The sequence below is a fragment of the Pleurodeles waltl genome, chromosome 6 (genome assembly GCF_031143425.1).
Source record: "Pleurodeles waltl isolate 20211129_DDA chromosome 6, aPleWal1.hap1.20221129, whole genome shotgun sequence".
Lineage (NCBI taxonomy): Eukaryota > Metazoa > Chordata > Amphibia > Caudata > Salamandridae > Pleurodeles > Pleurodeles waltl.
Window position 1 is genome coordinate 1,588,126,200 of NC_090445.1, and position 288,358 is coordinate 1,588,414,557.

The 288,358-nt window shown below is 44.3% G+C and overlaps 1 protein-coding gene across 5 annotated transcripts; it reads left to right on the plus strand.

Annotated features, from left to right (window-relative positions):
- Positions 1-12,191: 12,191 nt before the first annotated feature.
- Positions 12,192-195,829, plus strand: NSMF (NMDA receptor synaptonuclear signaling and neuronal migration factor). Of its 5 annotated transcripts, XM_069241392.1 has the most exons (16): positions 33,364-33,833; positions 67,474-67,535; positions 101,078-101,638; positions 113,816-113,891; positions 129,666-129,671; positions 130,238-130,306; positions 133,044-133,096; positions 133,926-134,015; positions 134,895-135,019; positions 140,729-140,812; positions 145,096-145,129; positions 145,656-145,726; positions 147,714-147,793; positions 152,557-152,659; positions 182,126-182,201; positions 185,455-195,829. In XM_069241392.1, the coding sequence occupies exons 1-16, from the start codon at positions 33,730-33,732 to the stop codon at positions 185,550-185,552; spliced, it is 1,692 nt and encodes a 563-aa protein (XP_069097493.1). In that variant the 5' UTR covers positions 33,364-33,729; the 3' UTR covers positions 185,553-195,829. The 5 variants fall into 5 exon arrangements, with proteins under 5 accessions (XP_069097490.1, XP_069097493.1, XP_069097489.1 ...); XM_069241389.1 differs by lacking the exons at positions 129,666-129,671; positions 130,238-130,306 and adding an exon at positions 12,192-12,289 and having other exon boundaries at positions 33,709-33,833; XM_069241388.1 differs by lacking the exons at positions 129,666-129,671; positions 130,238-130,306.
- The last annotated feature ends 92,529 nt before the right edge of the window (positions 195,830-288,358 follow it).

The following is a 288,358-nucleotide window of genomic DNA, read 5'->3' on the forward strand; positions in this document are numbered from 1 at the left end:
CACCGCCCCCCCCCCCAACAAAAAAATCTTACTGGGTAAGCTACGCCCGTGCGCTCACACACTTTGGAATGTTAATGATGTTAAATGATATGCTCATGAAAATCAACTTGTGAAGTATCATCATCAAAATAGTTTACCCGGTTACAATAACTATAACTGTCTACAATAAATAATTAAAATACGTGTTATAAAAATCATAAAAACAGCATACAACAGTGGGTATAAATACCTTGCTGAGGTTTGTTCAAGAAGACCGTATTACATAGACAGGAAACAGTTTGGCAGCACACCATTAGAAATCCCCCCTTTTACAACGAAATTGAGGCGGCTGCCCATGCCATCTAGCAGACCCCATCACAGTGTGCAGCTAAGCTTAGCTGACTTCTGATTATAGTCTGCTACACCAGGGGCGGCTTTAGCGCTAGTGGCGCCCTGTGCGACAGTCTTTTTTGGCGCCCCCACCCCATGACCACCTCCTTGGATTCCCTCACTACCACGTGGCAAATGTGCCCATTATCTCTCTATAGCCCTCCTTTCAAATACATTAATTTCTTTTAAAGCGCTTGTCAAGGCAAGCTTTACTAATCCACTCAGCTAGCCACACAAAATATAGTTCTGTTCTTTGCAGCAGGCACATCAACCCTCTGCACTAGTTTATGGCGAGTCAAAGCTGCTGCTAGACAAAACTCCCATTACTCTCACTAACAGGAACATTAATTACAAGAGGTATCTTGGCATTTTAATTGTTTTCTGAAGGGTGGAGGCACAAGGAACTTTTCAGCAGATGCTTTTAAATCACAAGTTTCGGAAGTCCTTTCTATACACAGCGCCTCCCTGAGGTAAGAGCCCTCTCCATCCAGGGCAGTACACGGTGCGGCCACACTGCTCGCACCACCCTAAAGCCGGCCCTGGCTACACAACAGAAAATACAAGTAGATTAAAACGTCTGAAGATATAGCAGCACTATGCTACATTGTCCAATGTTGGCAGAAATCAAAATAGGTTTCAGGAAACGTATTCTAAGTGCACTGTAACAATCGGAAAAAAAAACCATAAAAGTGCATGGAGGACAGAGGCTATCTAGAATCACAATTACAATATGGTAAGACGACCTCACGGTGATCTGCCAAACCAGGCTTGGCAACTAGAAGATGCACTATATTGAGCCTAAACCCTGTTAGTAAAACCGTGTGTTGTGAGTTTCTGACCCATATTAAATGGTTCAACTGTTGGAGTGGTCATAATTGGAAAAGAAAACAAGTATTTGCAATGCAATAGGTCTCACATTTTCTTGAGCTGGAGCTATCAGCATAGTAAATTCATAACTGGACTTTTCTTGCCACATACATTGGTCACGCCTGCCTCATAATTTCGTCTTTTCCTGACATATAATTCCAGTTCCCAGCATTTGATTTAAGCACTTCCATTTACCTTCTTTCCTCTATCTTAAAACATATAGAATTATCAATAAAAATAACTTTTGACATGAGAGTCTATATCAAAAATATGATTTGGGACGGATTGGAGGGTGAAAGGAAAGAGGGAGTCCGAAGTGAAGATGGAGAAGACAAGTGGCCTATTAACAGTGTCATTGGCCCTGGGGTAAAAAAAGAAAATGGTTGACTGCAATTTCAGTAGGAAAAAACAGCAGTAATTAGAGTTGAGTGAGGTCAATAGGTCTTTGGGTCCAGGTGCCACTTCACCTGTTGCTCCATTGATAACTAGGCCTCAGGAGAGAAAGCGGATGGGGCAGAAAAAGAAAAGCAAAAGGAATTCAAAAGACAAAAGGAAGAAAGAGAAGGGTTCGCAAAGAAAAAAAAGAAAGAAGGGAATGAAAGAATAAGAAAATGAAAACTCAACTAAGAGAAGAAGCAGAGCAAAAGTGTGAGATAAAACAGAAAAGGGAAGGAAGTTAACGAACAAAAGATAAAGAGGAAAAAATAATGAAAGAAGTGTGAAAAGAAAGAGAAAATGAACATTAGAGAAAAAAAGAGAGATGGTGAGAGAAACAAGCAGCGAAAGAACCAGGGCATGTATGTACTAACATATTTCCCACACTCTTACTCGTCTCCACACTGGCACTTTCTTCGGCATGTACTCCGAGATTTGAGACTTATCATGGTCTCACATTACTGCCACTTTTCTTCCTTGTGACTACCATGAAAGAGTTACTCATAACCATATTTCTGAAGCATATTCTATCTTCTTTCTACATACATTTGGTACTTTCCGGACCGCACCTTTGCTTTGAGCCTTGAAGAAGTCACTTGTTGTGACGAAATACGTGTTGGCTTGCTTATGCAAAGATGTTCATCCAACTGAGTACGGTGGCTGTGGTTAAGGAACGTTGATCACTCGATGAACCTATGCTGATGCCTTCTAATAAAGGATCATTTCGCAACTGTTTTCAACTGCAAGACTGATTCACATATGGACTTTCTGAGTGTGGCGGTGACTGTTATGAACTTATATTTCCCACAGACACAGAATGTGAAAACCACTTTGACACTTAGGGTCCCGACAAGTAACTTGTGGCTTCCACATACAAACAGGAAAAAGAGGGAATTATAGTAAAATGTGAATTGAGAGCTAAAGATAAGAAAAACACCAAAGGACGGAAAGAAGAAAGATCTAAAAAACAAAAGTGAAAGGTCGCATACCGAGTAAAAGGAAAGAGAAAATAAAAAAGACAAAGAAAGAATGAAGGGAAGAGAACAAATAGTGAAGAATGAACGCCTGATTAAGAAAAAAGAGAGGAACGCACCAAGGAAAGAAATAACTGAGTTTTTGCAAGTTTGAAAGAGGAGGTAGCAAGAGGAAGAGGGAAATAAAAGAAAGGGAGAGGAGTTAAAAATAAACATTTGAAAGAAAGAGCGAAACTGTAAACGTGTGGATTTTAAGAGCTGGAAAGAGAAAAGTGAGGAAGAAAGAAAACATTGAGAATAAACAGAGTAAAGGAAGGAACGGAGTGAGATAGGTGAAACAGACCCTCTCAAATAAAAATGACAGCTAAGAATAGGCTTAATTGGCTCCACCATGTCTTCAGACAGAAGTCAGAGTGTGGAACAGCAAGGGGCACTGCAGAACAGCAGGAGGTGCATCAGCAGAGTTGTATGTGAACCCCAATTTAGCAATATTGGGGCGCTTCAGATCAGGATTGGGAGTATAGACAGAGCTGTGTCCCAGCCCAGTGCTAGAATAACAGAAAGACAGCGGGTGAGGAATGAGAAACGCAGCGCTGTGTAATTCCTGGTATTAAAACAATGGGGCGCGTCAGGTTAGGGTTGCGGTGCATGACAGAGTTGTATGTGGGCTGCAGTACTGCAATAGTAACAGGCACACATGGTCAGAAGTGAGGTAGGTTAACGAAGCTATGTGTGGAACCTAGTATTGGCGTGCCAGTGTTGCAGAGTGTTAGCCTGGAGGTGCCCTGGTGAACCTGGAAGTGGGGTCCAGTATGGGAGTGGCATTGCCTCTGAAGAACAGAAGCAAGTAGTCCTGAAGGGGGTGTGTGTGAGCCTTAGTACTGAGAAGAAATGTGCACTGAATTTTAGAATTGATAGATTCTGACTGAGCTGAGCCGGTTTCCATCAACAGTGTCTTTGGATGTTAGACTTGAGGTGCACTGGCTGAGCTGTGTTTTGCTCTTTTGGGTACAGTATTGACTTGAGAGTGGGACTGAATAGTAGAATTGAGCTGCTGTAATGGAACTGTATGTGAGTTGGGTCCCAGTGTAGGAAAGAAGGTATCCCCGCCAGTGTAGAACTGAGGTGCACTGATGGAGCTGCACCCGAGGTCATAATACCGGAGTAGAAGAGTGTACTGACTGTAAGACCTGAGGTGCTCTGGCAGGCAGTGTGTGTGGGGTTCTGCCACGGGCATGGCTGAGGGGAGTGGAGTGTGGGAACTGAGGTGCACTGATGGAGCTGCGCCTGAAGGCCCAGTACTGGAACCGCAGTGTGTACTGACTCTAAGAACTGAGGTGCTCTGGCAGACAGCGTGTGTGGGGTTCTGGCATGACTGAGAGGCTTGAAGTGTGTGAATTGAGGTGCACCGATGGAGCTGTGCCCGAGGTCCCAGTACTGGAAAAGCAGTGTGTACTGACTGTAAGAACTGAGGTGCTCTAGCAGATAGTGTGGAGTTCCAAAACAGGCACTGCTGAGGGGCTTGGAGTGTGTGAATTGAGGTGCACTGTCAGAGCTGCGCCCGAGGTCCCAGCACTGGAACAGCAGTGTGTGCTGACTGTGAAAACTAAGGTGCTGTGGCAGACAATGTCTATGGGGTTCTGGCATGGCTGAGGGGCTTGGAGTGTGTGAACTGCAGTGCACTGATGGAGCTGCACCGGAGGTCCCAGTATTGGAGCAGCAAAGTGCACTGACTGCAAGAACTGAGGTGCTCTGGCAGATAGCGTGTGTGGGGTTCCTGGCATGGGCACGGCTGAGGGGCTTGGAGTGTGTGAACTGTGGTGCACTGATGGAGCTGCACCCGAGGCCCAGTACTGGAGCAGCAGAGTGTACTGACAGCAAGAACTGGCACAGCTCAGGGCTTGGAGCAGTGCTTAACTTGTGCTTGTTGTTTGCGGTGCTGAGCACCAGCACTTATTTTTGAGGGCCGGCACTTAGTCTTCTGCCTCAAGCATTTGCTGCGAGCAAAAGACAGGTTTGGGAAAAACAAAGGAAGAGAAAAATGAAAAAGCGTCACAATGAGAGAAAGCAGAAAGCTGGAGGTGTGAGCTGAAGGGGCAGGGAGTGGTTTAAATGGGTTGAAGAGGTCTGAGATGGCTTCAGGATTTGCACATTTAATTGCAGCAGCCGCGTGTTAAGACGAGGGCTTTGGGCACCGGCACCTTTATATTTACAAATTAAGCACTGGCTTGGAGTGTATGAACAGCAGTGAACTGAGGGAGCTGCTCCTGAGGTCCCAGTTCTGGAGCAGTAGAGTGTACTGACTGCGAGATCTGAGGTGCTCCGGCAGACAGTGTGTGTGGAGTTCCTGGCACCTGCACGACTGAGGGCTTGGAGCGTGTGAACTGTGGTGTGCTGATGGAGCTGCACCGAGGTCCAGGTACTGGAGCAGCAGAGTGTATTGACTGTGAGAGTTGAGGTGCTCTTGCACACAGCATGTGTGGGGCTCCTGGCACTGGCCCGGCTGAGGGCTTGAATTGTGTGATCTGCGTTGGGCTGATGGATCTGTGCCCTCGGTCCTAGTACTGCAGCAGCAGAGTGTACTGACTGCGAGAACTGAGGTGCTCCAGCAGACAGCGTGTGTGGGGTTTCTAGCACTGGCATGGCTGAGGGGCTTGGAGTGTGTGAACTGAGGTTCACTGATGGAGCTGCACCCGAGGCCCCAGTACTGGAGCAGCAGACTGTACTGGCTGCGAGAACTGAGGTGCTCTTGCAGACAGGGAGTGATTGTTCACTGAGGGAGCTGCACCAAGGTCCCAGTACTGGAGCAGCAGACTGTACTGACTGCGAGAACTGAGGTGCTCTTGCAGACAGGGTGTGTGGGGTTACCGGCACTGGGACAGCTGAGGGGCTTGGAGTGTGTGAACTGCGGTGCACTGATTGAGCTGCGCCCAACGTCACAGTACTGGGGCAGCAGAGTGTACTGACTGCGATACCTGAGGTACTGTTGCAGACAGCGTGTGTGGGGTTCCTGGCACTGGCAAGGCTGAGGGCTTGGAGTGTGTGAACTGTGGTGAACTGATAGACCTGTGCCCGATGTCCCAGTTCTGGAGCAGCAGAGTGTGCTGACTGCCAGAACTGAGGTGCTCTGGCATTTAGCGTGTGGGGTTCCTGGCACTGGCACGACAGAGGGCTTGGAGTGTGCAAACTGTGGTGCATTGATGGAGCAGCGCTCGAGGCCCCAGTCATGGAGCAGCAGAGTGTACTGACTGCAAGATCTGAGGTGCTCCAGCAGACAACGTATGTGGGGTTCCTGGCACTGGCACGGCTGAGGACTTGGAGTGTGTGAACTGCGGTTTGCTGATGGAGCTGCACCCGAGGTCCCAGTACTGGAGCAGCAGAGTGTACTGACTGTGAGAACTGAGGTGCTCTGGCAGACAGTCTGTGTGGGGTTCCTAGCACTGGCACGGCTGAGGGCTTGGAGTGTGTGAACTGCGGTGAGCTGATGGAGCTGCACCCAAGGTCCCAGTACTGGAGCAGCAGAGTATACTAACTGCGAGAACTGAGGTGCTCTTGCAGACAGGGTGTGTGGGGTTACCGGCACTGGGACAGTTGAGGGGCTTGGAGTGTGTGAACTGCGGTGCACTGATGGAGCTGCGCCCAACGTCACAGTACTGGGGCAGCAGAGTGTACTGACTGCGATACCTGAGGTACTGTTGCAGACAGCGTGTGTGGGGTTCCTGGCACTTGGAAGGCTGAGGGCTTGGAGTGTGTGAACTGTGGTGAACTGATAGACCTGTGCCCGAGGTCCCAGTTCTGGAGCAGCAGAGTGTGCTGACTGCCAGAACTGAGGTGCTCTGGCATTTAGCGTGTGGGGTTCCTGGCACTGGCACGACAGAGGGCTTGGAGTGTGCAAACTGTGGTGCATTGATGGAGCAGCGCTCGAGGCCCCAGTCATGGAGCAGCAGAGTGTACTGACTGCAAGAGCTGAGGTGCTCCAGCAGACAACGTATGTGGGGTTCCTGGCACTGGCACGGCTGAGGACTTGGAGTGTGTGAACTGCGGTGCGCTGATGGAGCTGCACCCGAGGTCCCAGTACTGGAGCAGCAGAGTGTACTGACAGCGAGAACTGAGGTGCTCTGGCAGACAGTCTGTGTGGGGTATCTAACACTGGCACGGCTGAGGGCTTGGAGTGTGTGAACTGCGGTGAGCTGATGGAGCTGCACCCAAGGTCCCAGTACTGGAGCAGCAGAGTGTACTGTCTGGGAGAACTGAGGTGTTCCTGCAGACAGTGTGTGTGGGGGTTCTACACTGGCACGGCTGAGGGGCTTGGAGTGTGTAAATTGAGGCTCAATGATGGAACTGCGCCTGAGGTCCCAGTGCTGGAGCAGCAGAGTGTACTGACTGCGAGAACTGAGGTGCTCTTGCAGACAGCATGTGTGGGGTTCCTGGCACGGGCACAGCTGAGGGGCTTGGAGTGTGTGAACTGCAGTGCACTGATGGAGCTGTGCCCGAGGTCCCAGTACTGGAGCAGCAAAGTGTATTGACTGCGAGAACTGAGATGCTCTTGCAGACAGTATGTGTTGGGTTCCTGGCACTGGCATGGCTGAGGGCTTGGAGTGTGTGAACTGAGGTGCACTGAGGGAGCTGCACCCGAGGGCACGGCCCTGGAGTCGCAGGGTGTACTGACTGCGAGAACTGAGGTGCTCTGGCAGACAGCATGTATGGGGTTCCTGGCACTGGCACGGCAGAGGGGTGGAGTGTGTGAACTGTGGTGCACTGATAGAGCTGCACCCGAGGTCACATTATTGGAGCAGCAAAGTGTACTGACTGCAAGAACTGAGGTACCCTGGCAGACTGCATGTGTGGGGTTCCTAGCACTGGAACAGCTGAGGGCTTGGAGTGTGCGAACTGAGGTGGACTGATGGAGCAGCGAGTCCGATCCCAGTATGGAGCAGAAGTGGGCACTGGCTCTAAGGATTACGGAGCCCTGATAGTGCTGGATGCCTAGGCTATAGGCAATGACAAGCGATCCTCCACCCTTGCTCTCAGCACAAAGGCAGGCACACTTGGTAAAGGAAATCCAAGCCAAGGAAGGGTGGGAGCCAGGCAGCTGAAAGAGGTGTAGAGAGCCCACAAAGACCAAGTATGACCAAGATAACAGCCTGATTTATAGCCTTGTTTACAGCTATGCTGGGAGGAAGAATGCTCCACAAATTAAAAGGGTAGATTCCCTGGATAAGAGCAGGAATCAAAGTAAAAAAAAGTCCCCTACAGACCAGGTAAACAGGACAAAGCGTAATTATACAGTAGTTGGTCCCTGCTCCCACGCAGCAGGAGGACGAACAAAGAGGCATGTCTGACCACTAGTAAGCAAGGATTCTTTAATGACACTTAAACTAACACATGAAATAGGTGGAAGTCCACAGAAAAAGTATACTTAAAAGTATACAAGAGGTCGTACATTTATGCTTGACCTAATGAGCCATGGCAGCATTTTTTAATGGTGTTCCATATAATCTCTTCTCACATGGCACATGCGAAGGAAGCGTGCTTTTACAAAGGCCGTGCAAGATTTATTCATATAGGCAGGGTAACTATAATTATCCAGCAGGCCCAGGCTGAAACATTGACTTTTATTGTAAATTAAACATGGCAGAACCATTCTTGTACCAGAGGATTTCGAGTCAAAGAAGAGATATTCTAAATCCCTCGTTATGCGTGGCCCAGAGCAGCATCCCAAAGGAGGATACTGCTCCTGACCATTCTGACTAGCAGGGTATTTCCAGGCCTGGGATTACTGGGCCTTAAAATACTTGACCTGGTCCTTCCAGCTCCCAAAACACAGGACAAGGAAAGAAATAACTTGTAATCCTTGGAATTAGATGTGGGCAGATCATTTAGAATCGGAGATTCAGCTCCTGCCCCAGAATATCTGTCCCTCCTCAAGGGAAGATGTAATGATTGCCTTAGAGCTCTGTTTCCCCTGAGATGGTATATTTGTGTGCCAGGGCGTTCGAGGTATCAAAATGTAGTCCCCTATCAGGGCTGACTCTAGGGCAGTGCCCCTTGTGCCACCACACTCAGGTGGGGCCACTGTATTTGCAAGTATATTTTGGTTTTCAAAATCATCTGCTGCTGCGTTTCTTGCCTCCAGCAATTTTCAGGCAACAATAAATATTTCAAGATAACTACAGTGACTAATGTTCTTCCTGGAGAGTGATCCGAGTTTTGACTAGTGGAAGTTTTGACTCATCATGAGGTAGCACTAGCTCAGAGGGTTAATGTGCCTTCTGCAAAGAACGCCTAACATGCAGATCACAAACTCCATGTAATGTAAGCAGGTTAGTGGGTTACTGCTTTTGTCTGAGAGATCCTTTTGTTGCCTACAAATTATAAATTAAAATCCTAATATACATCAGTAACAATTAACTGTCATCAAAGACCTGCATACAAACTGCAAGGTATAGATTATAGCGTTATGATTTTTCCCCAGTCTTTCATTAATCTAATGTTGCAAAACAGGTTGATTTGAGTAGAAATCAATTCTTATTGTTAAAGAGAACTACCAATCATGGTATTACCTTTTAAATATTGAATTTGTGCTTCTCCAGACCAAGCACCCTTAAACTATACTGCCTACCAGTATGGATGACATGTGACTCATACACCTTGTAGTCCTCTGTGTTATGTAACATTTCCTATACACTGATTTCCACATGTATGACGATTGTCTCAGTGGAATGTGTGTGTGATGTAAAGTGCTCTGACATCCTATCCTGGTATGAGTGGCACTATAATAATAATTAAATGCTTCTGAGAGAGAGTGGTTATGGAGACTTGAGGGGCACTGTTAAAGGGTGGTAGTGACGGAATCCGTGGTGGAGGTGGTCACTGGGGGGCGTCAGCAAACCTTGTCGCATTGGGTGCCACCAACGCTAAAGCAGGTTCTGTCCCTTATAGGTGGTGCAGGTGGTCTTAAAGGTGCTTCATACCTCTAAGACTATGCAGTTCAGGATTGAAGACAACAAGTTTCTTTATTTTGGATATGAGTCAGGCAGCAGAGTCCATAACTGCTTTCACTGGTGCAAGTCGGGTCTTGGTGGTGCTTTGCCACATTCACTTCATAGAATAAAAAAATAGTTTGAACCATGGGCCTAATCTACAAAACACTACTGTGGGCAGAAAGCCTATCAATCGCAAAAACACAAAAATAGGTGTTTTGATATGTCTGAAATTCCTTTTATGAATTGGACAAGTTTTACCAGACCACAAAAGAAATTTTGCGACTCATTACAAATTGCAAATAGGAGGGGATGTGAAAGAGGTGATCCCCTCCCTCTGGGAGCCATTATAGTAAGTGGTAATGCATTGCATCTGAAATTGTTGTACTAAATAATAATCAATTACTGACATTTGACTTAGGGGGTGGCTGGTTAGCAAAGGGGGAACTTTAATATGTGACAGGTTGTGGCATGTTACTCTTTGGGAAACATCACTTGTGGCTTTGGTGGGGTGTTTGGGGGGGTGCTGATAATGGTCAAAAGAGGACACTGCATGCTCCCCTAATATCATTCCTGACAGAAAATCTTAAAACAAAAGAAGCACCTGTCCCTTTAAGGGATCTAGGGCCAGATGTAGGAAACTCCCAAATTGCGACTTGCAATTTGCGAGTCCCTGCGACTCGCAAATTGCAAGTCGCAATTTGGGATGCAGAAAGGTGTCTCAGACACCTTCTGCGAGTCGCTATGGGGTCGCAAAGACCCACCTCATTAATATTAATGAGGTGGGTCGCAATTTGCGACCCCATAGCGACTCAGGGCACTCACGCTATGTGAACAGCAGACCTCCATGTCCGTGACTGCTTTTAAATAAAGCAGTTTTTTTTTTCAAAGTGCAACCCGGAAAACGAGCTGCACTTTGAAAAATAAACCGAAACCTTTTGTTTCGATATTTTTCAGGGCAGGTAGTGGTCCATTGGACCACTGCCTGCTCTGAAAAATTATTATTAGGTCCAGTCACAAAGGGGAAGGGGTCCCATGGGGACCCCTTCCCGTTTGCGAGTGGGTTACCATCCACTTCAAGTGGATGGTAACTGCGAGTCCATTTGCGACCGCTTTTGCGGTCGCAAATGGAATTGCATACCATTGCGACTCACAAATAGGAAGGGAACACCCCTTCTTATTTGTGACTCGGAAATGCGGTTCCGACTCGCAAAATGCATTTCTACATACCAGATGGGGTTTAGCGACTCGCAAACTGCGTTTTTCGCCGTTTGCGAGTCGCTAAACCTTTCCTACATCTGGCCCTTAGCTTCCTCCAATGCAGCCTTCCATTCCTGCATTTGAATACATTCACAGGGTGTCGCAAAATGTCTCCACCATAACTAATATTCTATACACAGGAGGTTTGACGGCCTAGTGCAAATTCAAATTTTGCAATGTGACTAAGGGCCAGATGTATCATGCAACCGACTTGCGATTCTCAAATAGCGATTTTTAAGAAATCGCTATTTCAGAAATGCAAAAAGGTATGTATGATTTTTGCGATTCGGTAATAGCGATTTCTTAAAAATCGCAAATGCTATTACCGAATCCCAAAAAGAGAATCTGTCCCCATTCGCACCTATGGGCCTGTTGGCCCATATCTGCGAATTTTTTGCATTTCCAAAATTGCGATTTCTTAACCAGAAATCGCAATTTTGGAAATGCAAAACCCCAGGGTGCTGGGGGCCTAAGGCCCCCACTGCTGAACCCCCCCAAAAAAAATTGGGACATGTAAGGTGCACACATGCCAAAAGGGCATGTGTGCTTTACATGTACATTTTAAAAATGCATTTTAAATGCATTTTTAAATTTTGCACATGATTACCACCAGGTTCAACCTGATGGTAAATAGCGATTCCTAAATGCTCAAATCGCATTTAGGAATGGCTTCATAGATGTGCTAAGAAATCGCAAATAAGGAATCCTTATTTGCGATTTCTTATTTAGAGAGTCGCAATTTGCGACTCTCTATTCAGGGTCGCAATTTTAAGGAATCGCTATTTTTGCGATTCCTTAAAATTGTGTTCAGAATGTCTTTCATACATTCTGAACTGGCTTTTTGCATTCGCAAACGGGCATTCGCACTGTTTGCAAATGCACCTTGATACATCTGGCCCTTAGACTAGTAAACCAATCACATCGCAAAATGCTGGGCAGGCCGCAACAAAGCAAATGCGTAATTTGTATCCACTATTTGGTACTTGCCTAATCATATGTCATGCCTTAAGTTTTTCACATCAGTTCCAGAGAGTAGCTATGGTCTTGATGTGGATGCACAGGTTTAGCTTGGTCTAGAATCGTAACCAATGTTTCGCTAAGGTGATGGGTTGGTTAAGATACTCAGTTTCTTCGGATACTCAGCCCAGAGTCTCAAGGCTGCTTGGGTTTTCCACTCCTCTTGTAACTGATTTCATCCTCAAACTGGTGATAGGGGGCACTGTATTTGACCTTGGAATTTTTACTTTTGCTCCTTGGTTTTTCAGGAGGAAGGTGCTTATTAGTGGATACTCGGAAGTGAAAGGGGAGCCGGAGTGCTCTGGTAGATACTTAATCAAAAAGGGGCATCTAGATGTTCTGATGTACGTACACCTATCCGAAATGACTACCGTCCTGGATGAGGTAAATTCCACAATTCCTTGTAAAGCCTTTGATAAATGTGACTGAACTAATATGACTAGTGTTCTAAATGTGGATTATATGTACTGCTCTGACGTTCTAGCCGCCAAGCTAGTTCCCCAGTGGTCAAACCATGACTGTTAACTCTTTGACGAAAGGCATTGAAAACTCAAAGATGCTCCCAAAGGAGCCTGCTTCTGCTTCTTTATCATAAATTGACGAATTAACTGAAATTATAAAGAAAATGATGAGAGGGGTTAATGCTTTAGAATTGGGTTAGTAACATATCCACCCTGAAGCAAAAGACCTGGGCATAGAAACGTTGATGGGTAAATACACCTGTTCCATTCAAGCAGCCAAATATAACTCTCCCAATAGCTGTGAGAACACTAGTAAAATTAATTTGGATAAATTCTCATTCTAGCACTAGTTGAGTAGCTGTAGGAGGCTGGCCTGGCTTATAGTGGGTATCTGATGGTACTTACACCTTGTGCCAGGTCCAGTTATCCCTTATTAGTAGATTAGTAGTGTTCTAGCAGCTTAGGCTGATAGAGGTAGCTATAGCATAGGAGCTTAGGCTGAACTAGGAGACATGCAAAGCTCCTACTATACCACTTATATAGCACTATATCATAAGAAACACAATACTCAGAGTTACTAAAAATAAAGTTACTTTATTTTAGTGACAATGTGCCAAAAATATCTCAGAGGATATACTCCCTTAGGAGGTAAGTAAAATACACAAAATATACACACAAACCAAAATCAGGTAAGTAAACAGTTAGAAAATAGTGCAAACACTGTAGAATACAATAGGATGCAATAGGCCTAGGGGCAACACAAACCATATACTCTGAAAGTGGAATGTGAACCGCGAATGGACTCCTAGGCAAGTGTAATGTGTAGAGAGTCGCTGGGAGTATAAGAAAACATTAAGGGTGTCCAAAATACCCTACCCCAAAACCCTGAAAACTAGTAATAAAGTGATACTACTTCCCCAGAAACACACTAAACTTGTGATAGAGGATTCTGCAAAGACCACAACAGACTGCAAAGCACTGAAGATGGATTCCTGGACCTGAGGACCTGCAAAGGAAGGGGACCAAGTCCAAGAGTTGTGAAAGTGTCCAGGGGGGCAGGAGCCCACTAAACCCCGGAATAAGGTGCAAAATGGCTGCCTCCGGATGGAAGAAGCTGAAGATTCTGCAACAACAAAAGGTGCTAGGAATTTCTCCATTGTGCAGAAGATGTCACACGGAGTGCTGGAGGATGCAGTATTGTTTCCTTGGAGAAAGACCACAAAAAAGCCTTGCTAGCTGCAAAGGTCACAGTTGAAGAAAAAGGGTGCTGCCCGGGCCCAGGAAGGACCAGGATGTCACCACTTGGGAGAGGAGACAGAGGGGACCCTCAGCAACACAGAGAGCCCACACACAAGAAGGCAGCACCCACAGAAGTCCTTTAACATGGGTTCAAGAAGACTGAGCACAGCGGTTGTCTCAACACTACCAAAGAGGGTCCCATGAAGCCAGAGGTCAACTCAGGGAGTTGAGCACTGCAGGACATAGTGCTGGGGACCTGGGCTCGGCTGTGCACGAAGGATTCCTTGCAAAAGTGCACAGAAGCCCTAGCAGCTGCAGTTCACTTGGTGCACAGGGTTACTGTCTGGAGAGGGGAGGCAAGGACTTACCTCCTCCAAATTTGGACAGTTGGACCAATGGACAATCTGTGTCACTTGGGTCTACCACCTGAGTTCCAGGGGCCACACTCGTCAGGATGAGAGGGGTCCCAGAGTACCGGTGACAATGAAGTTTGGTGCCTTCTAGAGCAGGGGGAAGATTCTGTCAACCCACAGGAGATTTCTTCTTGGCTTCCAGTGCAGGGTGAAGGCAGACAGCCCTCAGAGTATGCACCACCAAGAAACAGTTGAGAAAGCACGCAGGATTAGGCGCTACAATGTCCCTGGTAGTCTTCTTGCTACTTTGTTGCAGTTTTGCAGGTGTCCTGGAGCGGTCAGTGGTCAATCCTTGGCAAAAGTCAAAGAGGGAGATGCAGAGGAACTCTTGTTAATTCTTGCAAGTCGTTATCTGAGGAAAAGCCCACAGGAGAGACCCTAAATAGCCCTCAGAGGAGGACTGGCCACCTAGTGAGGTAAGCACCTTTCAGGAGGGGTCTCTGACGTCACCTGCTGGCACTGGCCACTCAGAGGCCTCCATTATGCCCTCACACCTCTGGATTTAAGATGGCAGTGGTCTGGGACACACTGGAGGAGCTCTGGGTACCACCCCTGGGGTGGTGATGGACAGGGGAGTGGTCACCCCCCTTTCCTTTGTCCAGTTTTGCACCAGAGCAGGGACTGGGGGTTCCCTGAACCGGTGTATACTGGCTTATGCAGGGAGGGCACCATCTGTGCCCTTCAAAGCATTTCCTGAGGCTGGGGGAGGCTACTTCTCCTCAGCCCTTAACACCTATTTCCAAAGGGATAGGGTGTAACACACTCTCTCAGAGGAAATTCTTTGTTCTGCCTTCCTGGGACTAGGCTGCCCAAACCCCAGGAGGGCAGAACCCTGTCTGTGGTTTGGCAGCAGCAGTAGCTGCAGAGAAAACCCCAGAGAGCTGGTTTGGCAGTACCCGGGGTCTATAGTAGAGCCCCGGGGATGCATGGGATTGGCACCCCAATACCAGATTTGGCATGGGGGTCAATTCCATGATCTTAGACATGTTACGTGGCCATATTTGGAGTTACCATTGTGAAGCTACATATAGGTATGGACCTATATGTAGTGCACGCGTGTAATGGTGTCCCCGCAATCACAAAGTCCGGGGAAATTGCCCTGAACTATGTGGCTGCACCTTGGCTAGTGCCAGGGTGCCCTCACACTTAGTAAATTTACACCTAACCTTCACTAAGTGAAGGTAAGACATATAGGTGACTTATAAGTTACTTAACAGCAGTGTAAAATGGCTGTGAAATAACGTGTGCGTTATTTCACTCAGGCTGCAGTGGCAGTACTGTGTAAGATTTGTCTGAGCTCCCTATGGGTGGCAAAAGAAATGCTGCAGCCCATAGGGATCTCCTAGAACCCCAATACCCTGGGTACCTAGGTACCACATACTAGAGAATTATAAGGGTGTTCCAGTGTGCCAATTAGAATTGGTGAAAATGGTCACTAGTCTCTAGTGACAATTTTAAAGGCAGACAGAGCATAAGCACTGAAGTTCTGGTTGGCAGAGCCTCAGTGACACAGTTAGTCACTACACAGGTACACACATTCAGGCCACAAACTTTTAGCACTGGAGTCCTGGCTAGCAGGATCCCCGTGAGACAGGCAAAAACAAACTTACATACATGTGAAAAACTGGGGGTAACATGCCAGGCAAGATGGTACTTTCCTGCAGTAGCTGAAACTGTGCCCCAAGAGACCATCTCTCCTACACAATAGGTAATTGAAAAAACACTGCCGACAGAGGCACCCCTCATAGATAAATGGGCAGATGGAAAGGGGATGGAATGTGCCAGCCCTCTAGCAATATACTTATTGATAGTGAAGGGATACATGCAGGGTCGGCTTTAGGACTGGTGGTGCCCTGTGCAACAGTTTATTGTGGGGCCCCCAAACCCATGACCTCCTCCTCAGTTTCACTCATTACCACCAGCAAATGTGCCCCTCATCTCTCCATCGTTCCCCTTTTACATACATTCATGTGTTTTAAAGCACTTGTAAAGACTGGCTTCACTAATCCACTCAGCTAGCCATATAAAATATAGGGGCATATTTAAGAGACCCTAGCGCCATTCTAACACCACATTAGCGTCATTTTTTTATGCTATTGTGGCATTATAAGGCCAAAAGCGATGTGCCATATTTACAAAGTGGTGCAATGCATGCATTGCGTCACTTTGTATCCCTTTGAGCTACATTATGTCAGTGCCAGGCATAATGTATGCAAAGGTGGCATTCCCCCATGGGGGGTGGGGGGGCAAAAAAATGGCACAAAGAAATCTGACAGATTTCTTTGCGTCATTTTGTTCTGCCACTTTTAGCGTTAAAAGGAGGTGTCTGTTGGTTATAATGGGCCTCTGGGTGCTTTGCAGGATTAGCATCACATTTTTTTATGCTAAGCGTGCAAAGCGCCGGACTAGCGTAAAAGATTCTGACACTAGTCCCCTAACTACCGCCATGTTGAGCCGTTTTTTAAATACAGCGCACACATGGTTGCATTAGGGGAGCACTAAGGGGTGCAAGAAAAGTGGTGCAGCACTGTGTGCAGTGCCACTTTTTTCAAATATGCCCCATAGTGGGCATATTTAAGAGCCCTTAGTGCCATTCTAACGCCACATTAGTGTAATTTTTTTAAAGATAATGTGGCGATAGGAGGCCAAAAACGCTGCAGCATATTTACAAAGTGCCGCGATGCATGCATTGCGCCACTTTGTAACCCTTTAGGCTATATTATGCCTGCTTCAGTAATAATGTATGCAAAGGGGGTACCCCCACGTTACGGAAGCCCAAAAAATGGTGCAAATAAATCTGACAGATTTCTTTGCCTCATTTTTTTCCAGCACTTTTAACGCCTGATCAGAGCAGGCATTTAAAAGAAGCTTCCATTGGTTACAATGGGCCTCTGGATGCTTTGCAGGATTAGTGTCAACATTTTTTATGCTAATCCTGCAAAGTGCCGTACTAGCATATAAAATTCTGAAGCTAGTCCTCTAACTACCTCTGTGGTGCACCATATTTTAAATATGACGCACACATGGTGGTGTTAGGGGGGGGCTAAAGGGTGCAAGAAAAGTGGCGGAGCACTGTGTGCAGCACCACTTTTTTCAAATATGCCCCATAGGGAAGTGCTTAATTTGTAAATAAAAAGGTGCCAGTGCCCAAAGCCCCCCTCTTAAAGAAACGGCTGCTGCAATTAAATGTGTGAACACGTGATAGATAGGCAGCGTAATCCTGAAGCCATCTCGGGCCTCTTCAATCCACTTGCAGGCACTCCCTGCCCCTTCAGCTCACTCTTGCGAATTTCTGCTTTTTCCCCGTTTTGACACTTTTTCGTTTTTCTTCTCCTCTGTCTTTCCTATATGTGTCTTTTTCTCACAGTAATTACTTGAAGATGAAAAATAAGCACAGGCCCTCAAAAATAAGTGCCGGTGCTCCGCACCGGAAACAGCAAGCACAAATTAAGCACTGCCATAAGGGCATATTTAAGAGCCCTTAGTGCCATTCTAACGCCACATTAGTGTAATTTTTTTAAGCTAATGTGGCGATAGGAGGCCAAAAACGCTGCAGCATGTTTACAAAGTGGCGCACTGCATGCATTGTGCCACTTTTAACCCTTTACGCTATATTATGCCTACCCCAGGCATAATGTATGCAAAGGGGGCATCCCCCGTTAGGGTGGGGGGCAAAAACAATGCTGCAAAAAAGGCTGTCACATTTTTTTGCGTCATTTTTTTCTGGCACTTTTAACGCCTGCTTAGAGCAGGCATTAAAAGGAGGCTACCATTGATTACAATGGGCCTCTCTGTGCTTTGCAAGATTAGTATCAAAATTTTTGCCGCAAATCCTGCAAAGCGCCTGACTAGCGTAAAAAATTCTGATGCTAGTTCCCTAACTACCACCATGATGTGCCATATTTTAAATACGACGCACACATGGTGGCGTTAGGGGGCACCACTTTTCTTAAATATGCCCCATAGTTATGTTTTTTGCAACAGGCATATTAACCCTCTATGCTATTTTATGTTGAGTCAAAGCTGCTCCGATCTCTCTCTTCAGCAGGAACATTAATCACAAGAGGCATCTTGACATTTTAATTGTTTCTTGAAGGCTAAACGCACAAGGAACTTTTCAGCAGGCGCTTTTAAATCGCAAGTTTCGTAAGCAATTGCTAAACACAGCGCCCCCATGAGGGCAGCGCCCAGTGCGGTCGCACCGCTCGCACCGCCCAAAAGCCGGCACTGGATACATGGAAGGCAGTCAGTGGGCTATGGAGATGTCATTGAGAAGTCTCTTAGATGAGAGGGCATTCCCTGAAGGAAAAACAGAAATCAGTCAGTTGGGGTTGCTAAATTACATCAAGGGAAGCTGGAAGATTAGAATTCATTAATTGACAAGGCCATTCATTGGATTTATAGTGTAAGACTCTGTTATTCAGTAATTAGATCAGATTTGACTAATGATAAACATGGCTCATCCAATGATGAACCCCACGATTATATCCAACTTAATTTAGCTGATCTAGAATTGAGAAGTGATCTCTTAACACTTGATGTGAGAACAATTTCTCCTAATGGTTCAAGTATTCAGTTAAAATCTGGCCCTGCCTTTAAATTAGCAGGAAATGCTCCAACGAATATAAAATGTCAGCCTTGCCTTGTCCCCAATATGAATCTCCAGGGACCTTTATGAAGTGGATTGACTGAGTACTTCTGTATTGTTGCCTATAGTTTCCCCGAGATAGTTCACTGAAACTATTGGAAAAAGGAGGTTTTGGCACCCCACTTTTGTAGGATCTTATAATGGAATATGGTTGGTTTTCCAGCAAAATGAAGTGACCATGGGAGGCTTACATTTATTAAGAATTATGATATCTATTTATTTCAGGAGACGTGGTCAACAATATCGATTTTTATAGAAAGTTACACCAACTACAGTAGTGAAGCTTGCTCTTTTAATAAAGCTTGTCTCTTTGGAGAATCGACTATGTGGCTTAAGGCGCATCTAAACTGTACATAGATGCCATTTCGACAACCAGAATCAACCTACTGCATATAAATGCCAAGTATTCAATGGACACTACAATTATAGTATTTTATTATTTATAACAGTGATAATTGAAAGGCAATAGACTCTCTAGTTCTCTTGAGACTCCAAACACATCTGGAAAAGAGGAATTGTGCTACTCTGCTTACATTTAAAACATTAACCAGTTTTCAGATTATCCAAAAGAAATAGAATGAATCTTGGGGCTTCCCTTAATTGATGAAGGTAGTGTTTAAGTGATCCAATGTTTTGGCATGTTAGCTGGCCTCTGTTACTGTATCTTAAGGCCTTTGTGCTTGCAATGGATGTACCACTTCTGATGCAATACCTTAGCCTACCTACTGGAAGGGATAGTGGTCATGCCATACTTTATGATTCACATGTGTGATTGGCAACACGTTGGTGAAATGTTCTTGGAAGACCAGGGAGTGATCATGAACCTCACTACCTAATTTGAAAGGGAGAATATTTCACTAACATCAACGTAGCTTTCAACTTTCACAGAAAGGGCTGACTATTCCATTGGTATATAACTACAGTAGAGTTAAATGTGATGTAGTAATGAACAAAACTCTAGCTGTCATTTATAATGTACTGTTCCTTACTGGAATTAGTCTTATTAAAGAGCTCTAGTAACCCTTCTCTTCTGGAGCTACATGCTACCATGTTTTATACACTTTCTCGCTATTTCTCCAAGTACACGAAAATGAGAACGTTTCCAAATGAAACAAGATCCCCGACATGACAGGGACTGCAAGGAGGGAAGCCATAGCTTGGTGCTTACTCTTAGGAAAACAACAAGACGATCATAAATGAACCACGTAAATATCACAAATCAGACCAGAAATCCAGAACGGTCCAATGGTGATGTGGCAATGGTTCAATCTACTCACTGGTGTTAAGGATAAAGACACCAGCGTTTCTGACCTATCATAGCTTATAGAACTTTATCTCATGTTAATACACCTGAAATGAATATGATGCCTGTGAAATGGTTTCAACATTTGACTTTTATTGTAGACTTGAGGAACTGACGATCTAGATTATGGCGACCCTGACACAACAGCCAAGGTTTTTTTTTTTAAGATACCTGTGTTCCATTTTTCTTGAGAGAATGCAGAGGATGCTATAATGTGCCAGAAACTGAGTAAAGCACATAGCCTGAACAAAATTTGTGTTGAATTATTCAAATCTCGCCAACCAATGAGAACAACTGCTTCGCAAACTTGATGCAGGATTTGTAAATCTGCATTGGATGACAGGACAAAATGTTTGTCTGCCTTTATGTTTCTTAACTAGATTTACAAACCATCCATCGATTTGTGAAACCATGTGAGTAGAAAGTCCAGATATCTTTACAATATCTTTTCAATATAACCTCCTTATGCCTAACCAGATCACCTATTCAACTGCTAATTTCTTGAACACTACTGAACGAATTTACACCAAACCAACAAAAGGCATTTCCTTGAGTAAAGTTCAACCTCCAAGCCAAATTTAGTGTAATTCTATTCTGCTGTTTTTCCTATATGGAGGAGCAAAGACTCCTACTAGAATTAAAAATGTCACTGGCATTGTTGGCAACTCTCTTTTATTTGACCGAAGCCTGATGCCTCTGCACAAACTCTGCCATGAACAATCCAAATTGGATGTACCTTTTTATAATGTTTGGTGCAAATTTGTCAAATCGTGCCCAAGAACCCACTCAGAGGGGCATGGGAAGCTCAGGAGCTGCTGGTCCCAACTGCAGGTGTTGAGGCCTTTCACTCCTGATGTGCCGGGACCCAACTTAATATGTGCCCTAAGCAACTGGGCCAAGTTGAAGCACTTAACTCTCAGTAGTATTGTGGGTTAAGCAGTCCAAGGCTTCTCAGGGGGAGATAGATGCAGCGGAGTGAACACAGGCTCACAACTCAAAAGACATTCAGAGATAGTAGCAGTAAATGACTATACAGTCAAATACTTGCTTTTATGATAAAGGAGCTTTTACCTATGAAAAACAAAGTGAAATACAGCATCCACAAGCAAAACACACAGGCCCTCATCCTGACCTTGGCGGGCGGCGGAGGCCGCCCGCCAAAGTCCCGCCGTCAGGTTACCGTTCCGCGGTCGAAAGACCGCGGCGGTAATTCTGACATTCCCGCTGGGCTGGCGGGCGGCCGCCTTCAGGCCGCCCGCCAGCCCAGCGGGAAAGAGGCTTCCACGATGAAGCCGGCTCGGAATCGAACCGGCGGAGTGGAAGCTGTGCGACGGGTGCAGTTGCACCCGTCGCGTATTTTCACTGTCTGCGCAGCAGACAGTGAAATACATTTAGGGGCCCTCTTACGGGGGCCCCTGCAGTGCCCATGCCAGTGGCCCCGCGACCCCCCCTACCGCCATCCGGTTCCCGGCGGGCGGACCGCCGGGAACTGGATGGCGGTAGGGGGGGTCGGAATCCCCTCGGCGGCGCAGCAAGCTGCGCCGCCTTGGAGGATTCCAAGGGGCAGCGGAAAACCGGCGGGAGACCGCCGGTTTTCCTGCACTGACCGCGGCCAAAGCGCCGCGGTCAGAATGCCCTGCGGGGCACCGCCGGTCTGTCGGCGGTGCTCCCGCCGACCCTGGCCCCGGCGGTCTAAGACCGCCGGGGTTAGAATCACCCCCACAGTCCCTGAGGTCAAGATTTCAGTGTTTGAAAGGCAGGTCTCTGTGTCCCACTTTCCTCTCACTAGCAGTAGGGGGTATTACCCATTCACTATAGACGACACTCAGGTTCGGGCCCCCCTAGTAGCCTGAGTCTCAGATGTCCCACTACGACTGTTTAAAAAGCTACAAGTGTTTCAACGCCTGAAGAGCTATATGGCAGAACAAGTTCCCCATTTGCCTTTTGGTCCTACGAAAAAAAATATTTTTATTGTTTTTTTCTTGCTTTTGGCACTCAGCAATTAACACACAATAAGCACATAAGGGTGCAAGTGTTTAGACAACAAAACTCTCCGCCTACCCCTCTCGTCCCTTCTTGTTTACGTCGTAGATTGTGGACACCTCGGTTGTGACCTCAAACACAGTCCACTGTCGAAGCCTCCCTCACCCACCCCCACCGGAGGAGGGAAGTACTATGTGGGGCTCCATGTCTTTGTGAATCACTTATATTGTTTATTAATCCTTGATAGGCTTGCCATTTCCCCCCATACCTTATATTTTTTTTTCGGGGAAGCTGTGGCTGTCGAATATCACTCTATGCCTCTATAAATCTACTCATCATTCCCACCACATACCCCTTGTAGGAGTGTGTTCCCCGCCCCACAATCTGGCTACATCCCTTTTCACTACTACAAAGCCCAACATACAGAATAACAGTTGTTTCCTAGGGATGGCTGCATCAATAGGGATGCCAATTTTAACCAGTTGAGGTGTCTTGGTATAGCTACTTCTATTATGACTTCCATTTCACTGATGATTTCCCCCAGTACCCTTTCACCCTGGGGCAGCTCAAAAGTTTATGCAGAAAAGGTGCCATCTTCTCTGCCGCACCTGAGACATGTAGGGTTCTCTGCTCTTTCCATTTTGAACAGCCAGGACCTATTATAGTATGACCTGTGGAGGATATTAAAGTGAATCAATCTCAATCTGGCTTTCATAGCTACTTCCCTAGGGTGCATCAGGGCTGCGCCTCAGTCAATATTCTCCTGGGTCCTCATGTAGGCCTCCCACCTATCTTGGAGATTCCTGAGGTTGTCAGCGGTGCTGTTAATTATGGTGCAATACACCTTGGATAACGCCTTGTGGGTGATCATGCTCCTGAGGACCCAGTTTTCCATTGGGCTGTGTTCTGTGAGATCAATCTCTAGGGCCCCCTCCCTCGTAAGGGCTTGCATCAGTTGCAAATATTTAAACCTTTGAGTAGTGGCTAATGCATATTTGTGCTGTGATATCTCAGATGTCTTAAACTCCTCTCCATCTAGTATGTCACCTAGTGTTTCCATCACAAACTGTTCCCAGTGGTGAAAGCTGGTGAGCTTTCCAACTTCAGTCATTTGGGATCCCTTCCATAAGGGTGTGGCCAGAGTAAGCCTACCTCACCAGCCCATAGCACTGGTAGTGTCATCCCATGCTCTCAGGGTCAGTTGGGTCGGCTCAGGCAGGTGTTTCTTGTCTTTTTTCCCATATAAGTTGTGAATGTGGGTAGTCACCAGCATTTCATCCCTTTCCATCGGTATGCCGGTTTGTTGTTTTGGATATGTCCCCATTCTTTCATGACCTGTACTTGGATGGCCCAATGGTATGCTGTCATCTCAGGGAGTGCAAGGTTCCCGTTATAGACAGATCTGTTCTTGGGGTAAACCTATCCCAGAGCAGCATTTGGAGCATTTTATCAATTTTGTCAAAGTACCTATCAGGTATTTGAAATGGGGTATTCTGCAACATGTAGAGCAGCTTGGGTGGGGTGATTATTTTAAACAGGGCAGCTGTGCCCATAATCATCAAGGGGAGTTTGCGCCATCTCTCTGCGTCTTTACAGAAGTCTCCTAGGACTCGGTCGAGGTTCAGTTCCAAGAACTTTTCCCTGCCTGTCATAATCTTGATTCTTAAGTATTTGAAGCCCACTCTTGTCACATGAAAGTCATCCTCCAAACCGTTCGGGTCTTCCTAGTCTTCCATCTGGTAGATAACGGATTTTTTTTTATTTATACGACAGCATGAGTATGTTTCGAAGTTACGGAACACCAACAGTGCTGCTGAAATCAACAGCTCCGGGTCTGCAAGGGACACCAGAGCATTGGTCGCATATAACAGTATTTTTTCTGGGTCTTTTGTTATATCCGAAAGCCCAACAAGTCAGCTCTGCAGCACACGTAGCATGCCAGTGACTCCATGCACAATGCAAACAGGAGCGCTGACAACTGGCACCCTTGCCTCGTACCCCTCCCCAAGGCAAACATCTCCAAAATCTCTCTGTTTACCCTCACCACCTCCGAAAGTGACTTGTAGAGAAGGGCCACTCTTGCACAGAACCTGGGTCTGAAACTGAACTGCCTCAGGTTCCAGAGGAGGTATCACTAGTCTATGGAATCAAATGTTTTTTCGGCATCTAGCGACATTATTGCCATAGGTTCTCAGTTGGCCTTATGTCAATCTAGTCATAGTTGCCTGTCTAAAAATAAAGCCTGTTTGGTCGGCATGGACTACAGAGGATGTCACCCTGGCCATTTATTTGCCAGGATCTTGGCTAAATATTACTCTCTGTGTATGACAGTGAGACTGGCCTGTATGAGGAACATAGGTTACTTGGTTTGCCCTTTTTGCGGATAACTACAGTGAGTACATGGTTAAGGTCTGGTGGCAGGTCCCCCCTATCTCTGGCTGTGCAAAACAGATTCAGAAGGTGTGGATTAAGGAGGAAGACCAGCCTTTCATACAGCTCCACTGGTCAACTATTGGCATCTGACAACTTCCCTGACTGTATACTTGTCAACACCTCCCCTGTCTCATCTGTCAACAAGTCTGCATCTAGGGCATTTCTGTCTGTGACATTCAAGACAGGGACCACTGCCTCTCCCACGCACACCTCTATTTCTTGCTTTGTGCATTTGCTTCAGGCCACGTAGAGTGTTAGGTAGTACAGGGCAAAAGTCAGGTTATCTCTCTGTTGGAGCAGGCCACTTCCTTTGTCTCCATCAGCACATCAGCCACCTAACATGCTTCTTCTTCCTCTCTCTTACTCAGCAACACAAGGAGACTGCCTACTTTGCGCCCTGTGTCACACAATTTCTTCTGTACCCCAAGGTATTGTAGGCAGGCTGTTTGTAGCATATGGTTGTGATATTGTTCTCAGGTGCCCAGAGGCGTATGTATGTTGGTGGGTTCCCTGTGTTCAGTCAGTTTCTCTCCAGCTGGAGGAGGCCTTTTTTCAGCTGTTGTCGCCATTCTTACCTATGTTTCTTTTTAATGGGTTTTATGTTTTGGGATTTGTTCCTGATTACAGTCTTGTATGCCTCCCAGAGTCTGCCTGGGGAAGACACTGACCCTTCGTTCTCCTCAAAATATATCTGGGATTCAACCCTTAGGATCTCTGCAATATTTGCCTCTTGTAGGGACCAGCTGTCTGAATTCCAGGTATATATCCTGACTTGTTTTCGGGCTCCCATCTTAATAAGCAGAGGCAAGTGGTCTGATATCCCTTGGGCCACGAACTTTGTGTCTTTTACCCATGCAACCTTAGTCACTGGGACAAACACATAGTCCAATCACAACAGGGTCCCGTGGGCCCCCAACAGGAATGAGTATTGTCTTTCCCGTGGGTGGAGTGACCTCCAGACATCAATGAGACCCATTGCATGGGAAAAAACTCTAAATCCACAGTTGCTCTCAGGCGCATCGTATGGCCGAATATCTGTCCATGTCCCAGCCAATGACTTTGTTAAAATCTCCACCCAAAACATGGAGATTGCCAACTGAGTCTAACAGGATGGAACTCAGTTTGTCCAGTACTCCCTTCTGGATTCTCAGAGGTGCATACATACCTTAATGATAAGGATATTCCCCTATTCCACCTTCCCACCACATAGCAATCCCAGTGGTCCTCCTATCTTCTCTCCACCTGAAAAGCGGGGGCATCATAGTACTTCAGTTATTCCCCACCTAATATGTTTCCTGCAGGAGCACTAGGACGGGGGAATGTTTACGAATGCATTGTCTCACAACCCCTCTTTTTAACTTACATCCCAGTCCGTCGACGTTCCACAAGCGGACTCCTTAATGCTATGTGTGTTCATATGTGTTCTGTTGTACAATATTTCTTTGAACTGTACCTTGTGTGCCCCAGTGTCCCATTATTTCCCTTGTCGTAGTGCACCTTTTGCTGTGCCTAACAGGTTATAACTTGAACTGGCAACCCCAACTGTACACCTCCATCTCAATTTTTCCTGACATGGGTTCTGAACCACCCACTTCCCCAACTTAAGAAAGGTATTTTGCTCTCCCTGCCTCCCCTTATTTATTCAACAGCTTCACTCACTCAACTGAAATCAATCTGTCCTTCCTTCCCCTCAATAATAACTCCACACAAATGCACCATATTGACCGCACTGTGGTAAGTGCCTGACCGCACTGTGGTAAGTGCCAACTAGTTGTTTGTACCGGGGGTCTTCTTATGAGCCTTTGTCAGTTGTTGTTTGGTGGACTTGTCACCACAATATCTGATGTGTGATCCTCTACTGCATTCCCTTGGGAAGCCAGGGTTTCATCATGGCCCTTCAGTCTCAATCTCCTGTGAAGGTCTCTACAAGCTCAGTGCTGTACCAACTCCCTGGACCTCCCTCTATCTGCAAAGGGGGTGCCCCTGGCAGAGTGGTCCACCCCTCTGGGTCGTTGTGGGTGCATCTCCTCAATTCACTCCCATGCACGGTCAAGTGGTCAAATAGAAGTATCTTGCCTTGAAAAAGCACTCTCAACTTGGCTGGGTAGAGCAGTATATATTTTATATCCATAGCACTTAGCTTCTGCTTCACCTGTTTGTATGTTTTTCTCTGTCGCTGCACCATAGCCAAGGAAGATGAGGTTCGCCTGGATTCCTGTTTGACCTCCCCCAGTCTTCAAACAATTTGTAGCACTAGGTGCCTATCACGATAGTTCAGGAAGCAGACAATCATCTGTCTCAGGGTCACTCTTAGGGGGTGGGATGGGTCATCACCAGTGCATGATGTGTCAGCTCTATAAGAAAGCATGGCAAAAGTTTGTCTGGAGGCAAGAAGCTGAGCAGCCAGGATTTGAGGAACTGCTCTGGACAGGGCCCCTCCACACCTTACGAGAACCCCAGGAACCTGAGGTTATTGTGCCATGAGCATCCCTCAGCATCCTCCTAGATGCAGGCTGCTAATTCCCCAGAGAGGCCCCACAGCTTCTGGATGATCTTGTTAATTTCTTTTGTGGTACCCTCAAAGATCGCTATTTGGGTTTCTGCCTAAGTTACTCAGCCCGTGGTTTTCAAGACCTGACAGAGTAATCCATGTCTGCACCGACCTCTCCAATTGTGGCCTCCTGGGCTTGGTGGAAGGATTTGATTGATCGTGGTATAGCATCTGTGCCCAGTTGAGGCCCACTGCCTGTCTCTTCATTTTGCTCTGCCTTAGGCGCGCTGGCTGCTTCTCTCTGCAGTAACTGTGGTAGGGCTTTGGTGAATTAAACACACTTCTGCTGCTTTGGAAGGGCTTTATCCTTGTCGATGTTTGTGTATTGCATGGAGCCAAGATTGGGGCGTGGCATTGATGGACAGCCTGCCAGTCCCCTATCCGTAATCTCCTGGGCAGGCGGCATGAGCAGACAAAGTATTGATGGACTCTACCTGATTCTGATTAGCGATCTCTTTCTCTGCTTGTGGACCAGGCTCCTAGAGTAGCCCCACTAGTCACCCCTCAGCGACTCCCTCGCGCCCATCCAGAGCTCTCCCTCTGGAGCGCCGGTCCCCTGAGGCTCCCTGTTATGCCCCTGCAGCCATTGTATTGGTGCAGACTCTGTCTGTTTACACCCAGAGGGCCTCCCACCCCAATCAATAGGGAGGGAGGCCCTACTCTCCTTGCTTGCTCTGCCCCTTTAATCTTACGGCATACAAGGACTGAGTGAAGCTCCTCACCATGTGCCCTCGTGTGTAGGGCCCCGCTGTTGCTGGTCCTGGTTCTGTCAGGTCAACAAAGTCTGCTCCCTTCTTAGGGCCATGCTGTAGCACTAGAACTGGGTGGGATAGAAGGAGAGGAACATCCACCTCCAGACTGGCACCCTCCTGCACTCGGGATGGGGATAAGCTCACTCTGTCATCTGTCGGTGGCCTCCGCACCTCTTAGCTCCTCTCCACTTTGCTGTTTCACCACACTCGCATCCCCAAGCCATCTTGGAAGATAGTGCTCCCAGGTCCGATTCCCCTTCCTTGGAGGGAGCCGCATCTTCCGTGCTCAGCAGCACCTTTCATCACTCCGTGGGATCCATAGCGGCCAGGTAACCGAGGGGGAGTCCTTCTTGTAGGCAATGCACCCTAATTAAGGTAGGATTGTTGTTGAGGGCACAGGAGCTCTACAGGATGGTGGCTGCCATCTTCCACTGCCATACCACGCCTCCATACAATCAGTCTTACACACTCCTGTGGGGTTTTGTGATCGTAGTCAATGAGAGTGTTTCACTAGCACATGTCATGGAGGGCTGAAGCACCTGCTGCTGGTAAGTAGCACTTGTGGCTCTGCAGGAGCAGCGGCTCGATGACCACGGATGGTAAGTTCCTCTGATCCTTTCCACAGGTGGGGAAAGGGGGTCACCTGCTCCGGTTCTGATCCTCAGTTTGGGGCTTGGGCCCACACAGGTCATAGGCAGCCTCTCCTCTCGATGACGACTTGAACCAAGCAACGGTCCTTATGCTTTCTGGTAGCCTCTTCTGGCATATAGGGCTACTGACCTCACTCCATTCTCGGATGATGGCCCGATCGGCACTGCAGTAATTTACTCTTCACAGTGGCCCCCTCTGGCATACAAGGTTGCCACCCTACCACTGCACACAGTTGATGGCCTGATCGGAATGGCAGTCTGACAATCTTCACAGCACCTCCAACCTCCCGCCCACCCCCACAGGCACATGCAGGTTCTGCTTTCACTCCATACATGGACAATTGCCTGATAAGCACAGAAGTCTGGCAATCTTCACAGCAGGCCCCACAGGCATACAGGGTTGCCTATTTCATTCTGCATACAGGAAGCGGTCTGATCGGTGCAGCCATGGCTAACTTCATGGTGGCCTCCTCTGGCATTCAGGGTCGGCGACTTGAGTGTGCACACAGACGACAGACGAATTGGTATAGCAGCCATCTCCTCACACCTCGCTACTGGAATCCACTCGCCAGGAACACCAACTGGACCTTGCTCCCTCCAGTCCTTTCCTCGTCCTCACAGAGCACACTTATCTTGGCAAACAAGCAGGCACTGCTACTCCAGTGGCACATGTCTTGGACTTCCCTGGGTGATGTCCCTCACCGAGCTAGGAAACTGTCGGGCCTTAGCCACCAGTCCTGGTCACAGATAGACGTCTTGCAGAGATGTTCATCCTTGCATAGCCCGACTGGCTGCTTGACACTTGACAATCTTTGGGGCTTCAAGCTCCCATTCTTATGGTCTATTTTCAGACACCAATTGTGATTTAGGGTCGAAGTCTTTGATGTTTGTGTTGTGAGTCTGCCTTCTTTCCAAACAGTGACTACTGCCTTCCCTTCCTCCAGAAAGCAGTGTGTCATGGCAGGAGCAACTCCAAATATGATACCCCCACAACAGAGGCCATGGGGGTTGACTAGAGGTTTACACCTGGACGTCAGCCACAGTGATGTGTGCATTGAAAGTTACCAGCTCTACTCTTTATGATTCTTTTATCAGTTCCATCTCCTTCCTGCGATGTGCCCAGGCCCTTTTCCAGTGACCCCTCCCCGAATCAAAGAGCACCCCTTGAAGCGAACTAAAGAGCCTTGCTCTACTTCCTCGAGTGAATGTGTGTCTGACCCAGCTCAGAGAAATGCAGCAATCCACAAATCTGTATGGGGGGATTTCTCTGCCTCCCCATTCGCCTCCAGTCACTCCTTGGTCTCCCAAAATGGAACCCATAGTCCTCCATCATTTTCAGGCACACATACACACAGCACATGCAGGGAACCACATGCATGCTGCACAGCAATACATGTTAACTTGATGTAGGCTAAGAGTGAGTTAAGCACGCAGCAATGATGCTTTACATGAGTGGGCCTGCATACTTCACTCCAGTGACACAGGTATAAAGGCCTGTTTATTTCTACTGATCACTACACGGTATGCTGCTACCTCTGCGCTTGTGCTACTTAACTCCTGGTAAAGGCAGTAGCATTTCACCAACATGGGCCCTTTCAAGTCCAACAAGACCACAATCCATGAGACAGGTCTATGTAATGGTGCACACACATGATCTGTGTTTGCCTATAACAACAAAAATCAGCACAAGGGATCCAGACATTATTGCAGCTGGGGCAATCAGGGTAGGGGAGCATGTCTGTCACCATGCAAGGGACTTTTCCTTCCCAACACCCTTCTATTTAAAGTGTGCCCCTCGATGAATTTGCATGAAAGTCAACGTAGCCTTGGTTGTCCGATCTGTCTGAAGCCTGAGATTCCTTCAATGGGCTTAGTTTGCTAAGAGCCTCTCCAGTGTAATGCTGTTCATTAATCAGCACCAATGTATTAGCAAATGAACATTTTCTTGAACCCTCCACTTAGCTGTGCAGCTTGATGGATTTGCATGAAACTCAATATAACAAGAGTAAGCTAAATATAATAAGGGTCAGACAGATTTTGGGCAGATCTATGATAAGGCATCAAAGTTATTAGCAATTCAGCGATATCCCCCATCCCTTTAAAGTTCCTTCCCCTTGATTGATCTGCATTATACTTGACATGGCAACAGAAAACTAATTATTCTAATAGTTTGCCACACTTTATATGAGTTCATAACATGATATAACAGTTATTAGTAAATTAACACTTTTTTGAACTCCAATTTAATCTCTGTCAGTATTAATTATTCAGCATGAATTTTGAAATACCAAGAGTAAGCTCAAAGTCTGCTAAGTTTTGTGCAAATTCGGCAAATGGCACTAACTTTATAAACAAATCATTACACACAAAACTGCATATATTATAAAGGCGGTAATAGCACCTGCGCAGTTATGATTAGGTTAGAGTTTCTATTGAAACAGCATTTGTTGTTTTCTTAATGACTCTGGTGCCGCTTGATGAATCTACACAAATATTTCCAATAAAAAAGTTCCTTCATTTTGAATTCAGTGTCATACGTTTTGTGTAGTTCTATGAAGCGGGCCAAAATAAAGGTGGGGGGAGGTTCAAAATGTGATACCTTCCATTTTAACTCTTATGGGACTTTTTGCTTCTTGATACAGACAAAACAGATGAGTGGAATTACATGAAACTTTGTGTGAAAATAGAATTATCCTCAAGAAAGTGTCCTAGTTAGGAGAATGAGCACATTCTGCGGGTTCTCTAGAACTTTAATCCACCATGGTGGTCCATGAACATGGGTTCACAGACCTCCTGCGAGCCTAAAATTAAAAAAAATATTCAGACCTAATCAGACAAGGGATTTTCTCTCCTGATAGCTTTTCAGGTCTGGGAATCCAATGCTGAGTTTGTGGACCTGAAGATTTCTGTTTGGCTGCACGCAACAGAGAAAATCTTCTACAGCCACCACTGCAGGATTTGGGGTCTCAGTCCATGTGACCTGAAAAATAAAATGAAAAGAGTTAAAAAGTGGCAGGGGATCACCTGACCCCCTGACTCAGGTGGAGGGAGCATCCCAGAGAGAAAAAAATGTTAATGTATGTTTTGGGCAGGTTTCACACACCTGGCAGCAGGGTTTGTGGCTCCTTCTGCAGATCCCAAGGTCTGTGAAATCTAGCTACAGGGCAAGAGGCCCTAGTCCCTAGTTAGACCTCCTGCAGCCTGAAATAGATCCGCAAATCTTGCTTCTAATCCAATAAGGGACTAGGGCCCCGCTATGGTTATATCAAACCCTTACATAGGGACCATAAACCTAATTTATTTATTATTACTGTTAAAAAAAAAAACTAGATGGGCTGAAGTGGCAAATCGATGCTGCATGCCCCTGGCCCTAAATCAGGGTCAGTCAACAACTACTGCTATGCATGGTCGAACGCTGAGGGTGGCACAGGGCCTATCCCCGGCTGGCTTTGCGCAGCAGGGGTTTACAGCCAGCTAAAAATGAGGTCATGTGGCCAACCCAGTTCACAGCAGCACTTGATCAAACCCTCATGCACATGGCCTAAGGCTGTGCACCATGGGGGCTGGCTGTAAATAGTATATTAAGAACAAAAAATTGTTAGAAGTGGTAAATGATCGAAGCCCCACGGAAATTCAGTGAAAAAACACAAAAGTTAAAGTCAAGTTATGGTAATCTCTAATTAGAAGATCTTAATGAATGTGTAAATAAACCTTAGAAATTTGCTGGAAGAAAAACAGTTAAGGACTAGTTATAATTACAGATGCATCGTCGAAAAAATATTGAGATTCACCACCGATGTTTAAGTAAACTACCCATACCTGGAGCCCTGCCATGCCCTGCTTGGTCATTACCTCCTGAGCTCTATTCAAAATGGAACTGAAACCACTACTTCAGACAACGCCTCCAACTAGGATGATGACAAGAGACATTTGTAACCCTTCTCACGAGGCACAGTACTTGATAACATTAGTAACAAAAGTGTGACCCCCTAGTGACTCATTGATTAAATTGGCCCCAAATGTGTCAAACCAAGGGAGATTTTGTCCACTATTTAAACAGATCTTAAATATGGCGAACCTTATCGGGCCCTCACTTTCCACCAAATTCACCATGTCTTTGATCGACGTCCTTTACCTGTAAAGAATTGTTTACATGTAATCGATTTATATCCGCATATAGTGTTTATCCTTAATTGTTTAATTTTACAACCGTTGCGTTAACCATTGCTTAACCATCTGTCCTAAACCCAATATCTGTTGTTAATCCCTAATCGTTTTTTTAGTTAAAGCTCTCTGTACATTTATCTAAATAAATACAGATAAACATCACTCGTTTGTTAAGTGACATCATTGAGACATCCCTAATGACATCTCGATTGACATCAGTGGTTTTAAATCAGAAAAACATTGGCTTTGTGGGCCCACACTTTTAATTTTGCCCCCCTATGTATTGTTCAATCTGCACAATGTGGAGGGATGGATGTATACATTATTGATTGTGCTCTTCTGTGATGTTTGATGCAAATAGGCTGTGGCGTGTAGTGTGAATCCTAAACAACAGAGGTGCGAATAACACCTCTGTAATGTAGGTGTGTGAGGATAGATAGATAGATAGATAGATAGATAGATAGATAGATATTCTGCCTCCATCTCTTTCTCTTCATTTTCTGTGCCCTCTCTTCCTCTCCGTTTCTCCACTCTTTTTTTGTCATTCTCTTTTCTTCTCATTGCCCCATCTTTCCCGCTCACTGCCTCTCTCGCTGTCACTGCCTCCCTGTATTACAGTCCATCTTTTTAGCTCTCGCTGTATCATTATCTCTCTCCATATTCTCCTTTTTTCCTACTCGTCCTTCTTTCTCTTATCCCTCGCGCACTCTCAGCTCCCCTTACCTCGCACCTTCCCTGGTGGTGTGCCCCCTTCTCGCCCCCGTCCCCTCCTCCACCTGCCTCCCGTGATGTCAGCGGAGGAGGGGGCAGAGCGCCGCCTATGCCCAAACATAGCTCGGCTTCCTGACTCTCCTCCGCCTCTGCCTTGGTTTTTTCTGATCTGCTCGCAGCTCCCCTCCCCTGCTGCAGCAGTCAATGGGCGGCAGGGCAGTGAGGGGACGCAGTGAGGGCATGCAGCCGCACACGGAGGGGGCGCAGCGGCGCTCGCCGGCTGGACCTCGCCGCTCCTGATGCTGTCACGGAGCCAGGGGGCGGGTGGCACCCAGAGCCGCCTTGCAGTGCCCTGCCAGAGCTGGGCACCGTGAGCACCCCGGCACCACTAGCATTACACCAAAAAACACACCCTGCGGGGCTGGGAGGCGTTCTATTTTTGTAGGCTTTTTTAATTTAATTTTTGTAAGTAATATTCTCCCCTTACTGTAGAACCGGCCTTTTGTGGGATGAATGTTGTCCCGAAGCGTTTTCATCCGAACGAGAATGGGCACAGCTGTATCCAAAAGGAAGACGCTGAGGAACGAGGCCATGTCTTCCGTCGCAGCCAAAGTTAGGTGAGTGCCTGAGCCGTGCGTCTGTGGGGAGGTCTGTGAGGGGCTGGAAGTAGTCAACGGGGGGGGCTACTGCGGGGGGTTGTGGGGCTCGACGACACTGCGGCGCTCGTGCTCTCCTCTAAGAGTCTGGTAGAGTCCGCCAGGGGTCTGTGGGGCCAGTGGGTAGTTTAGGGGTAACGTTGGAGGGATGTGAGCACATTTTGCGGGCATACCTGGGACAGGGTCTCTTCAGTTAGGGTAAGAGGAGGGGGTGCACGTGTCACGCGGAAGGAAGTGCAGGTGTCTGATGATGATGGGTCAGGCTGTGAGATATCTGGGCGGAGGGGGGTTGCGTTAGTGTTTGGGGGTCAGTGACCTCGATGCACCAAAACGGCGGGCATAGTACACAATATGACCCTCGGTGACTTAACAGAGTTAACCATCTGTCTTTCACTGACCCTCAGCAGCGTATTTCCAGTTTATGGTTTGGGGAACAGCCTTCAGTCTTCATGAGCCATTGGTCAGGGATAACATGGACAGTAAGCGCCTGGAGTACTGAAAGGAATTCCAGGGGTGGCCGCTGCTATTGTAAACCAATAATGGCCATCCTTCATCATGGGTAGCTCAGTCCCCATCCCTCATCTGCCGGGTCACATTTGTCACTAGGCCAGTAGCATGTTCCACCAACCTGGTCACATGCCTCCCCACAACATCCATGAGCTCTTCTAGTCTCGCCTACTGACGAGGCCTGGTTGTCGTCCAACTGGTTTTCCTAGTGGCATTTTTCCTGGGTTTTGCAGAGGCCGCTGCTTCTAGGCGTTTCACAAGGACATGGGACACGTTTATGGCAGTGCAGGCTGGCAGGTTTATTCTTTGGCCCTCCTGGGAGTTATATGAGTAAAAAGGTAGCATTTGTTTAAAACACTACATTCATAGCCTCCTTGGCGTCCAGGTGCGCAGAACACACTTGGGGGAGGGACGGAGCTCGCATTGGTGCAGCAGGTTCAGTGGTGCCGGGTCCCAGAGCCTTGAGCGGCCCATTGAACCCTGGCAGTGCTGTATTCCCCCCCCCCCCCCCGACCACCCCCAGCAGCAGTCGAAAAGGCCAATTTACGTGTGTGCACCAGGAACCATGGCATCCTTGCTACCCACTGCACCTGGTGGAGTTAGATTTACTAATGCAAGGTGCTCTGCAATGTGTACATGTGTTATAGGTATTGTGCAGCAGTATCCTCTCCCAACATTCCCTCCACGTTTGCGTGTGATAAAGAGAGCTACAGAAAACGTCAATAGTGCCTGTTTGACTCCCAAGAAAACCTGAGATATATTTATTTCTCATAGCTATCCAGCTCTGTGTCTTTGAAAATGATGAGGACGAAAGTGGTTACAATGAATTACTTGTTTCCACTTGCCATGACTGTGTGTGTATCACATAAGATGGGGGTGCTTCTCTTGCAGGTGTTACCCTCGGCAGAGAGCAGGCCTTGGGTCTGTCACACGGTAAGGGGCCAGAGGGGTGTTGGCAGTGCTGCTCTTCAGTGAGCAGGGCCCGTAAGGCAGAGGCCTTATGGAGTCTAACGGCGATGCGGAGTTCAGTAGAGGAAGGGCGAGAGGGGCGAAGATGCCGATTTATACCTAGCTGACGTAGCGGTGGGCAGTGAGTAAGAGGGTACAGCTGCCGGGCATCAGTGGCCTGGCAAAGGCTCCCACGGCCCGTGGGGAGCGAGCTCAAGGGGCCCCCTCAGCACAGCACCTGGCCTGAGTGATGAGACCTAAGGGTTGGGGGGGGGGGGTGCTCCTAGAGGCTATTTGCGTGTGTGTGGGGGTCTGGGGGAGGGCTCCAGTTTTGTTACGCCATTGCCTGGCACAGACATAAATAGGTTATTCTCCTGCCCCACGGATCACACACAGTTGAAATATCAGGACTGCTGCGCTAAATGAAACCCAATAATGCACGTGAGGCTCCAAGCGTGGGTGGCATTGTGTGTTGGGCGGGTCAGTAATGAAAGTGTGCTGGGTGAAAACTTCAGATACCCCAAATCTAGTGTATTCCTGTTGGGGGAAGGGGCTTGTTTGGGGGCAGTGCGCGGCCTCATTGGTGATGATGGTTCAAGGATGCAGCTACTTTCAGCCGGTGCCCGGCAACGTATTTATAAAAGATGTGGCGAGTCTGATGCGAAAACGGATGTTGTGCATGCCTGCCTGCTATTGTCATGGGAGAGTGTGATATCCACATAAACGCCCGGCGTTGTTTTCTTACTACTAGCGCATTTTAATGGTGTCAGAACATGCAATGAATTTTCACACAACTCGCCTGTAATAGGTTATTTCAGGCTAGTAGTGACGCGTTCGGTGGTTGTTTCTGCTATTTCCCAGCGCCGAGAAGCGTTTTGCTCTCGTGCAAGCGCTATAAAGGACCGACCTTTTGGTTATGTTGATGCATGCTAACCCCATATTGCTAGTGGGAAGCCATGGGCCACATATGTGGTCACAGCTGTGAGCTAAGTTCCTCTGCAGTTCAGAGGAGTGACCACATCAGGCAGCACTCCCACATGGACGCAGTCTTTTGTGGCTGCGTGGCCGTCCTTGGACGTGGCCTGGTGACTTTTAAGCGCTGCTAAGTGACCGGAATGCGGCATAAAATCGTGTTATAAAGCTCTTTTGAGATGGTATAAATATTTGAACACGCCTGAGTAATTGACCAGTACACACAATGAGCGATCATTTAACGAAGACTGCCCGTAGGTAACGTGGGAGGGGAGCGTGGCGGCCCCACGGACCCCTGTACTGTGCTTCTTCCACGCCGTACAGATCTATTCAGTTGCCGTCTCTGCTGATTATTTTTAGTTCACTTTCCCTTCCACTTCTCCGCCCCTTTCCCCTGTAGTCGTTGTTTAAATAGAGCTGACATCAGGTGGGAAGAACTGTCTCTGCTGTCAGAAAGCTGCAGACTCACACGCACAAAGCTCCTTGTTGTGCAAGGCTAGGCGCCCAGTCATTTGTGTCACTAGTACACAAGGCTCATTGTAGGTTCGTGTTCAGGGTTTCACCCTTGCTGGTGTCACTGATGCACTAGGCTCATCGCAGGTCCACGCATAAGAGCTCACGCTGGTTTGTGCCACTATTACACTAGGCTCAACAGAGGTCTGTGGTCACGGGTTCACTCTGGTTTGTGCCACTGATTCACTAGGCTCGACGAAGGTTTGCGCCAAGATCTCACACTGGTTTGTGCCACTAATACACTAGGCTCAAAGGAGGTCTGTGGTCAGGGGCTCACGCTGGCTAATGCCACTGATTCACCAGGCTCAACTGAGGTCTGTAATCTGGGGCCCACGCAAGTTTGTGCCACTAATGCACTAGGGCTCAACGGCGGTCTGTGGTCAGGGGCTCACCCTGGTTTGTGTCACTAATACACTGGGCTCTACGGAGGTCTGTAATCAGGGGCTCACGTGTCACTGATTCACTAGGCTCTACGGAGGTCTGAAATCAGGGGCTCACGTGTCACTGATTCACTAGGCTCTACGGAGGTCTGTAATCAGGGGCTCACGTGTCACTGATTCACTAGGCTCTACGGAGGTCTGAAATCAGGGGCTCACGTGTCACTGATTCACTAGGCTCTACGGAGGTCTGTAATCAGGGGCTCACGTGTCACTGATTCACTAGGCTCAACGAAGGTACTTGCTCCGGGGCTCTCACTGGCTTGTGCCACTAATATACTAAAATCGACGCAGGCGTGAGCCCTGGAGCTTACAATGGCGTGTGCCACTATGAACCATGCTGCCCTGTGTTGAGGGGCAACTGACAGTTTGTGCCTCCAGTGCACTAAACTCAGCGCAGGTTTGTGAACAAGGACTTGCAGTGGCTTGTGCCACTAATGCACTATTGCATTGCACTGTAACGTTTACTATTGCTATACGGTGCTATGATCTATGCATGTCTGTGCTCAGGGGCTCCGATGGGCTTTGCCATCAGTGCTCTAAAGTCAATGCAGGTCTGTGCTCAGGGGATCGCACTGATTTGTGTCACTAGTGCACCATGGTCTATACTCCGAGAAGCATAACAATATGTTCATCGAATATACCAAAGTCAAATACGTTCTCGTCCTAGAACCAAAAGATTTTGTGTTCATTACTGCGCTAAGTTCAATACAGGCATGTGCTCAGACATAAACAATGGTGTGTGCCTTGAATACACTAAACTCACAACGTGAATATGTATCCAGGACTCACAATGGTTTGTGCCATTAATGCACTATGATCAGTACATCTGTGGGCATAGAGACAACCACGTGTACTCAGAGACACACACCAGTTTATGTCACTATCACACACTATAGACCAGAGCACTAAGCTCAATGCATGTAGCTGCTCAGAGATTCACACTGGTTTGTGCTCAGAATGCTCTAACCGGGAGCCAGGCCTGCATCCAGACACCTTTGTACTAAACAACCTCAAAGGACATCTCGGCTCAGCGAAACTGAATGACTTGTCTAATTTAAATATGCCACTAAGTTCATCGCAGGTCTGTGCTCGGAAACACACAATAGTTTGTGTGACTCCTGCATCCCGCTTCCTTCAGGTCCTTCCTTCCTCAATGACGCCGCATGGTCTGTGTCACTGAGGTCGGTGCAAGTCTGTGCCTAGACACACACCAGGGCTTCTGCTGATTTTGCACCAAGCTCGCTGTAAGGCAGTTCCGGTGCGTGTGTCACAATGAAGTAAGTTCAGAGCCTGTCGGAGCTCGGAGACAGAGATGGGCTCCTGCTAATGATGTACTGTGCGCGATGCAGACATGTATTCACAGACACACAACAGCTTGTGGTGTAAGTGCATTACTGCTTCTGTCACTAGTGCCGAGGGTTCAAGGACGTGTGCAAGGGCACATAACGGTTTGTGGAACTCTAAGCTCAATAAGGGTCTGTGCTAGCGCATAGAATGGTTTATGTGGTGTTTACAATATTTTCTCACGTTATGTTACTCATGTTTATATAAAGCGCATTTTATCACTAGTTTGGCCTCGCAGGGCTAAGCCGCTGATTTACTAACATAAATGCAATTTTGTGCTCAGATGTTATTTTATGAGCATTTGTAGAGAGCACAGTCATCCGCGAGGGTATCCTGGTGCTGTGGAAACTGTGGCTCGTGCCATATATGCATTAGGCTTATTACAGGTTCGCCCACATATGCACCCAGTGGTACGTGCCAGGCATGCACTAGGCTTAATACAGAAATGTGCAGATATGCACTCAGTGGTTCGTGTCACACATGGGCTATGCTTAATACAGGTTTGTGCACATATGCACCCAGTGGTACGTGCCAGGCATGCACTAGGCTTAATACAGAAATGTGCAGATATGCACTCAGTGGTTCGTGTCACACATGGGCTATGCTTAATACAGGTTTGTGCACATATGCACCCAGAGGTACGTGCCAGGTATGCACTAGGCTTAATACAGGTATGTGCAGAAATGCACTCAGTGTTTCGTGTCACACATGGGCTATGCTTAATACAGGTTTGTGCACATATGCACCCATTGGTACGTGCCAGGTATGCACTAGGCTTAATACAGGTATGTGCAGATATGCACTCAGTGGTTCGTGTCACACATGGGCTATGCTTAATACAGGTTTGTGCACATATGCACCCAGTGGTACGTGCCAGGTATGCACTAGGCTTAATACAGGTATGTGCAGATATGCACTCAGTGGTTCGTGTCACACATGTGCTATGCTTAATACAGGGTTGTGCACATAGGCACACAGTGGTACGTGTCACGTATGCACAATGTTTAGTACAGGTTTGTGCAGTATTGCACTTAGTGGTTTGTGCCACGTATGCACTTGTCTTGATACAAGCTTGTGTAGATATGAAATAAGTGCTTCATGTCACTTATGCACTATGCTTGATATAGGTTTGTGCAGATATGCACACAGTGGTACGTGCCAGATATGCACTAGGCTTAGTACAGGTTTGTGCAGTATTGCACTTAGTGGTTTGTGTCACGTATGTACTATGCTTAATACAGGTTTGTGCACATATGCACACAGTGGTTGGTGCCACAAGGTGACTGAGCTCAGTGCACTTTTACAATCAGAGAAGTCCACCTAGATCAGCACTGATCAGTGCTCTGGGCACGCCCTTGTTGGCGACCTGTTATATATTTTTGTGATGTGACAAACACCCCTTTCGCCAATTGGTTAGAATGTGTAAATGTGTTTGCACCGCAGTGACAGAGGCGGGTTCAGCGAGTACCTGTGTCTGTATATGCCCCCCATTGTTGGATATTACTTCTAGCTAGATTGTTAATCCATTCGTCGATTGTCTTCTATGAGGTTATAGTTGCAAAACGTGACGTTATCAGAGATGCATTTCAATCCTGTTTGTCTCCTGCTATGTAAGCTCCTCGGTCCGTGAAACGCTCACTAATGCTTTACCACGAAGGAATGCTATATAAAACGGATACATAAATGCACGAGCAGGGAGTGCATAGTGTAAATCCTCTTGTACAAATTCATATTGCTCTACACGTGTAGGTGTTTTTTTACACTCTGTCACTTGTCTCATTTGCTTTCGTTTTATTAATCTCTGCAGGCCTAGTTCAGCCTTTCGTCTCTGTTTATTCGTTCGTATATAAATTCATAGACAACCCTCAGTTAAAATAGCATTTCATTCAGCAGCAATTCTTTGGTTCAGTTTGAAGAGTGGCATTTTGCTGCGTCTCACCACTCCCCATCTGTTAAAATAATTGGCATGAAGTGCGAAAATAAGCGCTTTTCACAGTATCACACAATGTATTCAAATAGAGAAGCCAGGATTAAAAGTTAGATTTTCTGGTTTAGTTGTAACCGCTTAACCACTGCTCAAATTCTTCCTTAAATAACTGAAAATAAACTCCGTAGTCTTCAAAGGCCATTTCTGTGGTGCTGGAACTGCAATCTGAGTGTCTTGCACGGTGACTGTAATGGGTGAGTGGGGGGAACATTCTCTAGTGCCATGCTTATGCACACATTATACATAAGTGATCGCCATAGAATTCGTGCGGGGGGCTGAACAACCTACATTTCAGAAGAGAGCCCTGTCCTTTTAAAAGCCCCAGCGTTTGGCACTGCGCTAATACCCCACGGGCGCTGTAAACCCCGACTACACACAAACAGCATGCATGCGAGGGGTCCGAGGCACTCACTATACTGGTAAAGAGTAGATTACGTAGCGCAGTCACGCACTGCTTGCGCATGATGTCATCAGTAGAGGTGAGGGCGCTCAGTCAAGGTTGTGTTGAGCCCGAGCTGCTGAAAGGCAGGACGTGTTTAATCAGAATGCATTTTCACTATACTTTGTTCAATTCATTTCATGCCAAGCATCAGTCAAATAGGTGGGACGTGGCGCCTGTTCCTCAATAGAATAATTCACCTCTTTCTTCAAAAGGCAAATCAACCGGCAACACTGTTATCTTAATGAATTTGGTGTGATTTCATTCCATTTGTAAGCATGTAGTTCTTAAGATACAAAGAAAGTAATCTAAACTTAAAGAGATGCTTTCTTTAACCACGAAGTCCGCTGGTCTCACTGGCCTGCTTTTTGAAATCCCACCATTAGCGACGCACCTTTTCAAAACTGTGTTTTACGGTTTGTTCACTGCTCCGCAATGTATTCCTGGCAAAGTGCAGCGTGGTCTAGAGAGAAATAACACATATGAAATTTGCTAAGTTGTGTTTAGTTCGTTGCTGATCAGAGACTGCTGGGGAATGGCATTTTTAATGTCATTGTGTTTGTAGAATAAGATTGATAACGAGGTCAAAGGACCTCTGGGTCGAGAGCATCCAACCAAGTCCAGGAAGACCAGATCCAAGCCAGATTTGTAAGATATCCGTACAGGGTACATTTGTACATAATGAGTCTGTGGGGAACTCGTTTACAGTCGGTGATTATCTGGAAAACCTGCTATGAACCTTTCCTCTTCTGCTTACTTTGAGCAAACCTACTTTAAGCCATCTATCTTATTCCCACCTGCTTGAGCCTCAAGACCAATATATCTACCAGCTGACTGCACAATGAGTATTGCTTTCCATTTGTTGGATCCCACACGAGTAACATTTCTTTTAAAGTGTTCAATCGAAAATAGAAGAAATTGAGTCACGTCACCCAAAAGTGTGTGCCAACTTTGAAGGCCACCATCCCTGTAAAACGTTTCTCAGTCACTGTAGTTGTTACTGATGTCATCCACTTCATTCAAAGGTTATCAGTCAGTGACTGTATGCAATCAATGTTTTTGAAACTTGAACATGAATTATGTCTGATACACGGTGGTCTTGACATTTATTTACTCGTTACATTGATTGCAGACAGTCCCTTTGAGTGATAAATGTTGAGTGAAGTAAATGACACCAGTGAGAAACATTGTGATTGAAAAGTGTTAACCCAGGTTCCCATTGGTTTAAGGATGGCTACTTTTTCACAGTACAACCTGTGAAAAAGGCATGTCAGGGATTCCTGTGCTGGTGGGGGCTCCAACTGTTACTGGCCACAGACCTGCCAGCGATTCTGCCCCTTTCCAAACACACTCAGTGGTTTGTAAGCAAAATACCGAAGAGTGTCATCTGCAATAAAGAAAACATCCTCTGTGGTAATCTGCAACCGATTGAAGCCTTTGTAGCTCCCCGAAGAGTCGAGCGAGATTAGTTTGATGTACATAAATAAAAATGAACAGTGGTGAACAGTAGAACTTCCTCCAGTATCAGTGACTCCAGTGTCACACCCTTGTGCAAATCATTAACATGTATTTATTACGTATTGCAATAGACTGAAACGTCATAGTTCTCCTAATGGAAATCATCCACGTGAATTATCAGCTGTGGAAAGACTTGACAAGTCGAAGAGACCATATGGGGAGTGAGTGCATTGAAATGACAGTCAGTCAGTCAGGGAGTAAAAAAAAAAGTCCCACGAGCCAACAGCATAAAAACAGAGCATTGCTCATGCACTCAATACTGCCGGAATATGCAACTAACTGGGTATGAGGCCGCCCAACAGCAGATGCCTCCACTGGCTACATAATACACATATCTATGTGGTTGGCAGTGGTCAGAGGTATCTGAAGGGAAGATGGATAATCTACCTTAGGTCAACCCTCTGGGCTCCCCCTGCAGACCCACCATCCAGTAAATCCATATATTCAATTCACAAGCGCACGCTCTTTACCCCATTGACAGGTATCTCCTCAGACCCACTCAGGCACCAGAATGTGATGGAAATCTTGTGAAATCTTCATTGTATGATGTACAAAATAAATAGCAGTTAGCTTGTATAATAGAAAAACATATTGCAGCGTTGGTGATATGTACAAACCATTCAGCCTTTGGCCTTCAGGATTAGCATTTCACCAAACCCACCTACGTGAGCTATATGAGGGAATTACACAGGCACCGTTTATATAGTGCACACATTAAGTGCAGGTTTTATATTCCTTCAAGTACCCCTATTTTCTTGCTATCAGTTTTTTGTTAACAAATATAAATGCACATATATGTACATTCTCACTCTCTCTCTTCTCTCTCCAGCCCCCGTCCCCCCACTCCCCTTCACCCACTGAAGGATATTAAGGTAGCAAAGCCTCAAATGGCCTGAAACGTGCTCTTTCAGTGTGCCTTGGTGGCATCCATGCTTCTAGTGGCCTTATGCCGAGACAGCAAAATATGTGTGGGGGTCCTCATGGGAGGATAAGGAAACGGTGTGTATCATTTGATGTTTTGGAACCTCAAGGCCCTTCACCAAGTGCTTTTTCAGTAAACTGCAAGTTGTTTTCATGATTTACCTTCTGTCTGTAGCTAGAGAGACAGCTAATGGCTGACAAGAGAGTATGTGAAGGACATAATATTGTATTATTAGCCTTAGTATTGCGCATTACTGCATTTTGTACTCCTCGGCAGTGGGGTGCAATACACTGTTCACATGCTGAACAGCAGAAACTGCTTAATTTTGTCATTTATGTAAAAATACCAAATTAATTCAAATGGTTTCTAAAATCGGTGTTTTCATCGGAACATTTTACATTAGCCTGCAACAAAAGCCCTTTGGAAAGATGAATGGAAAAGCACACATCCTCTTGGGAACATCCCCCTTTTAAACACCTCTTCCCCCCTCCTGTAAGCGATCTTCACGAAACTTGGGAACATTAAATTAGACAGCTCAGAGAGCCACTGAAAAGATTTTAGGACAGCTTATTGCTGATTTTACCAGAGTGGTCCAAGTTTTAAGTGGTCAAACTTTGCTTTTTCCTGTAGTACTTTGTGATGTAATCAGAGCACTCTTTGGTCAATAATATATCTGTCTGTTGAGTAGTTAAAGCTGCATGCACTCTATCTGCCAAGCATAATAAAAATAGCGCTTGGCCATTTGCCTGTGTAAAGTTGCCAGCAATTGTTCTCTCTCCCTGGAGAAGGAGCCCGCTAGGATTGCAAAAGCTTACAATGACATTATTTTAGTAGCCTGTTTGAAGTGTCAACTTGTTTTTCATCGGACAAATGCAGTTTTGATGCACATATTTAGCTGCATGGCTTCATGTCCATATACCACACTGCATTTTGTATTCATATCTTTGGTCTACAGTGGTGCAGTGACAGTATTGAGCCATGCTTAATGACTGATCAGTACACTCTCTGTGACATTGCCGTTAGAAACTGGCTCTCACTGTTAAAGGTAGGGGTACTTTGTGAGCTCCTCTCTGTCCATGTCGCCTGTCCTTTCAGCCGGTCTAGCTGTGTTTGCCAAATATATTGATTAATACAAGTTAGGGTAGCTGGTTGCTTCTAATCCCAATCCATCAATGTCATTTTTTAAGGGTACAGTGATAGCCATCTATTGATTATTGAGAACATGATTGACTGTGTCTCTCGCTGTTTGTTAGCCCATCTCCCTCTCTCTCCGTCACTCATTGATTAGCAGTACATAGGACACTGGTACCTGCTGCCCATTGTTAGCACGAGCGACCACAGGCATCTTGTTTGAGAACTACAAATGATGACCAGGGAAGCCTTTAATACTATATAGAGCTTCTATGTCCCTCTTATGCCACCCTACCATGTACATAGTTGCACATCCTTGTGATCTGTACATTTCCTTCAGATACTGTTCATTTTAAGGCACGTGACCGAATAAGAGATGCCCACTGATGGGAAAGAACAATCAGTGACATTTCCTAAGCTAATTTCACCAGGAAGCCGACAAGTCCAACATTAATCATCCCTGTTGCACTCTCTGGGTTTTTCCCACCCCCCAAGTGCCTTCTTTATTACAGTTATGCCAGCTACCATTATGTGTCCCTCACTGCATTGCTCGCTCAACACTATGGGCCTCATTCCGACCCTGGCGGTCATGGACCGCCAAGGCCGGGGACGGAGGAAGCACCGCCAACAGGCTGGCAGTGCTTCTGGGTCAATTCTGACCGTGGCGGTAAAGCCGCGGTCAGAAAAGGGAAACCGGACCCCCTTCCCGCCAGCCTGTTCCTGGTGGTGTAGGCTGGCGGGAACGGGTGTCGTGGGGCCCCTGGGGGCCACTGCAGGGGCCCCCTAACAGGGCCCCATTAAGATTTTCAGTGTCTGCAAAGCAGACACTGAAAATCGCGACGGGTGCCACTGCACCCGTCGCACACCAGCAACTCTGCCGGCTCCATTCGGAGCCGGCTTAATCGTTGCTGGGGCTTTCCCGCTGGGCGGGCGGCCTTTTGGCGGTCGCCCGCCCGCCCAGCGGGAAAGTCTGAATGACCGCCGCGGTCATTTGACCGCGGTACGGTCTTTTGGCGGTATCCGCCCGGCGGGCGGCGCCCGCCGCACGCCGGGGTAGGAATGATCCCCTATGTCCTTTCTGGAGCTATTCTACAATAATTACAATAATTGCTACTCAAAATATTTCATGCGTATCCAGGGTTGGACGTGTTTGTTAGGATTTCCCAACAGTGGTGCTTCTTTGAGGTTAGTATGGTTGAAATTTGGATCTTTTTTGTAAAAAATATCGGCAGTGCTGAGGATCTTACAGATTACCAGCAAGAAAGGTATCAGCCAATGTGTTCAGCCCTTAAGAAGGTCATGCTGCGATGATAGCTACATAATTGACTCTCAAAATGTGTTTGTCTGTTCTGAAATATAACCCCTATATGTTTATGCATTCTCTTATTCTTCACAAAGAAATTTAATTTATGAGGTGCATATGGGGGCACTGCAAACTCTCGAGAGTCGTTAAAATTAATAAATGAGTGAGAAAGAGGATGGCAGAGCTAGCTAGGTAGTGACATAGCATCCAGGTCACTGTTTTTGTAACTTCTGGGGCAAAGAACAAATGATTAAACTTATATCTCCAGACGTCCTCCTTATTCTTTATATAGTGCTTCATTCTACACTTCTACTATTCTTAAGAACTGTAAATAACAAGTGTTGGTATCATCCAATTTAACTGTGGTTAATTTGCTATCTCAGAAGGCTGGAAGACTGAAACTGCTTTACTGGAATTTAAATGTGTGACCTATGGACCACTGGAGATTTCTGCAGAGAGTGGTTAATTCACTGAGACATTTTGCTGGCACTCATTCCTGGCAGCAGCAGGTTTCATTACCTCAGAATTCCTGGCACTTACTCTTCCTGTCAGCAGCTCTTGGGAGCAGCAGCTAGGGTAGATAAAGTGTTGTATCCTAGGCTACAGGCAATCACTGTCATCCTTTCAGCTGTATGGAGAAATGAGCTGTCAATGCACAAGAAAGCCGACAAGGTAGCTCAGTGGACTAATGCATCTATTGTAGAGATTCTGTGTATAACCTAAAGAACACAGGTTCACATCTTTTTGAGGTCAGATAAAATACAAACTCCTGAGTTAGGTAATTACTTCTGTTATCAGCATGCGAATATAAGGAGAATAGCTGTATAAGTATAGTAATTACTATTACATGAGTCTTGAAATGAAAGGGCAGCGGGGTGTGAGGCCCCCATGCCATTCAATGGTTGACCTCGCTGCAAAGATTGCATAGAAGAGAGCCATGCTCAGTCCCCTCTCCCTCCTGCTGCTTGCTTCTTTGATTCTGCTGGTGACTGCCTGACGTCCTACATTCTGTGTGCATGGCCTGCCAGGTCTGAAGTTTGTTTGAGCCCTATGAATCTCCTACATTTCATAATAATCTCTGTTTTTTCAGTACTTTGTACCACTCTTCTCCAGAAGTTGCTATTACTCAATTAAGTGGTGTGCAACGCATCGACCTCAGATAGATGAAATCCAGAGTTGTCATTCATAGCTATTACCTACATATTGCAGCCGATGTCAGTGGGGATGATTTAACTCTCTCACCTGCCATGCTCACTCCTTTCAGGCTGCTCTCCTCCCCGACTACACCTCATACCTTCTTTCAGTGCTCTCCATCTCCTCTGTTCTCGCTCTTCCCAGTCCTGCAGTATCCCCCAGAGCTCAGTTCTGGGGTCCATCCTTAGTTCTTTTTACAAGACATCGCTCTGGTACATACATGTTGTTCGTTCAGCTGTTCTCACGCCCAAAGCAGTCAGGTTGGACCATATTTTGGCTTGGCATCATGCCATATAAAAGTAAAGTGCTGACTGTGTGTTAATAATGTCAGTTTCATGCCAAAGATATCCTTTCCTTTCCTGTATGTCTTCAGCTTCGCCTCATCTTAGGGTTCCCACCTAATTCGTTCCTTCCAATGTACCTGAGCTACAAATCTTTCTTCCCTTACCTGTTCACATGGCTCCCTGCCCACAATCTGACTTTGTCAATGATTAATTCTTTCTAAAATCCCTTCCTTCCTGACCCCCTTGTCCACTGGCATCAACCTTCAGACACTGGCTAACAAGCCTTGGCTGTTTGGAAGTTGTCTGTCAAGAGGCTGGCCGTCATAAATTCATCATCAATTCACAAAAGAGACATGTTGCTATGTTACGTTACTGTGTTTTGTAAAGTGACAAGACTGAATGTACGGACCAATGGGTAAAGTCCTCCTAAGCTGCAATAAACAAGTGGGTCTTCAACAATCTCCTGACAGTCAAGTGATCCTTGATAAGCTGATGATGACTACGAAGAGCATTCTGTACCCTAGATGTCAAACGGTTAAATGCTCTTCTGCTCCATTTCTTTCTGATGAGTCTCAGGGTTACAAGCAGAAGCTGGCAAAAGACTGCACTTCAGTACAGATGCCTAAGTAGTTTCTTTATAAACCTGGGGTATTTTGCACAGATGGCTTTATGGTAAATACACAATTATTTAAGAGACACATTTCTCAATCGCTAGTCAGTGAAGTTGGGGCAGCAGAAATGAGTGAAACTGACAGAGAACCGGGAATTCTCAGCATCACTTTGCCTGCCAACATTTTGGATAACCTAGAGTCTTTTGGATGTACGTTTTAACCTTTTAGTACAGCTAAATGTAAGTAACTTAACTTTGCAGTTAAGTTATGTTAACTCTTTTAGAAATGCAATCAAATTTATGATTGTCAAGCATACTATTCCGGTCAGCCAGGCCTTAATAAAGTGTAAAAGTATCCACAATGTGATTATCAGAAATAGGGGTGAGGAGAGCTTTGAGGAATATTTGGAGTCCCTTTCCCTTTGACACCTACTCCCAGCAAGCCCCCCCCCCCCCCCCACCCCAGTTTGAAGACCTCTGATATAACAGGGCAAAGTTGGCAATTACTCATTGTCCTAAATCAGCTTTAACGTAGTGGTCACAACTATTACTACAGGCTCAGTGCCACACAATGCACAGCACCCTGCCTGATTACCATATCAGAATCCATTGTCACAGGTGAATGTAATATTTCTTGTTCACAAATTTTTCTGCTATCTTCCCCGGAAATAGTAACAAGGAAATTCATTGTAGATTATATTCATCATCAGTTCAGAAAATGCATAAGAATTATCATTTTTTTACCCAAATATTCCAACAGGATGAAGGTTCTCTCCAATCTTTCAGAAAAAGTTTGCTTCTTTACAGCTGTCTGCCGCTTTGTAAATGCCTTCAAGCTCTGGCAACGCAATATAAATGATTAATTCTTTTATTCAGAAGTTGCAGTCAAGTTTGGTAACTTACATGTCTCCGAAGTGTTATTCACAGCCTTTCAAAGGCTCTCTCCTAGCTTTCTTCTTTGTTGTTGCGCTATCTGTAACTTCAACAAGCATTTGCAATGGGTCTCACATTTGTTTGAGTTAAAGCTATTAGTGTTGTAAATTCCTAACTGGACTTTTCTTGCTACATACATTGAAAATGAAAAGTAAAACAGTTGATATAATCGAGCAAATTAAAAACACCAAGGCCACCATGAGCGCAAAGGAGAGACACAAAAGGAAAAAGAAATTTGCTTGCAGTCAAATGTATCGGCAATCGTGCAATTATCTATGTAACAGGGGCAGTCTGTAAGGTGGTAACAAAACCACCCCAAGGAGGGACAATCATAAAGCATTTACCAATGAAAACAAAGGATTTTTGAAAGGCAAGCCCACGAACAAGTGAAAGTGATGGGCATGCGGTGGGTGTGGTTAAAAGCCCACAATATTCACAACAGGTCAAAGCGCTTGCGCGCTCGACCTGACAATGATCTGACTCCTTAGTAGTTATGCTTCCTACCAGCTCAGTATTTCCCATTCAGACTTCTGATATTATGTTTTAAAGGTGGAGCAGATCTCTGAGGTCTTGTTCCTCTGTATGGTAATCTTATTCTTAAGCAAACTTCAACTACTACATCATGTGATGGAGTACTCTGTTCCATGTATTACATAGGGGCAAAAAGCTGCCTACTCTTATTTCTACCTCATGCCTCTTTGTTTCACCAGCCTACATGTCATGTCTTTTAACTTCTGTCTTGCAGGCTCTTTTTCATCCTTGCTTTTCTCCCTTTGTCACTGGTTTCTTATGCCTCTTTTCCTCCATCTTCCTCCCCCTTCTCCCTTTCTCTCTGTCCCTCTGGGCCAAAATCTCATGATGAAAAATAGATGTTGGTCCCTAAAAATGAGTGCAGGTGCTTATCACCAATGTAACAAAATAAACATTAGCATTCTAATGTCAGTTATGTTATTAATATGTTATGTTTAATTCCTGTGTATTTTTATATTAATCTGTGATGCGTTTCTCCAGATATGTGAAACACCCATTCTCTGTTATGTGTCTATGAGCTTTCCCAGCTAGCAGTGCTCTAAGGCCTTCCGAATTTGGAATTCTGCGGTGTGATGGATAGAACGTGGGTACAGATTCTGTCCATGATTGGTGGGTAACAGTAACTGTGCATGTTATCCTCTTGATTGTTGTCCACCTAAAACATGTAAATAATTCTGTGCTACCATTCAGTGACTTGTTTTGGTTGCACCCCCTAAGCACTCATTGATACCTATACTGTTCTGATTTGCATTTTAATGCCATTGTTAAAGAAACCGTAATTTGCACCCATTGATTTGTTCCAATTTGTGGACAGTCAATTTAATTCTACACCTTGCTTGATTCCTGAGCCCGCAATTAATTATGGCTTAGATGCGATAAAGGCACTGTCAAGAGGCTTTTGTTATTAGAATGATTTAGTCCCTTGGACACTGTCAATGACACCAACATCCTCACGGATGCCCAGTCACATGTTGCCAGTCCTTTCCTAAATGGGTCAACCAGTGTAGAGAAAAAACACACAGTTGTCATCACCCACAACTGCATCGCTAGTATTCACCAACAATAGGCATTCTATAATATTCCTTTGTACGAGGATGTGGACTTAGGATGTGAAATCTATTGTGACATCATTCACAGGATAACCCCTTTAAAACATGCAACTGACGATTGCACCCTTCTCCTTCCAATCTCAGCGTCTGACCTGCGTCCTTACCGACCAGGTGCCAGTGTTGCGTTTATCCTACTTCAATATTTAAACTTAGCCACAAGTGAAAGTCGTGCACACTCAAAGCTGAGATTTGGCCCTCCTAAGACTTCGGGAGCTACACAGCATCTCTGTGTCCAACTGTGCTAAGTCCCTACGGGAAACCGATCATTGGATAATGGATAGCTACATCAGATAGAGCCCCATTGAAGCAAAGCCCTAAAAGACAAGACAGCATGATTCGGTGGGACACTTTTACTGGCTGTAAACGTAAAAGAAAATGAAAAAAACACCAAACATATCCTTTATCCCACACACTGCAGAATTGTTGGTTTTGATTGAAAACCTTGTGGCACATCTTTGAATACCTAGATGTTTCGCTGTTGGTGGCATTGGTCCTCATTATAGTGATGTCTAGCCTTGATTATACCAGTGCATCTTTGTATTCTCTGCTCCCGCCTATGCTTACGCTTCAGAGAGTCCCATCTGCATCTTCCGCCTTTGCTGTCCATTGCTATCAACTGCCCAAAGGGTCGGGTTGAGACGCATTGTGTAGTTCACTGGGTAATTTACAACTGTTCCCGAAGGTCTTTGGGTTCTAAATCCAAGAAGTCTCTTCCTGCTCATTGACCCTGCTTTGCAGGGAACCTTCTTCTACAAGTGTCTATGATCAGGCATCCACAGCAAGGACAACAGTCTCTTCCTTCCCAAACTACCCTACACTTCCAGAGAAAAAAACAAGTGAATTTCTACTAGCTATACCAGCTCAAACCAAGTAACTCCATTTGACAAAAATAACGAGTTGTAAGAGGGGTTGTGCTTGTAAAAGTTGATTAGGTGTCCGCCAATGAGTTGAAATGCAAATTCTTGGAAATTGTCACTGAATACCCACCAGAAAATTCACAAAGTCGGATGCTTCTAGTGCATATGATAGTTCTTGACACCTAAAAGAGCGAGTACAGGGATGTGTGGACTTAATGTCGCTCACCCTCATTTTCACTAGAGGATCATTGAAACACACACATATAAGTGTAGAATATGCTTTGCCGTCTTGAGGTAGGGAAAACCTACTTATCCTTGTAACCAACGATCCACACCACCGTTCACATATGTTGTGATGCTCTGTACTCCGGGGCTTCTCAACAATGTATCATGATTTAAAAGGCCTAAAGTTTATCAAAACCCGTAGTGATGTGTGAAATCACCAGCAGGCCTCTGTAGCTTGGTGGAATCAATCACGTCCCCTTATGTACTGGGCCCTTTCACAGATGGCTTCTCCAAGTGCTGGAAGTAACTGGGCAAAGTGAGCCCTTTAGTTAGACAGTGGAATTACACAATGCACAAATGTGGGTTGTGCTTCTAAGAGGTTCAGTTCTACTGCTCTTTTAAATAAGGGTTTGAGTCAAATGTAGTCTTGCTTTTAATATGAAGAAGAGGCCACACCTACGTGTTGTTCTTCTTTTTCTTTGAGTGACACACATTGCAAGAGAATTGAAGTACCTGCAATGTGTCTCATATTAATTAATCGAGCAGAGCCTGTGTGCCTTTCAGGAGTATTCCCTGTAGGCCAAGGATGGAGACAGGCCAGTAGGGCGGGGACAAAGGCAGAGCTGTGCACCCTCACATATGACTGACTCTTCCCCATCCCTGGTGACCTCTGAGAACTGCCACAAGTCACGTGTTGGACCCGATGTCCCAAATCTGTGTGTGGAACAGGATATTAGAGTACTTTAATTCAGAGAAGGAAGAACAAGTAAAGGTGCGTTTTAAAGACGAGAGTCGGTACAGCATTTTACTTAGAGCAGAATGTCCACTTTCAGTCACCAAAATGATTTCACAAATATTCGATTCATTACATTTAGATGTAGCACCGACAGCAATTTCTCTGTGTGTCTAGATCTGTCATGTGATTTTAAAGTGTTTAATATATTTAGAAAGATGGCGCAGAATGTAGGATCCTTGAGACTCGTAGTTACCATATCAAAGCCAATGATGCTTCAGTTATGAAACAGTACAAATGTATTTTAAGATGTTCATTGTAAATGTCTCTACATAAACTGGTAGTTTGTTTTACAGTTAAACGAGGTAGGCAATAGGACCAGCTCTTAACTATTACAAATAAATACATTTTTAATGTGATATAACTTTTTTAAAAAAAATCACAATATACTTACATCTGAACAAGAATGTATCAGTGCAAGTATACACGTTGCATAATTATGTGCTGGCCTAATTGTCTACTGGCCATTAAGGACATTTTTAAATGAATACATAATTACTCATTTGTGTAAAAAATGTGTTCTTTTTGTTTATAGATTGTATGTTTATGATGAAAGCACGTTGAGTATTTTTCAAGATTAGTACATATTAATTAGTCTGGGGACTGGGCTTAGGTACTCTGTATTCAAAGATATATATTTAGATAATTGTTTACATATTTTACCATGCTAACGTTATTGTTAAATTGAGGTGACACTGTGGCTGAAGAGGAAAATTAAAATACACAGGTGACCTTTATTCCTGTCATTAATTCCATATTTGAGACACAACGGTAGAAAATCAGTTATGTCTGTATATGTTTATTTATTTAAAACAGCTGTCTGCAGCCTGCCCCGAGGGTGCCCAAGTACTTACATCATAAATTATGGTAGAAACACTAATATTCATACCCAAAAAGCCAAAGGAAGAATACAAGTATAGTTTTAAAATAAACTGTGTTGAAACTAAAAGACTCCCACGGATGAACGTGAAGTGAGCCATACCAGTGTTGCATAGCCGCAGGACACCTAGGCCCATATTAATACTTGTTTAGCGCTGCATTTGTGCCGCTTTTTTACGCAAAAAGCAGCGCAAATGTACAAAATACAATGGCCCATATTTATGCTTTTTAGTGCCACATTTGCGTCATTTTCTGACGCATAAGCGGCGCAAACTGTCAAAATATTATTGTTTTTTGTAAGTTTGCGACACTTTTGCGTCAAAAACGACGCAAATGCTGCGCTAAAAAAGTATAAATATTGGCCAATATTTTGTACGCTTGCGCCGCTTTTGCGTCAAAAAGAGGCGCAAATGGGGCGCAAAAAAAGTATAAATATGGGCCATGGTTTGGTAGTTCAAAGAAAAGGAGAAATGCATACGGTGGGATTCAAGAGTTGCCAAAAAGCTCGACAATCTTAATCGCGCAGACATCCCTCCACCCTAGCCTCCCTCCGCCGCGTTGCCGTGTGATGGGCCGTGTAAGATGTAGATGGAGAGTAAGCACGGATTTTGTGGAAGGCCGATCTTTTCATTTTCTGGAAGTGGCATTATCGCGACATGAGTGCTCTTATTGTCACTGGCGGCAGAGCCATTGAAAATGTTTTTGTCAGACTAGGAATAGGCTGCGTGCAGAAAGAACCCTGGCAGCATTTCACCTCGTAAAAACTAAATCCAGGCTTCAGCATCTGGTCAGTGCGAGGGAAGCAGGTTACGGTGACGTGGTAATGAGCTGGGTACCAGTAGAGGACAGTAATACCCTAAAGGTACTTTCTGAACAGAACTATAAAGTGGACAAAGATACGGAAGTCAGTGATCACCTGCAGACAGCTATAGCCATGAAAAGACCTCCTGTCGGAAATGCTGATGAGAGTCGAGGTGTGCTGGGATCTAGATGTGTTAAGTGGGTCCTAACTTCACGGACAAGCATTGCGCTACATGTAAACTGATGAATAATCATTCTGAGCAGACCATGGACAGGTACTCTGCATGGCTGCGGATGGATAAGCATTCTGTAGCACGGTAGCTGATGAACATGTATTCTGCGCGAAGCAACTAATGTGATACACTTACTGGGCACATTAACTGATTGACAGGCATGTTGTGCAAACAAACTGATGGATATTTATTCTGCTCATATTAACTGATGGACATCCATTCGATGCAAACCTACTGATGGATAAACATTCTTTGCACACTATCTGAAAGACAGGTTCTGTGCATGGATAAACATTTTATTTAGTTAACAGCCAGGCATCCTATGCAGGTAAACTGACTGAGGAATAGTCTGGGACATGTTACCTGATGGCTGGATACATTTGTGGCACATCAACTGGTGGATTTTGGAGTGTGGACCTGAAAGATAAGCATTCTGTAGAATCACAATTGGTTTGACATACCAGCATGGTGGAGGTGTCCTGGCTTTGGTGGCAGAAGGGTCTAGGCACCTGTTAGCACTTCACCAGCCCTTCTCACCTGCAGAGCCAAGGATAATACGTCACACCGCACCTATTGAGAGAATGCACCACACACATATACAGTCACATTGTCAACTCAGTTTGGTACATTGATGCTGATATGTTCCACGGATTTGTTTTCCTTTAGTTTCTCCACCACTAAAGTCGTGCATTGTGGCCTACTGTTGTCGGCGTTTTCTCTGCTCCTACTTTTGTGGAGAAGACTTGCAGGCAACGGAAACCACACCTTTCATCAGGAGGACTTAAGGCCGGCGGTGGCAGCCATCAGGTCCCTTAGTTCCCGTAGACTCGCTGGCGGTGTGCCATCAAGCTCAGAGCCTGCTCAGTCATAAGTCTAAGTACTTGCGCCCGACCCTTTGTCACACTGACAGAATGTCCGTCTGCTCACGCGGAATCCAGGATGCTGCTGTTCAAGGGTAGACCGTTCTTTGTTACCTCAGGGTCTATTACGGTAGGGAAACGCCCCGCGAAGAACACGTGCATTCCCACCTCTACCCCTCAATAACTTCCGCCTCCACATTCTCTTACTCTGCACATTGCACAGGAGCCCGGGATGTGATACACCCCGTCCTTAGAGGGCAGCACACGAACAGGGGCAGAGGAGGGCAGGATATACTGTCCCTCCTTACAGGACGTGGCATACCACCGTCTCCTTGCAGGACAACACACGAGCAGGGACAACAACGGAGAAGATGTAACACTGTCTGAACAGGAAAACAGACACGGACTCGGGGAGACAGGACATGACATTCTGTGTTACAGGCCAACACTCAAAGAGGAACACAGAAGGATATTCTTTCATAAATGGAATTATAGCTCTCATTGTCCAATCATGTCAGATATTCACCCCGAACAAAGGGCACATCTATGCTTTTTGAAGGTGAAAATTAGGTAACTCCAATTCCTCGACTTTTCAGGACAGATTTACTAATTTTCAACGAAGTTCACCAGCCAAATCTGCTGTGCAGGCATAAAGTTTGTTCTGGAAGCATAACCTTCTACTACAGGTTCCTAAAACAAAGAAACACAGAAAGATCCGCAAAAGAAGTGTGCTGTGCAGATCAGCACACATGCAATGCATGGGTCTTTTTAAGAAATGTTAGCGCTTGCTTTAAGGTGGCCTTAGTTTTCTATGCAGGTCCCAGTCTGGCTGTCTTAGATCAGGCTTTGAGTCACAACATGTGGGTGTTTACACTGTAACGTCCCAATGACGCTCCCTTGGTGCCAAGCAGAGCAAAGCAGCACAAAGTGCTTGATGCAATGTACAAGGGACGCCTTTCCAGTGCAAAGCACCATTTGCACTGGAAGGTAAATACCAGTGTGTTGCTTTGTGCTGCTTTACGTGACTTTGCTTCACTTTCCTATGGTGCAAAGCGCAGTAAGTTTAGGCATTTATCTTTTGTGTTTCAAAGCCGCAGACCTTTCCCTCCTTCTCCCTTAAGGTAACATCCCACTTTGTTTTCCTCGTAGCACTAGTGTGTGCAGTGACGTTTTTGCCCCCTAGTAATTCTGTGCTACTTTTTCTATGAATTACATCTTTACCCTCCTAACTTCAAATATATTTTCTACGACTCCTCTTGCCGAGATTGCTTGTGCTTTGAAAAAGCCAGTCCTTTTTAAAATTCTCATATTTCCTTTGAATACTCATGTGAGTTTTGTGCTATGCCACCATCACATCGATAACAATATGGTGAAGGCCCTACATAAGATGACCATTCCCTAGACTTCCATGACCCGGCGTGGCTCAAGTCTCCCCACCTTCCAACCCCACCCTGGTTAGAGTCGTGAGTTTTGAAGCTCTGCTTAAGGTCTGGTGTTTTACGTCAGAGTGAGGGATAATGTTTGAGACCACAGAGCTTTCCAGAGAGATGCATTTCATTTAATTGATAGGTTGTGTGAGGGGAGGGCCTAAATAACCTCCCACTGATGTATCTGTTGATCCTGCTTTGTAAATATGCTGCCCCCTCCTTCATTATTAAGTGTGAATCTTTGTGAGTATACCAATCCCTTCCCTGCTTTTAAAAGTAAGAGGATGGGGTGAATTATTGGCATTAATCTATACAGAAAATTAACTGCAACAGGCCTTAAGATAGGGGGTTAACATTCTTCAGTAATCTCAGCTAGACCTTTTTTTTTTTTTACTTTTCTATGGTATTAAGTTCTTTTAAAGTGCCGGCAAGAGTTTAAGATCTCTCCAAATTTCTAAGCTGTTTCTACATTACTTGGGTCTGCGTCAAGATTTGTCAGCCTATAAACTGGATGGTGAGTATTCAAAATGTTTGTAATGAGGCAGTTAAGAGTAAAGTAATTGTTACATTCAACTGCAGGTGTCATCCGCTTTGATGGGCTTACATGGTTCACTCTAAAAACACGTAAATATGAATATAAACAATACATTGAAGATAGAATGGAAACATTCTAAACATATTCACAACCATTTACTATAGATCCTTGCTGGAATTCTGTCAGTCAGAATCGGCACTGAAAGATCGATCTTAAATTAGTTCAAGAGATTCCTGACATCCAGAATTCAATTTGTAGTGCTCAGATCCTTCAAATCACCAACATACACTTTAAATTGTGGTGTACCACAAGGATTCTCACTGTCTCTACACATCTTTAACTTGTACTTGGAGTCACTGATTGAAATAATAAAAGGAAAAAATAGCAATACGCTAATAAGTGGATGACATACCTCAGGGTATCCAGTCCTTTAAATATTATCAGTCTGAAAAACTACTTGCAAAAATTAATTTAATGGATGACAACCTTTTATTTTTTAACTGAATACTTTCAGGACAGCATTTGTCATTCATCATTTCAAAGACACTTTCCCACTTGTTTAAAAAGGCTTAAAGCTGTGTCCTCAGTAGGATTTTCACCTATAGTTGCCTCGGGTAAAAAAACCATTTGGGTTCATGAAAAACAAGTACTTACATTTCATTGAGCACTTCAGTAAGCTACATACCACCCGAACATCACCAATACAATGAAAAACGTAATGCCAGGAATAATTGGTGGTATAGAGGTCCAGTGTACAGTTAAAAGACTGAAATGCAGACGTGTGCAGAGTGGCTTCAATGTGATTAGGTGTTTAAAGCTAGTGGAACTTGATCCTTGATTGGTGTGTGTCGTGTAAAGATGTAGTCTCTCTTACAAGGGGACAGTGCCATTAATGGCTTCATATGTGTCAGTAGCTTGTAATCAGTTCTCATTTTGGTGGAGAACCAGCTAAACTTGATGGTTTTATATTAAGTTGGAAATACGCCTTGAGAGATTGTATATATTTGTAGTGGTGAAGTTAAGGCCTTGTCAAGTGGGACACAAGCCCACTAAAAACCATAACAACAATCTGGCCTGCTTGGATCTAGAGTTGATGAGTATTTTAACAGCTTTGAGTGGAGATTGAAAATGGGTATGTTACTGAATGAATTACTAAGCAGAATATTGTGGTTAATAGTGTTGCATGCAGCTATCAAGTCTGTAAGGATCGGGGCTAGTGCTTGCTGTGTACCTATGGATGTAACAGCTCCTCCTAGACAGATACCAGAGTTGATTTTGTGTCCTTGAAAAGGTCCGGCCCAATTCAGCACGGTTCTCTGTGTACGTGCAGTTGTCGGACTGGAAGATGCTCTGTTCATTTGGCAACAAATTATGAATTGCAGATGGGCCTGTAATTCACGAGGTCTGCTAGCTTTCACTTGGCGTTTTTAAGTGATGTTTTGGTAAGGGTGAGGAAGCAAAGAGTTCTCACGTGCACCATAGGGGCATTGATGATCACCTGAATGTAGGAAGCAAGACCACTAAGTTTAGGCAGATGAGGAAGTCAGACCCTATTTACTCCAAATTAACTTTTCAGGAAATTGCATGATGTACAGTATGGGCAAATAAGTGAATTAATTTTGAATTTTAGGGCACCTATCCTGCTTATTGGTTAGTAGCCAATCTTGATGGAGGGCTTAATCTATTCATATCACTGGTAAAAAGATTTATGGTGTGACATTTGAATCTGCTGCTGTTGACTAAATGGTGGGATAATGTCATTATACAACCCAAACACCTTAATAGTGATAGTATTGGCATTTTTCAGATGACTGCAGCCTCAAACAGTTCTCAGGACTCATATTTATACTTTTTAGCATGAAACCTGAGCACTCTTGAAGCAACAGTAACGAGATTAAATAAAACACATTTTTGGTTGTCTTTGTGTAACACTACTCTTCACAAAAGACCCAGAGTGCCATTGGATTAAAAATAAACCTTTGCTGTTTCCTGCTCTGCATTGCTTGCTGATGTGATTCATTAGTCTTATGAGTTAACAGGCATGTGGAGGTCTTTGTCTCCTAAGAAGGTGTTGCTGAAGAGTCTGTTGGTAGAGGATGTAGGGCATGATCAACTCTACTTGCATCCGGCACTTGTTCTTCAATCCATACTTAGTATAGGAGAGAAACTCCCATGGACATTGAAAAAATGTAACTATGGTTAGCAGCTGCTTCTCTCTGAGCACCACCAACTCTTCCATTGCTTCCCTGGTCTGCGATGTCATGAAGTCATAGATGGATGTTACTATACGTGCCAGGATCCATTTTTGTGTATAGTGTCTAAAAGTATTTTTATAACAGCAACTTCCTTTCTTGCTGCAAAAATGTATCAGGGTTCCATAGTGCTCTTTTCACTTACCTCACTCACATCTCTTGAGAGTAGCCTGGTTCCTTAAATCTTCCCTTAGTGGGAGAGCTTTCTCGCTCTTGACCCCTCAACTGTGGAATGCTCTCCCACTCAGTTTTCAAACCATCATTTTTCTCATTGCGTTCTGGAAAATACTGAAGCAACTGTTTTTTTTTTTCTTTAAAAGATTCCCTCAGTATTCTCAGTGGTGGCTGTCACTCAAAGGGGTTGGCAGGACGGAAGGGAAGAGGGGAAGAAAAAAAAAAGCGTACTTTTGGGGGAAGACGCGTTCGTCTCCCCTCCGTCTTTGTCCTCTTCCTGGGCACACACAGGCTCCCAGCGAATCACGACGCTGCTCAGACTGGGAGTGGGAGCCTGTGCATGTTCTCCACTCGGCTGTGCAATACAGCCAGGTAGAGGACATGCAAAGTACGCATGTCTGCTTGGCCGACCCAACACGGCCGGCCAAACAGACATGCGACCTTTGTGATGCAACACCCCTCATCCAGCCCTCCTCCGGACCCCTCCCTCCAGCCCAGCCCCGCCCCTTCTCCCAGGAAAAATAAAATGATAATAATTTAGTGTTATTATCATTTTATTTTTTTCTTTCCCCACAATCCAGTGGGGTGACCCTTCTCCGCCTTAGCAGAGGAGACGCCCCTGCTTGTTCTAGCCTTAGAAAGTGTGAGCTTCAGATTTTCCAACAATCACACCTGCATATAACGATAAAAAACATTATACAACAAGCAGGGCGCATTAGAGGGGCCTAAGGGGCAGTGGGAAGGGAGAGGAGTGCGGATTGATAGGAACACTACGTGAAAGAAAACAATAATTTGTAAAATAATCACATTTTGGAGGGCTTTCAAAACAGAGTAAAGGTGTTTGTGTGATTGTTTTTGTGTGCATGTAAGAATTTCAAAAGAAATCCAACAGACACCTCACTTTACCATACTGGAACCACTTGTACCGAACTATGTGTAAGAAAATACATTTTTTTAGGTGGGGGTGGATCAAACTCCCCCCCTGAAGCCACGCACCCGAGCAGGGCTGAACCGTCATGCCAAAAGCTGGATGGCTTTGTCTGTCCACCCCAGTTATCTGACACATTCTCTTCCACTGCAGTCACCGTTTGCTCGTCAGATTATGCTGTTAAAACTCTCCACTCTGCTCCAGGCTGTCAGCGCGCTCTTCGGCCGCGCTGCCAGCCCTGCCAGCTGAGCCCGGGCTCCAGAGAGATTGCACGCATTGCTCAGTGACTGCAGCCCAGATAGCTCAGCCGCTGGAATGGGGAAGGTCCCCAGGCGCCCAGACACCGCGGTGTAACGCAGGCCTGAAAAATGCACAGATCCTCAACCGGCCCGCTAATCCCCTCCGCCGCGCGCCCAGCGTGTTGCGTGCGTGACCTCGTGCGCAGTGAGGGGATCGCGGTTCTGTCTCAGAAACGGAGAGGCTCCTTTTGGAAGTCTCAGGGGGAGATAAAGCAACTGCGTTTTGTTCCGATGCATTGAGGCCACACGAAATAAAAAGCTAAGACCACCAGACTGTCCTCCGCTGCCAACACCGACCCACTGTTAGCACCAAAGGAGACGAGTCGCGAGAAGTATTTCCATTCTCACCGTGTTCCACCACACACAGAGGGTCTACACCCCAGTGTGACTGTTGCCACCGACCTAACCCCTTCTTAAGGAACAGAAGATAAAATAATTTATTCAACAACAACGTACATGAACAGTAAGAGAACTGAAGTGAATAATTCTAATCTACGTTCCGAAAAACATGGACCTAGACGGCAATCTTTCTTGTTTTTGTGTGTGTTTTTTTAAATTTAGTACAGACTCACCATCAAGGAGTGGGGTCCATTGCAGAGAACATTGTTATTAAAGCATCTCCGTCATAAGGAGCTGGACGTGAAGCACACTGGTGTGTAGTTCAGACTGGATCACAAAATCAGGGATGTGCTGCAAATGTCATTCACACACTCCTTCCCTTATTACAGTGCATATATGTAACGTTGAGTTGCAGGGAGGGCAAGTGAGTCGTGGGATCGCACGTTTTTGAACAAGTATATAAGTCATATTTTAGCCATACCCCTGGGAACCCATGTCAGCAAGTTACCCAGTAGACGGATCAATCATTGGCTTTACAGAGTAGAAGTTTAAACTCTTTTCGTTTCAGTTTGCAAGTAGTTTCACACCAGTGCATGACTTTGCTTGCTGTCCTACCATATTTATCACGTACTTCTGCCCTAATGCATTGTTTTACTTTTAGCTCTTCCTCCAAAATGTATTTTTTCCCTTCTTAGTACCTTCTTATACTTGCATTCCTTCCTCCGTATATTGTTTTACTTCTCGTCTCTTAATGATGCATTTCTTATTCCAGTGTTTGCTTGGTCCACTATTGTACTTGTAGACCTTCCTCGGTGCATTATTTTACCTGTAGTCCTTCTTCTGTGCATTATTTTACTTGCGGTCCTCCCTCGGTACATTGTGTTACTGGTAGTCCTTCCTCAGTACATTGTTTTACCCATAGTCCTCCAAGATGCATTGATTTGCGTGACTTCCACAGTGCAGTGTTGTACCTATAGTACTCCTGTTTCCATTTTTATACTTGCAGTCCTTATTCTCTGTATGTTTTTCCAGTTGTCACTCTATAGTGCATTGTTTCAATTGTGATTTATTTTGGTCACTGTTCTACTAGTAGTCCATCCTCAGTCTTAATGTTACGGGGATTAAAGTATAGATTAGGTTACTGTCTGTTTTCCCTCATTTAACAAAGGGCTTAAATGAGGCAGTGAGCCCTCTTTCCAAATCTAGAATTGTCCTCTGGCAATGTTGAAGCTAGTTGGCACGTAGGTGAGGAAAGGGAAGACTGTTCAGATGTAGAATCTTTTTTAGACTGCCTCGGTATGCAACGCCCTGGCTTTGAGCAGTGGCGGCTCCTCCATTTGGGCGGAGGAGCGTCGCCCCCTACCAGCAGCAGAAGCTGCAAACCTTTCACAAGGAAAGGGCGGGACCATGGAGTGACGAGCAGCGAGGGGATTGCAGTGTGCACTCCCCTCACTGCGCATGTATGTTTGGCCGGCCGTCTCAGGCCAGCCAAAACACATGTGCAGAAGGTTGTCTCCAGTAAGGCAACTGTGTTGACGGGCTGGAGAGAGCCTACACAGGCTCCCAGTCTGCCCGAGAGCGCCCAGCCAGGATTGGCACAGGGCAGGCTGGGAGCCTGTGCCCGCCTGCAGGATGGAAGAGGAGCGGAGCAGCGAGAAGCTGCGCGGAGGTAAGTTTTTATTATTATTTTTTTAAATTAAAATTTCTCTACCCGCCCTCCCCGCGCGCGCAACCCCGCCCTGCCCCCTGTAATCCCGGCGAGCTGCTGCTGGTTTTGAGCTTGTGGTAGCTATGCTGAAGATCAGATCTAGGATCAGATCTGGGCTTGGTCTTTAGTTGGTACCGGGTGATGAATTTTCACCAGTCTGGCCTCCTTCAAAAGTGTAAGGAATCTCAATGAAGCAGTATGATGGTTGCAGGCTAGAATCTGCCACTCTAAAGTAAATTAAAAATAGAAAACAAAAAAGAGAAGGAAGTCTTTTTCCAGCCACACACCCAGGATCTGGAACAGCATACCCACCATCATCAGAACTGCTGTTCCTGGATACAGTCAGTGTTTCCTTTGAGGATGGGCAGCCAATATCTCCCCTGGAATACAATCAAAAGGGGCAGAGCGAAACAGACTCTGTGGCTGATGTGCGAGGTAGGTGTGAAAAAAGCTTCCCCTAAAGCGTTTATCTCATTAGGCTAATGTTGTGGAAAATCTCTTGTTTCAAGCTTCAAAAACTGGAGTATGGAACTCAAATCTGATTATTTTATCAGGGCATATTACATTTGGGATATAATTTTAATGCTGATTACATTTATCAGTCCTGAGATTCAAGTTAATTGTGAACTAAGGATTTAATCTTAAACAGATATGGGTCTGTAGAAAGAACTTCCAGATACCAGGACAGCACTAGTGGCCTAGGAAAAGGAAAAATCTGAGGGATGAGATATTCTGTTCCCCAGAACCGATAGTTGACCTCTCAGTAGCTAAATACTGCTGACTCAGGGCATCTGTTATTCATATTTTAACCCGCCTCAGTGGCACACTAGGCCCGCAGTAGGGGAAGAGGCGCTTTGGGGACAAAAGCATACCATCTGTACGGAGCAGTTGAACTGGTGTCTGTTTAGAAGACCAAGGTCACAGAACTTGAAAAATCCAGAGTCCTAAATAAAAAAAAAAGTTGACAACAATGTAAATTAGACAAAATTCCTCTAATTGACTTGTAAGTGTGTTCCCCAAATGCTAGCTGGGAGAGTTGCAGGATAAGTGTGATACACTGAAAGAGTATGTTGGTGAGCGGTGTGGGGTGTCATTCCTAAAAGTACATGATGTGGCCTCCTCAATGAATTTGTTTTGTAATCTTATGGGCTGGCACATAGAGTGCTGCAGAGCACTTGTTGGTTCTAGTCCAGGGGTTCACTGCAGTATGCTGACAGCATATTTTCAGTCCCAAAGTGTACCTGCAAACTGCTTTCCAACTAGTTCTTTCCTGTCCCTGTTCTGTGTTCTCTGCAAGGATTCTGTGTGAAATATGTGCATTCGGTGTGGGAAATCAGGCCCCATTACTTGTAGTCTTGTCCAAGTGCGTTGCCAAATTTGAAGTTAATGCAGCCTCAAAGAATTGATTAATTTTTAGTTCTGAATTTCTCATTCTGGGTAAAACGTATTATTTTGTATTCCAAACATTTTGATACTTTCAGTGATTTTAAACCTGATTAGAAGCATTTCACGGTCACAGCCATTTTTAGGGTCGAGCCTGCGTATCACTTGTGAGACGCTGTAGTAGTTAGAAAAGGGCTTGGAGCCCCGCCCATGTCACTTCAGTGTCTTGCATTGGTTCGTGGGCTTGCCTTTTAAAATCTGCTTGTTAACAGTAGTGGAAGGCATGCATACGTCATGTCTTTTCCGGTGGTTAGCCCTACTCGAGCACAGCGACCAAGTACTGAAAACATATGAGGCTCGCTGTTTTCCATCCTGTTTGTGGACTACTTTTTCTCTTTTTTCGCAGCGCGATCTCGCTTGTTTAGCAGCGCGATCACGCTAGTTTTTTTCCATTTAATGAGGCAAGAAAAGTCCAGTTGGGAGTTTACAACTGCTAATAGCTCTAACTTGGGGAAATGCGAGACCGTTGCATTGCAAATGCTTGTTTTTTCTGACACACAATTAGGTAAAGAGTATCCTTCATAATCAACCAGCACAGCTGAAGATAAACAAGATTCACCAAAACACTTGCAGTATATTCTCTCCAATGTCACATGTAGGGGAAAGTATACTAGACGTCTTTGTGGTTGTAGAGCCTACAATTTCCAAAAACACAGGCTTTGCGACTGCAGACATTAAGTGTAAATGTACAAAAAGTACTTTAGCAGTTGGACATTACTCTCTAGCTCTCAAAGTACACTTCGCAACTCACTGTGAATTAGAGGACATGAAAGCAGCATCTTCCTCCTCCTGTAATGTACAGTAGCAAAGAGATCCAAGCACACTAATAGAAGTGAGAAAGGGTTTATTAACCCCCAAAAAAATTTTTTATCTTTGGTTCAGCCCAGGAAGGAGTCTCTGTGCGAACCATATTGGAGCGAGGTCAGTAAGAAAGGGCACTGTACAAATGTATAGCATTTCACTAACAGGCTTCCAAAGACGGTCACATGACCAGTGGCGGCCCGTCCTTTAGGGCGGAGGGGCCACGCCCCCCACCTTTAGCCCTTCATGAAGAGTGTCTATCAGGCTGAACAAAGGTCAGCCTGACAGACACTCCTCATTTCAGCTCAGACAGCCAGGAGCAGACATGCGCGATTTGCACAGGCTCCTGGCTGCCTGAGCTGAACTTTGCTGGGCTGAGGAGGTCACAGCTCCTATAGGCGTGACCTCCTCGGCTCAGCAGAGGTGCCTCGAGGCCCTCTTCCCCTGGGAGACGAGGAAAGCGTCTCCCATTGACACTCGCCCTGGGCGCTCCAGGTTTAAGCTCTGAAGCGCCCAGGACGAGTGTCAATCAGTGACACTTCGTCACAGAGTAGGGTGGAGTCAGCAGTCTCACTGACCCCATCCCACTCTGTGACTAGTCTGGGACTGCTGTCTTCAATGAAGGAAGGCAGCAGTCCCAACCCTCCTGGGACCTGGAGGCTGAAGGTAAGTGTGTGTGTGTGTGTGTATGTGTGTGATGTTTGAAATTGAATGTTTGGTGCGCGTGTGCATGTTTGAGTGTTATGAGTGTCGTTAATCGATGTGCGTGCGTGCGTGTGTGAAAGAATGAGTGTATCTTTTAAAATGAATGTTTGGTGCATGCGTGCATGTTTGAATGTTATGAGTGTTAATGGATGTGCGTGCGTGTGAAAGAATGAGTGTGTGTGATGTTTTAAAATGAATGTTTGGTTCGTGCGTGCATGTTTGAATGGTATGAGTGTTGTTAATGGATGTGCGTGTCTGTGTGTGAAAGAATGAGTGTGTGTGTGTGTGTGCTTCCCGCCCACCCCCCTCCCTCCTAAAGCTGCCGGCCGCCACTGCACATGACTTTGTAAAACCAAGGAAGCACAGAAGTGCATTGGTCTGAAATCATGAGAAAGGAAGAAGGCGACCTTAAAATGTAGGCAAGCTAATCAACACCTTCTCGCCTTGGGAACCAGGATGTGAAGGAGATGCTCAGAAAGTCATGGACCGACTCTTCCTTTAGGCATGGTTAGTATAAGCAAGAAAACATGGTTTCACCAGTCAGACACATAAAAGCAGTAAATCGACGTTCACCGTTCATGGCTGAGAGCAATTGTGGTCGCAAAACATTGACAGATTACCGACCTGTGAAAGCAGGATATCTCACAACCTGTGGATAACAATTGGGGGTACAGACACTGCCTGCTCCCCCTCAATGCTGTTCGAAAAATACATATTTTATTTTTTGATTCGTTTAGTGACAGGCTGAACAAAAACAGTAGGCATTCTGCGAACAGAAGTGCAGGTATGGAGGTCTGCTGCCCCACCCAGGCCTCCATCTTAGTATTTGCAGCTTTTCAAAATGAGTTTAAAAAAGGAATTCTGCCTTGTGCGTATTTACGTGGCAGGATTTTTTTGTGGTTTTCTCGGGGACTGATTTCTATATTAGTTTCAGTGCACATCTGTCCAAAAATCTGTGACAGTTTTTCGAACTGATGTTTGTACATGTGGCTTTATTGTCTTCTAAAGTATGTGTGTTGAATTGAATTGAATACCTGGTTTGGAGTCATGTATCGAAGTGCCATCTCATCCACTAAGGTATTATGTGACTATATGCAAATCATGCACTGAACTCGAAGAGCTGGACTTGCTTACAAGAAATACAGCACTGGCACTGAGGCAATATTAACCATATTAGCTACTACTGAAGCAAGCATATTTTGTGTAGTGTTGCATGATTTTAAATCACTCTAACCTAAAAAAAAAGTGAATCTGTAAAGCACACATTCACGGTGAGGCACAATTTAGTCCCCCCAAAAAGATGTCCATTGTTACTCAACTTAATGGTAATGAATTTATTGATCCCAGAAGAATAGCAGGCTGAGAGGACTCAATGAGATTTGGAGCCCGTGACTATGAGGTCAAATATGGATTACTGGAATGGGATGAACTTGTCCATTGACCCAGATAACCCGAATTTATGACATGGTCATTTTGAGTGTGGTTAAAGAGGCACAAGTGTGGATAAGGAGTGAGTGGGTGATTTAAGAGTGTGAATGTGGACGAGAGTGTGCAAGTGTAAGAAGGTATGGAGAGCAAAGAGGGAGTAGGTCACTAACTTTCTCTTCTCTTTCTTTCCTGGCCTGCGTCATGGTGGTACCTCGATGCGGCCCTGCAGAGCAGCACGTGCATTTGGCGAGTACCTATCACAGACCAGTCCTGATGGCAGGAATGGCGCAGGTAAGGGCTGTCGCGCCCTGCGGACAGGCACATTTGAAAAGGACATACAGTACTGGGGGAGTGGGGCTAAAGGGGTTAGGAGTCACTGTGTGGGGGAATAACAATGAGGGTACTCCCCCAGAGGGAAGTTAAAAGGCCTATATCTGTTATTTGTGGCAAGGGGTGTGGTGAGAGCAGCCTGGCTTTTATCAGTGACTTCCATTCTTTATTGATGTTGAATACTTTGCCTAGATTCCCAACACTTATCCTGCTAGCAGTTCTAACTTTTACATAGTTTCTAATTGACTTCAAGGCAACCAACGGAATATTACTCCAGGTTACCCAACATATTGCAATATCCCCTTGCCCACATACACATGCCAAATACTCAGAGAGGCAAGCAGAAGAATTGTATGCAGCTCATTTGGAGAGCATCAAACATGTGGGCTCATAAGCCACAAAACACAAGTATTTCTTGTTCATGTTCATTTTGTGCAAGTGTCCCCAGCGTGCGTGTGTGCCAATGACCGTGTTGCGCACGTATTTCAGTTTTTTGCTGTGTGCTTCTTCTGTTAGTCTACCTAGCATTTGTGCTTTCTGATGCACATATGCAAAAGCCCCTAGTGCGTACGCTTATTAATGTCCAAGTTTCCCGACGCTGGTGCGTACCCTGGTGGGCTTATTGTCAAAGAAGAATGTTTGTAAATATTTCCCACAAAGGGTGTGGTGCAATTGTTCATGGAATTTGTGCGCCAGTGTGCAGGTTGACGTATAGAGATGTATGTGTGTATGTACGTATGTAAGTATGTATGTGTGGGTTTGATCTAGTGTCTGTGTGTCATGGTGTCCCTGTGGTTTGCGTTTCCCAGGCACAAAATATCCAGGTGTTCTAGATATCCCTGGTGTTTGTATGTGCAGATATATGTGCAGATGTATGTGATGTGGTGTAAGTTCTACTGTGCCTTTATGTGGATGTTGTGCAATTAGTTTTGATGATAGTGGATGCTGTGCAAGTATCTATTGTGCTTTGCAAGACCAGTTGCAAGTGGTTTGTGAATGTTCTTGGGTGTGTGCAGGCACATTTACCTGTACTGCAAGAGTCCATGGTGTTATGTTTGTTGTCTACTTGTCCTTGGCTTTCGTGTTTTTGTTATTGCCAGTCCCATAAGTTTCCCATTTACTATTCATTTCACCTCAACGCTTTGCTATTGTTTCGGGGGAATCTGCTCCTTCGATCACTGTGAGTCTACTGTATTAAATCCGACCTTTACCATCAATCCTTACACGTAGATATGTGTCAATGTCTTTCTTACTGAAGAGAGATACCTGAGCATACAGCAGCAATGGGCCGAGCCATTGCATGCTTTGTGCTTGCTCTTTAATTTAAAATCTTAATTAGAGCCATGACACATCTACACCCTCAGCAGAGGCGTTGGAAGGTGCCATGAACTCTATTGTAGTGGTTCTTAACATGGGGCTCGTAGACCACTGGGAGTCTAGGATGCCCACTCGGGGGGCCTTTGACTCTTAAAATATTAAATAATATCAGTAGATAAAAAATTCATAAATGCATCAAAAAACAAAATTTAAAATGTTAAAATGCCCTGTAAATGTGAAAGAATTTGAAACTGAAGCCTAAAAACTAAACTTGTATCCTTATCTTCATTCGTAGGAGCAGCTAAAGTAGAGCAAATAGAAAACAGTATTTTCGAATATTGACCTGAACTAAAGCACTGGTATGTGCGGGCAAATGAGAGCATGCATTAGGAGCAAAATGACAAGGTGTTGTGCTAGAGTCCAGCGTATTGCGTCTTCTTAAAAAATAAAATAACATTAAGGAACGCGCAAACCTTCCTGTTAAAATTAAAATTACAATGTAGATTTTTTTTTAATGAATTAATCAAAAACGTTTTAAGGTTCAAATCATAGAAATTGGTTAGGGTGGAGTTCCCAGCTTCTAGTAGTGATTCGGTGGGTGTCAAGAGAAGTCAAGATGTTATCAACTGCTGCCATAGTGCACCCTGGTTGGGTAGCACAGACGGACCTAATTGGAGTGCACCAGGCCTATCAAACACCTGGATACTGGGCCAACTGCCACTACTGCTCTATTGGTAGCTATACGCTTGCCCTTCAGATCTGGAATCTGGTGCTATGCATCACTGCTTGATAGAGAGCTTTTCCATGATCTCCATACCTTAGAACAAGTCTCAGCAGTAGTTGGACCACTCACAAACTGTTTAGAACTGTGTTCTTAAGTCTATCAAAACCTCATAAATTGATAGCAACATGTTCCCTGCTTCGATTGCAACCCAAATTTGGTGACTTTCATCAATGCGGCATGCCAGGTCAATACGCCACGGTGGGATGCAACTGAAAAGAAAATGGTTGGGTAACTCAATGACTCATTGCTTATTCTGCATGCTACAGTTTAGGCCATCTCACTTCTGAGATTCACCAGGGATCTTTCTGACCCATGGAGCGCTTCTCTTTTAGGATTAGTCATGAAGCACTTGTGTTGAATAAGCTCCATTTACGTAGAATAACGACACACAGGAAGCTATGTGATCTGCCCATGCTCACCGCTCTGTGTCAGTAGGGGAGGCCGATTTGTAGCTCCAAACCCAATGTCATTTCCACCAACATTTCTCCTTTGGCACGAGTCCCCAGTGACCTAACTGAATGTGTGAGCTGTTTTTGAGTAAATGAGAAGGAAGAGTAATACTGAGATGACTGCTTCAAGCCTTGTAGTTGGTGATCTTATTGCATGATTCATACACCACCGCAGTGTTCTAGGTTCTCTAATGACCTTCTGTCGGCCTGAGTGTGTGGGGCTTCTAGATGGAGCTTGTCCACAAAACTTGTAGTAGCCCACTCATTACCTGCTGACATTAGAGCATAGAGGGTGATAAAAATGGCCAGGTTCGCATTCCCAGCTAATCTACCTTCACCAGATTGATGAAGAGGATCAATATTAGAAAAGCGAAGTCTAGGCCAAGGTGTGGCACAAAAAGTCCCTTGTGCATTCTCCCATGTGAATCAGTGCAGCATGCTGGTTACCCCCAGAGAGCGGTCAGGAATTTTTACCCCATTCACTGTCTCCTTGTCTCTTCATAACGCCCTTGTCTCTTTCACACCAACTCTCTGCCTCTGAGTGTGCCATCTTCCGCCCCGTTTTTTCACTTCTATCCTTCACTCTCAAACCTGCACAACTTACCTCCAGTCTACGAATATCATCAAATGTGTGTGGACCAATGAACGCTCCCTTTGTACCCCAGCCAAGCTCATTCTACCTCTGACTGTTCCAAAAGAGGCACTACTTTAAGTTGATGTTTTTACTAGGTGGTTTAGCTGTACTGTTATACTACACAGAAGCTTCTTGGTAAAGAAGTTCAATCTTTGACTCTGTACAGCCCTCTGCTGCATTTTGGCTTGGTTTGCACTACAGAAATACCACTTACGTACATTACCTTCTTTGGAAAATGTGGTGATATTATTTGCAACTCAAAAGAGATGTTGTAAGTTGATTCTACATGTCTCTCAGCACACCAGTCTTGGAAACTTAATGCCCACTATATATTTATACTTTGGTTGCAGCAGCGTTATCATAAGTACGGATTACGCCTAATGACAAACAGTATATGTGACACCACTCTACTCCACAATGTAATCAACACCAAGTTTTGGTTGGGGGGTGAAATGAAACCTGGAACTAGAAAGTATTCCGATTTGCTACCAACTGAGCGCCTCTGAAAAGTAGGTGGGGCTGGGGCAATGTCAATAACACTTCACTCATGGCCTTAGTCTGTGGGCAGGAGCTGCTCAGTTGATTCTTAGCGGTAGCAGTCAGGAGCTGTGCTGCTTGCCATAATTTAGCGCTGGCAGTCTTCAATGTAGCTGCGTTTCTATTTTTGCACTTATTCCACTGCTGTAGGTATTTGTTCCTCCCCATGCCTGGATGCAAGGTTAGCATGCATGGAAGAATGCCCAGCTTATAAGGACAAACACACCGCAGTCAGCAGGCTATCCCCTTCCATTAGCTCCTCTTCGCAGAGAAGTGAAATGAAAAGAGCGAACGGCCACTCAAGGCTCCAAGCTTTTAACGTTTTTATCAGGGAGAGTATATTTTTGGCCCTAGCTAACCACAGGGAACAACTTTGAGAGAGTGTGAAAGACATATGAGAAGTAGTTGAGAGATTATTCCATGCTTGGCTGTAGAGCACCAGAAATGTATTGTAGCAGATGCATTTTTAAGTCTGGTGTTAACCATAATCTTTGATTTTACTAGAATTAAATATACACTACACTTTTAGGGGCTTTCAGCCAGCCCTCTTTATCCATTAGTCTGTTGTTGTGCCATTCACATTTTTCTTCTGCCCACAGGAGAATAGCTTCATTAGTGGATTAGCCAACGCCCACTTAAGCCATTGACTAAGTCTACTTTCAGTGACAGCATTCTTCTCCTCTACGAGGTACACATCCACACACAAAGTAGTTCCCTTCAGGACCAGAAACCACTTTCTAAATGTGTGCTTTTTGAGACCAAAGAGATAGTTTTACTTTTGGCTAATATTTTTTTTTTCCTTTTTACATTGGCGATGGCCCTGAAGCTCCCTCAAAAGTAATGTTTTACAAAAACCATGTCAAAACAAAACAAACAATGAGAAAGTCCATATGCTGTTTTTGCATGTCATTTGCAGAAACATTTGAACAAGCTCACAAAAATGTAATTCTTCTGTCCCTTTAAAGGCAGATAATGTGATATGTTGCTGTCTCCTCCACCCCAAAAAAGGGGAATCTATATGATCAGAGTTTTAAATGGATCCCATCAGAGCAATCAATGCAGGTTGGCAGTAGGTCATCTAGGGATGTGCAAACCTGTGAACTTGTGATTTTTTCTCTCCCAAACATCCTGGAGTTCTTGTCCTCTGTTGTTTGACCTCTCTGACTCTCAAACGAAAGGTGCTCACTGGGAAAAATGGATCATGCGTTTTGAATGCTATTTGCGCACTACTTGCAAAAATCACACAGATGAACAGGCAAGGGAACTGTTCCTAAACCAAACCTCATTGGGGATGAGGTTGAGGACCTGTTCATGACGATCCCACCTGAGTCAATTACCACATACAAAGGCTTAATAAAGTGCCTCACAGACAGTTTCAATGCCCAGCTACATGTTCAACACGGCATGCCAACTAGCAGATGAATCCCTCAGTGATTTCGCGACCTGGCTCCGCAAACTAGTCACCTACTGCAAATTTGACAAATTTGACATATGAGGCAGCAACAAGGCTGCGTTTCATCGAAGGTTGTCATTCAACTGGGTTCCGTAGGAAAATACTAAAGGAAACGTACACGCTGGACAAAGTGCTGACCATGGCGCAGTCAGAAGCCAGGGCCAAATTGCATGCCATCCAAATAGAAACCGGGAGAGTGCGGATGATGGAACAGGCTCATCGCATGTCGGGGAGCAGCAGCAGACATGACAAGTCATCGATGCCACTTAAGGAGAAACACAGACTGAAGCATGTCAGCGCCTGTTCAGCCATGGGACAAAAATGTCAGAAAGGGAACTGTGACATTTACTTTGCAAGCATCTGCATCAATGGACATATCAAGGCAGAGAGAGGACGGCCTGCCCGACCACAAGTGATCTCAAGTCGACACGCACGACATGTGTAAGCACGCAATCAAAGCTCTTTCACTGACTCAGATGCCATTAGTGCACGTGAAGCCAATGAACGTCTGAACCTCATGTCAAATGCCCCAGCACAAGAACGCATGCCCGAAAATGTCAAGCTAGTTGAGTAACGACAAATAAAGAAGACTGTGACAGTAGAGCTTCAGGTCGGAAATCACACAACACGATTTGTACTTGTCATCGGAGATACATGCAACATCATGTGCATGTCAGAGTACGAGAAAATGAAACACAAGCCTCCACTGTAGACTTGTTTATGTGGGGGCAAAACAACCCACAGTGAACATGAGGTCATTCATGGAGACACTCACGTACACTGACATGTCTGTGCAAGAAGAGGTTCACGTCCTATGGGGAGACGTTTCAGTGCCATATTGGCTCAGCAACGTCACGGCACCAGTGATGGGCCTCCAGACCATGACATACCACACAGTGGAACGTCACAACATCTTGAGAAAACACCCTCCTATCCTGAAAGGGCCTGGAAAGCTGAAAGACACACAAGTCACCCTGCACATCAATGAAGCAGTCAAACCGGTGGCTCAAAATCAACGCAGAGATTCTGTACACCTCCAACCGCAGCTAGAAGAAGAACTAAAGAGTTTGCTAGCACAGGACATTATCGAGCCAGCGGAAGAACCCACTCCATGGGTGTCCCCCATCATGGCTGTGCCGAAGAAAACCAAGCAGAAAATACTAATCTTTATTGACATGCGCTTACGAAACACAGCTATCGAAAGAGAACGGCACCCAGGCCCTCACATAAATGACATGATCAGCTGCCTCTCTGGGGCCTGTTTGTTCTCCAAGTTAGACTTAATCAAGGGCTACCATCAACTGGAACTAGACACTCAATCCCGCTACATCACCACATTTTCCACCCACCTAGGGCTATTTCATTGCAAATGATTAAGCTTTGGGGTGACATCAGCAGCGGAAATATTTCAGGAGACGGTGAGATGAGTGATTAGGCCTGTAAAAAACTGTCTAAACTACAGCAATGATATCCTGGTATTTGTCGCACAAATGAAGACCATGACTCAGCACTGTGGGAGGTATGCAAGCAGATAGAAACAGCTGGCCTGACACTGAACGAGGACAAATGAGAGCTGGGAAAAAGAGAACTCATTTTTTTCAGCACATCCTCTCCCAGAAAGGGATAAGGCCAGACCCAAGCAAGGTAGAAACACTCTGCAAAACACGACCTACACTGGATGTAGCAGAAGTGAGGTTGTTTCTTGGTCTGGTGAGTTACTGTGCTCAATACATCAACGTCTTTGCCTTTGTGAGCACTCCACTTCGCGAACTGACCCAACAAAGATAGCCATTCCTCTGGACCTTGGAATGCGATAAGGCATTCGAAAACATCCAACATGCTGTCACAGCTGTAGATCACCTCGCCTATTTTGACAGGTGCCTGAGCACAGAGCTCACTGAAGACGCCAGCCCAGTAGGGTTAGGAACCATTCTCGACCAACGTAAGAGTCTTACCAAGGCACATCATTGCATATGCAAGCAGGGGTTTGTCGGATGTAGAAAGAGCATACTCTCAGCCTGAGAAAAAAAACCTGGTGGTAAAATGGGTATGTGGACATTACCACATGTTCATCTACTGGAAACCGTTCACCATCATGACAGACCACTAAGTGCTGGTCATGATATAGGGCAATACCAACGCAAAAAATTCCACCACGCCTAGAAAGGTGGGGAATATGCCTAATGGACTACCACTTCAAATAGTGTGCAAACCAGGGAAAGAACAAAACCCTGTCGACTGCATGGCATGACATCACCTGCCTGGGGCAACTGAGACATCATCCATAGCCGAGGAATACCTCAATTTTGTGCTGAGACAGAATACACCTGCCCCAAACACGATGGAGGAACTGGTGCAGGAGACAACAAATGACGTCACGTTACAAGTGGTCAAAATACTAATGCAGCAACAGAGGTCTAGATGTGTGACAAACAACAGTTCTGTAGGCAAAGGGGTCAGGAAAGAGGAAATACTACATTCAAACAGGTGCAGGGGGAGCTGTCGGAAACAAAACAAGGGATACTGCTCCGCAGCACCAGAACACCGACAACACTTCAACAGCAGACAGTCAGCCTTGCACTTGAGTCTCACCAAGGTATGGTGGCAACAAAAAAAATGCTGAGAGAGAAAGTATGGTTCCCGGGACTTGACTGCCTGGAAGAGGACATGATTATGAACTGCCATCTCTGTCAGATAACAGGAAGACAACCCAAGCCAGAGCAACTGTAAACAATCATAATTATTTTTTTCTTTGGGAAAGGTGGCAACCGTACTGCCTATGCATCCATTCTCCAGGGCTGTCAGACAGACAGAGATTTCAGTCCTGTGCAGTGGATACTGCAAGAGTGAGGTCGATTGTCTATGACATTGTACAAGTGCACCTCTTGAAAAGAAAAATGGAGAAAAGGGGTGATAGGAAGAGAATGATGGTGTGAGAAGGAATACATGGAAAGACGAGATAAAGAAGGATAGAGGAAAGGAATTTGTGGGTGATACAGGGATGAGAACTAAGGAGTATTGAGCTGAGGGGAGAGAGAATGGAGGAGAAGAAATGGACATAAAGACAAGGAAAGAGGACTGGCAGCCAAAGGAGAAAATGAAGGATGGGAATTATAGGAATGATTGAGCAAAGGATAAAAAGGGAGAATCAGTGGTAGCTGAAGAATGAATTAGATGAAAAATAGTGATGAGGGGAAAGATAGAGACAAAAAGGAAAAGAAAGATTCTCAGGTGGTGGAACAAGGAGTGATGAGAAGGGAAGAAAGGGATAAGAATTTAAGGACGAAGGGGGTGAGGTAGGAAGCAATCCTTTACATGGACAGGTACTTTTTGGTGCTAAGTGTCTGTACTTCTTTAATTTAAAAGGAGGAGTACCTGCACTTCTCAGCACTACTGCAATACATTTAATGGGAGAGTACCGACACTTCTCAGGAGCAAACAGGTACTCTAAAGAGCGAGTACCTTCACTTCTACATTTTCATTTAAAACACTGGTGGGAAGACTGACATGGAAAAAGGGAGCAAGTACAAGGAGATATGGACTAGGAAAGAGGGAGGGCTACAAATATGAAACAAAAAATAGTAATGTGGGAGAGGGAAGCTGAAGTAAAACAAGCATCACGGATCAGAGTTTACCTGTGGGTGCAGGAACACTAGACTGAGGGTGGCAAGGAAGGCAAAGGAAGCAAGGTATAAATAAGTAGAATGAATGAAAGGAGGCGTGAAAGAAGAGGAACAGCGGAAGGACGATATGTGGGAACATGACACAGTGTTACGTCAGAGATGCCGTCTCGAACTGGGGCACAGGTCTGAGTCTCTGCATCAGCCCAATATACTGTGATTCTGGGCAAATTACTTAATCTCCCTGTGCCTAACAATGAATTTGACCTTGTGCAATGTAACTTGTGCTTACGTAAAGCAGCTCCAATACCTTTGGGTTCAGTTTGCGCGATATAAAACTGTAAAAAAATTAAAAACTACAGCTCGATGGTAGCGGAGAAAGTGATAGTGAGCTCTGTCGGTGCCCTCCTGACAGTGAGTGATGTGATGAGTCTGTCCCGCCCTCTTGCCTGAGAGGCTCTGGTGGGCTGTGTAAAAAGCACAAGCTGACTCACTGTCTGCAGCTTCCTCTCAAGGGCACAGTACTTCATACGGGGAAGGGGAGAGAGTAAACAGAAGGGCCGGGTACATCTGCCGTCTCTTTAATCACATGCCTGAAGTGTGAAAGATGCCATTGTTGTTGATAACATTCTCGGGCAGGCATGCGCGTACACAGGATAGGCTTTATCGCTGGTGGCGCCTGGTGCGACAATATTTTTTGGCACCCCCCCACGACTTCCTCCTTGAATTCCCTCTCTGCCACCCGGCAAAAGTGCCACTCATCTTTCCACAGCCTCTCTCTCGCATACATTTCAGTTGTTTTAAAGCACTGGTAATGGCTGGTTTTACTAATCCACTCAGCTTGCCACATAAAATACAGACCTGTTCTTTGCAGCAGACATATTAACCTTCCGTGCTACATTATGATGGATCAAGTAAACAAAACTCCATTCTCTCCCTCTAGCAGGAACATTAATCACAAGGGTTATTTTGACATTTTTATTGCTGCCTGAAAGCTAGACGCACAAGGCACTCTGTAGCAGGTGTTTTTAAATTCTAAATTATTGCTAAACGCAGTGCTCACTCCTCCCAGGAGGGGAGTGCACCCCTACTCCAGCACCCTTAAGACAGCCCTGCGCGTTCACACACACACACACACACACACAAGTCCATGCTGCTTGCCACACTCACACTGTGATCACAGTGCAAAATGATAATCCAGTGGTGTAACAAAGGCCCCTGCTGTGCCCGGTGGGGGTGGGAGGGTGGGAATGGAGGGGGCTAGGCGAGCGAGCTTTGCAGGGGATTCTCACCACACTACACTGGCCTGAGACATCCCAAGTAAGTCCGGAGAGGGGACCCCTCCCTGATACTATGTAGCCACCCCACCCCCCCTCAAGTTTCGTTACCCCAGTGTGATAATCCGTAAAACAAACTACTTAATTCACACATAGGTTCCGCTGATTAAAACTCTACCCACATAAAGGGCCAGATGTAGCAAAGGGTTTTACCCATTCTGTGTCTATGGGAAAATGTGTTCGTACATATGGCCCAAAGTGTCGCTTTTTATAGCTCTTCATGCCACGCTCTGGTTGTTCCAAGCACTGTAATTAACGTGTTACTATTACCCAAATTAATGGGTCCCAGGTCACCAACGTAGGAAGGATTGACTGTTGGTTGCCTTGCTAGTGGTCAAACACACGAGCTGCAAATAGCAGCAGATGTCAAGAGTGAGCATTTCACGTACTCAGCCATCTTCTCGGGAAAGTGTGAGTGCCCTTAAAGAGCCCTGCTCTCTCTGAGAAAGCTATTCACTCAAGACAAAGCCCACAGCACCTGCAGGGGAAGCGCAAGGAGGGCCACGGTCTGCCAGAAGGTTATGCGAACAGACATCTGTATGACATATCAGTCACCCAGTATTTGAGGCTGGAAGATTGCAGTTACAGAGTGAGAACCACCACTTCTTGTTAATGATAAGAATAAGGGCAGACACCAGGCTGGCTCATCCTACATATGTGCACATGCGTGCTGTGGTTAATGACACCCGAATTATTAACAAGGCCTTGCACAGCCTTTGAGAAGGCGCTGCACGGTGACTGTGCTGACCCTCTTCCACTGCATGTGTTCATTGCATGTGGTATCCCAAGCCTCCTCCATGGCCTCATTCGTTCTAATCATTGCAGTAGGCAGTCAGTCATCCCTGTGCCTAGTAGTTGGAATAGTTAGACCTGGGGTAGAGGTGTGCAGTTCATGGGACAAAGGCTACATAGTGACAGTGGCACAGGTCAAATACTAGTGAAGAATAGATTCATGTTGGCAAAGCCCTAAAACGAGGCACCATGAAAACTTCTAAGGAGACGGTAGGGTGGTCCTCGCCCAATAAGTATGGTCACTTGTTCAGGAAAGCATTTGGTTCACCTATAAGGCCAGCAGGAAACTCATTCTAATATGGTCAATGTATACATTGACACTCAATGCCATTTTTGAGTTACATTAGCATTCCTTTATAATATAAAATAGAACACCTTGCTCTAAACCAGATCTTAAATGGAGCTCATCTGACTGGGGAACCCTACAACAGGCTACGGAGCTAAGGCCACGGTTCGTAGTCTTTCCAATATGACGATGGTCATCCAGATGATGCATCGCGATGGTCCAGGAATTCGAAATTTGGGGTGTCAGGATGGAATATCCTCCTCCCATCTTTGGTTTCTCCCTAATACCTGGGGCCACAAATGGGATGTTGCTTTCACAATCAAGAGAACACTGTGTTTAAACTGAGTGATCAAAAGATTTGCGATTTACACTGCACTTCACTGAAAGGCTAGTGAGCCTCATAGGACTCCATGGATAGGTGAATATCCTGCATAACATCAGGAGAGGGAGTTGTACACTCATTAAGCGGTATAAATATGGTGCTTTGCACAAATGGATTGTGGTCCCAATTAATGAAGTGCACATCACATGGAGTGAAGGTGCGTAACAGACATTTAAACTCACTAAAAGCATATTAATTGTAGCACATTAGTGCACAGGGAGAAAACTGCCTGTACAGGTTTGCATGTCACTATAGGAGATTTCGTAGGTGTTAATGGAAGTACGAGGAATGAGTGAGTCGTCTCCCTGAGCACGTGGTCAGAGGCTTAAAAACAGGACAACTCAGTAAAAAAAAACATGGCTGTAAAGAACAGGCAAAGTTTACATTTTGACAGAGTTGATCTTTTCAGGCATTTCCCTTACAGTGTGATCTTGATATTGAGCAAGCAGCTGAAGTCCAATATCAGTTTACATTGGCTATCCAGGTCACATTTTAGGACCTGAGTGTGTGGTGGTCAAGGTACTTCATCACAAACGTGGTGCAGTCCCCTGTTTAGTAAACAGTTGGGTGTAACCTCAGTTTTCCGATGCCTGTGCCACCGCTGGCTCCACCATCAGAAAACCTACTCTGATGGCCCGATGGAGTAGGGGTGGTCAGAATAAGGGTATCAGACTGCCCGCTCTATTTAAAGTGGGCTGTCGCATGCCCTTTATTTTCTGTCCATCACTTCCAGGTAAAACCTGACAGTCACGAACAGAAAACAATTAAAAATAACCCCACATCCTGGGAGAAAACTCTCGGGCGTGGGAGCCTTTAGTTTTGTGTTTTTCAGAAATAAACTGCTTCTGGAGCTTTTTTCAGAAAAACACAAAAAGTTTAGTGCATGGCCATTAGAAACACGGTGGAAGTGAACAAAACTTTTTATGCCTTCACAGGAACTGCTGTGGCTGCGGTTCCTTTGAAGGCACAGAGATCATCGTAGGATAGTGGTGAACTCTAGATATGGGGGTAAGCGTCCGGCGAGGATGATGGAGGTAGCTTTCATTGGCAACCCGGCCATTCCTTAAATTAGTACCTTAGTTTGTTGTAAAATGTGAATCTCAAGACATCTATAGACAATCCAACCTTGATACTGTATTGTTATCTGTTAATAAAGATGCTAAAGACACACACATATAGGAGTTTGTTTGATTGATAGAAACATTTAGACCCAAATGTAAAGTGTGGCCAAATCATAGTTTATCGTTTTGATAGATTTTAGATTGTAAATCTACTCAGTTCAGGTTTAAAGAGTGTCTACTTTTTTGCAACATTGGGGTTGGTGGTATGCTCCAGTTCACAAGTTGGTAACAATAAAATGTAAATTCCAGTTAAGATGTGAATTTGACCTGCCCTGTCAGTACCACTTTGACCTTATAAGGATTTGGGACTTACCTTGGAAAATGTGAACTCAGTGTGCTAAATGGAGCTCAGTGTATTCTTTGTCTAAAGAAAATAAAACTAAAGTAATTGCTGTCATGTTGTAAATGGTAATATATGGAGGTGTTAGGGTACAGCCTGTCTACATCCTTCCTATTCATTTGCTTCTATGTAAAGAACTGTAGTTCCATACATTAAAAAAATATATTATATGTTATATTGTTTTTATATAACATACATCCACCAAATACTCCCCCCCCCCCCCCCCCCAGTGCTTTTCCTTGCACGTATATATGTCTGCGGTTGTGCAGTTGCCCATGGGAAGTCACCAGGTGGACTGTCTGTGGACAGAACGTGCCTGAGCTAGAGAGAGTGGTGGTGTGTTGTATGTTGGGTTTTTTCTGTGATAGCGTTTTGAAGGGAAACACGGGGCAGCCTTGCGAGCTTCTTGCTAAACCCATGCTACATTTAGGTGTTTCAGGGTAGTCTTTGCTCCGTGCATAACAATAGACAGCGGTTGTTTGAACCTCCATCTGACACTTATCAGCTGTCAGTCATTTTTACTTGAAACTTGGTAGGCTCTGTGCTGTGGGGACACAGTTGTACTTTCTTGTTTTTTAGTTGACTGCTTATGTGAGTTAATATTTAGGCTGTGTGTGGCTGATTGCTTTGCTAAGAGTGTTAAGCTTGATTCTTATGCCACGCTGCTGGGTTTTCTGATCTGTGTAATCCTAGGGCAAGGGTTTTGATACGCTTTCAGTCAAGAAGGTAACTCTTTCTTTTGGTTATTGTTACGTGCCAGCAGTAGCTCATTTTTTGCTGTTTGTTTCATATACCAGAGAGATGTGCTGTACCAGACAGCTATGCCACCAGGCCTCATGTGGCAGACAGTTGTGCCGTTGTACTCTGGGCACTAAACAATTGTGCTGTTGTGCCACAGCTGCCAGACAGTCACGCCATCATGCCTGTAATTGTTTTGCCCTTTCATTCCCTGGAAGAGGTTAGTTTGTAATCTCCTGTGTACAAAGCAGGTGCTTGAATATTGTCAACTCTCCAATTTACAAGGCGTGGGAGAAATAAACATGACAGAGGAACACAGTGTACTGAGGTACACATCATGAGGTGCGGGCACAAATGGAGGTACACAGTGCGAGGCCCAGGCACAAGTAGAGGCAGGCTTTGGGATGCTGGCGCACCTACAAGTAGCCAAACAGGGCAGGAAAGAAACATAGGGGATTCATTTATGTCAGTGGTTGCAGGTGACGAACACCAGTCCTCATTTTGGACCGCCGACCTATGTTTATATCATCATACTTTGATCCAAAGCAAGAGAGAAAGTCAGAAAAGAGAGAAAGGAGGAGGGACATACAGGCAGGAAGACGGCAACAAAGAGGGAAACCAGGATCCTACAAGAATGAGATAAAGAGACATTAAGTGTAGGATGAGGGAACAATAGGTCATGAAGCTAAAAAACAACCAGCCTCGGCGACCCTCGTATTGGAAACTGGACAATGGATTCTAGGAATAACTTCAGGTCCCTCTACTTATTTTTCTTACAAAGTTAGTACCACCCTCTTTAGCTACCCTGTGCAAGGGACGCCCACAATATGTTGGACACCATTATTATTTTATGGGTCAGCAAAGAAGTATAAGGGAAAACTGGAAAAAGACAGAGCGGCCCAGGTAAACATCTTTAAATGCTAACCACAGGACTGTCAAAAGGGGATAGCAGCCGGGCTATATGCCCTAGGCCCCACTCTTTTCAGGGTCTAGTGCTGCACTGCTACATCTATTTATAAACCAGAAAAACAGACGTAATGTGCCTTTGTGATATATTCTTGTCTAGGCAGGTAACCTTAGCAACGACCAGGTGTCACCATAGTACCAGAGACCAGTCCCATATCACATTTGTGAAGTAGGCCCCACGAAAGCCTCTGACAAGGCTGTTTTACTATAACGGATACATTGTGCATAAACTAAAGTCTCCTTCCGGTGCTGTAGGTGGGGTGAAAATGAGTGGTGGGGTGGGGCTGAGTTCTTAAAGCGGTGTGGCCTAAGAAGCCGATCTTAAAAAAATCCATTTATTGCATCATATATGTTGCTAAAGGCGCAGTGTAATACTTGGGAAATCGAATCTTCTGCTTCATTAATTCATTAATTCACGAATCGAGTCTTGTTGGTCAAAGAAAAGCCTGCAGCACGATATCTACTTGACAGTTTACACAGCACCATTGTCCATAAAGTAAAGTAAGTGCTGATAACTTGATTAATCATTTGGACTGGGATAGTATTCAAGGCCGTGGGACTCCAGCGATAAACAGCAGTACCCACTGTGTCGCGAAGGGGACTTCCAGTGATGTTACAGCTCAGGCTTGTGACACAAAAACAGCAACAGTTTTGTTTTTTCTTCAGTGGTCAAAGGACAGCGTTAGAAGGCCCAGGAGGGTTCTCACTCAGTGGGCATTAGATTTGCCGTGGCCAAACACCAGAGCCCTAAGCCACTTAGGGCCAGATGTAGCAAAGGGTTTTTCCCATTCTGTGTCAATGGGAAAATGTGTTCGTACATATGGCCCTTAGTGCACTAAAAGTGTGACAAGCTCAGACAACTCTAGTCTCTGAAATAATGTGGAGGCAGCCTAATTCTTTTTAAGGGTGCAGTGCTGCCTTATCAGTGCCTCCTCTTGTGGAACACTGTGTCTTTTGTGGTTTTCTTGGACGCACCCGTCTTGTTTCAGGCACCTCAGCTATATAGTGTAGAGGAGATATGATAGCACATGCAGTAGTACGGTGTAACCACCACTGCCATTTTATCTAGTCATGGGGTGGCTTGTGGTATGCCTGTGGCCTAAGTTAAGACTGTGAGGTGTGCATGTTTTATACAATATTAATGTGTAGAAAATCGTGAGGCAGGAAATCGTTGATGACATTTAAAAGCTCCACAGGCAGTGCACATCTGCCCGCTTCAGGACAGACACAGTGTAATTGAGGGCAGGGTGCAAATTACGTCGCGTAGCCCTGGTGACTGCTACCACCAGCGCTCTTCACTGCTGTGAAGGATTCTAAATGCTCCTTTCACCTGCTTGCAGGAAGTGATTAGACACTGAAAGCCACCATGGAAAATGGTGTAATAGCAACCCTTACTGCACCACGGCAGCCAGCCCAATCTTCTACACAAAGGTTTAGGGCTGGGAGCCCTCCCCCAATTTATTTTCCAATGTAGTGTATGGATCAGTTTCATGGCATAGAACAGTTTTCCAAATATATTGAAATATATGTTTCTAGTTCTTTAGGTACTAATAAAAGGAATCAAATGAAATACTACCGAAAATTGTGTTTCTCTCTCCTCTCCATGTTGTGTGGGTTGAGGATGCCTCAGCCTGTCCAGCCTCTATAATATGCTCTCAAATGCATTGAATGGGACAAAACACCCATCCTGTTCGGGGATTTGCATGATTTTGAAGAAATCTTTATCTCTGGTTTTGGGTGAGTCTGAAGGCATGAATTGACCAAAAGCAAACGTGGTTGTCTGTGAATCACAGAATTGACAAACGTGGGGATTCACTAACAAATATTGGTGCTGCACGATGGTCAAGGCTCAAACTTGTGCTTGAGTTTCTAGTAATGGTCATATGAGACGATTTTCACCATGAATACAAGCAGGTGCCTAACTAAGCCAATGAGAACTAGGAAAGGCTGCCAAAATTGCAAAAACATAAACAGTTTTCGCGAGAGGAAGCTTTTCATAGTCTTTTTGTCTCGAGTGCCAAGACATAGCTCACCTCCATTTCAGAGAGAATAGGCACCTCCTGTGTGTTAGCTAGAGCAGACAAACATGACCGAAGAAGGTGCCAGTCGTGCTCAGTCACGGAAACATGTTCAGCAAAGTGAAAATTTAGCACACCTAAATTAAACTTTAGAATGCAAAATGATCGAAGAACTCGATCCTTTATAATAGTGTAAGTGTGCGAGGGTCTGCTCGTTTGCAGCTTCTGCGGCCTTTGCAGTGAGTTGTGACCCGAACAGACCCAATCTCTGCAGCCTATTTGGAAAAGACGGGAAATACATTTTTCGAGGCATGTGAACTTTGATTAATGCGATTCTTACACAAACCCAAGCTGAAATGTGTTTACCGCAATAGACTCAAGTTCGAATGCTGGGTTGTATACAATATGTCTGCATCCGTAAAGAATACACACATCTATACTGTCACTCCATCAGCCTCCTCTCCCACCTCCTGCCTCGGGCCTTCTGTTGTTTATATCTTTGCACTCGGGGAAGCCTTGGGCCGGCTTGTCTAGCTGCCGAGCTATTATCGCCGTCGCCAGTAGCACTGAGCAGATGCCTGCTGGTCAGCAAGAACGTCTATAATTGCTTTCAGTCAATTTTCCATATGTCAGCAGAGCACAAGTGGCCTATTTACATTCAGGCCATGCCAGTGGAAATAAATGTGCCCAATAAAACATGTTATTTGGAACAAGTGTACCAATAAACTCACCTTCACGCATTCATTACCGCTGTGCTAAGGTCAAATTTCATGTTCACACAATGGTACAGAATGACCGACTTGAGAAATCACTATTGACAGATTGAATGCTCCTATTCTTTCTCAGAGAAAAACAAGGCGGCCCATTCCAAAAAGTTCCATTAAATGAGAATACATCTCACTGCTTGTACTAACTCCTTTACTCGTGTTAAACATCTTTGTTTATAACATATAAACAGAATGGCATAGGCCATTTATGCAGATCTACCGAGAGTACAATCCTAGTAATCGCCATTGGTATGGGAAGGTAGGGGTATCATGACCTGCCAGTGGCTTGGCCCCTGCCCAGGCTCAATAACGGTAGCAAATCATTATTGCAAACATTTTTCCTGTAATATATTTTTGAACCTAGCAGCACGACGAGGCACTTAGATCGGGCTCCATTGAGGGGTCCTTACCATCATCACAGGGATACGTGATTTACTGGCTCCTGAGTTATCCAAGGACAGGGAACAAGGAAGGAGCGGAGACGGGTGGAGGAAGCCCCCACTACCTTTAGAAAAGGGGCTCATTTCCCCTTAGCCTGATACTGACTGCAGCATATGCCTCCTGAGACTGCAGCAAAGCAGAGAGGACTGATGTTTCAGGAATGCTGTCTTTTTTGGTGTGGTCCATTGTCTATAGCGGTCAATGTTTGTTGTACATGCAGAATCTAGAACTCTGCAGTTCTCGGGGTGCTGCCTTTTCCTGAAGATTCTATTTCTGCGGTGCTATGTTTTTACAAGGTCACGGGGTACTAGAATGCAGATGGTTTTGATATTGTGGGTCCACAGATCCTGGAGTGATTTCCAGGATACAGCACTTGCTAAAGCTCAGCTGTTCTCGTAGTGTTGTGGTTCTGTAGATCCTGGAGGGATGTGTGTTTTTTTCCAGACAGATTTGCTAGGACATAGCCGTCTGAATAGTCTTTCGGTTCTGTAGATTCTGGAGTGATGTGTTTTATGGGATGCTCCATCCAGTTGAGGAGGTATTTGTGTTTATTAAGTGCTGCAGCACTGAAGATGTTGCAGTGCGTGTAGGGCTGCAGTTGGCTAGGTGCAGTTGTCATTCCTCTACAGCTGACAGGACGCTACACTTTGAACAACAGTGCATTTGACAGTTGGTGAGGTGCTACAGCTGGCATTGGGAAGTTGCATCAGCAGTCCCTCCCGTGCATGTGGTGGGGTGTTGCAATTAGCAGGGATGTGTCATTGAATGTTTTCTTTAGTTAATGAGGTGCTGATGTGTCAGGGTTGGTGCGGTTAGTGCGTTGCTGCATTTTGCGAGTTGTTGCAGTTGGCAGGGCTGCATGTTTGAAGGCTTGCTGATATTGGTGGGTTACTGCAGTTAGTGAGCTGCTGGAGTTGGTGATTTGCTGCAGTTGGCAGCGTTACTGCAGTTTGTGAGTTACTGCAGTTGATGAGTCGAGCAGATGGCAGAGCTGTTTGAAGGTTTGCCATAGTTGGTGGGTTGCTTAGGTTAGTGAGGTGCTGCAGCTGGTGGTTATCTACAGTTGGCAGGGCTTTGTCTTTGAAGGTTTACTGAAGTTGGTAGGTTGCTGCAGTTAGAGATGTGCTGCATTTGGTGGATTGATGCAATTGGTAAGGCTTTGTGTTTTAAGGATTACCACAGTTGGCATGTTGCTGAAGGCAGGGCGCAGCAGTTTGAGTGTTGCTCCAATTAAGGGGGCTCTTTAGTTGGCATGGCTCCACAGATGATAGGGCACTGCCCTTGGAGGATTGTTGCAATGATGGCGTTCCTGCAGCACACAAGCCACAGCATGCGGCATGGTGACTTAGGTGGAGCGGTGCCAGAGTTGGCAGGTTACAATTTGGCATGATGCCCTTGCTGGTGGGGACTGCAGGTGATGGTGTGCTCTAGCTAATTCCAGCTTGTCTCCAATAGACACCCTTTATCATTTGCTTCCACAGGCTGCTTATTTAATAGCTGTTGTGGTCTTTTACAGCCATTGCTAAGTCGCAGTCAGCTTGGGCAGGTTCCAAGATGTAGGCAAGGAGGCAATTGGAGGGTGATGTCTTTATCCACTACTGAATTGCTTTGGAGCGCCAGGATTTACGGGATGAGAACGTGGACACGTGGGGGTGTAAAATGGTGGTGCGTCGCAAAGGAAGAGGGACTCAAAGGCATAGCTAACATTGGTGCTGCAGGTGCAACATGACTAGGGCCCAGAAGTTTTCGGCACCCACTACACCCTAGTTATGGCTATGGCTGTCTTTTATTACCAACCGGAAGCCTGCAATGGGGGTCCAATTCTTTGCTTGCATTATAGTCAGTGTACCCTTGCTAGGGCACTACTCGTATCAGCAGTGCCATTAAGCTGCCTCCCTCTGAGTAGAAGAAAAACCTTTGCCTTCTCCCCCCACCCACCTGATTTAATTGCCAGGAGGAAGGCTGGGAATTGGCTGAAGGGTTTCTGTACACCTTCAGACCTACATAGGGTATGGATCACCTGCACCGTGCAGCTGTGTTGTCTGAGAAGATGTCAAGAAAAGCGTCAAGTGGAAAAGCCTCTGCCCATTTGTATGTATATGGTATTTGTATAGCTCCAGGTCAGACTGAAGATGCACCTCCACTCCACAAGAGGCAGCACCCAGCTAGAGAACATAGGGAGCAGGGCAAACATATCCCCATACAAAACAGCTGCAGGACATTGAGCGCCCCCCCATGTGCAGAACAGCTACATATAGTACTGGCAGCAGTGGGACAAGATTCCCGCAACTAAAACAATGAAGCAGCACAGGCAGCAACAATACATGATTGCCTCAGATACACAGTAGGTACAGCACATCAATGCTTAATTTCAGCTGGTGGTTGCAGGTGGGGCCCACTGGCACTCTTTGTTGGGGACAACACTTATATTTCCTTATCAGACTTTGAACCAGAGCAAATGAGAGAAAAACAGAAAAGGAGGAAGAGCAAGATGAAAAAAACTGACAAAGGGAGAAAATAGAAATGAAACATGACCTTTACGAGAGAAGTAAAGGGGCAGGGAGTGTATGGTGGTGGAAGAGAGAGTCATGAAGTGGATACAAGACTATGCAGCATTGGTATTACGGCAATCCTGACATTCGTCAGCACTGTCTGCAGACTTCTGCGAAACACACATTGAGAACTGATAGAACTCTCGGCCCTTGTTCTTCTCTTCTTGCGAGGAACCTTTTTAGGATGCATGAGGGGTAAAAGAGAATTTGAATCAATCTTACATTTTAAATTGTAGTGCAACCCATTTGGTCACACATTAGATACAAGAAGAAGATAAATAAAATTCAAAAGTTTATTACAAGGTAAGGGCCAAAATTCATATAAATGAATCTCAAAAAGATGCTATAGATGTATAAAATCAGCAAGGGTGAAGCAAAGCGCCTAATGAGATTAAGGCGATCAAGCAAAATGCATAGAAGAATTTCAGTCAAGGCAATACAAAAGATGAGAAACAAAATCTGATGATCTGTATTTAAAGGTTCGATCCTATCGTCTAATCATTGGATAAACCTAAGTTAATCTAAATACCCTGAACTAAACTAAGAGGAACCCTAGCTGATTCTCGGGAAGTAGGAAAGTGTCAGTATAACAGAGACTTCAGAAGGAGTTCTGATAGAGACCTGTTGCATAGCATAAAGCCACACAAGGGAATAAGGGCATAGAGGTCTGTATCCCTCCAAGTCTCTAGTGAATCTGCCTTCAACTGACCATGTGGATACCTATTAAACACACAGAACCTTTGAGAGCATCACATCATCAACACCAGTATTTTTCCATCTTCCTTACAGTTGAAATTGGCAACTACCCTCAGGTCTCTCATCCCACAGATTGAACATCAGGATGACCTAGTATATCTCCTGGTACACAAACAGGAGTCTTTTCTTTTTAGTTTGTTAGCACTTCCTCATCCTTGTTCAAGTATCCTCCCTGAACCTCACCAACTCTAATACACAATATGCCTTTCACTAACTGTAGAATCATACGAACGCTCCTGCAAGGAAAGAACATTGCAACACAAGCAAAACTCCACGTTGAAGGTTAAACACAAAATCAAATGCTTGAGTCCTTTAGTTATGCTATTTTAATAAAACAATCAGTGCACATTCGAAATACACGATTATAGTTGCATCTCGTAATTATGAATGAGAGTAAAGATTCATAAATGAAACAAGAATATATGCAGTTTCATTACACAAATATAAAATGTGAATGATTACCTCAATTCGGCATGTTAAAGTCAGACATTATAACAAAAACGTATATGAGTTTCTAGTCCTCTAAAGTGAATGCACCTTCAATAATGCAGTGTGGGTGCTCCACCTTTCATATGTACATTATGACACACAATATATATATGTTGTCGATTACATTATGAGGTTACTTCTGTAATGCCCGAGGGTAAAGCCAAGATAATGCGTGTCCAAAACAGATATGTCTAAAACATCAGAGCAAGCTGTCAAAATCTACCGAACAAGTACAACCTGGGCCAATGTGCCGCTTTGCAATTTACTCTGTGGGTTGCAGGCTACAGTACTGCTTTCATAGGAGAATTGGCTGCCATGACTCAACCAAGCCTTTACAGCCACATTTTAGCCATGGCCTTCTGTAAGGCATAATTCATTTGAACATTTTTTATAGGGCAGATTTTGGTTTTCAACCCGGACCACCGAGCAACACAGGCCACCCAGAGCAAGCTTCTTTCACTGTACCTCATCAGGAGTACAAGCGTCACTCACAAAGAATTAATCGCAGTCTGCACCAGGCCAGGATTTCCTCATGCATAGTATGGAAGAACATAGTTTAATCTTATACAAAGAAAAACCCAAAGCTGCACTCACTTCATTGTAGAATCAAAGAATTAAGAATTGGGTATAGTAGTTTTATTACTTGTTCATCTCATCAGAACACAAAGCAGATATTTCTCCACCTCTTATGCAAAAAACATAATTCCTATGTTCGAATTTTTAATGTTAGTAAATACAAATCTGCGTTTCTTTTAATTTTCAACACAGCAAGACATACTTTTCATGCACCCAAATGATATCATCATATAATCTAAAACTGCCTGTACATCAGGGCCACCCTTGTCAAGTATACTCTCATTAGGCACTTTGTCTACCTCTACTGTATTGTTGTGTGAAATTTGCCTAATTTTCCTTTCTGGAATTACTTTAGGTTTTATAGGAATTGCTTGAAATGTAAATTTGAAATTTAGCACTATATTTAGCACTATATTTTAGAGCAAAATGCATTATCACGTCCATTTTGAACACACGGATGCATTTTGCACTAAAAATCTAGCTTAGAAAACAGAAGTACCATGAACAACAGTCAGTCACACACTGTTCATTCATGTTGTTCCCTTGCTCCTGCTAGAGGATTTTTACCTACACAAACTTGAATTACATGACCTCCAAAAAGCATAATTTCAGGCGTTTTGTATGTCAAGCGTAACAAGAAATGCGAGAAATTATTCAAGATAACGCCAGTGCAAAAAAAGCTTTTATCATTACAGTGTATGCAATTCTGATGGGATAGTGGAAGTGATTTAATTTGGGAGCCTCCTGCTGCGTTGCTCCTCTCCTCCTTATGGTTGGTGTCCCAGCATTCAATGGGACACCAGCACAGCCTCCCCAGCAATCCTGGCTCTGCTTTCATGCTAAACTTAGCATGAAAGCAGCAGCAGAATTGGTCTGAGCGGCTGGCAGACACTGCCCTGGGGTCTGTGCAGTTTCTCCAGCCCGTCTGTATTGAGACGGCCAGCCAAACACACATGCACACATAGGTGCACTCTCTCTTTCTCCCCTCTCCCACCTCAATCAATCAATCAGTTTTTGTAAAGCACGGCTACTCACCTGTGAGGGTCTCAAGGCGCTGGGGGAGAGGCCTCACCCGAAGAGCCACATCTTGAGGTTCTTCCTGAAAATGGTCCATCCCGCCCCTCCCTGCACTGCTGGCTGAGCCAGCAGATGAAAGATAAAATGTTAGCAAACTATTGTTTTATTTTTCATCTCCTGGCTCTTGGCCAGGGAGGCAACGCTACTCCGCCATTGCGGAGGAGCCGCCCTTGCAATCTATCACATTAGATAACATACGCTATGTCTTCGGAACTGCACACACTGTAGTGATAAGTGTGCTGGACCGGCTAACCTCTCTTCCCCTTTTCATACAGCCAAAAAGTTTGCCTGAGCCTATTCTCCTGCACTGGTTGTGCTATTGCATGTATGTAAAATTTCTTCCTTTCATACAGCCAAAAAGTTTGCCTGAGCCTATGCTCCTGCACTGGTTGTGCTATTGCACAATTTCTTCCCTGAAAAGTAATATTGAATCACTTAAGATCTGTCTTCACAGTCATCTCATGTCTAGGTGTCCGTATGTGAAAGCATAGGCTAAAAAAAAACTAGAAAAGTTAAGCCCAAATTTAGTGAGGGGTGCACGTACACTTGCGCAAGGTTGCGCAAATGTGTGCTGCCTGATGGGCCTTCTTAATGGTAAGTAAATAGATGCAATGCTTTGCATCGCTGTGGGCTGCTGTTCATGCGTTTATGGATAACCCCCTTGGTGTTCCAAAATGCCACCGTAAAAATAACGCCAACTAAAAAAACATCCTTCTTTAAGTTCTTATGTCTCGTCAAACTACCCTCACAAGGGATCAGGTTAATGTACTATTCTCCAGTTGTAGTATTTGAAAAGAGATGCTTTACAGGGGGTGCAGGGCGTAAGTTTCATAGGGAGATGTCTCTGTATAGTAGATTGTTTTGCAGTAGACATTGCTGAGTGCTTTTCCAATCTTTATTGTTTTTATATCTATATGTTCGATGGCATCTGTCGCTGTAGATACGCATGTTCTGCAATAGCTCGCCATCTGGTGTTGGGCCGGAGTGTTACAAGTTGTTTTTCTTCGAAGAAGTCTTTCGAGTCACGGGACCGAGTGACTCCTCCTTTTGTCTCCATTGCGCATGGGCGTCGACTCTATCCTCGATTGTTTTTTTTCCGCCATCGGGTTCGGACGTGTTCCTGTCGCTCCGAGTTTCGGAACGGAAAATTAGCTAATTTCGGAAGATTTTCGTCGGTATTGTTGCGTTCGGGATCGGCGTACTTAGATTCAACACCGCATCGAAGATCGAAGAGCTCCGGTGCCCTTCGGGGTAGTTTTTCGATCCTCCGTCGGGGCCTGGTCGGCCCGACCGCGTGCTGAAGAACGCCGATGGAACGGACCCCGTTCCGTTTCTGCCCCAAATGCCACAATAAATACCCCTACACAGACCAACACTTGGTCTGCAACCTGTGCCTGTCACCTGAGCACAGCGAAGACACCTGCGAGGCCTGTCGTGCGTTCCGGTCCCGAAAAACACTCCGAGACCGTCGAGCCAGAAGACTTCAGATGGCGTCCGCACCGACAGCCCAACGGGAGTTCGAGGAACAGGAAGAGGAAGGTACCTTCTCGATCCAAGACTCCGACTCCGAAGGATTCGACGATACACAAACCGTGAGTATGACGTCGAAAACCACACAGAGACACATTTACAAGGCCCAGGGGACGCCACTGCCATCCGGCCATGGCTCCACCCATAAATTCGGTGACCGACCGTCGGCACCGAAAAAGGCCCAAACAGTGCCGAGATCGTCCGACTCCGGTCGAGACACCGGCACGCAGCCTTCTCGGGACCGAGAAAGTGCTGGAGACAAGCCTCGACACCGAGATGCCGGTGTGGACACGGCTCGACGCCGAGACAGCGGCACCGAAACAGATCGACGCCGAGAGGTTTCGGCCCCGAAAAGGAAAAAAGTCACCTCGGACCCGAAAAAACACACAGACAAAGTTTCGATGCCGAAACAAACTGCAAGCGACCCAGCTTCAGGCTCTTATACAGAAGAGCACTCGCTAACCTCCCAAATGCAGAAGCATAGGTTTGAGGAAGAGCTACAAGCAACTGATGTGGACCATACGCAAAAGCGTATCTTCATTCAGCAGGGGACAGGAAAAATAAGCACCCTTCCCCCCATTAGGAGAAAGAGAAGGTTGGAGTTCCAGACGGAACAAACACCACAACCAAAAGTGGTGAAAAGAGTTACACCACCACCCTCTCCTCCGCCTGTGATTAACGTTTCACCAGCACAAACTCCATCACACTCCCCAGCTCACACCACCATGAGCCAGGGTGACCAAGATCAGGACGCATGGGACCTATACGACGCCCCAGTGTCAGATAATAGTCCGGAGGCATACCCTACAAAGCCATCTCCACCAGAAGACAGCACCGCGTACTCTCAAGTGGTGGCTAGAGCAGCACAATTTCACCACGTAAGCCTCCACTCAGAACAGGTCGAGGATGATTTCTTATTCAACACACTCTCCTCCACCCACAGCTCATACCAAAGCCTGCCTATGCTCCCTGGTATGCTCCGGCACGCAAAAGACATCTTTAAGGAGCCGGTTAAAAGTAGGGCAATCACACCAAGGGTAGAAAAAAAGTATAAGCCGCCTCCTACGGACCCGGTTTTCATCACTACACAGCTGCCACCAGACTCTGTCGTTGTAGGAGCAGCTAGGAAAAGGGCCAACTCTCACACATCTGGAGATGCACCACCCCCAGATAAAGAAAGCCGCAAGTTCGATGCAGCTGGTAAAAGAGTCGCAGCACAAGCTGCAAACCAGTGGCGCATCGCGAACTCCCAGGCACTACTTGCGCGCTATGACAGAGCCCACTGGGACGAGATGCAACATCTCATTGAACATCTGCCCAAGGACTTACAAAATAGGGCAAAACAAGTGGTTGAGGAGGGACAGGCCATCTCCAACAACCAGATACGCTCCTCCATGGACGCTGCAGATACAGCTGCACGGACAATTAATACATCTGTAACTATCAGAAGGCATGCATGGCTCCGAACGTCTGGATTTAAACCAGAGATTCAACAAGCAGTTCTCAATATGCCTTTTAATGAAAAAGAACTGTTCGGTCCAGAAGTGGACACAGCGATTGAGAAACTCAAAAAAGATACGGACACTGCCAAAGCCATGGGCGCACTCTACTCCCCGCAGAGCAGAGGGAATTACAGCACATTCCGTAAAACGCCCTTTCGAGGGGGGTTTCGGGGTCAAAGCACACAAGCCAGCACCTCACAAGCCACACCGTCCAGTTACCAGGGACAGTATAGAGGAGGTTTTCGGGGACAATATAGAGGAGGGCAATTCCCTAGAAATAGAGGAAGATTTCAAAGCCCAAAAACCCCTACTACTAAACAGTGACTCACATGTCACTCACCCCCTCCACACAACACCAGTGGGGGGAAGAATAGGTCATTATTACAAAGCATGGGAGAAAATCACTACAGACACTTGGGTTCTAGCAATTATCCAACATGGTTATTGCATAGAATTTCTACAATACCCTCCAAACATACCACCAAAAGCACAAAATTTAACAACACACCATTCCAATCTCCTGGAGATAGAAGTGCAGGCACTATTGCAAAAGAATGCAATCGAATTAGTGCCAAACACACAAATAAACACAGGGGTTTACTCACTGTACTTTCTGATACCAAAGAAGGACAAAACGCTGAGACCAATCCTAGACCTCAGAGTAGTGAACACTTTCATCAAATCAGACCACTTCCACATGGTCACACTACAAGAAATATTGCCATTGCTAAAACTACACGACTACATGGCAACTTTAGACCTCAAGGATGCTTATTTCCATATACCAATACACCCATCGCACAGGAAATACCTACGGTTTGTATTCAAAGGTATACATTACCAATTCAAGGTACTGCCTTTCGGATTAACAACCGCACCAAGAGTCTTTACCAAATGTCTAGCGGTAGTCGCTGCACACATAAGAAGGCAGCAAATACATGTGTTCCCATATTTGGACGACTGGCTAATCAAGGCCCATTCGTTCATACAGTGCTCAAATCACACAAATCAGATCATACAAACCCTCTTCAAACTCGGGTTCACCGTCAACTTTACAAAATCCAACATTCTGCCGCGCAAGGTACAACAATACCTAGGAGCCATAATAGACACATCGAAGGGAGTAGCCACTCCAAGTCCACAAAGAATTCTAAATTTCAACACCATCATACAACGCATGTATCCAACACAAAAGATACAGGCAAAGATGGTATTACAACTCCTAGGCATGATGTCTTCATGCATAGCCATTGTCCCAAACGCAAGACTGCACATGAGGCCCTTACAACAATGCCTAGCATCACAGTGGTCTCAAGCACAGGGTCACCTTCTAGATCTGGTGTTAATAGACCGCCAAACTTACCTCTCGCTTCTGTGGTGGAACAACATAAATTTAAACAAGGGGCGGCCTTTCCAAGACCCAGTGCCACAATACGTAATAACAACAGATGCTTCCATGACAGGGTGGGGAGCACACCTCGATCAACACAGCATACAAGGACAATGGAACGTACATCAAACAAAACTGCATATCAATCACCTAGAACTTCTAGCAGTTTTTCAAGCACTAAAAGCCTTCCAACCAATAATAGTTCACAAATACATTCTCGTCAAAACAGACAACATGACGACAATGTATTATCTAAACAAGCAGGGGGGGACGCACTCCACGCAGTTAAGCCTGCTAGCACAAAAAATTTGGCATTGGGCAATTCACAACCAAATTCGCCTAATAGCACAGTTTATACCAGGGATCCAAAATCAACTCGCAGACAATCTCTCACGAGATCATCAACAGGTCCACGAATGGGAAATTCACCCCCAAATTCTGAACACTTATTTCAAACTCTGGGGAACACCTCAGATAGACTTGTTTGCGACAAGGGAGAACGCAAAATGCCAAAACTTCGCATCCAGATACCCACACAAACAATCCCAAGGCAATGCCCTATGGATGAACTGGTCAGGGATATTTGCTTACGCTTTTCCTCCTCTCCCTCTCCTTCCTTACCTGGTAAACAAACTCAGTCAAAGCAAACTCAAACTCATATTGATAGCACCAACTTGGGCAAGGCAACCCTGGTACACAACGCTGCTAGACCTATCAGTGGTACCCTGCATCAAATTGCCCAACAGGCCAGATCTGTTGACACAGCACAACCAAAAGATCAGACACCCAGATCCAGCATCGCTGAATCTAGCAATCTGGCTCCTGAAATCCTAGAATTCGGGCACTTACAACTTACCCAAGAATGTATGGAAGTCATAAAACAAGCCAGAAGGCCATCCACCAGGCACTGTTATGCAAGTAAATGGAAGAGGTTTGTTTGCTACTGCCATATTAATCAAATACAACCATTACACACAACTCCAGAACATGTAGTGGGTTACTTGCTTCACTTACAAAAATCTAACCTAGCTTTCTCTTCCATTAAAATACACCTTGCAGCAATATCTGCATACCTGCAGACTACCTATTCAACTTCCCTATATAAGATACCAGTCATTAAAGCATTCATGGAGGGCCTTAGGAGAATTATACCACCAAGAACACTACCTGTTCCTTCATGGAACCTAAATGTTGTCCTAACTAGACTTATGGGTCCACCTTTTGAACCCATGCACTCCTGCGAAATACAATTCCTAACCTGGAAGGTGGCATTTCTCATCGCCATTACTTCCCTAAGAAGAGTAAGCGAGATTCAGGCGTTTACAATACAGGAACCTTTTATACAACTACACAAAAATAAAGTCGTCCTAAGGACCAATCCTAAATTTTTGCCAAAGGTTATTTCACCGTTCCATCTAAATCAAACAGTGGAACTTCCAGTGTTCTTTCCACAGCCAGATACCGTAGCTGAAAGGGCACTACATACATTAGATGTCAAAAGAGCATTGATGTATTACATTGACAGAACAAAAAACATCAGAAAGACTAAACAACTCTTTATTGCATTTCAAAAACCTCATGCAGGAAACCCAATTTCAAAACAAGGTATAGCCAGATGGATAGTTAAATGCATCCAAATCTGCTACCTTAAAGCTAAACGACAGCTGCCCATTACACCAAGGGCACACTCAACCAGAAAGAAAGATGCTACCATGGCCTTTCTAGGAAACATCCCAATGCATGAAATATGTAAGGCAGCCACATGGTCTACGCCTCACACATTCACCAAGCACTACTGTGTAGACGTGTTATCCGCACAACAAGCCACAGTAGGGCAAGCTGTATTAAGAACATTATTTCAGACTACTTCCACTCCTACAGGCTGATCCACCGCTTTTGGGGAAATAACTGCTTACTAGTCTATGCAGAACATGCGTATCTACAGCGACAGATGCCATCGAACTGAAAATGTCACTTACCCAGTGTACATCTGTTCGTGGCATCAGTCGCAGTAGATTCGCATGTGCCCACCCGCCTCCCCGGGAGCCTGTAGCAGTTTGGAAGTTACCTTCAATTAATTATATATGTATCATCTCAACCTTAAATAGGTGCATACTTAGTCACTCCATTGCATGGGCACTATTACTACAATTCAACTCCTACCTCACCCTCTGCGGGGAAAAACAATCGAGGATAGAGTCGACGCCCATGCGCAATGGAGACAAAAGGAGGAGTCACTCGGTCCCGTGACTCGAAAGACTTCTTCGAAGAAAAACAACTTGTAACACTCCGGCCCAACACCAGATGGCGAGCTATTGCAGAACATGCGAATCTACTGCGACTGATGCCACGAACAGATGTACACTGGGTAAGTGACATTTTCATTTCACGTGTGTTACTTGATTTGTGCGATGGGCTGCTTGGAGATGGGGGCACAGTTTGGCAGCTGTATTTTATTAAAACTTGCCTCACTAATCGTGACTAGGGGATCACACTCTAGGAATTGTCGAAAAAGTTACAGTGACACCATTTGCGATTATTATTAGAGCGTGTTAGTGACGCCTTTTTTCAGATTAGTCATGAAGTGAGATACTTGTGTCTCTTTCCTAGGTCATGAATGGAATAAGTCTTAGGGCCATTTTTTCATCCTGCCTGCATTCTATGCTCCCTGAAACCCCGGCTCTCACCAACTTGTCGAGTGACAATTGGGTGAGCCTCAGAGTCTGTTTTCCCTCCCATCTGATATGCTCCTTGTAATCCCCAGAGGAGTCTCGTCTCTCACAGTGTTTTCAGGTCACAAATGGAATAAATCTCAAGGTCTATCTATCATTGCACAATCTGTCATCCTTCAAATCCCAGCTCTCACCGTGTTCTCAGGGCACAAAAGGAATGAGTCCGAGGGAGAATATTCCATTCCACACGCTGTTGTCACCCAAACCCTCAGCATTCATCGAGCACAAAGGTCACATATTGAATGAGTCTCAGGGCCTATCTATCATCCCACACTCTGTCGTTCCTCTAACCCCAGCTCTCAACAAGTTCTTAGTTCCCATATGGAATGAGTCTCAGGGACTATCAACCCACACCACACTCTGTCATCCCTCTAATCCCATCTCTTGAAAAGTTCTCAGGTCACATGGAATGAGTGTCAGGATCTACCTTCCATCCCATGCTCTGTCCTCTGTCAAACCTATAGATCCTCCTGAGTTTTGGGTTATAAATGGAATCAGTGTCAGGGCCTATTGTCCATCCCGTGCATCCCCTCCCTCTTTCCACAGATTCTCGTCAAGTTCCTAGGTCACATATGGACTAAGTCTCAGGGTCTGTTTATAATCCCATATCATGACCCTCTCTCTAACCCCCAGCTCTCATTGAGCTCTTAGGTTTCATGTGGAATGAGTCTCATGGCCTATCATTTATCACCACTCTCTATCCTCACTCCAACACTCCAACCCTCCAATCCCCTGCTCTCATTGAATTCTCAGGTCAAATATGGACTCAATCTCAGGGTTTATCTTCTGTCCCACACTTCTTCCAGCCTCTCTCTCAAGTTCTCAGGTAACATATGAAATATGTCTCAAAGTTTATTTTCCACCCCACACTCTATACTCCCTTGTACCTCTCCCCAGCTTTCACTGAGTTCTTAGGTCAGGCATGGAATGAGTCTCAAGGTCCGTCTAACATGCCACCAACAGTGCGCCTGCTAATCCCCAGCTCTCACTAAATTCCCAGTCACATATGAAATTAGTAGAAGAGATGTTCTTCTTTCCAAAATGTCAAAGTATTGAGCCGCATGGAAATGCCTTTAACTTAGGGGCTGGTCGACCAGAAAAGATGTGCACAATCTCTTAAGGGTGAAAAAACCTCCACGAGGTACTGAGGCACCTCATGAGGATCCCGGACATGTATTACCCATTCTTGTGCTTCATTTGCTTTGTGCACTGTATTGTTACTTGAGGTGTAGGCTCAAAAATGCAGATTAGCATTTTATGTGTCACTTTATCTTACAGTATCACCAGTGTGGGTCAGACCCTGAATTAAGGCATACTGCCATGATCCTACACTTGTACATTGGAGGTACCCATTCCTAGTGCCGAAATGGCGAATGCTAAATGTAGTAGCAATGTCAACATCATATTTCCAATAGTAACCCTTTTCTGTGGGCCTCTTTGTGGTACACTTGTTTTGTAGCAGGGAGTTAGTTCAGGATCAAGCCATGGCAGATATTGTCTATGTAAGGTGCCATTTTGTGTTTGTAAGTGCTCACCTTGAATTGCGCTCCCCTTCAGCCCATCTCTAAGTTGACTTTGTTTTTTAGAAACTCTGATGTCCTGTGATTACCAGAATGTCACTGAATTCAGAGATGGGCCATTTTCCTTCTGACTCCTATATATAGTTCCTCCTTAATGCTGATGCTAACAAGAACTTATGCAAGATGAAAAGAAGGGGACACATAAAAAATAGGAGACTCCAAATTCAATTGATCCATTTATTTCATAATTTAGTTCATACACGTGAGAAGGAGTGAGTATGGGGGAACTGTGTTTCCATGATTCCCTTGTATGATATGGCACATTATAAACTTGAAAGCATGTCTTGCCGGAGGAAGTGGAGCGTGGCCTTATTTCGAGGGAAGCCAACTACTGATAGCGTTAGTTCGGTGTGGTCTTCCTGTAATTGACTGGTCTCCTTAGTCCTTCCTTTTGCAGCCAGGTCCACCGGAGGCAAAACCTACTCAGTCCCAGGTGTGAGAAGTGACTAAGGGCTGATTTGTATGGGGACATATTGAACATTACACATGCTTTCGTAACAACCTGCAATTAAATGGTTCAACAGAGTAGACTCTTTCAGACCTCTTTGCCAGATTCCGGGTGCTCTGTAGGAGATAGAGATCCTCTGATTCCCATTTGGAGCTACTCTGCTGTTCGTAATTTAATCATTTCAAATCCTTGTTTGGTTTCTCTCTGCTTATTTATTCTTGCTTTATGTCCTTTCCTTATGCCCCACACACCATAATCCTCCTCCCACAGGTTCCATTCTCTTGAGGTGTGGATGTCACCTACTGCATTTCCACATATACGCTTCAGCCATCATACCTCTCTTTCCTTTGTCTGGTTGGAATTTACCCTTCTCCATTTCCTAGACCACACCAAGTTTCATAGGTTTTGACCAAGCACATACGTCCAGGCAGGTAGATTCAGTGCAGAGTTTCATGATAATTATATAAGATAAGATCTACCATGGATCTGGCCCCCATGGATCAAAATTGAACTCCCCTGAGCTCAGGCACTGTCACATTTAAATTCTGCTCAGAAGCCTAGAAATGTCACCAATGGATGCTGTGGTAAAGTTTATTGGGGACTGATGGATTTGTAATTTATGTTGGCTACAAATTAAAATGTTATCTATCTCTGTCACCAATATCAATCACTGTGCACTAGTGTGGGCAAGGTAACACACCTGTTTCTTTCTGGGTTGTGCTTCTTAAATGTAATAGTTGGGAAGAGTACTAAACCATACATTAATAAAGTTTTGTAATCCCAAAACTAGCACACACATGAAAAAAGGGTTTCCAGTCCCAAAGCACACCATAGGGTCTTCCATCCAAGGGAGCAGAGATAAAAACCGAGCATGTCACCTCTGTTTCAGATCACCTGTTAGCTGACTCCTACATTGGCCAAGAGGACTCCCCTGAAATGCAGCAAGCCGCCCAGCACAAGCGCAGGCTCTCACTCATCTCGGACGGCAAGTTTGAGAGGAGTTTCTCAGAGGAACACAGTGAGAGTATGCTCCCAAGTGATGGGTCTCAGGCTCGAGTCTACACCATTTCTGGCGAGAGACCTCTGCTGTCGGATCACGAGAATGAGAGCATGGAGCTAGTGGTGATTAAGGGGGGCAGAGAGGAGAACCAGCAGGACTCTCACCAACACCACCATCCCCACCATCCCCACCATCATCATCATCACCACAACCACCAGCACCACCAGCACCAGCTGGCTCAGCCCTTGCAGAGTTCTGGGAGCTCACACAACATCACAAGGCCACCTAAGAGCTGGGCTGGCAGTCGCCAGAACTCTAAAGACTGCCCAACATGTACCAGATCAGCAATGCCCACCCAGCGGTCCTTTGACCTGGAGCAGCACCAATCCAGCGAGTCAGGGTGGCGTCGAAAAAAGCTGGAGCGTATGTACAGCATCGACCGAGTGTCCGGTAAGTGTGCAGGCACTCTGGGGTGTTTGAAGGGTGGATGCTGTGTCCAGACAGGCAGGAATGATAGGATTAGTCTTAGTCATGGAATAAGCAAGAGAGCACAGAAGGACAGATATATCCCCTATCAATCCATAACAGCACCCTTTGCTGCACTACACTTTCAACAGATTAGCAGACAGTTGTCGATTGGTAAATTGTTGTGTTCATTTTATAGTTAAATATGAGCTATGAAAGTTACTGTATGTACAGTTACAACTCCTAAGGTTTGACTGAAGAACAGAAAAGTGTAGAGTAGTTCCGTCAGCCAAAGACACTTTGCTAGAAAAAGCCACAACATTCCCAACCAACTTAGTCTCTATATCTCATGTCGTGGGATAGCAGCAATAACAATTAACAGTAGTCCCTGCATGTTACCTGCCATGTGCCTACACAATCCTGTGGCTGTCTACAGTGGACACAGACAGAGGGCCGTGGCAATCACCACACCTTTGACACTGCAACCAGTGTATATGTTTGAACAGAGTGCAAGCTACTACACTACCATATTGTTCACTATAACTTACTTCATAACGTCCAATGAGCACAGCTGCACAAACCATTGCCGTAGCTTTGGCCACAATCACTCTTTTTAAAATAAATTCAAATGTGGGCAACTCATGCAAGTTCCCATCAATTATTACATTTGGGTGTTAATGAACATTCACATACGTCTCTAGGTTCAAACGATGGTTATCTTTATAAGGAAACACGTGAAGTGTAAGAATTCATAATCAAGATTCAAAATCTCCACCATGCTCTGAATGTAGTTTAATTTAGCTTGAAATCTAACTTGGAACTCACTATATGAAGGAAACTGATGCAATGCGAAGTTTAGCTTATCTACTAATAAAGTGTGACTTGCATTAATTGAACAAAGAAATAATTTATCTTATGTTGGTGCAAAAACTAATCAAGAATTCAAATGTAATGCTGCGGCTATATTAAACTTAATTTGTGAATTTACGTTTTGGACCAATATCAACCACTTTGTTGAACTGAAGGACTGCAGAGGTGAAAAGGAATTAAAAAAGCAATAAATCACACAAGCAAGATCTCATCCACTAATTGAACACAACATCTAGTCAAGACCACTCCATCACTCATAAGTGCTCTTGAGACATGACGTGTTCAACTTCTGTTCCTCCTACAGCTTCCATGACAAGGGTACAGATTAGTGCCAGATTATGTTGTCCCTCTATCTCCAAGATTCCACTCTCTACAAACTTAAAATATTCACAATTGTATTTTTACACTCCCAGAGCTTGGGTGCCTCTCTTCACATTCTTGAAAAGAGCATCCTAACACTAATCCATGTTTTATCACACTTTCCTTTTATAATTTTCCGTCCTTCATTCCGTTTGCATGTAAACACATTGATCCACCAGAGAGCTTTGGTCTCCAACAGACCTTGTCCATTACCGTGTGCAAGTGCATATCTATTTGAAACATATATACATGGCAATTTTTGCTGCCACAGAACAGCATTGATCATCACAATCATGGAGCAAACTATGTTATATTGGGCAAAGTAGGAGAGAAGGCTGTTTATGTAATTCATTCCTGTGAGTTTATAAGGCAGGGCCTATCGGGCATAGATTTAAGGCCTAGACTTGAGCCGGCTTTTCTGGCTTTTTAGATTCACCAAGTTCTGTGTATGTCTTTCTTTTCCACTGCCTCTGTCTCTACGTTGCTGTGTCCGTGCTATCCTGAAATATTAGCCCAGCTTATGCTGCACTTAGCATCCATGTATCTCTCTGCTAGCTAGCCCAGTGGATAATTTTGGGATACTCCTGCTTTTCAACCTGCAACTCTAGACATGCCCAGACTCTCAGTTTTACTTTTCCATTTATAAGTTCGATCATGGAAGTCCCAACACGTTGGCTGAAAAAAACAGGATTGACCCCAAGTCATTATCATATCATTTGCTTTCCAAGTGCTTATTAACAATACCTGAATTATGGCATGAGCCAGCTCATAGTTGTATGTGCAGACATTCATCTTCATGGCTGCAAGACCCTATGACTGTGGGATCACAGAAGAATATGGACCCTGCCCCCACCTCAGCTGTGCCCCTGGAGCCCTTCCCATACTATCCATGGATTGTTTGAGAATACGGGTCAAATGGGCTGGCTAGTGAGAGACAAATGATCTCTGAGCAGAGCTGGTGAGTTTATTGGCCAGAAGAGTGTTCTTAGAGGCGGGTTTTTCCATGTTTAGCGGTGTTACACAAGATTACTCACTCGTCCATTGGTGCTTGGAGGTGAAGAAGGCACTAGCAGTGTCGTAAATTGAAACGATGCGGGTCTCCCTGCAGAATGTGATGAGGGGCCCTTTAGTTTCCTATCTCTCACAGATATTCATTGGCAATGGGCTGTTTTGGGCCCCTAAAAGGCTGGGACTCCCTGAAGGTTTGCCCCCACTAAAAGGCCTGATTTAATTTGCAGCACAAAGTATAAGCAGGTGTGGGAGGGATTGCAGAGCTTTCCTTTGGTGGCTAAAATGTTGGGGCTCAGCTTGGAAAGGCGTTGCATTAAATACTTTTGGAAATGCACTGTGTGACAACTACAGCAGCCAATCCGACATGAAATCATGTGGTCAGAGAGACAAGGAGGTGGGACAAGAGCGAATGCTGAGCTTGTATCTTGTGTTGTTTGTCTAAGGGATATGCTGCTCTCTGAGGGGCATATTTAATAGGAATTGGCATAGGGCAGCACTGCAAGCCTTTCTGCTGTGTTTTCCTATGCCAATTCAAAAGGGGAGAAATGCACCATATGTACAAGATACAGTGCATTTTTATTTCCTTCCCCCCTGCACTGGTGCACAAATTGCTGCCTAGCAACACTGCAGACACCCCTGCATCATAGTGCAAAGATGTCTGCATTGTTGGCAGGATTGGTTTTGTGTAGGAAGGGACACCTTCCTGCACAAAAAACATTACAGAGAGGCATTTCCTCTTTCTATGTGTGCTGCTTTGTTGTGCCTGCCCTGGGGAGGCATACAGTTTTGATGTATTCCCAGATATCCAGATTCCTGTAAATCTGTGAATGTGTCAAAACCTATGGGTGTTGCATGTGAAAACCCAATGCAACGCCCATGGGACGTCTTTCTGACGTAGTGTAAGGCAACGCAGCAACTTGCGCTACGTTACCTTACACCATATCTACAAAGCCATGAAAAGCCATACATAACCTTGTAGACATGGGTCTACACTCTGCGCCGCTGGTGTGTCACAAAAAGTGACACACCGGCGGCTCTTGGAAATTGTAAATATGCCCCTTAGTTTCCGTTGTAGGTCGGTTGCAAAGGGAAGAGGCGGTAGTGGTGAAGCAGGGGTGCAAAGGTCCGTAAAGTAAGCAGAGAAAGTGTCACCTAGCCCCTGAATAGGTAGTAAAGGACAGTCATATCTGCAGTGCAGCGGGCCTCTTAAACCTCTGTGGCCCGGTTCCAAATTACATGCCGCACTATATCCGTGCTCATGACAGACGTGCTGCCTTTTAGATTAACGTGGTTATTTGGGTAGGAACGTAACACTGACCTAGGAAAGGCACCATCTCAGCCCTGGCTGACGTTCAATGACCAGCTTGTCACACAATCTCCCGATTTCACTGCAGATAAATCCACCATGGGGCAGATTGATTTTGATGTTGTCAACAGCAGCTATAACAAATTTTGAACTCTAGGTCTAGACTATATGAAGTTTCCTGTGCTTCACAAATGGAACTTCTGCAAGGGTTTTGCTGATGTAGATTGAAGTCTTTAAAAAATAGGTAATTGCTTCAGCAGAGCTTTAGTTGCATAATTAATCACATTTTCAATAAAGACTTGATTATTACCTAGAAGACGATAAATGAGACAAGTGGGCTTGCTTTGGAGAAAAGAATGATAATTTGTAGACATTCAATGGAGAAGATGTACGAGACTGGTGTTTGTTTACTTATGATTAAATACATCTGAGAAACATGCTTCAGTTAGGAACAGTCACTCTGGTTCATGGTTCGCTGGCATGGCAGTCATTTGGGGTGCTTTAGAAAGAACTGAGCTGCATGTATGCAGTATTGTTTCGACTGCTGGAATTAAGCTGGTGGTTCAGTGTAGAAGTTATGGTGGCATGCACCACTCATTCTACAGAGTTGTGAAGCGCCTCTTGTCTCATCGAGGATTCTTATAGTAGTATTCAGTTCTAAGTTTGGAGGATTTAAAATTTTAGCTCCTATCATTGTTCCATCAGAGTCATGGTGACTTTTAGGTTGTAGGCCAGCCGTAAGACCAGTTTAAGTGGGTTTCAAAGAGGGAAGTGACTTAATAATGCCTTCTACCTTAGAGGCTCATGGTTTAATGCAATCTGTGTGTGGTTGCACTATATTGCATTAGATTTCAGAAGTTATGGATGAAATCTGTTACGTGTGCTGGTGTGTACGTAATGATGAATGTGAGGGAAACAGTGAAGGGTTGCTCCCAAGTTACTTATGTGAAGCGTTCAAGTTTTGCCTGTTGTGTCCTTTATGGTTGTTGGGTTCTAGAGTGTTCCCATCTTTCTCGTAATCCACCTTTGAAGCAATGTGTGTTTGGGAGACAGGTTTCATGGAGGTAGTATAGCATGTGGAATATCCACGTTGGTGATGAAAGTAGGTGCAGCATTCAGGAAGTTACCATGGAGAGTAGTCACAGCAGTAACATGAGAGCAAGATTGTGATAAATTCAAGTGAAAAGATTACTTGAAGAGCACAGTATTTGACGTGTAGGAGTGTGTATAAGACTCATCGAGTTAGGAAAGTAATCTCTGGCAGTCTCTTCCATTTTAGTGGGTGCTCATACAAGAAGATCAGTACTAGATTAGTAAAGCGATTGATAGTGTTGTCAGGATTCGAGGAAGGTAAGTAAGGGGTTCATGAAAGACTAAAGGTACGCTCAGTATACTCCACTGCAGCATTCAGAAAGCAGCATGTGAGAAGGAATTCAGAACATGCATGATAGAGATCAGTTACTGGATTAACAGTAACATGCCTTCCATAGGAGAAGTGCTAGTTGTCTGTCAGAATTTTGATGTAAGGTCTTCTTGTTTCCAGGGGTGTAGCTTGGTCAGTATGATTGGTGGGGGGCATGAGCCTCAGATTTCCCAACAATCACGCTGTGGACTGGCAGGAGTACTAAAAATGCAGGAGTTTTCAGACTAACCAACATTTTCAAGGCCTTCAAAACATAGATTGAAAGGTTTGTGTGTTTTTGTCAGTGTGGGCATGTAACAATCCCTTGGTAAATCCGACAGACACTCCCCATTACCCAACTGAAAGCACTTGTACCCAACTATTTATTACAGACTACATTTTTAAAGGGTGTAACACCCCAACTACCACCCTAGAGTTATGCCCCGCTTGTGTCTGGCCCAACATGTGTGAAAAGTGCAGAATGTTAGCATTACTTCTAATCAATCTAATTCCCAGGCCCCAACTAAAGGTTATTACTTGGCCTTGTTTCTTCCAATTGAAAACTGTGAGGAGTATGTTGACGTTATTTTCCTACCAAGTGTAAGAAACCAATGGGTATGCCTTCCTCTTGAGTTTTTTAAGCTTAGCCAAAACGGATATTGCATCTCTTCAATAGTTCAAACATACCACGCCATGTTTTCTGCTTTAAATTTGTACAAGAAAAGTGCATTTCTCCTGCTCTTAACTCATTACACCAGTGGCCAGTGAAGCAGATTGCTCACTCTAAGGTTCTATGAATCACACACAGAGATCTTAAGAGAGATTGTTACTTACCATCCAAGCAATGAATTTATATGAATAAGTCAATTATGTCAATGTCTGAGAGAGCTCAGTCTCTCGCGAAGGGGATATTGCTTCTTTTCTTACCTAGCAGAAAAGCTCTGAAACAGTCTCTCCCCAGATATTAAGAGGCCAAAGGATCACGTAAGAGTTACACTTACCTTAGAAACATTATGGTTTCCCCAGTAAATTCATTTTAATTTGTTGTCACTCACTTTTACTCATTTGCTCCAAGGTTGCCCATACAAAAGACACATTTACTAATTCAAATGAGACACCTTTCACTACTTCCAACTTATGTTTAAACCACAACCCTCACAAACGTGTTCAATTCAAACTCTTCACACACACACACATTCAAGGCACTCTTCAACTCAAGCCCAACCTACCTGAACAATCGCACCTCCTTTCCTCAACTCTCTGCTAGTGTTTCTCGATGTGCACTTTTTAGAACATCCTATGATGTTACTGTTACCAGGAGTTCAGTCCCTAACTCTGTAGCCCACATGGCATCCTCTCTTCAACATCCCATCCTGTGATGATGCTGACTCCTTACCTTTCAAACCATATCAGAGGAATGTCAGATTATTATTTATATAGAACTGCCACCTAGAATTCTAATTATCCACAGCTCCAGGCCATCCAGTGACTTGTGCTCCACCCAAGAGACAAAAGAGCAGGAACACTTTCTGTAGTAGGGGGTAACTGAACGAAGACTGCAGTCCATGAGGAGCATTTCTTGTAAGCAAGAAGTGTTGTAAGCATTTATACGAAGATATCAGGGAAGGGATGAATTCGTGCCTCTTTAATCTCTTTTTTGTCAGGAACCCACAGGCAGCAAGTGCAGAATGCAGCTAAGTGTACCTTGGTTTAATTTTCGACCCGCCAGTGTTGATGTAGTCTGAGTTTTACTATCTGTTCCTGTTTCAGACTGGAGGAAGACAATACTGGACTTCAGTGCTCTAGATTAGGTGCTGCCAAGGGTACAGAGAAATGAGCTTGGTGTCCACCCTCCTAATTTATTAAGACATTCATACTGAGTAAACCTCGGCCTTCAGAACAACAGGAATACCACAAACATGAGATGCTTTCCAGAGAACGGTTTGGTGTGTGTGATTGGGTTGAATCCAGATCACACAGGACAGAATGTGTGAGACAAGGCAGATATGTTTGAAGTCTGGTCAACAAAAAACAGCATCCGGCACAATCTTCTGATATGAGCTTATTGCATGGTTCATCTTTAATAAATAGAGCAGGGTTTCTATAAGCTCTGTAAATAAATGTTGCAGCTCAGACACAGGGCTCTGAGAGGTGCGGGCCTGGATTAATTAGAGCACCTCTTTTTGGTGGGCCTAGAATGTGATAGGAATATCTAGGAACCGTAATTGAGACAGTACTGGAAAACAGAGTACTTTTTATATCATTTATGTCACAAATGTCTACCGTGTGAGACAGGGGAAGATAAAATGATTTGTCGAGGATCCCACGGATCCCACCCCTGTTTTTGTCAAATTCAATTTCCCTGGGATGGAAGGTAAGCAGAAGGGACACCCACAATTAAACCTAACTTCTTTATGGGTGTCCCCATGTTAAATAGTTGTATTTCTTTGGTCCTAACAGTACATTTTAGGTTTAGCATAGCCCATTTTGATAGTTATGTCCCATTCGAGTACCTTGAAACAGAGCCCTGCTGGCATTAATTATTGTGGAGTGTACGATTTTAGTGGCACTTGATTGCACTGACATAACTATTGTAAAGAAAAACAAGCATTCGCAATGCAACGGCTCTCACATTATGTCGACGTAGAGCTATTAGTGTTGTAAACTCCTAACCAGACTTTTCTTGCCACATTAAATGAAAAAACAAAAAACGATCGCGCTGCGAAATAAAGAGAAAAAGTAGTCCAGAAACCATATGGAAAACAAGGAACCTCGTATGTTTCCAGTAGTTTACCGCTGCTCTCAATGAGGGCTAAACACCGGAAAAGGCATGACGTCAGCATGCCTTTCACGAATGAATACAAGCGGATTTTAAAAGGCAAGCCCACCAACCAATGAAAGTGAGTGACGTAGCATGGGTGTGGTTAAAACCCCCCTAAGGAGAGATTAGAAGAGGGACAGAGCGCTTTGCGCTCGCCCTGAAAAATGAATAAAGCAATAAATCCATACTAACTACAATAATCAAAACGTTACAGGCAATGACCAATAAGAATTCACACGTCAAAAAGAAAATTGTTCGCAGCTCGAGCTCAATTCTAACTACGATTACAATGGCAATGACAAATCTTAAGCTGGCTGGTGAACAACTTTAATGCATATTCTCAGTTAGTAACAACTTCACATAATGAGCACCAACGGCTGAAAGCTGAAATGTGAGCATCTGTGCTAATCACAATAGAGCTCATGCTCACAAGCTGATGATGGGGTGAATAAACAACAGAAACGTGACTTCACGTGTGCAAATGGGAGTGTGCAAGCCCATATGTGCACCACCTCTTATCGTTCATGAGACAATCTCTAAGGTTAAATCTCTCTGCAGAAATGTGTCCTAACCTGGAGAAACGCACAGCGTGGCAAAGTCACAACTACAGAGAGCAGGACCCTCTGTAAGTAGCGTATACCACGTTGGCAGGTATGGCCATACTGCAGCGTTTACTGTGTTTTCCACTGATGCAAGAAAATTGACTTGCTCCAAAAAAATTGACTTGCTTCACTTCTCATCTCGTTAATGACTTCTGTAATAAATCACAGTCCAGCCACCTGCGACATCCTCAGCTGACCTTCAAAGCTTAATCACCATCTTCTTCCAAACATCCTCTGTCCCCAGTGCTGACTGCCAACACTCATATTACATGTATTAGAACCTCATTGCTGTTTGGACCTGCAGAAAAATGGTGTCCTGTAGCTTCCATTTACTATTTCAAATAAATGATAGGTGCGAGGGATTGGAGGGTGAGATATGGCCGCCAAGTAGATGCAGTAATTACTTCAATATGAATATGGAAGCTACAAATTAATGGAGATTTCTGTTCACTACAGTAAAATATGACAGCCATCACTGAACTGGTGTGTTTGTAAAAAATGCAATATAGACATGAAAGTCATGAGCAAAAACAGGTGTTTTCATCTTCCGTAGTCACTGAAAGGGTGTATATCAATTTTACTGCCCTTAAAATGAGCTTGTACTACTTGGCCCTTTGTCTTTTACTGTTTCTGAAAAGAAGTACTGCTACCATGACGAAATGGTTGGGTGGCTACAAGTGACAGCATTAAACAGCTGCCAGGATGAGTAAGGCTTTTTCATTTTCTGTTGAACGTGGAGAGGATGTAGCACAGCGGTCAGAGCAACCTCCTCTAAAGCTGGCGGTCTGGGTTTGAGACTTGTGGTTGGTGCAACGTCCTGTGAGTTGGGGCAAAACCCTTATTCTCCCTGTGCCCACAGACAGCGCCTTGAGATGCTCACGGGTGATAAGCCGTGCTATACAAATCTACATTTCATTTCACTATAGAATCAGGCAGCTTCCGTCTGCTGGGTTGAACATGAAGGTGCAGGTTTTTTTTTATTTAAAAGCAAAGAATAGCAGCCCTGGCAAGTTTCCCAGAAAAACAAGGTTTTTTCTTGGAATTCTGGGACTTGTCTTATTTCTTCCATTATAAAATGAGACCATAAGTCCAAAATTAAAAGAAAAAACCTGGACTGGAGTAGTACTTCACGCATGGACCTGGGAAACTTGGCAACTATAGAACAGGCTGACAGCCCAATTTCTAGGTGAGAAGGTACAGGTCAAATAGATATACACAGGCTTTTAATAAAAAAAGGTAACATAACTAGTTCAGTCAAAAAAACTTCACCTAAAATAATATTGGTAAAAATGTATGTGCAAGGAAATGTAATCAGGACACAACACATGCACTGTTAAGTAAAATAGGTTTTTGGGTAAGTATCATGCTAACCAAGTGTGATCAAAATTGGGAAATACAAAAGGGGAGACTCTGGTTCTCCCCTGTACAGCTAACATATATGGCCTCTACCCCGAAATTAACAACAGAAAATATGGTTCTGATGTTAATGCACAAACTATGAGAAAAACGTGAACTTGAAATTAATCAGTCCAAGATTAATTTCCTGAGATTCATTCTTAAGTAAATAACGGCCCGATTCAAATGCAAGGAATCAAAAATGTTTGCATCTATTTGCCGCCATGTTGCATGATTGGTTTTATGCTTTATTAAAGGCCTCATAAAAATATTACACACCAGCACAGAGAACCCTTTCGTGGCATACATGCCAACAGACTTGAGTCAAGCGTGAGACTCCCAGTTTTTCCAGTCAAAAAAGGCTTTATTTTAGCTGCCTCCCGCCTCAAATTTCCTTTGCTTCAATGTTAGTCAATGGTGAAAATGAATCTCGACAATTTTTTTCAATATCTTCATCTTGTCAAACCAAGGCTTCTGTGCATCATAAGTACTGCCAACGAAATATGGTCAAAGGCGAAGCTTTCATTGGTGCAGCAGGGGCAATGGGGCCCAGAGGGCTGAGTGGCGCGTTGAAACCTGATTGTTGCTGTATTATATATTAAAAACAGCAGTCAGTGGATCCATTTCCTTCCATTACACACTGTCTATGCTACTGAATATGGTCTTGGGTTTGTCACCACTCTGCTTTTCTAATCAAGGATGTTCAAACCCTTCGTAGGAAGGTTTGACGAAGCCCCTCCTCCACCATATAGCTACCCCAGCTTTATCTTTGGTTCTCATTGGTGTCTGGATTCTTGTCAACCCATCTATCATCTGTCCATCATACGTTCTGCTTGATCACCCGTCCGCGCATCTAACAGATGGCCTTCCTACTCCCATTCTTTCTCGCCTTCACACTCTTTCTTTCTCTCCAAACTCACCCACACAAACACTCTGCTCTTCCCTCCCTATATGTGTAGAAAGCCTTCTATCAACCATTGTGAACACTTCATTCAGAAGAAATATAGCATAACAAAACGCTCAAACTGTAGGTGCAACTGCAGAGCAATTTCGAGCAACCAGTCATAAATAAGACGTTCAAAGCGTAACTATTAGGCTAAACTCCTTCTACGTCTGTTTCTCTCTTTAGGTCTCGCTTCCACTCTCTTTATTTCTATTTCTCTTCCTGTCTTTTTTTGCGCTCTCTCTCTCTCAAGTAGCTTTCTTTCTGTCTTACACAGCGCGCAGATCCACACACCCACTGATGTATTCATTTGCATATATAGTTCTACACATACACAAGCACCTGCCAATGTATGCCTACATATATATATTCTTCTAGCTCAGTGACCGCACTAGTTTGGAACAGACGATCTATGCAATGCAAAGTTATGAAAAGATGGTCATTGTGTCAGTGAGGCAAGTCACAGTGGGTTTCTAAAATGCGAGGAGGTCTGGCGGTGCCAGTTGTGACTCTTGTTGGGAATACTTGTTTTTAGCCATCCGATTTTTGGTAAATAGCGTCGATACCAGCAGAGATAGTCACACATTACATGGTATGGTACCAGAATATCATGTACTAAACTCTGCCTGACTTGAATATCCTGCCATACATATCGTTTACAAAAATACCTCCATTCGAAAATAAGAGAAAATCTACACCCAACAAAATATATTTAGGACATAATGTTTATGTCCGACAATATTTTTGTTAAAGATATTCTGACGTACACATTTGACACGTCCTCTTGCTTTACAAGATGCAGTCTAAGTGCTGTACTTAAGTGACATTATTGCAGTGAAGTTGAGAGGGGTGGGGGTGATGGGTTCTAGTGTAAGGCCAAGGAAGCAATTTCATGCTTGCTTGTCTCACACATATGCAAATACTCATGCACACATGCAGCACACGCACACTCACGCACGTACACAGATACACACACACACACTCCACACACGATTAAAATATATATATATATATATACACACACACACACACTGGTGTGCATACTGTGGTTTACTTTTCTATTTATCTAAAGCACACTGCTGCATTTGAAGACAATACTGTTTAGGCTGGAGGCACAAAAAGCAATGTCATCGATATCCCTTGAAACTAAAAGGGGGGGAGAGTGGCTTGTAGTTTAATTCCAGAAACAAGATATCACTGGCATTAAAAGGCGGCCGTCCATATTCATCTCCAGCTGCCTGTCTCAGAATAGCTAGGTGGGAGAAGTAGAAAGCTGTATTTTTCCAGCACACAATAGCAAAGCTGTTTGACTTTTCGATCCATCCCAAAATAGGGCCAAGCAGGCAACTGTGTGGAGCAGAAACCTTAAGGGACAGGGCAAGCATTCAAGGCATGTGTATGAGTTTGTCCTTAGCGTTTCTGAACTTCACTGCCTGTGTTTTTCTCTTTCAGATGATGTGCCCATACGAACCTGGTTTCCCAAGGAAAACATGTTTAGCTTTCAGACCGCTACCACAACTATGCAAGCGTGAGTATTACGGACCCATCAGGTATTTCTGAATAATTCATTTTGCCTCTGATTTGTGGCACAAATATGATTTGGATCCCTTTTTAGGTCGAGCGCGCAAGCGCTTTGACCTGTTCGTTAGTATTGTGGGCTTTTAACCACGCCCATCACACGCCCATCACTTTCACTCATTTGTGGGCTTGCCTTTCAGAATTCATTTGATGTCCTTGATAAATGCTTTATGTGTGTCCCCCCAGCCTCTTTGAGGCTGTTTTCGTCACACCTTGCAGACTCACCCTGTTACATGGATTATTGCAAGATTGCTGATATACTTCAGCGTGTGAGAAACCCTTTTTTTTTTTTTACTTTTGTTTTGCCGCTTCTCTCTGCAAGGCGGTCATGGCGCGCAGTGCGAACAGGCACACCAGCATGAACTCGTATAAATCCTACCTGTTTATTCAGAATATTTTGTACAGATACAATGTACTTTTAACTTTCCTTCCACCCTCATGAAAATGAGATAAGCCTCTTATACTGTTGTGCCCCTTGTAAACCATCCTTGGAGGGCCTTGAGCGTGTTATAGAGGTTCACAAAATAAACAAAAATAAAGTGCCTGTGACCTGGCTGCCTGGTGTTTATTCCATCCTAGCTTGGCGAACTGAGTTTATTGTCCCTTCAGCACACCAGAACACAATATAACACAACATTGCATAGTATAACTTAACACAACATAGCATAACACAACATAGCATAACATAACGCAACATAACACAACATAGCATAATATAACACAACATAGCATAGCATAAAATAACACAACATAACATAACACAACATAGCACAGCATAACATAACACAACATAGCATAGCATAAAATAACACAGTTTAACATACCATAGCATAACACAAAATAACATAGCATAACATAACACAACATAGCATAGCTTAACACTACATACAACACAATATAGCATAGCATAACATAACACAACATAGCATAGCATACACAACACAAGATAGCATAGCATAACAACACAATATAAAATAACACAACATAGCATTACATAACACAAGCTAGCATTCCATAACACAACATAGCATAACATAACACAACATAACAAAAAATAGCATAGCATAAAATAACACAACATAACATAGCATAACATAGCATAACATATAATAACACACCATAACATAGCATCACACAACAAAACATAACATATAACATAACCTAACATAACACAACACAACATAGCAAAACAACACAACATAGCATAGCATAACACAACATACAGCACAACATAACACAATATACCACAACATAGTGTAGCATAACTTAGCATAATGTAGCACAACATAGCATAGCATACCATAACACAACATAGCATAGCATAACATAACAGTATAGCATTACCTCGTGTAGCATAACATAACACAACATAGCATAACGTAGCACAACATAACACAAAATAGTATAGCAGAACATAACACAACATAACATAGCATAACATAAAATTGCATAACATAACACAACATAACACAACATATCATAGGATAACACAACATAATATAACAACACAACATAGCATAACACAACATAACATAACACAACATAGCATAACATAACACAATATACCACAACGTAGCGTAGCATAACATATCACAACATAACACAACATAGCATAACATAACAACATAGCACAGTATAACATAACAACATTACATAGCATAACATAGCGTAGCATAACATAACACAACATAACACTACATAGCATAGCATAACATAACACAACATAGCATAGCATAACATAGCACAATATAACAAAACAAAGCATAGCACAATATAACATAACATAGCATAGCTTAACATAACACACCATAACACAACATAACCTAGCATAGCACAACATATCATAGCATAACATAACACTATACAGCATAACACAACATAACATAACACAACGTAGCATAACGTAACACAGCATAACACAGCATAACATAACACAACATAATTTACATAATTCCACGCCACACCAAATACATCCACCCCATTCCAAACCAAAACATATGGGTAAAAATAATTTTAATTTACAAAGCCAACAGCTCTAACTCAAGCAAATGCGAGACTGATTGTATTGCAAATGCTTGTTACAAATATCCTGATTTGCCGTGCCCCTGTGAGACATGAGGCAGGTTGAAACAACAGTTTTGTGCCTGGCAGAAAGGAATTGCCATAGACAGGCATAGAGCTTCTTCAAGAAGATTTAGGTCAAACGGCAGCTGGCATTCAGGGTAATTTCTGGTTTTACATTTTGCTAGGAAATAGGTCATTCTGGCTCTGACAAAGGTAGGTAACCTTTCAATGAGAGAAGCTCTGCTTCAAGAAAAGGGAATGCGGGAGCAAAAATAAGAAACTCAAATAGCTTTGCTGAATAATTGGACACTGAAAATAACCATAAACGTCAAGTGAGACTTGAGGCTCACACACCTCTCTGGTTCTCCCCATTGGTCTAACTCTTGCAGGACAATGAATGGTATAGATCTGTTTTTCCAGCTAGATTCGCAAAGCGTATGCTGTTAATCGTCTCTTTGTTGGAAAATGTGAAAAATAGAGTTACAGGTCATAGGCTAATATTTTGTTATTGTAATTTCATTCGATTCGATGATTTTAGCTTAAATACCGATTACAGCAAGACACATTCAAAATAGAATCAGAGAATAATCACATCTAAAAAGAAACAAATAAAATACAGTTTACATGTCAAAACATTACAGAATAAATGCGGTGCAGCCCGTCCTTTAGGGCGGAGCGGCCACGCCCCCCGCACCTTTTGCCCCTCATGAAGAGTGTCTGTCAGGCTGAACAAAGGTCAGCCTGACAGACAATCTTCATATTCAGGTCAGGCAGCCAGGAGCAGACATGCGCGATTTGCGCAGACTCCTGGCTGCCTGAGCTGAACTTTGCAGGGCTGAGGAGGTCACAGCTCCTATGGGGGTGACCTCCTCGGCTCAGAAAAGGTGCCTCAAGGCCCTCCCCTGGGTGACGAGGAAAGCGTCACCCATTGACTTCGACCTGGGCGCTTCAGGTTTAAGCCCTGAAGCGCCTGTGAGTGTCAATCAGTGACACTTGGTCACAGAGTGGGGTCAGCAGTCTCACTGACCCCATCCCACTCTGTGACGAGGCTGAGACTCCTGCCTTCCCAAAAGTCAGCCAATGAGGGAAGGCAGCAGTTCCAACCCTCCTGGGCCATCCGAGGCTAAAGGTAAGTGTGTGTGTGTGTGATATCTTTTAAAATGAATGCTTGGTGCATGCGTGCATGTTTGAATGTTGTTAATGGATGTGCGTGCGTGCTTGCATGTGTGTGAAAGAATGAGTGTGTGTTTGTGTGTGATCTTTTAAAATTAATGTTTGGTGCGTGCGTGGTGCATGTGTGCATGTTTGAATGTTATGAGTGTTGTTAATGGGTGTGCGTGCATGCGTGTGTGTGTGAAAGAATGAGTTTGTGTGTGTGATCTTTTAAAATGAATGTTTGGTGCGTGCGTGCATGTTTGAATGTTATGAGTGTTGTTAATGGATGTGCTTGCGTGTGTGTGTGAAAGAATGAATGTGTGTGTGTGTGTGTGTGTATGTGATCTTTTACAATGAATGTTCGGTGCGTGCGTGCATGTTTGAATGTTATGAGTGTTGTTAATGGATGTGTGTGCGTGCATGCATGCGTGTGTGTGTGAAAGAATGAGTGTGTGTGTGCTGCCCACCCAGCCCCCTCCCTCTTAAAGCCGCCACTACCTAAAACAAATGAACATGCACAATTAAATTAGCAAATCCTATGCTAACTTCTTATAAATACAATATGCAAAGCCATTGCAATTACTTAGACATACATTTTATTACATTTATCTTACTTGGACACCAATGTGCCCTCAAAACAAAAGCTACAATCTTATTAGTCACCAAATGGTGACCCAAAATATGTTAATTATTAATTATCTATGCTAATTAAATGGTTAATGGATGAATTGGATAAGACATACTAAGTCAGCACAGAGTTTACTATTGGGGCTTATTCTTGTCAAAGATGAGCGAACCAATTACATTTTTAAAAATCAATCAAAGGCACTGCTTTTCTACATTGTACAGAATGTGAGTGGAGAGCAGCAGTTGGTAAGCAAATTTTGAGATGGTAGTGGCTAAAATAACGCACGCTGCCAGTACAACTGTAATGTGTAGGGCAGCTGTATGCTTAAAGGCATCACAAAGCCCCTAGCCCATAAGGGTCACTGTCAATGGGAGAGGGACTAGTTGTTTTTTATAAAAAAGAAAAAAGAAAACGTTATTAGACCACAATGCGAGATATTGCATCTTTGAGGGATCCTACGACTCAATTTGCAGTATATGTATTTTCTCATGCGGACCATTTGCTGCCACTCCTCTATCTATGATGAGTAACAGGTTGGGAAGTTCACTCTCGGTACTCAATGCACTTAACAGCTGCAGATGAGGCAAACCCCCCAGAGACTGTTGTTAGGTTTATTAGACATTAGATCATGGTATGGTCCCTGTAGAGCTTGCCCTGAAACAGTGCTGAGAAAAACACCAACACCATCAGTACATACACAGGGCAACAATCAGTCTGGCTGAGTGTCTTCAAATGCACTCTTTGAACTGTGGAATTAAAGATCACTTATTTTAAGGCAACTTTTCCTGAATAGTGATAGGTGTGATTAATCTCCGGAATTTTAACTCATCCCTAAGCATCTGTTGCTATGAATTCCCATTTCTAGGGTAAATAAGAGACTTTGGGAAAAGTATTAATTACTTTGGCAATATATTAAAGTTTATAGGTGAAATTCTCTCACTTGTTGTTTCCTTGTTGTTTTCTGTTATACATTAGCCCAGATTTACCTATATGTAACACAGCATAGCACAATATCTACATTTTCTGTGCTGTATTGCGTGAAGGACAAAATACAATGCCAAGCTGTATCTACTAGGATTAGTTATCTTCTGGTATCATTTCCTGCACTACTTAACTTCCGCAGGGAGCAAAGTTAAGTATAGATTTACTATTGTTAACTCCACATCTGTGCACTTGACAATCTATCTATCTATCTATCTATCTATCTATCTATCTATCTATCTATCTATCTATCTATCTATCTATCCACATACATACAAAAAATTACCTACTGGGGATAGCCAGTACATAGTTATAGTTAGGACCTAAATCCCATAGACAAAGCCTTTTTTGTTTTGCCAATAACTTTGGTGCCATTTGATGAATCTTCACAAAATGTTCAAAACGTGTACAATAATTATTTCAACTGCTGTCTTGAAAGTTTTGGGGTGGTCTGCCAAGCAGGGGCTGGGAAAAAGGGGGATCACAAAACAGATTTTCCCCATGCAGTTTCCCATAAGGATTTAGAACAGGACTACAGCCTGAATCAGTGTACGGAATTGCACCAAATTTGACAGAAAGCTGGATCTTGGTGCAGAAAGATCTTTTTTGTGATTTTCTTTAAATCTGTTCAGTAGTTTTTGCATTATTAAAGAAAAATTAAACTGTAGATCTGATTGGCTGATAACCCTTCAACCAGGAAGTGTTGGCAGCCATCTTGGTGCACGGTCCCAAAAAGAAAAGTAAAATAAAAAGAGAATGGGGCAGGTTTGGAATACCCTGACCCCCTAGGCCTAGTGATTGGGTCCCCGTTATAGTTAGGTTCAAAGTTTACATGAGAAAACTGTGTATGGCAGGGACACAAGTTATAGTTACCTAAGGGCACAAGTTATAGTTTCTATAACATCCCTGTAACCTTTGTTTTTCAGTGGACATATATATATATATATATATATATATATATATATATATATATATATATACATATATATACATATTTAATACATATTTATGATCAAGGTGCATAGATGTGGTATCAAGTATATTAAAGCTATACCTACCTGTATATAATTACCTTTTCAATATTTTGGTCATCGATATTTCGCTATAATGTTATAGTAGCACAATATTAAAAACCCAATGGAGGGTATCCCAACTGGTCTCCCCAGGGAGGAACATCAGTTATAGTCTCTGCTGGAGAGAGGAGCTATAGCCTTCCCTGTGGGAGATGTAAGCATAGTGAGAGCTGAGATCTATAAATCACAAGTAATCTATGATGGTTTCAAAGCCAAGTAATCGTTGTTTGATTGAGACTCCTCCCTCACAGGGCGACAGAAAAATGAACAGTCAAAGACTGGAGAATGTTCCCTACCAATCCATGATGGATACCCAAAGATAATTGGGGATTAAAGACTTAATGGCAGGTGCTAGACCTCTTAAAAAGCTAGAATTGAAAGTATCATGCATGTCAATTGAGTGGAGTTGGAAGATGAATTGTGTCCACTGTATATGAGGCTGCCCAAAAAAAGAGAATGTTCGACTGAGGGCTTAAGGATAGCTCAGAGGCAGGCACACCATCAAGTGTTTGAATGACATGACTTTCTTGGAGAAATGGTGGTAGTAATATTTCTTGTGACTCTAAATCTATCAGATGAAACCAGAAGGTGTAGAAGCTTGTGTGAGAGGGAGAGGCCACAGAGCAAGGTTTAGCTGCATACTAATCTGATGATTAATGGGATTTGAGTATTCTATAGGGTTAAGTTGGGACTGTTTGGACTGAGGAAGGTATAAATGGATTGTTCACTATGAATTAGAGTCAGCCAAGTTCACTAAGCTTCATTCGATGAGAAAATATTCAAGCGTAAGTCAGGGTAAATCACTCCTATACACAGATAAGTCTTTGTGAATTAGGTTCAGAACGTATATTTGTCAGAAGACAGTAAGCTTTCTGGAGGCTTCACACAAACATGTCTGGCACAGATGCTTAAATGGTAGACACTGCCTAAGGATACGTTCCAAGTCATGCATGAGGTGCATCATCGGCTTTCCCTGATGAAACTAAACGTAGGAAGCACATAATGACTCAGCCCTCTGCATGAATGAGGAATGATCCAACACTTAATTAGCTAAAAGAAACATGAAAACTCCTCTTTCCATCTGCCTCTGTATGTGGAGACCTTATTATGTTAAATAATGGAGAAATGAGTGCTAGTCCTTTCAGTATTCTGGGAAGCACATGCACAGTGATTCATTAAATCTGATTATATTATCAGGCAAAATAAATGTAGCAAAGCAAATTGATTTTTCGAGTATGTTGGTGTTATACAAGTGCTCTTTTCTGCTGATTTTGCAAGTCATTGCTTTTCTGTTCATAGGAGGGTGTTGGAAATAAGGTGGGCCCATTTATGTGTTACAACACATGCTCTGCATCATTGTGGAATACTTGCTTGGCGCTGCCCACTGCACTAGGATGTGCTGACAGGGCCATTGATGGGTTTGGTATTGTTGAGATAAATGTTGCCATATGTCATTGTGACTCTTTACAGGGGAGTTCAGCATTGGGGCCAGATCATGCCTTGTTTTCCGGACAACTACTGACTCTGAAACTAATTTCCATTTAAATCCATTGCATGTACATTTATCTGATGTGCATTTGCTGAACATTTAGCATGGATCCCGCCCTGCGGCACAGCTAAGCGCACTGATGACCAATAGCAATAGCCTTGTTGTAGAACCACTAGTTGGCTAAGACTTGAGACAAAGTTCTTGGAGTCAAGATGCCACGCTCTACCCTTCATTGTAATCTAATTATTTTCACCCTTATATTGTAATTGATAAAGATCCTACGGACTTGATAAACATTAAACATCTTATTCCATCATAAGCGGCTCGTTAACCAACTGTGAGTAAATCCAATACTGAGTTGCTCTTAAAATAAACCGATCTGCTAACCTCAGCTACTACACGTGCATCCTAGGGTTAAGCAATATAACACCGCAGTCAAATGCGCAGCTGGGTTATGCAGCCAAAGCTAAGTTGATCTTGGACAGGATCCAATGGAATATCTTTCACAAAGTTGTTTGCCCTTCCCAGGCATGTGGTGCTCTTCTGTTCCCGTAGGTTGAACGAGGATAGGGAGACAGTCTACTGTGAGGAGGCCAATAACCGTGTTAGGGCCTAATTCACTAAGGGCCTCTGCAGTCGTGGCAGAGGCCCCGTATTCACGGCGGAGGTCACACACTTGTGGCGGGACTTCCATATAGCAGTTTCCCAATGTGGAGGTCCCACCACGAGTGAGGGACCTCCGCTGCGCCTGTGGAGGCGTTTTGTAAATTAGGCCCTTAAAGTCTATGGAGCAGTGAATATTAGTGCACCCTGTCAGGCTCTCCAAACTTAGGCCCATATTTATACTTTTTTAGCGCCACAATGGCGTCATTTTTTTACGCAAAAGCGGCGCAAACTTACAAAATACAAATGTATTTGAAATCTAGACCCATTTACCTTTGAAAAACGGAGAGCAATATTTTTCTATTTCTTACAGTGAAAATACCACATCACTCGTTCGAACTTAATTTGCTGCAACGCTTTGCCCAGTGGAAAGAGTCACTTTGCAAAATATTGGTCGTTATTGCCCGTATTGTTTGTCCATGAAGCAAAACTTGTACAATTACAGTTACCCTGTTTTTTAAAGCTCTGCACAGTTTCTGTAATTTGGCTCAAACACTGGTTCGTTTTTTTCAAGTGTGCTTTTTACTAGCCCTGGCTGCGAGACCCAAACTAGGGGGTACTGCTGTACGGTTTGTCACCTGTTCCCCATAGATGAGAGCTGGAATAATAAACAAAGCTATGGCCATTTTGATCGTAAAAGTTTTTACGATTTTTAATGAGCAATATTTTAACGGTCTGGGAAAGGTAACTATTGGTAATAGAAAAGCAACAACCAGCCCAGAAAGAAGGCAGCATGAGAAGGGGGTAAAAATGTGTCCAGAAACAGAGAAGGATGCCTCCCTGAGATGTCCGTCCGCACAGACGCCGCAGACCCCTAGGGTGTATCTCCCACCAATGTGGTGCTCGCAACCTGGAGGATGTGCTGAAGGGACAGAACACTCCATCTTTACCCGAAATCCAACACACACACAGGGAGAGGCTGGTAGAAACTATGAGGGACAGTATGGTGTTGGCACTCGCGCATCTGGCGTGCCACATTCGTGGTGCGCCCTTAGTGCAGCTGACAGACATTTTGCTGCTGCACTGCACAGCGTAATTAAACAGCTCGGCAGGGTCAGGCGCTGAAATACCACGATGGGTGCAAGGGGAAGCGGGAGCATAGGCGCACCCTACTAAACAATAAGCAGAGGCATGGAGAGCACCCCCATTAAATATCAAAATGCAGGACAATACGGAACGGGTGGCAACATCAGTGCAGGGCAAATAAACATCAGTTCCTTGAGTGATAGGGGTTTGTCCCTTAATAAAATGGCATAAAATTGCTCCAGGCCAATGATCACCTAAAAAATGACACCTTGTGCAATAACTAGGCACTTGGTACAACTGCAGACCCATCTGCTGAGCAACTACAAACTCCGGATTGCCTGTAGTAAGCATCCATCTGCCACCAGAGGCGCTTCAGTGGGTCCACCTGCCTCAGTGGGGGGCGCCTGGGGAAGAAGATGTTCGCTGACGCCAGCGAACGTGTTGCTCCCTGTCGAAGACATCCTTGTTCTTTGTTTCCTTGCCGCTGCCACTAAACTATAGTGCGTGACAGAAACCTGGGAAGACTCTTAGCTAAGTATGCATTTCTGTTTCCCCTGCAGGTCAGAGACTTCACCTTCTGAAAATTAATCTAGCAAAAAATGTCTGCTCAGAAAATCTGCCTCCCTTGGACAAAAGTGCTGGGCTTGTAGTATGCTCGGATTTTTATGACTTAACTCTGCCTCCCAAACCTGGCTCAGCGAAGTCCTGTTTATCCTGACTACAAACTCTCAGACCTACAGCATTTTCTATCACTGACACCTATGAGAAAGAAGCATTGGCACAGCCAATAGATCTGGCGGTGGCTGACAGCCTTTTGGCTTTTTGAATGTGTGTTTTGTTTTGTCATATTTTTTGTAAAACTTTATTTTTAAGGAGCATGCAGACCCTCCCCAATGTAAAAAATAATCACTATTTTTTTCGGGGTAACAAAACAGACTATCACAGTAGTCCATGGTACTGAAGAGAACTACCTCGTGTGGATGTGCTCTTCATGACAGAGCAGAATGCTCTGACCATATATAACTTTAGTAAAATCAAAGAGCCTTGGCTAATGCACACCTTATGAAATTTGGGTTTTAAGGTAAAGGGAATAGTAGTTTTGTCTCAGGATTGATACAGGTTAGGCAGATGAATCTCTGCTCCCTTTAACTACCACCACCTCTAAGTGACGTTCGGGCAGATGTACCATTGATAGGCCTTGTTGCGATGCTATTTTTGCACAGCATCTGTGTCACGACACGTCAATATCTTTGCTGTGCCCTTTATATCTACCCGGAACACTTCAAGGTTTCAGAGATTCGGAGACACTCAGCCCCATCAGTAGTCCCCCGTGCCTGCATTCAGATCTCAAAGGGCCAGTACTGCAGCCCGATCTCTTGCTATAGCAAGAAAGTAGAACTTTGGAAAACAGACATTGGAGGGCATGCACTCATCCAGGGGACCCGTCTGCTCCCCAATACTGACAGTTGTCATTGGAATAGCAGACACTGTCCCTTACGGACGGACAGCTTCCACTGTGTGGACAAACCATTGATACACTCTATTGCAAATCCTAAGGGAAGGGGGAGCCTCTCCTTGCTGCCCCCATTTCCGTGCCACTTACAAGGAATTGCAGTGTTGATATTGTGAGTCGCAGAATCTTGCATCTCACAGTGCCATTTAAGGTTTTCACTTTAACAACGCCTTCGTCAGCGAGGAGTGCAAGCTTCGGGAAGGTGAAAATAATTCCATATGTCAAGCCAGTAGGGTTCAGATGTGGAGAGGGGTCACTCTGGGAATGTTCTAAAGCAGAGCCGCTGAGCCTGCCAATGTGCCTGTGCGGACTGGCCATTGTCAATGCTACTTAGCACTTGTGCTGTACAGAGTCACCATTAACATGGCATTACGGTGCCGTTAATTAATCTCACTAGGAAAAAAAACTATTGAAAGCACCTGCTGTACAGTAATATGTAACTAACAATATGGCTCAGTGAGTTAAACACTTGCTGCTGGCATTTTTGTGTGTGACCTGCGAGTCATTACTTACAGGCCCAGTACGGCCGAGTCAGTGCTATTTTTCTGAGACTGCTAAATCTAATACTAAACAATAGGGTGATAATAACGCCTGTTATATGCTAAGCTATGAAACAGCAAAACTGTGGAAGCAATCCTGAAGCCTGCCAATCACAGGTTCGAACTCCACTGAGAGTCCATGAGCCTCTTTTAGCCTCAAAAGAGTCCTGTTGGAAGATTCCATGCTTCTCTTCACATCGCTCGCACCTTCGCTCTGCGACCCATCGCGCTGATCCCCACGCATGTTCTCAACCATAAGACATCATGCACAAGGGAGCATTCATTCCTAACTGTGATTGGACATCCGCCCATGTTTAACCTAAAAAGCTGGATAACTTTTAGCATTCGCATTGCAGGTCCTGGCTACTAGTTGGTACCGTAGCAATGTCACTTCTAAATGTGGGTAAGAAAACACTGTGCTTTCTCTGAGAATAAAAGTGCAGGCTCTGGGGCTGCGGAATCAAAGAAATATGGCTGCAGATGATTGCTGCCAGAAAGCATGTGCGGCACGGTTTCACCACATACCATGTCTGAAGTCTCTATACAGTGTAAGAGTTTATGCGGTGCTGCCGGCAGTGTTGACACAACTGTTCATAACTTTGAGAATGACCGGGCAGATTAGTTACCCCATTGACACCTGTTAAACGCAGCAGTTGCTAATTCGGGCAGCTGCCATTGGATGACACTGTTTCCTTTACAGCCCCATAGTTGTTTTTAGGCTGAGGTTGGTTTAGAGGTGTGTTGAGCGCTTTACGGATTCTCCACCAGCCCAGCTTTCAGACTTTCACAGCTAGCACTGCAAATCAAGTCCGTCAAGGAATTTACAAGGCGTCAAAACGTTGTGGTACCCATGCACTACTGAGACAGCATCTTGAGGCCTTACCCAGGAGTCAGAGGATAAGATTAAAAACATAGAAATAAAATAAATCAGTTCTAAACGTATCCCAAAGGGGGCTCTTCTCAATTCAAGTGGATGTTCATTCCACCACTTTACTCCAGTGACTGGCAGTGGTTTTCCACCCAATCTTTTCCTTTTACAGTTGTAAGGCGAATGCTAGCCTGTGTCCTGTAACCTTGTAGAACATTTGAGGGCGTAGGGGTTCAATCTAGAATACTATATCTGATATTTCTAAGGAATGGCACTGCAGCTCTTGACCAGAGCCCTGAAATCCTCCCTGCTCTTCAATGGGAGTCAAACTGTGCAGCGCTTCTTCCTATTCTCTTTGCCACCCTTCGCACCAGGTACAAAACGTCAGGGTTGCCTGGCATGAAGAGCTGCCCTTTTTAGGGAACAGGTTCTCACTTGCTCAGCTACCTGAGGCTAAGTCAAGCCAAACTCCTTGAACTCATAAGTTTAAACGTATAAAGGAAAGTACTAGATATACATTTCTAGGTTGAAGCTCTTTTTAGGGTCGAGCGCAAAGTGCTCCGTCCCTGGTGTAATTTCTCTGTCCATGTCAAGCCCATCAGTTTGGTTGGTTCATGGGCTTGCCTTTTAAAATTAGCTTGATTTAATTAGTGAGAGGCATGCCTACGTCATGCCTTTTCCAGTGTTTATCCAGCCTTGAGCGCACCGGTAAACTACTGAAAACATACAGGGCTTGATGTTTTCTGGATGGTTTTTGAACTCTTTATTTCGTAGGTAGCGCAATCTCACTGGGCAGTAGTAGAGCGCTTTGCATGACATCAACCCTGTTACATCGATAATTGCACTTTTGCCGGTAACATGGACAATTGCACTTTTGCCCATGCATTTCACTGCGAGCGAAGTTCTGATTCTTTTTGTGTGCTTGCTTTTTGCTCATGGTGGCCGTCAGCTCGCTTATGTGAAACTGTTTTACTTTTCAGTTTATGTGGCAAGAAAAGAAAGTCCTGATAGGAGCTTACAAAGCTAATAGCTTTAAGTTGAGCAAACGCAAGACTTATTGCATTGCCTTGAATTGTAGATCGTGTGGCGAGAAGCGGAGCTGTAATGGCTCTTTTGGGATGGCCCTCAGCTTATATCATTTCTTAATCTCTGATCCAGTCTGTCAGACAGACCTAAACATAGACCAATTTATCTCCTTATTCCTGAAAGTCCATGGACTTCGGAGCAGTCCAAACCCAGGGATCTGTTTATTTGTATTCCTCTTCCTAGGACTTTGAGTTCAACCTTTTCCCCATCTGGCGAGCTGCGGTAGTTCAATTAAATGATCTATACAATTCAGTGAGATACTAGAATGCAGGACAGGAAAAAGATGTTGACGGCTTGCTTGGGGGACAAAGGAAATAGAGAATGTAACCACTCGTGCGTCACAGATATTGCGTCTTTTTCATGAAGGAAGACCCCTGTCCCTCTCTTTTCATCAGTTGTTTCCCTCTAATGCTTATCCCGTCCTCTTCCCTTCTCACCTGGCTCATCCTCCTTCCTCCTTGTCCTCTGTCCGTCTTGCTTCTTTATTTTTTTTCACTTCCAGCCTCCTGTATGTACCTCCTCTCCCTCCCTCCATTACAAGTTGTTTCTTTTTTAACCTAAATTTCTTGCCTGTTTTCTCCCCTTCATCTGTCCCATTTTCTTTCCTTTGTTACATTTATTTCTTTTTTACTGTACTTCACCCATCCTCTGCCCTATTCCTTATTGTCTCTTCCGTCTTTCTGTTCAGGTTTCAATAAAAATGGAACGCAAATATACCAAATTGATTTTTTTAAACGTCATACCCTCTACAGTTTTTTCTTTAAATATATAATGTTTTTTTACTATTCATGCTGTTTTAGGAAAAATAACTTTTTATTTCGTTGTCTTCCCTCTAAAGCTAGGAGTTGATACTGGGTTTATGTGAAATTATTTCTCTATTTCTTTTGTTCATTTCCGTTTGGCTATCAGTCTGACCATTTGTCAAGGTGAATTTTAAGAAAATCGATTCCTCCCCAAGTAAAGGCAGAGTGGAGGGTAATACCATGTAGGTGGTAGAGGATAAATAGTGGGGTCATTTGCGTCTGTCAACCAGTGAAGTGCTTCAGTTTTCATTAAAATGTTATACTACCCTAGGTAGACGCATAACATCCTAGGAGCAGACAGCATGTTGAGGGCTCCTTCACATGGTGCGGGAGTGCCTAGTGATTGTTAGAGTTTGGGAACTGGTGATCCGTCATTTGTGAAATAGTTAAACAGTGAAAACTACATCTGGGAATTACTTTTGTGGGCATTTTCCAATCTGTTAGAAAGGTAAACAGGCAACCACGCTTATAGCACTGGGGTCAGTGGTAGCAACAGACTACTAATGTTACAGTGAAGAGTCGTAGTTCCCCTCATTGCAGGAAATGATAGTAAGACAATGAAATGGGCATTAGCAGAGCGAAATTTTCAAAAAGTTGAAGCAAGGCTATATTTTTAGTAGAGATGCCTTACATACCTGATGATCTGATCCCACAGGGAAATTTGACACATTGAAATCGTGGTGGACAGACTATGTAGCAAAGGAGGTAGAAGGTAGATGTGACTGAGCAAGTAGTCACGCGTCATTCCAAATAGCACGCAAGGTGGGTTGCTCTTGATGTTAGTCAAGTATCCTAGGAGCCCATAATGTAAAGGTACACAGTGTTTTCAGATGTCATGCAAGGTTTGCCTGAGGACAGTGGTTATGAAGGAAGCCGGGAGGAAAGAAGATGCTTCTAGCTTGATGGGATACGTAACTTATCCTCACAGTTTTCTCTCTTTTCTCTTTTTCTTCTTGACGTTTTGATTTGTCATGCAAGGTTTGGTCATGTCATCGAACAGCATTCGGCTTAAGTACTCATGGATGGTGATTTTATGTTCTAATTGTTTATATGACACTTTCATACAATGAAAAAAATATATTCATCAGAGAAGTATTCAACAAATTATGACCAGATATTGAATCCCCAGGTTAATGGTTAATTTTTGTTCATTAATACAGAGCAGTCCGATTTTAGATGGAAACTTGGTGTACAGCATCCTGCACATGAGAAAAAATGGTTTGTACATCAGCAAAGCTCTGCAACTCAAAATTGTGTTTAATACCCATATGCAAACCATACAAACTCGCAATGTTTACTAAACGTAAAACAGTGTTGTTCAGGCTGGTTGAAATGGGGTTGATTTGCAAGGTTTTTCCTGTGTTATGACAGACTAAAACTGTTATAAGCCAAAGAAAAACCTTCATGAGTCAGAACTGACAGTTGTAAGATCTTAAGACTGTCTTAAGCCAGAACAAAACATTTGTAAACTAAGTCCATCATTGCTGTCTTAAGACTTTTTTGTAAATCAGGCACATTCAACCCAAGCTATTACATTTGTAAGGGAGTCAAAGAGCAATATAACTCCACGTGGCAGCTGAAGGAGCGGTTTACAGAACCACTAGCCAAATGCTGTGATTGTTTTTGAGACACAGAAAAAAGTATCCTGTCTAAAGTGGCCTGTGAGCCAGTGGTGAGACCAGCAATGCTTCCTCGACCCATAACTAGTCACCTACGAATTTGTTTGACAGGAGCTTAGACAGCCTCCTTATATGTATCTAGTTTGTGACACAGTGAAAGAACCCAGCACAGGACTAATACATGTCTTTCTTTCTTTCCTGCCGCTGGGATGAGCAGAATCTCGTAAGTACTTTTCCCTGTTATCTGTTTGTTTGTTTGATGACGGCAATAGCATGGATGTAATAAAGACCAAGCCATTCTACAGGGACAGTCAATACGAAGATAACATTTTTCAATCCATCTCCCACCTCTCATGTTCAAATCACCAAAGTGCCCATGCCAATCTGATATATTGCCACCCATGATCTGTCCAGCATTGCTTGTTCGCAGAATGTCTGTCCTGTCTGATGAATGTACATTGTTGTGGATGCTACCTGCAGGTCAGAGGTTGGCCAAACAGACGTCTTCTGGATTATTCATCTTCCACTGGTTCAGACTGGACCAGAACATTTTGGAGTAGGACCCTCATGAGACATCTTTCTTGCTTCCACATTCTCTTCACATCCACCTCAACACTCACACAGCCATGCCCAAGCAGCTTTGCTAAGCCTAATTTGTCATGCCAGTCTTGTGTGTTTCTCTCCCGCTCTCCATCTCTGTTGTCTAGTGGGAGCTCTCTGTCTGTCTGTTTCACGTCTTAACTGGTCCTGGTGTTCATAGTTGGTTAACCACTTAAAATGGTTCCCCAGGGCCTTCAGGGGCTACGCAGAGAGGAAGAGAAGGAAGCGGGAGAATGATTCTGCTGCCGTTATTCAGAGGTAGGGCTGTTTTCCTTCCCACTGACTGTCAATAGCTGAAGAGTGTGGCTGGCACCGCTTGTGTGCCAAGCCTGAAAGTCTACAGGTGCCACTTATGCTGCTGGCTGTGTTTCTGTTGAGATGGTGGGAAGAGCGCAACTGTCCCAATGACCTATTTCTTAGAATTCCAGGGCTAACTGATAATTGTACAGAAGCGTCTGTTTGTGAGGTGTCTGCCTGAAAAACCTCTCCCCACACTCTCACCTTAAAGTTCCTCAGGTTTGTGTTTTAACTTTACGTTAAGTTACTGTTGGGGAACGTAGGCCCAACTCACACCTGACACGGAATCTTGAAGGATTAGGATGATGACTCTCATATAATATACAGGTTGTCCCACCTCACAAACATGGCAGATCCTACAAAAAAAGAGTATGAGATTACCAAAAGAAGAGTGATTCACCCTGGCACATAAAAAAGACAGACAATGCTGTACACAGGAGAGGTACATGACTGAGAATTGGCACCACAGTCTTAAAAAAAGTCTTTGGGTTGGAGTTCTCCAGTAATCTATGCAGTGCATACTGAATGGAGATCTAATATGATTCTGCTTATCCTACTATTCGAGAAAGATGTAACTTTTCTTGCCAGGGGCCCTTCCTTTCCGTTGTTTTAGTAAAATGTTACTAAACCTTGAAGAAACGTTGCTATTGTGCCTCACACTCCAAGTGACACCTTCTTCACATTAATATAGGACCCAGAGTTCAAGCGATGGTTGGGTGAGCTCATTCCTTACACCCACTTCTCACACTCACACAAAACACTCACCGACGTCCTGCTTAATAATTGTCTTAAGGTCTGAGATGGGAAGGGGGCAATGTGCTTCCCCTATCTAGGTGTAGTAATCCAGATATTGTTTTTTTAAAATATTTCAAGGTATGGCGCATAAGCCTTTAATTGTGTGATTAACACAAAAAAGTTTGAGTTATTTCAGTTGGTGCTTGGTTGGGGCTGCTTTATAGATTCTTTTTGTGTATACATAGTGCACCTTAAAATGATTGGGCGTCAAAGTATTGACCGAAAGAATATTCACATAGAACAACATAGACTCCAATATATTGTCTGGCCCAATATCCTTAAGGTAAGCATTTACTGTTCTAGCTCTGCATCAACTTATCCTGACCATATTGTACAAGACGATAGAGTGGAGTCTATGTTGTTGCAGGTCGATAGTTTAAAGTTGACATTTTAGCACCGCCCCCCTTAAAACTACCCTTTTTTCACTAGTTCATGTTACATGATTTGTGGTCAATTTATTTGGAAGCGAAATCTTTCCCAGAATGTGTGACTTTATTTTTAGAATGCCACTGCCGTCCTATTATGACCGATTCACACAAGGTCTGTGGCAGAACCTTCCATAAATTATCTGCCTTGAAAAACTAGTATCTAGGGACAGCTGTCATTCAGCAAGACTTACCATCTGTACTTCTGAAGGAGCAGCTGGACGACGGCCATAGATCGACCTTCAGACTGACCTGACTGCCATTCCCGCTCACATTCCAGCCCTTAGAGTGGGAAATTAAGTGAGGTTCTTTCACCACAGTTCATTAGATTAAGTAGCCTTGTAGCCCTTGACATCCTGTGACAGATGCAGTTGTAAGTGGCCTGGCTATTATAAGACAACGATTTTGCAAGATCATGTGAAGAACAGTGGTAAATTGATGTTGCCAGGAAATGCACAGCAAGTATTTTATGGAATCATGGATTCATCTCGGTTTATAGGAAACTACGGGCCTATGTGTCAAATATTTTTTTTTTATTTCAGTACCAAAAAGAGATGGTCATTATAGATACTTTCCCTAGGTGATTATTCTAAAATGAAAACCTTGTATGCCATTTTTGAGCTACATTTGAACCAATTTCTGGGGGTACTGGGGAATATCATAAAAAGAGTATGTTTGGATTTGAGTCGAGTTAAAACAAATGACCCTGACAATTTTTCCAGATCGATACCAATGACTTAATGTTTTGACCACAATAACATAGGCTATGTTATATAAACTCACTCACTCACTCATATCACTGGGATGCGCTATCCCCACTCCTCTGCTTTCCCATTGTACAACAATGCATTTTTTATTCACTATTAATACTGGTCCTTTTCGGACCTAAACTGTAAATTCGAGAGTACTTATCAGAAATCTTGAGACTGTAAAGTTGGTGTTCCTGTGACAGGGTGCCATGTGGGTGTCCTAATTTTGTCACCTTATATGTAACTAATCATCTAAGTGGGCTGTGGCTGTGTGTTTTTCCTTTAGACTCTACTGACCTGCACTGCTTACCGCTTACTGTTAGCAAATTCCAACCCACGCCCTTCTCCTTCCCATTAAGTAGAGAAAATTGGCCCTTTAATTGGCTAGGGGTCGGGCAATTGGCCAGTGTGAAGTCATCAGGGGTCAAAGGGTGCATGATGTCACTCTACTACCCCTGGCATCATCGGAAACAGAAATTTCTGGTTTCTATCAATTTGAAAGGCGTCTACCCAAGGGTCTTCTCCTGTAATTATGACTTCCTTGACTCGAGGGGCATTGTGGGTAGTGTAAATACTTGTCTTAGCAGCTAGTAACAATGGGTCGTGAATTTTACAAAGCAAAAACGTTCGAGATTACCTCTTATAATGTAATGTGACTGGTAAAGCTAGTTCCTCTGTACATCAATTTGTATGTTCTGCTTGATGTAAAGTTTTCTTTTTCGCTTGCAGGAATTTTAGGAAACATTTGCGGATGGTGGGGAGCCGGCGCATGAAAGCGCAAAGTAAGCAGCCAAAAATGAGATGGTGTTTTCAACATATTTTGTGCCCCAGGAGGTGGAGTTGGGGTTAAAAGCCATCATATTCCTACAGTTGCAGACTACTGGGAGGGTTGTTTATGGGCACCTGTGAATTCTCAGTTTTCTATTTCACTTTAACAAGTGCTTCTTAAGTGTTTTTTTAAGGGGTCGCCTGCTGAATGATATCACAATAGGTGTCAAAACCCAAGCCGAAATCAAACAAAAGAACATTCTGAATGTCTATTGTTGATGTTTGTTAAGGGCGGAGTACAGAGTAAAGAGAACTTATCTTCCCCTCTGCAATTGATACTCCATTGAATATAAACTACTGACCATCCTCAACTGTATGGTCACTCACTGTGACCATCTTAAGGATATGTTCTGCTACCTTCTAATCTCGAGAAGACTACAGTGGCTGGTGGTAGACGCCGAGCCACCTCCCAAGGCTCCCTGCGGTGCATTTGGGAAGGGATGGAGTAGAGAGATAGATTTTAGTGGCTTCCCTCACCTCCTATTGCTAGGAAGTGATACTAACCGCCCGATTTTGATACCTGCCTCCACCTACAGCCATAGGTCCTTTGCACCGTGGACGGCAGGAGAGTGGAAAGTTCTCTACGGATGATCTAAACCAGACATCTTTTCAGATAAACAGCCTATCTAGAATTCTCACAATAATGTAGGTAAAACTTCTACGATCGTTTCATATCAGAGACTGGACTGCTTCAGTCTTTTGTCTATGCAAGCCTACTAGAAGCCAATATAAGCAATGTTGAAGTTTAGCAGTTAGTGAAATTATATTTTCTTCCCTTGACAGCATTTGCCGACCGCAGGGAGAGGAGCTTCAGCCGGTCCTGGAGCGATCCGACTCCCATCAAGCCCGATTCCATACACGACTCCCGGGAAAGTACGTTCTCACACTTCACATTCTTGTGGTTCTTGCATACAAAAAAGAATGGCGCTGAAGTCTTTACATCTGGGAGAGTTTCACCACTCTGCTCTAAAGCATTACACCATTATGTGCCTCTACGTTGTTAAGTTATTTTAGGCATGTTGGCAAGAATGAACCATATTTCTGAATCAAAACCTGTTGAAATAACATAAAGGTTTACAAGCATAGAACATACATACCCTTTAGCATTAGGTTTTCCAATTGACTGGTTGCACGTACCTATGACCATTTCCTTGCATGAGTCACAAAGGATGTATGCTGGCAGCTACAAAAGATGGATTCTGGCAAACCGCCGTCCCATCATAGGTCAACACTTGTCCAAACCCTGGTTGTAAAGTGTCAGTCCTCGTAGTGGGCAACAATTCATTTGACACTCCAGACTCATTCAGTCCCCAGTGATTAAGTTGAGTATTTGCTCAAGATAGCAAATTAGAGTCAATTGAGATGTTAGTGTTTAGTGAAGAAGTAGGCAATGGGACAAGTCACCATTTTACTCATGACAGTCTGTCTTGTACCATATGGTAGGGGCTATCCATCACCGTTGTTGTGGTTTTGGCCTGAAGGGGTATTCGAAGTCGGAAGACTGCTGTAAATAGTTGTGAAACGTTAATCTATTAAAAAAATATAGGTTTTCAGGGTACCAGCATATCATTTTCTGTATTGAATAGATAGATTCTGGACTTACAATTAGAGTTAAACGTTTCATCAGTTGTTCCATCAAACACAACAGAACTAAGACCTGACTCAAATTTTTCATAATGTGATGTGATTAGGGGTTTTGGATTTGCAATGGAAACAGAGTTGATGCCCTGTTAATTGTACATTTAATATCAGGTCACGACCTTCCGAATTCATGTGGAGGGCTCGATGATGACTTTGACGACCTGAACTGGGAGGCGGAGCGTGAGCTGGAGGTCATGGCATGTGATGGAGATGACTTCCTTCCTCCAAAGATTATGGTAAAAACATGTTCAATATCCCCTTTTACATGATTTGAGCTGCCTTGCTGTGTTTGTGAAAGCTGTAGCTGTGGTGCTAGGCCCTCTGCTACTTCTGTGCAACCCAGTGCATTCTGCTTCTTGGAGTCTCAATTCCCATCTGGTAATCCAAGATGTCAAGTCCCAGAATTCATTAGGAGGAATAAATAGGGTGGTAAATTAGCTCCATAAAGATTAATGCAGCGCCAATTCTGTAGTCTTTTTGATCCATCCAATTGTTTCTAAGACAACACACAACCACTGAGGTGTTGTAATTGGGTGCAATGCTATAAACGAATACTACAAGACAGTCAGGGCTAATTCTGAGGAGGTGTACGGTGCCCTGTTCTCTGCCGTGAGACTTTAATCAGTCTGTAGTGTTTTGTATCTGCGCCTGCGGTAATGATATCAGATTACATTGATGGGTTGTGCCAACTCTGGCACTTCTAGGTCATTTTAGTATGGTCCTATTGTGAACAAGTAGTAACCATTGTGAAGATCTACATAATGTTGTGCTGCATTGTGTGTGGCTGCCCTACAGTTTAGTGTACAGGTGGGGTTGAGCTGGGCTGTCTCAAAGCAAACAAGACAAAATAAAAGAGCTGCACAGGCCTCATTGTCGCTTAAATTGGAATTTGACATATATAAATCATCTCACCAAGCTTGATGCACCTGTGCACTCAGTCTTCTGTCTGTGCTCACTGTACCTGTGGATTCAAACTACTGTCCATGCTTGCTGTACCTATGAACTCAAACTACCATATGTGCCTGCTGTACCTATGAGCTCAAGTTCCTATCTCCGCTTGCTGTGCTAGTTGACTCAAAGTAGAGTCTGAGCTCGCTGTTCCCAGGGACTCAAACTACCATCTGTGTTCTTTGTCCCTAAGTACTCCCCGTGCTTGCTGTGCTCAGGGACTCAATTCCCATCTCTGCTTGCCGTATGCCACAACTCACATGCACCTCCATGCTTGCTGCGCCAAGAGTGTTGCGTTGCTTTTCATGCTGTTCTTTACAAAGAGCACATTGCAGACCATTTGGCTGGATATATTCTGAAGACACGTCAGAATGAATAGCATATGACTGCTCATCGTAAGCGCCCAGCAAAGCATAAAACAAGTGATGACATGCAGTTCAGAGACTATGCACACTGGAGCTGACAGTGCATGCACGCACAGCAAACCTTCTGATGTTAGTTGCATCAGGTTAGTAGCACCATCATGGGCAGTTGAGAAGGCTTGGTTTGTGGGTCGAGATCATTATGGTAGTTGAACATTAATAAGACCAGCATTACATTTGGGTTACTTTTGTAATTGATGCTGCACTGTTGGTATGCAGTTAAGACACACCCCTGTATCTTGAAGAAGCTCAGTCAATGTGCCAGTGCACATTTTCAGGGAAACAACTGAGAGAAGACCATGCCTGCATTGCGCTAACTTTGCACTACAAGGTGTTTCAAGGTGCTTGAAGACCCATTGTTTAGATTCTGAAATGATGAAGTTATACAGATACCATCATACAATGATCTCCCTGTTACTCGATTATGGCAGGAAGAAAGAAGCAGAAATAAAACTATGGGGCAGATTTAAGAGCCCCAGCGCCTCCTTGCAGGCTCTAAGAAGAGGCACACCATTGTTTACAATGGGCTTCGCAGGATTAGCGTCAGAATTGTTTATGCTAATCCTGCAAATCTGCAAACTAGCATAAAACATGGTGACGCTAGTTCCCTAACTACCGCCATGGTGCCCCGTATCTTAAATATGGTGCACATAGGGGGGCGCTAAGGGGTGCAAGAAAAGTGGCGCTGCACTGGGTGCAGCGTCACTTTTCTTAAATCAGGCCCTATATTTCTTGCAAATCTCAAGGTCGCCTGGTACGTGCGTGCGCCACAGAAATTCAGGTGACCATAGCATGTGATTGCTGAGTGCCTCGTGTCCACTTCAGCTGCCAGGCTTCCCTGCCCCCAAGCCGTCTTCTATAAATAACTCAGTAACATCCCTAAGGTGTGCACGCAGCCTTCTGGCAACCCTGCATTTCTACCCAAGCTCAGCTCTGGATTTCCCTACCGTTGACTGGGCTGGCATGCACGCTTGGCTGGTTCATTGCTTCTGCTGTGCTCTGCCAGTTTCATTTAACACATGAAAGTGGTCAGGAGGCAGGCTTATCGGGAAGCACAGAAAAACATATCTATCTATCTATCTATCCCCCCACACACACATATATATAAAACGGAACACCATTTAAATGTGATACAGTATACAAATTGGATTTACAGGTCCTTGAGTGAAGCAATACTGAGTGAGTGATGACAATGACATGGGAAAGACAAAGGCCAGAGTGGCCTCTGACTGACCAGGAATGAGTAAGCATGATTAGAGGCTTTGTGCTGGATTTGGAGTTGCAAGTGGTGAGCCTTGTGAGAGTGACTACTCTCAGAGCTGCTTTGTGTTGGTTCTTTGGCCAAAGGTTGGACAGCCGTGGAAAGACCGTGAAGCAGTGATTGTTACTGGTCACCTGAAGTACCTGAAAAGATGATGTCGCTTTTTAGAATGGCTGACCTTGGGGGCCCATCAACGGTCCTCCCGGTGCTAGCACAGGGGTGCGGCGGCCATTGTTGTATCTTGTAGATCCACCTGCAGTCTTGCACCTTTTGCTGCTCCATATTTGGCTCTCCACTGTGGCCTGCATTAGAAGTCCAATGTTAATTCTGATTTGGATGCAAACTCCTGTTTGTGCCCAATTAGAAATTACAAGTCAAGTGCAAATTGTGGGCCTGACTATTTTTTGACCAAAAGATTTGAGTTAGATAACAAACGGTGCATATGTTGTAAGCAAGTAATGCACTTCTCAAGTTTGCACACGCCAGAGAGGTGAAAACCACCGAGAAAGTCTCATTCTCCGTTCAAAGGTTAAAATTCGGGATGATACAGTAAGTGTGCAACACGCCATAATGAGGGCGTCTGAGAGCTTGAAAGACAGGGCAGGAAACAGACGCCTGCAGATGGTAAGAGGCAGACTGCACTGTGGGCAGACAAACAGAGTTCCTCAGAGGCAGGAACCTGTGAAACACTTGCCAGACTGTGGCAATCATCCCCTAGTCACGACAGCCTAACTCGTCATTTATACTGACCCAGCCATCCAGGACTTTTAAAGATCTAAGGATTTCCAGAAACATTCCGACATCCCTGCTCTCCAGTCTGTCCCTTGAAGGAAAGATTCTTGAGCGTGATAGAAGTTTGGTTACAGTAGTTTCATTCTCAAGGATACCTGTCCTGTCTTACTTGGGTGATTGGCAATTGCAAAGAGTCACGACCAAAGACCTCTTGAGAACTAGAAAGCTGTTATGTTCATTCAGCCAAACTTCCCACCGACGCTGGTGATGAAAACTGCCTCGAGTATGAGTGGAAAGCCAACACAGGGAGGCATGTGATGTTTTTCTCAAGGCAGGTAGCTGTTTTTCTTCATTGCTCCCAACATTCGTTCAAATCAGGTTTGTAAACAGTAATTTTGGAACATTGTTTTTCTTTAAAGAGCGGTCTGTCAAGAGTTCACATTTAATTATACCTTCTGCTAAGTGTTCGTCTAATCACCTGTCTGCCTGCCACCGTTCTCAATCAACAACAAGCCGAAGGGCCTCAGAATCCAGAAAACAACACATGCCTCCCTGAGGTGTAAAATGGTAGTGAACATAGCTAAGCCAGTGCAATGCCGTACACCACATATCTTCATGTCATGCTTTCTCTGAGTGGATGCCTCCTATAAGAAGGCTCGAAGGGAGCCATTTTTAAATTCCATGTTTTAACGTAGTATATTTCCATAAAGATGCATCTTACAGGGCATGTTCATGTAATACAGTGTTAGGAGATACCTGCCACATGATAGCTGAGAGAAGGTCACTGAGTACACTACTCATCTTCTTTTAGAATGTTTGGTACTGGCTGCATCCTATCTCATACAGTTCAGTGTCTATAATCTATATCTTATTGAGTATAGCTGATTATTGGATTTATTTATTTATGATAAGGATAGGTTAGAAATGGACCTACACCAAGGACCTTCCTGCAGTGTTGCCAGGCAGTGGGTGCACTTTGGTTTGGTAATACAGTTATATAGTGCTGCCATACCGGGAAGGTTCTGCTTTGCAAACCTTCTCCTGAGATGGAAACAAGTTGGAGAAGGTTTCACAATTTCCATATTTGAGGATCATCTTTGAACCATCTAACCTCTAGAGGTCTAATTTTCTGCTAGATGTCAGAATTTAGACAGTCGGATGGTGCTCTGCTTAATCTCACAAAGACTGTTGGAAGTAAGTGGCTGGCTCCTTTATTACAAATGTATAAAAGGCAGTGCGTACCAGTAGCAGTGTATGGAGCCGATGTTTTGGGTTACGCCAATCCACATTCTGTGCATATGGAAGAGAATTATCGTCTTTGACGCCTTTTATGCATTCCTCCTTCTTACCCATGCTTTGCTTATCAGGAGGAGCTGAATCTCCCATATATAGCTGACCTCATTAAAATGACTCCCTTATTACTCTGGTTCTCATTATGTTTGGTCCAATCCTCATGAAGGTTTTAGTTGTATTGTTATCAGTGATTGTTTAAGTTGTGATAAGCGGCTGAGTATACCATGGATCTCATATGTTAAACCACCATGGTGGTCTTAAGGGTGTCAAACCTCTTTGTTGAGCCTGCTAATATTTTAAGGAAAGATAAACCCGATGTGAGGCAATTGTTTTTAGATTACAGGCATAAGGATAGGGAAGACGCAGAATTGGTAAAACCATATGTTGAATTGGTAAAACCATCTGTTAGGCGTTAGTACCTGCTGAAGACAACTCTAGGCACAGAGCCATATTTATTGGAGGTGGAAAGGTCCTGGGTGAGAGCCCCTTAAAGTCGTCTCCGAACCAGGGCGATATGCACTCAGACATGTTTTCCTTTGGGTCAGTATAATGGCTCTGATAAAGATATTTGCCCCTGTGACGATTTCTCCGATCTGACACTTTGTTTTCTTTTGTAAATTTTATTGTTTTTATTCTAAAAGTTATTTATTTCCCTTGCTGGGACGATATAACTTCAAACAATGTAGACCTGCAGAATTTTCTCTACAGGTGTTGAAAGAGGATCATGTATGTTTTGCAGTTGGTCCTTTTTTTAAATCAGTCATGAAATGTGGCAATTCAATGCATTTATAAGTTTTAACATATGTTTATTATTTGTACTTTTATGAATATACTATATAATTGTATAGTGATTGCTCCCTGACCGAGTGACTGACCAGGAAGGTACTCTTGGCACTAGAACGGGAATGTGCACAATTAATGGGTCAGAATTAGCAGCCCCAAGAGGCAAGGCATCGACAACACACTGGCAGATATTTTACTTTACAAATAGCAATAACCTAACAATAACCTTCCTGTGGTGATTTCTGTTGGCGGGTGTGTTTTGTACAATGGAGGGAAGATCAACAGAGAATGCTGGCTGACATAAAGTAAGCACTATGCTCGGGAACACAGTGTGTTTACAGATGTAACCTCATGCATAACGATGCTTAAAACAAACCCTCTGTGCAGGACAGTCTGTTAGTGGATGTACACAATTGGAAGTATGAGGGTTAGGGAACGTGTGATGAACAAAAATTGAGGTTTGCTCCACAGACACTCTACTCACCTTACTCTTTGTCTGTTCACAGCTTATCTCTTCCAAGGTTCCAAAAGCAGAGTACATTCCAACCATTATCCGCAGGGACGACCCTTCCATCATCCCCATCCTCTATGTGAGTATCTGTGCAAGTGTGGTTACACTCTGCCTTTGGTGCATCGCTCTCTGCTTTCTTTGTGTGTGTGACGTCTGTGGTCTGCAGGTGGGGCAAAAATCCTAAGTTCTGCTTGTGCGAGGTGGGTCTCAGTGTTGTAGTTAACTGTAGTGGCGAGTTGATTAGTGTGTGGGGTGTCAGCATTTAGTGTGGTGGATAGTGCCATATCTTCATTTCAACTGAAGAGCATTTCTGTCATTAATACATAAATCATGATCGAGCACCAAACCCACTTGACTCATGTAACATACAGACCCTGCTCAGTTTCCATATCTCATGTCTCGAGATCACTGAGATTATATCCAAGAATCTGTCCCTGGCCCCAATGAATAGTATTCCTGATTATTCTGCCTCATGCCATTCTATGTGTTAGTAAATGAAAGCTTCTTGAAGGAGAGCAGATAACCAGCAGTCGCTAGCACACCTGAGTCTGGGTTCAGCACAAGCACAGCAGTTTCTTGTATTCAGCCTTTCCCAACTTGTCACAGTCCTTCCCACTAGCTATGAAAGTGAGTTACTTTGTAGCATGTCTATAGGACTTTTGAGCCATCTTATCATGGGCATACCTCGTACATGGTGAGGGTGCACTCGTGTCTAACATCTCTATGTAGTAGTAGCCTTCAACACCCACATATGGCCATTGACTGAAATTGGGTGGCATATACATCGCTGGAGTGAATTGCTGCTGAGTGATGTGGTTTTGTTATTTTACGTGTATTTGTAAAGCGCGCTATCACCCGCGAGGATACCATGTGTGTGCCTGGCTCTGCCTATGGTCAGTTGGTTAATAGAAAAGCCAGGTCTTCAGCTGCTTGTGGAATTCAAGAAGCGAGGAGGAGGGTCTGATGTGGAGAGCGAGGTCGTTCCATGCTTTAAGAGTGATGTAAGAGAATGCTTGATCTTCTCATCTGGTTCCCTGTGTACGTGATATGGTTGCAAATAGGAGTTCTGCGAAGCAGAGGTGTCTGGATGGTTGGTGGAAGTAAATGTGACTGTCCAAGAAGGTGGGGCCTTTGTTGTGGGGAACCTTGAACGTGTGTGTGATGAGTTTGAATTTAGCAGATTTGTGTGATCATAGAAAGAAGTGCATACCTGGGAATTTCCTGCTGTAGACCTGGTTTTGCCTGGACACACTAGAACAAACTGGGAGTGCTCCAGAAGGAGGCAGCTCGATCCCTAAGCTCCATTTGATCTGCAAAAGGGAGCCAAAACTCCCTAGCCTTGGAGCTGGCATGAGAGGTGGATTACTGAAGCTGAGAGCCAGCTGCTGTAGTACCAGTGAAAAGGTAAGGGCCAGATTTATGTAAAAGTGGTGCAACGCGGTGCTGCGCCAAAATTGGCAGCACCACACTGCGTCACTTTAGAAATGCAGGGATGCACTGTGTTTAAGTGAATACGGCGCACCCCTGTGTTGTCCCCTGCACTGGCGCTAAATTTAGCTGCCAACGCAGGCATCCTTGCATCACCGTGCGAAGATGTCTGGGTTGAGGGGGGTGATCGCTTATGTGCGGGAAGGTGTCCCTTCTCACACATAAACAATCACTAATGGCGCTTTGGCACTTCTGAATGTGCTGCACAATGCAGCACACACAGAAGTGCCAAAGCGTAATTTTCAAATGATTGTTTATGTGCAGGAAGGGACACTTTCCCACACATAAACAATAATTTCGGGCATTTTGCTCTTTATATGCGTGCTGCAGAATTCAGCACACACAGAAAAAGCAAAAAGACGAGGAGGAATAAAAGTATTCCCCCTCGTTGCGCCCTGCTAATGCCACCTCTTTGGGTGGCGTTAGATTTTGACCCTGCCTCAGGTTTACGAAATTTCATAAATCTGAGGCAGCGTCAAAATGCATGCCCACAGCAGCACCCTTTGCACGCCCCTTCCATGCACAGGGCTGCGTGGGAAGGGGCCGTAATTACAAGGTGATGTTAGGCCACAAAAAGTGATGGTCCTGTGGCGCTAGGGGCCTAAAAATACGCCCCTAAATGGGGTAGTTTAGGATTGAAGAAAGCCTAAGTGGTGTTAGGATTTGCATCTATAACACTGTGGCACCTAGCCACAATGTACTGAAGTGTTTCATTTAATCCACAACATCCTATGTCTATTAGGAAAAGACCCCTTAGACCAATGTGTCAGTTGTAATTTAGTTGGGCTCAAGTCAGTGCAAACATTGTAGGTGGCAGCCTCATTCGGTTCCTATGTTCTGAGTGCTGACTACACTCAGGGACAATGTGTAATCTTGGCATTTCTTTCTAACACTGAAAATCGAATTCAAGAGGGATAGCCGGTACATGCATGGTATCCCAAATCACAACAGAGGGCGCAAGCACGAACTGAAGACATAATGGAGGAACTACTTTCCTAGAAGGCAACACTTCAGTGTCTAATTTACTAAGTAGAGGCACAATTCTCAGAGATGTTTGTGCATGTATTTAGAAGACAAGTGCACCGCTAAGAGTACTTGTAAGGTCAAAACCATGTTCCTAATTCATATAATCAGGTGTAGAGGAATATTTCTCATGCAAATGGAATTCAGTCTAGAGAATGTCTTCGTGAGCAGATATGTGTGTGTTTCAGTGTGGGTACAACTGTAAATGTTGATGAATGCCTGCAAATTCAAGTTTGTGTGCATTCATAAACTGCTTGATGACAGTTTCCCACCCAATACACTTTCGAACTTCTGTCAGGGGCTGGCACAAATAAATACATGTTCGTATAAAAACGGGAATAATCCCCCCCCCAAAAAAAAACAGTTGATGATATTCGGGTAGGGGTTGCCCTAGGGGTCAAACATATCTTACACATAAAATATATTTCTAAGTTCAAACGCATTTTTGTATTCCATAAATGCACTTCAAAATGAAGAGACATTGGATTTCCACATGCGTAAATGGTTCTGTGTGTGAGTACTGGAAAGCTGTAGGAATTCCACCCAAGGCTGAAATTCATTTCTAACATAAGAGTCAGCACATAGGAGAAGATTTCTGACTTTTACGCTGGGGCTACTGAGAATTGATCCGGTATCCAATTCGGCGACGATCAGCAATCTGTGCAGTTTTATTATCAAATGAAGAGCTATATTCCTCTGTTACAAGCCTTGTCCTTTGCATAGATGTTCTTGGCCAGAGACCCAGTCGTGGCTGGTGGGGATAAAAAGGAGCGGGCGGGGTGGCGTGGTATGGCGGAGCACGCGTGGGGGTTAATATTAAAATCTATATTTTTAAAAACTTACCTGACTGCTGCGCCGCACCATGCTGCTCCTCCGTCCCCTCAGCAGGCACGGGCTTCCAGCCTGCCCTGCGGCCAATCCAAACGCTGGAGCACCGAGGCAGAGTGGAAGTCACTGCCTGCTCTATCCAACCCAGCTACACAGTGCCCGGTTGGAGAGAGCCCTGTGTGCATGTGTATTTGGCCGTCCAGAGACGGCTGGCCAAACATACATGCACACTGAAGAGGACTGCTGTGCACTCCCCCTCCGTCTCCGTCATCCCCCAAGGCCCGCCCCTTTTACAATAAAACCATAATAAACACAGTTTATTGCGCCATAACAGAGGAGCCGCTGCTGCAGAGACCATAGAATGCACATGAGAAAGAGACTGTCACCCTTCATACATCAGTACCTTCTTGCGTGATGTTCAAGTTTTGTACTCTGCCCTCCATCAATGAGAGGAAGTATACAGGCCTTGCTGGAGCATGGCTCAAAAATGGTGCAAAAATGTTTGGCCTTCTATGCAATATAGTGTTTTGATACTATAGTGCTCCCCATCCAGGTCATGTGTTGGCCTGTTCCACCGTGAGGTGATGACCTGCGGTCTTATCTTGCCGTAAAGTAGATGCTTGTCCAGCCTTGGTCTGTGGGTGTTAATGTGTGTTAGTACGACACTGTCCCATTGCAATTGATGGCTTGCCCAGACAACATCAGTAGGTAACAGAGGGCCTTAGTATCTTGTAGGCCTATCCTAAAAGGAGAAAGCACAAAGCTGCCAGGGTTTGATTTTTCACTGAGGAAACTACAACTATTTCCTGTAGGAAATTACAGCATTGCCTGCAGCCCCCTTCGCTCAGTATATAAACTAGCAAAAAAGAGTAGGACGAGGTAATTCATAGGTTTGATACTTACCTTATTGATGAACAATATTAATAATAATGTGTTATGTAATTTAGGGAAACGTAAAGCAGAAACATGTCAGGTCACTTATTGTTTCATATCATATCATAAACTTTCTTGTTTCTTCTTCAGGACCACGAGCATGCAACATTTGATGACATTTTAGGTATGTGAGCACCATTTTTGTATCTTATTTCATAAAATGAAAAACTGCTGGATTGGGTGTAGATTGCAGGCTTTGAACTGTCTAGTCCTGCTCCCCTCCCCCTAGTTCTTGTTTCTTTCTTCTCCCTGGCATCTCGTTCTGATCACAAGGTGTTCAATCCCTATGCCACTCCGGCAGTCTCCCTGCCTCTTCTCCCCTTCACCATTGCCTTCCAACCAGCCTATGTCCCTTTATGCCCCTTCCACCCATGGCATGTGAGTCATTTCTCCCGCTCACTTTACCCTGGTGAGTTCCTCTTTCGGGAAGCCCTGGATGCCAAACTCTAGCTATCATATTTATCAATGACCAACTAAAAGAAGAACAGTACCATACGTCAACATGACAAGTCTTTCCTTTTTACGACTGATCCCTTCTTCAGTTTTCCCTCACAACTTTTCACTCATTGGGAACATTATTGAATTTTCTTGCTGTAGCTAATGGTATTTTTAGTGCATTGTGTTTACCACCTTCTATGTGTCCCCTGCAGAGGAAATCGAGAAAAAGTTGAACATTTACCGAAAAGGCTGCAAGATTTGGAAGATGCTGATTTTCTGTCAGGTGTGTACCCTCATGATTTGCTCACTTTTTTATCTTTACTTTCTACTTGGTGGTGTTTCCAACCACACATTGTTGGCCCCCTTCTTTGTTGAGTTCTCCCTTCCAATTTCCAATGATTCTCCAATTTTTGAAGCGACTCTCTTTAGTAACTGATTCGAGAGTGTAGAGCTCCATTACCCCCATTTCCAACTTCACTTGGATTTGACTTTTAATTGGACTATTTTGAGAACCCTACAGAATAGCTCACCCACAGGTTTGATAAAATAGATGCATTTGAAAGGAAGCAGAGAAACCTGCTGATGCCTGGAAATGCTTCAACGCTTCCAAGAGACCCCTTTGAACTACTGGGAACATTTTGTTCTGATGCCTTCTCAATAGACACCTTTCTTAAAACTGAAGGTGTCTTATGACATTTACACGAGCTTTTTGTGTGATAAAGAGAAAGTCTGTGATGTTAGTTTGCTTAGGACACACGATTTCCTTGATTTTCTCCACCTTTTGTATATGTGAGGTATTTTTATGTGCATACCTAGCCAAAAGACAGCAGAGCACTGGCAGGGTCAAAGGTAAGCATAGTGTTTACCTGTGATTGGAAGAGAAGCTCCGGTCTGAGAGTAAATGGACAGTTACTACGTTGTGATGTAGTGTTCTTTAACTATGTACTTAAGTGTGTGAATTGAGCTATCTTTGTTCCAGCCTTTACTTTCCTATTTTCCTATGATACTTTTATGTATGAGAGACATCATTTTTATGTATTTTAATATTCGTTTGAAAGACAGTTGTGCTTCTCCTCGGTGGACTAATCACAGATGCCAAAAATTGTATTTAGCCTGTGACACCATGTGGCTACGCAAATGTACTCACCCAAAAAAGTTCACGCCCTTTCCATGTACGTGTAATGGGAAAATAAGCAATTATCTTGCAAAATAAACTACTTTTTTTTTTTGCAAAAATGAAAGACAAGGGCATGGTACATAAGATCACTAACAATTACTAGAGAAATAGATAAAATGGCAACATGCTAAATACTACTGGCTTTTTGTGTACAGGGGAGTTGTATTTTTCAGCACCTTAACATTTTCTGGACAGGACTTTGCAGGCTTAATCCCTGTGAGACCTCCAGCCCTGGTGTCGTATGACCTTGAGGGCCGAAAATGGATCTTTTAAATTCAGGCAGTCATCTACATACGTTTCTGTTATAACCACATCCTCCCTTCACTCCTTCACTAGTAGACTGGGGGAAGAGCAGAGTCACTTACAGGTTTGTTCATTTAAGCCTCATTTAGATGGCCAACAATTTGGAATCTCTTTTGCAAAATGTAAACCCTGAATATCTAAATCAGGATATGTGGATTCTTCACTTGAGCCAATCTGCTAAAAGGAGGCAAACACTTGTGAGCACCCACAAAGTCAGAACTTTGTGAGTATTCACAAAATATTCCATGGCATTTCCCTTTAAAGAAGCACATGTGCAACTACTCTTGCAAAAGACAAGAGTAAATAGGTTATGCAGTGGGGAAGCAGAGGCAATAGATCCACATTTAGTTTAGGTTTGAGGCAAATGGTTTCTTCACAGGAATAAAATAGCATGTTAAGAAGAAAGGCATCTATAAATATTCCTGGAAATCTGTGACTCCTTGCATTTGCACAAGAACACCATGAGACTTTTGGAAATTAATTTCAAGTTGGAAATGTACTCCACAGGTAGGAGGAAATCTAGCATAAGGAGATTTCTGACTTCATAAACGTTGTCTATGAAATTGGCCTAGGGTTTCCAGGAATTATTGTGGTCAACATTTGACCAAAACTGTACTCCAACTGGCCATTGAGAGTCACTGCTGCTATGTCTTCCATGAGGTGTCCTTGACCTCCGAGGCCACTAAGGGATTTGTGGTAACCACGGCAGCGCAGGGACTCATCTCCATGCCCCTTTCATTGCTCCACAAGGTAAACACAGACACTGACAGCTTTTTTATTTCGCTTACAGGGCGGCCCCGGACACTTGTACCTATTGAAGAATAAGGTTGCCACCTTTGCAAAAGTGGAGAAGGAGGAAGACATGATTTTGTGAGTGCGTGGTTTTGCCACCCATGTTAACAGAAAATACAGGAGAACAAGAAGGTTGGGGGGTCTTGCTTTAATGCCTGGAAGACAGTTCCTTTCTTTCAATATTCCATTCTCCCGAATAGGAGACTCAGTCTAGAGAGTTGATCACCCAGTGGTGTGTCTCGAATGTGATTTAATGCATGGATGGAGTTTTACTCTCTTTCAGCATGTCTCTGACTCACTGTATTATCCATCTATCATTATTTGGTTTATTTCGAATACAGCATGCACTGCCAATTGTAAAACTCCATGAATGTGATTAGATACCCAATAAACAAGATAGCTACCCATCAGCAAGTAAGGGGACAGAGTAATGTGACACACCATTTCATCCCTTGTTAATCCTAATTCTGGATGTTGGGGACTCCTATCCCTCCTCACACTGCACTCAATAGCACATATTTCTGTATTTCTTACGTTATGGGGCACTAGTCTGGCAGATGCAATGTCTTAGTGACTCCATAAAACATATTGCCTCCAAATAAATAAAAACATTCAATCTAATACATGTGGTACTCTAAAACGTTACTGTTCAGTTTTCGTTGCCATCCTTTCTAGTTATTTCTGTGTGATGTGGAAGTGCATCATGGTCACAAAAGAAAACTGAACAATAAAGTAATCAACTTTCTGCTGCCAACGGGAGAGTAGAACTGAGGCCCATATTTATACTTTTTCAAGCAAAACTGCACTAACACAGTTTTGCGTGAAAAGGTTTACTACTGGCTACCGTTGCAAGACGCCGGTCAGGCGTCTTATTTATGGGATGGCGCAATCTGGTGCTAAGGGTGGGCTAACGTCATGGAAAGTTACATTAGCCGGGTGGGGGTGGCGGTATGGGAGAAGGGGGTTTTGCACCAAAAAATTATGTTAGGCTGGTTAGAGAAAAAAAAGATGACTCTAACCAGCCTAGCGCCATTTCTGGACGCTAAACCTACCATACCACATGACTCCTCTCTTATAAAAGACAGGAGTCATGCCCACCACCCCAATGGCCAGCAGAGGGGAAAAGGGTCTCCTGGGAATGGCCATTGCATCCAGTGCCATGTAGGGGAGCCCATTTCAGGGCCCCCAATGGCACTTTGAAAAAAATGATAAAATACTCACCTCTACTTACCTGTACTTACTTGGGATGGGGTCCCCCATCCTCTGCTGTCCCTCTGCTGTGGGTGTGGGTGTTCCTTGGGTCTGGGGAGGGCACCTGTGGACTTATTCCATGGTGTTCCACCATGGACATAGGCCCACAGGTCACCTAAAGCCTGCCCTGACCCAGGCGTTAAATAATGGCGCTAAGCAAGCTTAGCGCCATTATTTAGGCCCGCCTCCCTCCCGAGCTCCATTTTTGCATAGGAGGATAAATAAGGCGCCTGGGCCTTAGAGTCATATTTTGCCCGGGAACACCTACCATGCATCTCATTGACGCAAGGAGGAAGACATGATTTTGTGAGTGGCATTGTTTTGCCCATGTTATCAGAAAATGCAGGAGTACAAGAAGGTTGGGGGGGTTCTTGTTCTAATGCCTGGAAGACAGTTCCTTTCTTTCCATAGTCCATTCTTTCGAATAGGAGACTCAGTCTAGAGAGTTGATTACCCAATGGTGTGTCACGAATGTGATTTAATGTATGGATGGAGTTTTACTCTATTTCAGCATGTCTCTGACGCACTGTATTATCCATCTATCATTATTTGGTTTATTTCGAATACAGCATGCACTGCCAATTGTAAAACTCCATGAATGTGATTAGATACCCAATAAACAAGATAGCTACCCATCAGCAAGTAAGGGGACAGAGTAATGTGACACACCATTTCATCCCTTGTTAATCCTAATTCTGGATGTTGGGGACTCCTATCCCTCCTCACACTGCACTCAATAGCACATATTTCTGTATTTCTTACGTTATGGGGCACTAGTCTGGCAGATGCAATGTCTTAGTGACTCCATAAAACATATTGCCTCCAAATAAATAAAAACATTCAATCTAATACATGTGGTACTCTAAAACGTTACTGTTCAGTTTTCGTTGCCATCCTTTCTAGTTATTTCTGTGTGATGTGGAAGTGCATCATGGTCACAAAAGAAAACTGAACAATAAAGTAATCAACTTTCTGCTGCCAACGGGAGAGTAGAACTGAGGCCCATATTTATACTTTTTCAAGCAAAACTGCACTAACACAGTTTTGCGTGAAAAGGTTTACTACTGGCTACCGTTGCAAGACGCCGGTCAGGCGTCTTATTTATGGGATGGCGCAATCTGGTGCTAAGGGTGGGCTAACGTCATGGAAAGTTACATTAGCCGGGTGGGGGTGGCGGTATGGGAGAAGGGGGTTTTGCACCAAAAAATTATGTTAGGCTGGTTAGAGAAAAAAAAGATGACTCTAACCAGCCTAGCGCCATTTCTGGACGCTAAACCTACCATACCACATGACTCCTCTCTTATAAAAGACAGGAGTCATGCCCACCACCCCAATGGCCAGCAGAGGGGAAAAGGGTCTCCTGGGAATGGCCATTGCATCCAGTGCCATGTAGGGGAGCCCATTTCAGGGCCCCCAATGGCACTTTGAAAAAAATGATAAAATACTCACCTCTACTTACCTGTACTTACTTGGGATGGGGTCCCCCATCCTCTGCTGTCCCTCTGCTGTGGGTGTGGGTGTTCCTTGGGTCTGGGGAGGGCACCTGTGGACTTATTCCATGGTGTTCCACCATGGACATAGGCCCACAGGTCACCTAAAGCCTGCCCTGACCCAGGCGTTAAATAATGGCGCTAAGCAAGCTTAGCGCCATTATTTAGGCCCGCCTCCCTCCCGAGCTCCATTTTTGCATAGGAGGATAAATAAGGCGCCTGGGCCTTAGAGTCATATTTTGCCCGGGAACACCTACCATGCATCTCATTGACGCAAGGAGGAAGACATGATTTTGTGAGTGGCATTGTTTTGCCCATGTTATCAGAAAATGCAGGAGTACAAGAAGGTTGGGGGGGTTCTTGTTCTAATGCCTGGAAGACAGTTCCTTTCTTTCCATAGTCCATTCTTTCGAATAGGAGACTCAGTCTAGAGAGTTGATTACCCAATGGTGTGTCACGAATGTGATTTAATGTATGGATGGAGTTTTACTCTATTTCAGCATGTCTCTGACGCACTGTATTATCCATCTAACATTATTTGGTTTATTTCGAATACAGCATGTACTGCCAATGGTAAAACTCCATGAATGTGATTAGCTACCCAATAAACATGATAGCTACCCATCAGCAAGTAAGGGGACAGAGTAATGTGACACACCATTTCATCCCTTGGTAATCCTAATTCTGGATGTTGGGGACTCCTAACCCTCCTCACACTGCACTTGATAGCACATATTTCAGTATTTCTTATGTTATGGGGCACTAGTCTAGCAGATGCAATTACTTAGTGAGTCCATAAAACATATTGCCTCCAAATAAATAAAATAAAAAAATCTAATACTTGTGGTACTCTAAAATGTTACTGTTCAGTTTTCGTTGCCATCCATGCTAGTTATTTCTGTGTGATGTGGATGTGCATCATGGTCACAAATGAAAACTGAACAATAAAGTAATGATCTTTCTGCTGCCAAAGGGAGAGTATAACTGAGGCCCATATTTATACTTTTTCAAGAAAAACTGCTCTAACGCAGTTTTGCGTAAAAAGGTTTACTGCAGGTTACCACCATTCCAAGACGCTGGTCGGGCGTCTTACTTATGAGATGGCGCAAACCCGGTGCAAAGGGTGGGCTAACGTCAGAAAAAAGTATGCTGTGGGGGTGGCGGTATGGGAGACAGGGGTTTTGCACCAAAAAATGACGTTAGGCTGGTTAGAGAAAAAAAAGATGACTCTAACCAGCCTAGCGCCATTTCTTGATGCTAAACCTACCATACCACATGACTCATCTCTTATAAAAGACAGGAGTCATGCCCACCACCCCAATGTCCAGCAGAGGGGACAAGGGTCCCCTCGGCATGGCCATTGCACCCAGTGCCATGTAGGGGAGCTCATTTAAAGGCCTCCAATGGCACTTTGAAAAAAGTGATAAAATACTCACCTATACTTACCTGTACTTACCTGGGATGGGATGCCCCATCCTCCGCTGTCCCTCTGTTGTGGGTGGGGGTGTTCCTTGGGTCTGGTGAGGGCACCTGTGGACTTAATCCAGGGTGTTCCACCATGGAAATAGGCCCACAGGTCCTCTAACGCCTGCCCTGACCCATGCGCTAAATAATGGCACTAAGCAAGCCCGCCTTCGGCCCGTGCTCCATTTTTGCACGGGGATAAATAAGGCACTTGGGCCTTAGAGTCATTTTTTGCCCGGGAACACCTACCTTGCATCCCATTGGTGCAAGGTAGTTTCCCGCTAGCAAAAAATGACTTTAACTCCAAAACATTGGCGCTAGACGGGTCTAGCACCAAAGTAGGAATGATGCTAATTCAGCGCAAACTGAGTATAAATCTGGGCCTAAGTGCTTCTAGGAGTCACTGTTCCATGTTTTATTGTTTGTTGACCGAAATTCTGGCATAATTCTAGCCCTGCTGGGCCTATCTCTGACACACAGGGCACCTCCTCCGTGAGCTCTCTGTGAACTGTTCTCAGTGTATTTGAACATAGATGAGTGAGATAGACTCATACAAAGTTCTGCTTTGGGATTTTCCAGTCAGATTCACAATGGCCTGCTTTGTGATACATCCTGCTTCCTATTATTCTTTTCCAGCTTCTGGAGAAAGCTGAGCAGACTCATGAGCAAGATGAATCCAGAGCCAAACATCATCCACATCATGGGCTGCTACGTGCTGGGCAACCCAAATGGGGAGAAGGTAGGTATTGTCCAAAGATTTTTAAGGGTTTCTGCATCAACTGCTTCAGCGGCTGCCCTTAATTTCACCTACAAACACCTGAGGTCACTTGATTTCCATGAATCTGGGGATTAATTGAGCTCATAACTAGCAGTCAGTTAGTTATATATAAAGGCGGTGAACCCTCCAGCTGCACTCATTCAATGTGTAAACCTAAGGATGCTAATGCTGAATTATGTACAGAGCTTGGGTGCTACTGAGCAGGGCCGTAGCTTGGTCAGTGAGATTAGGGGGCCGTGAACTTCAGATTTTCCAACAATCATGCTGGCATATAAGCTTTAAATAGAATAAGCAAGGGCTTAAGGGACAGTTCACAGGGAGAGGACTGCAGATTGATAGGGATACTATGTGAGGCAAAACATAGTATTTTTTAAAAAGAGTGTGTGTGTTTTTGCGCATGTATGTAAAAATCCTGGTGAAATCTGACAGGCACCTCACCATACCCGACTGAAAGCACCTGTACCCAAGTATTTACCAGAAAATACAATTATTATGGGGTGTAACACCTCAAACACCTAACTGAAGCTACGCCCCGGCAGTGACTGACAGCATACAGAAGCGTTTGATTAATTCTTGCAAGTGAAGCAAGAAGGTTATGACTTTGTCAACGTTTACAATTCCAGTGTACATGTGCTTTGTCACTGCTTAGAGTGAGGAAGGACCTGTATTTCTTCCTTGCTGTGCCATGCCAGTGGAAAGAGCTGGTGATCTGGTCATCCATTAATAAATGCCCCTTGAGTTGCTTCATCAACATTATGTGCTGATGCATGAACAATGATTATTAAGGTCATATTTCTGGAATAAATTAATCCCAATCACATTTTCAATCACAAGCTGTTTGCTGACACAGCAGCTCAGAGCTCTATGTCTACTTATGCCCTCTGCTAAGCTGTTGTGCCCCCTTGCCCATGCAGAAGCACTTGCAGATAAAGCTACAAATAAATCTCCTAGCTGGTGCAACCACTCAGTCTTCTCTGTGCTTCTGGTCACTTGCACATGTGGAGTCGGATCACTGAGAATTCCTAGTGCCACTTCAGCTGGTTACCAGTGGTGTTCTGTTGCCCTGCCAGTGGAGCGAGTGAGGCAGAAAAATCACCGTGTTGCTCTGCCGAAAGAGCACAAGGGGTCCATAGATCTTAGCCGCCACCAGCCGATGGGGACTCTGGGTCCTATGCAGTGTGTCACTGAAACCAAGCTATACCTAGCTGATGAGCCTATATCAAGGGCGAAACTGGTCCTGGGTTGTTTTTGTTTCAGTTCGGGGAGGACCTGGCTTGGCAGTTCAGGCTGGACTGTTCCTAATGCTGGAGGGACAAAAGTGATTGGCATATAGCTGGGTCCAAACTGAGGTGGTATGGTGTGCAAAATAATGATGGATTGAGATGTGGCCTTGACTAATTACCGGTGGCTGAGGTTAAGTAAAGCGTTCCATCCATCACTTTTTGTACACTTTAGTATGTCGCCCTAAGTGGGAAGGGTATGCCTGGATGTGGGTCTTGTGCACATCCTCTAATCCTGGATATACTGCCCAATCCTTTCATTTTTCATAAGTTGATCAATTTGGAAATTCAATGTGGCTGTCATATTTTAATTTCACTATCAATATTTAGATCGTTTTTGAGTAAAATATATTTACCTGGACCAGGTTATCATTGTAAGTGGTGTTTGATCCTAATTGTAATTTAGTTGTTCTGCATCTTTATAACGCACAGTCTGCTGTCGTGTGGACTACCTCAGTACCTCAGCAAGTGAGTCTCTAGTTGCCTCCACAGAGTCCGAGTTGCCCTGGGCTGATATGTTCTCAGCCATGAGTTCTCGTCTGCTTCTGGATGGTTGTCAGGCTCTCATGGTCAGTGAGCTGGCTGTATGTGATCTCGGTATGACGGAGACCAGAGGGCCGCTAGTCCAATGCAGTGGTCTCCTTTACGTTCAGAAAACGCTGCCCAGCTCCTCGCGCCAAGCCGTAGGACAGTAAAGGTGAAAGATGTCCAAAAGCCCCCAGAATAAATTGTCTTGGTTTTGAGTATTTCCGATGAAATCCTTTTAGTTAAAGAAGCTGGACACATTTGGTCCGCAAGAGCTGAGAACGGTACCTGCGACAAAGGTGTGGGGTTTGAAACCTCTGAGTGACATTATGGTCGCTCTGCCGAGCCTGTGGTGATGGATGGCCGTGCGTGACGCACGACTCCTGCCGGCCTACGTGCTCCCGCGCCTGCCGCCGGTGCCAGCAATACTGCAATTGATCGGCCGCTCCGGATGCTGCTGTCAGGATGCGGTATCCGCTCTGCAGAGCTTTACGTGCTTCTGTCGCAGCGGGGAGCAGCGGCACACTGGACGAAGCTGGGCGGTGAAGCAGAGGGAGGGGAGGCTTCGTGGGGCGCAGAGGTCACAGTTCTGACTGTGGGCTCTCCCTTCATATTGCTCTTCTTCCAACGCTCTTCTGTGATGGTTCTTGAGAGCGATGGATGCGTTCACGGGCCCGGCCCAGTGCCCTGGGGGCATTTAGCCTCCATTTTTTTCACTGCGGCGTACCGCATGACTAACCAACTCTCCGCCCCTCTCTCTTCTTGTACAACCTCTCAGCTAGCAGCGCATTCCAGCTGAAACTCGGGGCATCTTGAGCCGACGATCTCTCAGGTGATCGATAATAGGATGCCTAACTTCTCTACAACGTACGTTTTTATGTCAATGAAGGGAGAGGTGTGAGTATTGCAGAGAAAGGACGGTGAGCAGAGAAGCCCTCCAGCAGTCCCAGATTGTCGATACGAGTTGTGAAGATTCTGTAGATTTTGTATAGTAACCACTCCACACGATTCCAAGTTGTACCTGGTGAGGAACTGTACTCAGAAATGTCAGCGGTAACGTGCCTGGAATGGGAAAACCATGACGTAAATGGCCTGCTAATTTCTGGACGTGTTATTTCCCATGTCGGGCCTCGAGCTTGAAATCACCAATGAGTAGAGCGGTGATGCGTCGGGTCAAGATAGTAATGGGCCTTATATCACCATCACATTCTTCTAGGCAGCTTGCTTAGAGTGGCACCCTGAAGGTCCTGTTTGACAGCTACTTTACCTCACCTCCACCTATTTCTCATCACTAAAGCTGTCATCAAAGAGAACCCTTTGTTTTTTTAGCCAGGTCCACAAGAATAATGAGGCAGGGGAGCGCCAAATTACAATGCAGGATCAAATAAAGTTTGCTGCAAGAAAAGGCAAATTATAGGGCATATAATAATGTGGCACATTTGCTGCTAGTATTACTTCACTATTTTGTACATTTTACACATGGTAACACTGTCTGGGCAAATTTTTTATCTCAGCACCTGTTTAACAATCAAATGCAGAAATGAGCAACTGAAAGATGATCAGTTAACCTTTGCCAAGGACTTTCCACTGCTCATGAACACATCGCCACGTTTGGGCTATAAACAATTTTTGTTGTTAAAATCTGCAGATTATCAATTATGTGGCAAATGCATCAAACCCATAATTATGTGAAGAAAGCAGTAACCACAGAATAGCATAATCCAGTTGCCCTGGTTATAGCATGTTTGCTCTCTTACTCCACAAAGTGCCCATTAACACCTAGGCTGTGTTTACATTATCTCTGCACGTGTGATGGGGCATTTGAAGTTTAGAATTGTGAGCACAGACCTTAGCTGACCATTAATCTCTTAAGTGCTGTATTGGCACCTTAATGAGGTGAAAATATATCTCCAGGTACACAGTGAGTTAAAGAGGCACTCAAATGACAACCCAAATCATCTTCCAACAGTGCTTTACATAAGCTGGTACTGTCAGGTATTGAGCACCTACACTTCTTTATTTTGCGAGGCAGAGTACCTGCACATCTCAGCCGACGTGCAGTATTTTATTAGGAGAGTACCAGCACTTCTCAGAAGTAAGTAGGTACTATGGTAAATAGGTACCTTCACTTCTATGTTTCCATTTCAAGCACTGTCTACCACCTTTGGTGTACCTGAACATGGGTGTTGCTGTTACCACTATTTCAAGGCATTGCGTTTCAGTATGGACAGGTGATTTTTCTCATGTTTTCACGGCGCTTTTATTCTCAAGACACAGTATCAAAGTAGTTCTCCAGTCACATTGATGCCGGTAGTAACCATTTCACAAGAGTCACAATTCATCAATATTTCCAGCTGGAGGTGGATTCTCACCTCATAAAGGTGTCAGTTTCACCATTCAGTGTCTGCACTGCTGGAAAACATAACAAGGAAGTCATTAAATTTTGCAAAGAAAACCAAAAGCTGGAGAAGCGTCACAAATATTGAGAGATTCCAATATTTATTTCACGATCAGTTACTATGGGTATTTGCCTATCCTGTTAAAAAAAGACTGATATATCAAATATTTTTTCTTTCGCTAGTCTGCTGGATATAATCAAACTGTGATACTCAGAGACATGTTTTTTTAGGTCTTGCCACCAGACAGTTTTGGCTGTGCTCTGTCCCTCTCTACCTACAGGACAGATGAGCAGTCATCTTTTAAATGGTTTTAAACCATTTCAAGATGGCCACTCCGCATGCTCATGCATGCACACAAATACACATGTACAGCTACTATTGTGCAATATTTTTTCGTGTGCTTAATGAAAAAACATTCCAAGATGTCCACAGTGTGTAAACACTTTGAATCTTTTTATTTTGCTTTATGAAAACCTCTTCCAAGTTGGTTGTCACACACATACATGTATGGTGGCCATTCTAAAATGGATTTTCTTATGCTTTATAAACTAAAAAGCCAAGATTGCTGCAGTGTGTTTCCACATATATTTATGCATGTGCACGCATGGCTGCCATCTTGGAATGATTTATGAAAAACCATTTCAGGATGGCCACCGTATGTGCACATGCATAACGTTCAGCTGGGAATGCTTTTATTTTTACTTTAAGGACAATAAACACTGGTTGCCATCTTACTATGGTTTTGAAACCAAAACATATTGATAAAGCCAATAGGCCTGTGCCTTAATGTCACCAGAAAGACCAGTTAGCTATTGATTTTAGGACAGATTGTTTAAAGTGCTGCAGCCAGGGTGACTACTAGCCTAGGAGGAATGCACCACTTTCATTGCAAAGGCTTTTTCTGATTCCCTTTATGGCCACCATTTGAAGCTAATTGCTGCTGTTATCCCTATAAGGCCCTTTGAATATCACACTACAGCTATTGCATCTACTGCTATGACACTAATACAAATATTTCGTTTGGCGAACAACTTTCCCTAATTCCCTCACAAAAATAAACCTCACAGAAGAGCATCATTTCTCCATATTTGTTCATATCTATGGACAGCATTATACCAGTCGGTCAGCATTATACCAGTTTTGATCAAAGTCAGGAAAGCTGTGAAAATGTTTTAGCAGTGGCATAACAAAGCCTCCCAAAGCCCCTGCGGTGCGGGTGGGTCCCCGAGCTCCAGGGGGCCCCACAGTAGAGCACCTAGCCTGACTGAGTCCGGAGGGGGGCCTCTCCATGTTCTTTGCACGGGGGACCCCCTACAGTTTCGTTACGCCACTGTGTGTTAGGTGACCAAATCAATATTAATCAGTCTAGAAAGACTCAGTAGTACCACAAAAATAATTCAATAATTGAGGTCACCCTTCTTTAGAACTGGAAGTCTAGCCATGAATACAGCTGAATTACTTTAAAGAGAAGTGTCAGTGATTTTTCCACACTTGAATTACCTCTTCCACAGTACAACAGTTCCCATGTACTTAAAGGTTCCTCTAAAATCCTTCCAATATCTTTCTATGCTAGTGAGGCAAAACCTCCTGAAGGATGCCATGAAGTCGTTCCTAGCACAGATCATCCCTCCTCCTCTTAATACTTCTCATGTAATCGGTGGGCTGATCATTTGCACATCATCCCATAGTCATGCCACAGCAACTCCACAGCGAGTTCCATGTAAAAATGCCAATGTGAAGAACATCAAAGTACAAAACACCGAGGGGTAGATTTATAAACAGTTTCACTGGATAGGCCTCACAAAAGTGATGGTAACCAGCACAAGATGTTTTTTCCTAATTTACTTTCCAGTGCAAAACTTGTTTTGCGCTGGAAAGTACCCTATAAATAACACAAAGCAGTGCAAAGCACTGCTTTGCGTTACTTAGCTTCAAGGGGGCGTTACATGGGTGGTACATGGGCGTTCCTATGCAACCTCCCATATCTTTTGATGCAAAACCCTATCTACAAACAATAGTAAACAAGGTTTTGTGCGAAAAGGTAACACCATTTGAAAGGAGGCGTTAAAAGGAGAAACTTTTCATGTCTCCTTTCTTTTCTGACTTTGCATGTGTGCTGGACTGCGCAGAAAACATACTAAGTAGTAAAAGTTTTAAAGTGTGTCTAAGCATAGTATTTTGTACTGGAAGGGTACCCTTTCAGTACAAAACCTATGCTAGACTCATACACACCCTTGCGCTATGGTGCAAAGGTGTGTGTGTCGTGCACAGCAGCTAAAATCTGAACCGTAGCTAGGGAGAGGCTAGGAAATAGCCATATCTCTGTAGATATTGAGCTCTACTGCTCTCTCGCCTCCATGTGTGGTTCCTGCGCTGCTTTCCGTGTCTGTTTTATAAATCAGGGCTTGAGTATTTTTCACCAACACTTTTTTATCTATTTTATTGTGAAGTGGGAAAGGGGGTGCAGTAGGATTTCTTTCCTCAATTTTTTGGTGCCTACTCAGTTCTCCTTTTTTCTCTATCTTTCAGCCAATCTCATGGTTTTGTTGCATTTTTTTCTTTCGTTGTTAGTGCTTTTTTTGTATGTGTTTTGCCATTGTGGTGCAAAACAGGTCCCTTTTATCCACTTTCCTTGCATACTTCGGCAGAGGAACTCTGTTGTGCATTTTTGGTCTTAAGTAACACTTGTGTTTTTGGATAAAAAATGGGAAAAAATCTAGACTACTGATGTAATTTCAACAGTGATTTTGATGACAATATTTTGAGGCAATGTTTTTTCTTCACAGGCAATGTTTAGTACTGCACATGCAATACGTTGATGCTTGGCAGCAAAATATTGTGATACTGGTTACGCTTTAGACTTCTCAAAGCCTTAATTTATGCAAAAGGTCCATTGACTTTCACGAGGGCGTAAGCAACATTTAATAGTAGACATTGGCAAAGCCAATATGTCTCAACCCTAAAAGGCTGAGCTATTGGCTTTGCCAGTTCTCTTTGGTCTGGCCTTCAAGTGTTTGAAGAGGAATGTTAGCTCAGGGCCAGCAATTGTGGAATGCATTTTTCACTAGAGATGATGGCCCACGCATAAACATGCATCGTTACGCATGCGCTAGCGTGCGTCGCAACACTTGTACTCTCATGAACCCTGACACACCAGCTTCAAATTTGTTATTTTTAACTTGTTGTTTGAACAGGGTGGACAGCGATTTCAGAATGGTAAACTAAAAGAGAAAAAAGAAGGGTGCACAATCGGAAAAAAAGGAACAAGCGGCCCATACACACTTAGCATTCGCCAGTCCCTCTATTAAAAAATAAATAAATAAGAGTGAATGTTTGAAACAGGGTACAGGACGGGAAGCAGGTCAGGTGAATAAAAGGAGAGTGCAAGGGTGGCAAGGCGTAGACAGATGAACAAAACATGCGAAAGAGAAAGGGGACACATGCACTTAAAGGAGTACAGAATGATAAATAAATATCAGTGCCCTCAGGTCAGTAGTGGAAGGATAAAACTCATCCGTTCAGAACACTGTGAGACCAAAATGCTCCTGGGTGGACAAGAACAGGAGAAAGGGGAAGAACAGAAGCACAAGATAGACAGCAAAGTCATCTATTCTTGACCAATGAGCTGATCCTTAACCCACTTTGAACTTATACTATGTATTGGAAAACACAGATTTGCCCACAAATAGGTAATGCTGTTTTTGCCTGAGACATAAAAGGAATTTCATTCGAGTTGCAATTGTGTTTTTTTACTGGAAAGCATTGTTTCTCTGTTGCCCTGTCTGGCATTGTCAGCAGGCTGCACAGCCAATCGTTTTTGGGCTCCTTGATTATGACTTGAATTTCATAGTGTAGCAAGAAACATTGGTAAACAACCCCTTTGGCTCCCTGTGAAGTTGGTGGAATGAGAAGCTGTCAGCACAAACGTAGTTTGGTAAGGGCAGATGCGCCCCAGGCTCCAGATTGAGATTCCGTTTGCAATTACTGCTTCCAAACAGCCTTTCATCAACCTATCATGTCTGTGAGCTGCTCTTGTTATAAAGGAAATAAACTCGCAACAAAATCTTTATTTATTGGCAGCACTTGGCTTTCACTTTGCCTTTTGGTCACACCACAACACTCTGGGCCCCGTTCCGAGTAAAGAGGTAAATTCCAACTAAAACACACAATTGTCTTCTTCACAAATTAGAATTCCAAGTTGTGAGCTAATTATTACACATTGTAATTACCCCATATAGTAATTACTGCACAAGATAATTATAGAACTTGGGCACAATCACACGTTTGAATGACTGGAGTGAGGTATTTACCGCAGCATTGAAATACAGACACAGCAGACTGAAGTATTTACCAGGTCCGGTAAATACTTCCATTTCCAGAAATGGAGCCGTAACATTCAGAATTCAGTACTAACCATACTGAATTCTGCAAGTATCTTTATTTTCGTCGTATTTTTTACTTAGCTGGACCTTACTCCTTTAGCTTGGACGGATCATTATTGGGTCCAGTTTAATTGGTTTATCTCCTTTTGGAGTAACCCAGGCAATTATGATACTCCTCACCAGTGCTTTATTTAGTAAATAAAAACGTGCTGGTGCCCAAAGCCCTTCTCCTAAACACGCAGCTGCTGCAATTAAATGTGCAAGCACGGAATACTGAGGCAGCGTAATCCTGAAGCCATCTCGGGCCTCTTCAATCCATTTAAAGCCATTTTTCATTTTTCTTTTTCTCCGTCTTTCCCAACCATGTCTTTTGCTTGCAGGTAATGCTTGAGGCAGAAAAATAAGTGCCAGCTCTCAAAAATAAGTTCTGGTGCTCCGCTCCAGAAACAACAAGCACAAATTAAGCACTGTTCCTCACCGTACTAGACCTTTCTCTAAAATTACATCTAATAGCCTGCAGCTTGCTTTGCAAAACAACACCCCGACTCCCTTGGGTTATATTGACTGTGCTATGCAGGATTATGATAGCTGGTTGCTTACCTCAGTGGAGAAACTTGCCCCTCTCTCCCGAATCGGGCGCTGAGTAAGAACATTTTGTTAAATCCCTGGTTTTGTGAGGCCCCTAAACAACAGAAAAAAAAAATGCAAAAGGGTGCAAGGGGCATAGAGAAAAAAATTACAATTAAGAGTCTAAAGAACTATATAAAAAGGCATTGAAGAAATATGTAACCATGATAAACTCCACAAAGAGAGACGATTATGAAGGAAGGCTAGAAAGGGCAGGGAATCAACGAGTGAAATCTTTAGGATTGTAAATAAGGGTGGACAGAGCTCACAGAGTTCTACTCCATGGAATTCCACAGAGTTAGCTAAAAACTCTGTGAAATTCCATGTGCAGTGGAACTCCGCCTGCCCTCCCACCGCACATTCAGGCCAGGGTGGTATGCCGTAGGCAGCGAAAGCTGCAGTTTCAGACCTCCTGTGCTGACACAGCCCACCGACCTGGAGCCTGCTGCTGTCAACCACTCCTGCTCACTTCTCTTCACCAACCACCCTCCTTCACAAACATGCTACAGAGGGCCAAGTACATCCCCTGTCTTGCACCAGCCTTGCAACTGCTTCCTCTGGACTTACACACAGACTCAGACCGCCATTTCTTTAGGGTCCAGCACTAGCAGACCAGCTCACCACCAGCAGCCTGGTATTTTCACAAGGTACCTAACCTTGCTTGCTGCTGGGCTCTGAGGCACTCTTTCAGGTCACACACATCTCTATCTGGCAGGGGCTGCCAGACCACCACTCAGCAGCTGATGCTCCCCCGGTCTCCAGCTCTCCCTGCTGGTCTCAGCACCATACCCCACAACACCAATTCCTTTCCCAGGGACTCTGGGGAGACCGGTTCTTTTCAAGTGTAGCTCTGACTGCAAGTTTCTCTTTTTCCAAACACAGACCCCCCTCATATGCAAATCCTGTCCATGTCCAGTGCCGGCCCCATGTGCACACATAGAAGAGAAAGCGAAAAGAGGGTCTGACCTGAATTTTTCTGTCTGGGTCCAGGGCCCCTGTTCCCAGTGGCCTGGCTCTCTGCATCCCTCTGCCCCCTGCTTCTGGGCTGCTGAGGACAGTGAAAGGAGAGAGGCCTGGATCCAGAGCTGGCACTGGTGCAGCCCCTCAGCAGCAGCTTGTAGCAGCTCCACGCTGCAGACCTACAGAAAGCAAAGCATTAGCTAGGGGTCTCCTTGCCTGTCGTAGGGCAAATGTCTTCATTTTGGGGCGAGTGTAAAGTGCAGCCTACACAACGCAAGCCGGTGAACTCCGCTCTGCTGGCAGGTTAGCGGAGTTTTGGGCTGATCTGCACACTCCAAGCGGAGCGTGAAGTGCCAAAAACTCCATTAATTCCACTAGCGGAGAGGAGCTCACTACCACCCCTAATTTTAAAGTACTTTGCCGATACAGCTGCTTGCCACAGAAGTAAGGCTCCATCAGCCGAGTGGTGCGAGCAACTTGCAGTATTGTTTCACAATTAAATTCAGGAAATCCAGAAAAGTCTATCTGTTGCCTTAATATCAGTAGTGGATGATTGTAGTTTTAATCTTACTCCTTTTAATCCTGTTGGCTGTCTGAGTTTACCACTATCTCTTTGGAAGACTCTAGATGTGCTATTCTAAATCTCAAGTCTGATTCCCCTGATGATCCTTGCCCCCCTTTCATCATGGCTTTGGGAGTAGATGTTATCAACCCTATCCTGAATGCGTTGCTGAATAGATCATTGGCTACTGCGCCTGTTTGTTGGAAGAGGGCTAAAATTGTCACTCTCATAAAAAAGCCAAGTGCAAACCCTTAAGTGTCAGGCAATTATAGGCCCATTTCCCTTCACCCCGTGCCTTTTAAGTTAGTGGAAAAATGTGCAAACTATTAGCTGTCCAACTACTTAGAGTCTAACAGGTTACTTCATCCCAGCGAATCAGGCTTTAGGCCAAGGTACAGTACAGAGAATGCCTTGTTGGAGGTCTCTGAACTGACTAAATGAACCATTGATGCGGGTGGGAGGACAGTCTTGGTATTGCTGAACCTGTCAGCAGCAATTGACATGTTTCCACATGCGAGTCTTTGCGCCCTCTTTTAGGAGATTGGCCTTTGGGACAACGCCTGGAAGTGAATGAAGTCCTTTCTTGAGGACAGGAGTCAAGAAGAATGGTTACCCCATTACTCCTCTGAAAGCCGAAGGGTCTCAGTGGGAGTTCCTCAGGGCTCAGCGCTTAGACACACATTGTTTAATATCTACATGCCCCCTTGGCTGAGATGGTGGAATAATTCGAGGCTAAAATAATTTCATTCATGGATGATCCTCGGATTTTCTTCGCCTTTGGTAAAAGGATGCCATTCAACCCTGTCTTTCGGTGATTTTTCGGTGGATGAACTGTAACCAACTTAAGTCTAACACTGAAAAGACAGAGGCGCTCAGTTTTAGACACAATAATGTTCTCAATTTCAAAGACTACTGGCCTGTAGGGGTGTCTCCGCTGGAAACCCAATTGGAATCTGTAAAAAAAACTTGGGGATCAATTTTGATAATAAAATGTCTTTCCATAGTAAATTATCTTGGTGGTTGGCTTGTGCTTTGGTATTTGACGTATGGCAAAAAAATGTTTGCATGTTTGCATTTCCTTTCAGCCTCGATTAGGATTACAGTGGTATGGGCACTGGTTAAGTCTAGGATTCTGAGATTCTGCCAATAACCATCTGGTCAGGATTCCAAAAGTTCACCTGGCTAAATCAGATGGATGTTCTTTCTCTCTGTTGGGTTCGGTGGGTTAGAACAATCTTCCTTTAGTGTTGATACAGATCAATGATGCAGCATTATTTAAGAAAAAGCTCAAGACATGGCTTTTCATGCAGAAACATTTATCTTTCCTTTTTTTCACTGACTATACCACACAGTGCCAGGACACTCTTCTGAGTAGGCATGCGCTCTAGAAATCTTAATACATTAAAATTTTCTCCCGGTAAATTTTAGGAGATTTGATCTACCAAAAATAGTTGTGAACATTTTTGAGGGTTGCAGTTATAACCACAATACCCAAACATTTTATTATGTGTAGTAACAAAAAAAAAATCAGAATTTAACACCTCACTGGTAATCGGCCCTTGGTAATTACTGCAATCCACCCAATTTGCCCTGGACAAATTTCACCTAGAAAGAGTAGAAAATATTGCCCAGTTAAAATAACTGGAAATATGGAAAGCTCAAGGCAATGAAAGTGCAAAACACCAATACTACATGTTAAACCTTATTCCGACCCATGGAACTTGCAATAGGTGGCTATTACTGAACTTAGTTAATATAACAACCGAGTTAACCCTCTGCAACTGCTACAAGGTGCTGCCATTTCTGCCCATTTTTGCCCCGCAACTCAAATAAGGGCATCAGGCATAGATGGTCAAAAGAACAGTGGGATGGTTTGGTCGAGATAAACTGGGAGATAATAAGGTGGGTGTGATCAGACATAAGCTTGTAATCAAGCTCATTTACCTCCAAGTGTCATTAAAATTACCAGCTGTCTTGATTAACTTTCTTCTAAATTCAACAGTTAATCACTTTGTAAACACACCTGTGATTCAATAAGAGAAAATCTTTAGGAAAGACACGTTTATGTTTAAAAGCTTCATTTTGAATTATAGTATGAACAGTTCACATCTTAGTTAATATGGATATAAACACAGATATGACAGTCCATTAATTAATTGTAATGTGAATCTGAAAACAAGGGATGGACTGCGGGCCAAATTTGGACCTGATATCCACGGAAGCACACAGTTTTAGCAGTGATCAGTATCAAACAAGAGCGACTACATGGTGTGTATGTGTCAAAAGAAGGAGATTTTTAATGAATTGGGCCACCCCTTGTTTTCTTTAATGCTCTCTGATACTTTCCACAAGCTGATCCAATCAACAATCTAACAGCATGTAAAACAGCACATGATATGAATGTAACATGTACTATGTCTATCAAGAACTATTACAAGTGGCTAAGATTAATTCAAGCATTCCACGCATCACTTTTTTGTTTTTCTATGAGACATCCCAAGCATGGACGTAGGTCCCAAACTTATTTTTTCCACGCCTCAAGGTATACCTAACTGATGAGTTCCAAAAGGCTCAAATTGGTTTGGGGTTGCTTCTGTTCCTGCCTTTAGGGGACCTTGCCTGGCTGTGCAAGCAGGATTGTTCCTATTGGAGCAGGACCCAGACTGATTTGCACATGGCTGGTCTCAGTAGAGTGGCAGAGTCGACTGGACTGCAGTCCTGAATAATTACTAACAGCTAAGATTAATTACTCATTCCGCCCATTACTTTTTTGTTTCCTAGCAAAAGAATCTGACTACTTTATGTCCTCCTTGAAAAAGCCTTGCCTGCTTTTTACTTTCTTACAAGAAGACTTTTCTGCCACATTTTCTCCTAGCTTAACCTTTGCAGGTTCGTGTGCTGTTCTTACTTTGACTATTGCTCATCTGCCCTTGAGAGAGCCACTCTCTATGACAACTTTATAGGATTTGTCTGCTGATAGACAAACTCTTTGCTGTTTCTCCTAACTGTAAAACGCTTTGGCGTTTTCTCCTGGAAGAAGCTCCAGCTCGTTGATTTTGAAGTGTGCAAAACACTGGTGCTCTGTTTAGCTCATTGCAACCGATTGATGAAGTCTGAAAGAATATAGGAAAAGGCTAATTTTGGAGTTGGTATGGAATGCACCACAGTTCAGAGTACCTCTGAATAAGACTACCTTCATCGAGGCTGGATGTGTATCTGTAAGCATTATTTTCAGGGCTTTAGAGACACATTAAAGGCCTAATTACAGTCTACCGCTTCAGCTAACAATATGGTTATAATCTATGCGCAAATCGCATGAGGTTAGATTTACCCAAATTGAGGTAGCAGATATGGCACATGCTCTGTGCACATCAGAATGGGGAAAAATACAAGGTACTAGCATTTTAGTCTATATCCCAAGGTGTCCCATATGTTATTGGTTAAAAATTGCACATCCTGCAACTTGAAAACTCCGTGAATTTTCACCCAGTTTTTTGGGCGAGTTGTGATCGGGCCACATAACCTTTATAGACAAACAAAATTTAAGTAAGCCGACAGTGCCTCTTATAGCAGTTAAAGATGAATTTTTAGACTTTTATGTGACTTCAGTAGTGGAATACTCTTGTATCTGATGTACAAACAGTCATTACTTGTTTCTTATATCTTAACACAAATGAAAACTAGGATTTTCATCACTGGTTGAATCTATTTTCTCTCTTCTCAATTTCTGTGCACCATCACATGTTTGCTCCAGGCCACCCCATCTCGCAGTGGTAGTTTACTTTACGAATGTCTTTCCTTCAGTCATTCGTTCGTTCGTAAAATCTTTATTCTGATTTACAATAATCCATAAAAGAATACCGTTAAAACAACAAGTTCACATTTCAAAAAGAGCATGCATATATCAAATAAATACATATAATAAGAGGATACAAAAATACAAAGCCAGAGGCACTTATGAATCATTGACATATCAGATTGTTTAGGATGCGCTATCATTGGCTGTGACTTGGGAGGCCCAAAGTCATAGACATCAATAATGAAAGAAGTGCAAGACCAGAAGGCATTTACTACCCAGGGATATCATTGGCATATCGAACTGCCCAACACACATCTTCATTACCCAGTCTCAGTAAATAACATAAACCATCCAAGCTCTTATATTTGCTCTCCGCAATATAGCTAACAGGAATTCACGCCTTGGGGCCTCATATAAGGAGCTGAAAAGCACAAAATGACGTGTATTTTGTACCGCAGAATAGTCACATGTGCACGGGGTAGGTCGCGGACCAACAATACTGGGTGGGGAAAGCCACAACCACGTGGATCATAAAAAATGTAAAAAGAAAAAACACCTGCGATAAAGAGGTTTAATCACTCAGGACAAATAAGGTTCCATGTCATCTGTTGTTGACAAAGGGGCATATCTTACCAGTGCACCCATGCTTTGACCTTTCCTTAATCTGATGCTAAAATAGTAAATTAGAAAATAATCTTTTATTACATCTTTTGCCTTTAAATGCAGGTAGTCTGTTTATCATACAGATCTTTTAAACCTATTGCTTCAAGGGTCCTCCAAAGATAGGACAGCCAAGGAATATCAGCCGCCCTTGCTAGGCTTAGACATTCAGAGATACAAACATGCACCAAAGAAGCCTCCAGGTTTAGTCATACCTTGACACAGTAAATGAGCAAGTCATAATAAGTCCACTAAATAGGGAAACCCCAGTTTTTCGTGACAAATCAAGTTTGCCGAGCCATGAGGAATCTATAGTACTCTTTTGAGGAATGCATTTTCAACCTTTTGGAAACATTGCACTTTTGCATAGCCCCCATATGTCTGCCCCATAGGAGCTTGCTGAAATGCATTTAAATCTATACAAGTATATCAGCTCTTTAATGGGTTTTTGACGTGTTTTCTGGGAAATTCAAAAAAATGCTTTGATGTTACTTTTGGAACAAATTGTCCTAACTGTTAAAAGGTGCTTTCAAGCCAGAGAGGAGCTGATTGGAATCCCCAAATAATGAAAATTACATACCTTCTCCAGTACCGTAGCCCCCATCATAAAAGCTTTAGAGTTCATGTTATGGGGCCCACGTGTCATAACAAAAGATTTACCATGATTTATTTTAAGGCCCACTGTGGACATATAATTTGAGAATCTATCTAGAAGGATTTTCAAACCATTTGCTGTGCGAGCCACTGGCACGGTGTCGTCCGCATACAGTAAAATGGAAATCTGGTGGGCCCTATCCAGGGAATATCTTTCCCGAGTTGGACCAGGTACCTACAAATTCCATTTATATACAGCACAAGAAAAAGGGGCAACGCTGCCTCACACCCCATGTAACCTTAATAAAAGGGGTCAATTCACCCTAAGGCCCAAAATGCCCTTTCAACAACAGATCCTGATGTAGGTGCTTCAATAACGCTAAGAGGTCTGGCTCTTCTTCCATCCCTTCCAACAAGGTCAAGAGTTTTTGATGATTAACTAGATGAAACACCAGCGATAAGTTGATAAGGGCCATGAGGAGTAACCCCTTTTAAAAAAAAACTTATTTGCCCAATAGGAAATACTAATTAAAGATTTGGTCGATTGTGCTGCCCCGGAACTAAAGCCAAATTGTATACTTGGCAGTATTTTATTGTCTGATGCCCAGTTTTCAAGGCACTCCAGTAGCACTCTGCCCAGGATCTTCATGCTTGAGTCATTCAATGTGATAGGTTTATAACATGGTGGGGAAGACCTAACACATTTTCTATGAATAGGGACAATTTATATCCCGCTTTCCCATTCCTGAAAACATTTGTTAATAATGGGGCAACAGGTCTATATTTGACTTGTATACATTCACTGAAACTCCATCCGGACTTGGGGCTTTCCCTGATGTACTTTCAAATTGCAGTCTCCACTCCCTTAACGTCGAAACACAATGTTCCTACTTGAATTCTGTGTCTATTCTGTGTTGTTTTAATGCATGAAAAAGTAGGAATAAGTGAAGTAGCTTCAGGGTTAAAGATGGCCGAGAAATGCACCACCGATTTCTCTGCAAGAATAGATGACTCTATTTTCGGGGAGCTAGCGTCTGATAAGAAAGGCCTATTTATTCTACTCCAGGAGAGCCTGTTATCTCTTAATATAGCAGCCTTTTGTAAGTCATCCCACGCATGTGCCCAAATCTCCTTTTTCCTCTTTATGAGCCACAATTTATATAGATGTCTAGCCAGCCTGACTTGTTCTACTGGGTGGGGTGAAGTTTGCAGAAGGGTTCTTAGCTTCTTATGGGATGCCGAACAATCAGCGTTGAACCACATACATAAGGGTTTTTCCCTGTTGGGCACGTCCATAAAGAACTTTTGTGAAATGGCAGTGCATAGCTTTTCAAAGCCCTATTGTAAAACCTGGCCTGGGGGATCTTCGGCACGGCACGTAAAAATAGGAGGGGCGTGATCGACAACCAACTGTTTTAAAAATGATTCTGGATTTTTCTTGTCCTATTTTATTTTTACGCTCCTTTAGTTACAAACATCTTACAACCTTGCTTGTCCATGTAAGCCACTTTTACCTCAAGGCACAGGGATAATTACAATCATTTCTGGTCCCTCATGCAGTGCGTTTGAACTCTGAAGTCTTGGAAGAGGGGGGCCAGATCGAAACATAAAAATGTAATCAATAGTGCTACGAGGGTTACAGCCTGTGAAAGTCGGAAGTAAGGTTCCTTTCCTCTTAGATGGTATCAGATCGCTTGCTGGGACTAGAGCAGGTCTTAAAGTAAGACTATTGAGAGCATCCCATACAATGAATGTAGGAAGTGAGCAGGACTTTGATGTTCAATGTTCCCTAAGCATTTAACTTGCAAAAATTTTAATTCAAATCCCCAACCCTGAGTAGCGTTTTTTGGCATTTCAACTTTGCCAGAAAGGACAACACAAAATTATCAAAATGGGCAATAGACACCACATCGGTGTCCTTAAAATTAGTATTATACAAGTTAATCACCAAGGTGTCAGAATCCTCCCAACCAGACAGTAAACTCTCTAAAAAATAGGGAAATGACCAAAGCCTAGATACTTTTGTAGCAGGGATCAAAACTGAGACAAGGATTGCCAAGCCCTCCTTTGCTCTGTCTGCTGTGGGGGGGGAGGGTCTGGCACCCAGAACACATTAAACCCATTAATATGCACAGCATCTTGCATCCATGTTTCCTTCAAACAAATAATGTCACTATCTTTTATAAAATTATGCCAATCAGGATTATTTAACATAACCCGCAGCCCAGGTATGTTCCATGAAATCAATGCAAAACCTGCTCCAGTTACAATCTGTGGTGCCGCACAATCATTTGTCTTTATGTTATGAAGAAGTGGGGCTTCACTCTGGGTGTCAGTTCGGGAATAATTTGACGCTGTGTGAGTCAATCGATTTGGTCCAAGTTAGCAATGGTATTGAATCTCTCTGAGATTGGCACTGCAAAAGAGGAGGCAGGCCCTTGGGGGGCTGAATGTTGGGTCACGTTGTTCAGTCTATAAAAAATCTTAACAGCAGAGCTTCAATCCGGGTTGATAGATGCCTGGGATATTCTAAATTGAGTAAAATCTGACTTACCATCTTTATACATCTAAAGTTGACCACAACACAATCAGCAACATCTCCTTTCGGGATAGTCTGCACCCAGTGCACCCTCCGCACATGATTTATGAGGTTGGGAGTTACTTTCTATTTAGCCCAGTTTGTATTCATCCAGTGGATCATCTTCTTTTTGAATTGATCATAGTTTTCAACTAGCTCAGTATTTGGGGCGGGACTCCGAATACTGGTTTGAAGCGGTCGCTGCAAGGTATTTAGCCTTGCCGGTATTCTTCGCAAGGGAACCGGAGGCTCTGATGTCCCTGCCTCTACAGCCCTTGCAGATTTGCTATGAGTTGAGGTACTAAGATGTTCTGTGTGCTCTACTGGGGATTTGAGGGCTTTATAACCTTACTATTTCTCCCCCCTGGTAGTTCATCATTTTCTTGTCTGCCAGGATATCTGCTTTCATATTTAGGGGCCAAAACATCTGTTCGCTCCGGATACCTGGCCAGATCACTTCCTATGATAGGTGACTATAAACACCAGAAGCTGAATAAGCCTTGTTTACGTCCTTATGCAAGGCACAAAGGTGCTCTTCGATCTTGGTCTGGTGCTATAGGAACGGAGCTAAGCCTTCATTTAAAATCACTGAATGGGCAGAGCACATTGGCTCTGATGTCAGGATCTTGCCAGTAACTTCCGGTTCCCCAACTGGTACGTTTTGTGGCCTATCTTGCGATGGAGCCTGGGGTGATTTTAGATTGCTGAGCGAGATCTCTTCATTCACAGGCCGCCCTCCATCCCTTTTCTTTGACGGTGCCTTGATTTGGGAGTTTCTGGCAAACCATTTTAACTGCTGGGACAGGTGGGTGCTTACTTGGCCTTCGGGCAATGTCTGGAAGGATGCGTTGTCCAGTGTATGTATTGATGCTGGGGTTCTTCTACACTCCTCATTAAAAGATTGTGGTCCCACCACAAGTGTCACTTCAGTGCCTGTAGGTGAGGACAGAGATAACCTCCTTTCCACCAGTTTTATTTCTTTAATTAATAGCCCTACTGCCCACTAAAGGAATCCATCCAATGTAGAGGGGGATTGGAGCTAATAGGGCCTGCAGGTGGTGCTAGTGCTGGCAATATTATCTTCATTTTAACAATTTTCGACCCCAGATACTTGTAATCTCCCACCACAAAAACCCAATAAGCTAGAATCAGTACATGTGGGTAGGTGAAAAGGGGGTGGCCCAGCCTGGCCTCCTCTGGCTTTTGCGGCCCAAACGGAGCGATTTTGTAGCACCTGGGTGCCTCCTCCCTTCACTGCAAGGTCTGCTGGGGGGATGAAGTCCTGCCCTCGCAGGCATAAAGGCATAAACAGTCCTGCACAGCCCGCACTGTGGGTCAATTGGAGCGCTTTTGTAGCGCCTGGGTGCCTCCGCCTCCCTTCACTGCAAGGCCTGCTGGGGGAAGAAGTCCCACCCCAGCAGGCACAAGGCACAAACAGAGTCCTGCACATCCCATTCAGTCAGCTAAAATTAAAGAAACTAAGACAAGAGCTCTTGAATCGACTAGTGCTCACTTCATAACATAATACACCTATAACTAGAGGTGATTGTTTGTGTTCCCATGGAGAGAGGACCTGTTCTGATTGTTCTGGCTGGACAATTTCTTTTGGAGCAGGACCAAGGCTGATATGCATATGGGCAGTTCTTGGATGAGGTGGCCTGGTGGGCAGCAAAAAATAAATTGCTGCCTAGAGTAATGACCATTTGTTGAGGTAAATTCAAGCAAGCTACTTTTTTGTTTTTCTGTAATAAAACAGATCAATAGATGCTTACGGCACACAAGACACACTGGCCCGTTTAAACTGTATGTTATTTAGAAAAAAACTCACCTTCACCGTGTGTACTAGCCTGACAGTTTTAGCTCTGCTGTAGTTATTGTTATGGATCATTATGGATCAATTTGCTTCTTATGATTAACTATCATGATTAAATAGAGGTAGAGGGGTGGCATGCAAGATGACCAACTTGGTGTGCTAAGTGGCAGATCCCGGCCAAAACTATCCTGAATTATTCTGACGTCCTGGCAGCCCTAAAATGATCCTGACTCGTTGATATCAATCGGCGATCCCAGGGGAAGGATACTGAGGCCTTTCCTTAACTGCTGCCCATGAAGCTATACATTGTGGAGGGCGAGCAGCCGCGAGGCCTTGCGGCAATGCAAGTAAAAATAGCAACTCGGTGAGGTCCTGGGCCACAGGACTGCCAGAGCTCTCAGAGTCCATGGGTTTCATGCAGTGTCAGAGTGCCGGACACCGTGGGAAGGAGGCTTGCTGAGAACCACTGCGCCCCCTTCCCTCACGAGTGTGCATTGGATTGCTGGAGGCAGGATCTGCATGTAGGGGAGAGTTTCTCCCAACTGCTGGGCCCTCAACTGGCGGCATAGCACAGGTCAGACAATGGGCATAACAGAGCTGGAGTGTACCTCCACTTTGCTGCTGGGGCAGCCCCATACGCCTCCTGGAGCAAGAGCATGTTGGGACTCCAGGGCTTGCCACAAGAGGTGAGGAACTGAGACAGGGCAGACAGGGACTGCAATGGGGTACCAGCCGTGCAGCTCTGCCGCCCATTGGGAGGCTGGAAGTTGGCCCAGCTCCTCCGTGGGATAGCCACACCCTCGTCCCCACACAGACTAGGAAGTTAGGGACTCTTGTGGAAGAGGCCCACTCCAGGGACAGAACCAGTTCAGCGGGCACAGTGGGGCCTGGGGGCAAAGCAGGAGTGGCGCCTCTGAGATAGGCGTGCAGCAGGGCAGCAACACTCTGCATATGATGTCACACCTACCCGTCTACTGAGGTACTGCTTTAGGGGCATTGGTGGGCAATGAGATAGATGTCTGCATGATGCGCCTTTAACAGTGGGCTTGCGAATTTCGGGAGACTGTTGCTTGTTGACTGTGGCTCTGCCTCCCCTGATTAGAGATCCCGGTACCCAGAAGCCCCCCATGGATAGTGGAAGGGGTGTTCCGGTGCTAATAATTAATGTACAGTTGCATTGAGAACCTTGCTTGCTGGAGCCCCTACAGGAGCGCCAGACTTAGGGAGGTCCCCAAGCAGCAACTGGGACACCCCAGTGAACTGACCCATGAATCCCAGCCTTGTCATGTGTGCTCTGCACCTTGGTGCTGCCACGTTGCTGTAGAAGCGTTCTGGAGTGCCCGGGGTGATCCTCCCTTGGGGGCTGATAGCACCACAGGTGATCTTGAGACCACCACCGAAATCTGTATTAGCAGTTGTCTGTTACAACCTGGAGGTATAGCTTGTGGGAGGTCAGATGTGAAAACCAGTAAATAAAGGGACACATTGGATATGGCCGACTGTTGATGGTGCATGTGAACTGAAAATGAGTGAAAACAATGTAGTGACGACACATTGCCTCTCATGCACAAGAATTGGCAAATACCACAACTTATCAGACAAGATCACCCATAATGGGCATATACAGGGCACATAGAAGCACACAGCAAATAAATATGGAGCAGTTCATGGCGACTGGACCGGAAAATGCCCCGCAACTCCAGTTGAGAAGACGCAGTGAGCTGTGGCAGAACTCACAGGCTCCCAGATTCTTGCCGTGATTGCGACATCTAGTTTTGTTGTATTGTGTGAAATAGAAGCGATGGCTATTGGCGTCAACTTACTAAGCGATGATCACGCAAAGTGACGGAACACTCAACTGAAACAGAACAACAGGTCATGTTGTTCCAGGATGAGTTGTCTGCGCTAAAGACCTTGGTGGCCAAACTTTAAACCGGCACTGAAGGTCGGGGGAAGTGAGCATATATCGGCATATACAACAGGTGGAGTGGACACTGAGGAACGGCAGAATAGACAGAACAAGACAATGCGCAAAGGAAAAAGCCATCAGGGAAACCGGGGGATATCTACTGTGTGAATAGTGGTGCAGCTGGATGGTGCCCTGGAATTGGGGCAACAGTGTATTGAGAGACAAGGCATAGGCATTGGTGGAGTCCGTCACTTCAGCCACATCTTCCCGGTCCGGCTCAACTACAGTGAAGGCCACGCAGCACCCGAAGTCTTATGTCGACCTAGCATAACTGAAGTGCATTGGATGCCATACTGGAGAAGAGGGGTCATGGCCTAGAGGGAACACTTGTGACCGAAAAGTCAAGGTGCCTGCTACAAACAAAAGGAGGAGAGTCACCGTAAGAACTGGAGGAGAAAGGTCACTGTGGAGCATACGTTGCCAGGGAGCCCTGATGCTACTATTTTTTCCTTGATGCAGACAACAGAGATGGCTGCCGGATGGACACACCGAGGGTGGGCCCAGGGAATTTGTGGCAGATTTGTCCCCCATCCTATCTCTTTCTTTTCTTTTCGCTTACTTGCCTCCCCACTCCGTACCCTTCTCCTTCTACTTCACCTGCTCCCACTGCCTGCCTCCTATTCATCTACACCTATGTTCTTCAGTTGTTCTTTCACTATATTGAACAGTTCTCAGGACTAACATAGAGGTAGACTTAAGCTGTGAGACAAGTGAGGCCTTAGGACCATTACCAGTGATTGGGCTGTGAAGAGGGCACTAGTTATACTGACCTACTCCACCCCTTAAGGATTGTTGAGTAACGGAAGAAGTCAGATGCTAATAAGTTGAATTAAGTAGGTCACAGTTTTTTTTTGGGGGGTGGGAGGGTTTCTCTACGAGTGTGGAGAAATTAGTTAAGTTTAGTGGTTTTTACCTGGGGTGGCATGAGTTACAGGTTGAGGGGTTATACTCAATTACATGCAGCATGGGGGTCCAGGGTCCCTTGGTGGGTGTAGGGATGGGATGGAGGAGGGACGCAGAGGCAAGAGGAGTGGGAGAGTGGTTGGACTTAATATGCGTTGGGTGACAGTCTATGGATACTCACCTGGAATGTGAGAGGCCTGAATGCCTTTGTGAAAAGGTGTAGAACCCATACCTACCTTAAATAAATGGGTACTCATATCGCAATGCTACAGGAGGCACACCTGTTAGAGGAGGAGACCCAGAAACTGCAGAAAAATGGAGGGGACAGCTTTACTCATCCACTCATTCTTCCTATGCCAAAGTGTCCATTTGGCTAGCCCCTGGGGTTTATTTCCAATTATGAACACCACGCGGATGTGACAGGCCGGTATGTCCTCAAACATGGTAACCTAGATAGGAGGGAAATATGCCTTCTGAATTCATATGCCCCCAACATAGACAATGCTGAGTTCTTCCTGGACTTGGAATCGGAACTCACCCCATATATGCTGGGATGCCCATGGTGTGGGCTGGAGATTTCAACTGCACCCTTGATGGACACCTTGACCGGCACCCCCTTAGGCAGGTTACGAAACCTCATGTGGTTACTGGTCTCTGGGGGACAATGGCCAGACTCCGCTTCAGGGACATCCGGTGCGACCTTTACCCTTCTACCACCAAAATGTATTCCTGTTACTCTGCCACCCATGCGACATGTAGTCATCTAGACAGATTTCTTTTCTCCAGTGATGGAGTAATAAATGTCAGATCAGTGACCTATCAGGTGCGGTTTCTGTCTTATCATGCCCCGCTGCCACTAGAACTCGAGAGTCAGTGAGCGGAGAGCGGAGATACCACTATGGCGGTTATGGCAGGAATCACTGCGAGACCCTGAGTCCAATATATATACAGTTGTTGTTACAAGGTTATATGACAACCAATTGGAAGTCCATGGAGACGCAAGGAGTGGCATGGGAGGTGTTGAAGGTAGTGCTCTGGGGGGACAGTATTAGCAAGACTTATGAAACTAGGAAAAAATTAGAGGGTGAGCTACGAGAGGAATAGGAAACTCTCTGTAAACTACAAAACAGACCACCAGAGCAGATAACAGAGGCAGAGGAATTGGAGGGGGAGCAGAGGTGGGCTATGGCTCTCTGGGATAGACTAGACTGCCATGTCAGGAAGGACTACATGCATAGACTACATAGGCAAGAAGATAAATCAGGGCGAATACTGGCCGGGCTACTAAAGCAGGAAAGACCACCCACTTTGATTCTCACCCTGCGTCACCCTAATGGTGGACCGGTCATTGGGCAAACAGTCATAAATAAGCAGCTGTGCGCGCACCTCGCTGACGTATATGTGGCTCCTGCAGTGGGAAACCCCAGGCTTTAACAGGCTTTCTGGATCAATTGGAGCTCCCGCAGTTGGCACAAGGACAGATGGAGGGGCTGGAAGGAGAAATACAACTGGGGGAGCTGCAGGAAGCTTTGCAAAATATCGTCACAGGAAACAATCCAGGACTGGATGGATTCCCAATGGAGTTCTACCAGGCGTTTTCCCCCGACACTTGGTATTGAAGATGCTCTGAGAGGTGCGAGCTGTTGCTAGCTTACTTCTTCATTTGCGTGAGGTCCTAGTGATCATGCTACCTAAGCCAAAGAAGGACCCAATGAACTCGGGATCTTATCGACCTCTACGCATGCTCAAAGTCGACGTCAAGCTCCTGGCCAAAGTTCTGATGCTGAGACTGGGCAGAGTAATAGGTCAGCTTGTCCACAGAGATCAATGCAGGTTTTTACCAGGGAGGGAACACACATGATTTTGAGAAGATTATCCCATCTTCTGCACGAGACAACTGGCATGGAGATTCAAGCAGCGCTGGTAGTCTTAAATATTGAAAGGCATTTGTTACCAACTCCTGGGAATACCTCTGAGAGGTGCTTAGGCGACTGGGCTTGGGGTAGGATTTCATCACCTGGATACACCTGTTATATGCAGGGCCACGCGCCAGAGTACGAATGGGACAGGTGGTGTCACCCCTGTTCCCCTTCAAGAGAGGAACAAGACAGGGGTGCCCCCTGCCCCCACTCCTTTTTGCACTCTCTATCGAGCCATTGGTGATCCGCCTTTGATCAGAGCTGAGGGCTTATGGTATAACGGTGGGGAACACAATACACGTTGTGTCCATATACACAGACGATACCCTTATATACCCAACATATCCGGCGCACTCGGTCCCACTTCTCATGAGACTCATGGCTGACTCTGGGGTGATATCGGGGCTGAAGTCAACCCAAGTAGGACTTCCCACTGGCTTCTCTAGTTGATCGAGTGAAGGTAGACCTCCCAGCACCGGGACTGCAGTAGCGGTCGCAGCAGTTTTGCTATCTCGGGATGCAAATCACACACGACACGAGCCAACAATGTAAACTGAACATGGAAAGAGTCCTGCGTGGACCCGAGGCCTAAATACAGTTCTGTAATACATTACCCTCGCCATAATTGGTAGCATGGCATTGAGCAAGATGTTTTTACCAACCAGATGTCTTTACACTATGCAAAATTCATTCTGAATGCTGCCACGAACCCTCTTCCACATTCTAAATAGATTATTGATAACCTTAATGTGAGCGGGGAAGCATAGCAGGGTTAGGCTGGAGTTACTAAAATTAGACTTGGCTGAGGGAGGATTGGGTTTACCAGATCTTCAATTGTATTATTTGGCAGGGTTACTGCAGTATGCAGCTTTTTGATGTGAGACTGGAGCCAACTGGGAGAAGTCGTTGCTCACGGGCTTAGTGGAAGCCGAAGCCCCACCTGGTCCACTCATGTGGTGAGGCAGGCTCCCTCCTGCCACCCCCTTCACTCTTACCCAGATGGCCCAAGCATTGAAGTTAATAGTGAAATTGGTCTTGAAGCACACCCCGTACACCAAACTCTTACCGATTTGGTGGCTGAGACTATTTGTGGTATTACATGAATCCATGGACCTGACACGATGGGAGGAGGGAGGTTGCCAGACAGTAGAAGACCTATATTTAAATGGCAGCTTCTTGACAGTTGAGAAGGCCATGACACAATTTGGAATAAACCATGGTCAGTGCCTACAATATGCAGAGATCGTCCAAATGATCCACAAGATCTGGCCAACATTCCCAGATGAACCCAGCAAATTGAAGGTCCTTCAAAACATTTTAGACCTTGGCTCTGACAAAGTCATTATTTCTAGCCTGCAGGTAGCCTCAAAGATGAAAGACACATTGCCATGGAATTCCTAAAGGAATGATGGGATGGGGAGCTTGATTCCCCTCTAGCTACTGAAGCCGACTGGGAGAAGTTGTTGCTGACGGGCTTAGTGTAAGCCGAAGTCCCACCTGGTCCACTCATGTGGGGAGGCAGACTCCCTCCTGCCACCCCCTTCACTTTTACCCAGGTGGCCCAAGCATTGAAGTTAATAGTGAAATTGATCTTGAAGCACACCCCATACACCAAACCTCTACCAATTTGGTGGCTGAGACCATTTGTGGTATTACATGAATCCACGGACCTGGCACGATGGGAGGAGGGAGGTTGCCAGACAGTAGAAGACCTATATTTAAATGGCAGCTTCCTGACAGTTGAGGAGGCCATGACGCAATTTGGAATAAACCCTGGTCAGTGCCTACAATACGCAGGGATCGTCCAAATGATCCACAAGATCTGGCCAACATTCCCAGATGAACCCAGCAAATTGAAGGTCCTTCAAAAATCTTTAGACCTTGGCTCTGACAAAGACATTATTCCTAGCCTGCAGGTAGCCCTCAAAGATGAAAGACACATTGACATGGAATTCCTAAAGGAATGATGGGTTGGGGAGCTTGATTCCCCTCTAGCTATGGGAGAGTGGTGATGATCTAGAGCAGTACTACATGAAGTCACGAGTAATGCCAGATTTAAACAAATGCAATTCTATTACCTGCATAGGGCGTACTTCACCCCACAATGATTCCACAGGGTTTATTCCACATGGGATGCTGACAGCAGCAGGTGCCACATGACTCTGGCAGATTTCATACACATCACATGGAAATGCAGGGTAGTATGCCCGTTCTGGGAGGCTGTGCAGAAGGAAGTGCGGATGGTGACAAAAACAGAGGTGACACAATCCTACATTGCCTCCTAGGATTGCTCCTGCTTCCAAAAAAGTGAGGTAACATTGCATACTGCTTTCCTTAGTTGATCCTGGTCCTAGCCAGGCACAGAAATGCGATTCGCTGGGCCATCCCTGGACCTCTGACCATGAAAAAGTGGTGGAAGGACTTGCTGGAGTTGGCAGTGGCAGAGGAGTACAGACTCGAAAGGGGCCAAGTGGTCGAACATGCTGAAAGAGACCTGGAGACTTGCAGGAACCTTCTGGATAGGGCGGGGGAGGAGCAAAGGCAGAGGAGAGGACTAGATGGGCTGGGACTCGCAGGAGAGCCTGGAGGGAACTGATGGAGTGGGAGAAATGAGTTAGGAAGGCTGGATCACAAGATATTTAAGGGTTCACACCCTTGTATTCAGGGTGGCTTTTGCTTAGATGGATTGACTGCTGCCCTACCTTCTGACCCAACTCCTCCAGTGTTTACTTACTGCTCTCCTGGGGACAGGGAAATTCACCTCATTGCTGCATATTATTGTTGCTTTTTTTTTCACTTCTTCTTTACAGTCGCAGCTTGCAAAGATTTAATGGGGCGGGGCGGCTCGTGGGGGGGTGGATAATATAAAAATAAAAAATTAAAAGAGTTAAAAAAAACTTCCCTGTTTGCTGCGCCGTGCTGCTCCTCCATTCCCGCAGCAGGCACAGGCTCCCAGCCTGCCCTGCGGCCAATCCGTACAATGCTTTCATGCTGTTGGCAGCATGAAAGCAGAGTTCAGATTGGCTTGAGCGTCCTGGCTGAGTTGAAGTCTCTGCCTGTTCTCTCCAATCCAGCAACACAGTGCCAGGTTGTAGAGAGCCTTGTGTGCATGTTTGTTTGGCCGGTCGGCCGGCCAAATATACATGGGCACTGAGATGGAGTGCTGTGCACTCCCAATCAGTCTCCGTCATCCCCCATGACCCCGCCCCTTTTACAATAAAACCATAATAAACATAGTTTATTATGGTTTTTCTGTGAAAGGTTTGCAGCTGCTGCTGCTGGTGGAGGGGCTTCCTTCTTAGTTATTAATAGACATGCTTGAATAACTTTAACCAACTGTTAACAGCAGTTACTTTAGATGTCTTGAAAATGCGAATAAAGATTTTTTTTTAAAAACCTATCATAATTAAAGGCTTGTTTTTTGTTTTAACCCAACAAAATGCTTGAATAAAAGAAAGAAGTTTGAACACCACAGGCCAGATTTACAAAAAAGACATGGAACGCAGCGAAGCAGGCAAAAATGCTGCACTGCGCTGTGTGACAGGGAGGGAGCAGGAGAGCGCAATATCGACTGAGATTTGGCACTCTCCTCCCCTCTCCCTAGTGCCGGCACAGATTTAAGTTGCGGTGCACCACACACACACCTTTGCACCATAGCGCAAGGGTGTGTGAATGAGTCTAGCATAAGTTTTGTACTGGAAGGGTATCCTTCCAGTGCAAAATACTATGCTTTGACACACTTTAAAACTTTTCCTGTGTTGCACTGTGCGGCACGCATGCAAAGTCTAAAACAAAGGAGAAATTAAAACATTTCTCCTTTTAACTCCTCCTTTCAAATTACGTTAACTTTTGGTGTAAATTCCTGACTATAATTGTTTGTACATAGGATTTTGCGTCAAGAGGCATGGGTGGTTGCATGGGAATGACCATGTACCACCCATGTAATGCCCCCTTGGCACTAAGTAACAAAAAGCAGTGTTTCTGGCGGCTTTGCATTAATTTTAGGATACTTTCCAGCGCAAGTTTTGCACTGGAAGTAAATTAGGAAAAAAAAAAATTGTGCTGGTAAGGGTCACTTTTGTGACGCTAACCCAGCACAAAAGGTCTTAAATCTACCCCTACATGTTAAATGCTACATACCAATATTAAGACCTATGCAATTAATATGTCCCATGAATAAGCAAGTACTTCGTTAAGAGAAGCTAGTGTTACAACAGAGACAGAATGCATTTGTTTTTACTAACGGTTTATTAATTATTCATATCTTTTTGTCTGGTTACGATCCCATTGTGTGATGTACTTATATAAAGACTTAAATGAGAGTGCATTGCTGCTAACTGTATCCAATTTACTTTTAAATTATAACCCAGCAGGTTCAAACCATTATGTACAGTTCATCCTTTTCAAATAATCTTTCCTGTATTTCATTTATCCTCCGCACTGTCTTTTTGTTTCAGCTGTTCCAGAACTTGAAAAACCTCATGAGCCCATACCGAATAATCTTTGAGTCACCTCTCGAACTTTCGGCACAAGGTAATTTTATTGATCCTCCAGCTGCTGAGAGCTGTGACATCATCCAGATACAAAAAAAGGCTAGGGCAGTTAAAGGGTGGTTCTAGCTTTTAGGCATTGATACGCATTTCATCTCATCCCCCAAAAGCCTTAGGGGCAGATTTATGGAAAGTGGTGCTGCACCGAGTGCACTTTCCCTGCACCCCTGCACCCCTTAGCACCCCCTATTTAAAATACGGCGCACCATGGCGCAGGGTAGGGGGCAATAGTGTAATTTCTCATGACGCTATTGATGTACTCTGCAGGAGTAGCGCCAGAATATTGGTGCTACTCCTGCAGAGTACAAAGGGCCCCATTCTAAAGAATGGAAGCCCCCTTTTAACACATGCTTTTGAGCAGGCATTAAAAGTGTCGTAAAAAAATGGTGCAAGGAAATACAATAGATTTCCTTATACCATTTTTCCGGCTCCCCTAAAGGGGGAACGCCCCCTTCGCATACATTATGCCTGGTGCAGGCATAATGTAGCACAAAGGATTACAGAGTGGCGCAATACATGCATTGTGCCACTCTGTAAATACGGTGCAGGGATTTTAGCCTTGTTGGGCCACATGAACATCAAAAATAAGACATTAATGTGGCGCAAGGTGGCGCTAGAGGACTATAAATATGCCCCTTAGTTTGAATATCTAACATGACAACGCAAGCCGTTAGCATGTAATACACAAATTGACCTTTTACAATGCGTTGTATTACATTTTACGTCTTAACCAAGCATTTTTGTGATTATACATTTACATGCGTGCATGTATATGTGCGCCGCACCCCCTTTCTTTCTTAATCCCAACCTCCCTTTACCTCTTCTCACCTTGAACCCTCAATTTGCCCTTACCTCCTTTTACCTAACCCACCCTAATTACTAAATGTTCCCTAACTTGTCTTTACCACTAGTCTGTCCTTAATCCTAAAATTACCCTTACCCCCTTTTACCTCTACCCACCCTTAATCCCTAAAATTCCCCCTACCTCCCTTTACCTCTAACCACCCTAAACTCTGAAATTAGGCTTACCTTCCTTTACCACTACCTACCCCTAAATGCTAAAAATAGCCTTACCTCCCTTTTAACTGTATCAACCCCTAATCCCTTTAATTTGAAGCTGATTGGCTTCCTCGTCGGTTTGCATGGCTTTCAAAGGTTGCACATTGAGTATCTACCAAAGGGTCAAGAAAGCTCTCCCTACATTTAACCTAGCCTCTTATTGCTAAAGGGGACTCCACTAATTGAGATGTCATGTGATCATGGGCCTTGATAGCTGCTGGGTAGCTGTTGATAATAGAACAGTGGGCTTCAATTGGACGTACTGAAGTATTTCTGTTAGTCTAGTGGTCTCCTGTCGGGCAGTGATCTCCTAGTGAAAATATATTCACACGTTGAGTATCTACCAAAGGGTCAAGAAAGCTCTCCCTACATTTAACCTAGTCTCTTATTGCTAAAGGGGACTGCACTAAGTGAGATGTCATGTGATAATGGGCCTTCATATCTGCTGGGGATCTGTTGATAGTAGAACAGTGGATTTCAATCGGACATATTGAAGTATTTCTGTTAGTCTAGTGGTCTCCTAGTGAAAATATATTTTCTGGACATCATTAGAAGGAAGACCAAGTCCATTTTAAAATTATGTGTTTCTTCCATCTGTTTCTCAAAAGGGACCAAAATATGACTGTTTTGAAATCACCCTATCTCGTAGACCAAAATGTTCCTTAAGTTTGGGAGAAGACAGGGTCACAGTCCCTTTTCTTATAAGGAAACAGAAACCCTGCAATCAAGTGTTCTCACAGGTTCTCGAGAGCTAACCTTCTAGAGCGGAGGGACCTTGTCTGCCTAGTGAGGTTCCTTCATATGACGGTTATCCCATAGTAATGACCCCAACATCAGTGTACACACCAGAGGTCAATCAGCTGTCTGTTAATTTGCAGAGATTGGCTTGTTCTCCATGAACTGGTAATGGCAATGTTGTTATCACGCCAAAAGTTAGGCTAAACAATGTAGGGCTGAATGTAGAAGGAAATACTCCTTCCCTTGTTTGGTGAAGAGAGTTGGGCCACCCATGAACAGAGCCCAAATATATAGTCCCTTTCCAACCTCAAAATAGGAAACGCCTACAGCTCCACTGACATAATCAAAGAACACACCCAAAAATTGAAAACTAGCTACCATCTTTGCTTGCAAATCTGCATCTATAAGTGGGTGTTATTGTGTAGCATAGATTGCAAACTGAATAATCTTAAGGAATTCCTTGACATTAGTTCTTCTTGTGATTTTGGTCCGTAGAATACTTATGCATGCTTCTCCACTCTTACCTCCACACTACAGACGTAAGCCTGCTCTGCATGATAGCCATTTTGATAGTTTTTCTTCCGAGTGAGAAGCAAACTGTAATACAGAAGGTGTAGATCTTACAGAACTGCACTTGATATGATAAATGACCGGTAGATTTTTAGTAGACAGTAACACTCAGCACGTTACAGTTGACTACAGTATTAACCCAATGAGAAAAATCAAATAACTATAGTCTCAATTCCAAAGGCAACTCTGGTAGCTATTTTACAGTCCGCTTAACATTCTAGAAAGATGCTTGTTGTTATGATATGACTTAAATGGGTATATTGTTCAGGTTGTTAAAAAATGATTCACAAAATAGAGTAGGATAGTCAAGAGATGCAAGTAGGATACATGTAAGGGGAAGCTTTGACACCTTCATCTGTTCACTCCATAAAACTCTGGTGAAGTAATAGCACATAGTGCAGCATTCTTCCAGTCCAGTGGTAGGTGAGGCACCCAGAAGCTCATACAGTTGTTGGCTTCTAATAAAATGGCAATGTCACATTCACCAGTGCTGGGGCATTGTGACCAGTCTGGGTCTAAAAGAAGGGAAAATCTGTAGACATGGATGCAAGGTAGTGGACCCTTCCCAAATACAAAGATCCTTATGGCCAAACACTATTGCTTTTTGATGCAGTCTGTATTTTTGTTCTTTACTATAAACATCAATGAATTGATAACTCTCCCATTTTTCTCTCTATATTCCTTCTTTTGTCTTTCTTTCTTGTCTGTACCTCTTTGTATTTGCCATGCTCTTTAATCGTTTCCATCTCTTTCAATTTACCATTGTCCTTTTCATTTCACATTTCCCAACTCAATTATTTTTTGCTTTAACACGCTTTCTCCTCCATTTTTTGTGGCCCTCTCTGTTGTCCTTTTCTTTCCAATCATAGGCAAGCAATTGATTGAAACCTACTTCGACTTCCGCCTCTACCGTCTCTGGAAAACCCGCCAGCATTCCAAATTACTGGACTATGATGACATCTTATGAGCTTTGCAAAACCCTTCCAGCAGAAGGGTGTACATTTCACTGGAGCTCAAGAGTCATTCCTGTTGCAAATACTTTGTCTTTTGGCAAGGAGGCCGTCCCTAAATCCTGACTGAATTGTAGATGGATGGGGAAGCCATGGATGGAAATCCAAAAGGAGCTCCAGAGCCTTTGAACAGTGCAACAGAAGCCGTACGTCGCCTCTGGAAATGCAGAGAAGCTGATGAGAAGCGACAGATGAGCGCCGTAAAACCTCAGGCCACTGTGATGGTCCATCAGATGAGAGGTTCTTCATTGCAGTTACGGAGCTGGAAACTTCGTTGCAAGACTGAGCTGTATCAGGTCACAAAATGCTGGTCTTTTCAATATCGATTTACGATTTTTGAGGTCCTTGTCATGGCATTTTAAGCTCAGGTTTTCTTAAAATGAATAATAAGTTACAAAAACTTGCACTAGTAGGCAGCAGATCTGACTGTCTTACAAACGGAATAGACCTTTTAAGCCATCCAGGTGCCGTTTCATGGACTTTTTGTTTATTGTTCAGCAGAGGTTAAAATGAGTCTGTGCATAGCCACAAAATGAGGATTGATAGGCTGAAAAACAAATAAGCTAGAACAATAGATTTTAATATACATCTATATAAATATATATATATATCTATATACATAGATACACACACACATATATCTTTACAAGTTAACTATTTTTTTCCCTTTCGTTTGGGTTTCATAGGAATTAAGTGCAATTTTTCTAAATAGAAAATATATCTATTTAATTAGTAAAAAACAAATTTAGAAAAAGAGAAAAAAATTGTAGTCGAGGTCAGCTGGTCGTGTTTGAGACATAGAAGAGAATTAGTTGTTTATCTTCCATTGACTTACATATAACATCTTAGTCATGGTGTTTTTTTGCTGTTTCATTTTGGACGCCAGCATATGTCTGCGCCTTTAAATTTCTGGAAATATTTTTAAGAATGAGTATTGGGTCAGGGTTTTAGAAGCTTGCAGTTTGGGAACCCGTAAGCTTAAAGCAGCAGTATATCAAACAATTTAAAAAAATTGTTTTGTTTTGTAATTAGGTGTCGCTAATTCTATGTAATGGATCAAGGCTTTAATTTTGAGAATTTTCTGCTTATATAAATTGTTGTGGATAAAACCAGTATTTAAATAGCTCCTTTATGACTGTCCTTTTTGTGTGATTCTCTTGAGCATATCATTTAATTAGCAGCAGAATCTTGAATCAGAAGCAACACATCAATTTTTCAACACAATTAGTGATAGTGTATAAGGATAATTAAAAATGCTTATCCTGAAAATGAATAAAAAATCTAGGAGTAGAGCTGATTCACATTTTGGAGTAGAGGAGGTCATATTACTTGCGATACATTACTGCTGCTTTAAGTACAGAAGGTGGGTGATGTATTGACCACCTCTGAAGATTGGGTAGGTGAATACACTGGCACTGTATTTTCAATATACTCCAGAGTGCACTTAAATCTTCCTTGTTTCTTTCAGCATGGTTGTCTTTTCACTACATGTATGATGGAAAATTGACACATTACTTTTGGCAGTAGCGGTGTACTGCAGAAGATTATGGGTTGTCAAAATATTGGGAGCTGTGCTTGTCGCACCTAATCCAAAAATGTGTGCTTGATATAATTCAGGATCCATACTTTTCTCTGACAAAAAACATGCTGAGACCTTGAACACCTTATAAATTAAAGTGTTTTAGTACATGTTTGCAAAATTGAAAAACTACATAATTTGCGTGCTGGAATCTGCCATCAAAATTTATCAGAAGCAATCTGAGGAAGATCTGCCAAATGTACTCATGTATCCTTAAAGTTATTTTAAACAAGATGTTAGAAGCACGATACTGCAGAAAAAGTAAATATAGCTGGAGTAGTTTTTATTGATGAGCGTTTGTTTGGTCGCTCATCTTTTGCCATGCTCGGGAAATGTATCTTTAGCAGAGCAATGGTTTTCTTTCTGCATAGGCCCATTTAGGCTTCACACTCCAAAACTTAGTGAGGTAGCTAATGTATGCCATATCCAATGGGCAGGCTGACATTTGAACTTGTGTTTTATGTGCATTGTCAGTCTTTCTGCCTTTTGCACTGCAGTGTGACCATGTTTAAACAATATATTTTCATAGTTAGTGGTCACTGTATTACCCATAGAAAACGGTGTATTCCTGGGTTCCATTTACAGTACATACTCTGAATTTTAGGTCTTCTTATCAACCATGCCATCTTTGTTAACTGCTTTTGTCATACAAGTATGTATTTTTTGACTAGGATAGATTTTCCGAGGATATGGTCCTCCTGAAGTATAGTATCTTATCAGCTTTGTTCGACGTGTTTTCTTGATAGGATGGAAAGCAAACTTTGTTTTCCTACACTTGTGTCTGTAGTGGTCTCATTTCGACCACACAGAGTAGCCACTTTGTTCTTTGTTGGTGCAATAGATTCGACCTCTTTAACCAGGTCTTTCTTAGACCAAATTGGTTTCACAGCACTCCTTTATGAGCTGTGGCGTTTGGGTTTATAGAATTGTATGTGGGTGTTTCTTACAGAAAAGTGGATATAACTTTTGACAAATGTGACCAGAAGCTTTTCTCTGTACTTTAAAAGAAATGTGACTGCTAGTGCTAGCCACAGGACTCATCTAAGTGAAAGGAAGAGTCACTCAGATTTTTTTGTAAGATGAAAATATAAATTGTGTAACTGGAAATCAAACTATTTCTACATATTTCCCAACCTTGAAATACTCCTTTTCCAACACATGCTTTTCTGTGAACTATTCCAGTTTAAAATTGCCAGTACATGTGGTTGTGGCTGAGTGGCCCTTTGGACTCCCATTGGCACAGTACAGCCTCTACAAAATGTCAGCCACCTGAGAGAATTTACCCCGAGTGTTACGAACTGGAGCTCTACAAGCAGAAAACATTCATACTTCCACTGGGCAGAGGTAGATAATGTCTCCACACCGGTCTTACAAACACTACTGTTGTGACTCTTACAAGAAACGTGGTGATAGAATGACTGTTGACAGCTGTAGACTGTCCCCCAAAATCATCAACGTGCTACTTCTTCGTTTCCCCAAAGGTTAATTGCCTCTTTTTATCTGCAAATGTGTCCAGGGCCATTCTTTGTTTATAAGTAGCTGACTGAAGCGCCATACGTGAGAACTAGTCTACAACCACATAGCTGATGCACTGGTGGGTATTTTATGTGACTGATCTCTGTGGGCTGCGTGTTCTGAATGCTGTCAAAACTTCATATTGTCGGAGTGTGGTCTGGCATCAAAAGTCGTTCCAATGCTTTGAACCTTTTGCTCCCCCCTCCTTGCAAAGCCACCTCACTCCAGGTGGTTTTTGTCCTTATCTGCTGAGAGCCCTCAGCACAATACCAAACTGGTTCCAACCATTTACTCTGGTCTTTTATGTTTTTTGTGAAGTGTACTATGACTTTACCACCAATAGAGGCCACCCAAAGTAAGATTTCTTGAGTGTGATTTCTCAGCCAGGGCAATTTTCAGTGCCTCTACAGTATTCTACCAGGATATTGTATCTAAAATATTGGGTTCGAAAATTACTGTTGGCAGAATATTGTCTACAGCAATATGGTACATATATATATTATATAGGTGTTGGTATATATTTATCTTCAAAGCGTATGTCTGTATTTGGTATGTGGTATTTGCATAGCACGAATCTAGTAAAAAAGGTAGCAGATGTGAAGTTAAGAATAATAAATCTATACTTACCTATTTATACTTGCCTTCATAATATTACTATAGTCGATATTTTGGGTACAGTATTTTTGTAGCACTGTATTTTTGGCTCAGTACTCTGATATAATAAAACTTCTACAGGCTATGCCACATTTCTTCTCTCTTTGGTGGATGTGGGTCTTTAGGTTTCTTACCATGGTGATCTTGGTTTCTGTTACGTTCTTCTCTGCTAATGATCTCCTTTTCAAGCCAAAGTCCTCTGTTGAGCTTCATGCCATCTCAGCTCTGCAATACTCACTGTTTTTTTCTTCAATCCTTCATTTTTCAAAAACGCGATGAAAGACTTCATAAAAGACCATTGTGGAGTGGCACGGCAAGTTCATCATAGAGAGGTTTACATTGATCTTGTTAAGCGTTCTTTTCATTGGGCTATATGCAATTTGAACAGTTGCGAGGGTCAAGAGCCAGACAAAGCATCCATTTTACCAGACAATGTTAAACAAGTGAAAAGTGGAAATGCAGATGTAGAGAACATATTGTTTTTTGAGAATTACATCTGGGATATGACTCATTGTGGGGATTATGAATTTTCGGGGCGTTTTTCAAAACCACTATTCAGGTTGCAGTTCTTTGACCTCGTGGGAGAGGAATAGAAAGCTGTAGTGAGTGAGGCAGACGAGGAAGAAAGTATGCATTTTGTCTAATAACTAATGGCCCAAAAAGCCATGCATGATAGAGAATAGCTGTCATGTTAGCTGCCATCAGGGATGATGGATGAGGTGGTTATATACATTTTCTTTGATATAAGAGGGTAACTGTAGTTCTTCTACTAGCATATGTACATATAGTAATATGCAAAGTTCTTCTGATGATATAAGGAATTTAAAGTAAGACATATTGTACAGAAGCATGTTCCTGTTGACCGATTGATGTAGGTACCAACATTTTTTAAACTTAGATGTATTAAATCAAACCCGCCAGCTCCTGCAGATTGACAGGTTCTTCAGATTCTTCAGCAATATAGATAGCTACGCCTGAAACTTAACTATGGAGTTCAGACTGGGCTCTTGAAGCACAGAAAGCCTGTTGCAGTCTGGAGCTGTAACTTCTAATATATAACTATGGAGATCATATGAGAATTGTTAAGCATGAGTAACCAGTTGCTGTCTGGAGAAGGTGACTAATATGTAACTAAGGAGATCAAACGGGGTCCTGAAGCATGGACAGTCAATAACAGTATGTAGGGGCAGGGGGGCTCCTCCATTAGGGCGGAGGGGCGTCACCCTCCCCACCCCCACCCCCACCAGCAGCAACAGCTGCACAACTTTTACTATAAAACGATAATAAACAATGTTTATTATCATTTTATAGTAAAAAAGCGGCGGGCCTTTGGGCTGTGACAGGGGCGAGGGGGAGTACACAGCACTCCCCCTCAGTATGCATGTATATTTGGCCGGCCATCTCAGGTCGGCGAAACACACATGCACACAAGGCTCTCTCCAACCCAGCAACGCAGGCACTGCGTTGCTGGGTTGGCGAGAGCAGGCAGAGACTTTTAGTCTGCCGTGGAGTGCCCTGGCTGGGCACTCCGTCCAATCCTAATTCTGCTTTCATGCTGCTAGCAGCATGAAAGCAGCATTAGGATTGGGCGTAGGGCAGGCTGGGAGCCTGTGCCTGAGCCCAGTGTAGGAGCGGATGGTTGCGGCAAGGCTCAGCCCGTGACAAAAAGTACATTTTTTGTTTTTGTTGTTTTTTGTTACACCCCACCCCACCCCTTTTCCGTCCAGCAAGCTGCTCATGTGTAGGGGGGTGAACTGACTCCTCCCACTGATTGTGAAACCACGTTGCCCAAGTGAAGCCATGAAATATTAGAACATCTTCCCTGATATATGATGCCTAACCTGGAACTATGTCTATTGATTGAATCTTTACATTCCTTCCCACATGTATCCACATTTTGAACCACTTTTCTTCGTCCCAATATGAATTTCAAATGTTTTGCTTTTGTTCTGTTTCAACCTTCTTTCTGTTTTGTGGTTTGGCCCACCACCTGATCTCATTCCTGCACCTTAATTTCACATTCCCCCATCTTTTATAGAGGAAAATACCTTCCACCCTTTCTCTTCCACTTTCTCTCCCTTGTACCAAAGAAACAGTTATTAGCTCTGCTTTCTCACCCCATTTTGCATGACTCTTTCTGTGGGAAGACACAAGTAAGGTTCTTGTCTCTTCTGACACTGTTCTACTTCCTATGTCTGGTGCACATGGTTATTGGACATGAAGTAGAGAAGAAATATATCATGATCACCAGGAGCTGATGTTAGTCTTGGATGTGTTTGAAGGATAAGTATTTTGGTAGGTCACCCTATTTGGTATTCTATACTTAAACCCCTGTGATTTCTGTAGAAAGTGCTAACTCCAGTGGTAAATCACCCAGGGAAATTTCTCTCACTACTGTGAGAGTATTTGGAAATGTTCAAGTGTTACCACTTTGTTAGGTCCGAAATATTAGAATACTGTAGGTCTATTGAGCTGCTGAATATTCAGGACCATATGGAGGTCTTCGAGGGACACGGGTCATTCCAAAAGAAAAGATTTCCTGTTTTTTCGGCCATACAGCATATGCTGACATAAATATACTGGAGGTAGAGGACCAGCAAACTACAGCATCAGCGATGCCACCACCTCGTCCATTGTATGAAGAGCATCTTGTTGAACTTTCCGCCATAGAAGTGTGCTGGCAGTGACTATTTTTAGCATCATAATCTCTGAAAAGATGGTCTCTAAACAATAGGATCATGTGATGTTATACACAATTGATGCATCCACAGGCATTTGCCACTGGGAAATCCACCTTCCTACCAACTCAACTGGAATTTCAAAGTAGAACAATTAAGAAACAATAAGAAAGACTTTAAAAACATCTTTTGTTTAATTTAAGAAGAAAACTTGGGAGTGTTTTTTCTGTAGAGACATTTTAGGAACAAGTTTATAAATAAATCCTCTTCTGGCCCCCCTAGCATATGTTGTCCTCCACCTGCATATAAGCTGCCACCAAAAATCAGTCTTGTGTACCACAAAACAGGAGAAATGTGAGGAGGCAATGCCATAGACTCTTCTTTTCCGAAGGCTACTCTTTCTACCTAACCAAATACTTTTCCATCTCCTGTCCTTATTCATCAGGTTCTTCACACAAGGCAGCTTATGAATTCTTATAGAACAAGATAGAGTTAAGGTGACATAACAAACCTCCCAAAGAGTGCATGCCGTCAACTTGATCACCAAACCAGACTTCCTGTGTCTTAGAACACAGCAGAATCTGTCTTTATTTTTCAGGGTACAGTTGCGTTAAACAAAGCCTTGAACATCCATTTGAGAAATTATGAACCACGGGCAGTCGGGAATCTTGTGATTTTAGCGAGGTGTGGGATTCTGCTCACAGAACTAGCGATCATTACCTTATAGCAATATTTGTTAGGGTTGTTTGTTGCCGCTGAGGTGAGTGAGAGTGTGAGAGAGAAACGAAACTTGGTGAAGAATTTAACAATGTAGAAAATTATGCTTAGTCTCTCTCGCCATGACATTATGTCAAGACTGTGATCCTTTATAGTCCATTGCTGCATTAACATCCAAGTGTTGTGTAAATAAACAATAAATCACTGCTTCGTGACCTTCTTGCTGATCATAGATTTGCTTTCATGTCTCAGGCTCATAACTTCAATTTTCAGTATATTTGAAGTTGACAATTTTTAAATTAAATCGAACCATCTTTATGGGGATTTTGTTTATCATGACATTTTCGAAACAATTCTTTCCATTAATGTTAATTGTTGATTGTTCAGTATGTTGCCATAAATAAGCTTTATACATCATTGCTATTTTGATTTATTAATTTTTGTTGTATGTAATCAGTGATGCAAGATAATATGCCATTGGAAAATGTGACAATGTGAATTAGAAATGCCCCTTTCAACATCCTCTCATACATCTCCTGAGCATAATCATAAAGCCAAAAAATTGGTTGCAATAACAGCTGGGGGAGGCTAGGAAATAAGTATCACTCTAGATGGTACAGCTGGAGGTGGGCCAATCAGCTAGGTGGGCCAAGGACATGGGGTGAGGTTGCAGAGCTAGAACTGTTAAGGTTGACGTTCAAGATCAGTTGTTACTAAACGTTTCTAGTGCATGCAGTTGCAACATTAGGGTTCTTAGACACGTGACCTCAAGAGAAAAAGAACAGGAGGCCTATTACTTTTATTCCAATGGCACCTTGAACGATTAGACACCAACAAAATGTTCATCCCACCAGAAATTACTGAAATCAACTAATTCTTGAGAATAAATCAGTCTTTCACAAAAGTGACTGCTTTAAATTGGTCATTTTACTTCAGGCATGGCTGACATGTTTATTCCTCCACTAGAATATATGTAAATACTGAAAGGATGAATGAAAATAAAAATGCTTTATTGATATGTGAGAAGATTATTCAATTTATGGAAAAATGCTTGACAGAAAAGAAATTTGTGACAAAATATTACAATTCATGAAAAAATTGTCACTGATCTGCAATGCGATTATCAGAGATATTACAGATTTTACAATTTGATTCATAGTTCACCTCAATAAAAGTGCCCAGGCCTATTGTCAAAATGCCTACATCCTTATGTTGCAATGTTCCATGCTCACAGAAGTTCCTCTTCCTTTTCAGAATAAGAATTATTTAGAATCATTTTTTCCATGAGTATAAAATATATATACATTTGATGTAGAAATTTAGTACACTTTACATGTGAAATGCTAAATTGGCGAATCAACTAATAGTATCATAAAATGGATGTGAGATGAGGTGAGCAAGACTAAAGGGAAATCTTAGATTTTGACACAAGCTGTTGAGTCAGTGAAGGCAGTATGTAAAGCATGACGTGCCAGTGAATGACTGTTCTATACCTCCTAGCTTTTTACCCACAGAAATCGAACCACCTGAAGCCTTAGAACCTGCACTTGTTGCATGTTGTTGAAAATTAGCACAGACACTGGCATATGCGACTTTGTCATTCCATGAATTGTGGGGCCTTGTCCACGAAACGCAGAGCAGAAATATGGATTCTACCATCCCTCCTGTTTGCTTCAGACTGAACAGTATGATTTCAGCATAATGGGCGAACTGTAAGAAAAAATAAATAGTCAGTAGATGAGACAGTTATACCACATGAACATTTTATATTTAGTCAGTAGATGTAAGGCACCCCATTACCCAGGTAATTTTGTTTCGGTGGCCATTCTCCAATTTGCAGATTTCATCCCTGGATTATAGGAATTCTCATCCTTTAGTATTTTGGAAGGCCTGCCCATCATTTTGGATGTGGTCCTGTACACTACCATCTTAAGGATTTTTGGGACACCGGGCAAGGCATATTTTGGGGTCCCCTATTTGGGACAACTTTGAATTGCTTTACCCATTTTCTGCTCGCTCAAGCTGACATGATACCAAACATATTTTCAGAAATGCGATCAAACGAAAACAGCTGAAGTAGGTCTTTTTAGTGGCTCAAAAATGCCACTGGGCAAAGAAAGAGAAAGTCAGGGATATCCAGAGGCAAGGTAGAGAGAAGGTTCACTTTTCCAGGGGGCTTCTTGGGAGATAGGGGCCCTGGGAAATTTCTCACTCTGCCAAAGCCTTACAACCTCTCTGGTTCTTTAGGCTCAGATGAATGTCTGATAATAGAACGAGATGTTAACTTTGCAAATTACCTTTTCATTTGTTCAGAGCATACCTTTTCTTGTCTTTGTTCCAACACAAACATCTGGAAAAATCACCTACAGTGTTCATTGTTTTCCTTAAAATAAGACATTAGTATCTTATAACAACCCTCCCCCCCCCCTTTAAGAGAACGTTCACTGAATGCTTCATCAGCTATGACACAGGAGAAATGGTTGCTTACCTCTTGTACTCTTCCTGATTACTCACTCGGATAGTTGTTATGTACTGATCTTAAACAGTATTAGGATTGACTCAGAAAGTAGCTGGGCGTGTTTTTTCAGAGCTTTCTTAGAATTCTCTTGGATTGCCATAATACTGTATGCTACTAGACCAACTGGCTTAGATATAATGGCTTTCAAAACATAGTAAAATTACTACGATTTCTTTACAAATTCGAGGCAGAAAAAGATGTAAATTATGCTACGCAGATTTGCATTTTTTTGTGAGGCTTAATCCCAAGTTACCGTACTAGCGTTATTATACATAAGGAAAAAAGGAGATGAATGCCATATTGATGGATGAGTAAAATGTGGACTGTGATGCATATTACAATCTGACAATATGTTGTGGATACCCTGTGCCCCTTTCCTTATCTCTAAAGCTGTCAAAAAGCAAAAACTACTGAAGTGGTTAAAAATATTGCCTCTAACAAATGTTGCTAAAATTTCAATTATGCCATAACTCAAAAATAAAACATGTCCTTTAAGAAGAACCTTGTCAAATTTGTTCATAATATGTCACAAGAAAAGGCTACATGGTAATGAAATAAATTAATTTGCTATTACTACGCCTTGCTGTGTTTCCTTTATGTTTTTACCTTCAGACACGGCTTGTCAGTGCAGCCTCTTGAAGATTCGAAACGTTGCAGCAACTGCATTAGAAGTATCATCAAAAGAAAGTTGTGGTTCTTTAGTTTCAGCTTGTGCCATTTGGACATACCAGACAATAAACACTTGCGTAAGACAAAGTCAGTAAGGTGATACGCTGGGCACAATGCAATACAATTCTGAGTGACAGAACCATCTGCATCCCAGTTCTCAGTGCACTCTCTTCATAGAACACTATATTATCATACTTAAAAGGTACCTAATTCACTTTGTTAATATATTGAAACATTGAACTTGGTGTCAACATCATAAGCATTACACCTTTGAATACAAAACGGACAAACTGTGTGTTTCAAATATTGAATATGAAAGTTACCTTATAAAGGACTGGATAATTCTTTAAATTCTCTTCTTCATATTAACATAAAAATACCCAGTTCATGTGGCCATAAATAATCAGCCTTCACACCTATATGTCCAGGAAAAGTGCTGGGACTCAATCAATAAGAATTTCCACAGTGATACAATGTTGAAGTGAGTGTGCCAGGCAGTACAAGTTAAAAGCCTCAGAGTGGAAAAAAATAAACCCAAACTTCTGGGCTGGTGATAAGAAGTGAAAATTTCTAGACTAGGCTCAAAATAAACAATGATTAGAACATTCGAAAGTTGGCAGATCCATTGAAAACAATGGAGTGCTGCGGGCTTTTACTGGCCGGTAAAAGCCCGCAGCGCGAACATTCCAATGTTCGCTTTGTTCACAGCAACAGCTGTGAACAAAGCCTCACGGAGGCCGAGGGGATTTTAATCCCCTTGGGCTCCGTGAGCAATTTGTTTTATTTAATAGAACATTCTGCCCTGAGTGGCAGAATGTTCTAATAGCCTTAGAACCTGCCGTGGCGGGCTCTACCGGCTATTAAAGGCCCTTTCCCTTGTTAAATGCCCTCGCCTTCGGCTCGGGCATTTAACGTGGGAGCGGGCCTTTAATAGCCGGTAGAACCTGCTACGGCGGGTTCTAAGCTATAATATATAATCTTCAGGAGATTCCTCCAGCAATTTTACACATCTAGTGGCTTGTAGCTTTGCGCAGGACTAAGCATAGGCTAATTTATTCTCTGATCTATATGAATAAATGGGCTACATTCAGTTGATATTGAATACATTGAATGCATGCTTTCGTTAACAATTTCAGTCATTCTACAACCATGCGCATTCAATGTCACAATGAGATTTAAATTTATATGACACCTAAATGGGCAAACCTAACAATAAGTAGAAATCAACTAGTGTTGACTCCTTGTGTGATAATGTGATAATCTGCTCTGAGCTCCATGTGCCACAGATGTGATAAGATGAAAGACTTCAGAAGGAACCTTCTAAGTTCATATTGTTGAGCCACTCCTAGGTTAGGGGCTCAAGGCTTCTTCCTTTTATGAGGACAAACTCAGGCTTTGTTTGAGTGAGTTGCAGGTACCCTGCAGAGATTCAGATTCTAATGATGTTCAGACAGGGTCTGAGTTTGAGGATTATTTTTTCCAACAACACTTCAAGATATAACCATAAATTTTTCTATATATTGGTGGATAGTAATGTTCTGTTGGCTACGCCATCTACCCAGCAGCTTTAAGCACAGGCTGAACATCATAGGAGGGAGAACACAAATGTGTAAAACTCCACACAAACTAGGTATTGACGACTATTTGGAAGTTCAAACACTACAAATGTTTTCTACTAGAGAGTTCTGAAGTTAATCAATTTAGGATAGTATTAGGATCCCCATGAATGATGAAAAGTTTAAAGTAAGACCTGATGGTTAATTGCTTACAAAGATCACTCCCAAAATTGGCAGCACCATTAGATAAGGACCATTAGTTCAGTAATGGAAAGAATGGCATCTACTACCTGAAGAATGGTAGCCTTAGTAATAAATGCACCATGGACAAAACCCAGATAGGTAGGGTTAGAGGCGGTTGTAAAGAATAAGATGCTTTTGGAACTGGTTAGCCACTGAAATTTTCAAACATTCCCCAGGATGTGGTCAGTGAACAGCACTGCTAGCTGGCTTTGAGTTTTTTGAATAGGATGCAGATTTGACCAGTGTTCCAAAATGAGGGGATACTGGTGTAAAGTGCAGTCGATGCACTCCAAAATTGATGTAAGGTCCTCAGTGAGGATATGGATTTCATAATGGATGATAGAATGTTTGGAGGGTCCATGAGATTTTGTAGAATGAACAGTGGAGTTGTCAGTGCTGAGTTTAATTGTTTAAATTTCTTTTAATAAAATACAATACTTATAAATCAATTAAAATCTGCACAGAATGAGCAACGTGGATGGTGAAAGGAGTCAGGACAGGGTTTCACCACTTTAAATAATGCCTTATTGTCACTGTTAGTCTTGAGAATTGTTTTTAGGTAGCCATTGGCTTTGGTGATAGTAATTGTTTTGCATGTGCTGCATGGGAATAGTGAGGCGAGCTGAGGATTTGGATTAATGTCCTGCCATCTCAAGTTTGCATCTATTTTTTGTTCAGTTCCTGGAGGAACGTGTGTCAGAGTCAGAGGGGATAGTAGGAGGAAGTGAAAACAGAATCTGGCTGATACTTTGGAATGAGAAACTTTTAAAGAAGTGTGTTTATGAGACAGATGGCTTTCAGTGTCCATTTAGTGGGAACTTAATTCTAGGAATATGAATAGCAATTGCTGAATGGTTGGACTGGTGGAGTAAAAAACTGGCAGTTATAGGTTAGGAAAGTTAAGGGGAAACATAACAAGGTCACTTGTGTTGCTTTTGGAATGTGTTAAGCGAGTGATGTGAGATGTCAGTTTGACTGAGGCAATGAGTTCAAGAAAAGAAAGCCTTTAATGGCATGGTCCACAATTAATTTAAATTCACCAAGGTACATTGGTACATTTTGCTAGAGTAAAAGACTGCAGGCTGATGAGATAAAAACAGAGATGTCAACACTTAAATGTTTGCTGTATCTGGTTGGGCAACAGATGAGATGGAATATGGCAAAGAAGATGGGTATGAGAGTTACTTTGGCCAAAAGGTGTTCATAGAGGAGGATGACTAGTATCTCACAGGCTGCAAAGAGATATTGTATTTATAATAACAGTATCTGTTGTGTGCGCAGTTTTATTGGATACATTTAATGCTTTGTAAGTTACACACACCAGGATAAGTTACCCCCAAGCTCATTTGAGCCAATGCCATTATTAGACATTCACAAGTTTCACTTTTTTTGGCATGTACTTATTTGTGGCTATAAAAAAGCTTTGCAAATTGAGTATTTTATTTGCAATTGATCCTCTTACAGGATTAGATGATATTTATACGGATGGCGCAATCACCAGTCCAGAGGCCATCTCCTAACTTGCCATTAATATCCTTGGACACAGTTGACGCCTTATACCCAGACTTGGGGCCTGATTTAGACCTGGGTGGTAATGGACTGACCACTGGTTTTCCGTTGGAAAACCTGTCTACCACTTTGGCGGTCTGCCTGCCCAACTTAAACGTTTGCAGGACTATAGGTGAAAGAACATTTGAGTCCAGCTGACTCTGCCTAGAATCTCCAGCACCTTCAATGACGGCATTGGGAATAGGGGCTGATGACAGGACCCCAGCCACCTATACCACCGAGCAGATTTGAATGTGCCTTACTACCAAGCCAACTGTGGCAGTCCGACCTCCACACCTGAGTTGGCGGCTTGGATGGGAAACAGGGTACAAACCTCCAATTTTTCCAATTTCACTTCCGTTTTCGACTGGACATGACTGGACAAGACCTTCCATTGTTGCTGTCACAGTACCACAGAGAAAACACAACCACCCCCCTCCGTCACCAGACTTAAAGGTAGGGTACCCACACTGGCTGTGTGGTCACTGCATATGAGCTCAGGACCCCTGCAGTCATATGTCACAGCAATTTTTTGAATTACTGTGCCATGCATATGCCAGGAGCACATTTAGGCTGGACATGGATAGGGACACACTGATACATAACACATATCGCACACATACACAACTGTCATTTTGGTGTCAGTATTCATTGCCAAATGAATGCTGGCACCAGAGTGATGTTACATTTAAACCCGTTGACTATGTCCATGTGTGCACAGTGCAAGTGGACCTGTACCAGTGATGTTGTGCTTCCAGTTGTGTATGTGAATCATTACGTCTATGTGCATGTGCCATTCAATTAGTTGAGGTAGAGAGTGCTGGAGTGGGTGGTTATGGCTGTATGTGTGCCAGTTGCATGTGTGTTTGGTGTTGTTGTGAATGTTTGGCTGTGTGTTCTGTTAGTGTGTGCAACATTAGGGTGAGTATTCTTGTTGTGTGGTTGTCATCATGATGTGTGCAATTGTACTTGTGTGTGAGTGTGTTTGTGTAGATGAGTGTGTAGTTGTGTTGGTTGTTGACAGTTGTGTTATGTGTGGTTGCAATGTCAGTAATGTGTGTGTGTTGTGTCATGGATGCATGGCAATGTGTGTTTTTGGTATGTACGTGTTGTGTGGTGTTGTAATGGCAATGCATTATAGTGTGTATGTGGTGTGTTGAGTAGTGTGTTGTGTAGGAGGACACATATGGCTAAAGAACAGTGTGTGCGCGTGATTTACCTGTAATCTACTGCCACTGCCAATGTACGACGTCCATGGGGTCCAGCAACGGGCTCCCTCCGTCAGGAATCCGCCACCAGTACACCGCCTGTAGGACTGCAACATCTAAATAGGGTCAGCAGGAACCGGCCAGCCTGACGGCTAGAAAGATCACTCCGTCGTTGGGGTCTGCGGCTCAGCTGCAATACATCTAAATATGGCGGGCGGAACACCGTTGATTTGACGGTGTTTTCGAGTGCACAATCATAGCGGATTGGCAGTAATAATGCCAAGATCTAAGTCAGGCCCTTGGTTTGATAACCCCTCTCCCTCAGGACACTACTGAATCTCCTATCTGGTAAAGTGTTCAGGGGTGGACAATCTAGCCCAATCCCTTGGTTGCGGGACACTTCTTTCTTCCCGGGTTCTCACTTCCACCTCAAAAATGGTACCCTCAGAAATCAGAATGTCAGAAGACCTTTTGGGACAAATGAAAGAGGAAATGGGACGATAACAAGTGAATGTCATCTAACTACTTACTTCTTGGAAACAGTAAGATGACTAATTTCTCCCTTTTTGGGTCAGCTGCTGACACTTCTTTAATCCTTGCACTATCTTTGAGATGGAAGACTCTAAAGAACTTCACTGAATTAAAATTGCTGTGGGAATAAATCAAAAACATTCTGAATGTGCAGTAGATTGAAGCAATATCAGTAGTGAAGTGGTATTAGGTGCTAAAAATCATCCAACTTCAGAAAAACAGAAATCTCATTATTATGGGATTTTACTGTCCTACTCCAATACTTAACTCATAAATAGACCTCTCAAAGCAATCAGGTTGTTCTGCCAGGGAAAGAGTATGCACCCACACAAGTCTTCCCAAGTGACCTTCAAGGCTCCTATCTACTCACTGAGATTCTACAACCTCCCTCCCAGGCAGTTGAAACGCAATAGAGGGTAAACCCGAGGATATGCACACCCTCAACAGAGAAAGTGTATTCAATACACAAGGACGTTGTGTCCTACTGAACATCCCCAGAAGATGCAAAATTAATGTCCCACAAAAGATCGTGTTGCATCTTTTCCTGATTGAACAGTCTTGTTTTTTTAAAACATTTTTAATGCATTTTCAAACAAAACAATACAAGAGAGCTAATTTAAAAGAAATACATGTGTGTGGCACACAAGATAATCAATGAGACATAAAAAGGCCATAGTAATTCACAGTAACATAATGCAGAGCGAAGCTGGTGTGGAGAGACTCATTGTGAGCTCTGTGTGGTCATAATAATTCAGTGGCACTAGAACAAAGACAATCACGACTATGCACTCTGCAGTCAGGCTTGCATGGGGACCGGATCCAGAGTCACCCCAATTCAAGTTACTGTAATACCGCTAGGCTTTGACAGGAGAGTGGCCGGGTCCATCAGGTACTCCTCAGAGGGTCCCTCCTCCACCCAGATCCTTTAATTGGGGTCTAGGCTTTGGCAGGCCAACAGCACCACATCCCATGCTGGCAAGATCGGGACTCCGCACACCCCTCTGTCCTCCTACCTCCGAATCTCCTCCTTCTCAATGTCCGTCCACTTAATCACTTCCTTGCACCATTTGTACAGATCAGATCCTCCCGCACATCATCAACTGTCCAAGGGCAAGAATGAGTGCCAAGTCTTTGAATCTGTCGGTTACCTTGTGAGCAGTGCTGCATATATGAAGGCCCAGCAGACACAGTAGGGGGGAGCATCACAAGACCAAATCGGCATCCACTGCACTGCAGCAGGGGCATGCTGATGAGGCTCCAGGGAACACGTCATGGACACGCCATGGGATGAGGTACACCCTGCGCAAGAAATAAAACTGGATTAATTGAAACCTAGAATTGCTGGGTACTTTGGCGGTACAAGCGAGGGTCTGGTGGTTTCCATCCAAGCGGCATTATTGAATGAGGGCCCAAGGTCTGCCATCCACCATTGATGCAGCAGAGCTAGTTGGGTCTGCACTCATTCAGAAGAGCCTTATAAAGAAATGTAACACAGTTCATCCTCCCCATTATAAGGAAAAGGTAATGGAGGCATTAGTGTTCCAGAGGCTCCTCAGACCCCAATGCTCACCTGTTATGCTCCTTAGTCCATCAGGGCTCCATGAGGAAGAGAATGTCCAGCTGGGATATGATATGTCTCTTGCAATTCTAAGAAGGGGGTGGTCTCTCCCCCTGTAACCAGGTCACCCAATATAGTAAGTCCCACCTCAGCCCATAAGTGCAGGCCTCCCCACGTTCCCGGGGGTTGTCAATTCTGGGCAGTCAAGGGGAGTTCAGAAGTATAGAGACTCTTGTGCACGTCCTCTGCAGTGCCCTAGACCAGATGTGCCTTGCTGTCCTAATCAGTACGTTCTCACTGGGCACCACCAACCCGGGGGTAGTTTTTAACAGAATCTGGGTCAAAAGAACCAGAGAGGGCAGTCCTCACTCTCCGTGGCCTGAGGTGGCCCAAAGGTGAGCATGACACCCACTGCAGCTGCCCAGCAAGATAATAAAGCTCAAATCCGGGGCAACCATTCCACTCTCATCCACGGGGAGTCTTAGGGCCATATGTACGAAAGCTTTTTCCCATATACACAGAATGGGTAAAATCCTTTGGTACATCTGGCCCTTAGTTCCTGCAGGGCTATCTGACATGTAGATGGTCCCCAGTAGGGAGTTAGAAAGACACCATCTAATTCCCTAAGAAAAGCTCTTGGGATTTCCATCAATAAAGCTGCAAACAGGCAGAGAAATGTGGTAGGACCACCTTCTTGGAGTTTGCTATATGGTGGTTTACAGAAAGAGGGAGGGTTCTCCAGAATGAGACCAAACATCGAAGGGCGGAGATGGCCCTGCAATAATAATCCTTAAAGATCTTGTTCACTGATCTATATATTGCCACCCCCAAATATTGAATGGTAGTCTGTACCCACCACACCGCTGGGGCGGCCCGAAGGGCCCACTGCTCACCTGTGCTGGGATGCCGCAGGTAAGCACTATACTTATGCCAACTGACTGTGAGACTCTACAACTCCCTGAACATGGACAGGCAGCAATAATCCACTCCAAGTCAAGCGCCTCACCTTGCATATATAAAGGCAAGTCATTTATATACAGTGAGATATATAGACTATCTGCCTTGATCTGCAGCACCTGAAAATGTATCCTGTTAGAAATGGGGTTTCTGGTTGGCTAGGATATGCACCTAAGCCAGGCAGAACCCACTACTTTAGTCAGGGCAAGTCTGTTACACACCAAAGATGACCTGTGCTCACCGCCTTGTAGCTTGGCACAGAGCAGTCAAGCTTATCCCCAGAGGCAATTTGTAAAGAGTTTGCGCAACACACTCACACCAGTGATACAATGAATGCACCACAAAAGAGACTCCACACAGGATTATATACAACTTACATATCTTATATTGTAAAAATATATACATCATAGACCATAAATGACATAATTCATAAGTACTGGGTCCAATATGCAATTACTGTAACAAGATTCAGTATTCTGATAATGCAAGGACCAACACGATAGGCATCCGAAGATCAGGAAGTACCTTGGGCATGAAATGCATCTGATTATGAAAGAGGGTACATGAACTGCCACATTAGTGTTTGTAATGCAATCTGGTTAGAGAAAAGCACATAAATCACAACTGTAGTGCAGAACTTGTCACAGGGAAGCACCTCAGGGACACTAGATAACTATGGGTCTAAATAAAACAAGTGTACTTGCGATCAAAAGTTAAGGCACAGGGGACCCTATGGGCCTAATACCTTTAAAGCGGTAATTCGGTAACATCCCCCAGATACAAATGGTATAAGGCAGTTGCTGCTTTCGAGGGGTGCCCCCACCCCTCCCTCCACGGGGTTTGACACCAGTTCATAAAAAGGCCAAGGCTACCAAGCTTGGGCAAGGCCAGGTCCTGTTGGGACCACTTGGATGCAACTTCCTGGTGACTTAAATCGGAGCTGCCCACGAGGGACCGCGGGGTGGCTTCAGCAGGTACAGAAGGACCCTGACCTGCCAGGGTCACGAGCAAGGGTCTGGTTCAGCTCCCTCTGGGCCAGGGAAACAAAACCCCAGTCGGCCACTCAAAAGTGTGCAAAGCAGCGTGCGTAGGCATTAAGGTGAGGTCCTCCTCATGGAGGCAGACCACTTTCAAGCAGCATTACTTCTCCTCTGGGCCCAGGAAAACTGGAGATGCCAGCAGAGTAATCTCCCTTCGGCAGCTGGGCTGCGCCCACAGCTGACGTTAGCGGAGGACTCTGCTTTGCTCTGCTTACACGGCCAGAACTTTTCTTGTTCCAGCGGTGTCCCTCACTCACTTTAGAGAGCACAGCACTGGGGGAGTACACAAAGCATTAAACACACTGAGGAAAATTGCATGGCGCCCAGCACACTCTGAAAATCTTGCCGAGTACTGAACATGCGCTGGTTGATGTGGCTGGGAAGAACTAAAAATGAAGCACTCATTACGCGCTGATGAGGTAAAAGTGTAAAGAGCTCACCATGCGCTAGTGTGAGGCAGACAACAAGCTGGAAACTGCACTCCCCACACGTTCGGCTCATTGGGGGGAACACTTGAGAAGCACGAAGGGGGCATGCAGGCCAGGATAAGAGTCCTTCTTGCAGAGTGGCAGTCTCTACAGCAGTTTACCAGGCGGGCAGGCCAGCATACAACAAAGCAAGTAATTTAAATGGTGATTCCTCCTGACAATACCACAGTGCCTTGGTAGAACAGGGTCAGGGAGCAGCGTACTGCAAGGCAACAAACAGAAAAGCAATCCAGTGAGTCCTTTAGGCCCCCCAGCAAGTAGCAGGCACAGGGCAACAGCAGCAGAGCAGTCCTCATGAGTCCTTTGAGCAGCACAGCAGTCCTTCTGACAGAGGTTCAGTCCCAGTTCTGTGCTATGAAAACATGGGGTCAGAACCCCTGTACTTATACTCATTAATATGTTTGATATAAGGGATGACTTCAAAGGAACCCTTTTAAGTTTACAACAAACCCCTTTCAACCCAGCCCTGGCTCCAGACATAAGTAGGGGGTAAATCAGCCCTTTGTATGGGGCAAGACAGAACCTATTGACATATAAGTTGTGACCAACCTCTCTCTCCCAGCCCAGGAAGACTACCAGTATGCAGACAAATGCAGATGTATCTCCTGTCACACCCAGCCCTTCCTGTGTTGTGGCTGTCTGGAAAGTATGCGCAACGTGTAACTGTCACTCAGCCCTAGACGTGTATTGGAGTCAGGCTGCAAAGCACATAGAGTTATAAGCACAGAGAAATTCTCACTTTCTAAAAGTGGCACTTCTAAAATAGTAATGTAAAATCCAACTACACCAGGAAGCAGGATTTTTGCCTACCCTTCCAAACATACCAAACATGCCTACTCTACTTCTTTCTGATCAGAAATTACCACTTAAAATATATACGGGAATTCCCAATGTTAACCTATGAGAGGTGCAGACCTCACAGTAGTGAAAAACTAAATAGGCTGTTTGTCACTACTAGGACATGTAAAACATAAAGGTACATGACCTACCTTTTAAATATATAGAGCACCTTGCCCATAGGGCACCTAGGCCCTTCCTTAGGGGTGACTTAGGTGTAATAAAAGGGGAGTTTAGGCATTGGCAAAATCCAACCCGGCCTCTCCCTCCTCCCAGGACATATAATGAAGGCCGCAGCACAGCTGCGCTGCTGGCGCGCCGAAGGCACACCAAAGGCAAGCCAATCTGAGCCTGTCCTCGTCTGGACCATGCCCACCACTACACAGCGAAGGAAGTCCAGGTCCCTGTATGTCAGACACCCCATCAATAGCTTCTTCACGGCCTCGCCATGCTCAACCCAAGGACCCTTCACCTGCCCACACTGCCATTTTTCCTGCAACACGGGCTCACTTGTGCACAGTAATGCATACACTGCACCTACACAGAAGACTACGACCAACCAAGCACCACTCCAGTGCAGCCTGCTAAACATATGCTCCTTATGCAAATATGCACAGAAATCTGGGACACCATCACCACCCACAACCTGGACGTCGCCTTCATCACCGAAAGATGGCTAACACCCTCCTCAAACCCTGACATTGCCACAGCCACCACCATACACAGACCCCTGGGACCATGTTCCGCCTTTTGCAACATCATGGGCAACCTCATCGCCCACCATTGACTCCCTCCACTACATCCTACTTGGCGATCTCAATTTCCACCTAACAACCCCAGCGACACCAACTCCACTTCTCTCAAAGAGAACCTCAGCAACATCAGCCTCACCCAAATGGCCGCCAAACCCACGCACAAAGCCGGACACACGCCATCTTCACTTCTAGCAACAGAATCAGTTTCACCCGCGTGACTTAACTCACCTGGACCTACCACGTCATCATCCACTTTACCATCTCCAATTCCCAGCACACCACCTCCAAGCACCTCAGTAACCCGTCAACGAAGCTGGGGCCAGGTAACTGAGACCCTATGGACACACAACCAGAGACCACGTCAGACCTCAACCAAGCTGTACAAAACTTCACCACCTGGATCACCAAATCCACCGACAGAGTTGCCCACCGAAACCAGCTAAAACCAACAACAACAACAACAACACCAAGCCAGCGAGACAGTGCACTCTGGAGCTCAGAAACTCCAACCACAACTGCCACTGACTCGAGAAACAATGGTGCCTCGGACGGAGCCACCTACAGGGCAGCCCTCAACAACTACCACTACCACATCAAGGCAGCAAAAAGAGCCGCAGTCTCTGCCTGCATCAACACCCCAAACAACCACATGAAAGAACCCTTCAGACTCATCAAGGAATTCTCTAACATGATAGCCACAGAGACCACCATCCACCAATCCCAGGAACTCTGCAACACCTTCTCTGACTACTTCCACAGAAAGATCACCACCATATACAACAATTTAACTCCCAACCCTCCACTTCGAGCCTAGACAACATCTCTCAAGCAGCGAACATCAGCCACACGATAACCTCTTGATCCCCGACTACCACATAGACCACCGCAACAATCATGTCAACCATCCAATCTAGGGCACCTATCGACCCATGCCCCCACTTTTAACCTTGGAGCCAACACTATTAGCATGGAACTAACTCGCAACCTCAACATCTCCATTTCCACAGCAACCTTCCCGGATGAATAGAAGCACGTGGATGTCAGACCCCTCCTAAAGAAACCCTCCGCCTACCCCAGCAACCTCAAAAACTGCAGACCAATCTCCCTGCTAGCCTTCTCAGTCAAAGTGCTTGAGAAAGTCATCAATCCACAGCTCACCGACTACCTTGAATGAAACTACCTTCTCAACACCTCAAATTCACGATTCCGGGCCAACCACAGCATGGAGACTGTGCTGATCCCCGCCACGGACGACATCAGGACCCTCTTTGACCAAGAAGTGATTCGGCAGCTCTGATCCTTCTCGACCGCTCTGCAGCATTTGACACAGCCTCAGATCACACACTCCACAACACAGGCATTCAACAAAACACCCATAAGTGGGTCGCCTTTTGTCTCCCAGGCCGCAGGCAGAGCATCCGCCTCCCTCCCTTCACTTCTACACTCAAGAACATCACCTGCGGCGTACCGTAAAGATCCTCCCTCATCCCATCCCTGTTCAACATCTACATGAACCCCTTGGCAGATATTCTACGCTGACGGCACTCAACTAATCCTCTCACTCACCAAAGACACCCACAAAGCCAAATCAAACTTCCGCAACGCCATGACCAACGTAGCAACATGGATGAAAAACAGCTGCCTCAAACTAAACACTGACAAACACTGATCTTCGGGAAGAATACCTATGTATGGGACCAGAGCTGGTGGCCAGCAGAACTCAGACTAAGGCCCTCTCCATCAACCCATGAACGAAATCTCAACATCATCCTCGACTGACAACTATTGATGAATCGACAAGTAAACTCAATCGCCTCCTCCTGCGTCTACATCCTCCATATGATCTGCTGATTTTTCAAATGGATCTCTAGCGACACAAGAAAGACAGTCATGCATGCCCTGGTCACCAGCCACCTCAACTATGGCAGCACTCCCAAGCCAGAGTGTCCTCTCAGCAACTTAAAGGACTCCAGACTCTACAGAACACCACAGCCAGACTCATCCTCAACCTCCCTAAGCACTCCAGCATCACCTCACACCTCAGGTACCTCCACTGGCTCCCCGTCCGGAAGAGATGCAAATTCAAAATCCTCACACTTTCATACAAGGCTCTCCACAACCTAGGGTGGTCCTGCATCAATCATCAACTCAGCTTCTACATCCCAGCAAGACATTTATGCTCCGCCTCGCTAAACTTCATACACCACCCACATCCACCACACAGCAGCCAAGGCCAGGAACAGCCTGCCCCCCACCTTTGAACAGCTCCCTCCCTGGTGGATTTCAGAAGGAAACTCAAGACGTGGCTTTTCGATGGAGTAACAGCACACTCAGCATCCGAATACCCTTGGGGTGATAGTGCTGCCCTTTACAAATGCTATGATTGATTGATTGACCCTCGCCACTGGCTTGGAATATCTCAGCCGGATCCATTTAACAAATTGTAGCCCAAAGTCCATCTCAATTAAGGTGGTATATAGGAATTCCCAGTGAAGGGAGTCAAACCCCTTCCTAATATCTACAGAGAGTACTAGGAAGTCAGACAGGAAGTGCTTGTGCATGCCCAAAACATTATTCAGTTAGCGTATATTGATTGGGCAGGGTGCTGCAAGTGGGGACAAACCCCATCTGCTCAGGATGTATTAGTTTACGACATGAGGCAAGTTCCTGTTGGCCAGAATCTTGCTCAGGATTTTGTAGTCCACATTGAGCATAGAGATGGGGAGATATGACTGAACTAGCCCAGGGTCTTTGTCCTTCTTAGGCAAAGACACAATTGTGGCTTCTTGCAATAAAGGCAGGAGTAGTCCCTGTGTAAATGTCCCATTAAAGAGCAGCAGCATAGATGGCATGAATCAGAATGGGGGACCTTGCCCTGTCCCAACTCCTTATTCACACCCCTCACCTGAACAGATACGTCTGCCTCAAGCCGCTCTGCCACCTCGGGTCCCAAAAAAACGTGGGTGGCATCTACAATGTACTGCAGTATGTTTTCCGCTGCAACCACTGGGACGGTTGCATAGATCTCGCAAAAAATACAGAGTAAACACCTCATTCATTTTCTCCTGTGAGAATACATTCCAACCTGCTGAATCTTGAATCTGAAGTATGGCAGGTCTCCTTGAAGAGCCAAGCCAACATGCACTGAGACTTATCTCTAACTGCATGGGCCAGCACAATATAAGATTTGTAATCATATTGCCTCAAGCGCTCCACTAGAGTAAATAATTTCTCCCTTTCCTCCCGCAGCCATGCTCTACCTTCGGCAGTCTCTCCCAAATTTAGGGGCATGCCATTCAGTACCTCCTCCTACCGCTTGATGTCAGTATGTTGCTGAGTGCGAACATCCATCTTATTGGAGATACAGTGTCCCCACACTACTATCTTGAGAGCCTCCCACTCAACCCCGAGTGACGATGCAGGCCCTGCATTCTCCAGTCAGTAGGTATTAATCACCTCTCCAAGAAAGGCCAAAAAACTCTGGGTCCTCCGGGAGAGTGGGATCCAGCCGCCAGGTCAGAATACAGGCCCTGCAGGGTGATCTTCGATAAGTACAAAGCAAGAGATTATGGTCTGAGTACGTCCTCGCCAAGTACTCTACATCCACCACCCACTCTTACATTGAGCTGCAGCAGAGTATGGCATCCAAGCAAACATCGAATCTATTCAGGCCAGACCGGAAAGAGTAGGTCAGAGCCCCAGGATTGCATGCCCTCCAACAATCAATAAAACTCCATAGTCTAATACAACCGCGGAAAGACCCTGCTATCTTATGCTCAGGCGATGCTGGTAATGGGGGATGAGACCTGTCTATGTTAAAATCCGCTACACAGTTAAAATCACGTCAAAATATATTTGGGAAAAGGCAATGCTGCTGTCAGTAGGGGTGTCAAACTAGTCAGAAAGAAGTTCTGGTCAGAATTCGGGCATAAAAATTAAGCAGTGCAATATCCTTGCGATCCAGTCGACCCACCACCAGATCATAGAGACCCTCGGGCCCAACATTGCCTTATACAATTCGAAAGGCACTCCAGGCTTGATCTGGAGCAGGGTCCCGATTTCAAACGCTTAGTAGGCTGTATGATAAAGTTGTCCCCTCCACCTCTTTAGGAGAGGCATACCCTCAGTGTCTTACAGGTGTGTCTCTCTTGTAGAAACTCTATCTGTGGGCCCCTGCTTTCTATATATGCTAGGACATTGTAGCACTTGGATGGTGTGTTGAGCCCCTGCAAGTGATCAGCCGAACTCGGTCTGCCATTGGAAAAAGGAACAAGAAAGAAAATCCAACCAGAACAACAAAACACCCACAACCCCCTTCCTGGACTGTGACATAAAGACATCCTGTCCAAACAAAAGTAGGCAACAGCCTACAAACCAGAGCCCTTCCACCAGGGCTTATAGGTTCTGTTACACAGAGTTCTGTAGGGAAAAGAGTCACAGAAGCCCGACATTGCACATCTGAGTTATGTCCAATGAAAAGTTCTACACAGTACAGGCTCCCCAAACCCACTCAGCTCCTCCCCAGCCCAACAGGAAAATAAAGCAAATTGTATAAGGACCTATGACAGTCCCATCAATACAATACCACAGTTATGATCCAAACCACCCAGCGTCCTACAAAATCGCTAGTGGAGGTCATATGAGGTTGTTAGCTGTGCCCAGGGTAATCCCTGGAAGGGTGTTCACCAATCCCGGTATTGTCAAATTCACTGAGCTTGAAGTGGACCTCGTACAGGACTGGGACCTAGGGTGTTTCGAGCCTTCTCCAGGTCCCAAGGAGGCCACTGCCTCCACTGCCCTCATCTGTTCCTTAGCCGCCTGCTGTTTAGTTGGTCGAGGCAACCCCACCGTAGGGATCACTGACTCCTCTGTTGCTGTGGCCCAGGCTGTTCCGAAGAGGTCGACCATACGGTGGTCATGGTAAAGAGTTCCAGCCAGTCCCATGTCGCTGAGAGGTCCATGTTGAAATTAATCTTGCCCTCCGCCTTCACTCTCAGGCGGGCTGGAAACAGTAAAACATAAAGCGATCCCAATTCATGAAGCTTCTTCTTCACGGTAGTGAAGGAGGCAAACTGAGTCTGAACTTGGAGAGGAAAGTCTAAATATAGAGAAAGCTTAATATTATCCAAGTTGAAGGGGCTGTGATTGTGCCCCTGTCAAAGCAGTAAGCCCCTGTTGTGGAAATGTAGCAAGTGGCCAATCACTAGACTGGGATGCCTCCAGTTTAGGGAGCCGGGTAGGGACTCTATGTATGCATTCCAGTGCATAGAACCTGGACAAGACCTCCAGAGCCAGAACCTCCTGAAGCCAGCCCTCCAGAAAGCCAAGCATGTACTCACCTTCCACTCTTTCAAGCCTTCTGGAGCCAGACCCCCCTGAAGCCAGTCCTCCAGAAAGCCAAGCATGTACACGCCTTCCACTCTTTCCGGTAGTCCAATAATTCTAATGGTGGGGGGTCCTGCCCTCATGATCATCAAGCTTGGCCTCCAACCAACGAGTGTGGGCATCCAAGTTTTTCAGGGGGTGCTCCATATTTAATATCTCAATAGACTTTGGACTGAAATCTCCAAGGCAGACACCCGTTTTGACATTTTTTTAGAGTCCTCCTGGATGAGGCCACGCTCCGCCGCTATGAAGCCAATGGAGCTCTCTGGTAGTATTGATTGTTGCCAACAGTTTGTCAAATTTTCCATTAAGTTGCTGTAGTAAAAGCATGCTAGGGCCTGCTCAGAGCCTCCATTTTGAAATGCACATTTTTAACTTAGCATTTCTTTCTGTCAGTAACCTTTTACATGGCTTCTTGTTTATGTGATAATGTGCTGCGAAATCATTGTACATGTTGCTTGTTCTTAGTAAGCTCTAATGCCATTTAGTATGTACATGCTGTCAAATGCTGAGCACACAGAACACGATGCCAAAACATTCATTGTCTATTTGTAGAAGGATCTCTGCGTCAAGCTTGCACCTCTGACACAGTGTGACAAGGAGGGTGCTTGTTATATAAAAACTGACTGCACTATATGCAACACAGGAGCACTTCTGCTGGGATTATCCTGGAATTTGGCACCCAGTGCCCGAGATGCAGCTTGGCTGACTCTGATGATGATCCTGAATACAACTTCTACCCTTCACCGGACCAAAAGCCTGCAGTACACCAGAGCGACTTCCTGCGGTCCTGGTTTATCTTACCCGGGTATGGGGGTTCAGATTTTCCCAACTATGCTCTCAGCAGTGTAAGTAGTCACAGATTGGAGTTTACCAAAACAATCACAGAACTATGGTTGAACTGTTTATCTTTTTCACCATCTTTGTAATGCTGATTACCATGCTCTGTCTCATTTGCCTGATAATCACAGTTCATTTTTTAAATGAAAAAATAACATTGTTACAATAAATGTTCTAAAATACATTTACGCATCTTTCCTGGTGCCCAATCTTTGGTACTCTAAATGACAACAAAATGGTAGATCTGTTTCCATAGTTTTCTTGGTAATGTGCGCAGTCATGTTCAAGGTTACAAAACTGATCTGGTACCCTAGTGTGTTTAGGGGCTCAGACAGAGCACTGTGAGCTAGCTAGGAGTTGTGTCCACATATCCTGATATGGACTGATTCCCTATACTCTGACGTTTATGTTGACCAGATACACAGTCCTACTTAAGTTGTAGGAACTGTACAACATGACTCCACCAACATTCTATGTCAGGTACTTATTTAATGGGTCTCCTGATTAGTTGTCAAGTACCAAGTGCTCTCTTCTCACCTTCTGTGGAGACATCCATGGTCCATGGTGTTAGGGATTAATTCTCCTCAGCTTAATGGAGAACCCCTAGTTTTGTTTGTAGGTTGCTCAAGCTTGAACCTTTAAAATAATTACCTCACTATAGTGTTCCCTCTGTGTATTCCATTTGTTAAAATTGTGAATCTAGTTAACATTCTGGTTAACTGTAAGCATGTAGTCAGAACATTTTTGGTACAACAGGGATTTCCCCTCATGGGTGGAGAAGTTACCCTCATGGTAGAAGCCCACAAAGCTTATACGTTTTTTATTCATGGTTTGGTTTTTCATTCATAAATACACTGAGGTGACAGAACCTAATCAATACAGACCACATCAACACTTAGAAATACCATGAGCATATCAGGAACATCGCAATTGGTTCCAAAGTGCCCTTCCACATGGATTAAAAAATTCAAGACTGGTTCCCCTCAGTAATGATGGGGCGACCAGGCCAGTACTAATCAGTTATACACCATATCCCAACATAGCAGCATTGAATGCTAACAAACTCCGTCCCTTGTACAATAATCTTGTAAGATTATGCAGACCGTTGACACAATTTGTTATGGGAACAAAAACATCTGTCTCATCTAAGGCTGTTGAAGCTGTCCAGCCCCAGTTAGCTGTGTCCTCAATTAGTTACTGTCACTATTAGTGCAATAATGAGTAAAGTTCCCACCAAACAGGAAGAGAATCCATTCTGGATTTCTCATAAAACAAATCAGCTTGAAGCAGTGTTTCCCCATACTGGACCCCAAGACAAAAACAAGATTCTACTATGTGCTTTCCACTTAGTATGGTTCCCCTGTTGAAAATTGTGCCCCGGGGGCACCGTCTTTGCAGCTGTATATATAATAACTCAGGGTACACCATCAATAGTTGTTTTGGCAGTGGTGGTAAAACAGATTCAAAATGAATAAGGGACTGCCCCTGTCCTGGACTTGGGGATAAACTTAATTGCCAATTTTGACACTGTTTCCTCCATTACACTAAGTAATATTAAATGGGAGGCAGCAGCACTGGAAGTACGCCAACAACTCAACCAAGTTCCTGCACAAGATCAGGAACTCGAGTTGGCAAAAGTTATCGGGGACACCTATACATCAGTAGGTCAAGATAATATGGGAGCCAGGCCTAATAAGCCCAAACTTAAAAACAAATCAGATCAAAAAGGTTCCAAACAGGCACCACAGTCATCTAAAAAATGCTGGGACAAAACAGCAAAAAATAAAGATAGAACAAAAACATGGGGTGGATCTCCCAACTTTAGCCCACTCAGAAACGTCATAACTTGCGTAACCGTGGACATCAGGTCCAAGATAAACTGTGGGTTCGGAGTGGCTCCGCTGTTCGGCCTGTACTTACACTTGTACGGTTGATTGATGCCATCCTGAAGGGGCTGACGGTCAGGGGGGCATGCTTTCGGTCAGTGAAAGGAGGGGTCTGGGTGGGTGAAGTGATCATGGCACTTGAAAAGGGCTGGTGGAGCCATGAAGAAAACCTCTTACGCTAACGCCCCCCCACCCCCACTTTGACAGGATTCCCGAATGGACACTGTTCAAGCCATGATTACTAACTGCACCGGTTGTGCTAACATGTTATTGGGAGATCTAGGCCCTGTTGGACAGGACCCCGGAGAGTTGAACACTATTTATCATTTTTCTGATATTATGTGGGTTTTTGACGCTGACGTTGAGTGCTGGAGGGGAGCAGCGCAGTGAGTTGGGCGACGGGGCTTACTGGTTTCAGAGTCCTTTGATGCAGACATACCAGTGATTCCAGAACAAAGGTCCTCACCCGTTACCACGCGCTAACGCACACATGAAGGTTGACAGGTGCACAGTGGTAACATGGAACGTGCGTGGAATGGTCAATCCAGTTAAACGTCACAGGATTCATGCATGCTTAAAACGGCACAGGGTCCACATAGCGATTCTGCAAGACATACACCTTATAGGAAGAGACTTCTGTAGCATCAAACTAAATGGCATGGGCAGGCACATGGTACAGTGACTTCGGCATTTGCTAGAAGTGCGTTAATATGGATAGCTCCGGAGGTTCCCTACGTAGTTGAGCGCTCCACGGTGGACAGGGAAGGCAGATATGTGCTGTTGGAGGGCTCCCTAGATGGCAATTCCCTAGCTATAGCTGGATTATATGCCCCTAATTCAAAGCAAGGGGATTTCCTGAGGTCGATCACGCCCACACTTTTCCAGGACCCCACGGCCAATTGCATATGGGGTGGCGATTTCAACTGTGCACCCAATGTAGATTTAGATAGATCTCATCCGCCCTTGATGGGAGCTCCCAGGAGGAATATGGCTGGTGAACTGCACTATTGGATGTCCGAAAGAGAGCTCCATGACATATGGCGCCTTTTACACCCTCAGGACAGTGAATATTCTTTCTGTTCCCCAGTGCATGGGCTACATACCTGTATAGACTTGCTGTTGAGCCCGGATGCTCTGGCCCATGACACTACTGAGGCAGACTACTTAGCTAAGACATTGTCAGATCATTGCCCCCTGTGAGTCCACCTGCATTGGGGCAGACAACACACCTCCGTACCCACATGGAGTCTACAGCCTTACATGTTGGCAGACTCTCCTTTACAGCAGGAAGTGAGGGCTTGCATTTCCCAATACTTTGAATTAAATGGAAAAACAGCCTCAACACGAGCAAAGGAGTAGGACGCTCACAAAGTGGTCGTAAGAGTCATTGCCTCACGGCCACAGGGGGAGTACATCGCATGCTGGTACGAGAATTAGCCTCACTAGAAACAGACCTGCGTAGGGTGGAATGCGCGGTAGAAACGGGCTCAGCTGACCTAGCAGCTCTCCACACACAGCGCGTGTATGATTATCGCCACTATATATCTAGGTCACATGAGGAGGGCAATGGCTCTGGCAGGTTGGTGGAATGGTTGTTCCGGAGCGAGCAGCACCGCGCCCCTATTGGGACGTTGCAGCTAGATTCGGGAATAGTGGTCAGCACTCAATTGGCCATAAATGATGCCTTTTGACACTACTACAGTACGCTTTATGCAGTGAGACTGGACCCTCTGGCCACACAGCTAGCAGAGTTTTTTGACTCGCTCCCTCTTGCACATCTCAACCCACTACAGAGCATGGCGTAGGATGGACCTTTAGAAAATGATGAGATCCAAACAGCCCTGCGGCAGTTAGCTCAAAACAAGACCCCTGGTATGGATGGGCTACTGGTGGAATATTACACCATTTTCACCACAAAATTAACCTCACTATTCCTGGAGGTACTGCATGAGGCACAAGGGCTGGGGCAACTTACAGACTCACAGCGTGAAGCACTGATTGTGGTATAGCCCAAACCAGGCAGGGACACCCTTGATGTGCGGTCCTATAGGCCCCTATCGTTGCTTAATCTGGATTGCAAGATATTGGGTCAGGTCCTTGCAAACCAGTTCTTCTGTTAATGACTCACTTGACCCACAAAGACCAGTTGGGTTTCATACCAGGACGTAACACTTTCCTGAATGTGAGACGACTTTCGTGGTTAATGTCGGGCACTCCTGAGGGTGAGCCTGATAGAGTTGCACTATCGCTAGATATTGAAAAGGCCTTTGACACCCTTGGGTGGCCTTTCCTCAAAGAGGCTTTACGGAACATGGGCTTTGGTCCAGGATTCTTGGGTTGGATCCAAATATTGTATTCCAACCCCATTGCCCGGGTTAAAACCGGTCAAGTTATCTCTGAATGTTTCTCCATCTGTCGTGGCACAAGGCAAGGGTGTCCCCTATCCTCGCTGTTATTTGCGTTAGCAATCAAACCATTGGCGGCCCAGTTGCGACTAAGGGTACAACAATGGGGTATACCTGAAAGTGGCAAACAACATACAGTATCCCTTTATGCTGATGATACGTTGATATTTCTAAATAAATATGCAACGTCTCTCCCGGAGCTTTTACAATTATTAGATCAATTTGGGGATTCATCTGGATTGTACATCAATTGGTCCAAATCCTGTTTGTTCCCTTTGACCTTGATACAGGAAAGCGTGTGACATGCTCTTCCAGTATATAAGCTGCCCTGGTGCCACACTACTTTTAAGTATCTTGGCATCCAAATCTATTACTCTAACGCAGATTTACTGGAGGGCAACTTAGGACGTGCAATGTAGGCGATTAAGTGATCCAAATGTTTCTGGGGGTCCCTATCACTGTCAGCCCATGGGACGGGTGGCTATTGCAAAGATGATCATACTTCCCAGGCTGCTATATTTCTCTACTGCATTACCATTTGTAGCGCCCGATCTTTTTTCAGAACCTTGAACGCTCTGATGTTGGAACGAATATGGGGAACTGGTCTGAAGTGTGTTGTACTTGCTGCAACACACCACCCGCTCATGAAAGGTGGCCTAGGCATTCCAAATTATGAGCTGTACTATGCAGCAGCACAGATGCAGTGGCCACTCCAATGGCTAAAGAACTCTCTCAATGCGGAGTCAAAGCTAATGCGTGAAAGTCTGGGAGGAGAGAGTGTGCTAGCATGGTTACAGGACCACACAATCCTTCCTTCGCAAGGAAATAACCTGATGGAAGTGGCCCGCGTGTGCTGGAGCTGTTACGTAAGTGGAAAGACCACAATTCCGCCTTACTCACCTAAGATTCCACTGCTAGATAGTCAAGGCACAAAGAAGCTACATGTACAGCACTCCCTAGATCCATGGTTAGAGTTGGGAATACACACCATAGGTGACTTATTTAAGGAAGGCTTTCTTATGACATACACAGAACTAGATGACACCTAAGGCATAGGTCCAGGGCGATTCATCACCTATTGTGCACTGAACAGGTTTATACGTAATGTATTGCTAGGCGGAGACTCGGAACCTCCGGTTTCGGCTACATTACATGTGATATTATCCGGCATAGGGCCTACTCACATTACATCTCAGTTGTATAGCTCTCTCCTGGGACTTCTTGATACAGATCAGGCAGGAGCACGGGCGAGATGGGATGGGGACCTCAATGAATCACTAGCGCAGTCTACATGGGCTACAGCGATTTGAATGGTAAAGGAAGTGTCACGTAACCCTAGATTCCGTTACACCCGATTTAATTACTTGCACCAAACACCTCACCAGCTTCATCGCATGTTCCCTCAGACTAATCATGTTTGCCCGCGCTTTTGAGAGCCGAGCACTACATTCTATCACATGACATGGGCCTGCACACCTATACAGTGGGATTGGCATGACATCACTTCCTTAACAGGCGAACTAGTCGGTCACACATTGCTTCCTACACCAGAATCCTGCCTGTTAGGCATCAGTACCAGGTCAAGAAGAGATAGACAAACCCGCAGATGTATTGACCTGGTGTTTGTGTCATTCAAATGCCTTATAGCAATGCAATGGAAAGCACCAGGGTGCCAAACACGCGCCAATGGCTGGGAGATTTGCTAAAGTGGGTGAAGGCGAAAACACACACTTCATTCTCTTAGAAACAGGGCCAAATTAATAAAAGGACTGGATCTCTGGGACACCTTCATGGTCAAGGTTGAGGCTAAAAACGATACTCGCCCCCCCCTGAGCCAATGGTTCTGGTTTGGCATGCATTAGGAAATACAAATTTGTACTATCACCGTAGTCACACCCACAATTAGAAGAGGGCGTACGGCATTCAAGCTATGAGTACGTGCACCGGGCCCTATAGGCCCCCATGAACATTGGACGTCATATGCCATGGGTTTATACATCATCCATATGAATCATTAAGCTACAGAGCTCTTGGACAGTGATATCCGCACAGCACAGGACGCTGACACTGCGACGGCGACCACACAATTGGGGCACACTACAGAGGTATTACAAGGATATCAGCATCTCCCATTGAGGTGCTATGTGACAAACAAGAAGGTGTAGTTACTAATCGAACTTTTTGTATCACTTTGATGAATGAGTGTTAGACATAAAATATAGTTAATTACAGTTGAGGTGCCTGGTCTTGCCGCTGCTGGTTGCCCTTCCCTCCTCCGTATGTTGTATTACAGTTAAATGATGAAGGTTATGATTATGATGACTTAAGTCAGATGTCGTTTATAAGTGTTTTATAAAAAACAAATAAAGAGATTTAAAAAAAAAAAATAATAACTTGCGTAACCGTGACACATTAAAACAGCCTGATAGGTACCAGAATACTGATACATGTCCTTCTCGTTCCTTTCGGGACTCACCAGACAAACGCTCTGTGAGAGGAGGACGGTCCCAGTAATAGCATGAGGAGGATGTGAAACCAAAAACAGACTCACAATACACATCTGATACCATCATAAAAAAGGAAGAAAAACTTCGACAATGAAAACCCCAATTCAAGAAGAGACTGGCAGGTATTTCCTGTTAAATATACCACACATACTGAGAACACTCCTTATGAACGAGACGTGGGCATTGGCACTGCTAGACAGTGCAGCAGAGGTCACAATAATTTGCCAGAATCTTCAAGAGTTTCTGGTTTCAAGAGCAACTAGCAATTTTGTACAAGTTGAAATGCCAGTATCAGTGGGTGAGCCTTCACAGCATACTATATGAATTGGACATTCAAATTGAGGACAGCATAACAAGCACTACTAAAGTGATTTTCTAAGAAAAATGTACTTACTGTTATGACATTCTCTTGGCTGAAGTAGATTGACCATCTGAATTTGTTAGAAAAGTTCCACAAGGAGAATATGTTATAGTACTATAAGCCAACCACCGCCGGTGCCCTGCTTGATTCCCTCCTGGGGGTGCCTACCGAGGTGTTATCCGTAAGTCTCTGGGAGTTACCCATAATGTGGTGGTGTAAAAGGAGTCAAACCATGTCACATTCCAGCAACCAGGACACAGAAGGAGCAGACACACCCATGCAGCAAGTCACAGAGGTAGGTGGGCAGGCAGGGGTCAACACTGCCACTGGGGGGGAGCCACAGGTGTTCTCCAGAAAGGGTGTCACACACTATGCATTCTGCATGAGCAACCACAATGTTCTACATGCAGGTAAATACTCCCAGCTTCACCAGATGTCCATGTTCTGGGGCCAATCCATCAACTCACGACAACAAGGGGCCCACAATCCCCAAGGGAGTACCGCCACCAGTCCTCCCGATGTATCCCCTGAGCAAGGCACCAATGGTCGCCCACCAGAAAACAGGGTACAGCCCCACTCTTCCAGCAGGTACTCTCCCACGGTCCATCAAGAGCGCTGAGGGGCAATCAATAGGTAGAACAGTGATAACATAATAAAAAGATGGGGGAGAGGAGGGAAGTCCAATGTCCACCGCACTCACTTCAATTCAGCCCAGTTGCAGGGCTGCTCGGTGCATTGTTGCAGCACCCTGCCTCTTCTTATTTGGCCCAGGGAGCCCTCCGATTTAAGTGCCAGGGCCCCAGCCTATCCGAATGGCTGCCCCCAGTAAGGAATGTAGTGCTCCAGTGAAGGGTATTGGCTCAGCATTCCCTTCTGGAATGAGTCCCTCCCCCAGACGTTCCGACGTGTCTGTGAGGGCTGTACCTAACAGGGATTGGGGGCTAAGCAATCTGTGTCTTTGTCGCTGTGAAGGGCCTAAAAAACAAAAGGAGGAGGCTACTCCTCCTGTGGGATGCGCCTCAATCATCTCCTTTGCGCCAGGCCTGGGTGTCGCCGGGTGGAGCGTGATGACCACTTCGTCCTCTGGAGGTGCCACTCGCGCTAGGTTTGTTCAAGTTCCTCGTCATTTTCCCACACTGGTCATCGTGTCTGCAGCCATCCCCAGCGTGTCAGTGACCGGGGTTCCCCAGGCTAGTGGTATCAGGAGCGTGAGGGGCTGAAAAGGTCTGTGGAGTCGCAAGTCAGCTGAGAGGCTCTGTTGCGACGCTGCTAATGGCATGGCGGCAAGCTCTGCCTCCCTAATTGAACAGTCTTAACAAGAAATGACTGTAGTGACTTTTACCACCACATTAGCAAAGTTAGTAGTTGATTAGCTATTGATTCCAGTGATTATGCCTCATTAAGAGTTTAGCGGTCCGTGGACTGCCATGGTAGTGGTGGCAGTCCGACCATCACAACTTTGGCAGTCGAACCTCTGGATTACGAGTTTGGCAGTCAGATTCCCAGAAGACCGCCGGCACTGCCATAGTCAGTGCAGCAGGGACTGCTGTGTTCCTGACCATGGCGGCCAATGTTAGAGATCCCGGCATTGGGACTGCCTTGGCCATTATGACCTGCAAGACTGCCAAACTTTCAATGGTGATCCCACCGCCATGGAAAGCTTGGTGGTCAGGCAGGTAAAGGGCGCAAAACGGAGTGTCCTATGGGGTATGGCTCCATAGAGGGTGAGGTGGGGGCATATGTGAGCCCCCCAAAAATGTAAGGCTCGGACACAATGTGCCCCTGCATGGCTGGCAGTAGCTCCATTATACTGCCCCCTGCCTCCCCCCGCCAGTCACGCCAGCTCGTAATTCTGCGGTGTTGGGACCGTTGGCCTGGAGCCGTTTGGAAGACCGCCACCATGGTGGTCTGACTGCCAAACTTGTAATGAAGCCGATTGACTGGCAACATCACCTGGACCGGAAATAATCCGGAAAAATGAGTGTGATTATAATTCCTTGTGAAATTCTTTGAAAGTGTCATCCCCAAATTGAGCAAGAACTGAGGAGGAAAATGTATACCCAGAAACAGTAAATAGAGTAAAATTGAAATGGTTCCATGAGGAAACATATTACGCATGTTTTCACGATAACCTACACAGAACAATAACCAAATATTCGTGGCTTTTTGTACCATGAGCCAAACACCATGGCTCAAACATTACAGACTGTTATCAGGATTTAATTTGAATCTTTTATCAATGGTAACAAAAAACACAACTTGAGAAAATTGAAACAAACAAGTAGAAATAACATTTTCCTTTGTTTGATTTTAATTGTGAAAGTAAAATGGGTGCATTTCGTGTTGCTGTTTAAGCTGGAGAAAGGAAGACACAAAATAGAAACCTCGGATTTCCAGAAGCCTAGATACATAAATATTCGGAGTCATTACTACTACTAACACATTGGAGCAATGATATCATAAGAAAGAATGGACATTCGTGTAGTGACACTTTTAATAAAGAATAACATCGTGGAAACAATTCAGTATCATGATTAGAAAATAAAACGCAGATTCCTTCAACAAACATTCACAAGAATTATTTCTCTAAGAGGTCGGGAGCAACCGAAAGGCTCTAGAGAGCAATGGAATGGTCCATCTGCCTCCCCGGATACAGCAGTGGGTAAATAAATGAAATCAAGGAATCACACGCAAGCATGGCTCTGCCCTAAATCCAGCAATTCAAACCGTGCTAGCAACTAACTGATTTCGTGTGTCCAGAACGTTCTAAGGAAAAATAATATGCTGATCAAATGAGGTTTTGGTCCATTATTTTACAAGTGAATTGCGAGAAGTGCACACTAAACAAAATTCAATGAATAGTCAATGATGTCTGCCTAGAACTGATCAAATATTTAACTTTTGTCACTTTGTTGACAAATACTCAACTGGGAGGAAAGAGCTTCTTCTGACATCCTTTGTGCATGCCACCACGTCAGGTCCCGGTCAAGTGGAATGTTCCAGACCTGATTTCCGAGTTGTTCCTATTGGTCATCGTCATGGCAAAGTCATTGTCAGGTAAGTCCCATAAACATAAGAATTTCAAGGAGTCAAAGAGCTCTCCGTCTTTGCACTCCGATCCTATTCATTGGACGAGGCACATGAATGATGTCACAAGTTGAGGCCCTGCAGCCGCAAATCCCTCTGTGGAGCCTGAGCCTGGATCTGCTCCACGCCTCTCTGAATTTCCTGGAGCTGAAGGGACACCCTCCCAACTCAAAGAGTTTATTTGGGTGTCCTGACCCTCTGGAGCACCTTCAGGCACCAGAAGTCAGGGAAAAATGTCAACTGGATTTCTGCCAGTGAGTTCACCCTCGCAAAAGTCAGGCCTTCTGGATCAGTTCATGGATCTGGACCATCTCCGGTCGCGAATGTAGGACCTTTCCTGGGGTTTGGCCCGGTGGTGCCGTTCCTGGCACTGCCAACACAAAGCCCATCGTAATATCCGACTTTGATACGGACCTGGACCTGTGTCGCTTGATGCTGATGCACACAAGAACCCCAACAACCACCTGGGTTGTGGACAGTGCCGCCTTTCTTTGACAAGCTCTCTGGGGATTTTGATTGGGGTGGATCTAAGGCTCATTATGGCTACCTTGATACCCATGAAGACCCTTTGACCTAACTGAATGATGACAACTGGAATAAGGAGCTGTCTGACACCATTGGCCTGGACATCTCACCAGACACTGGCCTGGTCTCACCTCCTAGTGTGGTCATGCCTCACACCCATACCTTTGGTATGGTAGAGCGGAGGGTGGCTAAGATCGCCAACCTCTAACTACCTTCTGTGGAAGTCAAGACTAGTGTCTTGACAGAAGTGCTTTAGCTAGGAGTATCCAATATGGTTCCCCCCTGCCCTTGAATTGAGCCCTCTCTGATGTCCTGCTTGGGGGGCTGGACCAAGCCCTGCAAAGGCACCCTCATGCACAGGACGACTGAACATCACGACTGCCCTGCTCCTGGAGGCCCGGCTTTCCTCACCCAGCACCCTACACTTAAGAGCCTGGTGGTGCAGGACTCAACCTCCAAAGTAAATCCCCGCATGTTCCCTATGGCTCCCCAGGATCACAATCTAAGGGGCTGGATACCTTTGGGAAGAGGATTTTCTCTTCTGCCAGTCTTCCAATGAAGTCAATGAACATGGCTTGCCTCTTGGGCTGATATAGCCACACTGTGTGTTATTCGCTTGTGCAATTGCTGCTTATGGTCTGGGAGGAGGCCGTAGCCATCCAGAACCAGGCTATCTCTAATGGCAGGAACGCAGCAAATTCACCATCAGATGCAGGCTGGACACATCAGACTCACTGGGCAAGGCTACTGCTTCGTTGTTGGCACTCAAACGCCACACCTGGTTCTGATCAACTGGCTTATCGGCGGAGGTCCAGGCATCCCTAATGGAAATACCCTTCGATGGCACTTGCCTATTTGATGACAAAGCCCATTCAGCACTTCAACGCTTCAAGGAGAGTAGGGTCACCACCAGGTTGCTGGGGCTTGCCAAGACTTCATGCCGACGCACTCTTCCTTTTGCTAGTTCTGTGGCAAAGCCACCACAGCTAACAGGCTTTCCTCCCTTTTTGTGGCCACCTACATGGCTCTCACAAATCCTGGGGGAACCAAGGATAGAGATCTGCCCAGCCTGCCACACCCCACCCCAGTCTCCAAACTTCTCTGGTGTGCCTTCCCAATAATACAGGCACCCTGTTAGAGGCAGGATCAGACACCACCTGCCCCAACTGCAAGCCATAACATTGGAGAAGTGGGTGCTCCAAATTGTCCAGTGGAGTTATGCCCACTGGACAAACCCCACCGCCTCTGCCCCCATCCTCAGATTGGCTGACGGAGAACCACCTCTCCATGTTACGAGTAACTGCTGTTTGTTTTGGCCAAAGGAGCTATCAAGAGGGTGCAGGCATCTGAAATAGGTAATGGTTGTTATTACTGCTACTTTCTTGTGTAAAAGAAGGCTACCCCCCTCTCAATATTTTCTTGATGAAGGAGAAATTCCAGATGCTAACACTTGCCCAGGTTCTGTCTGCGTTAGAGCCTGGACCCTAGATGATGGAGTTGGACCTACAGAACACCTGTTTTCACATCCCAGCTCCCTTGGATTTAATTACAGTGCACAGTGGGCCAGGAGCTTTTCTAGTTCACTGTGATCCCCTATGGTCTCACCAGTGCCCATAGGGTGTCAGCGAAGGTGATGGCGGTGGTTACAGTACATCTGCAGAGATCGGGAGTGCCAGTCTTCCCTTACCTCAACAGCTGGCTGCTGAAGGTGGGTTCCCCACAGGCAGTTGTTATCCACCTCCAGATTGTGGCGGATCCCCTGTATTCACTGAGATTCACTAGTATCAGCATGCCAAAGTCACACCTGACTCCTTTTCAGACACTTCCTTTCATCAGAGCCATTCTGAACACAGTGCAACTCCGGGCCTATCATCTGGAGCGGAGAGTCCAGGATATTTGGGCTATGAACCTGATGTTTCTGCTTCAGTCCTGGATTTTGGTGAGACTAACTCTGAGGTTGCTGGGTTTGATGGTCTCCTGCATCCTACTAGTGAAGCACGCGCAATGGCATATGTGGGCTCTACAGTGAGATCTGAAGTCCCAGTGAGTGCAGCATCAGGGGAAACTCTCCAATCTGGTCCACGTTTCGAAGATGACTGAGAAAGATCTGCAATGGTGTCTAACGGACCACAAATGGGCCAGTCGCAGACCCCTTTCAATTCCCCTCCCAGAGCTAACAAAGGTGACCGATGCATTGCTTCTGGGCTGGGACGGCCACATGGGAGAGGGAGAGATCTGAGGGCTCTGGTTTCCAGCAGAGACTGCTCCACATCAGTCTTCAGGAGCTGAGGATGAGTCGCTTGGCACTGAAAGCTTTCCTGCCCTCTATCAAAGGGAAGCAAGGTCATTTGTTCACAGAAAACACTACTGCCATGTGGATCTGCAACAAGCAGGGAGGAGTTGGGTTGTGGATCCTGTGCCTGGAGTCACTGCACCTCTGGACAAAGCTTACACATCAGGACATTTCCTGTTAGTGCCTGTCGAGATCTCTAAGCGCCAAGGCAGAAGAACTCAGCCATCAATACCTCACAGAAAATGAATGGCATTTGTACCCGAAGGTGGCTCAAGGTCTCTTTCAGGACTGGGGAGAACCTTGGCTAGAACCATTCTACACACCTGTGAACTCATAATGTCAGCAGTTCTACACGCTGAAGTTTCCAAAACTGCTCCAGCTTGCAGACGCATTCTGACTAGACTGGAATACGGGACTCTTATACACCTTCCTGCCGACACCTCTCCTTCCCTGAGTTTTGGAAAAGATCAGAATCGACTGGATACAAGTGATCCTGGTGGCTCTGGATTGGACAAGGAGAATGTGGTATCCAGAACTCCTGGGCATGAGCATCTGTGTTCCAATCAGGCTGCCCTTCCAAGACGATCTCCTGTCACAGCAATAGGGGATGGTTCTACCACCAACACCTGAACACTCTCCACCTTTATACTTGGAAATTTAGTGGCAAAAGTTTCATCCCAAGGACTGTGAGGTCATCGTGGCAGCCAGGTGTATATCTACTAATACTGTATATACGTTTGCCGTATGGGACAAGTTTGTGGCTTGGGGAGTTGAGAAACAAACTGACCAACTTTCTGCACCTTTGTCCAAAGTGTTAATGTCTGTTTTTAGGCCAGGACGGCCTAGCTCTGGTCAGAGTTAAGGGCTATCTCTCGGCAATCCCAACATTTTTATGGTTTCCGGGCTAACCGTCCCTCCCTGTTTAAGTCACCAGTTGTGACACCTTTTCTGAAAGGTCTTCAGCACATATCCTCCCAAACCTTTTGTTGTATTCTTGCTGTGTGTAAGAAAAGTGAGAGAATAAGGAATGATTCCTGATGATTCACGTGATTCCCTGAAAGGTGAAATAAGTGGTGGATGAAAGATTCAATTTTTTGTTTCCTCTGTTGGCTGGGATGCCAGGTTTGGAAATTATTTTTAGACATCTGTTTTGAGCCAAGCGAAATCTGCATTGTGTGTCCTGTTAAAATTTCCATGTGTGTCATTGTAAGTATGCTGCTGTGTACATTTCTTTTGTCTTTAGGGTCCATGGGTCTTGCCACATGATGGTTAGGGTTCTGCTTTCCTTGGTGATCTATGTATACCAAGCTGCCATGGAATGTAGTGTGGTAATGTGCAGTGTTGAATGAACAGTCCCTTCTTTTATGTGGCCACGAGGCTGGAAGAGAATTCCCATGATTCTGGTGCAACATCTTTGGTAAAACAACTCCCTTGCTACTCGTGGGGAATCCTGTGTAAGAGAACTCCTTTGCCTATGGGGGAGAATGTTGTGTAAGACAACCAGCTTGCTTCTGGTGAGGTACCTTGTGTAGGAGAATCACCTTGTACCTGGTGGGGCACCTTCTGTAAAAAAAAAAAAAACCTCTCCCTGCCCCTGGTGGGGCTCCTTGTTTATGAGAACCTCTGGCTTCTAGTGGGACACCTTAAGTAAGAGAAGTCCCTTGTTTCAGGTGGGACACCTTATAAAAGACAGGTCCATTGAACTTACTTGCTGCTGGTGGGGCTTCTTGTGTCAGTGAATTCCCTTGCTCTGGGGAGGCACCTTGTGCAATAGACCTGCTATGCTCCCAGTGGGGCTTCTTCTGCAAGAGAATTTCTCTGCACTTGGAGGGGCTCATCCTGCGATAGAACTAAGGAAACTCCCTTGTTCGTGGTGGGGCACCATAAGTGGAAGAGGGCCCTTGTCTTTGGTGAGGCTTCTCGAGTAAGAGAACTTCCTTGCTCGTGGGAGAGCTTCTTCTGCAAGGGAACTCCTTTGCTCCTGGTAGAGCACCTTGAATAAGAGAACTCCCTGGCCTCTTTTTTGTTGTGTAGCCATTTTAGTTTTAGCTCCATGCACGTTATTTTAACATACTAAGCCTGCCTCTGTGCACTTTAACCTAGATATATTTTATTCAGCTTTGCTTTATTATTGTTACAGTAACCACTTTTACGGTCTTGTTTTATTTTCTCTCTACCTGACTGTTTCTGCCTAGGCCAGCACTCTGTTCTCAAACAAGACATTCTTGCTCACTCTGTGCTTCTTCCAAGGCTGCAGAAGGATAGGTTGCCGGTGAACGTGGTATAGCTTTAGTCTCCAACATTCATAGAAAATACGCATCCTTACGTAGGGATGAGGCACTCCTAGTTAGCCGGAGCAGAACCCGGATTGGAGCAACAGGTGTCACCTGTAGTGGGTTAGACTCAGTCTCCCACACCACAGGCGAATCTGCCACTTGAAATCCAGTAGTCTCATCAGAATAATGAGAGCCCACGCGACATTTTAGGGCACCCTGAGTGAGAGAACCCTCTTACTCTTGAGCTTCTTGTGCAAGAGAACTCCTTTGCTCCTGGTGAGACACCTTGTTTAAGAGAACTCCCTTGTTGCTGGTGGAGCTCCTTCTGAAAGAGAACGTCCTTGCTTCTGGTGGAGCACATCCAGGAAGAGAACTCCTTTGTCTCTAGTAGGACACCTTGAGCAAGAGAACTCCCTTGCTTCTAATACGGCACCTTGAGTAAGAGAACTCTCTTGCTTCTAGCAGAGCACCTTCAGTAAGAGAACTCCCTTGCCTATAGTAGGGGGCCTTGAGTAAGAGACCTCCTATGCTCCCGTTGGGGCTCCTTCTGCAGGAGAACTCCCTTGCTCCTGGTGGGGCGCTTGTAATGTGTAAGAGAACTTACTTGCTCGTGTTGGGACACCTTGTGTATGTCTTACATCTATTCTGCAGACACACCAACGACACTTTCCTGCTTGTACTGCAAGGCCCCAGGCTGGTTAGTGTATTCAATGAAAGTCTTAATACTCCTGCTGAGCAAGGGATGATCCTGCTGGTCCAGGGTGACCTCTTCTTTACCTGAACATTCTATTTGAAATCACACCTGCAAAATTGACCACTTTGGCTGCATTATTTCAGTTACTCTTATAAACCACAATGAAAGGATTTATGCTTCGGCTGCCAACTTCTTAAAACGCACCGCAAATGCACTGGTGGTGGTTGTCAGACAGAAAACAACTTTTTCACCTCTGCTCCTTAGCCTGTGCCTTGTCTTTCTGTGTTGAGATTAAGAGCGCTTGCAGTTCTTTAAGAAATCTTAATGTGTTAATTAACAAATGGCTAGCGTGTAAGATTCCAGAAAGCTGAATAAATTGTTCCCACACATGTTGGATATAGTAAAGGTCCCAGTGCACCGTGCAAGCCATTTCCAGATGTGTAGTTGGTGCAAAAAGCATAACGGACACAACAGCCTGACTTGGAGAGGGTGAGACATGCTAAATTCTAGGACAACCAGTGCTTAATTTGTAAATAAAAACGTGCTCTTAAACACGCGGTTGCTGCAATTAAATGTGCGAACAAGGAATACTGAGGCGGCTTAACCCTGAAGATATCTCTGGCCTCATTAATCCATTTACAGCCACTCCCTGCCCCTTCAGCTCTCTCTTGCACCTTTCTGCTTTCTACCTTTGTGACGCTTTTTCGGGTTTCTCTTCCTCCGTCTTTCCCACGTGTCTTTTTCTCGCAGTAAATGCTTGAGGCAGAAAAATAAGTGCCGGTCCTCAAAAATAAAGTGCCGGTGCTGCGCACCGGGAACTACAACCGCAGAAATGATTTTTCTACCACCAGGAGGTGCAGTTCTGCCCCTCTATGGAGTGATTGCTACAAATTAGTAATATTTTTTACTTTTATAATCACATGGAACCACTGTTTTGGTCGTGTAACCGAGTCGTTTTGACATATGTGTGGTGTCGAAACACTCAGCAAAATATTTTCTTCACCAGCCTGACCCATGCAGTTGGCTTTACAATGGTTTCTTCGGGGAAGGTGTAAAAGGAGGGGGTCAATGGGAAGACCTGCAGGGACTGGGAAGCAACAGTTCAGTGGCGAAGTAAATGCCTGCAGGGATTGGGAATATGCAGCGTAGGAAAGGTCTGCAGGCAGTGCTTAATTTGTGCTTGTTGTTTCCGGTGCTGAGCACCGGCACTTATTTTTGCGGGACGGCGCTTAATCTTCTCAAGTATTTACTGCGAGCAAAAGACACATATGGGAAAGACCGAGGAAGAGAAAAACGAAAAAGCGTCTCAAAGGGAGAAAGCAGAAAGCTGCAAGAGAGAGTGGTACCTATGTATTGTCATCTGAATATCTTCTTACCAAAGTATTGTGCCCTAAATATCTCCTTCACAATATTGTCCTATTGGGGTTAATAAGGAACATCTACACCCAGTGGAACAAAGTTTTTGTAAACAATATTTTGGACAAGATATTCCTGTCACACGATATTTCTGCATACAATATTATTCCATGCATCCATCGGTAAAGCATAAAGAGCACTGTTCCTTTCATGTGCGTGGTGGGAACATTTTCGGGCCGCAGAATCAGTGTCCAAATGGCTGCGGACCATACTTCTAACAGGTGCAGTATTCCTAATCCTGTGGTACATTGTGCCTCTGAGGTGCAGACTCACTGCTTAATTTGTAAAAAATGTTAAATGGAGGAACACAATTTGTTTTCTGATGAGCCGAAATCTGCTCTACCAGGCTATTTCGATGAACAAAATGACTGAATACACAATTTCAACTTCTATGTGAAGTTAAGAATAGTAAATCTATAAAGCTTTCCCTGAAGATGTACTGTTAGTTGTTATTCTGTTTCAATATGTTTGTAGGGCGATATTTAAAAAATGCTATTTTGACATACCTTACCAAATGCAGGGCTTAGAGAATACCAAGGCTGCTCCTTTTTAATTCTCCTTCATGCCTCGTTCTTTCACCGCACTACACTTCTTGTCTCTTCACTCTTAAGGCGTGCATGCAATACACCCGATTCAGTCGGGAGACTCCCGATTTTTTAAGCCAACAAAAAAAAACAATGGCTATGTTATTTTTACTGTCTCCCATCTGAAGTTGCATGTGCTTTAGTAATCAATGGGGGAAACTCCTTTCCCCATGTATTTTTTTCAAAATCTCGCACGTTCTTGTTCTGAAAAGTTGTCATGTATGTCACAGGTTCCTTTACATCCATGCTTTGTCCCTTTGTGTGTATCCTTCGCGCCCTTTGTTTCTCCCGTTGCTGCCTCTCGAATGCCCGGAGTCCAAATGTGATGATGAAATGATTAGCTATTTACTAGGCAGCAGAAACATTCCATCTACTTGCCATTGTAGGGTTGCCAAATATGAAATATAGTGCCGACTGCGTGGTGTAAACTATAATATTTTTACATGTAGTTTAGTCTTCTTGTTATTGTGCTCGTCTTCAGGGCTGCCGTTGGATTTTTCTTTTGGCCCAGTGCGGTACATGTGATTGGCCGCCTCACCCGCGAGATTTGATGACGTAAGGCCTCGTCAATAATGGGCACTAGGCTACGTGACGCTTAGTTACCCCAGGAGCCTGGTCCTGTCAAAGAAACGTGTTATTGCGCAGAGAGACAAGAGCATCTGGGTGGGTGACGCTCGTCAAAGGTAAACATGGCCGGGAAGAGGGCGTCGGAGCGAGAAGAACAGAGAACAAAATCATCTTCCTTCCCAAAGGTAATTTACTTTATTTTTCATGTGTTCGTTGTCACACTTCCTAAGCTTTGAAGGAAAACATTTATTTTATGTGTCCCATTGTGGGTATCAGCGTGAGGGAAGGGCTCGCCAAGGCGGATTTCCTGCCCTTTCTGACAGCATGACTGCTCCTCAGTTGCTTGTGGAACAGCCTGGGGGTTTTATAGCACAGCCGAATACCAGAGAAAACGGAATATTATTTTCATGCAGTTTTTCATCGAGCGCTGCATCAGGTTGCTCCTACGTTATCTAAATTGCTCCCAAAACCATTTTTAGGTCGGGCGTAAGCGTAAGGCCTCTTGTATATACTTTAGTCAGTACTTATATACTTCTTTGTGGGCTCTCTGCTTTTTCATTGGTTTGTTTAAGTCTTTGTGGGCTCTCTGCTTTTTTTATTGGTTTGTTTCAGTGTTATTAAAAAATCCTTGCTTGCTAGTGGCCAATCCTTGCTCTTTGTCCCACCTTTTCCTCAGTTGCACACTCCCCTGGAGCATGGCCCTAATACTTGTACTCTTCCACTTGTGCCTATGTAGCATCTGGTTAGGACTACTTTTTTCTTAGGCAAAGACCATTTGACCAGAGCGCTGGATGTTTAAAGTGGCTATAGTCAGTTTCTCTAATCAGGGTTGTAAATTATTTTATTTTCTGGTTACATGTGCTGTGGTTTCAAAGATCGAGGAAAAAGGTTAGAGGCTGTTTTCTGGGAGGCCTGTTTCAACCCCTGGTGTAGCGTTACTTACTTCATTTTTCGTCTTGTGTCTCTGCATCCGGTGTGTTTGTGAGAGTGTTTTCTTGTTTCACAAGGAAATGATGATCAGTGAGACAGAGAGAGTTTTGCTAAGCGTCTGCTGCTGCTGGCACATGCTTAAAAGCAGCCGAGCTGCGCCCAAAAAGTCCCCAGTGTAAACCATAAAAGAGCAACATATATATATATATAATAATAATAACAACAAACAGGAGGAAGCCAGGCGCTTATCTGCTCTTCACTCCAGGGAGAAATGCAATAGCTTGGCCAAGGTAGAGAGAACCAAATACAGAGAGAATAGTTGCTCCAGGGCTTCAAAAACCCTCAAGGCAGGGATCAGGATGCAATATATAGCTCATGCCTCCACCTCGAGTCTAAATCCATCCCAGGAAGTAGAGAGAGAGGGGGGGAGGACATAAAATATAAAACAGTTGACATTAAATTACCTAATGAGAGGGGCTGCAGGATTGATTTAAAAAGTACAGATATCTTTATGTGGCATATTTTTGTGTCTCATTGCTCTCATGAGTGAGTGTGTGAGAGGAATCAGTTTCGCTCCAGCCTCCAACTTGCTTATTGCGCCCTCTCTCTCCCTGTGTAGAAAAGCTGATTTTAATCGGTGTGATTAGTTTTGATGTAACATTTCCATAGGCAATCTCTGCAAATGGATGGAGTGTTTCTTTGCGAGAAGAGCGGGAAGGAGATGATAACAATTATGAGGCTTGCCGGTCACCCCTCACTCCTTATCACCTGGACATTGTTGCACCGCACCTAGGGTCGCAGTTTTTTTTGATAAAGAGGCCCGCCCCTCAGGGCCTTCTCCCCCTCCTACCACTGTCTCTGTGCGATCAAAGGAAGTGTGATAATTTTGGCGCTGAAACACAATCCGATTTCCTTCTCCCCTAAAGTCCCAAAATGACATGCTGTGATAATCAGCACACAGGGATTTGGGTCCAATAAAGTCCAAGGCAGAGCCTGCGGGCCACACAGACACACACATTTCTTTCAAAACGAGAGGCAATAGATGCAACACAGTTTTGCCATACATTGACCCACATCATTTTCACAAAAATTGAACAATCACAAGCCGATTTTCCAATATGAAGGTGGGAGTATTCGCGCACAAGGTTCTTTTTACCTTTGTTTTCTGAAACGTAATTGAAACCGGGCATCTAAAATTTTTAGCAAACCCCCCTCCTCCACTGAAGCATCACAGGAGCTAAACATTTCTGTCTTGAAACTGTTACCATGTAGTTTCCTCAGAATGGTCTGTGGTCACATGCTATCGTTGTTAGGGAATAGAGCAGTAGAGTAGCCATGTCGCCTTATCAGGTTGGACAAGGACGACAGTTTCCAGATTACTTCATGTCACATCATACCACTTTCCCAGTCCAAGCCTTTGACAAATCTTTTCAGGTACTCTAGTCCAGTTGAAATTAATCAAGACTACAACTCCCAGAATGCGCTAACAATTAAAAATACAAACCTCGAAACAAAACGTCCTGGTGACTTGAAGTCACATGCCACCAGACATTGTTTATTTTGATCTACGTGGGCAATGTTATTGTTAAATCTCAGGGCCATTTAACCAAGTGTCATTTTTGGGGACCCAGGCATGACAAATTTTAAAGCTCCCTGTTCGGAGCAATGTTGAATTTTATTACCTGTTTTGCGCTAATTGAATCCCACACAATGCCTATATTTCCTAATGTATATATTAAACTTTCAAAAGTGAGATCACATAAAATAGCTGAATTATGACCCCAAAAATTCCCACAATGACAATGGTGATTCGAGAAGAGAATGAGATACAAAAATAGACAGAGGTTGGACAGGGGCCCTCCTTCTCAGTGGGGCCCTTTAAAGGTGGGGGCCCTGGGCAAGTGCCCATTCAGACCACATCTTAAAACGTTTTTGATTTAACCCCACATCCTCTGCAAGCAAAGGGTGATTTCTTATTTTATTTAGATGTTTTACTTCCCTATAAACTATCTTTTGAAAGGCACTAAATAAAACACCCACTACCGTACTGTACAAATGCAAAAGCTGGGATTAATGGGAAGTTGCAGTACATTTTCTTAATTATGCTAATATCCTCTTTTTCAATCCTTCAAATTGCTTCACTGGGCTCTCAAATGGTTCAGGTCCGCAGATACCTGTTTGCTCCAAAATAAGGAGCAAAATACACTATGGTGAGAGGCACGCAGTCCATATTTGACAGGTGACCTAATGTCCTGTGTGACACTTTCAGTTGCTCTGAGTTAATCAAATGTGCTTTGTATGAAATCACACATATGCCCATGGGAAATATTAAATTATGAATCCCACAGTTAAGAGTGTTGTAGACTAACATATCAGCTGATTGAATGTGTTGCAAATGACATGGCAACACTAGCAGTTTGGCCCGTTGGAGCTAAATCAGATGTTGACATTTCTGAACTTCGGTCAGAATTTTGACATGTCTGTTGGTGCAGTCAAGACAAAAATCTTAGAAGTTGCTTTCAAAGCCAATATTTCTAGAATGCTCTAGTTTCCCAGTTCCAGGAGAGTAACTCACCCAGTGCAATATTTTCTCTTTGGTATTTGGGAGTTTCAGTCCTAGTGACCTCTTTTAATTATCAGAACTACAATGCCAAGATTGCAAGGAGAAACCTGAAATGGATGAATTACTATGGTATGGAACTGTAAAACCTGAAACTCTATTGAGAATGATAAATTGTTTAATACATACAGGGAGTGCAGAATTATTAGGCAAGTTGTATTTTTGAGGATTAATTTTATTATTGAACAACAACCATGTTCTCAATGAACCCAAAAAACTCATTAATATCAAAGCTGAATATTTTTGGAAGTAGTTTTTAGTTTGTTTTTAGTTTTAGCTATGTTAGGGGGATATCTGTGTGTGCAGGTGACTATTACTGTGCATAATTATTAGGCAACTCAACAAAAAAAAAATATATACCCATTTCAATTATTTATTATTACCAGTGAAACCAATATAACATCTCAACATTCACAAATATACATTTCTGACATTCAAAAACAAAACAAAAAAAAATCAGTGACCAATATAGCCACCTTTCTTTGCAAGGACACTCAAAAGCCTGCCATCCATGGATTCTGTCAGTGTTTTGATCTGTTCACCATCAACATTGCGTGCAGCAGCAACCACAGCCTCCCAGACACTGTTCAGAGAGGTGTACTGTTTTCCCTCCTTGTAAATCTCACATTTGATGATGGACCACAGGTTCTCAATGGGGTTCAGATCAGGTGAACAAGGAGGCCATGTCATTAGATTTCCTTCTTTTATACCCTTTCTTGCCAGCCACGCTGTGGAGTACTTGGACGCGTGTGATGGAGCATTGTCCTGCATGAAAATCATGTTTTTCTTGAAGGATGCAGACTTCTTCCTGTACTACTGCTTGAAGAAGGTGTCTTCCAGGAACTGGCAGTAGGACTGGGAGTTGAGCTTGACTCCATCCTCAACCCGAAAAGGCCCCACAAGCTCATCTTTGATGATACCAGCCCAAACCAGTACTCCACCTCCACCTTGCTGGCGTCTGAGTCGGACTGGAGCTCTCTGCCCTTTACCAATCCAGCCACGGGCCCATCCATCTGGCCCATCAAGACTCACTCTCATTTCATCAGTCCATAAAACCTTAGAAAAATCAGTCTTGAGATATTTATTGGCCCAGTCTTGACGTTTCAGCTTGTGTGTCTTGTTCAGTGGTGGTCGTCTTTCAGCCTTTCTTACCTTGGCCATGTCTCTGAGTATTGCACACCTTGTGCTTTTGGGCACTCCAGTGATGTTGCAGCTCTGAAATATGGCCAAACTGGTGGCAAGTGGCATCGTGGCAGCTGCACGCTTGACTTTTCTCAGTTCATGGGCAGTTATTTTGCGCCTTGGTTTTTCCACACGCTTCTTGCGACCCTGTTGACTATTTTGAATGAAACGCTTGATTGTTCGATGATCACGCTTCAGAAGCTTTGCAATTTTAAGAGTGCTGCATCCCTCTGCAAGATATCTCACTATTTTTGACTTTTCTGAGCCTGTCAAGTCCTTCTTTTGACCCATTTTGCCAAAGGAAAGGAAGTTGCCTAATAATTATGCACACCTGATATAGGGTGTTGATGTCATTAGACCACACCCCTTCTCATTACAGAGATGCACATCACCTAATATGCTTAATTGGTAGTAGGCTTTCGAGCCTATACAGCTTGGAGTAAGACAACATGCATAAAGAGGATGATGTGGTCAAAATACTCATTTGCCTAATAATTCTGCACTCCCTGTATACCAACAAGACTTAAACTCTACCATTTTATGCAAGAAACTGCGAATCTCCATGGTGAATACATTTATGAAATGTCAACCTGCTTCCCTTGTTCTTTCTCCATCTCTCTTGTGCTTTCTTTTGGTGCTTATGCCTTGGGTGAACTGACCATGCACGATGCTCATAGAGGTGATAGAGTGAGCACTTGCTAATTCAGTGTTGGCGTGGCCCAAAATGAGTCACCATAGATACACCTCTGGCACAGCAGCCTCTTATGATAAGTACTTTAAAGCACTATACATTTTATGATATGTCAATACTGCATAGTTTATTTTCTCAAGTGGCAGCCTGTAATAAATGTGTGTATGTGTTTTTTTTACTGATGTTCCTCTTAGCAGTAGACCATCTCCAACTAGACTTGTGAATGCTGCCTCATTGCAGGTGTAAATGCCCAGACATTGCTAATGCTTTCTCAAGTGTTTTACGCCTGTGTCGCCCAACCCTTTACATAAACACAAAACAAGAGTTAACGTTTCAGCCCATGATCACAAAGCCTGCAATTTTTGATCCCTACTATAGTTGGGTTCCATGTGCCCCTCTAACGGAGTTTGTAAAAACACAAAAACCCTCACAACCTGTTGCCTTGTTACTGTGTGAACTTCTCAGGCATTCCAGGGCAAACAGGATACTAAACTTGGATTTTGACAAAAAATGACTGTTACAAATTGTGTCCTGGAGCTTACCTAACTAATGAACATGACAGTGAGCATCAACAAAACCTTTTAGCCAGTGACCTCAGAGTGGCGAGGTTGAGCAGTCCAATGCTTACTCATGGAGGTGGCCTGAAGTTAAAGACTCACAACGCAGCAATCCAGCCAATAGAGGTTACTAATTAAGTCTAGCTAGTAACCAGTGTGTAAACGTCAATTCACCAAAATGCTAGGGGTAGCAGATGTTACATCATACACCCATTGAGTTAAATAATGTTACAGGAAGTGACATATTATGTTATTTGGCCCTGAATCGTTTCAGGAGTGTTGTGACATATCCTTAAACATTAAATCCCACTGACATTACAATTGTTGCCACTGTTGAAGTTTGATAAAAACTGCATGATTAATATAACAAAAGGACACGTACATAATGTCTGTTTTAGGTTTCACATCTGTTAGGGTGTAAACATGCCATAGTAGAAGATTACCCATTTCTGTATGTAATACATGATCCATTATGAGCTTGATTACAAAATTTGTTGTAAAAACCGCCAGCCTTGCAAATTAGATAAATAACATTTTTGCAGGTTTGGTAAACAACAGGTGTTGAACTGATTTAGAGTTTTTTACCACGTACCAAGCAGTTGGCAGTTGGAATTGACATGTGTTAAATACCAAACATGTGCAATGTAATGGATGTGGTAAATGATACACCAGATAAATAGAACATGCACAAAACATCACAAGTGCCCATTTTCAGACATTTGGTGTTCCAGAACCGAGCTCACTGTCATGAAGGCTGTGTCATGGATCAGAAGAATCTTTTTTGCACATACTGTGTATATGATTCACTTTGCAAACAGCACACAGAAAGCATCTATACAGTCTTTTTAACACTAAAGGAGTAAGAACATTTCATCAAGCCCTGCTTTTTTGTTTGCAAGGCCCGAGTGCAGCACTGCTGCTGTGCTGTATCTGCAGTGTCTGAGGGAAGCTTGCACTGTTGCTGCCTATGCTGTATCTGCTGTGTATGAGGGAAGCTTGCACTGTCACTGTACTATACGTGCTCTGTGTGAGGGAAGCTTGCACTGATGCATGCTGTATCTGTTGTGTGCAAGGAAACCTTGCACTGCTGCCTGAGCTGTATCTGCTGTGTGTGTGTGAAGCTTGCCCTAGTGCTGCCTGTGCTGTATTTGCTGTGTGTGAGGGAAGCTTGCACTGCTGTTGTGCTGCATCTGTGCTGTGTGTGAGGGAAGGTTGCACTGCAGCTGTGCTGTATCTGCTGTGGGTGAGGGAAGCTTGCACTGCTGCTGCCTTTGCTGTATCTGCTCTGGGTGTGAAAGAAGCTTGAATTGCTGCTGTGCTGTATCTGTGTGAGGGAAGCTTGAACTGCTGCTGCCTGTGCTGTATCTGCTGTGTGTGATGTAAGCTTGCACTGCTGCCTGTACTGTATCTGCTGTGTGTGAGGGAAGCTTGCACTGCTGCTGCCTCTACTGTATCTGCTGTTTGTGAAGGAAGCTTGCATATTACCTTCTCTGTGAGGGAAGCTTGAATTGTACCTTTTCTATGAGGGAAGCTTGCATTGTACCTTCTCTTTGAGGGGCGCTTGCATTGTACCATCTGTGTGAGGGACCCTTGAATTGTACCTTCTGTGTGAGGGACGCATGAATTGTACCTTCTGTGTGAGGGAAGCTTGCATTGTACTTTCTGTGTCAGGGAAGCTTGCATTGTACTTTCCCTTTGAGGGAACCTTGCATTGTAGCTTGCATTGCACCTTCCCTGTGAGGGAAACTTGCATTGTACCTTCCCTGTGATGGAAGCTTGCATTGTACCTTCTCTGTGAGGGAGCATGCCCTGCTGCCTGTGCTGTATCTGCTGTGTATGAGGGAAGCATGCACTGCTGCTGCCCGTACTGTATCTGCTATATGTGAGGAAAGCTTGCATGGGACATTCTCTGTGTGGGAACCTTGCATTGTACCTTCACTTTGATGGAAGCTTGCATTGTCCCTTCTGTGTGAGGGAAGCTTGCTTTGTGCCTTCTGTGTGAGGGAAGCTTGCACCAATTTCTAAATAAACTACCTATCCCTCTCTATCTTCTTTACTATCTATTCTATGCAGCTATCACCCATATATATTCACCATGCCAAATAATTCCACTACACAAATACTCCATACCACACAATTCCACACTGCTCAATTCCACAAGTAACAATTAAAATACAAACCACACATTTCTACTCCACCCCACATACATCCCCTACACTCCAAGCCAAAACACATAAATAAGAAGACATTGTCATTTACAACACCAATCGCTCTAACGTTCGCAAATGCAAGACCTATTGCATTGCAAATGCTTGTTTTCAGTTGTCTTTTGTTTTCAGACACATGAACACTGCTGGAATACATTTGCAGAGTCATATGTCACAGACATATACTCCTCTTCTTTGTTTCCGTGTCCCAATATAACCTTTCAGCAGCCTGCGCTCAACCAGTTTCAAGTAGCTTGTGCTCTTTAGTCATCTACAAGCAGCCCCAACTTCAGAGGCGCTTAAAAAGAAGGCTGTAACCCAGCCTACCAGCACCAGACAGTCCTGAAGTAGCACCAGCAACCAACCTGCACTCAGGCAGGGGCACCTACAAGCAGACTGTGCTACTGACAAACCTACTAGCAGCCTATGCCCCAGAAGCACCTCCAAGCTGCCTTAGATCCTGAGACACCTAGACGCAGGCTGTCTCCTGTAAGCACCCCACACTCATGCAGTAACACCTGCAAGCATCCTGGACTCCTGCAAGATACCGAGAGGAGCTTGCAATCTTTCACAAGCCCCTTGAAACAGGTTCAGTTCCTACAGGGGTTCATAGAAGAAGCCTGCTGTCCTACAGAGGTACCATCAAGCAGCCTGCCTTCCAGTAGCGAACCATTGATTTGCAGACAGTCCGTAAAGGTTACTTTCAAGCAATCTGTATTCTTGCACTCCTGCCTACAACAGCTTGTGATGCAGGGGCAGCATGCCATACTAAGACCCATATTAATGCACCTGCATCTGTCTGAGCTCCTGTATGACACCTACAAACAGCCTGCTCTCCTTTAGGTACTCCTTCAAGTACTTTACAGTCCTACAGGGGCAACTACAATCAGCCTGTACTCCCAGGCAGCATCCACAAGCAGCCTGTGCTTCTGAGGCGTATAGAAGCAAGCTGCAGTCCTGTAAGTGCACCTTCAATAGCTCTACTCTTCTGTAGGGGCACCTACAGACACGCTGCAGGAGGGATGCATACATGTAAACTGCTCTCCTGATGGACCTGTCTAATTCCTGAATTCCTACAATAGCACCTACAAGTAGCTTACATATCTGAGGCACCTGTAAACACAATGCACCCCCTGTGCTCTTTTACAGGCATCCCGTGCAACTGCAGGGGCACTGACAGTCCAAATTCCTTCAAAGGTTATTAGAAGCAGCCTCCAATCTTACATGGACACTTTCTACTGTAGCATCTACAATCTCGAGGCATCTACAGGCAGCTTGAACTTCTGTGGCATATAAAAACATCAGGTGTTTGCGTAGGGGCAACTGCAAGCAGCCTGCACTCCTTCATGGGCACTTTAAAGCAACTTACAGACTTTTCAGACGCAAATGGAAGCAATCAGTTGTCCCAAGAGACCTATAAACAGTCTCCTCATGAGGCAGCTACAAGCATCATGAGCCCCCACAGGTGCTCTTTCAGCAGCTTACTGTGCGGTAGTGTCACACAGAAGCAGTCTGCTTTTCTGGAGCACCTGCAAGCACTCTGGATTCTTAGAGGAACGTCTACAAGCAATGTGAAGTCTGAGGAAGCTAGAAATACGCCTGTCAGTCTGCGCTATCTACTTCCACCTACAGGCATCCTCCGGTTCTCAAGAACCTACAAGCACGCTGCACTCATAGAAGGGCACCTCCAAGCAACCCGTGTAAATGAGGCTCCTACCAGCAGATTATACTCTTAACCTTCTCTACTGCAGCTGCATTTGCAAGCAGCCCGTACTTCTAAGAGAACGCCTAAAAGCAACCCACACCCCTGCAGGGTCACTTTCAGGCCACCTGCTCTCCTGAGGCACCTAAGAGCTGCCTGATGCACTTACCATCACTTGGGATCCTACATATGCTTCTACGAGCAGCAAGGGCCCTGGCAGGGGCACTTGCAAGCAGCCTACGCCCCTGTAAAAGCACACGAAAGCAGCCTGCTCCCCTGCTACAAGTACAAGAAAGCCACTTGGTTTCTGTGGTGCCCACAACCAGCCAGTGCTCCTATTGGTGCACCTATAAGCATCCTAAGCTACTGAAGAGCTAGCAAACAGCCTGTGCCTCCTGCAAGACCATCTGTATGCAGCGGGTAGCCACACCTAAAACAGCCTGCAGTCTTGATGGATCAACGAGCAGCCTAGGATCCCAAGGAAACCTCAAGTGTTGTTCCCTTGCAGGGGCAATTTCAAAGAGCCTTCACTCCTGCAGGGTGATGTACAAGCATCCTCTGTTCACGAGGAAGTCAGAGGAGGCCTGCATGCCTTCTGAGGCGCCCACAAGCAGCCTTAAACACTGATGCACCTGTAAGCAGCCTGCACTCTTCCAGAGGTATCTGAAAAACCCTGTGTTACTGCAGTGGTAACTACATACAGCCTGTGCTCCTGCAGAAACAACTGGAAGCAGCCAGTACAGGCTGCTCTCTCGACGCATCTACAAGGATCCTTCTTGAGTCACCTTCAAGCAGCCTCCCCACTTCCAGGGGTTATTTCATATCGCCTATGGAGCAACAAGTAGTCTGCTCTTCAAGAGGGGCAAGAGAATCTGTCTGCACTCCTGAGTCAACTACAACCATCTTGCATTCCTGGAGAGATACCAATAAACAGCCTGTATTCCGAAGGGAGCTACAAGCAACTTATATTTCTAAAGCACCTGCAATATGAGTGCAGGTCCACCTCAGGTCCCCAGCAATCCACAAGCACCTACTAGCAAGCAGCCTGCATTCCTGACTGTGCACCTAGATGTAGGCCGTGCTTCTGAGGAGCCTACAAGCAACCTACGATCATGATGGTGCACCTAGGTGAGGCCATGTTACTGAGGAACCTACAAGCAGCCTTGTGCTCCTGACTGTGCACCTAGATGTAGGTCCTGCTTCTGAGGAGCCTACAAGCAGCCTACGCTCACAATGGTGCACCTAGATGTAAGCAGTGCTACTGAGGAACCTCCATGCAGCCTGCGCTCCTGATGGTGCACCTAGGTGAGGCCATGTTACTGAGGAACCTACAAGCAGCCTTGTGTTCCTGACGGTGCAACTAGATGTAGGTCATGCTACTGAGAAGCCTACAAGCAGCCTACTCTCCTGATGGTACACTTAAATGTAGGCTGTGCTACTGTAAAGCCTACAAGCAGCCTGTGCTCCTGAAGATGCATCTTTATGTAAACTGTGCTAGTGAGGAACCTCCAAGCAACCTGCATTCCTGACGGTGCACCTAGATGTAGGCCATGCTACTGAAGAACCTACAAGCAGCCGGCGCTTCTGACAGTGTACACAGATGTAGGCCATGCTACTGAGGAACCTTCAAGCAGCCTGCTCTCCTGATGGTGCACCTAGATGTAGACCATACTACTGAGGAATCTACAAAAAGCTGCGCTCCTGACATGCCCCTGATGCACCCACCAACAGCATGCTCTCCTGATGATGCAACAGTAAACATCCTGAGCTCCAGCAGGGGTGTCTCTGTGCAGCATGCACTCCTTCGGTAGCAGCCCAGAGTAGCCTGTGTTCTCAAGGCACTAGCGAGCGGCCTATTCCCTGCTGCTTCTATCAACAGCATGCCCTACTAGTGATGCAACAATAAACACCCCGAGCACCAGCAGGGGTGTCTGTGTGCAGCATGCACTTCTGCAGGGACACCTCGAAGCAGCCCGTGTTCTCAAGGCACGTACACTTATCAGCAGCCTGATTCCCAATGCAGAGTCTACTAAAAGAAGGCTGCATTTCCGAGGCATCAACAAGTCACCTGTGTCAAAACAGAGGTGCAAGGTACTTAATACCACCGTGCACTCCTGCAAGCGTACTTTCAAGCAGCCTACACTCCTTCAGCAGCACCTACAAGCAGCCTACACTTCTGAAGCATGTACAGGAAGCAGCGCTTCTGTAAGAACACCTAAAAAAATATTGTGCTCCTGTTGAGACGTCTGCAAACAGTCTGTTCTCCTGCAGAGATACCTGCAGACACCCTAAGCTTCTGAGGCTCTTTCATGCAGACGTGATCCAACTGCAAGCAGCCAGTCCTTCTGAGCACTTCAAGCAGCCTACATTCCGACGGCACCTAGAAATAATAATGCCTGCTCCCAAGTAAACCTGCAAGCAGCCTGTTCTCTGGACGCACTGACAGCAGTGATCTGATGCAATGACGTGCAGCCAACTCTTCAGCAGGGGGGCATATGAGGAAGATGCTCATCTGCTGTGGCACGCCCACGAAAGCCACAGGCCTGCAGTGGCTCCTGCACGCAGCTTCAGTCACCTGCAGGCAACCAGTGCTTCTGGAGGGCACCTTTGAACACCCGGCATCAAATAGGCCCTTACAGGCATCCTTTGCTCCTACAGGCACTCCCATAAGCAGCCTGATTTGCTCCTCATAGGCAGCGTAGCACCCACGTTTTAAAGGGACTCACAAACAGCTAGTGTTCCAGCAGATATCCCTAAGGCAGGTTGTTTTCCGTAAGTGACACCTACAAACAGCATATTGCAATGAAACTGAAACAGGAGCCAGTGCTTATTCAAGATCACCCGTAAACAGCCTGTGTCCCTGCAAGCACATCTGCATGCAAGCTTCTCTCCTGCTGAGATACCTACGAACAGCATGAACTTTGAAGGCCTGACAAGCAGCCTACTCTCTCAAATCACAGACAAGCACCATGTACCTTAGAGCCACCTAAACGCTGCCTGCCTTCAAAAAGCCCCTATAGTCTCTACTCCCAAAGCACCTACAGGCAGCTTGTACTTCTGTAGGAGACACTTCTGCGCTGCAGAGGTAGCTATGATCAGCAACCTTTCCTAAGGTTACCCAAATAGAGCCTTGGCTCGAGGGACACTTATAAGCAGCTTTTATCCCATCAGGGACACCTACAAGTAACCGCATCCTACTGCTGGTGAACTTTCAGACAGCTTACACTCCTGCAGGGGCCATAAAACATGCCTTTGCTCTAGAAGAATCTACCAACATTCATCACTTCTGCATCAGCACCTACATGCAGCCCGCGTGCTAGAGACACCTAAAAGCAGCCTGTCTACATCTTCATGCAGCCAGCAGACCTGCAGGACACATACACGCAGTCTACTATACAGAGGCATCCAGAAGCAGCCTGTCCTCCCCAGGCACATACATACAGATTTTGCTTAGGAGGCACCTACAAGCAGCCACCTTCAGAATCACCTACTTCGGAATCACCTAAAAGTAGCTTTTCCCAAGACACCTATAAATAGTCTTTGCTTCCAAACAGCTTGCACGCCAGGCACCCAGCATACAGTCAGAGGTTTCTAAATGCATCCTATGTTCCTGAGTCAACCAACCCTTTTGCAGAGCACCTTCAAACTTTCTGCACTCCTCAGACACCTATAGATAATCCATGGTCCTGCAGGGGCAGTTCCAAGCAGCCTGGTCTCCTGTGTAGGGTCAACTGAAAGCAGGCTGCACTCCAAAGGCATCTACAAGTACAAACCGTCTGTGCTCAAGCAGAGAGACCTAAAAGTAGTAGGTACTCCTTTACGGGCACTTTCAGGCAGCTTACGCTCTTTCAGAGGAATCTATACACAGTCTACGCTTATAAAGCAAGTATATGAGCCAGTGCTTATGCAAAAACCCTTCAAAATGCCCTACAAAAACTGTGCTCCTGCAGGGATGTCTGCAAGCAGTCTGTGATCCTGCTAGGCACTTGCGAACAGTCTGAGCTTCTGAGGGCCCCATAAGCAGAATGGTCTCCCAAAGCACGAATAAACAGGTAGCACTGCACACTGCAGGCAGCCACATTTCCTGAGCCACCTACAAATGGTGCCTGCTGCCAAGGCACCTGCAAGAATCCTGCACTTCTGTCGGACCCCTTCAAGTAGTCTACACTCTTAGGAGTTTATCACCAAGCACTCTGCACTCCTGCGTGGGCACATACAAGTTGCCTGCTGTTCTGAAGCACTTCCCCAGGGGCTCATTCAATCAGTCTACACTCTTGCAGTGATGCCTACAATCAGCCTACATACCAGGAACACTGCTTTTGCAAGGGCATCTGCAAAAAAGGTTCAGCTCCTGCAAGGACGTCAGCGAGCACCCTGTTCTTCTGCAGAGATCCCTGCAGGAGGACTGAACTTCTGAGACATCTACAAGAAGTCTAGTCTCCTGAAATACGTAGTCAGCATGTACTTTTACAGCACCTGCAATAAGCTGCTTCCCTAAGGTGCCTACAAATCATCTTGCTCCCAAGGCACCTACCAAGATCCTGATCCTCTGAAGTTTTTCTTTTTCAAACATCCTACACAAGTCCGATAACAAGCACCATGCTCTTCTGCAGAGAACTTCTGAGGCACCTGCAAGAAATCTTCTGGCAGAAACACTTAAAAGCACCATGTAGGTCTTCAACATCTACAGTCAGCCTGTGCTCCTGAAGCACCTACAAGGAACCAGAACGTCTTCAGGGGCAGCTGTTATATGCCTGTGCTTTAACACCGAAATCTTGAAGCATCTGTTCTCTCACAAGTGCACTAACTAGGAGCCCACACTTGTCTAAGAGTGTCAACAAGCAGCCTGTGCTTCAGTGGTACCAACAATAATCAACCAGACCGCCTGCAAATGCACCTAAATGTAGAGCTGGCTCAAAAGACTGCTACTTGTGTCCCAGCAGGAGCACCTTCAAACAGCATGCAATATTGTGGGGAAACGTTTAGGAAATTCCCACTTCTGCATGGGCCACTACTTGTAGCTAACGCTCCAGAGTCACCTACAAGCAATCATCACTTCTGCATGACAATCTGCATGTGACCTTCACTCTACTGGAATCTGCACTCATCATGTGTTCCAACACTGGCACGTCCCTTCCTCCTTATGTCTATACATGCACCAGACTTGCAGGCATAAGTATAGAAGGGCAGGTGCAAGAAGCATCTGTTCATGATGCATCTGTAAGCAGTGTATGCTCCATAAGATGTAATGGCCAATGCTTCTGAAGGGAAACCTTTAAGCAGCAGCAGCATGCACATATGATTGAACACATTTTAGCAACTTACTGTCCTATAATGGATATACAGGCACCCTGTGCAACTGAGGCACATGCATTAAGTTATTCATAGGGGTACCTACAAACAACCTGCAGTTCTCAGACATCTTCAAACAGCCTGTGATCCTGCAGAGGAAACTACAAGTGTCCTGACCTCCTGTACAGAGACAACTAAAACAGACACTATTTATGACGAAGATACAAGCACCTGTGCTCAAGAAGAGATACCTATACTGACACTCATGCAAGGGCACTTTCAGGCAATAATCTACGTTAAGTTAATACAGTGATATAGCCACAGAACCTTTGCTTCTGGAGAATGTGAAGAGCCAGTGGTAATACAAAAACACCTACAAGAAGCTTATGCTGTAGTGATCATTTGGGTTACACCTACAAGTTTGGCATGGGAAGTGACCTGACATGTTGCATGCAACATTTCAAATGCCACCAAACCTACCTGCTGCAGACGGGCAAAAGAAAAAAATACATGACCAGTATTTGAAGCACTGTCTGTAAATAACAAAGAAACCTAAAAAAGTGCAAACATGAAAAATCCAAAAGAAATCCACCAAAGTAATCTACAGTCATTAGATACCATAAAAATCGTGAACAAATATAAACAAAACTAAGTCCAATAGGAAAGGAAATTAAAAAATAATATCGGTTTAAATTAAATCGAACTAATTTCCCTTACAAATGAGTTAAAATAAGTTCAAAATGATCCACTCCACCCTCCAAACCGGTACAAATTCATAATATACCCACCCTCACAATACATACATCCCAAATACAATACAAACATAACATTCCAACTCTACAAACGTAGCCCAACACATAACTATATATACAATAACATACTATGGCAACAAAACTACATTCAGGCCTATGGCATTACTACCAATAAACAACCTTATCAAACAAAACTAACACCAAAACCCACAGTAACAACATCTAACCACATCACCACTACTCGTAAAATTCTAAAACACTTGAAAAGGTCTTACCTTGTCCATCAAACAGCAACAGGTAACCATAACCTACATGAAAGAGATCAACCTCAGGATTAGGGCTAGGTGAAAAATTCCATTCCCCTGGAGGAGTTTGCAGAGTTTTGCTAATTTGTTCAGGCAAAACTCCTGGTAACCGCTGCATAGTGATGTTTTTTCTCATGCTCAGCTTGCCAGCGTTAAGTTGGCGAGCGAGAATTTGCATCCCCTAGCGCAATTGTCGGGTGCTAGAATGCTTTCCAGCGACATTGCTCAAAGCAGGTAGTCACAGCTGGTCCCAACCATTCTGTTGAGAAACTCACTTGAGTAGAAAATCTTCTTGAGCGGCAGAAAGAGCCAGTTCCCTCTGGCGCGCGGCATGGTGCTGTTCGCAGTGTAAAATTACAGCGTGGAAGAAGCTCCCAGCATTAAAACTCAGTGTGAGCAGCACAACCTGCCTGACTCCGCCCACTTACAGAATTCCAAGGAATCTCACAGAGTGTTTATGTAACTCTGTGGAAGTCCGCAGAGTCTGCGAGTTCCATCCACCCCTAGTCAAAATAACATCAATAAACTACAAAATACAAATACAAGTAAAAAGAAATGGGTGAGAAATGGAAGTAACAAGAACAAGCTCCGGCAGCTGAATAAATAAAATGATCAAAGCTGTGAGAATGGCAGGCACCGTTTGCTGAAGTTCACAACTTCTGCCCAATCGAAACATGTACTCCTGGCTCCCAACATGTGTGCGGAGCCAAAGCCCCTCTGTAGAGATAAGTAAAGTAATAGAGTTAGAGTTACTACTTACACTCCAATCTAAAGCATTTTGTGGAAGGTTTTGAAGATTAAAAATAGGTCAGATTTACTATTCCAACTCCAAACTAAAGTATTCTGGGGAACGTGTTGACCAGAAAACTAATAACACTCACTATTCACACAACACAGTAAATTATAGTATAAGTATATAAATATATATAGATGTCAAACCAATGTCACTTACAATGCATATTGAATATTTACATAAAAAATCAAAACAGAAATTTAGTAACAATGATGCAAATTAAAACATAAACATTATTAACAATATATCTAAAATTAAATTTAATTACAATTATAAATAAAAATTAAGTAATTATAACATTTATATATTTTAAAAAAATGCATTTTAATTTTGTGCAACAGCATTACTAACAGTATATACAATATAAAAGTTTCAAAATTAAAGGTAATACATTGAATTTACAAATCTTTTTTAAAACAGTTTCCATATGTAAAATTAAAAAAATCTTAAAAATCCAGACAGTAAATACACAAACACAAAATTAACATACATTTTAAATACACAAATAAAACATTAAAAATAATACAACTATTACCTTCAATAAAGAAATTAAAAAGCACAAATCTTAAGATAACCAACAAAAACTTATACATTGTTAAACCTTACTTCTCAAAGAATATCAGTTTAAAATAAAAAAAAAGAAACATAGAAGATAGAAAAAAATAAATTCAATAAAATGTAACAAATATGAAATTAAATCAACCACCCTATTCCCATATGAAACCAGCACCACACAATAAAATTGACATAAAAGGTTATTTAAAATTAAACAATATACTAATAAAAACATACATTAAACAAGTAATATATTTAAAATCTAAAAAAAGTACTTAAAGTAAATGTGAATAATAAAAAAAAAGTGATACATTAATAATTTAACAATATGAATATATGTTTTTTCACTTATAGTAAATACAAACCATACATAAAATAACATGAAATAAGCATACATTTAACCAAATAATTTAATTTATAAAACTTATAATTAAAACCATACATTTGAAAATTGAATGAAATGAAATAATTCCACTTTCAATATTATACTAAATAAATCTTTAAGACAATTATACATTTAATTTTAATATAGAAAGCTTAAAAGTTAAAAAAATACATAAAATTAATATTTTTAAGACAAACATTTTAAAAATCTCCCAACCCTTTCTCCCTATAAATCCAACATTCTGCCATTAAAAATTGTATTAAACATATATTTTGTAAAAAAAAAAATCGACAATCAATAAATGTAAACATTAAACAAAATAAACATACAGACGTTTTTCATTATATACATACATTTACTAAAACAGTTATAACATATACATGAAAACAGTTTAAAAAATACCACAATTATCAAAAATATTGAAAAAAACATTATGTACAATATTTTAACAAATATTTTACAGTAATATTGAAAACAACACTAAAACAATATGATTACCTCCGATATTTATGTCAACAATACTTTTGATATCAGGATATTCTTGTAACAGTATTGTTGCTTCAGAATATGTTTTAGTTGATGTTCTATCTAAACAATGGTAACATTTACTAACTTATCAGTAATTAAAAAACACTGTGAACTGCATCTACCATAATAAGATAGGAGAACTGGTGCTGATCTGCTGACATTGTGCACACTCCCTTGTTGTAAGCACACTGCACAGCCACTGTGGCATTGCTGCAGTGGCTCCTTAAAGCAGACTATGCTGTAGAGGCATGTGCAAGCCATCAGTGCTTCTGCAAGGGCAAGTATGAGCAGTCTGCACAGCTTGGTCACTCCGATGCAGGGGTAACTAAAAGCAGCCCTTGTCCCAGTGGATGTACCTATTTGTATGCAAGGGCACTTCAAGGCAGCCTAAATTCAATCCATCGGACATGCTAGTTGCCTACCCCTATAAAGAATGTACATTTGCTGGTGCTTATACAGAGCACCTACAAAGAGCCGGTGTTCATGTGAAGACATAAGCAATCAGTCTCTACTCCTGCAGAGATACCTGCACACAGCCAGGGGATCTGGGGTACCTACACGTAGTTTACTCCCCCCAACACCTAAATTCACATGTACTTTTGCACCACTTAAATCAGCCTGCTTTCCTGGGGCGCCTACAAATAGGCATTGCTTACAAAGTGTCCAAAAGCAGCCTGGGCTTCTGAAGGGATCTTTTCATGCAGCCTACACAAGTTCAGTAACAAGGGTCCTATACTCCTGCATGCACACTCAAGAATTGCTTGCTGTTTGAAGGGACCTACATGAACCCTGGAAACCTGCAAGTGCACCCACAGTCAACCCGCAGCATGGTGGTATTCAGGGTAACGCTAGAACACTGACAGAAAACCTGTCCTCCTGCAGGGAAGTTTGCAAGTAGTCTGGTCTCCTGCAGGGGTATCAGCAAAAAACCTGAGCTTCTAAGACTTCTACAAGGAGCATTTTCCCCAGAGTCACCCAAAAGCAGCCAGAACCTTCTGTGGCACCCATGGGCAGCCTACTTTCCAGAGACACTTACAAATAGTTTCTGAACCCATGGAATCTACATGGATCCGGCACTACTGCAGAGTCCCCTGCAAGCACCCTATACCACTGTAAGTGCTCAAGCACCATGTGCTTCTGCACAGGCACATACAAATCTACTGTTCTTTAGCAGCTTGTATATACAGCCTATGCTCCTGCAGGTCTCTCTAGAGCTTATGATGAGCTGGTGGTAGAAGGTTGGGCCCACTGGTACTCCTTTGTGGACACTGGGGCTTATTTTTCCTCAATAGATGTTGATCTTGAGAAAGAGAGGAAAAGAGGAGGCAAAGTATAAGGATAAAAAAGGAACAAGAGAAAGACAAAAAATGTGACAAAGGGATAAAACAGGCACAGGTAAAAGTGAATTAAAGGGGTAGGGAGTGTCCGGCGGTGGATTAATGAGGCATGAAGTGGAATCAGGATTGTGCATATCAATCTTCAATAGCATTGACAAGAGGCATCTGGGCAAAACTCTGGGCCTTGGCTCTTATTCCTTTACAAATTAAGCACTAGGTCCACCTACAATCCTCCTAACAGTTGAGACAACTTCAAACAGAACATTAGTGGGGGCCCCTGCGAGCAGCCTGCAGTGCTGTAGTGGCACCTAGAAGCAGCCTGCTTCCTGAGAGCACCTACAATAGTCTATACTCCCAATGGACCAATGACAGTATGCACTCCTGATGATGCAACAACAAGCATCCGGAATGTCTGCTTGCAAACCTACAATAAGCGTACACATCTGCTGGGGCACATTTTCACAGCCTACAATCCTGTAGGGGCCATGCGAGGCACATGTTCTCCTAACGCAAAGCAAGAAAAGCACCTACAAGAAACCAGCTCCTCTGTAGTGTAGCCTAAGTGCAGCCAGTAAGTTGAAGGCATATACAAGCAAAATATACTTCTGGTTTCCCGTGCATTCACAAGCATCCTGCACTCCTTCAGATGCATTTTTATGGCCAGTACAACTGCAGAGGCAGATCCAAGTAGTCTGTGTACCTGGGCTGGGTGCAAGAGCAGCTTGTGACTCTTGGCACTTAGAAAAACCCTGTGCTCCAGCAAAGGCATGTCCAAGCAGTCTGTTCATCAGCAGAAGTGCCTGCAAACAGTTCGAGCCTCTTTGACACCTAGAAACAGTCTGCTCCCTGGAAATATCTGAAAGTAACCTGAACATCTGCAGCGCCTAGCTGAAGCCTCCTTTCCTAAGGTGACTACAAACACTGTGCTTTCCCAGCGCACCCACAAGCAGCTTGTAGCTGCACTTTGAAACAGCTTGCAAGCTTCAAGAGAAACAAGCATACTGTACTCCTGCACAGACACATTGAAAACGCCAGCAGTTCGGATGCGCATGTGTGATGCCTATGCTCCTGTAGGTGCACCCACAATCAACTTGTGCATCAGAAGCAGAGGCTTCTTGCAAGTGCGCTGAGAATGCAGGCTGCATAACAGTTGCATTGTAGCAGTGCTTAGGATACTTGGCGGTGACTTATACGCACAACTTGACTGTAGGTTCACCTTCAGGAGCACAGGTATCAGGCATGTGCATTCGAACTGCTGGTGCCATCCACGTGCCTCTGCAGGAATAAAGTATGTTTGCTGCTCTTGAAGCTTGCAAGGGCCCAGTCTGTATAAGAGAGCAGTTACAGGCTGCTTGTAGGTGCGTTGGATGTACATACTATTTATACTTGCCTTGGGAAAGAAGATTTCTTGAAGTGCTGGAGGCGTTCAGGTTACTTTCAGATGTTTCCAGGGAGCAGACTCTTTCTAGGTGTCTCAGAGGCTCGGGCTGCTTGCAGGCACTTCTTCTGGTGAACTGACTACTTAGACTCGCCTTTGCTGGAGCACACTCTTTTTCTAGGGGCTCTTGCATAAGCACTGCTTCTTGTAAGTTCTTTATAAGCGTAGGATGCCTATACATGCCATGGAAGGAGTATAAGTGGCAAGAAAGCTCCCTTGCAAAGGTATCCACTTCTTTTAGGCCCTTCTGCTGGAGCATAGGCTGCTTGTAGATGCCTTTGAAAAGGAGATTTATTTCAGTTACCCCTGAACAGGACTTTAGGTTCTTTATCTTAACACCTGCAGGAGCAGACAGTGCTTGTATCTGCCTGTAAAGTGCATGCTGCCTAGAGATGCCCCTACCGAAGCAATGGCTGCACACAATTGTATCTGAAGGATCACCAGCAGCTCCTGCACCCACCTCAGGTACACAGGCTGCTCGTTGGTGCCTCGGTAAGGTACCCTGCGTATTTCTGCCTCTGTAGTTGTATTTGTTTCTCTGATGCATCTGCAAGAGTGCATGTGGCTTGAGTGCAGCCAGAAGGATATGCTGCTTGTTTGTGTCCCTAACATAATTGCTGCTTTTAGGTGACCCTACAGAGGTGCTGGTTGCTTGTATGTCACTTTTTTGTTGTGCCTTGGGAGCACAGGTGTCATGTATGGGCCCACACGGGATTGTAGGCTGCACGAATGTGCCTCAACATATGTGGATGATGAGTGTAGGTTTGCATGCAGATATTCCAGATGCTTGTTGTTACATCACCAGGAACACATACTGCTTGTAGGTCAGTCAGCACCATTGACTACTTGCAGGTGCTCTCGGAAAGCAGGCTGCTTCTAGGTGGCACTACAGATGCGCAGGCTGTCTGTTGGCGGCTCTACTAGTGGTCTGTTTGAAGTTGCTTTAAACCCACAGTATGACAGCAGGAACACCCAAAGCGTAATTTCTAAAAATGTCTTTGTGTGTTGTTTCCTCCCTTCATCTGTGTCAAAATCTGATGAGGATAAATGTCAGCGTCCCTAAGTGAGTGCCAGTGGGCCCCACCTGCTACCACCTGCTCAAGTTAAACAGAATCCACTGACAGGAGCGCAGGCTTCATATAGATACTGCTGAACAGCAGGCAGTTTGTATGTGATTGTACAGGAGTACTGGGCGCGTGTGTGTTTGTTGTTGCACTTGCTTAGGCATAGGCTGCTTGAAGGTGCCCCCGGGAGCAGTGCAGGCTCCATATAGGGTCCAAAGACTAAGATGTTATTTGTAGGTTTCTCTGTAAAGCAAACTGCCGCTTAGGTGCTTCAGAATATCCTTGCTGCTTGTAGGTGTCTTGGGGAAAATGCTCCTTGTAGATGTCAGACTGTTTGCTGATACCCCTGCAGGAGAACAGACTACTTGCAGACTTGCCTGCAAGAGATCAATTTTCCGTCACTGTTCTAGCATTAGCAAGAACAGCACAATACCACAGGATGATTGTGGGTGCACTTGCAGGACACCGGGTTTCATGTAGGTCCTTTCAAACGGCAGGCGATTTTTGAGTGTGCGTGCAGGAATATAGGACCCTTGTTTCTAAAGATGTGTAGGCTGTGTGAAAGCACCCCTTCAGAAGTTAAAGGTGCCCGTAGGTGCTTTGGAAGCAAAGCCTATTGGTAGTAGTCACAGGAAAGCAGAATGATTGTAATGCTGCAGAGGCACATGTGATTTTAGGTTTTCGGCTGAGAAAACGTCTTGATGGGGGCTCAGATTCCCAGACTGCTTGCAGACTGATAACCTGTCTTTGAAGAAACACAGGCTTTTTGTAGGAGCTCTGCATAACCGCTGGTAAATGTACCTTCTTTTTAAGCGTAGGCAGCTAGCAGGTTCCATGGACTGAGTTAGGCTGGCAGAAGGTGCCCCTGCACAAGTGCAGACTGCTTTTATGTACTTAGCAGGGGCATGGGCTGAGATGAAGGCTGCTGTAAGTTACCTCTGCACAGGAGTGACAGAGGTGTTCAGACGAATGGTACCTGGCCTTCCAGAGCACTGATTGCTTGCAGATCCCTCTGGAGCATAGGGTGCTTCAAGGACTCACTGGACAATGAAGGCTTTGTAAAAGTGCCATAGTTGGTGTTCAGTGTGCTTACCAGGAGGGGGTAGCACACTGTGAGCAGAGCAGCACCAGGTCTCCTATTTCAGTACAGTAGATGCAAGTCATAGTGGTTTTTAACTACTCATAGGTATAAAAGTGTTTACCATCAGCGTGAGAACAAGGCAGTGCTTCCGTTACTGGACACATGTTTTTTTTTCTTGCCCATTTTCAGCAGAAAGTAGCAGTTAGGTTTGGGGGTCCTTGAAATTTTGAATGTCATTTGCCCTGCAAACTCTCATGTCAAGCATGCAGGTGTATCCCATTTCTCATCAATCAAATTGCACCTGGGGATTTAGCCTCTCGCTGGTGTTCTTGCATTAGCAGTGGCTCCTATACATTATTCAGAAGCAAAGGCTGCTTGTTGGTCCCAGTGTATTAGTGTAGTGCATCATCTAAAAGCAGCCTTGCATGATTGGCAGCTAGTATTAGGTACCTCTGCTTCAGCACCTTGTAGATTCTTCATAAAACCTGTCTGACTTTGGTTGCCTCTGAATACGACGTCAGGATGCTTAGAGTTACTTCTGTAGGCTCGCAGGCTGCTTGTAGATGCCTGAGAGCTGCCGGGTGTTTGTAGTTGGCCCTATAAATAACTGGTTTGTTGCATGTAACTCATGAGCATTCAGTGCTTGTAGGAGCCAGGGCAGGAGACAAGGAACCTGACATCTTGTGCCAGGATAACTGAAAACAGTCGGCTTTTCAAAGGCATTTAAAAACATTGTGTGCCTCAGTAGAAGTACCTAAAAGAAACTAACACTGCTGCAAGGGCACTTTCGTGCCACCTACAGTCTTTCTGTGACATCTTCAAGCATCCTACACTTAGAGAGAACTTAAAAGAAGCTGGTCTTATTCAAGAGCACCTAGAAAAACCATGTGCTCCTGCAAAGACGTGTCCAAGCTGTCTGTTCACTAGCAGAGATGCCCGCAAGCAACCTGCACTTCTGAGACACCTAGAAACAGCCTGCTCTCCTGAAACAGCTGAAAGCAACCTGAACATCTTCAGCACTACAAGAAGCCTTCTTTACAAATAGTATGTACACCCAACACAGCTACAAGAATCCTGTAGCTTCCCTTATTCAGACTGTGACCTCGGAGGCTCCAGGAGCAACAGGTATGCCTTACTCCTGTACAGGCACATAGAAGGCACCAGCTTTTCAGATGCACATGCATGATACCTGTGTGCCTGTAGGTGCACATACTATCAACTTGTTCTAATGAGTCACCTTCAGGAAACCTGATCACTTTCAGGGACAGCTACATGCAGCATGCACTACTGCAATATCACGCTGATGCAGGCTGCATTCTCAAGGAACATACAGTCATCTTATGATCCTCCCGATGCACTTACAAAGAGAATAAACTCGGTCATGCAATTACATGCATCCATCACTTCTGCAAGGACGCTTAGGGGCAAAGTTCATGCCTCCTAAATCTCCTTTTGGGGGCATACAATTACGCAGGTCACCCTACATGCAGCTTGTGCTTCTGAGACACCTACAAACAACCAGCACTTATGCAGGGGTCCCTACAGGAAGCCTGTTCTGCAGCAAATACATTTTCGTGTAGTCTGTTCTCCTAAAAAGGCATGTGCTAAGAGTGTGCGCTTGTGCAAGTGCACCAACAAGCAGACCATTCTGTTACAGAACCACCTATAATAAGTCAGATCTCTCCAGTAGCTGCATCTATATACCGCCTTGACTGACTCCTACAAGCAGCTTGTGTTCCAGCAGGAGCTCCTCTGAGTAGCATGCTGAGATCTTTCCGGCAACATAGAGTTGTGCATTGACCACTACATTCAGCTGATGCTCCAGAGGCACCACAAGCAATCATCACTTCTACATGGCAACCTACATGCATCCTTCACTCTAGTAAAAGCAGTCTGTGTTCTAACACTGACACTTTCCCTCCTCCAGATGCCTATACATGCACCAGACATGCAGGGATAAGTAGAAACCGTCTGCTGTAGAAAGGAAAGTACAAGAAGCATCTGTTCATGAGGCAGCTATCCACAACCTATGCTCCATGAAATGTAATGGAATACAGACAGTGCTTCTGGAGGGGATCTTTTAGGCAGAAGCATGCACATATGACTGGACACTTTTTGGCATCACACTCTCATGTGATGGCTACCAGGAGCAGCCTGTGCACTTGAGACACGTGCAACAAAAGGGGTGTTTACAAACAGCCTCCAGCTTTCAGGTATCTACAAGTAGCCTGCGATTCTCAAGGGACAACTATATGTGTACTGATGCCCTCTGAAGAGACAACTAAAAACAGACATTATTTCTGAGGGATTTCCAAGCACCTGTGCTCAAGCAGGGCACTTTCAGGCAACAATCTACAATAATACAATGGCATATCCAAACACTCTTTGCTTCTGAATAATGTGCAAGAGTCAGTGCTAATGCAAGAACACCTACAAGAGGCATGTGCTCTAGGGATCATTTGATTGATGAGGAATGGAATACACCTACATGCTGAGGGACTTGACCTGATATATTACATTAAACATTTCAAGGACCCCTAAACCTATCTGCTATTTTCTGATGAAGACTGGCAACAAAAAAAACACATGCCCAGTAATGAAAGCACTACCTGTACTCGCCCTGTGAGCTGCATCTACTATAATGGAATAGGAGACCTGGTGCTGACCTGTTCAGTGTGCTCCACCCGCTCCTGGTAAGCTCACTGAACATCCACTGTAGCACTATTATGAAGCATTCATTCCTTTGTTGACAGCTTGAAGCAGCCTGTACTCCAGAGGCACCTGCAAGCAATCGTGCTTCTGGAAGTGCAGGTACCAGACGCCTGCACACCTGTGTCACACCTGTGCAGAGGTAACTAAAAGCAGCCTTCATCTAAGCCCGTGACCCATCTGAAGTACCCAACAGTAGTTTGTACTTGTGCAAGGTCCTTTATAACCTGGCACGTCTACAGAGGCAGTTTTCTGTCACAGGGAAGAATCTGCCGAGGCCTGTGCTTCTGAAGGCGCACCTACAATCAGCATATAGTACCAGGGCAACTTCAGATGACCTGAGCACGATCAGCGGCATGTAGCCTGCCCTCCTGCATTGGCACTGTGAAGCATCCTGTATTCTTAGGGCCCCTAGAAGCAGCCTATGCACCTGATGCACCAATAAATATTAGGATGTAGTAGTAATATGCACTACTGCAGATGCACCATCAAGCAGCCTGTGTTGTTGCAGGACCCGCAATAATCAGCCAGCTTTCACGTAGATGCACCTAAATTCAGCAGTGAGTCAAGAGAATCTGACAAGCAGCTTGTGTTCCAGGAGTGAACCCTACAAGTAGCATGATGTCCTGCAAGAGAACTTTCAGGGAACATACGGTTCTGTAAGGGCCACTACATGCAGCAGATTTAGTGGCAGCTAAAGCTACTCACGTGAATGAAAAATGTACCAATGCCATCCTTATGCAGAACACCTATACACATCATGTGGCTATGGCAAGGACCCCTGCAAGATAACGTTTTCCTGATAAGGGTACATGAAAGCAGTCTAAACTTCAGGTCTGAGATATTTGCAAGCAGCCTATCTTTAAGCACTCCTACAATGGTACCCACAAGCAGCAAGCTGTTCTAAAAACAGTTCCTATGCAAGATCACCTAGAAAACGCCAGTGCTCTTGAAAGACTATGTGCAAAGAATCATTTTGGCAGAGGTACCTGCAAGCAACCTAAGCTTCTGATACTCCAAGTTGAAGTAGTCTACTTTCCAAAAATATCTAGAAGCAGCCTGACTTTCTGCACCACCTGCAAGCAGCCTTCCTTTCAGAATCACTCATCAACAATTTCCACTCCCAAGGCAACCACAAGCAGGTGCCCTTCCCTGGAGCCCTTTAAAAGAGACTATTCCCTTGCAAGATGCAATTCCACCAATAAGCACCCTGTACTTTACACAGGGACATACAAGTTGCATGATTTTCAGATGCATCTAAATGAAGCCCACAGGCCTGCAGGTGCACGTACCTTGTGCTGTTGAGGCACCTTCGAGTACCCTAAATGACATCAGAGCATCTTCATGCATCATGCTCTCCTGCAGTAGCACCTTGAGGTAACCTACTTTCTCAGGGCACCTGCAAGTGACCTATGCTTACAATGCAACCAACAGCAGCATCACCTGCTGAGATCAAAACGCAGGCAGCAGGCACTTCTACAGGGGTACCCAGAAGCACCATCCAGGCATTTGTAGGCAGTCTACAATCCTACAGGGGCTCCTGAATGCTTCTGAGGCACCTACAAACTAGTAGCCCATCTGCAGGGGCACCTACAGGAAGCCAATGTACCTGCAACAACTCTTCAAGCAGTCTGTTCTTCTGCAAGGGCAAGTGGACAGAGCTTGCACTCCTTCAAGTGCATCCACAAGCAGACTGTGCTCCTGCAGCGCCACATATAATCCTTCAGATCTCCTGTAGGTGCTACTAAATGCAACCTGGGCCCAAGAGACACCAACATGCACCTTGTGTTAAAGCAGGGGCACATTTAACATGTAGTATTTAGTAGTCCTCTTGGTGACCTTTCCGTAGCCTACCCTTCTCAAAGGACACCTGCAGGCAGCTAATACTTCAGAGGCATCGAAGACCAATCAGCTTTTCTGCATGTGAACCTACATGCACGCTGCAGTCTAGAGGGACATGTAAGAAGGGTGCTTTTTCAGGACTACCTCTTCCCTTTTCCAGAAGTCTCTACATGTAGTCAGGAGACCTGCATGGGCATTAAGAAGCAGTGCCTAGTTCAGAGGCAATTACAAGCAGTTTGTATTCACGGTGCACCTGTGAGTAGCTTACCATCAATCAGATGCAACAACATATACCCAATACTTCTGCAGCAGAACATTGAAGCGGCTACCTACACATCTCCTTTGGTACTGTTTGGCAACCTCCTCTCCTTCGGTGACTTCTACATGCAGCCGGTGCTCCTGAGGCATATACAAATCAATAAAGACCAGTGCTTTCACAGTAGCACCTACAAACAGCCTCTATTTTTCAGGCAACTTCACACATCCTGTACTCCTAAGGGGCAACAATAAGCAGTCTTATTTCCTCTGCAGAGGCAATTAAAAGAGGCTGCATTTTCGATGCACCTACATGCATCAAGTGCCTCAGCAGTGGTACCTAACCATAACTGGCACTAATACAAGGCAACTTTCACAGAGCCTACACTCGCTCAATCACACTTACAAGCAACCTTCGCATCTGAAGAATGTGGAAGAGCCATTGCATAAGCAAGGACAACTACAAAAAGCCTCTGCTCCTGGAATTATATAGTTGATAAGATATGGGATTCACTTGTATGCTTTGATATAGTACAATTTAAAAGAAGTCAGCAGTTTTGAAGGGGTATATGTAAGCATCCTGAACTCCTGCCGAGGCACTATAGGGCAGCATTCCCTCCCGCGTGAATTCCTTCAAACATGCTCTGCTCCTGAAACACCTACAAGCAAAACATCACTTCTGCAGGGGCTCCTGTATGCAGGTCAATCTGGAGGAACACACAAGCAGTGTGCGTTCCTCGACAGGTACCTTCCCTGCAGCAGATCCATCTACATCCAGCAGACCTACAGAGCCACATAGAAGCAGTCACCTCTCCAGAAGCCCCTACAAGCAGCCTGTGTTCCTCATGAGCACACAAGTCTGGTACAAGCTACAAGCAGCCTGCGCTCCACATGCACCTCCAAGGCAATCTCATCCTGCAGAGGATTCTATTAGCAAATTGAACTCCCCTGTAATCTGCAAATGCAATAACAAGCACCCTGTACTTCTGCACAGGCATATACACGTCATCTGTGATTCAAAGGCACCTATGTGAAACCTGTAGCCCTACCAGAGTACCTTCAATCATCTTGTGCTAAATGAGTCACCTTCAAGTAGCATGAACACCATGATGGGTATTTACATGTAGCATGTTCTCCAGCAGTGGTACATTGCTGCAGCCTGCATTCTCATGGTATCTGCACACAGCCTATTCTCCTGATGTATCTAGAAGGAACATGAACTCTGGGCCATACAACTATATGCAACAGGCACATCTGCAGAAGTGTCTGCATGAAAGCTGCAATCCTGCTGAGAGTTAATGGCAGCCTACAATCATGCAGTTGCCCTACATGCAGCCTGTGCTCCTGGAACACCCACAAACAACCAGCAGTTTCTCTGCAGCATATTCAAGAGCCTGAGCTCCAGCAAACAAATCTTCAAGCAGTCTGTTTTCTAGAAAGGGTACATGCTGGGAGGCTACAGAACAGCAAGTACTCCAACAAGCAGACTGTATTGTTTCCGGACCACCGGCAAGTGCATGTAAATCACCTACAAGCAGCATGTATTCCAGCAGGGCCACCATAAGTAGCATGAAATTTCAGGTAGTCTGCATTTCTGCAGGGACCCTACAAGCTGTAGATGATCCAGAGGCGCCTACAAGCAATCAGCACTTCTGTGTGGCACCCTACCTGCCTCCTGTACTCTACAGAAATCTACAAGCAATGTGTGTGGTAACGCTGACACTTTCCCTCCAATGGATGCATAAACATGCAGTCAAAAATCTGTTCTGCAGAAGCAAATAGGAGATTTAGTGTTCCTGATGCACCTATGAACATCCTACTCTCCGCCGTATGCAATGATAACAGAGCCAATGCTTCTCCAGGCACACATCAACCAGCAACCTGCAAATTATATTTGAAGCTTTGTAGCAGCATGCTCTACTGCTGTGGCTGCTAGAGGCACCCTATGCTCCTGAGACACACGCAACAAACCGGGGTTTGGCAAAGGCAGCTTCAAACAGCCTCCACTCCCCAGGCATCTGCAAGCAGAATGAAGTCATGCAAGGGAGCCAGTAGGCATCCTGATTTCCTGTACAGAGACAACTGAAGGCAGACAATATTTCTGATGGCTCTACAGGCAGTCTGTGCTCAGGCAGTGATAACTAATAGTATCTGACACTCCTGGAAGGACATTTTCATGTAACCTGCAGTAATATAGTGACACCGACAAGCAGCCTGTGCTTCTGAGGTGTCTACAAGTTCCAGTGCTAAGGGGAGAGCACCTACTAAAAGCCTGTGCTCCAGGTGTCCTTGCTTCATGAGTAATGAGGTGCACAGACATGTACTTAACCTGATCTACCACTAGTAGCTAATCAAGCACCCCCAATCCTACCTGCTACTTTCTGCTGAAAACAGACAAAACCCGGAAACACTGTTCCCGAAATGCAAGCACTGGCTGTGCCCACTGCTGTCAGTGTGCTCCGTCCCCCTAGACTGTTAGTCTCCTCCCTGAGTCATGGAGAAGATGAGCCTGGGTATTTTGCTGAATGATTCTAGTACTACTTTACCTGATTTAGCACAAGTTGCATTTTAAGCACTTCCACATCTAACTGCTGGTGTCTGTTGAAGATAAGCAAGAATGGGGACCCACATGTCAAGAAATGCAGACACCGGCTCCGCCTCTCCGTGGCAAACACTGTTCTACTACTAAGAAAATAAAAAAAATTATGAACTGCAAGTACCATAATGCAATGGGAGAATTGATGCTGACTTTCTGGAACTGTCCCCACCCCCTTGATATTTAGGCTGCACTAAGAGATATTTAATGGACGAGCCATGAGATGGGATTCCCTTGCCTGCTTTGGAGTGGTATTTTATTGTAAAGTCCCTCAAGCACCCAAAACTCACCGGCTAATTTCTGCTGAAGAGGGACACAAACCTCAAAACATGTGTTCAGAAACAGTGGGAAACACTTTTCTATTTGTGAGCAATTAAAATCCCCATGAACCACGTCTACCACAATGCAGTGGGAGAACTGATGAGAACTTGCTGTCTGTGAGCTTCCATCCCAAGCTACCTATGCTAATGAAGAATGTGCCAGTGTCATTACTTATGCAGAACACCTACACTCAGCAAGGATGCCTGCAGGCTGTCTTTTGTCCTGAAAGGGTACATGAAAGCAGCTTGAGCTTCTGAGGTATGTACGAGCAGACTACTCATAAAGCAGATAAAAGCAGAATGCACTACTGCAGCACTTACAGACTACATTACTGCGGCTCTTACAAACAGACTACTTTCCCGAGGCACTGAGAATTAGCCTCTGTTCCCAGTCCTCCTACAAACAGCCTGAACTTCTGAAGTTGTCCGATTTTGGCAGCCTACACAGGTGCAATAAGAGCTTCCTTTCATTCTGCATCCGCACTCACAAGTCGCCTGTGGTTCAGAAACAACTCAGTGAATTCTGTGTGCCTACAAGAGCTCCAACCATTAGTCTATAGTACAGAGGCACTTATAAGCAGCCTGAACACTAGCAGAACATCTGCATGAAACTGTGCTGCACTCCTGCAGTGGCGCCTAGAAGCAGCCTGCGTTCTCACATCACCTTCTAGCTACCTGTAATTCAGGTGCACTAACAAGCAACATCCCACCCTGACTATGCAATTACAAGCAACAAAAGGTCTGAATGGGAACCTACTAAAAGCCTGCATACCTGCTGAAACACCATGGGGAGTCTACAGTACCACAGCTCCTACATTTGCTTATTGGGCACCTACAAACAGCCAACACTTCTGCAGGGGCCCCTACATGCAGCCTGCACACTAGAGGCACTTTCAGGAAGTTTATATTACCGCACAGGCAGTTTCCCTCCAGAAGATCCATCTACATACAGCCAGTATAACTACAGAGGCACATAGAAGCAGTCAGTCCTTCCGAGGCACCTATAAGAAGCCTGTAAAGAGCCTGTGTTATTGATGAGTTAAATAACAGCAGCTGGTGGTTCCTAAGACCCATACAGGGGTACCTAAGGACAGTCTGCAAACCCTCTAACCCACTTTCCTGCCACCTTTAGTCCTGGAGGGCACCCGGAAGCACCATCTGCTACCATAGTGCAGTTTGAACTCCTACAATGGCACTTTCATGCAGCCTATATTCATACATTGGTACTGTCAACCAGCATATGCTATGAAAAATGGGTAAAAGCAGTGATAATGCAAGAGCACCTGGTAACCCAGTGCGAAGAGTGTCTTCAGTAGAGTTTCCTGCAAGTAACCTGGTCTTCTGAGTCTCCTAGTTGAAGAAGTCTACTCTCCTGAAACATCTAAGCAGTCTGAATTTCTTCACTATCTACAAGCAGTCTTCCTTCCAGAGGCACCCATCAATAGTTTCTGCTACCAAGACACCTACAAGCAGCCTGCACGTCTTGTTCAAAGAGACTAAACCCCTGAAAGCTGCAATTGGAACTTAAAGCATCCTGTACTTTAGCACAGATACATACGTCACCATCTTACCGGATGTACCTAAATGAAGCCTGTCCTCCTTCAGCTGCACCCGAATGGAGTGTCGTTCAATTAGCCTTAACGTCATCAGGGACATATTCATGCATCTTGCATTTCTGCAGAGGCACCTGAAATCAATCAGCACTGCAATGAACTTACATGCTCCCTGCAGTCTAGAGGCATCAACAATCACTGTCTTTTTCAGGACTATCACTTGAACTTCTACAGATGCATCTACATGCAAGCCACAAAGGAGCAGTGATCTCTTCAGAAGCAATAACAAGACACTCGTGTTCATGATGCACCTATGAGCAACTGATGCTTTATCAGATGCAACAACGTACACTCAATGTTTTACAAGGGCGCCTTCAAGACACTACCTGCACATCTCCTTGTGTACTGTTTGTCAGCCTCCTCTCCATCAGTGGCTTCTACACGCAGCATGTGCTCAAGAAGCACATACAAAACCAGACCTTTTCCAGTGGCACCTAAAGGATTGCCTTCACTCTTAAAGCACTAACAAGCAGCCCTTGCTCTTGAGGTGGAGCCTATAGACAGCCTGATTTCCTCTGCAGAAGCAAGTAAAAGGAGGTTGTATTTCTGATGCATCTAAAAGCAGTGTTCTGCAGCAGGGGTATCTAACAGTAACATGCTCTAATACAAAGACTCTTTCACAGAGCCTTCACTTCTGAAGAATGTAGAAGAGAGACTGCTTAAGCAAGGACAAATACAGACAATCTCTACTCCTAGAAGCATTTGGTGGATAAGACACCTCATTTCACTTGCATGCTTTGAAATGGCACATTAGCTCTTGCACTAAAAGCAATATTTTAAGCACGGTATACATCTATAAGCTTCTTTCTGCTGAAGATAGCCACAAAACAAGAAACAAACGTTCTGGAATAGAAGGACTGGCTGAAGCTGACAGAAAATGTTTTCTAAGAGTAATTCAAAAGCATTATGCATTGCGTACAACAAAAGGCATTTGGAGTATTCGTATTTACTTGCTGCCAGTGTGTCCCTCCCTCCTTGATAGCATCTACAAGCAAATTGCACATCTGCTGGAGCACTTTCAGGGAGTCCTTCACACCTATGATTACAAGCACCTACAGAACTCTAATCTTCTGAAATAACTACATTCAGTATGTACCTTTACATCACCTGCAATCAGCTGCTGCTCCAGGGTGCCTACTAATGTTCTTGCTCCCAACCAACTTGAAAGGAGCCTCAACCTCTGAAGTGGTTCTTTCAAGCATTTTAATCAGGTGCAGTAACAAGCACCCTGTACTCATGCACTCGCTTTCAGAAGCTGCCTGTAGTTCAAAAGGACCAACATAAAGCACTGTGCTTCTTCTGTCTGTGCACCCACAATCAGTCTGTGGTATTGAGTCACCTTAACGCACCATGACAACCAACAGGTTCTTCCATGTGTAGCCTGCACTGCAATGAAGTAGCAGCCTCCAGTCTCAAGGTACCTGCAAGCAGCCCATGCACTGGATGCATCTTGGAGCACCATGGAGTCCTGATGTTTAAAATTCAAGAATATGCAGCTCTGAAGGGGCCCCTGCCACCATCCTGAGCTCCTGCTCAGGAACGTGTGGTCAGAGTACCCTCCTGCCTCCTTCAAGCAGACTCTCCTGCTGAAGCACCTTCAAGCAAAATACCTTCAAGAAAAAAAACATCACTTTCTGTAGGGGCTCCTAATGCAGCCTGCTGTATAGGGACACATAGAAGCAGCATGTGCTCTAGAACTGGCACTATCCCTGCAGCATATCCATCTACCTCTACCTCTTAGAAGCAAGAACCTCTCCAGAAGCACCAACAAGAAGACTGTGTTCCTCAGTTGAATACAAAAGCAGCTGGTGATCCTTCAGATGGAACTACATGCAGCTGTTGCTTCTGCAGGTCAGCTATAAACAGCCTGCAAATCGTCCGCTACACTTTCAAGCTGCATTTATCTTTTCAGTGCACCTACAAGCAGCCTGTACTCCACATACACCGCCACGGACAGTCTGCTCCTGCAGGGGTTAATATAGGAGACCTGAACTCCTCTACAGGGAAACTGAAAGCAGTCTGTACTTAGGATACATGTACAAACACCCTGTGACTAGCAGAGTTACCGGAAAGCAGGAAGCACTACTGCTAGGACACTTCCACTGAGACTACACTCCATGTCATCTACAAATAGCAGATGCTTCTAAAGAACATACACGGACCAGTGCCTGTGCAAGAGCTCTTGGAAAAATCTTGTCCCTCTCAAGGCCATGACAAGAATTATCTTCTCTGGCAGAGGTTCCTCCAGATATCCTGAGCATCTGAAACACCAAGAAGCAGTCTACTCTCCTTAAACATCTACACTTTTGCAATGGAACATGGAAGCAGACTTTTATCCCAAGGCACCTACAAGAAGCCTCTCCTTCTGCAAGAACACCTACCCTCCTCAGTCTACTACAAGCAGCCTCTGCTCCATCTGGGACACCTATAAGTATCCTGATCTCCTGTGCAGAGAGAGCTAAAGCAGCCATCAATTCTGAGGCATCTACAAACAGACCATGCGCCAGAAAAGGTATCCAGATGTAGATTGTACTCACTTATGTCCTGACAGCCTAAAGTCTATCAATCACACCTAAATTAACCTATGCTAGTGGTGACGTACCAGCTCCATTACTTCAGAAGAACACCTACATATGGCATGTGGGTACGGCAAGGACGTCTGCAGTCTTGTTTCCTGAACAAAACACACTCACCAGCCTGAGCTTTTGAGGCATGTACAATCAGTCTACTCTTGAAACACCTACAATCAGCATGTACCTCTGTAGCACATACAAGCAGACTCCACTGCTGCAGCATTTACAACCAGACTGCACTACTGGGGCACTTACAAGCAGACTATTTTCCTAAGGCACCAACAAATAGCCTCTCTTCCCAAGCCCACTTCAAAAAGCATTAACTTATTCAAAGGTTTTTTCAGAAACCTTCACAGATGAAATAAGAGGCTCCTTTTTATTCTGCATCTGCAGTCACAAGTCACTTGTGGTTCAGAAACAGCCCATTGAAACCCATGTGCCTACAAGTGCACCAAATATCAGCCTATAGTACTGAGGTGCTTTCAAGCTGCCTGAACACGAACCAGCACATCTACGTACAACCAGGTGGCACTCGTGCACTGGCGCATAGAAGCAGCCTCTGATCTCAAGACACCTTCTGGCTGCCTGTACTTCAGATGCACTTACAAGTAACAAACACCCCTGACTAAGCAACTACAAGCAGCCAGCAGTTCTGAATGGGAATCTATAAGAAGCTTGTATTCCTGCTGAAACACCATGAGGAGTCTACACTAACCATCTTCTAACTATGCTCCTTGGACACCTACAAGGAACCAGCACTTCTGCAGGGGCTCATACAAGCAGCAGGAACACTGAAGACACATTCAGGCAGTGTATATTACCAGACAGGCAGCTTCCCTCCAGCAGATCCATCTACATGCAGCCAGTATAACTACAGAGGCACATAGAAGCAGTCAGCCCTTCTGAGGCACCTATAAGAAGCCTGTAAAGAGCCTGTATTACTGATGAGTTAAATACGAGCAGCTGGTGGTTCTTAAGACCCATACACGGGCACCTAAGAACAGTCTGCAAACCCTCCAACCCACTTTCTTGCCACCTTCAGTCCTGGAGGGCACCTGGAAGCACCATCTGCTACTACCAATATTTATGTATGCAACCCATACTCCTGTGCAGGGGTAACTGAAAGCACTCTGAGGCACAGAAAAGAAGCCAGTGCTCCAGCAGAGGTACCTAGGTGCAGTTTGCACTCCTACAATGGCACTTTCATGCAGCCTATACTCATATATTGATACCGTCAAGCAGCATATGCTTATGAAAAATGTGTAAAAGGAGTAATAATGCGATAGCACCTGGTAACAGCCAGTGCGGAGAGACTCTTCAGTAGAGTTTCCTGCAAGTAACCTGGTCTTCTGAGTCGCCTAGTTGAAGAAGTCTACTCTCCTGAAACATCCAAGCAGTCTAAATTTCTTCACTCTTCACTACCTTCAAGCAGTCTTACTTCCAGAGGCACCCACCAATAGTGTTTGCTACCAATACACCTACAAGCAGCCTGCACTTCTGTAGTGCCCTTTTCAAAGAGACCACACCCCTGAAAGATGCAATTGCAACTTAAAGCATTCTGTACTTTAGCACAGATACATACAAGTCACCATCTTTCTGGATGTACCTAAATGAAACCGGTCTCCTTCAGGTGCACCTGAAATTAGCATGTGCTGTTGAGTGTCGTTCCATTAGCCATAACGTCATCAGGGACATATTCATACATCCTGCACTTCTCCAGAAGCACCTGAAACCTATCAACAATGAACACTCAGTGTTTTACAGGGGCACCTTCAAGACACTACCTGCACATCTCCTTGTGCAGTGTTTGGTAGCCTCCTCTCCATCAGTGGCTTCTGCATGCAGCGTGTGCTTAAGAAGCAGACCTTTTCCAGTGGCACATAAAGAACTTTTTTCACTCTTCAAGCACCAACAAGCAGCCCTTGCTCTTGAGGTGGAGCCTATAGACAGCCTGATTTCCTCTGCACAGCAAGTAAAAGGAGGTTGTATTTCAGATGCATCTAAAAGCAGTGTGCTGCAGCAGGGCTATCTAACACCAACAGGCACTAATGCAAATACTCTTTCACAGAGCCTTCACTTCTGAAGAATGTAGAAGAGAGACTGCTTATGGAAGGACAAGTACAGACAATCTCTGCTCTTAAAAGCATTTGGTGGATAAGACACTTGGTTTCACTTGCATGCTTTGAAATAGCATATTAGCTTGTGCAGGAAAAGCAATATTTTAAGCACCGGCTGCATCTATATGCTTCTTTGTGCTGAAGATGGCCACGAAATAAGAAACAAACATTCCGGAATAGGAGGACTGGCTGAAGCCAAGCTGACAGCAAAAAGTTTCTAAGAGTAATTCAAAAACATTATGCAGTGCGTACACCAAAAGGCAATTGGAGTATTGGTATTTACTTGCTGCCAGTGTGTCCCTCCCTCCTTGATAGCATCTTCAAGCAGCTAGCACATCTGCTGGAACACTTTCAGAGAGTCCTTCACACCTGTGATTCTAAGCACCTACAACCAACCACTGCTTCTGTGAGGGCAACTACCAGCAGCCTGCAGTCATCATTCACCCACAAGCAAGCACTGCTCCAGCCTGGGAACCTATGAGCAGCCTGATGTGTGCAGAGGCAACTAAAACCAGCCTTCATTTCTTAGGCATCTACAGGGAGGTCATGGCTGATCAAAGGTACCCAAAAGTAAGTTCCACTCCAATGGCTCTTCCAGGCATTCTATGAGCTGCATATGCTTCTAAACACTGTACAGCCACTAGTTTTTAAGCAAAAGACCTACAAACAGCCGATGCTCCTGCAAGAAGCTCAACAAGCAGTCTGTTCTTCTGTAGAAGTACTTGAAATTCACCTGAGCTTCTGAGGCATCAACAAGAAGTCTAATCTTCGGAAATACCTACATTCATTATGTCCTTTTACATCACCTGCAATCAGCTGCTGCTCCAGGGTGCCTATTAATATTCTTGCTCCCAACAAACTCCAAAGGAGCCTCAACCTCTGAAGTGGTTCTTTCAAGCATCTTACTCAAGTGCAGTAAAAAGCACCCTCTACTCGTGCACACTCACTCAAAAGCTGCCTGTAGTTCATAAGCACCAACATAAAGCACTGTGCTCCTGTCTGTGCACCCACAATCAGTCTGTGGTATTGAGCAAAACACCTTTAAGCAAAACATCACTTTCTGTAGGGGCTCCTACATGCAGCCTGCACTATAGGGACACATAGAAGCAGTGTGTGCTCTAGAACTGTCACGATCCCTGCAGCATATCCATCTACCTCTACCTCTTAGAAGCAAGCACCTCTCCAGAAGCACCAACCAGAGGCCTGTGTCCCTCAGTTGAATACAAAAGCAGCTGGTGATCCTTCAAATGGAACTACATGCAGCTGTTGCTTCTGCAGGTCAGCTATAAACAGCCTGCAAATCTTCTGCCACACTTTCAAGCTACATTTATCTTTTCAGAGCCCCTACAAGCAGCCTGCACGCCACATAAACCGCCAAGGACAGTCTGCTCCTGCAGGGTTTACTATAAGAGACCTAAACTCCTCTACAGAGAAACTGAAAGCAGTCTGTACTTAGGAGACATACACAAACACCCTGTGACTAGCGGAGTTACCGGAAAGCAGGAAGCATTACTGCTAGGACAGTTCCACTGAGACTACTCTCCATGTCATCTACAAATAGCAGATGCTTCTAAAGAACGTACAAGGACCAGTGCTTATGCAAGAGCTCTTTAAAAAATCTTGTCCCTCTCAAGGCCATGACAAGAATTATCTTCTCTGGCAGAGGATCCTCCAGATATCCTGAGCATCTGAAACACCAAGAAGCAGTCTACTCTCCTGAAACATCCACACTTTTGCAATGGAACCTGGAAGCAGTCTTTTATCTCAAGGTACCTACAAGAAGCCTCTCCTTCTGCAAGAACACCTACCTTCCTCAGTCGAATATGACACTAAACCACTACAACCTAAACAACTACTACTTAAACAACGACTTCCCAACACCAAAAAAACCTATAAAACAAATTATTTTACAACGAAGTCTTAACAACGAAAAAAAACATTAACTAAATGATTCCTGAACAACGAACACCTATTTAACGACTACGAAAACCACTAAATCGCGAATATTCCACTAAACGACTACTATGTAAACCACGACTACCTAAACAACGACTCCCCAAATAATTACTACCTAAACAACGACTACCCAAAAAAATAATTACCTAAATAACGACTCCCGAAATAACTAATACCCAAACAAACTACTAGCCAAACAACGAATACTTAAACAACGAATCCTAAAATAACTACTACCCAAACAAACGACTAGCCAATCAACGAATACCCAAACAAACACTACCCAACACCGAAAACGCCTAAACACCTAATATATTGAGAACGAACCCCAAACAACGAAAAATATTAATAATTTATATCACAACTAAACAGTAACGATGAATAAATAAATTATTAAAAGGACTACAATACTACGTAAAAAAAAAACGAAATCGAAAATAACAATATATTTCCTACATACAAAAAATAAAACATCACAAAAATCCAAAACATATAAACACAGTTTTAAATCAAAATAAATAATACTTAAATAATTATAAAACAAACACAACACAAAAAAAAAACCTATATAAAACGATAGTCCTACAACACTTTCTACATGACCCAGGAAGTACTTCCTCTACTGAACAAATGAGAACGAACATAAAAAAAATACAAACTACAAAACAAATACACTTCACAATTATATATATCTAACATCACAAACGAATTCACAATAAAAAAACACATCCAAAACACATTCAATTTACAAATAAAACAATACTTACAAAAACACATATAAATACCAACGACCTCCATTTTCTACTTATTACTACACCGAACAACTTACAGAGAAGACGAGCATATCACTACGGAAAATAATTAAAATATAATTTATCCAACACCGCCATCTACTCAGATAACAAGCTAAAATATCCATAAATAAATATAAAAAAATGTACTAACCTATACCACATCTAAAATAATATATAATTAATGTACCTTTCAACTATTTTGTTACAGGCATAAATATCAAGAATCTGACCAAAAAGATTAACACCACACCTTCACCATCAAAGGTAAACCATTACCATTATACAAAAACAATTTCACTAAACCGCAAACAATTGCATTAAAAAATGTGTTAAATAACGAATACCATAATATAATTAAAAAATATATATTAAATATTAAAACTACAAATTAATTTAAAAAAAGGAATTAATTCACCTAATAAATTTAACCAAAAACCAAATATTATTTACCAAATTTCAAACCTACTAAAAAAATTACTTCTAAATCAAAAAAACTAAATAATTAATAAAACAAAAGAATAAACTAAATAATACACTCTCTCTTATTTCTTACAGACTCCAAGAACCCAAAAAAACACCATAAGACATAAAAAAGTGAAATAAATCAATTTTTTAAAAAATAACATCTAAAATAAGAAAAAAAACTCAAAGTAAGAATAATATTTTCATTATAACATACAACCAGATTTTCTAGTTAAATAAAACTAAACAAACATTCTTATTCAAATACCCCTTAACTTAACACCAAACACACATAAATTCAATAAAATTAAAAACACTTCGCAAACACACTACATATATTATATCCAAATAATAACTATTACAACTCCACCAAATACTTACCTCTAAACAGCTGCTAAACAATAAACATAAATAAATTTTACAACAAAACACCAACTTCCAAAACAACTAGTCCCTCAACAACAAGGACACAACACCCCTCCCCAAAACCAAAAACGCCCCATCCCCCCAACCCCACCCCAAAACCTAAAACCCCCTAACCCCCATCTCCTCCCCAAAACCAAAAACGCCCCACCCCCCCAAACCCACCCAAAAACCTAAAAACCCCTTACCCCCACCCCCTCCCCAAAACCAGAAATGCCCACCCCCCCAACACCATCCCAAAACCTAAAACCCCCTCACCCCAACCCCCTCCCCAAAACCAAAAATGCCCCACCCCCAAACTCACCCCAAAACCGAAAACCCACTACCCCTCCACCACCTCCCCAAAACCAAAAACACCCTACCCCCCCCAACTCCACCCCAAAACCTAAAACCCCTTCACGCTTCACCACTTCCCCAAAACCAAAAACACCCCACCCCACCCCCCCAACCCCACCCCAAAACCTAAAACCCCCTCACCCTCCACCACTTCCCCAAACCAAAAACGCTCCACCCCCCCAAACCCACCCCAAATCTAAAACCCCCTGACCCTCCACCCCCTCCCCAAAACCAAAAACAGACCACCCCCCAAACCCACCCCAAAACCTAAAACCCCCTCACCCCAACCCCCTCCCCAAAACCAAAAACGCCCCACCCGCCCAACCCCACCCCAAAACCTAAAACCCCCTAACCCCCCATCTCCTCCCCAAAACCAAAAACGCCCCACCCCCCAAACCCACTGAAAAACCTAAAAACCCCTTACCCCCACCCCTCCCCAAAACCAAAAACGCCCCACCCCCCAACCCCACCCCAAAACCTAAAACCCCCTCACCCCAAACCCCCTCCCCTAAACCAAAAATGCCCACCCCCAAACTCACCCCAAAACCGAAAACCCACTACCCCTCCACCACCTCCCCAAAACCAAAAACACCCCACCACCCAAACCCCCTAACCCCACACCCACTCCCCAAAACCAAAAACTCCCCACCCCCCTAACTCCACCCCAAAACCTAAAACCCCCTCACGCTCCACCACTTCCCCAAAACCAAAAACACCCCAACCCCACCCCAAAACCTAAAACCCCCTCACCCTCCACCACTTCCCCAAACCAAAAACGCCCCACCCCCCCAAACCCACCCCAAAACCTAAAACCCCCTGACCCTCCACCCCTCCCCAAAACCAAAAACAGACCACCCCCCTAAACCCACCCCAAAACCTAAAACCTCCTCACCCCAACCCCCTCCCCAAAACCAAAATTGCCCCACACCCCCAACCCCACCCCAAAACCTAAAACCCCCTAACCCCCACCCCTCCCCAAAACCTAAAACCCCCCACTAACCTAATTAGAACCTTGTCACCTGCATAATCCTCCTTCACCAACTCCCTTCTTTGTACCTTAATCACACATGTTCATTATTCAGAATATATCTAATTAACTCACAAAATAACATATTCATTTTTAAGAAAAGCATTGTTACACTTTAATTAACCACGACTTCGTAATTAAAACATCATAATAAATGCTGTTTCCCAAAATTTACTATAACAACTCCACCACATATTTACATCACAGCACCTGCTACACAATAAATAGCACAAAAATTACTATTCCTACTCCACCAACTACATACCTCATATCACATTAAAATACTCAAAACATTAAAAAATAATCAAAGCAACTTCACTAGATACTTACATTAACATAGATGCTGCAGAATAATTATCAAATAATATACTATTACAACTCCACTAACTACTTACCTCATAACAAAAACTAGGAACACAATAGACCCACAAATACAAATCTAAAAGCAAAAATTACTTACCTCAATAAATAACACACAATCACCAAATATAAAAGATAACAAACCACCTACACCAAACACTTACAAATAGGACACATTATATATTAATTAACTTACTAAGTGGTAAACTAAATCCACCACAAATTTAATAATAAAAACTGCATCTTCTTTTAACCTATTTCTTTTATATTATTTACAGATATTTCACAAATGGCATTGCAAGGAGAAGCAAGTTACATAACCTCAAGAACCGGAAACCAGCTACTAAAGTATGAAGGTTATCTTTATTGCAGAGACAAAGTTGTCAACCTCAGGAGCCATTGGAGATGTGTACAATTCTACTCTTCACATTGTAGAGGCAGAGCTGTAACTCTAGAAAACACAGTTGTTAAAACAACAGATCACAACCACTCTGTCTCTGCAATAGAAATTGAGATAAGAGAAAACATACAAAAAATAAAAAACATTGCATACCCCTCCAATGACTCCTGCGGACAGGTTATAAGGGAGGTAGTACAAAATATTCCGAAACAGATTTCCGGTAGCATGCCTTCTCTACCAAACCTTAGGAGAATATTTCAATGACAAAGACTGGCAAGTAGTCCCCAACATATAACACCACAAACCTATGAAGACATTAACATCCCCCCAGAACTAACAATTACCTTCTCCAAAGAAACTTTCCTCATTCACGACAACGAAAACCCTCAAAAAAGAATTTTAATATACAGCACAACATGCAACTTACTAATCCTGCAAAATAGCGAAATTTGGATGATGGATGGAACCTTTAAATTAACACCCCATCCATTCACTCAAATTTACACCATACATGCCACAAAAACAACACTACAATCCCCCTAGTGTATGCATTACTGCCTGATAGACATTCCTCTACTTACAATGAATTTTTATCAACAATCAAAAACAAAACATCAAATAAAGCACCTAGAAAAGTAATACTAAATTTCGAATTATCAATGATAAATACAATACTAAAAATATATCCACAAACCCAAATTCAAGGATGCTTTTTCCACTTTTCACAAGCATATTGGCATAGAATACAAAAATCATCCCTAAGCAGAGAATATTTCTCAGATTGCATACTACAATTTGAATTAAAAAAACTCACAGCATTATGCTTTGTACCACCTACAAAAGTAGATGAATATTACAACACAATAACAGAGTCTAACTATTATACACAAAATGAAGACAAATTAGAACCCTTACTAAATTACTTCGAACAAACCTGGATTGGACACCTAAACAGATCTGGTCGCAGACGAAAGCCAAGATTTCCAAAAGAATGGTGGAACTGCTATCAAACCTGTTTAGAAGGTGGTGCAAAGACTAATAATGCCATAGAAGGATGGCACAACGCCTTCAATAAAGTAATAGGTAAACCCCACCCAAACCTGTATCATTTCATAGAAATTTTGAAAAAGGAAGAAAGTTTCCAAGAAATGAGACTTGCTCAATCACTGTCAGGTAGCCTGAACCCACGCACAACTAAAAAAAGCAAAGAAATGACCGAAAGAATTTTGGCAAAAATACAACAATTTGATACAATAACACCATCAGACTACCTCAACAGTCTAGCATATATTCTACATTACTAACAATCACTAACCTACTAAAAAATTACTTGCCAGTTCTAAAAAAGCCAAACACCATCAATTAAATTGGCATTTTTCATTTTTTTTCACACCAAATGTACACAACAAAAATTGTTCCTACCTTTGACGTTTTCATGTCTTTATCCAAACACGTGATGCTGAATAAATCTTCTTCATTAATATAGAAAACAGCATCTCATACTTAGAAAAGAAAAAAAAAACATTAATCATCCAAAAACAATTAAAAATTATTGATAATAAATGGATGATAAAAAACCCAACTCTATATACTATACAAACAATCAAAGAAATAAAATATAATACTTAACCAAACCAGAAAATCGAAATAATATCTAAAAAACGTAAAATACCAAACATGCATTTTTTTACCAAAAAAAAGTAAAAAAATGAATCACATACTAACCAAAGCCACATCATTAATTAAAACATTAACTATCAAGAAAAAGACATGAAAACGATATAAAGGATACTACTTACACAAAAGAAAAATTAATCACAAAACCTATTACAATGAACTCATTTTTTTTTCATAAACCGAACAACTGACTCACTCAAAAATCCCAAAACTAAATTTATCAAAAAAATATACAATTCTTTCCAACTACTACAAAAGCAGTATAATCATTTGTAAGAAATAACACTGCTAAACAAATTTGTTTACTTTTACGAAACCACTATCGTATACAAAAATATACGAAAACAAATAATTAAACAGAAAAAACATAACAAACACTGAAAATCTACTACCTACCTTATAACTACCTGCGACAACTATTTCCGTAATAAAAATACCCTACTACATACTGTAAAAAAAATTATAATCCAATTTACCTGAACGAGGTCTCCGCTTCCGTCCTATCTTGACCGCAACGCTCCTCCGACTGAATACAGAAGACGTCAAACAACGTAAACATTGAAGAGCACTAAAAATAGAAAACGGACTATTTCACTCATAGACTACAATAGGGAAAATAAGAAAATACCACAGAAAATAGATAAAGAATTATAAATAAATAAGGAAAACATTTCTATAAATCTGTAAATATAAAATTATAATTAAAAATCTTTTTTTTGCATTTTTTAAACTTGATTATGTTCAAAATAACAAATATTTAACAAAATAAATGGTATTTTTTAAAAATTAAATGTGCATGAAAAAAACATTATTGCACATACATACATTTCTAACACCTAAAAAAAAATAATCTAGAAATAATCTACAAATAATTATTTAATTAATTAACTTTTAGAAATAATATTAAAACAAATTATTTTATATATTAAATTATACATCCAAAAAAATAATTACAAATATTAATAATATTAATTACATCACATCAAAAACAAAATCAAAATGAAAAATCTAAAACATTTTAACAAATTTTAAAAATCACAAACAAAATGAAAATCTAATAAATATTTTAAATAAAAAAATATAACATTATTATATTCCAAAATCTACTATACCAACTACTATACTATTAAAAAATCTAATATAAATTCTTAAACATAACTATTTTTAAACAAAATTATTTTTATACCTTCAATAACAACAAAAGAAAAATACAATACCTAAAAATATAACACAAAAAAATTATTCACCCATAATAAAAATTTTAAACTATTAATACATTTCAAAATCATAAACCACCAATAAACCAAATTGCATCCCAAAAAAAATAAGTCAAATAAATAAAAAAAAACTCAAACATAGAAAAAAAAAACTAATCATAAAAACAAAACCTCAACCATAAACCCTACATCCCCTATATCCCACCCCTAATTCTAAATACACTTTCAATAAAAAATAAATAAACAAATAACCAAATACAATAAATAATACCAGACTACTAATATACTTCCCAACCATAACTCCTAGATCCCATATATCCCACCCCTAAACCCACAACATAAATACCAAATTTTAATAAAATACAATAACTTAAATTAATACCTGAGTATTAATACACTTCCCCACCCATAACCCCTACATCCCATATATCCCGCCCCTAAACCTACAACATAAATTTGAACATATAAAAAAATACAATTACTTAAAATAATACCTAAGTATTAATACACTACCCCACCCATAACCCCTACCTCCCATATATCCCACCCCTAAACCCACAACATAAATTACAACATATAAAAAAACACAAGTACTTAAAATAATACCTAAGTATTAATACATTTCACCACCCATAACCCCAACATCCCATATATCCCGCACCTAAACCCACAACATAAATTACAACATATAAAAAAACACAAGTACTTAAATTAATACCTGAGTATTAATACACTGACCCACCCATAACCCCTACATACCATATATCCCACCCCTAAACCCACAACGTAAATTACACTTTATTAATAAACACAAGTACTTAAATTAATACCTGAGTATTAATACACTTCCCCACCCATAACCCCTACATCCCATATATCCCGCCCCTAAACTTACAACATTAATTACAACATTTAAAAAAACACAAGTACTTAAAATAATACCTGAGTATTAAAACACTTCCCCACCCATAACCCCTACAACACATATATCGCGCCCCTAAACCCACAGCATAAATTACAAGATATAAAAAAAACACAAGTACTTAAATTAATACCTGAGTATTAATACACTTCCCCACCCATAACCCCTACATCCCATATATCCCGCCCCTAAACCCACAACATAAATCACAACATGTAAAAAAACACAAGTACTTAAATTAATTCCTGAGTATTAATACACTTCCCCACCCATAACCCCTACATCCCATATATCCCGCCCTAAACCCACAACATAAATTACAACATATAAAAAAACACAACTATTCAAATTAATACCTGAGTATTAATACACTGACCCACCCATAACCCCTACATACCATATATCCCACCCCTAAACCCACAACATAAATGACACCATATAAAAAAAAAATACTTAAATTAATACCTGATTATTAATACACTTCCCCACCCATAACCCCTACATCCCATATATCCTGCCCCTAAACCTACAAAATTAATTACAACATATAAAAAAACACAAGTACTTAAAATAATACCTGAGTATTAATTCACTTCCCCACCCATAACCCCAACAACCCATATATCCCGCCCCTAAACCCACAACATAAATTACAAGATATAAAAAAACACAAGTACTTAAATTAATACCTGAATATTAATACACTTCCCCACCCATAACACCCACAGCCCATAGAATCCATTACTTAATCCACACAATATACTTAAAAAAAATAAACATATAATAATTAAACCCTAAACAAATAAAAAACGAAACATAAAACTCACCTTAAAATTAACCAAAAAATAATTCACTTACCTTAAAATTCGTTGTTCTGGCATTAGTTGTTAAGGTAAAATCGTTGTTAAACCAGTAGTTGTTCAAAACTTCGTTGTTAATACCCAGTAGTTCTTCAAGATTCGTTGTTAAAGCAAGTAGTAATTCAAACGTAGTTGTTCAGGTTGTTTCCCCCTCAGTCTCCTACAAGCAGCCTCTGCTCCATCCGGGACACCTATAAGTCTCCTGATCTCCTGTGCAGAGAGAGCTAAAGCAGCCATCAATTCTGAGGCATCTACAAACAGACCATGCGCCAGAAAAGGTATCCAGATGTAGATTGTACTCACTTATGTTCAGGCAGCCTAAAGTCCATCAATCACACCTGAATGAACCTATGCTAGTGGTGACGTACCAGCTCCATGACTTCAGAAGAACACCTACATACTGCATGTGGCTACAGCAAGGACATCTGCAGTCTTGTTTCCTGAAAAAAACACACTCACCAGCCTGAGCTTCTGAGGCATGTACAATCAGTCAACTCTTAAAGCATCTACAAGCAGCATGTATGTCTGTAACACATACAAGCAGACTGCACTACTGCAGCACTTAAAAGCAGACTGCACTACTGGGGCACTTACAAGCAGACTATTTTCCTAAGGCACCAACAAATAGCCTCTCTTCCCAAGCTCACTATAAAAAGCATTAACTTATTCAAAGCTGTTTTCAGCAACCTACACAGATGCAATAAGAGGCTCCTTTTTATTCTGCCTCTGCAGTCACAAGTCAGTTGTGGTTCAGAAACAGCCCATTGAAAGTCATGTGCCTACAATTGGAGCAAACATCAGCCTTTAGTACTGAGGTGCTTTCACGCTCCCTGAACACTAACCACCACATCTACGCACAACCAGGTGGCACTCGTGCACTGGCACCTAGAAGCAGCCTCTGCTCTCTAGACACCTTCTGGCTGCCTGTACTTCAGATGCACTTACAAGTAACAAACACCCCTGACTAAGCAGCTACAAGCAGCCAGCGTTTCTGAATGGGAATCTACAAGAAGCTTGCATTCCTGCTGAAACACCATGAGGAGTCTACGCTAACCATCTTCTACCTATGTTCCTTGGACACCTGCAAGGAACCAGCACTTCTGCAGGGGCTCATACAAGCAGCAGGCACACTGAAGACACATTCAGGCAGTGTATATTACCGGACAGTCAGTTTCCCTCCACCAGATCCATCTACGTGCAGCCAGTATAACTACAGAGGCACATAGAAGCAGTCAGCCCTTCCGAAGCACCTATAAGAAGCCTGTAAAGAGCCAGTATTACTGATGAGTTAAATACGAGCAGCTGGTGGTTCTTAAGACCCATACACGGGCACCTAAGAACAGTCTGCAAACCCTCCAACCCACTTTCCTGCCACCTTCAGTCCTGGTGGGCACCTGGAACCACCATCTGCTACTGCCAAGATTTCTGTATGGAACCCAAACTCCTGTGCAGGGTACCTGAAAGGAGTCTGAGGCATTGAAAAGAAGCTAGTGCTCCAGTAGTGGTACCTAAGTGCAGTTTGCACTCCTCCAATGGCACTTTCATGCAGCCTATACTCATACATCAGTACCGTCAACCAGCATATGCTGATGAAAAATGTGTAAAAGCAGTGATAATGCAAGAGCACCTGGTAACAGCCAGTGCGGAGAGTGTCTTCTGTAGAGTTTCCTGCAAGTAACCTGGTCTTCTGAGTCTCCTAGTTGAAGAAGTCTACTCTCCCGAAACATCTAACCAGTCTGAATTTCTTCACTATCTACAAGCAGTCTTCCTTCCAGAGGCACCCATCGATAGTTTCTGCTACCAAGACACCTACAAGCAACCTGCACTTCTGTAGTGGCTTTTTCAAAGAGACCACACCCCTGAAAGCTGCAATTGCAACTTAAAGCATCCTGTACTTTAGCACAGGTACATACAAGTCACCATCTTTCTGGAGGTGCCTAAATAAAGCCTGTCCTCCTTCAGGTGCACCTGAAATTAGCATGTGCTGTTGAGTGTCTTTCTATCAGTCTTACCGTCATCAGGAACATATTCATGCATCCTGCACTTCTCCAGAGGCACCTGAAACCAATCAGCACTTCTGCAAGGAACCTACATGCTCCCTGCAGTCTAGAGGCATCTACAATCAGTGTCTTTTTCAGGACTATCACTTTACCTTCTACAGATGCATGTACATGCAGCCAGCGGATCTGCAGGGGCACAAAGGAGCAGTGATCTCTTCAGAAGCAATTACAAGAGACTTGTGTTCATGATGCACCTATGAGCCACCAACGCTCCATCAGATGCAACAACGAGCACTCAATGTTTTATAGGGGCACCTTCAAGACACTACCTGCACATCTCCTTGTGTAGTGTTTGGCATCCTCTTCTCTATCAGTGGCTTCTACGTGCAGTGTGTGCTTAAGAAGCACATACAAAACCTGACCTTTTCCAGTGGCACCTAAAGAACTTCCTTCACTCTTCAACCACCAACAAGCAGCCCGTGCTCTTGAGGTGGAGCTTATAGACAGTCTGATTTCCTCTGCAGAAGCAAGTAAAAGGAGGTTGTGTTTCTGATGCATCTAAAAGCAGTGTGCTGCAGCAGGGGTATCTAACACTAACAGGCTCTAATACAAAGACTCTTTCACTGAGCCTTCACTTCTGAAGAATGTAGAAGAGAGACTGCTTAAGCAAGGACAAGTACAGACAATCTCTGCTCCTAGATGCACTTGGTGGATAAGACACCTCATTTCACTTGCATGCTTTGAAATGGCATATTAGCTTGTGCACGAAAAGCAATATTTTAAGCACCGCCTTCATCTATATGCTTCTTTCTGCTGAAGATGGCCACGAAACAAGAAACAAACATTCTGGAATAGGAGGACTGGCTGAAGCCACGCTGACAGCAAAAATGTTCTAAGAGTAGTTCAAAAACATTATGTATTGCGTACACCAAAAGGCATTTGGAGTATTGGTATTTACTTGCTGCCAGTGTGTCCCTCCTTCCTTGATAGCATCTTCAAGCAGCTTGCACATCTACTGGAGCACTTTCAGAGAGTCCTTCACACCTCTGATTCTAAGCACTTACAACCAACCACTGCTTCTGTGAGGGCAACTACCAGCAGCCTGCAGTCATCAGTCACCCACGAGCAAGCACTGCTCCAGCCTGGGAACCTATGAGCAGCCTGATGTGTGCAGAGGCAACTAAAACCAGCCTTCATTTCTTAGGCAACTACAGAGAGGTCATGGCTGATCAAAGGTACCCAAAAGTGCGTTCCATTCCTATAAGGGCTCTTCCAGGCATTCTATGAGCTGCCTATCCTTCTAAACGCTGTACACCCACTAGTGTTTAAACAGAAGACCTACAAACAGCCCATGCTCCTGCAAAAAGATCAGCAAGCAGTCTGTTCTTCTGTAGAAGTACTTGAAATTCACCTGAGCTTCTGAGGCATCAACAAGAAGTCTAATCTTCTGAAATACCTACATTCAGTATGTACTTTTACATCACCTGCAATCAGCTGCTGCTCCAGGGTGCCTACTAATCTTCTTGCTCCCAACAAACTCCAAAGGAGCCTCAAACTCTGAAGTGGTTCTTTCAAGCATCTTACTTAAGTTCGGTAACAAGCACCCTGTACTCGTGCACACTCACTCAGAAGCTGCCTGTAGTTCATAAGCACCAACATAAAGCACTGTGCTCTTGTCTGTGCACCCACAATCAGTCTGTGGTATTGTGTCACCTTCAAGCACCCTGAGAACCAACAGGTTCATCCATGTGCAGCCTGCACTGTGATGAAGAAGCAGCCTCCAGTCTCAAGGCACCTGCAAGCAGCCCATGCACTAGATGCATCTTGGAGCAGCATGGAGTCCTGATGTTTAAAATGCAAGAAGCTGCAGCTCTGAAGGGCACCTACAAGCATCCTGAGCTCCTGCTGAGGAACATGTGGTCAGAGTACCCTCCTATAGGGCCTCCTTCAAGCAGACTCGCCTGCTGATACACCTTCAAGCCAAACACCTTCAAGCAAAAAATCACTTTCTGTAGGGGCTCCTACATGCAGCCTGTGCTATAGAGACACACAGAAGCGGTGTGTGCTCTAGAACTGGCACTATCCCTACAGCATATCCATCTACCTCTACCTCTTAGAAGCAAGAACCTCTCCAGAAGCACCAACAAGAGGCCTGTGTCCCTCAGCTGAATACAAAAGCAGCTGGTGATCCTTCAAACGGAACTACATACAGCTGTTGCTTCTGCAGGTCAGCTATAAACAGCCTGGAAATCTTCTGCCACAGTTTCAAGCTGCATTGATCTTTTCAGAGCACCTACAAGCAGCCTGCACGCCACATAAACCGCCAAGGACAGTCTGCCCCTGCAGGGTTTACTATAAGAGACCTAAACTCCTCTACAGAGAAAGTGAAAGCAGTCTGTACTTAGGAGACATACACAAACACCCTGTGACTAGCGGAGTTACCGTAAAGCAGGAAGCACTACTGCTAGGACACTTCCACTGAGACTACACACCATGTCATCTACAAATAGCAGATGCTTCTAAAGAACGTACAAGGACCAGTGCTTATGCAAGAGCTCTTAGGAAAATCTTGTCCCTCTCAAGGCCATGACAAGAATTACATTCTCTGGCAGAGGTTCCTCCAGATATCCTGAGCATCTGAAACACCAAGAACCAGTCTACTCTCCTGAAACATCTACACTTTTGCAATGGAACGTAGAAGCCGTCTTTTATCCCAAGGCACCTACAAGAAGCCTGTGCTTCTGCAAGAGCACCTACCCTCCTCAGTCTCCTACAAGCAGCCTCTGCTCCATCTGGGACACCTATATATATCCTGGCCTCCTGTGCAGAGAGAGCTAAAGCAGCCATCAATTCTGAGGCATCTACAAACAGACCATGCGCCAGAAAAGGTATCCAGATGCAGATTGTACTCACTTATGTTCAGGCAGCCTAAAGTCCATCAATCACACCTAAATGAACCTATGCTAGTGGTGAGGTACCAGGGCCATGACTTCAGAAGAAAACCTACATACAGCATGTGGCTACGGCAAGGATGTCTGCAGTCTTGTTTCCCAAAAAAAGCACACTCACCTGTCTGAGCTTCTACAATCAGTCTACTCTTGAAGCACCTACAAGCAGCATGTACTATTAAAGCACATACAAGCAGACTGCACTACTGCAGCACTTACAAGCAGACTGCACTACTGGGGCACTTACAAGCAGACTATTTTCCTAAAGCACCAACAAATAGCCTCTCTTCCCAAGGCCACTACAAAAACCATTATCTTATTCAAAGGTGTTTTCAGCAACCTACACAGATGCAATAAGAGGCTCCTTTTTATTCTGCATCTGCAGTCACAAGTCACTTTTGGTTCAGAAACAGCCCATTGAAACCCATATGCCTACAAGTGCACCAAACATCAGCCTATAGTACTGAGGTGCTTTCAAGCTGCCTGAACACTAACCAGCACATCTACGTACAACCAGGTGGCACTCGTGCACTGGCGCCTAGAAGCAGCCTCTGCTCTCAAGACACCTTCTGGCTGCCTGTACTTCAGATGCACTTACAAGTAACAAACACCCCTGACTAAGCAACTACAAGCAGCCAGCAGTTCTGAATGGGAATCTATAAGAAGCTTGTATTCCTGTTGAAACACCATGAGGAGTCTACGCTAACCATCTTCTACCTATGTTCCTTGGACACCTGCAAGGAACCAGCACTTCTGCAGGGGCTCATACAAGCAGCAGGCACACTGAAGACACATTCAGGCAGTGTATATTACCGTTCCCTCAGTTTCCCTCCCGCAGATCCATCTTCGTGCAGCCAGTATAACTACAGAGGCACATAGAAGCAGTCAGCCCTTCCGAGGCACCTATAAGAAGCCTGTAAAGAGCCTGTATTACTGATGAGTTAAATACGATTAGCTAGTGGTTTTTAAGACCCATACACGGGCACCTAAGAACAGTCTGCAAACCCTCCAACCCACTTTCCTGCCACCTTCAGTCCTGGTGGGCACCTGGAACCACCATCTGCTACTGCCAAGATTTCTGTATGGAACCCAAACTCCTGTGCAGGCGTACCTGAAAGGAGTCTGAGGCATTGAAAAGAAGCTAGTGCTCCAGTAGTGGTACCTAAGTGCAGTTTGCACTCCTCCAATGGCACTTTCATGCAGCCTATACTCATACATCAGTACCGTCAACAAGCATATGCTGATGAAAAATGTGTAAAAGCAGTGATAATGCAAGAGCACCTGGTAACAGCCAGTGTGGAGAGTGTCTTCTGTAGAGTTTCCTGCAAGTAACCTGGTCTTCTGAGTCTCCTAGTTGAAGAAGTCTACTCTCCCGAAACATCTAACCAGTCTTAATTTCTTCACTATCTACAAGCATTCTTCCTTCCAAAGGCACCCATCGATAGTTTCTGCTATCAAGACACCTACAAGCAACCTGCACTTCTGTGTGGCTTTTTCAAAGAGACCACACCCCTGAAAGCTGCAATTGCAACTTAAAGCATCCTGTACTTTAGCACAGGTACATACAAGTCACCATCTTTCTGGAGGTGCCTAAATAAAGCCTGTCCTCCTTCAGGTGCACCTGAAATTAGCATGTGCTGTTGAGTGTCTTTCTATCAGTCTTACCGTCATCAGGAACATATTCATGCATCCTGCACTTCTCCAGAGGCACCTGAAACCAATCAGCACTTCTGCAAGGAACCTGCATGCTCCCTGCAGTCGAGAGGCATCTACAATCAGTGTCTTTTTCAGGACTATCACTTTACCTTCTACAGATGCATGTACATGCAGCCAGCGGATCTGCAGGGGCACAAAGGAGCAGTGATCTCTTCAGAAGCATTTACAATAGACTTGTGTTCATGATGCACCTATGAGCCACCAACGCTCCATCAGGTGCAACAACGAGCACTCAATGTTTTATAGGGGCACCTTCAAGACACTACCTGCACATCTCCTTGTGTAGTGTTTGGCATCCTCCTCTCTATCAGTGGCTTCTACATGCAGTGTGTGCTTAAGAAGCACATACAAAACCTGACCTTTTCCAGTGGCACCTAAAGAACTTCCTTCATTCTTCAAGCACCAACAAGCAGCCCGTGCTCTTGAGGTGGAGCTTATAGACAGTCTGATTTCCTCTGTTGAAGCAAGTAAAAGGAGGTTGTATTTCTGATGCATCTAAAAGCAGTGTGCTGCAGCAGGGGTATCTAACACTAACAGGCTCTAATACAAAGACTCTTTCACTGAGCCTTCACTTCTGAAGAATGTAGAAGAGAGAGTGCTTAAGCAAGGACAAGTACAGAGAATCTCTGCTCCTAGATGCACTTGGTGGATAAGACACCTCATTTCACTTGCATGCTTTGAAATGGCATATTAGCTTGTGCACGAAAAGCAATATTTTAAGCACCACCTACATCTATATGCTTCTTTCTGCTGAAGATGGCCACGAAACAAGAAACAAACATTCTGGAATAGGAGGACTGGCTGAAGCCAAGCTGACAGCAAAAATGTTCTAAGAGTAGTTCAAAAACATTATGTATTGCGTACACCAAAAGGTATTTGGAGTATTGGTATTTACTTGCTGCCAGTGTGTCCCTCCTTCCTTGATAGCATCTTCAAGCAGCTTGCACCTCTGCTGGAGCACTTTCAGAGAGTCCTTCACACCTATGATTCTAAGCACCTACAGCCAACCACTGCTTCTGTGAGGGCATCTAAGAGCAGCCTGCAGTCATTAGTCACCCACGAGCAAGCACTGCTCCAGCCTGGGAACCTATGAGCAGTCTGATGTGTGCAGAGGAACTAAAACCAGCCCTCATTTCTTAGGCAACTACACATAGGTCATGGCTGATCAAAAGTACCCAAAAGTGCATTCCACTCCCATAAGGGCTCTTCCTGGCATTCTATGAGCTGCCTATCCTCCTTCTAAAAGCTGTACACCCACTAGTGTTTAAACACAAGACCTACAAACAGCCCATGGGTCCTTCAAGAAGATCAGCAAGCAGTCTGTTCTTCTGTAGAAGTACTTGAAATTCACCAGAGCTTCTGAGGCATCAACAAGAAGTCTAATCTTCTGAAATACCTACATTCAGTATGTACTTTTACATCACCTGCAATCAGCTGCTGCTCCATGTTCTTGCTCCCAACAAACTCCAAAGGAGCCTCAAACTCTGAAGTGGTTCTTTCAAACATCTTACTCAAGTTCGGTAACAAGCACCCTGTACTCGTGCAGACTCACTCAGAAGCTGCCTGTAGTTCATAAGCACCAACATAAAGCACTGTGCTCCTGTCTGTGCACCCACAATCAGTCTGTGGTATTGAGTCACCTTAAAGCACCCTGACAACCAACAGGTTCATCCATGTGCAGCCTGCACTGTGATGAAGAAGCAGCCTCCAGTCTCAAGGGACTGCAAGCAGCCCATGCACTAGATGCATCTTGGAGCAGCATGGAGTCCTGATGTTTAAAATGCAAGAAGCTGCAGCTCTGAAGGGCACCTACAAGCATCCTGAGCTCCTGCTGAGGAACAGGTGGTCAGAGTACCCTCCTATAAGGCCTCCTTCAAGCAGACTCGCCTGCTGAAACACCTTCAAGCCAAACACCTTCAAGCAAAAAATCACTTTCTGTAGGGGCTCCTACATGCAGCCTGCGCTATAGAGACACACAGAAGCAGCGTGTGCTCTAGAACTGGCACTATCCCTGCAGCATATCCATCTACCTCTACCTCTTAGAAGCAAGAACCTCTCCAGAAGCACCAACAAGAGGCCTGTGTCCCTCAGTTGAATACAAAAGCAGCTGGTGATCCTTCAAACGGAACTACATGCAGCTTTTGCTCCTGCAGGTCAGCTATAAACAGCCTGGAAATCTTCTGCCACACTTTCAAGCTGCATTTTTCTTTTCAGAGCACCTACAAGCAGCCTGCACGCCACATAAACCGCCAAGGACAGTCTGCCCCTGCAGGGTTTACTATAAGAGACCTAAACTCCTCTACAGAAAAACTGAAAGCAGTCTGTACTTAGGAGACATACACAA

Bases quoted from the DNA above. Each gene is read 5' to 3' on its own strand.
- NSMF (XM_069241392.1), top strand. From the start codon at position 33,730: ATGTTGTCCCGAAGCGTTTTCATCCGAACGAGAATGGGCACAGCTGTA. The intron at 101,639-113,815 runs GTAAGTGTGCAG...TTTCTCTTTCAG, and splicing joins CAGCATCGACCGAGTGTCCG to ATGATGTGCCCATACGAACC. The intron at 133,097-133,925 runs GTAAGCAGCCAA...TTCCCTTGACAG, and splicing joins CCGGCGCATGAAAGCGCAAA to CATTTGCCGACCGCAGGGAG.